The sequence below is a fragment of the Drosophila willistoni genome, chromosome 3R, assembly GCF_018902025.1.
Source record: "Drosophila willistoni isolate 14030-0811.24 chromosome 3R, UCI_dwil_1.1, whole genome shotgun sequence".
Classification (NCBI taxonomy): Eukaryota; Metazoa; Arthropoda; class Insecta; order Diptera; family Drosophilidae; genus Drosophila; species Drosophila willistoni.
The window spans coordinates 8,337,307-8,588,268 of NC_061086.1; the positions used below are offsets into that span (position 1 = coordinate 8,337,307).

Consider the following 250,962-nt stretch of genomic DNA (forward strand, 5'->3'; position numbering starts at 1 on the left):
TTTCGATTTGTTGTCTCTCACGCATGTTTTAGAGGCCGGTTTTTTTTCTTCTTGTGCGATTTTCCTCTCTTTCTTTTTGTCTCTCTCTTTTTCGCAGTTTCTCTTGCTGTGTGATGTGTCTCTTCACAGTCAAGGACAAGTAAACGAACGATTTACTTTTGTTTTTTAGACTTTTCCTCAGCTGTGTGATATTTGTGGTACGATATGGTCTGTTAGGGGGGGGGACGAAAGTGGTTATGCCTTATTCGTTGTTCGTTATTAAATCGTATATTCTTTCATTCCATTAATAATTACAATATTCACTTATGATTGTCGATCTCAGATACATTGAAGTAAAAGCAAAGATAAGAAAAATTGGATTAGCACTTACAGAAAATAATTGTCAAGCTTTACTATTATTAGAAATTTAAAACAAAAATTAAATTTTAAATATTATTTTATCAAAAGATTAGTGTAGCTAAATGATGTCGATGACTTTTTCCATAGCGATTTTTCTTTTTGAATGGAGCATCTGAAAATGCAAAGAAGGCGAAAATATTTTTGCTTGGCGCCGCAAAAACAAAACAAAAACAAAAGACTATAATCACAGAAAGAGACTTTTAAGACTTTTTTGAGTGTGTGTATACTGTATTTATTAATTGCAATTCAATTTAATCACTGAATTTTATGTGACCCACATTAAGTATACGCCTGGTAAACAATTTTTTGTTTGTTTAAAAAATGAAAACTGAAAAAAAAGAAACTGGAAAAAAATGTTGCATCAGGTATATTATAATTGTTGTTGTTTTGGTCAGTCATTGCTAAATTTGTATGTTTTGCCTGGAGGCAATTGTCACTCCTCTTTTTCACACTTTTCTGTGAATTTTCCGCACATTTGTTTCGTTTTTATTTTTTTATTGCGAATTGTAGTTGGCCTACTTTGAAGGGTTAATGTACCATTTTTCATTCGCAGAAATTTCCTAGTTCTATACGATTTTAATTTAATTTCTTTGCTTCATGTTTCGTCCTCAACATTTGAGATATTTTCACTGTATTTTCACTTCATACTCTTTAACCTTTCATGAATCTTCTGTCCAACGAATATTTCACTTTGACGTAATAACATTGAGTCGAAATTAAGTTAACCACCTTAAGGCAAAACACATAAAAATACAATTTGTCGCCATCGACTCAGACCCACAACCAAAAGTCACTTCAGCCAACTACCTACCTGGCTACCAATCTTACCAATTGGCTGAGTTATATATGCACTTGTATGAGAGTATGTGAGTGTACTATATATGTAAATGTTAATGCTTCAGTTCTTGGCTTTTTTTTTTATGTCAAGTCAGAAGTTTGTCGGTTGTTGTCATTGGTGTTGGGGCTGGAAGAGAACTGAACCGGCTTACACACGTTTTTATTAATGCAAAAAGGCTGCGAAAATTGCCATGGGCTGTCGGCATTCCCACTGATAAGTATTTAAATATTTAACATGTTGGGCCATGCCTCCTCCCCAACTTACTCCCTTGGCCCGCGGAGAAGAGTCAAGTATGCGGTTGGTTGACGCATTATGACAAGAGAGAAAATAACAGAATTGCCATGGGAAAAAGAAGCAGAGACAAACAGAGAGAGAGAGATAGAAGAACGAAGTAAAATAAAGTTAATTAACCATATTTTTACAACGTTTGAATTGACATTTTTTTCATTACACGATTTTGGGTTATTTGGCCATTTGGGAGTACATCCTTCACATGAATGTTGCTGCAACGTTTACCCACTTGTCAGCCAGTCGCTTCACATTCACGCACACTCACAATTTGTGTGCAGTTTGTCAACTGAATGGCTTATACGTTAGCACATTATTTCACTTGTTGTTGGCTCTGGTTGGCTATGATGACGACGACGACGACGACACATTAACTTTGACGTTGATAGTTGATGGCCAACACACGGAATTATTAGCCTGGGAATGTTGGCTGCTTTGTTTTCAAATGTGTGCTTAAACTTGTCTAATGGTTCATTTTTTGTTTATTTTTTTTTTGTCGTTTTGATTCTGTTAAATCGCTGAGAACTTTTCCCAGGGAATCCTCCAAATAGAGTTATGTAAAAATAAAACCACGATAATTTGCATCAGTTGAATGAGAAAACTTTTGCAAGGCATTAAAAGGACGTTTTGGCTTAAAATTGTTCAAAAATTCACGGTGAACTATGCAATTTAGTTGAGTTACAGATTTTGAATATTAGTTTTTGAAAACTTTATGGTTGCAGTTGTCTGTTAAGCACAAGGTAGAGTAAACATATTATATACCTTTAGCTGATAGCTAGATCATTCTTGAATTATAATAGGCATTAACTTTATAATAATATCTTTCCTTTAAAGATGCAAGCCTCCTGATTTGAACGAACTCCTCAAAAGAGTTTTTTTTTTTAGTAGATATTTATATTCGTATAACTAATAGAACAAAACTATTGCTATCAATATAAAATTTATGATATTTCTGTTCTTAAGTAAACAAAACTAACTTATGGTCAATAAAAGTCTTTAAAACCAAACCTGTTAATATATATATACATATACAAACCAATTGAAATGATATTTTACTCATTTGACTGTTTTTTTCTCGTATTTTTTAGATTACCACATCCACTGCCAAAAAATTGTGGGAAAAGTCAGATGGTAAAGGCGGAACATCTAGCACATCGGGTGGCGGTCCATTGAATCCATTGCAAATTCCTGGAGTTGGTGATCATTCATCGGTATGGAAAGATCATACATGGTCCACACAGGGTGAAAATATATTGGCACCGCCAAGATCCCGAGGCTATCCACATGGCGGTGGTGCCTCGGATACATCTAATAGCGGCAATGCTGGCATATTGAGGTAAGTTTTGAAAGGAATACAATAATCAATAGATGTCTCATAATGTCTATTGTGTCTATTGCAGTCCCCGCGATTCAACATGTGTGAAAATGGTTGAATATGTTCTGGCCGGTTCACCCACCAACAAGGAGAGTCCTCTATCGGGCCTAGAGCCGCGTATGCGTAATTTAAAGTTTGATGATAACGATAAGGTAAGTGTAATTATATTTTCGTTTTAATGGATATATACTAATATCTAATTTATGGTTTGTTTTTGCAGTCACACGATGATAAAGAAAAGGGAAATTCACCATTTGATACAAATGGCTTAAAGAAAGATGATCAGGTCACAAATACTAATGGCGTTGTTGTTAACGGCATTGACGATGACAAAGGATTCAAGTGAGTGAAATAAAATAGTGACAAATTGATTAAGAAACGATATATATTCGTATACAAGAATATAGTAATTGGATTTCCGAAAGGTTTCTTGTCAATTTTCAAATGAAATGTCTTGCAATGGCATTGACATTAGAGTGGTTTATCAGAAGGAAAACTGGTTTTTCTATAAGATCTGGCTCTCTTTCTCTTCTATTTTCTTCACTCTCCAGCCTCTCTTTCTTTCTTTCATTTGGATGTTATCAATGAAAGGCATTGAGAGGGGGTAGAGAGTGGAGGGGGTGATCGTTTGAAGTGTGACCATTTGCTAGAAATTTGTCTAAACTGACATGTTTGAATGTGGCTGGCGATGGCTTTGCCTTTGCTGTTTCTCTTCTTTAACCAGTAGTTCAAGGTTAAAACAACTTTCTTCTTATGTTATCTCAGCGGGAAGTGCCGCAATAGTTCCAGTTGTTGTGACTTTCATGTAATTTCACTTTTCATGAAAAGCATGACTTGGCTTTATTTATTTTCTAGCTTTCGTTGAAGGTTTTGTTATCGTTTTTTTTTTTTTGTGGCTGTCATCAGAAAGTAATATGAATTTCATCTTGAGAAATATGTCTACATTTATTGACTGCCTAAACAGTTGATTTATAGAGATTTATAGAGAGAGGGGAAAGTATTTTGTTTTTGTATTTATTGAATTGAAATTATGATTGTGGGACGTGAGTTGTAATAAAGAAAAAATACAAGTAGCCAGTCACTCACTCACTCATTTATGGAGTGCTTTTGTACGAAGAAGGCCATCTGGCCATGGTACTTAATATTCGTTAATGTCTGAGGGCGAAAATGTCTGCTCCCCCCGCACCGACATCAGATATTTCATCAAACTATTCAATCAATAAACGTTGTCTATTAGTTTTTCTCTATAAATGTTATATTTTTGATTCACTATTGGTTTGAAAAATTAAAATTCCCAATTCATTTTATAGTCTACGTAACATAAATTGTTAATTACTTCATGTGAGAAGGTTGGATATTCTTTTTTGTTTGTTGAGTTTTCCAAAAAGCACTTTCTTATAGTATAGTATAAAGTACCTATATTCGTACTATACTTACTATATCTTGAAACACAGTATCAAGCGAGTATCTGAACGATACAAAAACTAGTTTGAGTCGTTAAGAATTTGGCAATAATATTAATAGACAACTTTGTTTAATAATATTTCAGTTTGAATTTTTGGAACAAATGTATTTAAATGTTTACTTCGCTTGATTTTATATTAATCAACTCCATATACAAATTTTCAAAGGGAATCAAGAATTTGGCTAAATGAAATTATTCGATCAACTTCCTCTTACAAAACGATGAGCAAACGAATCTGTAGGCAGAGAGTTTTGTACCTGCTACTGCAACAACAAAAAACCAGTCTGTCATTTTTCTCTCTAGGCCTCTTGGGGTTTCTCTCATTGTTTGTCTCTGCTGCTTGTCTCTCTCCCTCTCTCTCTCTCTCTCTCTCTCTCTACCGGTTTCTGTTTGTTGTTGTTGTTGTTGTTGTTGCAATTTCATTGCCGGTCGGCCCAAACATGTTTCAATGCCAAACGTAATAACTGTTATGATGTAAGTAAGAGCAACAACAGTGAGCAGTGAGATAGCAATAGTAGCAAAAAACAACAACAACTACAACATGTTTCCTATACAATCTTCGATTAGTTTCGTTTATGTTGCGTTGGACACACTCTGCTTGGAGGTTTCTTTTTTTTTGTTTCTCTTTATGTCATACTCTTATGCCACAAGGGGCATGCTAGATAATACGATCGGTTTGATATCGGCACGATCATCTTTTGTGAAGATATCGATAAATTATTGTCGAGCCATTAGCTATAATCTTTTCGAAAATTTATAAATTTTCGGAATACTTCTCTTATATTCCCAAAAAAAAATACAGAAAGTTATTTTAAACCCCATGATTTATAATAAATTCGATTAATTGATCGATTAGTTAAAATTCACACAAATAACAATTTTTGTAAACAGAAATACAGAATTGTAGACATTCCATTTCAATATTCCTTAATTAAAGAGGTCTTACTTTCCCCAGTTCAAGTGAGAATAGGATATTAATGTGTTGGTCACTTTGAAAAGTAACTCTGCACGTTGTATTTTTTGTGTAATAAAATTTAGTTGCGAAAATTTTAAAAGCTGCTAAAATAATTGGTGGCAAAAAAAAAGAAACCAAAAACTTAACACAGACAACTGCTGACTTTTCCGTCTCTTTTCCACCTGCTTGACGACGCCATAGTGACCCAGACTATTCACTGCCGTTTACCTCAACTTACCTCACCTCGATTTCGTGAGTCCCATCCCCAGCACTTTTGTCTGACCTTTTTGGCTGCGTTTTTTGTTTTTTTTTGTGGTTACTTTCTTCAGTCTTTCATTTTTTTTTATGGTTAGCGGCTTTGAAAGTGAAATTTGGGTTAGGTCTTACAGGGCAAGACCTCAAAAGAAGTACAAATTATATAATAGATGAATCTGATATTTCTTTATTCTCTGACTAATGGAAGATTGCCAAAGCCAAAATCAAAATCAAAGAAAACAAAAAATGGTTTGATACCCTTTCCTGGGGTTTTAGCTCGTAGAATAAGGAATAAATTAAATTTGGTTTAAAACATAGAGAAATAAATATATAATAGAGGTTTGCAGTTTTCATTATAAATGTGTTTATAAGGATTCGCCCTATAAAGTATTAATAATACAGAAAGAGATATTTATTAAATACATTTACCATTTAAAGTTAACTTTTAAAGAATACAAATGTATAATCAAAAATTTCCATTAGAAAATGAGAGTTTCATTTGATTTTATAATATTTATTTACAAGAATTAAAAGAAAGGTAATTTTTCTAAAAGAAAACTATTTATCTGAGTTTTTTTTAGAGTGTATTTTCCGAGTTGACCTCTGACCGAGTTGTAAATGTAAAGAAAACTGAAGAAGAGAGAGAGAGAGAGAGCTAAGGAGGAGACGACGTGGGGTATCGGTTGTTTCGGCATAATATTAAGTCATTAAATATAAATGTGAATGACCTCTAACAACAGCAAGGAACCCCCTTCACCCTTTCTGCACCCACACTTTGAATAATTATAACAGTTAAACAATAATTACACATGCAACTTATAGAAAGAGAGAGATAGAGAGTGAATGGCGCGAATAACAGTTGCCAAGTCATTGACACCAAGTGCAATGGGTTAAAAAACCACTAGGCAAATGACAAAGAGAGACAGAGAGAGAGGGAGTGAGAGTGACAGAGCGAACCAGTGAGGGAGTGATTTTAGAAATAGAGAGGGCTAAGCAAATTGAATGAATGGAAATGATTAACAAAACTGTTTAGAAATGTGTGTGTGTGTGTGTCTGTGTGTGTGTGATTTAATGCATTCATTTAAACAAAAATAAAAACAGCTGCTGGATTTATTGAAATATTTGAATCAAATTTACATTTTGTCGTAGCGCCGCTCGTTAAAATTTGTTGTTTTATTTTGTATTTCTTTGTCATAGTTATTTATGGCCATTTGCTGCTGACTGACGTCATAAGTCCAGCTAATCAAGTTTGCTGCTAAAGTCTTTTGTCGCTATTGTTGTTGGTGTTGTTGTTGCTCTTTGATTGACAGTGACTGACAAACTGTTCAGCAGCTGCAAACTCTCTACAGTCTGCTGTGCTAGATGGTGGTGGAGATATTGCTTTACATTTGATAAATGACTGTTGAAATAAATTCAGTTTTAATTTTGATTAATTAGCTTGTCGTTTTTTTTTTGTTTTGCTTTATGTCTAAAAACAGAAAAATTGTCTACACTTTGAAAGCCATTGATCTAAATTACATGCTCAATTTTTAGACCTTGATGGTTTAAAACCAAGCTAAGCCAGTGTCTCGGCTACTGTAAGTGTAGTGCTTGTTAAACTGTAAATCTAAAATGTTAAATATTCAGGACTTGAAGCTCTAAAACTTTAACAGTATTTTGTACAATTAGCCGCGGGACTAAATTAGTGCCTTCCTAACTGTAGACATCGAATCCAATGACTCTAAAACTCGAACACTTATACTTAAAACTGTCAAACTGGATTATAATTAACATGTATATCCTTTTCCTTGTTGCAGTCGTACTCCAGGCTCACGTCAACCCTCGCCGGCTGAAGAAACCCTGCCACGCCCACCAAACCTATTGGATCCCAATCAGCATGGCGGCGGCTTTCCACCCATGCCGCACTTTAATCACATGCTCATGGATCATGGCCAAGGCATGGGTCTGGGTGGTGGCGGTGTCAATTCTGGCAATGGATATGCAGCAGTCGCGGCAGCCCATCAACAAATGGCGGCCCAAATGAGCCAATTGCAGCCGCCAATGATGAATGGCGTGGGTGGTGGAATGCCAATGGCAGCTCAGGTAATTAGCAGAACGAAATCCTAAATATCACAAGGAAGCGAATAAATAATTATTTCTCTCTCTCTATCTCTCTCCGATTTTCTTAGTCTCCGATGTTGAATCATCAAGCAGCTGGACCCAATCATATGGAATCTCCTGGCAATCTCTTGCAGCAGCAGCAGCAACAAAATTTTGATGTACAGGTAAGAAAGATTGTAGAAGCATCTATCTCTTTAACTATCCTCTTTTGGTTTCCTGTTGCTGTCGATTACCCAAGGGTCACATTGTCATTGTAAATGCATTTTAAAGTAGGTGCCCCAAAAATTGAGGTCATGTGTGTGTGGGTGGGGCAGAGAGCACAGCAAGAGGAACGAGCAACAGAGAAGGATGAAGCTTTAGGATGAGAAGGAGTTAAGCTAATTTTGCCCACATCCTGCCGGATGCTGCTGCGCTTTTGCTACTATTGCTCTTGCTGCTGCTGCTGTTGTCCCTTTGGCACAAGCCATTTCCGCCGACCACGCCAAAAAGTTCGCTTCGCCCAATAGTTTGGTGTCCTTGTTGCTCCCCTTGATGTTGTTGTTGTTTCTGTTTCGGTTTCTGTTGCTGTAGCTGTGTGGGGTTTTCGCTTTTTCGCAATTTATTTCGAAACAAAACGGAAATCGGATTTATTAGCCGCAAAATTGCTTTTAAGCCTTTTCAAAACGAGACAGAACCACAGATACATATAAAAAGACATCGAGAGCAAGCGAAAGAGAGATAGAGAGAGAGAGAGAGAGAGAGAGAGTGAATGGGGACATGAATGTAAATGCAATGGCTTTCAAACTATCAGAAAATTTAAAAACTTTATACAGTGGTCATTCATTAAATAAAACTCTAAAGTGAAAAGGAATATTTTTGATTTCTGCACAAAGTCTTTTCTAAATTTGTGAACTTTTCGTTGATTAAAAACTGTTTTTGGTTTGCTGCTATTGGTTTTCACTGTACTTTTAAAAGGCCATTTGGCCAGTTGAGTTGCCTTTTTATCTTCGAAGCAAGGAAAGCAACAACAACAACTGCATAAAGGGCAGAAAATTGTTACTTACTCTATGCCAAATTGAAAATCAATATGCGTTGTTGCAGTGGCTGGTTGTTACCGCTTTCCGCTACCTCCTCCTCCCCTCCCTTGCAGGCCACCCGTTTGTGCTGACTTGTTTCTTTTTTGAGTCGCCAAAGCAACAAATTGACATTTTCACACTTTAGCCGAAACGTCCTTGTTGCTTCGAGGAAGGCTGGTGGTGGAGCCAATCTGCACTTCAACTTTTATCGCAGCAACACAACATACACATGCTGCAGGCATTTTTGTTCTTTTTTTGTTGTTGTTTTGTTTTTGCTGGTGCTATTGTCTTTTCATCCCCCCATATTGCGGAACCTACTACCAAACAACTTCACTGTGGTCTAAAAAGTCTATTTTTTGTTTTGGATAAATTACAATTTTTAGATTATTATTGCTACGAAAAAGCAAAGAATATATTTGATATAAATTTAATTTTACTTTTACTTACAATGACATTTTTTGACTTAATAATTTCGGTTTTTAGCCCACAGTGCAGGCAGAAACAACTTTATCGTTGTACTCTTGTCTTTGCCTGAAAGTATGCTACACATACACACACAATATTGCAGCAAACAATAACAAGGATAACAGCAAAAGAGAAAGGGAGGGTAAGGCAGGGTGGCAGAGCTTGACTGCCAGGATCAGCAGCAGCTGAGATGTCATTAAGCTTAAACTTTTGCCATAGATAAAAACAAAAGGAAAATTGTTATGAAAAAAGTGTGAAAAAACCGGGTCAATTTTCATGATTCTGGCCATTAGAGAGAAAGAGAGTTTGGTGTATATTTTGCTTTTTCATTTTCTATTAGGATGATCATTTTCCTTTGATTAGCTTTAAATGCTTTTCCATTTTCCCCATTTGGTAACCAAGTATTTTATGAGTCTGGCAAGCATTTTTCTTCATTTAAAAGTCATATATTATTGGTTCACACACACACACACACACAGAAAAGGAGAGAAACTTACCCGCACTTGCATTGCAAAAATTTATATTGATAGCTTTTTGGCTGCTTCTTGGCTTGTCTTTGGGGTAACAGTTTGCATTAATTTGAACGATTTGCTGCAGCTGCCTTGCGGTTGCTCACTCCCATTGCATTGCTTTCCCAGTCGTAAATAATCATTTTCCTTTTGGCCATTTTGAATGACATTTTCTCTATCTATGCTTTGCATCCACATAAAAGTCCTTAGTACTTGGTTTACTCTTCTGGTCAAAGTAAGCAATGAAATATTGTTTGCAATTGAATCATATTTTAAGTTGTGGTTGAAATTACAAAATAAAGAACCTCTAATCTAAACCAAATTTCACACTACAGATCAATATAAATTCTTTGTGAATGAAAATTTGATAATAAAATTAAGCAGTGAATGAAAAGCTGTAAAGCATTTTCCTGTTTTGTAATTCTAAATGGAAATATTTATATTTCCCATTTCTAATGCGAATTTGTTGGGCTAGAAATAAGTCTTTTGGAAATTCTCATATTTTCGAGAGAATCAATGTTGTCCATCTATTTATGAATTGAAATCTTTTAGTAGAATGTCGAATTACGAAATCTCCATTATTAATGTTTCTCGGTAGAAGAAGTATAACATTCAGTCAATGCTTGGTTCAGTCAATGAAAATATCAATTTCAGTTCCTTAAAAAGCTGTTTTTTTCAAGTTCCCAAATTTTTGTTCATACCACATTAAAAAATTTATTGATTTAACCCCTCCATCACATTTTCTGGTAGCTTATTTTCTATTTATTTACGTATTATAGCGTCTCATAACCATATATGTGAATATAACAAAAGACGTGTCGAATATTCGTCATGATTTTCATCAATTCATGGAAATCGCCTGCATTGTATGGCTGCCATACAATGCTTTTACTTTACACTCCATTGCCATCGGTTGCTTTACTTGGCTGGCTTTTTGCCTACTTTGCATGCAATTCGTCAACTGCCATTTCATATATACATATATGAATTTTTGGGGCTTCTTTTTCATTTTTCTACATATACATGAATTTCTTCTTTTGGGTGTTAATATCAACGCCATTTAATAAGAAATATGCACAAAAATGCAAAGCTAAGAAACAACTATTGAGGCATTTTGCCATTGCTTTTGCTGCTGCTGCAATTATCCATTATCGACAACATATTGCCAGGCGGCGTTGTCGTCGTCGTGTCGTCGTTATTGTGTCGACATCTTTTATCTATGTATATATAACCAATTTTGCCTTCGTTTCGATGCGAGGGGATGCCTGCCCCTCCCTTTCTTTTTTATATGTATTATTTATGGCTCAACTGCATTTTATGGGCTTTTGAATAGTGTGTAATAATAATATCATATGTGAGGAGGTAAAATTAATGAGTTTCTTTGAGAAGTGGCAAAAGAAAATGATAATCACAATGTGAGTTTCCTTTATGGTGAGTTGCATTTTGCATCGATAACACCTATCCGATTATACCATCAATTTCTTTAGCAGATGTCGATAAATCTTACAAAATAAACAAGTGTGAATTGTTTACGTTACACTTTATTGCAACCACTTAACAAATTCTATTTTATTTTTCACACTTTGCATAAAAAACTTTGCTGATTTCCCTTGTCGTCAAAGTCTCGCAACCTGTAAAGAAAAAGAGAAAGAAAAAAGTGTTGCAACGTTTTACTGACAGCCGTTATCGTCTCTTGCTTGCTTAAAGTTGTTAATAAAGTAATTATAAAGGTGTAGACCAAAGAGAGGGGGGGATGGGATTATAGAGAAAGGTAAAAGCCTTGAGGCATAGTTAAAGATTGTTTATATACTATTTTTTTTCTTTTGCGGTATTTTCCAACTACTTATGGTTAGGTTTGTTATTGGAATTTTCCTTTACCTTATTGATGTTGTTGTTTGCTGTTGTTTGCTGTTGCTTGACGGCTTAATTTTCTTTTTTTTTTTTTGTGTGTTAATCAGTCAATGGTGATTTTTGCTGCTTATTGTATTTGATTTTGCTTTGATCTGAAAATTGTCTGTGTTAATTGTTTTGCCTTCTGTCTTATTCTGCCTTGTCAGAGATTTTGTGAGTGAGTGTTTGGGATTAGCAGTGGAAGTGAAGGAGGGGGAGGAGTTGATCTGTCTTATCTTTTACTCTTTAGTTGTTGCTGTTGAAAGCAAAGTTTTGTAATCATTTGGCAGGGCTGAATAATGTTTGCAGGCAACAATTTTAATTCAATTTTATAATTTATGCACTTTTTTTGGTTGTGAATTTTTTTTTATTGCTAATGCAAATTTGTTGTTCACATATTTTAGATCCACTTAAATTCACTGTTATTTTTTTTTTACATTTTAATTCATTGTAATTTAATTGTGACGCAGTTTTAATGCCCTTTCCTGATAAGTGCATTTTGCATCCCTTGATTGTTATCAAAAAAATAAAGAAAAATTATTGAAATTAAAGAGATCTAATTAACAAATACAGTGAAACCTCGATATAACGAATCTGAGGGGGATCGCAAAATTATTCGTTATATCTATTGATTCGCTATAGGTACTGAAATGTAAAACCTTAGTATAACGAAATTTAAAGAAATCTGAAAAAAAATTCGTTATAAACATTGTTTCCACCAAAATAATGCTAAATTGCACTGAAAGGGGGTAAATATACAAAAAATAAACATTTTTTTTTTATTAGACTTTATTAAAGTAATTGGTTATTTTAGTTTGTTTGCGCAAGTTTTGAATACAGCCATCTATAGTTTGTGCAACAGATGCTAAGCCATCAAAAGTAGTCTGGGGTGTAGCTTCTTGTGCCTCAAGAAAAGTTTGTAGTTTTTCAACCATTTGCTTAGCTTCTTTTGCGGTGATAACCGTTTCTAGCTCTTCTTCCTCCTCGACAACATCGACTGTCTTCGCAAAACTACCAACAATGTCATCATCAGTTAAAGGCCCCGAAGCACTAACGTTGTCATCGAAGGTAACAAAATCGTCAAAATGTTCATCCAAATTAAAATGGTTTTTAATGACAAGCCATTCTTCACTGTCTTGAATACAATCGTTTGTAGCCGTAATATTTGGACTGTCGACAAAGCCACATGTCGCAAAACAGTTGACAATCGTTGATTGTTTTACGCTTTCCCATGCTTTATGGGCCATTCTGATACCTTGCAAAACGTTAATATTGCTCTTGCGCCCCTCTTCCATGTCATTGATAAAAATTTTGACCACCTCTTTGCGATAGAAATGCTTAAAATTTTTAATTATTCCCAGATCTAGAGGTTGTAGTTTCGATGTTGCGTTTGGCGGCAGAAATTGTAATTTAATGGATTTAAGCGAAGTAGGATTTTTATGCGCCATGCAGTTATCAACGAGCAATAAAATTTTACGGTTGGCTTTAGTCATCTCTTTATCAAATTTTTCCAAGTAATCCAACCATATGTCTGTAGTCATCCAAGCTTTCTTGTTTGCGGTGTAGTCCACTGGTAAACTTTTAATATTTTTAAAGCATCTTGGATTAGTCGATTTTCCGATTACCAACAATTTTCTTTTCTCAGTGCCATTTTCGCTACATAGAGGCTTTTAGGCTCAGAAATTCGTTATACCTATAGTGTTTTTTTGTATGAAAAACTTCGTAAAAACGAGGTTTTTTCAAGGGACTTAACAAAAAATTCGTTATATTGGGTTTTTCGTTATAACGAAGTTCGTTATATCGAGGTTTCACTGTACTTTAGTTCTTGGTTGACATATAACTTATATGGAATATACTCCTTAAAGATAGAGTACAAGTATTTCTTCCATTTCTTTTGCCTACTTTAGAGAGCACTCTATAATTTATTTATTTATGCGTGGTGCTGCACACTACAAAAAATTTGCATAAAAATTCATTTAAATCAATGAATTGCAATGCAATGAAACATCTGGTTTTGCTCTTTGTCATATTAATTTTGCAATTAATTAAGCGTTAATTAGCACAAAACGAGCGAAACGCCGAAAGAGAAGCGCAAGAGGTGCGAGTGTGTGAACGTAATAAATTATGCATAAATATGGGTTTCCATAATGGCACTTAATGATACTGAATTTTTCAATTATCTGTAGAAATATGTTGCAAAAATTCAGTCGTATAAGATTGTCAAGCACTTTATTAACAACATTGTTTTTCTTTCGCTTTTTTTTTTTTGTTGTTTTTTAAACTTTTTAAATTGCTTTATACAAAGAATTACTCAAAAAGTGCCAACAACTCTGGAATGTTCTTTATACAGGTTAATCCTGTTGGGATTGCAACCTTCTACTTGTCTCCTTTCAATTTTTAATAAATTAAATCGTAACTAAACAGGGAGACGATTGTAGTGGTACCTGCTACTATTTAGTTTTAGTTCTTTGTTCTCTTTAATAAAATGTTGTAAATTATGTTTTTAAACTCAAATATAAAATTAAAATAATATTTGACTAATGGAAGCAAAACTTGCCAACTTGACTTAGTGTCTTTTATTACCCTTTTTGCTAACATATGTAAAAAAATCGATTCTTATTCAAGTTCAAAGCTTTAAAGAATCATTTGAAATCATTTTTCTTAGAAAATGTCAATTTGCTTTGGTACTTTTTGAAATAAATTAGTAAATGAAAGTAAATGAAACTACTTGTTGGCTAATAGTACTCTTATATGAATATATGTATAATTATAATTTTAGTTTCAGTGACATTCTAAAGAGTTTTCTCTGGAATTTCTTGTCATTGAAGTTGAGCATGCTTCGCTGGCCATGCAAATTTCACAACGCCTACCTTTTCTAATTCCAGGGCGAGTGTCGAATTTCGTCTGCTTATTCTCGTCTTCTCGTTCTGCGTTTTATCAGAATACCATAATCAAGTGGTTGGCGTATATGCGGCAGCAAGCATTTAAACGTATCTTACCGCACTGTGCGCACCTCTAACTTGACATTTTGCCGCCAATAAAGTCCAATTAGCGGTATGCACGCCCCCTTCTTCATTCTCGTCTCCATGGTCCTTTTTGGGGGGTATCCTTCAAGTTTGTATAGACACGCAAATGCTAATTAGTAAGTGGTAAATACATAGTTCTCTAAAAGGAAGGAGGATGCGCTGACATTAATTAGTCGACGCCTTGATGCATGGTTAAGTCAAGTTTAAAGCTTTAAAGATAGAGCCCGCTTCAGAACGGGTCAGTGTCTTTAGCTAGAGTAGATTATACTAGTTGGTTGGCCTACTTATGAGCTAATCAAACACAGCAGTACTCTACCAAAATAAATAACATAGTGTGGCCCAGTCCAATACAATCCCAATCCCCGGATTCCGTACGTCCAGTGGGTGCCAACTTAATTTGATTAATTGCGTCATGCCGAGGCAAACGTCGTCAAATGATTTCACTCACCAGGGCGGCATCCATTCGCCGTCCTGGTGTGTAATAGATGGAATGGGATCTATAGATGGATGTATGCTCGTCCCTCCCTTCAGGAGAGTGTGATAAGTGTAAGCTTTTCTCTTAGAGGAGGGGGCGCCACAATTGGGGGGTGAGTGTTGTATTACACAATGCTGGGGCATTGAATTTACGATGTAGTTTTGTCTAATTTTTTTTTGTCTATTTAATTAGCACACCAAGAAGCCAAAAGGTGTGAAGAGACCAAGAGATGTGGGAATACTGTCTGCCAATATCCAAGGGGATTTTATTTTGGGAATGAAATGGCGGGTGGCGTCAAGACAAATGATTCGACCAGCTGACAAACTGTTGCCATTTGTTGTATTTGATGTGTTACGGTTCCTTTACGCTTCCTTTTAATGATGTCAGCATGTTAATTAAAGGCAAATCATTTACTTAAATTCCCCCAAGTATTTCACAAAAACAACAAAAACAACAAAACACCAAAAATAAGGGTAGCAACAAACTAAACAAAAGATGCTAGCAAAAGGTTAACACCTTTTGAGGTCAAATATTAAAGTTGCTCAATTTAGTGTTATAATCTTTGTAACCAGAAACGATTAAAAGTTAGTTAACCTTTAAATCATATTCTATAATAAATTTTCCTTTTAAGTGTTGCGATAGAAACTTTTCGAGCCAAAAAAAGGTTATCAATGAACTTGCATCACATAATTATTTGGCACTTTTTATTCATTTTATAACATTTTAGCCTTTTTCTTTGTGCCATTATGTGAAGGATGTTAAGTGTTTCTCAATAATACTATTTAGTCGTGTGACTATCCTATATCCTAAGCTGGCATCAATATTCATTCATGTTTGCTTTCAAAACATATTTGTTTTGTGAAAGTTATTTACTTATTCAACTATTTAGCATAAGTTATAACTAAAGCTTCTTTCGTGTTCCAAGAAAAGTCCATTAAATCAAAAAATCAGATTCAAGATTGGCCAACTTAGAGAAGGAAGGAGAGGGGGCCGAGTGTCTAGGCTAATTTGCTTTACTAATTTCTAGGAAATTTTTCTCACACTATTCACTCTACTCATGGTCTGCTCTTTCTGTCTAACCATAATTTGACTTATTAGCTGGACCACCGACCCTCGTTTGCTTCTTACCGCAATGTGCTACAGTTTTTGTTTGGATCGTGGTTGGTTGTCGTTGCGATAGCGGCGGGAGGTAAGATGTACACTTTTCTGTTCGTTCTGTAGAGTTCGTAGAGTTTTGTGTCAACTTTTACTCTCCCCTGTGATGACTTTTACTGTTGCTGTTAGTTTTCTTGCTGGCTTTTGGTTGGGTTTTACAACAACTTTTTCATTAATAGTTAACAAGCTTCATAATTAAGCAACCGACGGACGTAGGTATGAAGAAAAAGCGAGACGAAGAGAGGGAGAGTAGCGCTTCTTTTTCCTTGTCCACTCTTCCCCCAAGCATATTTTCTTCTTGCCAAGTTTCTGTTGGTGTGGAGTAGTTCTTTGGATTTGGTATTCTTGTTTTGCCTTTTCCGTCAATGACTTTGTTTGTTTGTTCTTCATTTGTTTGTTGGAGATGGGGCTTCGTTGGCGGGCGGGAGGTGGTGGAAAATAGCTGTCAGAAGATTTCTTAAGCAGTTGAAAGCATGTCTTCTCTCACCTTTCACTTGCAGACATTGCAAATTCAGTTTTCTTGTACTTGCTGCTGCTCATTTTCCAGGCCACTTGTTTGACATTTTCACTTTGACACACACACAGAGAAGAAAATGATTTGATAAATAATAAAGAAAGAATTTCATCTTGCGAATCTTTAAGAGAGAGTTGCTTGAAATAAATTGGAGGGAAGGGCAACGAAAGGCGCAAAGCAAGTGAAAAGCCATAAATTTAAATTGGCTCATTAGCAAAAGGTTAACCACGAGAACCCCCCAAGGCAAGAGACCAGACAGCGCAGCAACAGCAGCACTCAACTTAACAAATTTTCCGGCTAGATTTTCTTACGATGGCTCCCTACACCTTCCCCCCCCCCTCCCCAATGCCCGTTCAATGCTTTGCTGCCCCTATGTTGTCTAGCTCATTTGAGATTTTCTTTACCAAGCCAAGTGTGGCTTAGGTTGAGGCAGAGGGGGCTATGGTCAGAAAAGCTTAACTTAACTAAAAGCATGTAAAGGCCAAGTACAAAAAGAAGTTGCTAAAAACCACATGCAGACACTTTACAGCTACACACATTCTGTATTGAGGTTAAGGGACAGAAGGACGACTCTTCAGGGTGTGAGCAAAAGTTTTTTCATTGAATTTTATAGGGCGAAAAAGCATTGAAACTACACACACACACTGGCATACACATTAAAGAGAGAGAGAAAAAGTGAGGAAAACCAAGCGAGGCAGCGAGTGAGAGACAGTTGATAAAATGTTGACAGTTTTGGGTTAGCTAGAACGGAGAATGAATTGATAGTTTTGGGGTATGTGATTTTCAAGTTCTTTAAAAACTTCAACCAATTTGATGGAATATAAAAAAAGAAGAAAAAAAAGCAAATTTATTTTGAGCAAAGTTTGTTTAACATAAAACGAAAGCTACGCTTATGTAGATACAATCTTATCTAGAGAAACAGTGTTACATCGATTGAGAATTGGAATTGAAAAGAAGTAGTAGGTCAGTATTGTTTAAATTACCTTTTTGTATTTTGCTTTTATAGCCTTGTATCTTAATTAAAGAACCCTTGAAAGGCTTTAAAACTGAAATATATAATTCTTAGGGATTGTTGTACCATGCAACTTGTATTATTTTGTTTGTTCTCCAACAAAAATTCATTAGTTTTACTTCTTTTCATTGGCATTCAATTGAAGAATTTCAAATCCCTAATTAATAGTTGAAAATTGGTCTAATTATTATTAATCTGTGTGTGTATATTTTTGGTACAATGATTTGCGACAAGTGACATATAAAACGAAAGGAGAAATAAGAAAAAACCATCATGTAATTACCAAAGCAATTTTCATTGAAATACAGTTATTAGCCTAGTTGTTTGAAATGAATCACACAATTCTCTAATCAACATGTAGAGATTTTCCATTCCTCCTTGTATCTCTCACTCGTGTCGCCAACTAATTGCATACTTTTGTGCAGTGGGCCAACCCGACCAGTGTTGCTGCCCTATGGCAACATGCTAAATAATTAATGCAGGCGCCAAGCAATCAACGTCAGTTAGGAGTTGTCAAGCGACTTTATTCATGTGTTCAATGTGCCATATCGGGTAAAGCTATAAACAAAAGCGAATGAAAAGAGACAAATAAACATAAAGAACGAACCTAAGAGAGATAGAGAAAGAATGAAATAAAGAGGGTGAAAGAGAGATAGGACAAAGTCATAGATTTCAATGCGACTGCCAGCGTTCAATCAATGGCGGCACAATGCGAAATCAACTACCACTTTATCCCTTACCCTTTCAAGCAAAACTCCTTAACTTTCTACCCACATGTCGTGTGTCTGAGTATATTTAGTATAAATTCCATTTCAGTGCACTTTAATGGCAACTCTATACCCTCATCGTAATCAAACCCCCCTGCCCTGCTCTACCTACACCACTTACTTGATCCAAACACCCAAATCCTTTTCAACGCTTTTGTACTTTGGTGTCGCCGTGCAATTTAAATATACTTTTGCTTGATATATATCCACTACCAATATTTCTTCCCTTGCATGTCACACGCAAACTATGTATTCACCTAGCGACCTACACCCCCGTCAACCCCTCTCTTCTCCTCAGTCTCTTATAGATAGTATGCTCTATATTTACGCTACATTTAGCCAAAGAGAAGAAAATTCAGTTGCTGCGGCTGCCGTTTCTTTTTTTGTCAAATAAATTTTCCGCATATTAAAGAATACATACCTACATACATACATAAATATTCAACCATAATTCTATCATTTCCACACAAAAATGATATTTAATGGTTTCTTTATTGGTTTTCACGGCATATCGTGTGATATTGAATATACACTATATTTGTTTTTATTTAGCTCCAAGACTATTAACGGCTGCAATCTAAGGAACATGCTCACGCTTAAATGTGTTTTTCCGCTTAAAAAACACGCAACTTCTTTCTGATTTTAGTTAAAAATGTGCGGGGTGATAGATGGCTTTATTCGAATAACAACACATCTATATTAAAAAGTTATTGATTATCTGTCTATTAGGCACTCCTTTTCAATGCGATATTCTTTTTAATAGATTTTCAATTTTATTAATTCACAAAATAGGAAATCTGTGCTCGTTACTTAAGAGAATTCATCCAATTGAAAATCCTTTAATATTATAAGATATTGTGAGTTGACTTTCTTTATGCCATTTATGATCCTTAGAAATGTATTCGTTCAACGATTCTTAGTGTTTACTTCTGCCCGACTTTTTCTAACATTCTAACAGAATGTAATAAATTGATTGCTTGAGGACAAATCAAAATTAAAAATTTAATTTAATTCAATCAGAAAGCTCCATTTGCGAATTCACAAATTCACTTTGTTGAGATGTGGTATATCTTTGTGGATGATAGATACAGATACATTTGATTGATTAATCAATCTATCACTTCAAGCGACTTCTGAATGGGTTGTCATCAGCAGATAAAATGGAAATACCTTTCAAAAATGTTTTAAAACCAGTTGACAAACTAGTTTGTTTTGAAATTTATTGAATTTACATGAAACGATCAAGTTGGGTTAAGTAATTGTTAATTAAAAGACTTTACTTGCATTACCTTAAAAAAAAAAAAAAAAAACTGAGTTCCTGCATTTTGCAATTGAACATTGCCATTGAGTTTTCATTTACTTTTTCAGTTTTCTTGCATTGTGCACTTTTTTGTGCTTTTCCTTTTGTTTGCTACTGTTGCTGTTGTTGTTGTTACTATTGAATTTACAATTTGTTTAAACGCGATACGCTCCATTGAGGCGTGAAATGTTGGTGCAACAATATACATATATTATATATGTATATATGTATTTATATACTGTATATACTAGTGGTATTTACCCAATATTGGCTGATTGCAGTTACATCGTTTTTGCTGTCTTACATAATAAATTACCTTACCTTCTCAATGAGCTTTAGAGTTATATAAAATTGTTGTTATATAAAATTGTTGCATAGTTGTTTTGAGTTTTTCGACTATTTCAAGGTGGATTTAAAAGGCCAATTAGCTAAGGAGCTGGAATGGGTGGAGCTGTGAGAGGGTGGAGGCCTTTTGTATTGCAGCTCATTTCTATGACTCTTTGCATTAAGGTCGCAGCGGCTTTTCAATAGGCTAATTTACATGCATTCATCTTAATGTGTGAAGCGTTGAATATACCGCAAGTGAGGTTATGTAACGTGGGTTCGGTGTATATATGTGTGTGTGTGTGTGCATCTCATTAAGGATCTTGTGAAGGACTTCAGCATACAAAGGTCTCATTAAACGAATATGATACTCCGTTGCACACACACACACATACATGTTTCAATTGACATTTGTGTTAATGCCGTCCACCAAAATGAAAGAATAATAAAGAAAAGAAATGAAAGAAAAGTGGCGAAAATGTCACTCTTTCAATTTGATTCTATGGTTTGCCATTTCTTTTGTATACATAAATGTATGTGCATGTGTATGTGTGTATACCCTTTCTTTCTTCTAATGAATGCGGTTCTTGAGTGGATTGGCTGAAGTGACAGGAAAAAGAGGAGACGGCGCGGTCGCAAAAGAATCTTTCAGCTGTCATTTCAACTGTCATTGTTCTCTCTCTCTCTCTCTCTATCTCTTTCTCACTCTTCATATAGAAATGTCACCGCTTTGGTTCCACTTCTTTATCATTATGATCATTATCATCATTGTCGTCATACACTCGCCTTTTGCTTTCATACTCTGTGATAGACGTTTGTCAATCAAAAAACTAAATATGTCCTAGCATTTGCAGCAATTTTTCTATTGTTTGTTTGTTCCGTTTGTCACTTTAGCTTGGCTTTCTAATGTTTCACATCATTGTTAATTGGAAGGACTACTCTGTATGAAAGAATGTCGCCAGAGGGTATTCAATTGAGTTGAATCAAACACACAAAAATAATAATAATGGGCTCAAGGCTCTCATTGCACTTACTTACGTAATGAGTCCAAATAATAGAAGAGCTTTCACAATAGAATATGCTCTTTTAAAAAAATGGAGTTGTTGTAATAAAATATTGGGATGATGTAATTGAAAATGGTATTAGAATAGAGAAGACAAAGCTACGTAAAATATTTACCCTGAATTTACCTTGATATTCTTCAATGTACTTGTATTTTTTTGTCTGTAATTTTCGTTGTATCCATGACAATGCAACTGTAAATTGTCATTTTATAAACTGTTTGCAAGGACAAGTTTATTAAAACTAAAGTTTAATTTACTTACCTATCCTGCGGGGCAGAGTTACACTTCCTTTTCACACATACAAACTGGGTTCTGTGCGCCCATAAAAGTATGCTATGCTTTACTGCATTTACGACATAATTACATTTTAATTCCAAAAGACAACAACCAGGCAAATATTCCAAACATCAACCCACAACTACCAAAAAAAAAAGGGAAAACCACTTCTTTTCCCTCAACCCGCACACACACACACACTCATACAAATAACAAAAAAGAGAAAACAGCAATAATAATACGAACTTTACCAAAAAGTTTGCACTCGTGAGTACTCTTCTGGTTGGTTGAGGAAAATCTGCATGAATTCTAATTATGTTTTTCATTAAAATTCACCTTGATTTTGTATTCTTACCTGTGCGCGACTTGTGCCTGGCTGCCTGCCTGCTGGTGTGCGATTTTCAACTTTTGAGATTTGTGCAAAAGTTTCAACACCTTCAACACTCTTGCAACATCCCTCCTGTCCTTCCTTCTCCTCTTTATCCTTTTAGTTCCAGCATCATCATTATTATTGTGTCGCCATCTAGCGAGCGGATTTCGTTGCGTTTTTAATGAGCTTTCAATTCGACAAATTTGTTGTTGTGTTTTTTAAGAGGGAAAGCATCAGATTTTCATGGCATTAATTGAATTTTGAGTTAGACCAGTAATTTGAAGCTTTTAATTAAGGCAGCGAAAAGTGGTTAAAAACCGCATATATCCCTTCCCCCTTTACACTAATCTCAAACCCATCTCTCGATTCCCTTTTCTCTAGACATTGCCCTATTCGTTCGTTTGGATGTTCGGTCAGGTAGTACAAATAAAGTTTGCCATACAGAAAACTACAATTTAATTTAACTTTGGATATTCTTTGTTCTCTCCTTTTTTTTTTTTTTTTTTTTGTTGAGACTTCATTGAGAGAGTTGTTTGTGTGAAGGGTCGTGAGAGCGAGGAGAAATGGCAGAGCTACACTACGATAGCATTGGCAATGTCAGACAGACAGTGGAGAGACAGGGGAATAAAAATGAATGAGTAGTTGTTGTTGTTTTTGTTTTCTCCCTACAAGTTTATCTTAAGAAGTTTGTATAAAGTTCTGTTTTGGTTGTTTGGATATACAATATTTTTATTTTTTTTTGTGAAATGATAGACTAGACGACTGTTTTAGATATATATACATATATAAATATATATATTTGTCTTTTGTGTGCAGGATTCTTGACATGATTTTAATTATATGACAAATGCAATTGAATATTATTTCTGACACAAACTATTTCAGAAAGAGAGAGAGAAAGAAAACAGTAGAATACAAATCCTTTTTAGTTCTTTCTTGGATTAAATTTATTATTATAAATGAAAAGGTAAACGGATGCAGCATAAGAAAGGAAGAAAGAATTGCACAAGTTATTTGATAGCTGATGAATAAAACAACAAAACACAGACAAGAATGACAGGTGTACCAAGGGACCAATCAGAAAACAAGAAAAGACGAATGGAAACTTAAAAAAAATTAAAAAAACAACAGACAAATCTTATACGAAACAGCGAAATATTATAAATAATTACTCATAGCCAAATAACCGAAATTAAGAAATTTAGAAAAAAGAAATGGTAGAGAAAGGTCTCATCATTAATATATAAAGAAATAGATAGTTGAATATTTTTTTGTTTGGCTTCTATTTATTTTGTGAACCAAAAAGAAAAAACTTAAATATATGTGAAACGAAAAAGTAAACAAAACCTTTCAGAATCAGTTTTGAGCCACAAAAGTTGTGCTTTTAACCACATGCAGCTCATTTAGCCAAAGCCGCCCCTAGTTAAAATGCTTTTGGCATTCTCAACCCATATGCATAACATTCTCTTCTCTCTATTTGTTGGCCAACACCTAACTCCCATTAAACGAGTGCTTCATCCATTTGAAATTTGGGAGAAACCGTTTCCTGTTGCTGACTTGGGCGGGCTAGCTGGCTGTTTGGCAGAAAAGTAAAAAAGTTTGGCCTGGCAAACTAATTGCCTTTGCGGCAAAACAGGAAAAAACAGAACCCCGAAACAACAAAACTAAAATAATTTGCAATTAAATTAAGTTTGATAAACAATAAATAAATGAATAATATATTTAGCTTCTTTGGTGTTGGGAGGCCAAGGGAGAAGATAGTGGAAGCCACCGAAACATTTCATGAATTTCAATGGGAAACAACAACATATTTTCCTGTGACGAAGTTTATTATACTGTCTGCAGCTGTTTTTGCCTTACCCCCTCGTGCCTTCTGTCTTCTGCCTGTTGCCTAGTTACTACTGCTGCGTAGATGCTGCCTGATGCTTTTGGCTTCTTGTTTACTTACATGTCTTAATATTATGCACATGTTTCATTTATGAAATGCAAAAGTTGCAACTTTATGCAGCACCCGCATCAGCAGGAGTAGCAGTCATAGTAGGAGATGAGGACCAGCAAAAAAAAAAACCAAGATGGCGTTGACGTTAGCAGGAGCACAGGTTGTCGAGCAGAGTTGTCGCCTTGCATAAAGTTGTTAGAAATGAAAAGAAAATACATTCCGAAATACTCTTTCGGAAACTACACACCGGGATATTATATTTCAAACAAAAATAATATATGAAAAAACTGTACAACTGCATCCAGAGAAAGAGTATATCCTTGAGTTCTTTTTACATTAAATTTATTTATTTATTTAATTTTTTGTAAAATTTAAAGGCAAAAAGTTTGTCGCAAGTTGCACACTTCGTAGTTTTATTATTTCCTTTGGTTGGGTAAGAAGCAATTGCAATTATGCAAGTGTAGAGCCCGAGCAGCATCTGTTTTATTTAAATTGCAAGGATGTAGGTGTTATAAAGTGGGCATTATTATGGATTATCTTTTAAGGTCATGCCACACTAGGACGAACAAGATTCAGGAGGAACATTTATGGGGGGGAATGGGAGGTCCAGCAGCTCATTATTCAGTTACATTTAGTCTCTGGCTAATTGTGTGGAGATTGTTTGATGAGGCGCATTTTGAATGCATTTCCCAACCGCCTCTCTCCCTAAACTCTGTTCTCACTGATGCTGAAAATGACCAAAGCCAGTTAAATGGCTCCTTTGCTCCCTGTCTGCTTGTTCCTCTCCTTCCGCTGTGCTTCATGAAGCTGCAATAATTTGGCGTCCGTTTAATAATTTTCACTCATTCGGAAAATAACAGTACAATGCTGTGTGGGTGGGTATCAGTTACCGTGCCTTCCCTCATCCTCCCAACACTTCTTTCGCATTCTTCGGGCCTAGGTCTATCCTTGTTGTTGTTGTTGTTGCTGCTGCCTTTTTCTCCGCCCATTCCATGTCGAACATGAAAATTTGTGTTGCATGTCCTGTGGACTGTTCATTTCGTTTTTAACAGTTCTTCACTATTCTATTTTATTTCTCGTTTTCCTTTTGGGGCTTTTATTTTAAACATTTTTTTATTTGCTTTCCAGCTCGTTGCTTCTTTTCTTTATACCACTCGTTTTTGTTTCGTACTGTTTTTGGTTTTTTTTTCCAACCGGATTTCGCAAATTTACAATGTGTTTTCACTCGAGGCTCATCGTTTAACTTTGTCTTTTTCTATTTTATGTTGTTGTTTTTTTATTTCCAAATGTATTTTAATAAATTTTTTTCTCTTCCTCTTTACAGGTGAGTTAACGACTAGAGTGATGTGAGAAAAATATGTAATTGGATCGTTAATTGATCGGGTATGTTTTTAAAATTTATTTTAATTGAAGAAAATTATTTGAACTTAAGATTCAACTAGACTTCAATTCCGTTATATATGTACATGTGGAGTGCTCTGCGTAAACAATTAAAAGAAAGCCTTTAAACTAATATAGAGTTGGTGCCCATATAAGTAGGCAATAGTTTATGTTTTTGTGTTCTGCATAAATTTGTCTACCCTTCAAGCCAAAGCTATTAAGTAGCTACGATCAATAACTAACTTATAAAGTTTTAATCCCCATTGACACCATAAAATTCCCAAATTGTAAGCCAAATCCTTTAAAAGCATAAATGTATGGAAAAATTTCAGAAATTGCCTTCATAGGCATAAAGTTAACTCTTCTCTCCGTTTAACAAGTCTTTTAGGCAGCTAATTAACTTAAATAACAATCAGACAGACAAACCGGACAGACGGGAGGTTGTTCGAAAAGATAGACAGTCAGACAGAGAGAAAGGCAGGAAGATGAAGGTGGCAAGGCATTTGACTTGGAGCTTGGAGATAGGCCTTACCATGCCGTGTCAGTGGTGGGGTAGGCACTCAGTACGTCAGTCAGTTAGTCCTTTGGACCTCTTCCGCTCACACAGGCTGGCTGGCATATGTATGCATTTTCATGCTTGCTTTGGGACCTTCGAGGCGTATGCGTAATATGATTTACAGCACATCAAATGTGATTATCAAGGCGTGTGCTGCTGCTGCTTCTTCTCACATAGTCATTTCATAGTTACACTTATGTGTGTCTGTGTGTGTTGGTGTGTTTGTGCGTCTATGTGTTTTAATTCAATTTCCAATGCACAATGTTGTAGATGAGAAGAAGCAGTAGATGAAGATGTAGCTAATTAATTGAATTAAATTTTCAATTTGCCCATTGCCCAACCAAGCACTTGACACTTGGCCCCCTAAATTGACTTGTCCAACCCATTGCATAACCTTTTTGTCTCCCCTACCCAATCAATTAATTCGATTTATAGTTGTTGTTTGATAGAAATTATATACATACTTATATAAATGTTTACAAATATATCTAAATTTTCTTCCTGATTTCATAATTATGCGTTTGCATTTTTTTGTCTGTGCATTTATCTGACAACTTGTTGCAAATGCCGCCACAAGAAGTTATGCTAAAAGCAATTTAATGGAGACTTTTGAACATAAATAAAGGCGCATGCGTCAAAGAGAAAAAGTGTCAGTCAGAGAAAGAGAGAGAGAGAGAGGATAAAAAAGAGAGAATTGCGCTTTATAAGAGTATTTCATGCTCAGCCTTTAAGCCGGGTGTTGCCTAAAGAAATGACGTAACCTTTCTTTTTTGAAAATTTATGTTATATATCATTCTAAGGAAATTCAAGTCTATTCATTATAACTCATTCTTAAAATATAATTTTTAGTTGGACTTGTTTTTTCATGTTATGGCAGAAATTAAAGATAAAAAACTACTTTTTTCAAAATTGTTTTTCTTTGCATGATTCAACAGTTAATCTCTCCACTTTAGAGTCCTTTGTAGACTTTGCTTCATACGAGTATTACTTTCGCGTGCTCTTTGCTTTTCTAGCTTCTATATATTTTATCTAGCTTTCATTTTCAGCCATTGTCACCAGGCGACAGACCAAAAGTGTGAAAAAAAAAACAAAATGAAGTAAAAAATGTGGCAGTAAAAAATTCTATGACATTATCCTTGCCTGTCATTCACTCGGTTCTCGTTCAAAACAAAAACCGTTTCTAACTTTCAATAAATGTGTCAGACAGAGTAAGAGAAAGAGTCATAGAAAGGGAGAGGAATATGAAAATGACAAGAAAAAAGACAGACCCCCCACGACATGACACATATATTACTGACCTTAAAGTTAAGGGGCACTGTTTTTTTTCACGTATAAAATACCCTGCAAACGACCATGGCATAAAAAGTACTATATATGTATACATACACTATCTTGATCAACAAGTTGAAATATAGATGCAGTATAATCAATATGTCCAGACTTATAATGTTACAAGACTTATTAGCTTGTATAGACCTCTTTAAGAGGTGAAACTCTAAGCCGACGATTTGATAGAAATGATAGATTTGCTAGATCTTGCTACTTTTTAATGGGTATTGTAAAGTCGTCTTTTTAATAAGAAAACATTGGTATTTTTTTAACCAAAAATATAAACAGAAAAATATTGAACAAAAAAATTAAACAAACACATGCAATAAAATTGAGCAGGCAATCGAAACAATTCATGTTAAATCAACAAAGCATAGAAAACGAAAGCTGAGCGAGAGAAAGAAGAAGAAAAAGGGAGTGATAGACAAATATAAACAAAGACCAAATCAAAACCACAAGACGGATAAATGATTAAAAAACGAAAAAACCATAAAAAAAACGTCGGAAAAGAGAAACAAAAGCAAGTTGAAAAAAAAGGATAAAGAGGAGAAGGAACAGCAGCAGTTGGAGGACAGTAAACAGGAAGAGTGAAATTTTTCGGCCAATACCAGTTCAGGCCAGTTTTGCCATTGGCAACAATTTGGCCAACAATAATGAAGCAGAAAAAAAAAAATAAAAGTGAAGAAAAATACGAAAGAGAAGAATACGAAAGCGAATAAGATTTTTAGGAGATATGCTCAAGTCTAGAAGGAGCAGCAGAACCAGCGACAGGAGCCAGGCTCTGCTCAATTTGTGGACAAGCGAACAATTTGTAAATGCAAACAATGAGGCGAGGCGAATCGGGTCGAAACGACTGGAGCAGAGTGAAGTGAAGGAAGAGATACAGTCAAGTGGTAGAAACAACAAGAAAGGAGAGCGGAAACAAACAAACGACTGTTCGGTTACCGATAAGGAAACAGTTCACAAGATGCTCGGAAATAATACAAAAGAATCTGTTGGAATGAAATGCTTCGCGACAGCGAAAATAAAACTTAATCGTAGAAACGATTAAAAATTCAATTGAGTGTGGCATAAGACACACACACACACACACACATAATATATATATATACACACACACACACACATATATATATATATATATATATATATATATATATACACACAAGCCAAGTGAATGGAAAAAGGCAAAGAGCAGGAAATGTTAAGGATAGCTCTAAGAGCAGTAGCCGTAGAAAATTGTAATCAAACCATTGTCCTTGGTCCTTTGCCATTCAGGCCCCTTCTCGTTCTTTCGAACTGTTTGACGTTTGGAGTTGTCCTTGTTCCGCCTTTTTCTTTGTTTTATTCTTTCGCACCCTTCTCATCGTTTTTCTACCCCTCGCCCATGACATTCACATCCATCTATTTATTATATGATTTTCATTACGATTGCCTTTGGGCGGTAACTGAAGTGAATTGAGTGCGCGACGGGTCGAACGGATCGAAGGGGCGTATTCCTTCATATGCCCTTCAATAAAGTGTGCTTGATGATGGTTATGGTCGTCGTCAATAGGTCGATCTATCGGTCGTTTGTCCTCTAAACATATTGATTTCATATTTGATTTTTATTTAATAGCGAGAAATTGAGTTCTTGCATCAACGAACAGAATGTTAAATCAAGAATAAAAGTTAGCCAAATTGAAATTAATCAATAAAAATGGATGATAAAATCAGTCCCATAAAGAGGAGAAAAAAGAAAACTCTAGTAAAGGTTATACAAATTTATAGAAAATGTAAATAAAATATAGAAAAGATTGAAAACAAAACAAGATGATAAAACAATAAATAAAAAGAAATAATGAAAAGGAAAATAGAAGAAAAGCATTTAAAGTAAGAATAAAAGAAACAAAGAAACAATAACCAACTAATGAAAGAGCGGGGGGGCGAGTTGAGGTAGAAAATGCGAGTAGAAACGACAAGAAGTTTTCACAATTGACCAGAATCGCTTTACAATTTAAAATTTATTTACTTTAAGTGCAACTCAAAGTTTTACTGTCTGTGTGGCACTTCTACCGCTCCGTCTCCGCTGCAATTCTATCCGCCGCTTTTTGCCGGCATGTCCTGATGCTGCTGCTGCTGCTTAAACAATCAATCAAATTGTCTATATAGAAAAGATGCACTGTTGGACGGACTTATTGCCCGAGCGGGATGGATGTGAGGAAACTACCAACTACTCCTCAATACCAGTTTGGTTGTCTATGCCTTTTATTTTCTCTTGCCTTTCTTCTTATTTCTATCCTTTTTTTTCTACTTCGAACTTCGTCTCGGTGGAGCAATGCAACATTAAAACATTTTCTATCATTTCCGCCTTTTATGTGGCATCGTTTGTCGTCTTCGCCGACACCAACACTCTGGATCCCATATACCCGACTTCAACATTTTCTGCAATTTTAATTCTATTTCAATACTTTATTTTTTACCTTCTGTTCCTTTTATATCCAACGGGAGAGATGAGAGTCGGGGAAGTGTTGGAGCTGTTTTAAAAGGAAGTGGCGCTTTGCTGTTGGCGTGTGTAGGAAACAGGAAATGCATTGACTGAATGAATGGAATGGAATGAAATGGAAATTCTAGAAGTCGAAAAGGAAACGGCTACAGACCACGTCTCGGTTTGCTTAATTGAGTTGCCATTATGTTTTGTAGATGGTTTTGGGGTGTGGAACGGCGAAAATTCACAGGTGCCAATGGAAATGATTGTGCCTCGAGAGAGAGAGAGAGAGAGAGAGAGGGCGGGCGGGCGTTATGTGTAGTGTTGCTTTTATATCAGTTTTGCTCTAACTTTATTTTAAATGCCACTTCCGTTTTTGTGTGCTCACGTTAAAGTGTGTGTTTTTTAAGTGGCACTCACAATTGAAGGATTACTTGATAAACGTTTGCTTAACTACTCTCATTCACTTCATCTCAGTGAGGCTCTTAAGCCATTAGCCTGAAACTTATTTGCTATGATGATACTCATCAGAGAGAGAGAGAAAAAGTGTTTGGGTGTTGAGTGGATGGGATGAATGGATGGATGGGGGTTTCCTTTTTTGTGGTGCGTAAGTAATTACTTTGAACTAGGTAAGTAGTTTCATGGCAACTATGTTGGCTTAACATTTTTTAGGATTTTAATGCAATTATCTCGTAATTGAAACTACAAAAACATTATAAAACTTGTTATTAATTGCCCAATTGTAAAAACCAAAAATCTTGCAACAGTGAGATAAGATACCTGAGATTAGAATGTTGACTAGTCTAATCGAAAATCATTGAAATCATTGTGCTAGCACTAAAGTAATTTTCAAAATACACAAAATACTTTAATCAGCATTTATTAGTAAATCTTATGAAGCAATAAAATGGCAAGTTGACTTTCATCGCTATCGGTTGGTAAATGTTTCATAGCCAACATCTGCTGACAGAAAGACAATTGTCTATCGTAATATGGAGTTTATATAATCATTTTTCAACACAGAAAATGAAAATAAATAAATATGAAAAAAAGTGCTGCCTGCACATGGCTTTTGTTGTTGTTGCTGATAGCCAGGCACCTTCTAAGTAGCTTAACTCACATAAAGATACACACACAACCGCACAGAGGAGGGACAGAGAGATAGAAATACAAAGAACTTAACATATTTATGGCACCTGCAGCTGGTGCTTGTTGCCAGCCCCTGCCACCTTTTTCCCATAGCCATCAAGCAACTACCAACCACCTACGCCTTTTTCTTTCCTTGTTAGTTGTGCTCCTCTTTTGACACGACACAGCAAAAGTAAAAGCAAAAGCTCAAAGTAAAACAACACACACACACAAACACACACATATTCCTTATGGGGCATGCAGAAAGTGAATGAGGAAGAGAAAGAGAGAGGGGCAGATGGGGGAAACAGAAATTGTATCCTGTGTGTGCATTATGAAGCAGTAATATAAATGTTTATATTCTTGTATTGCGGTTATTATTAAAAACTTTTACTACCCAACCAACGCGAGGAAAATGTGCGACGCATACTGAAAGCGAGATAGAACATATATAGATAGGGAGAGTGTGTAAAAGAGAGATGGATATAACTTTTCCAGCAATATCTTTCATTTTTTTCTGCCTCTTGTGTCTTTTGCCCCGCCTTCTTCTGCTATTTGTTTGGCTGTTGTCCGCCTCCTGGGTGGTTCGGTTCTTGCTTAAGTTTGTTTGCTCTACACTTAAGTGGCAGAAGAACAAGAGGCAACCAAGACCTAAGACCAAGACCAAGACGAAGACGAAGATGTGAAACCAGCCAATTCTCCCTTCAGTCTTCTACCGCAAGGAAACTTTTTTATGGTAGCTAAGCAAAGCCAAACCGAGCCTTGTTGCACTATTAAAAACTTTTACCTCAAACAACATGAGATGAAAGAGAAATAAGGAAACAAACAAACAACAAGAACAAGAACAAGAGAAAAATAAAAAAGAAACATGTTAGAGACAAAGATTAGATGAAGCGAGAGGGTGCGGAGAGAGAGAGAGAGAGAGAGAGTGATAGAGGAAGGGAAATATGTTATATTTGACTCAATTGCAAAATTGGATTTGTAGTTTTAAATTTTCTTACCTTGCCACAGGTGAAACACATGAGCTTTCAAATCCGAAAACAACGAAAGTAACGAACTTTTCATTAAATATATATAACAAAACAAATTTTTGCATTTATGAATAAAGTTTGTGCAACAAAACAAAACAAAACAATTTCCCTTACCAACTTCCACCTATAGACTCCTCTCCTCCCCCTCCTTGCACTTGAACTTAAACTTTGACATTTGTGTTAGAGGTTCAGCTTGGGGTTGCCACTCATCAACCTCATCATTACCATCATCATCATCATCATATTCGAGTCTTTGTTGGAAAATAAGCTATAAGCTTTTGCCAAACCATTTAAGTCTTTTGTTGTGGTTTCCACTTCATGACGGATTTCGTGTGCAGATTTTCCTATTTTCTATGAGTTTCCCCACTCTGTATGCGTGTGTGTGTTTCTGTGTGTCTGTGTGTGTAGCGCCTTTTCATTGTTTAATGAAGTTGTTTGGCAAATAGTTCAACCCTTTTGCTTTTCTTCCGTTTACTTCTCTCGTTTATAGCTTAATGGACCAATATAACTTCTTGTTGAATTCATTGATTTATATATAACTAATAGATTTGACGTATTCTTTTTATTATTTTATTTAGTTTTATCAAACAATTTAAGCTTGAAGACTTAATAAACAGACAGACAATAAGTGGGAGCCAGCCACAGAGAGTTTAAAACTTTGGCTAAACAATTAATGAGTAAACTTTTTCAATATACCAACAAAACATGTGTTTTTTTTACTTCAATATTGCCGGCAAATTCAATTGTGATATGAGATGATTCAGTTATGAGATGGAAAGTTATCAAATTAAATAATTCAATTATCCTGGCAAAAGTTGTAATATAAGTGAGTTGATGAGACTAGAGAATGGTCTAGAAATGTTCTATATTAGAGTTCTTTATAAAGAAATATTGATGGCTAAACTTTACAGTCACTTTTTAATGTCACTTCACACTTTTCCCTCTCTGAATTAATAAGAAATGGCTTAATAATGATTAACAAACCATTCACTTTCCACTTTTTGAAAATGTAAATAAAATTATTGACATAGTTGCTCCAGTGTGTCCATTCGTTCTCATAACTCACAAAGAAGTAATATAATTCTTGAAAAAAAAAAAAATGTTTGCTCATTTTTTTAATAACAATATTTCAATGTTAATTAATTCGAAATCCCAAATGAGTGGAATTTTTTTTTTATACTCATACCTATAGGAATATGAAAGCCGCAACCAATTTAATAAATTATTAATTATATTACATTTTGTTGGTGTTGTTGTTGTTGTCATTGTTTCATTCTTCTTGTTTGGATTCACTTTTTGTTTCTTTCATACTTTTTTAATAAACCGGCTGCAGTTTATTAAAAAGAAATATATACAAAAAAAAAATTATACAAACGACCTGTGTGAATTACCTGCCAATGAAATTTTAATCGACAACCGAAAACCATTTCGATATTAATCAAGGTAATTAAGGTGGCGTTAAATTGCGAACAAAAGTAGCCGAAAAAAAAGCAGCACCAAAAGTTCTCAGGGCAAAAAGAAGTTCAATCCCAAGCAAATAAAAACTTTACCCTAACAACAATAATAGCCGAGAAAATTGTGTCTTACCTTTTCTCCTTAAAATGACGAGAAGAAGAAGAGAAGAAAATGCGGAAGGGTACAGAGGCGGAAAGACAGAGAGACAGCCAGATAGGCGGGCCAAGAGAGAGACAGCCAGACAATCGTAACAATAATGAGTTGTAAGCACAAGTTCATACAAAAGGATTAACAACAATAGTCACTCTCCTCTCTTATAGTAGGCAATACTCGTATTCCTTCCTTTACAAAAGGACCACTGCGTTTAAATGGTTGTGTGGGCGTCTGGGCGGGGCGTGTGTGGTTGAGGTAGAGATTTTAGGCTTATGACCATATACAAAAGATTAAGATATTATCGCCACAAAACGTGAAGAAACTTATTGCTTAAGTTGTTTGGCATACTTGTTAAGAATATTCCTTTATATTGATAATGAAGGAACTAGAGATGTGCCTTATTTTGACTGGAAAATTTCTTTATACAAGAGTCAGTTCCGTTTACATTTCAAATCGAGTTATCATCCTCTTTATCTGACCCATTCCAAAGGCAATAATCTAATAAATATTATTTTTGATTTGATTTTTTGATCCAAATTTTTTAAATTATAATCTCATCATATTTAATTTTTTTTTGGCTAAAATACCATTTTGTGCTTAAATTGGAAACAAAAAGATCAATTTATAAATAAATTTAAATCTGTCCAAAAATATGAAAGTATTTATGCAAATATTTTGCCCATTGAAGCTGGCAAAGTGATTATTAATATTATTTGTAATTTATTTAATGCGATTTTTCAACTTGGCAAATAAAAATATATATCAAATTACGTCAGACTTTATGACACTCAGAATTGTATGATTTAATATAGTTTTTGTACTTTTTGATATCATTGAAATCCCAATTCGATTGAAGGCTTAACTCAAATTAAATTTCATCTTAAATGATTAGCATTTAAATGTCTATGCCTTTGTCTATTCATCTTTCTCCACTTCTTGTTTCTCTTTCACTCCTATATACATATATATATACAGATATATCCCCTTCCAAAACAGTTCACAACTCAATCCTCCCCGGTCCGCAACGTGCGTCTTGGTTGACATTTTATGATTGATTGATTTCTGTTTGCTATCAATTATGCATCACATTTTGCACGCTTGACAGGCATTTGTGTTGAGTTTTGGCTTCCAGTTTGTCCGTCCCCTTCCCTTGGTTCATCTGTCTATCGACTGAAATATTATTATTATTATTTGTTAAAATTATTTTAATGAAATTTTCCGGGCTTCTGTGTGTGTGTGTGTCTGTGGGTGGGTGTGGCAGCGGCAACTGACATTTTAAACTGTTTTCATTAAAGGTGAAATTGATATAGTGAATTATTCATACATAGATACGACAATTCATTTATTTTAATTGTTGAGTAACTGAGGCGTATAATATACCATGGAAATGAAAATTTCGTATTTTCCTATTTCCTACAATCGTTTGTCAGTGAGGAGAGGGATATTACATGACAAATTTATTGACATTATTTATATGTGAAAATTTTCCAATACATTGAACCAGCAGATTTGCCACAAATTTTTGAACAATAATTTAACTAAGTTCAATTTAGCAAGGATTAACCTAGTTGGCACTTCTTCCTGCTCACAATCAACTAATTTAAGTATGTTAAATAAAATTGGTAGCCTAAAGCCTCACAAAATCGATTCAATATCAATTTGGTTGAGGTTTCCATCTTATTCTCTTGAGTTGGCAAGGTAATTTATATTGAATTGAATTATTAAACCAAGTTGGCAGCTCACTAAATGTGAATTGTCAGTTGCCATCTCCAACAACTTTAATTTTGAAAATTCTTCCACATATTGCCGAAATTAGCTAAATAGAAACGCATTCAAAGAAATCTATTTATAATTTCAATGCAGACGGTCACAACGACATCTTGTCTGTCCCAAAATCGTTAAATAGATCAGAAGTAGGTGCTATATACTCAATATTTGCGTCTCCTAGGATGACCTTCAAATGTCAAAATTTATTAGCTCTTAGATGAAATGGGCAAAAAAGAAAAAGAAAATATTCAACGCGCCCTCTAAAGATGAATTTCTATTTCAATTTTCTTGTTAAATTTCCACATGGCCAAAAACAAAAGGCAAATCATTTCAACAACAAAAATGGCAGCATTTTCCACTAATTAGACACACGCACACAAAGCCAGACGTGCCCATAATGTCATTTGAGGAAAATGTTCGTATAAAAATGCTCAAGAGCTGCAAAAGAGAATGAAAAAACTAAAAAGCTTTCAATGTCGCAAAAAAGAAAAAGAAGACAAGTGAAAATTAAATGGAATTCAAATATAAAGAAGAAAATCATTTTAATTAGATTTTTGTTGTTTGCCCCAATACATTGGAAAGAGGTGAGAAGAACAGGTGCATAACAAGGTGAATATGTGTGATTTGTTGCTATAAATAAAAGACGCACAAAAATTTTAACCCAAAATGCTCTTAAAAATCTCTTACCAAATTGAAATTGAAAATAATAAAGGCATAAACTTTCTATCAACTAAAATTGGTAAATTTAAAATTTAAAAGCGAAATTAAGTTTAATTTTAGTGGTCAGAAAAACTAGCATGAAACCATCTTTTACTTTACCTGAATACTTCAATTAAAAATTGGATGAATTTGCTTTAAGCCAATTGATTGCGAATTATTTTGATTGGACAATTCCCATTAGTTTTCTCTGCTAGTTTTTCCCCCCAAAAACTGAGAGTTGTCTCTGAGATTGTCTCTTTTAAGCCAATTTACTAAAGAAATTTACATGTTAGCAAAAGTCCAAAATGGAATTGCTTTATTGCCAATTTGTTATTTCTAGGTAAATTGCTAAAGTTGAAATCATTTTGAATGCTCATCCTATTCGCATATCAATAACATAACTTGGCAAAGTCAGCTGCATGGCTGGAAATGAAACAGAAAAGGCGGAGGTTAGGAGTATTAGCAGTAAGCAGAGGGAAACGAAATCCAAAATGCAGTTAATAAAACGTAGTTAAAGGAATAAACTTGTAGTGGGTTGGCAAGCACATACATACATACATACATATATCGACCCAGACAATAAAGGAGGAAGCAACAACCCGAAATTGGACATCAGCTGCACATTTCCCTCTGTCTCTCTGATTTTTCTCTTGGATAAATGTAATTTTTATGCAATCTAACGAGCACTTTGGGGGTCTATGGATTCATCTGGTTGGCTTTTTATACCCTTGCAAAAAGGGTATATTAATTTTGGTCAGAAGTGTGGAACGCATAGAAGGAAGCATCTCCGACCATATAAAGTATATATATTCTTGATCAGCACGACGAGACGAGTTCAAATAGCCATGTCCGTCCGTCCGTCCGTCCGTCCGTCTGGATCAACGCAAACTCCTCCTAGACCGTTAAAGCTACAGAGCTGAAATTTTGCATGTAGGCTTGTATATACTGCAGGCGTTGTATATCTCGGATTCAGCCGGATCGGATCACTATATCCTATAGCTCCCATACAAATGGCAAAGTCACGAACAGTGACTTTTCTTAATCACTTCGTTATTTTCTGAGCTATTGTCATGAAATTTAATATTGGTGAGTTAATTACACATATAAACGACTGTGCCAAATTTGATCAAGATCGGGTGACTATATCATATAGCTCCCATAGGAACGATCTTTCGAAAACAGTGACTTTTGTCAATAACTTCGTCACTTTTGACGCGATTGCTTCCAAATTAAACATTTGTTAGTTTAATATATCTGTTAATGACTGTGCCGAATTTGATAAAGATCGGGTTACTATATCATATAGCTCCCATAGAAACAATCGGTGGAAAACAGTGACTTTGATCAATATCTTCGTTATTTCCTATGTAGGCCGTTCTTTCGGAAACATTAGCCTTTTTAGCTTGAACGTTTTTTCACTTTGATGGCTATAGGTAAGGAAAGAGTTACCATAAAAGTTGCAAGGGTATTCAAACTTTGACGCGGTCGAAGTTAGCCCCGGCCCTCTGGTTTGTTTTGTTTGTCGATTTTTATTTTCTTTTTAAGTCCTTTAGAAATCAATAAAAATGTCACTATCAAACATTTAGTATGACTGTCTCTGAATCATAAATTGAATACACAGCACAAAGCAGTGGCAGCGAGTATAAATCGGGGGTGGGATATATATTTTTTGCATTTTTGCGTCCACCAAAAGCCAATTGGCCAGGAAAGGAAAAGCGTTTGGGTGACACGAACATTGCCAATGACAATGATAAAAACGCGTTGGGATGAGATGCTCGAATGGAATTTTGTTGGACTGATGAAAGAGGAATAGTAGTGGAAAGCTAGAGCCTGTCAGCCAGTGAGCGAGCCAGCCAACCAGCCAGCCATCTAGCCGCTTGGCTGTCAAGACCAGAGAATTTGTGCGGCTTCAATGCCGCAATAGCCTGCCCTGTAGTGTAGTGCTGCCTGTCACATGTCCTGGGCCGCCTGGCTCCTGTCAACGCAGCACCACAATTCATGCACAATGGGATCAATTATTTTGTGTGTATGTGTGTGTTGTTGTGCAATCATGCCTACGTATGTGCAGAAAGCCAAAGGAGAGAAGGGGCTACTGATAAAGTGTTTGGGGAGGAAAATGCCTAACCAACCCACAAAGGCCCAATGGCCTAAACCCTCGCCTTATGAGACGCCTGCCCAAAGCCACTGCCTTTTGGTCAATCAAATGTTGTTTTGAAGGTTTTGCGGTGCTGCAGTTTCTCTCAGCGTTTGATATAATTTAGCTTTCACTTCCTGATATTGCAAGAGAAAAGCCCACTATATTCATTGAGCTCCTTTTTATCAGATTTGTAACTATTGGAAGTTAAAAAAATGACTTGATTCTCTGACTAAATTTTTAATGTCAAAACAAACATACAAACTCAACTGCCGAGTCCTTAAATGTTCAATCCACACATTGATAAGTTTAAAATTATATTAAAGCAACTTAAGAGCATTTCGTCGACTGAGCTGTAAATGCAATACATAAAGCCCAAAGGGGAAAAATCTAAACTAAATATTTCATACCGAAACAAAAAGGCTTTTTAAAAAGTATTAAAAATGCATAAATGTCAACGCTTAAAATATATATACGAATGTGGGCGAAAAAAAAAACATGCCAGGATAACATCAATAACAATACCAAACAGCAATGTGAAAAAATCTTTCAATAAAACAATTTACTCAATTGGCTCAATGACTCGGCGCGACGACTTGGTCGGGTCGGTCGCTTGTCTTCCTTTTGGTGTGTTGTTTGCAGTTTTTATGAGGCAGCCACTCAACACAGACACACAAAACACGTACACACACAACCACACACTGCTACACCACGCCCACAACCACACACACACACACACACACAATCAACGCCAGACAATAGGATACAAGATTGGGGAAGTGGTGGGAAGCATGAGGAAAGATGGCAAAAAAAATTCTATTTAGTTTTGTGGCTTGTTCGGTATAAAAGCAACAGCAGGAGCGACAAAGGCCCATTGGGTGCGATGGCGCCGACGCCACATCACCACAACAGTGATGCCAGAATCTAGTTCATTTTTGGCGACAATTCGAGTCGTTCATTCTTGAAAACGAAATTGTAGTTCCTTTAACCGATGACTTTTCAAAAAGATAAACTAAACAGGATAATTAAATCAATAACAACTAAAAGATACATTTACTCAAAATAGCCAACGAATAAAGAAAGAAATATTTGCTAGGAACTAAAAAATACGAAAGGATATACAACAAAAATAGATACAGAAGCACTATCTAAAATAAAGTTGTACTTTCTTATTATAAAAAACTTTACAATAAGTATTATACATATAAAAAACAAAAAATTTGAACGATTTATAATTGATTATGGTGCAAGTTCATTTTGTTAGACCAATGCATCAACACTAAGCCAACAACATTTTCATCTTTTCGTTTTTTCTCGATTTGCTTTGTCGAGTTTTCTGGCTTGGGTTTTTTTTTCTTACTTTTTTTTTGTCGTTTGTTTGTTTTTTTCAATTTTGCCAATATTTCTTTAGTTTTTATTTACCTGATGTCCTGCTGGCGTCGCATTGCATGTGTCGTGCCTGTCGTTTGGCGCCAAAATGGAGAAAGGTGGAGGCGATTGTCCTTGTCTCTTCTCGCCTTGCCTCGTCCTCATTCTCTGTGTGTACTGTTTCAATTTAGCGCATGCCGTCATAGCAGCCATTGATGCATAAATAATGGAGAGAATGGAAGAGGAATATATACACTATAGGATAGGACAGGATAGGATACGTATGTATATATAGGAAGGGATATCTACTTTATCCATATAAAGGGTCTCGTGATGGGGGACTTTGGCTTTCTGTTTGGACTAGCTTTAACTGTCACTCGTCAGCATCGCGCCTCTCTTTCTCTCTCTCTCTCTCTCTCTCTCTCTTTCTTTGTATCTCTTTCTCTATATGATCCCTTTACTGTTGCTATTCCCAAATTCCCTTAACTCCTCTCGCTTCCTTTTATTTCAATGCTCCATCTTTCTGGACTTTATCTAACTGAATTCGTAGGTATATACATACATAGAGAGATAGTAAAAATAAAGAGAAAGGAAAGTTGTTATCAATTTTTTTTTCCTTTGTTGTCAACAATTCTCGTTTTTATTTGCACATTCAAAACTATTTTCATCGATAAAATCGAACAATAAATGTATCCTTTCTCCCTTGCTTTATTCTTGTGTGTGTGTGTGTGTGTGTGTTCAAGTTTAAAGCGAAAGTTTTTTAATACAAAATGTCGCAAAATCGGTTGATTAAGTGTTGAATTTAGTAACCGATTTGTTAATTATCGCATGAAATCCTTAATAGTTAGGTAATTGTTCCTGTAATCAAGTTGATCGTTAACTAAATTTACTCGCAACTAAGATGAAATGGTATCTCTGCTGCTCGGTTGTCAAAATTTAAGAGACAAAGGAGACAAAAAAGATTTTAGTTTTTTTGTCAAAAGCAATTGCGCTGCGTTTGCGTGAGATATGAAGCGAAGCGTTACTAAAACTGAGCCGCTTTTCCACCTGACGTTTTGTCGGCTAAAGGGGTTTTCCATTTGATAATGAAAGCCCAGAATTGGTCTCTCCTCTTGGTTTTTGTCGATAGGCGGCATGCAACCAGGCAGCAGCAGCAGCAGGAGCAGCTCAAAAACTCAATTAAAATGCCTTAGCTGTTGAACTAAACTCCACTTCGTTCACAATGTGGGTGTGGCATGTGGGTATTCGTGTGTGTGTGTGTGTGTGTGTTCAGCTGGCACAACCTGGGACATCAGCAGTTTAAACCTATGAATGAAAACTTGCCACCAGTTAACTTCTTTTGGTATATAGCCAGCCAATTAAATTTTGCAATCAAATTTACGCTTCGATGTACAAAAATGAGTATATGTACACAAAAACCTATTAGTAAAAGTACAATTGGATTGCAGATGCAAGTTCAATGAGAAAGAAAGAGAGAGAGAGACTGATGCTCAAATAGCTCTACATTTGACCATACATAAGTCCATGCATTGCTTACCTACATAATGCCTTGGGGGACAACAATAAAAAGCAAAAGAGGTTTTTTTTTAAATTTTTAAATACAAAAGGTAAACCAGAACCACAGACTTCAGCAACAGTGCACACTAAATAACAATTGTGGGCCGCTTTAGGCGTTTGCAATTACAACAAATACTCGAAAGAGAGATTTTTGTCTAAAATAAACTAGAATAAAGCAAAATGTATGTAAGAATCCTGTTTCTCTCTATCTGTGTGGGTGTGTGGCAAAGATTTTGTTATTATTTGATACGGTTCGACAGTTCGAGACTGGTCATGGAGTCGAATTCACTGTGGATTCTGTGGCTTGGTGCTAGCCTCAGTAGATGATGGATGTAATGTTTTGATGTGTGAAATCTCTCTATGTCGAAGAAATCAATAAATGTTATCAAGCTATTTGCAAACAGCTTTGCTGTCATATGAAATAATTACCTTATGGCTATTATATCAAATAAAATTTCAAGTTTTTTTTTGTAATTTCTAAAAGAGACTCGAAAATTTATTGGAATATGTTATGATTGTTTGGTATTTATAGAAAAAAAAGTAAATTATTTTTGTATTTAATATTTGACTTTGACTTTTTAGATGTTACGACTTAAAAATGTTTTAACACCTTCACCAAATTGATTTCCTTGCCAATTTATTTGGTATATTAACTATAAATATCAAATGATATTGGCAGTGTAATTGAATTCTCTAATGAATCATGTCTACATGAGACGTTCTCTCTTAAGGAGCATTAAGAAGCATACACTTTTGCAGCATATTTCTATTCCTTGCCATATAATAAACTTCAAAATGTATATGGAAATGTGTGTGGCTCTGCGCGTGTATGTGGGTGTTGTTGTACACTCATGTGCTCATGCTCTTAAGCCAATACATATTCACAAATTTATGTTTATATATGTATAGCCGCTGGGCACTTAATAAACGCATAAAATGTAATATAACAATAAAGTAAAATCTGCTCGACCGCACAGAACTCTAAAGTCTTTTCTAAGTGCATAACTGCATATATTCCGTTTGTGTGCACTAAAACAAATGTGTAGATTTATGAAGCAGATAGAAATACAGACATACACAATGAAGGAGAGAAAAAGAGAGGAAGAGATAAAGGAATGGAGAAAGTTATAGAAAGGTATAGAAATATGGCCAATTAATTTAATATGAAACTTCGTTTTGGTTCTATTTCATTTTCATTCTCAAGTGGTATTTTAGAAAATCATTTAAAAAAGAAAAGTGCCAAAGTGCAAGTAAATAAATGTATATAAATATATGTTGTGTGTGTGTGTGTGTTTGGTTTGTTTACTTATTGTGTTCCTTTATTGTTACACAACTTAGATCAAAAGACTAACTTAAACTTAACCATGAGAAAGTTTTCATACTCTAACATGTTTTTTTCCATTAAAATTTATAATGAAATTTTGTATGGGTATGGATATTATCAATACACAAGTTAAAGGTACAAAAATTGATGCAACGATTTTTGAGCTTACTTATTTTAAATAATAATTTAATTGTTCAAGTAAGAAAGATAGGAGATACATAGAAATATTGAAGTAGTTTTCGATTGATTATGAGAAAAACTAAAGACATATATTAAAATTAACAAAAAACTTAAAAAAATTATCATAAAAAGCAATCCAATGTATTCAGAGTATATAGACCAAAATATTTATGAAAGTTAAAAGAATTCCTACAAAAAAAAGGGATATAATATTCACATTAAAAATTCTATATTATCCTTGAAGGCGTCACCAAGGTGTATAACTCTTTTTTGTTTTGGAAGAGTATAGAATTTAAAAGGTCTCTGCTAAGGGTGCAGAAGCAGAAAGTGTTATATTTACTTTGCTGCTTAAACAACACTTGAGACTGTCTCGTTTACTCTTAGGTAGGAGATGCTTTGAAAAGCTTTTCAGAAAGAAAGGGCAAAAGGCCTAGGGACACAGATGTGTGTGTGTGTGTCATACAGACGGACGACTTATGTGTATGTGCATAAACGTATGTAGGTATATAAAGTGAGATTACTTTGTTAATAAACAAAAATAAATTTACAGTAAATAATTGTTTGGGATTTTCTCTATAGAATTATTTATTATGCGTATTTTCAAAGAAGAGTTTGTGTTGTTGGCTTCAACCATAAAATCCGATTTTATTGCTTAACTTTTGATTAGCAGCAACTACTTAATTTAATACCAAATTTGAACAAACACTTGCCCATCAATTTTTGTTGAATGTGCATAAATTTTTGGTGGACAAACTATTAGCAATAGCAAAACCAGACAACAATTAAATGTCAAACTGCTTACTACTAACTTCCTTTGCTTTCATTTATTTCATCCTTTGCTTCCTTTTACCCTGATAAATGACAAATTCTTCAACAATTCGGTTTTTTGTGGCTTGCTCTCCTCCTTCTTTCAAATATTTGTTGTCTACTAGTCTAGAGGGCTTTTTTGCTGCTGTTGCCGTCTGTGTGTGTAAGAGGGAAAACTCTTAATTAAATTGAATTGTTGTTTGCCATGTGTTTGCGCCAGAGCCCAGAGATATATCCAGACAATCCACTCAACTAGACAACAGCAACAACAACAACGAGAAAGAGAAAAGAAGTCTCAAGTCTCTCCTCACCCAAACCATTTGATAATTCCGCAAAAACGCTTTGTGGTTTAGTCAAAAATTTTGTTTGATTCAAATGAATAGTTTGAGAATCGACAAGTCAAAGAATGTTGAGGCAAAGTGAAATAAACGTTATGTATATTAGGAATTTAGTTAAATACTTAACTTCTTTCAAACTATAAAGTTATCTAAAACTATCTCTTTAAATAATATTTAAGTGTAGTTAGTGTTTAGATTTGGTTGAGGCAAGCAATTAGTTCCATAAATCTGTCATGATTTAAGTTTTTGAAGACTACAAAACACAGTGATGAATAAGTGTTAATTCAGAACTTAAATGAATGATTTTAATAGCCTAAGGGTGAACGATTTCCGCATTAAATGGCTATATTCTTAAGCACATGAGCAGCTCTCCTTCTCTTCCCTTTCCTAAAACATGTTTTAATCAAAACATCTCTTGTATTTTGGTCAACTGCTCTGCGGTATGACAACTGCACCCAGGGTAAGCCACAAATATGCGGAGGGATCATATTAAATTTGCCACTTGACTTTGACAAACAAGTTTTCTGCTCCTGCTGACTGCTTGTGAGCCTTGGGTTTAGGTTTGTTGGCCTGTTTGCCTGCCTGCATGCCCAAGAAACATTTCGTACAACACAATTGTCGCGAAAATTTGCTTTGGGGAAATGCAAAAACCGCAGAGAACTTTTGTTCATCTCTGTCTGTCTCTGCTGTTTTTGGTGCCTTTGAAAAGTTTACATTTTTGGATACTTTTTTCAACTAGAGAGGAAGAGAGAGAGAGAGACAACTACTACTCCTTCTCCATCTCATGGTTATGGCGCCACGTCCTTCCATACTGCTGAATTCGCTTTGTGTTGTGTCACCGTGCGGCCGCATAAATTAGCGCAACTTTAATCTGATTTTAATTGTGGGTGGTTGGGGATGTTGAAGGCTTTTTAGATACACTTGTAGGATAGAGCGACGAGGTTTGCTGTGAAATATTAATGACAAGCCGGAATAGCTTCACAAAAAGCAACAGAATAAAAAAGAGGAAAAAAACAAAGTAGACAGAAAAAGGCAGGCAACTAGGTGAGTTTAGGAACAAACGACCATTATGTTGTGGCTTATCTACTTCAGTTTTAACTAGAAGCGACATCCAACGGAAGACCCTGAATGTGCCTCTGACTTCTTTTGGTATTTATTTATTTATTTTTGTACCAGTTTCTGAATAGCGTAATTTGCTCTTTTAATTTCATTTCACGTTCTATTTATTCTTCGTGTGTGTGTGTGTTAAAGAGGATTTCTATTTGCTCTCTGCAACCATTATGATGTATGAGTATATGAAACTTTTGCAACCTAAACAGGGAAACAGCACAGAAAAGTTATGAAAATTGTTTAGGCTGGAATTATATTGAAATTAAATTTATCGTACTTTCTTAGCTTTTAAGGATAAACTTCAATTAAATCTCTAGTTTAAAGGAATAACTGATTGGCTTAAAACACTTAAAACCATGAAACCTAATTAGTAAATGTGAAATGAAGGATTAGCTGTATGATTAATACTATAAATGTGTATGTGGTTTAAAAAGTAATGCTATTCAAGCGTTTATCGTCTAGTAATCGATATATTGGCATTGAGTAGTATCTTTTGGATCACAAAAACTCCGTATTTGGTCAAAGATATTTCCGGTATGCTTAATGAAAAAGAACATGACAATGAATTAACACCCAACAGATGGTCCTGGAATGGAAACTATCATCAGCAAAAGAGTACGGCCTGCTGGACTCTGTCTCCTATTACCGGTTGTACCCGCTCCCAATCACCACTTCCCGTATCTACTTTCTCTCTGGCACTCAGGACTATGGGTATGCAAGCGCAAGGACTATCTGCGTGTTTAAGGGCGAATTTTTGTCGAAATAAAACCATAAAATGCTTGAAATGCCAAGCGAAAAATAGTTTTGACTGCTGTTGCTGCTGCTTCATCTTCTCCTCTGCCTGCCCCACCTCAAAGTCCTTCCCGCTGGTCATGATGTGTGGCCGTCCATCAGCTAAAGAGAGAGATAGATACTATTTGTGTGTGTGTGAGCGTGTAAGAGAGAGAGAGATGGGAGAGTTGCCTGTCGTCTGCATCGTCAGCAAAGCGCCTTTTCCTACCACTTTTCGGCTATAGTCAAACAGAAAGCCATGGCATGCGCAATTTTGCTAGCACAGTAATGACAACGCATTTGCCTCTACGTGTGTGTGTGTATGTGCGAGAGTGTGGCGTATGTGTGTGTTATCAAAGCGCAAACAATGTCCTGCAAAGTAGCAGGATGTGCATATGTGTGACGCTCTTTCTCTCTGTGTCTCTGCGTGTGTGTGCGTCTGTGTGGCACTTGTTCAGCGTAAATTTTCCAGCTTTTGTATGCGCACCGTCGTGCGGAAGTGTTGATAAACCTCTACTGCAAAAAAAAAAACCCCAAAAAAATCGAAATTTTGGAACTTCATTCGCCAATGCGCATACTTATGAAGGAATGGAATAGTTTTCGACTGTCCAACGATGAGTTGTGTATATGTGTGCGTGGTTTTGTTCTCCAACTAGTATTTAGCAGATTCGCCAAGAATTTTAAAGAATATTTCAACTGATGACTAATACTCAGGACCTTAAAAAAGGGCTCACTAAATGAAGAACTACTCAGAAGTGTAATTGAAATCTAATTACATGAAATTATCAGAAATTTACGTGGAAAATCTATTCTAACTTCAAATGCATTTAAATTGAGCTTCTAATTAACAAAATACTTTGAATTAAGAATGAAAACGGACTATATTTATTGGTGCCTAATATGACCACAAGAGGCTGCGAAACATTCCAAAGAACATTGCCAAGTGCTTAAACAAATGTTAGTTGATTAAAAATCTCATAAAGCAACCAAACACAGGGTTAAAATTTTGAATTTGCGCTTTATATATACAACTGTTTAAATATATGGCATTGCAAAGTTATTTTATTCTATTCTATTTACCAACTGCTCTTTAAATATTTTACCAACGAACATGGGGCTAACTCGTTTCTTCTACTATAGTTGCACTTGACACAGTTCCTGTCTAGTTCTTGTCGAAACTGTTGTAGCGGGATCCTCCATAAACTTAACCACCAACAAAATGGCACAAAAACCTATACACACACGCATACAAACACACCTACTACATATGTATATACATACATGCACACTCGACCGACCGACAATCATTGAAAAGTTTTCCACACTGCATGCATATTTTCAATTTTCTTCTCTATGACAAAAGTTTTTTGTACTGCGCTGCGTTCCGTTGCTCTGCTCTGCTCTGTTCAATTTTGTTCTGTGCCTGCACCCAAGGACAAAGTCTGAAGAGTTGAAATATTTTTGTGCTGTTGTAGAATGGATATGATATATGACCAAGAGAGCCAGGCCACTCAAATGGTAGTTTGGTGGGCCAGTGGTTGGTCGGTCGTTTGCTCAGTGGTTTGGCGGTCGTTGTTCTCCTCTCGGTCTCACTTTCTCTTCACCGCATTCCCAATATCCATACGTGTGTGCATATACATTGTTTGGGCGTTTTCCACCTTTGTCGAAGTAAAATGTAGTTTTCTTTACTCATACCGCAGCAACACATATTTTGTTGCCAGTTGATTTTACACTATTTTTCTTGTGTAAAAGTTTCGTTTCTTCTTTTTCCTTTACCTCGTCCTTTTGATCGTATTTTGCGTAAACAATACTTCAAGGTTCTTTGTTAGGTAGATGAAAATGCCAAAAGGTCAAGTTTTATACATTTGTGTGAAATGTGTAAAAAATGCATTGACAATGCTTTTCTCACTGTGGAGATAAATATATTTGACAACGGTTAAGGGTCTATTTTCAGGTTTATTGAATTCCTTGGCAAGTGAAATTGAATTTATTCTCGCTTATGTTTAATAAAAGATAATAATAAATCAAATATTTACTTTAACTTATCATTATCGAAAAGTAGGCTGCCCACCTTAACATTTTGGAGACTTCCCTTTGTTCAAATCGGTGTGAGTTTAGTCAAGCAAGTGAATAGAACAAAATATTCTGTGAAAATAATTATTTGTGAAGAAAAATAATGTTGTAAGTTGGGGAAAACAAAAATCTATAAAATACAAATTAAAACAATTGGTTTTTATTTCAGTTTTAGTATATTTCAGGCCATCTTACTGGCTATCATTGTGATGCTCTTCTTGTCAGTCGTTATCCACAGGTCTAAATATATGGCTGATTATATAGTTCACCTGATACGTTTCGAACATTTCGTTCATTATCGTGAAGGCACTCTGTCACCAGTTAGCGAAGCCCGTCTCCGGATAGTCAAACGTAAGATTTTGGTTTTGGATATGGATGAGACGCTGATCTATGCGAAACGATATCGGCCCTCGAGATGTGGTGATATGTCGGGATTTCCATATGTCCCATGGGATTTTAGCTTTACCATCGAAAGTCATACTGGAACTTTTTACGTTTACAAGCGTCCGCACTTAGATTATTTTCTTCAAAAGGTTTCCGAGTGGTTTTATATATGCGTATATACAGCTTCGACGGAAATTTATGCCAACGCTATATTAGACTACTTGGAAAGCGAACAGAGATATTTTTGTACACGTCTCTATCGTGGTAATTGCATTGATGTCTTGGGAGTTAGAGGAAAGTTCGTTGGTGTTGTAAGTATGGATCTACAAAATGTTATTCTAGTCGATAATTCCGCAATGGAATGCGGTCTCAATCCAAACAACTCGATTCGAATCAAAGATTTTGTTGGTGATCCCTATGATTTTGAATTGCAAAATTTACTGCCATTTCTTGACTGTCTGCGTTTCACTCATGACGTTCGTACCATATTGAAAATGAATACCAATTTTCCGAATGTGTTGAATGTCCTTCTTCAACTATCAAACCCATTCCGTAATGTTCAACGAAATTGAGAGCTGTTTTAAGTGATGTTAAATGAATTTTTTATTGTTTCTTTCATATAACCGTTTGTTTTAAAATTGTTGCAATTATTAAATTAATTTTAACTTTAAAATGTGTACAAACTGAGTAAATTTTAAAAATGTTTATACTGCTTTTACAATGCATGTGTGTTATAAAGTAAAATGTATTTATGTTGTTGTTGTCTCTAATGCGCCTCAATGCATTTCAATTTTAGATATTGCAACTGTTGTGTTTGTGCTGGTGTCACATTTAAAGTGCTTTGCCCTTATAGCCCCCATATTACACACAAACACACACACATTATTTTCCATCATAACTGTCAAAAACCGACAAAAACAGCCACACACATAGACCAAGTGGGTGAAAGAGAGAGGAAAAGCAAGTAAAGAGTGAACTATAAACAGAAAAGTTGTAATCACAGCTGTCCCATAACGAAACAAGAAACAATGCCCCAGAAATGACGTATTAAGGGAGGAGAGGTACTACTACTACTACTACTGTTGTCCATACGTATGAGCTAAACGGGTGGTTGGTCCATACACATACACACAATCATAATCACAAAACTGCCATAAACAAACAAGGAAACGCACTGCATCATCATCGTCATCAGCATCACCATCAGCATCATAGTCATCAAGCGTCATCCACATGTCATGTGGCATACGCATTGCATTTTATTTATTTTATGCTTTCCGGCCAAGCAGTCAAGCAGCAGCCGCCCAGCCCTAACAAAACCACAGACAGTACGACCGAAGTCCAACAAAATCTCATCAGTTGTCGTCAGTTGGACTCATTCGTATTGTAACTAGAATTGTTTAAAAATAAATTAAAATGCTCTACTAAAGTCGTCGGCTACTACTTGAAACACTGGACAGCAAAATATATGTTTAGTTTTGTTCAAAAGTATAGAAAATAGTTTCTACGTTTTCTTTTCTTTTCTTTTGGAAACTAGACAATTATTTCTAACATTTCTAAAGTAGAAAATAATTTTAAGTTGTTAGGAAACAAAAGTTTTAAAGAATATGAGATTGAAAAGCAATTTAAAAGGTTCCAGAGTATTTTTCAACAAGGCTTTTAATGAAGTAGGAAATAAATTATCTACAAAAAAATTTAATTAAAGCCTCGGTAACACGAAAAGCTAAACTTCGACAGGCATAAAGTATTTTTCTAATTTTAATTATCTATTTATATTATTTTTCTATTCTGTACTTTTGCTAACCAGTAAATGTAAGTTCCATTTAATTGTTGCGTCAAATAAACGCAGGAATTTGTAATTTTATACTATGCACTAGGGGAATGCAGAATCGTTGTACAGTCGAGGCAAGTTCTTCACTCACTCTCCCCTTCGACTAACTCTTGTGGGTGTGATTAGTTCGAGTTTAGAAGGCTTGCCCCAATTTCTCGTACATATGGAAAAGGTCATTTAATTAACATTTTGAATAACACATTTGCAATTCCCTCGGGTATTTTTGTAATGACAAAGTTGGTCTCTTTTTTTTCATTTTATAGAAAAATTTAATTAAATTGCTTGTGTCCAGTTTTGTATCCAGTGTGGGTTGCTATGATGATGACATACAAATGCAAGCAAATGGGGAACGAGTTGATATGGGTAAAGGGGTTGGCAGACGACTGAGCTATAGATATGTTGTCGCCTCATAATGATGGGCGTTAAGGATTACATTTGTGGGTGTGTTATGCAATATAAAATGACACAAAACAGGTGACACAAAATTAATATAATTACTTGGCTTAATGGGTCAGTGGTAATGGCTAGACAATTGTAGATGGCTAATAAGGTGTGTAAAATACTAAAGGCAACATCTGGAAATGCAATTGATAAACACAATAAAAAAACTAGCGCAAAAATAAGACTGGTTTTCAAAATGGAAGAATAAACAAGTTATATATGGCAAACAGACACCTTAAACGTCATCGAAATTCCAAATTTTTAAATATTTTTTAGCCCTTAACTTTAATAAGCGTGAGCAAGGAAGCTGTCTGTATCAAACATTTGAGAGCTTACATTCTTTAGATTGACTTCACATGCTTCAAGTAAGAGTCGTGCTCGAAAAACCGCATTAGTTCTTCGTGTTATTGGATTAGAAGAACATTGAGGGGGATAAATGTAGCATACATTTACGGGCATGTGAGATGAATGTGCGTAAAAATACTTTAGAAAATATTTCCAAGTGTGATGGGGATCAAAATTCAATTTAATTGAATGCGAATTGTTTCCAATGGTTTTTTTTTTTTTGGTCTCACTTTTGCAACTTTAGCTGACTCATTTTCATTTTATATATATTTATATATATGTACTTTAGTTTAGAGCATGACACGCTATTCCTTTGTGTAGTTAGGTAAGTAGGTAGATGGATTGTTTGATTGGGTGTGTCTTGTATGCGTTCACAACACGTGTTAAGTGGCCACTTTTTGAACAATGGCAACTGCATTTATCGTCGCGTCTCAAATGGTAATGGCCACACCCATTTACATAGCATTGCTACCCACCCTTCTCTCTTTCTCTCTCTCTCTCCCCATCTCTCTGGCTCCCTTTGGGGATTGATGATGATGATGACCAAGTTAACGTGAAAAATACAAATACTCCGACATATATATTATATATATATTTGTATATGTGTATAACAGATGACTGTCCCGTTGAGTTCATGATGACTATGCGGTTTCCCACCCATCTATGTCACCCCTCAGTGTGCAACAATACTTAATTGCTACAAATTAATTAAATTAATGAATTGTTTGTTTGTTGAATCGCATTGCATTTTTATTTTTATGCTGCTGCCGTCTGCCTGGCCGCTGGGCAATTTCATTTCTCTCATTTCATATCTGAAAATTAGCAAAAATGTATAGAAATGAACGAAAATAACTTTTTGTGGCAAAGCATCAACTAACGGTATCATCACCATCATCATCATCAGCAGCAGCAGCAGCATGACAAATGAGAAAAATTTCATTCCCATCTCTGCACTAAATTGGAAAATTAATTTTTGAAATGATATTTTGTGCGTATTATGCAACTGACAGATTTTTATTAGATATATAAAAATAAAAATGACATGAGAGAAAAGATTTTTATGCTCGAAAAGGAAATTATGGCATTGTCTGGTTTTTGTACGTGTGTGTGTGTGCGTGAGACGGATATGAGAGAAATATTTGGTAGTTTGATGTGTATGAGGCCATTAATTTAGGCCAAATCAATTACGCAAAGTATTATAAAAAAATCAAATAAAATTCACAAAAAGCATTTCAATCTCAGCCTTATTCTTATTCTACATAATAAAATTTGTTTAATTTTTTGAATGAAATATGAGAATTATGATCAATTCTTTTATGTTTCGCCCATATATGATTAATTTCTTGGTAAATTCAATTTCAAAATTCTAAAGAGTGAATTTAATATATTCTCTATACCCCTGACCTTTTGTCAACTGGAAAGTTATTTATGGTTTTATGGCCTGGTCATTGATCAAGTGAGCTAGACATTTGGCTAATCGTAAATACATTTATATTATGAGATGCCAGAATTGGCGAATGGTTCACTTCGTCTTGTTGGCCACTTCCTCGTGGTCTTATAATCCATTCAATGGAATGAGTAATGTCAAGGCCCTATTTACAACACACAATGCAATACAACACACTCCCACCACCCACTCCCTCCACCTACTCCCACCCAACAAAAGCAATCTCCACTTGTTGCCCACAACAACTAAAGCAATATTCATCTTCCTAACCTCTTACTGCTTCACTCATCTCTCTTCTATCTTCACCCCAATCCATACATTCATCTAGATGGTGGTGGGCATAATAAACGTTTTGGCTTCGTTCTCATTCCGCAGCCTCGACATGGTCTAAACAATAAATGTCATATGGCTGACACATCAACACTTTATGTGTCCGTTTGGCCGTCCGTTTGGCCGTCCGCCTGTTTGCCCCAAATTCCCCAGCTCAGAGAAGGAGACCAGGAAAGTGAGTTGAAGATGAAAATGAAAATCTTGCACGCTTTTAATTTCATTCCGAAAAGTATGCAACAAAATGTTCATCTCCTCCTCTTCTTCTTCTGGCTGGTTCTGTCAGCTCTGTCAGTCAGTCACACTCTCATTCTCCGCCTGTTTTCTGTTCTCCTTTTTATTACCATATAAAATAAAATAAAAATATTGCCAAAAGAAATTAAGGATGAGCAGAGAATACAATAAACAAGGCGAGAGATTCTTCCCTCTCGTCATTCATTTGGCATTTTTGCGTAATTTATATATACGATTTTTGTCAAGGATTCTGTTTCGGCTTGGCTGGCTGGCTGGCTGTCTGACTTTCTGCTTTGTAGTTTATGGCTTCAATTTGCCCAAATGAGTCGTTAATTTTGACTTTGAATGTCCAGGCCAACCAACGCTATCGCCACCACCACCAACGGCAACACCATCATCCCCTCCATTTCACTTTACTGCTCCACTCCCCTCTTCCTTACAGTCCCAATTTGAACATTGCTAGGGCATCTTACGACATTCGAGTTAGTTTCCTTTGCCACTTTTATTGTAATTTTGTGGCCTTTAATTGAATTTTATTAGCATTTGTACTTATTATTTGCTTTTCTTCTTCCCCCTCTATCTCTCTCTCCGTCTCTCTCTTCTGTATACATTTAATTGTATAGTTTATTTGCCTTATACATAGAGGTCAAATTGGTCTAGTGCAATGACCGTATGAAATGGTAGGGATGGCGTCCAGATTGTGGGTCAATTTTTGTTAGTGGGACTTTAGTTTGTTTACCGGGGGTGAGATACAACAACAAGAAGCCATATCTCTATCTCTATCTATTTATTTATGTTATTTATGTATGTGTATGCTTACCTAATTGAAGAAAAATAACTTAGTTTTTTGGTCTTTGTTGTCCAAAAAATTCCACATAATGGACAGATTATTATATAATAATTTTTATTTTAACTATTTCTAAGGATAATATTTCTATTCCTATGTTTTGATATCGATTTCTGATGACAAAGAATTTGTTTTCTAAAAACTATAAAAATTGAAATTGTAAATACTTGACCCAGATAATTTATATTTTTAATTTCTTTTCTTTTAGGTAAGCTCCATAAATCTAATGAAATTGCAAAAGAAAATGTGTCTCTGGGTAAGAATATTCTATATTTCTAAGGTGGTTATTGATTTAAATTGAATTTCGAATTTGACAAAAAAAACTATTAAGGGAAAATCGCTTTAACAAGTCTATGAAAATATAAAAAGGAAAAGAAAATAGGAAAAACAACACATGGACTATTTTGAAATACATTCATACCCATTTACTAGATAACAAAAAACCAATACTAGTTTATTAAATTTCACTAAATTTAATTGGCAATTTATTTAACTTAGATACGATATCTTTTAAAGCGATTCTTACGTTTCTTTCGAGTTGTGGTCGTTGTGCTTACTGGGATCTTAACGTATCTTACTTTCGATTTAGGCCGATAACGTGATCTGCTTGGTGGCGATGTCCTGTAGGGTCTAGTACTACTATTGCCCCAAGAAGTAGGAGAATGCTGGGACCACATTATATTTGAGGATGATGAAGTTGGGGATGTGGGGCCAGTTAACTCGGTTGAGGCATATGAATCATAAAGATCACCATAGAAGGGCTTGTTGCCACCAGAAGTGGAGGATTCATCAAGAAACTCATCTACTGTGGGCATAGATGAGAGCATATTATCCTGACCACTAAATGCTACAGCACTATCATAGGCATTGCCATCTTCCAAATCCGTGTCCGGTTCCGTTTCACGATAATAATTCCAATCGTCATTTGAATACGTTTTTTGTGACTGCGGTATCATTTCTTCATATTGTTCTTCGGGATAATCTTCGAAATTTTCACTCAAATCATCATCACCGCTTATATCCTGATTCTGGATATTGTAGTATTGACTTGGTCTAGGCTGATGATAATAGCTTTTGGTATGACTTTTCTTGCGTTTGCGCCGACCACCAAATTTCGATAGATACTCGCGTTGCAGTGCATCTAGGAAATTCTGATTTAATAGGGAATTCTTTTCCAATGACTCTCTGGTTTCCTCTGGATCATCGTTTATATTCATCTCCTGGACAGCAGCAGCTGCTTTGATGGCGGCCATAAGATTTGGTGTGAAGATTTGTTCCAGCAATTTTTGCTTTGCAGACGAAGTGCCCGGCGATGAAAGAGATGAGACAGACGATGGGGCAGTGTAGCCTAATGCTGCGGTTGGTGTACGCATTGTAGTTGAAGTTGTTGCTGATTCCTTAAAGTCCTGATTGAAATTATCAAACAATGCTGGTCCATAGTTGGGCATCAGTGTGGGCGTTATTGTGGGCGTGTTGGCCATCAAATGCATTATACTTGGCGATAGCATACCCATACCGCTGACACTTCCAGGGGAACCAGACGGTGATGACGACGTCGGAGACGCCGCTGCTGTTGTATAACCCAGCAGGGATACGTGAGGTTTTCCTATGATAGGATGAGTTGGCGCCGGCGGTGGCGGAGGTGGCAATTTCTTTGCATACTTATACACCTTATGGAAAGGTGTATGCTGACGCACAACTTCCGGCATATGGAGTCGGATGTGAACCCTGCTGGACGCAAACAACATTTAAGTTATTTATCACAAGAGGGAGGAGAGGGAGGAGGATGTGAAAGATATTCTCTCGACTGCCACTTACCTTTCGCCACTGTGTCCTCCAGGTTTCGCTTGGCAGACATTTAAAAATGCCAAAATGATTATTAAATATTTCATAGAGCTATATATTATTATCCTGTATGCCTTTTCCATTATTATCCAGTTCAGTTCACATTATCCTTGTCTGTGTTGTTTCATTCCATGATGGCTTAATGATGCTTTCTCTTTAAATGTCCAACTTCATATGACGAATCTGTGCAAATGGTCTCGCATTTTTATTGGCTTTGTTGGCGGTCTGATCAAATTTCCGATTTCGACTCCTCCACCTTCACCTCACGTTTTCAATTGCAGAAAAAAACAAAAACAAAAAAGATTTCCATTTTCCTACTGCGCTTCCTTTCTTTCGTATCTCTTGCCATTTTCTTTATGATATTCAATATGTTTGAAAGTCAAGCGACAAAGCTGATGAAGTTGATGATGATGATGAACGATGATGAAGGCAAAAAACGCATGCGTAACGTTTTCAATTTCATTTGCCATTCAGTTCATGCACTTCTTTCTTACTCTTACTTATTCCCCCAAGCTATTGGAGCAAATGGAAGCCATAAAAGTATTGTGAAGACCTTGAAAACCTTATAAATTTATAAGAAATTATAAATTTTTCACCAGATTTGATTGATTGATTAGATTTTCACCTTATTTATATTAAACTTTAAAATTTTTTATGGCTATGTGTTTTTTCGCCTTGGCAAGAGCGTCAAAATAAAATGCGTCATAAGCTAAAAAAAATAACAAAATCCAGTCAAGGATATTTATTTTTCCTTCTTGAACTTTTGTCCTTCATGATAAAAATAGAATAAAATTCTGTTTTTGGCAGCTGCAGCAAGTGGCCAAAAAGTAATGCAATGAAAGTACTTTTATACGTTTTCCTACTTTTTCTTTTTAAAGGCGGATTCACTTGTTTTATACATATATTATCAATGGGAGGGGAGGCTTAGCTGGGTTAAACGCTCTATTTTTGTTTACAGAAGTTTTCACTTGGTTTGTGTCTGTTTGTCTAGTTAAAGTCTAGAGATACTCTTAAAATTTTATGGGCAAAACGAACAAAGACGAAAAGAAAAACGAAACAGACGACGGAGATGGCTTTTTGCACTTACATCATCCATAATAAACATCAGTTCTATCACCATTATAACCATTACGATGATGATGATGCGTGAAGAAAAAAAAACCCAACCATTCTAGCAATATCCACCGTTAAATCCAGCTTAAAACGAAAGAAAGAAGCGAAAAGTAGAAGAACCTCAAATGCTACGCGAAAGAAGACAGCGTGAAGATTAACAAGTCATGATTATTAGTTGTGAAGAAGAGACTCCAACCTTAAAACTAGTCGTAGTCGGAAAGAGACAGAGGGGGAAGCAAAAGGGCAATTTTGATAGTTCGTTTTTTTTTTCCTGCGACCATAAAACGAAACATGTGCTGAAAGTACAAAAATCGCTAAAATATAACTGGTGAGAGTATGAAACTTGTAATACCTTATAAAAAGCAAACAAAATTCAACGCATACGTAACTCAATTCTTGGATTATTGGGAGGTTCATATCGGTTTAAATTTGTTAAAGTTTTGAGAATTATATAATTGACAAAATTGTTTAAATATAAATAATAAATGCACTTTTATAAGAAGAGCCTTTTGATGGCTATTATCCATTTAGTTGGCTTTTTATTTATTAGTAATTAGAATTTTTCGATCTAATATTTCTATTTGTAAGGTTGTAGGGTATAGAAAATAGATATCAAGTTACCAGTCGGGAATGTTTAAAATCTTCGATGGGTTGGTAGATTATTTTTCACACTGTAAGCTAAGTTTCCGGATTACATATTGCTTGCACTTAACTTTACTCTCGACCACCTTATCGACATTAACACGTATGTTTGTTTGCCACATCACGATGCGGCAACAACTTTTGACCTTTAACATTAATGAGAAAAAAAAGAGGCAACGCAAACAAGAAAAATCCAGAGAAATACAAGAAACAAGCAACAACAAAATCTTTGGGGTTCTCATTGAAATTATCTTCTTATAGGCCACCACATTTACTTCCTACCTTCTTTTTTCTTTTCATTCGTTTCAGTTTTGGCAAATGCAAATCAAACTACAAACAAAAGTTTAGCAACAAATGTTGCCAAGCAACAAGTTGCCATCATGTTGGTTGATGTCTCGACTAAGTCGCTATTGTTGCGGAGGTCATTTGCCTCTTGCGTATGTGAACTTTATTTCTTTTGTTTCTCTTTCTTCTCGTTACGCATTTGCGTTTAGCTTTAATTGTTGTCTATTTGAGCATTTGCCTTAACATTATTTTAACAACTACTACCTACTACCACTACTCTGATGATGATCATTAGCTTTTGTTGTTGCTTTTGGTCATTTAGTCTCAGTTTCTCCTGGTAGGTCAATGGCTCTGCTTCTCTCTAGTGATCATGATCAACGCTTTTTGTCTACCTTTTTTTTCTCCCCTTTTTTTTTTGTAGTTCTTTCTATCGTGCTTTTTTTCCTCACATTTAATTGCAATACGTGAAAGCCCAAGACCCAGACAATTCTCTAGAAGCCTCATGGTTTATGTCTGATGTGAATGATGTCACGTTTCGATGGGTGCTGCTTCTTTTGGTCTTTATTGTGTGTGTGTATGTGTGTGTGTGTGTGTGTGCATATGGCTTCGGTTTCCTATTTATTGTTTGCAACTCTCCATATATCATATCCGGCCCTGGGTTTAATTTCCTCAGAGATTGTTTTCGTTCTTGTTGGCCAATTAACCCAATATTGAGCAACATATCTTGAAAAAACCTTTTTTTTTACATTTACATACTTCTAATAGCATTTTCTGATGGGTTTGTCTTTGGCACAATTTGCATAGTCAACAGGAAAAACTGGGTGATACTCTGCAAGTAAGAAAAGTGGGTGGTGAAATGACAAAACGACAAAAGAGAAAACATATAGCTAGAACAAAAAGTTTTACATTGCCACTTGGTGAATAATTACAATCAATAACAAGCTTAAAATGCAAAGAAAAAACTAAAATGAAATGAAAACCAAGTTTCAAATGTAAGCTAGAATTGTTGAATCTTGTGTTACTAAATTGGAATGCAGATAGGTTTTGAAACAGATGTTTCTATGGAAAATGAAAGGAAATGGACGTACAAAGAATCATTAAAAAAAGAATAGTCAAGTTTACTTACTAAACATCGCGTCTACTGCTTCAAGATTAGGTAATCATTTGAAAAGTTTATGTGAAATGTTCTTCAGTTAACGATAGCTACAAGCAACCACAAGAAAACTATAAAGAAAAATTATTGCATTATAAAAGTTGCGGAAATAGTAAAACAAAAAACAAACCGACAAACGGGAGAAAGTCTTCAGAAAAAGGAGGAGCAAACTAATCTTACTTTAGAAAAATCCCCTTAAGAAATCGTATTAGAACAGTAGACAAAAGGCACGAAGGAGATCTTCTATGGCAACAAATTGCAACATAGAGTAGGCAGCTTTCATCTGAGAAGAAAATTGAAAAATACCCATTTTCCATTTTCCTCTGTCTCTCAATAGTTTCTCATGCAAAGCAAGCAACCAGCCAGCCAGAAGTGACCAACTAGAACAACTGCAACAAGTCATTGGCTGATGTAGACCACAGAAATTGTGCCCATACAATGCGCTTACAGGCAAATCTCTTCACTGCTCTCTTTCTATTCCTGACTCCGTTCTACTGGCAAACACTTCCTGGTTCTGGGTTTTGGCCACAAGAAGCAAGAAGAAGAATGAATACAACATGCAAAGACATTATCATCAATGTCTGTCCGAAGCAATTTTTCTCGTTGTGGGCTAGAGGAGCTGCAGCTGTAGCTATCCTCGCTCTCCACTCGATGAATGTCGGTAACAAGATTTGCCTTACGGCCATGTAAACTTAGTCACCTCCCCATGCCATCCCAGTGTCCCCTTTATAGCCCCAGATCTGGTTTTCCCATGTGTGGCAATTTGGATTTGGTTTTTTTTTTTTAGGTCAATGGCCAATGTGTTGCCAACTTTCCAAGTAAAGTCGTCGTCGCTGATTCTTTAGAATGCAACAAGTTTTCCATAACGTTTGTAGCGATGATATCATTCTGCCAGTTAGTTGTTTGGTCGTCCATTTGGCTCATTTAAGTCATCGTTATAATTTTCTTTGTTGATTGTTAATTGCCTTTAGCCATATTTCGCCTCTTCCTTTCTTTCCCCTCGTTCTTCGTTTTGCTTTTTGTTTGATTTGATTCCATTCGATTCGATTCGATCCGGGTAGTCGTCGTCGCTGTAGTCGTCATTTTTGGTGTCATGCCGGCACTTAATGTGAATTTGATTAATTAAGTTAATCATATGCTTACAAGAAAATTTATGAAAATCAATAAAAATAAATCTTGGCTAATAACTTTTGATGTGGTTGTGTACCACGGGTGTGATTGCCATAGGGCAACCCCTATAAATATATTGCCAATATCTTGTGGCCAAAAGATTATTTCTTTTTTTGTGTCGGTTTTTTTGTCTTCTTTCTTTTGTGTAAATTGTTTACATTCATTAGGAAAGTAATTATTAACCCATACAAGCAAACACTTTTATGGTCTATTCCTAGTCTTGATTAATAATTAAATGAAAAAATAATTTATTTTAGTAATCTACTCTTACTAGTTTATTTTAGACGTTATATAAACTTCTCTGCTTATTTTTAATCTCCTCTTTGTCCTATTCTTTTCTTAATAAATAAAATTAAAACATATTTGGTGAACTATTTCCATGGCCTTTAAGATCAGAACCCACAACATGAGCTAAATGTAACTGTTACTGTTCTCAGCATTAATTGAAAATGTTGGTGGTTCAAATGAGAAGCAGAAAGAAAACTACTAGCTCAATGACAGAACCAACTAAGGTCAACACCAAAAAGCTCAACTGTGACAACTGGCAAAACTTGTCCTACTCCTTTCTCCTCATCATCATCATCATCATCATCATCATCATCATCATCATCATCATCATCATCATTATCATTGTCTACCTCAGTCTGCTCTCATTTTAGTCTTTATTCTGTTTCTTCTTTTTGTGTTATTTTGTGTCGTCATCATCATAGCACGTCGTTGACGTTGTCGTAGTCGTCACACACATGGATAACAATTTGTAAAAACAACACTCGAGAGTTGTGGAACTTTAAGTAAACAAGAAGTGAAAAACTATATAAATGAGTTTGCTAAAAACTCTACGAAAAAGTTGCGAATGAAAAAAAATAATGTGTATAAGGGAGAGAGGGGATAGCAGAGTAAAAACTAAAAAAATAAGACTAGTCTCGGTGTGAATGACACAGCAGTTGAAACAGCAGCAGCATCAGCAGGAAAGAGCACCAACCACATGACCACGACAGACACAACGATGATAATGACGCTGATGATGATCATGATGGGGTTCCCACACTCAAGAGGTGGACACACTGGACTGCTGATGTTGTCTCTGTGTGTGCCTGTGACACTTGTCGAGACGAGATGTGGATATCAAAAAAACTTTGCCGACTAAAAGAACTATTCCTCTGCTTATGATGATGATAGGGTGTGAAACTGGAACAGATTTACCTCAATTTCAATGTAGATGTTCGTTCATTTTCACGCCTCTAAAATTATAATTATAAATATAAATGTATGTATATTTTTTCAAGTGTCAATTCTTATCGCCTAGATCGTTGTCGTTTGTCTGCTGTCATCTGTCTCTTGTCGTTCTCTTTTGCCTATCATTAGTGGAACATCATTAAAGTTAACATTGTCGTGACGTGAACAAAGTCGATCTAATGTGACGTTTTTTGCAAGTTGTCGCACTGGTTTTCATGTTCAAACTTAGCCAAGTGGAAAATATGTGCAATGACAAGAACGGGGCGACAATTTGACTAAAATGGGGTACCACATTTCATTTTTAACCATTTTGCATAGAAAGAAAAATCAAAGTAAAGTAGCAGATTTTTGCACGTGTCCCCATGACTCAAGAAAGACACCGCCATTGTCGCCCTAATGGAGTCAATCGAACGTACATAAATGTATATATGTATATGTGTGTGTCTATGGAATGTGTTGACTGACAGCAATCAATGGGAAAAGGTTTCTAGAAAATCAAAGCGTATGTCAGTGTGCATGTAAGAGAATCAAGAAAAAGAAATAAAATAATGGTAATTTCCAAGTAATTTAGACAAACTAGAAGCAAGGAACTCTAGAAGCATCAGCGCTTTAACTAAAATGTTTCTATTTGATGATCCACCTTCCCCATTATCTAATTGATTCTATAAAGCTCTAAAGAAGGCTTTGATAGTCTTTAAAGATAAGTAATGAAATCCAGCAAAATCTATGTGAGAGGCTTCTAACTAACAGAAACATACTTCCCACCTGCCGCCCATTTAATTTAACGATCAATAAACCTCAAGCTCTTGATAAATAGCTGCAAATACAATCCTGATTTATTTGTGCTGTTAATTAAAGCATTAACACAACCTATGAGAGAGAAGCTAACGAGGAACTCTACAAATGTTTTGATTTTACATTTTTAATTAAATTTTAATGCTGATTTTTAGGTTGTTAGTTTTAGCCTTTTGTTTTTCCTTGTGCTAAATCATATGAAATTCAATTATAAAGCTATTAGAAGCTTATACCCCACAGAGTTCCCCAGTTTAGTTATACGCATCAGGCGGTCGGCCTTTGGGTCGATAGTTAGGACCAAACCCGCCTTCTTCTTCATTCCTTCTGCAGATGCCTTTGGTCGTCCCATTAAGCTTGTCATCAAACGTTACAAATTAATTACATTCGCGCCGCGGCAGCAGCAGTAACAGAGCAGCTTCTAGTCGTAAGCGGCGGAAAAAAAACCTCACAATGCTGTTCCGTTCCGGGGTTTTCTTGCTGTACGGTCCATTAAAACTAAAAAATGCAATTACATACAACGCCTGGGGGTATGCAATAAGAAAAAAATAACAGAATGGAAAAGAAGGACATGAAGATGAAACAACGTCAGCCGTGCGAGCTTAATTCGCAGCCTGCTATTGGCATTGGAACGCTATTATAAAGGACACAGTGGAGCCCAGGGATATAGTTAAATATATTTAGATACACATAAACATATATATAAAGAGCGAGGTAAAGAAATCTAGAACTAGGTAGCGAAAGTGACAAGTTATTCTTATTTTTGTAAGAATTTCGCAAAGCTTATAACAATTTTTAGGACAATGTATGAAATCTAAGAGAATTATTAAAATCATATATAATATGATGTGAATTTTAAATAAACTACAGAGAACAAGTAATCATAATTTTGAAGAACAAACTGTAAAAAGAAAATGCAAAAAAGATTTGTAGATTTTCTAAATAACTAAATTATCTAACTAATTGCACTGAGAATGCGTTTCACTTAACTTAAAACGAGTTTATATAGAAGAAGCCTTTCGTTAATGTGCTGCTTGTCACTTCATAGCAACAACAAGGAAAAACAAGTGACAATTTGACAAAAAAAAAAAAAGAAAAATATATATACATATACTGAGACTTGGAGAAGAAAAGCTTGGGTAAAAAGCCATGTTTAATGGCGCACAAAATACAAGCACATAAAACAGGAAAAATAAAAGCCAAAGATGAATGAGAACACACTCCTAGAATACAAGGGCAAGAAAAAGTGAATGCAAAGTTATTTGATTAAGTCACTTACAAGCCCAAGTAGAGAGCAGTACAGCAAAAGCTGCAGCAAGTCACTGAAGAAGGTGGATGGTGGGGATTGAAGTGAAGTGAAGGTTGCTGTAATATTGACATATTGAACAAACGTGCGGCAGCCCCAAAAGTCAAATTGGCGTAAAAAGGAAAACGCAAGTGCAACAAACGAAGTAGCAAAACTGCTTTTTCTCTTCTTAAGACTGGCAAGGAGAAGCAGCAGCAGAAGGAGTTACAGTGGCAGCCGAAGTAGCAACAGCAGCAGGCAGTCAGGACTTAAAGGACTAAATTCATATTAAAAAGTACGCGCCAGACATGACAGCAGCTACAAGCAGAGCAAACCGCATCCTCTGCTAGTGCAAAAATTCTAAAATATATTGCCAAGTACCAAGAGAGAGAAAGCAAGAGGAGGTCCATGCCACACCATCGTTTCACACCATCCGACTCTCACCCTTCTGTAGCATAGACGCACGTAGTGCCTTGCCAATGCCTTTCTCCAGCGTCTCCCAGCTACTGACTGTCTGTCTGACTGTGTGTGTGTGTGTGTGTGTGTGTGTGGCAACGGGGCAACCAACCGGCATCGAGACACATTTTCTAATAATGTTTCAGCGTCACGTATTAATGCGTTTGTTTGTATCTTCATTTTACCCGCTGGCATTTTAATGTATTTATTTTTTCTTTTACCCTCGCTCTTCATTTCGCTCTCTTTTTTTGAGAAGTTTTTGGGGCTTCCCATTTTCTCTTTTTCTCAATTCTTTTTTTTCCTCTCTCTCTCCCTTTTTGGCCATGTTTGTGCATGCGACACACTCGCCTGGATAATAATGAAGTACGTTTACGTGTAAACTCTATCTAATATGTATGCTAAAAGCCAAGGGAGAAAGGAAAACACGAAGAGTGAGATATATGGATGGAAAGACTGGGCCGAAGCGAAGAGAAAAATAGAGCACAGCAACTTCTCGCGGTCGTCAAGGGTTTTTTTTTCTGTTTTCCTATTATTTAGTAATCTAACCGTATCCTTTCATCTATCTACCATCCCGTGGGGCTGAATTGGTTCCATTTCGTTGCCAGAGTTGAAATTAATTAGTGCTTACAGCACACAGCGGCAGCAGCAGAAACGAAACATAGCTTGAACATGAATTGACTGTTAGATGGTTATTTAGCTAGCTCAGTTTTGCACTTAGGATTAAAATTGTGGAGTATTCATGTTCTTGGTTGGAATAACCCAAATGATTAGTTAATTGGACATTTGATATTGGAAATATTTATATAAATAATTAGAGTATTAACAGCTTGAAGACGAACAATAAGAACTTAAGAAACCTGATAGTTTCAATAATTTGAGGGGCGAAACTTCTGTGCAACTTTAAACCTCTTTTCGAACTTTAAACCCAGCCCCAAATACAAGTCAAATCCAAAGTTTATACTTCAAGTAAGAAGGAGGGTTTAAATTTAAAGATTTTAGTACTTAAACTGTGGTTTAGTTGAAGAAACGCAAGAAAAGAAAACTAATATAAAATCTTAAAGTTAATTTTTGTCGCCTCATCAATCCAGAGTCTAAATGGTATACTTAACCGACTCGTTACTTGGGTTATAAAAATATCTGGTTACTTTTTGATCATTTTGTTTAATATGTCTGTAGATCTAATAATTCATTTGCTACATTGAGAGACTTTCTTAATAATATTTTTACCCCATCAAGCAACATTTGCGATGTCATAAAAGTAAAATTGAAAGAAAATAACTGACACTATCAAAGTTGCAGCAACAGCATCAGCATCAACAGCAGCAGGTTGAGCAACTTCAAGCAGCCACAGATAAGACATGGCAAGAAAAGACAAGACCCTGACATCCTTTCGGAGGTGGCGACAAAATGACGACAATACACAATATTGCCAGCCCCTTTCCCTGCGTCTGACTGCCTGTTGCATGGTCGTTCGTTCATTTCACAACGCCCTCCCCGCCATATCCTCGCCACTTTTGGGTTTGGTTGTGTATTTTAGGAGTTTATTATCATTACTCTGCCATATGGCGAAAATATCCCTAGCCAAATTGGTATTGGAGGAGGAGCTGACGTCAGCTAGTGTCGCCGCTACGCCATCATCATCATCATCATCATCCTCGTCGCCGTTGTCGCCCTTGTCGCCATGATTGTTGCTCTGTTTACACTGAATGTCCTACCAGCTTTAGCTATCTCTTTCACTCCAATACACAGACAGATATTATGGTGTGGTCTGGATCTGGAATCCTGGCTCTCGTCATCATCATCATCATCATCATCAGTGTTATCTGCATAACTCTTTGGAATAAGGGGAATGGGATGGGGATGAGGGCAAGGGGCGGCTACTGGGGGTTAACTGCCAGTTCGCGTTTTGCATGTTTTTAATAGTTTTAAGTGTGTGTGAAACAGAGATAGCTATGGCAAAAAAGGCTTGAGTGGGTTGGATGGTACGGTCACAGGGTCGTCATGTTGCGCGCATTTTCTAAAACGTTTTTGTGTAAATGTAGCGCAAATTTCCCTTGGTCTCACGCCTTCACCCTCTCTCTCTCTCTCTCTCACTCTATCTCTCTCTTTTGCTCTGCCAGCGCGTGTGTTTTCATAATGCGCCATAAAGTATGCAATGTTATTTTGCGCTTGATGAATTTTTCCACGTTGCGCAGTTTGGTACACATACAAACATACATGCATACATACCTCAACCACTTTGACTCCTCCATTCCACACCCACTGCCTCTTCGCTTCTCTTCCTAGCCCCTCCCATATTTTGTTGTGGGTAATAGTGTAAAGTGCCTTTCATGCAAAAGTGAATTAATGTGTGTGTAGCGTATAACGCCCCAGCTAGAAAAGGCTTTAAATAAAATCTACATTACTAACTTTATCAACAGGGCAGCTCTTTCTCTCTGAGGCTCCTAGGCTCATGCCCAACTTAACTGAGAGTGTTTAAAAGTTGGCTCTTCACGAGTGTTAATTGTATAACCAATTGTGTGAGTGGAGTGTGTGTGTGTGCAAACAGAGTGTTTGGAACTAAAGAGAAATTCTTATTTGCTTAAAGAAGAAAATTGAATTGATAACGTGTAAAAGCAAATGAAAGTTTTGCAGTAAAAGTCGAACAACTTAAAACTAAGGTACGTTTCATAATTATAACGCCACCCATATATTTCAAATATTGGTCTAACGGTACAATTTTCGATGTTACAATGTTCTACCGAAATACTTGTTGGGGCACAACAACAACATACAACAACTTTGGGATCAATAGGAATAACGGTACTTTTCTATTTACGCAAATTTGGTTTTGAGCTTGTTTCATAATTATAACGCCACTTTCAATTAATGCGTTTTTTTACTACAAATGTCAACAGTTAACCATTTTTTTTTTATGAACAATTAAAATTTGCTTTCCATTTTTAGAAATGACATTAAATATCCTTGTAGGCATCCTTAAAACTAAATTTTTAATTACATCTGGCTCAAACATCCATCCAAGCCCCGTCTATCGCATCTTTCAGTTCTTGTACTGTGTTAAACTGCCGATTTTCCCTGGAAACCTTACGTACTAAGATGCTCCAGAGATTCTCAATCGGAATGAGGTCTGGGGATCCTGCTGTCCAGTTCATAACTGGGATTTCCTTGGAACAAAACCATGACTTCGTCTCCGTGCTCCCTGGAAAGTCCAGTCTCTACCATCATTTTCATTGAAAAATGGGATGAGACAGTTTTCCAACACCTGGATGTAATCTGCACTCTTCATTCGGGGAGATTAAAACTGCAGTTTCTAACATCCAGCCTAGGAAAAAGCTCCTCAAACCAAAAAAAATGCTTGGAAAAAATGTATGGCTCTTTCCTCAGATCATGCCAATATCGTTGAAAACCAGTAGAACCATCCAAGTTCCATTTGTTTTTCATCCGAAAAAATTACCTCTAATTTATATCTTTATTGTAAACACGAATTTGCTGCTTATGCTTACTGATGACCATTGTCTGTTTATATGTTCAACAATTTTGAAATGGTTTGAGGAGCTTTTTCCTAGGCTGGTTGTTAGAAACTGCAGTTCTAATCTTCCCGAATGAAGAGTGCAGATTACATCCAGGTGTTGGAAAACTGTCTCATCCCATTTTTCAATGAAAATGATGGTAGAGACTGGACTTTCCAGGGAGCACGGAGACGAAGTCATGGTTTTGTTCCAAGGAAATCCCAGTTATGAACTGGACAGCAGGATCCCCAGACCTCAATCCGATTGAGAATCTCTGGAGCATCTTAGTACGTAAGGTTTCCAGGGAAAATCGGCAGTTTAACACAGTACAAGAACTGAAAGATGCGATAGACGGGGCTTGGATGGATGTTTGAGCCAGATGTAATTAAAAATTTAGTTTTAAGGATGCCTACAAGGATATTTAATGTCATTTCTAAAAATGGAAAGCAAATTTTAATTGTTCATAAAAAAAAAATGGTTAACTGTTGACATTTGTAGTAAAAGAACGCATTAATTGAAAGTGGCGTTATAATTATGAAACAAGCTCAAAACCAAATTTGCGTAAATAGAAAAGTACCGTTATTCCTATTGATCCCAAAGTTGTTGTATGTTGTTGTTGTGCCCCAACAAGTATTTCGGTAGAACATTGTAACATCGAAAATTGTACCGTTAGACCAATATTTGAAATATATGGGTGGCGTTATAATTATGAAACGTACCTTAATAAAAAAATTGCTTCTATGGACTACTTTTTAGACCCAGAAAGCCACCGAAATCTTTTTTGGATCAATAAGGATGTTTGATAAATACATATATAAAATACTTTTTACTTTCCATATTCCACTGTTTAATATAGTTGCTTAGCCCATTTTGGATCGATTTTTCTGTGGCTGTGATAATAGAATCTTCTAATTTTCCGTCTTTCTTGTCTATCACTTTATGCCTCATTTTCCTTTTTAGAAACCCATCAACTTGTGTGTATGTGTCTGACCTATGGCTTGACCCAGTATCTCATCTAGCATTATCCTCAAATGAAGTGAAGCATATTTGCCAAATTTCACTGCCTAGTCTTTGGGGCATCTAATCACGCACACTGTCCAGGCGGGTGGATAACAGGGGGTGAGGAGGAAACCCAGCTCAGCTTACCAATTCTATTAAAATTCTTTGGAAAAGTCACACACACACACAAGAGACAAAGACAGAGACAGAGAGACAACTACATATTAGAAAAGTATTAAATTACAGTGCCATGGCACACACACCACGCCTATGTTTGCACAATGTCCTTGCCCATGCTAGGCGGGCTATCCTTTTTCTTTCTGGTTTCGTTCTTCTTTTTTTTTTAGTTGCTCAGCAGCGGCAGCGACAGCATGAGGAAAATTATATATCCTCCAGCCTGCACCCCTTACGGGCAGTTTGTACTACTGTCCGGCAAAGTGTGAAGTCATCGCTTTATAATCAAGTTTTCCTTTCAAGTTTTCTCTTCGTTTTCTTGTTGGTTCTTGGTCCATATGTTCGTTCAAATTGTCGCCTGGTTACCGAACTACAAGCAAAAAGGATGCCATGTACATATGTGTGTGTGTGCGTATGTCTCTTTGTGTGTGAGTTTATATTTTAGTCCTTTGGCGTTTACTTACTGCTAGCTGAGCATGGGTATGCTCCTGTCTCCTGAATGCCATGAAAATTAAATTGACCATAGCTGCTTAAAGTTATTAAAGTCGACAACGGCAAAAGGATAAAGAAAAAAATGGAAACAGAAAGTAAAGAAGACGACAGAAATGTCTCCTTACTTACCCATCCGTTCTCATGTGTCAATATTTACACTGGAATGGTAAAGGATATTTTGTTGCTGATTCTTGGCTGAATATGCAAGATACCCTTTAAACAAAAACTGAACCAAAACGGAAATTTGCATTTCTAAAGAGACTTTTCCATATAATAGTTAATTTAGTCAATAGTTTACAGATTAATTGGGTAGGAAAAATATAAATTTTGTATACCTTGCTTTTAGAAAATAATATTAACAGTAATTCTTAATGAGTTTTTACTAGTTTTATTAATTTTAACTGTAAATCTTGGCCGAATTTATTAATTTGTCAAATATTATTTCAAGAACATTTACTTTTTGTGTTACCAACTTGATGTAGAATTTATTGGACTGAAATCAAAAAGAAGATATGTATAAGGGTATAAGAAACTAAATGCATCAGCAGAAACTATCTATCAGGCGTATCTCAATATATGTGTGTGTGTGAGAGTGTGAGTGTATAAAAAAGGAAGCTGCCAGCAGCAAAAACTGTTGAAGTGTTCGTTACCCCAACCAGAACCTACCTCACACCATCTCTACATTTGCTGGCTATCCTTTAGTTAGATAGCTTTGCTTCAGTCAGCTACACACATTCAGCACTTTTTCTCTTCCTCTCTCTCTCTCTCCTTGTTATTGTTGTTGTCGATGTCATTGTCGCCTGACCAAGCCTACTCTATGTGGCTTAAATGTTGGGTCACTCTGTTTGTTTGCGGTCTATTTGATGTTACTCGAATGACATCAGCAGACTTTTTTATGCTCACCCCAATACCCCATCCATCCATTTGCTAATCACAGAGTAAAAGAGTGAGATAAGAGTAATGGGAAGGGGAAAATCATTGGGAATGGGGTATGCATATGCCTGGCATTGCATATTTGCATAGTTTTAGGCGCGGTTACTTTGTCTCTTGAAAAATTCCTTAAACGTTTACTTCACTATCGGATGGATAGACACATTCACTCCATTACTGACTGTGTGTCCTTTGTTTTCAATATTTGTTTTTGAGCTCATTTTCTCTTTTCAATTTTCCTCTCTTGTTGCTGTTGATGTTTTCCTTTTTATCATTAATCCTCCATTGGCGTGTCACTTTCACTTTTTGCCTTTGTTTACCTGTTTGCTTTTCAACTTGTTGGCTCTTTTTGCGTCGTCGTTGTTCGCTCTTCATAATTTTCCCTAGCATATTTATTTGCGGTTGCTGATTAAATCAGCACACACACACACACACACACACAGACACAAACACAAACACCTACAGAGAATTCAACTTATACTTGAGCATTTTCTTTTTAATTTTCCTCCTTTTTCATTGTGCACTTGGTTGGTAATTTCAGTTCCTACCGCTGTCTCATGTTTACTTTTAATTTGGTTAAATGAGGCATAAGTGCACAATTTTTTTGTAAGTGCGTTGTAATTTTTAATGAAGTTGAAAGTGTAAAGCACAAGAAACCGAAGCAAAGCCAAAACCAAACAACACAACAAAACCAGAACCAAGAAAATACTGAAAATTCTTTACTTATTAAAAAGTTGATTATTAATTTTCCCATTTTCTTTTTTCATTCCAGGTATGTTTGCTTCCATCGAGTATAAAAAGTAAAAATTTGGGTTTTTGAAAGTAAGTAGATAAGTACAATAGGCCTTGGATGATGATTAGAGATAATGCGATATAATGAATAAAATATAATCTAAGAATCAACAATTTAATGAAAAGACCTTCAAAAGGTTAAAGAACATTTAGAATTCGAAGTTGAAATTAGAGCTTATAAAAAAATTAAATACAGGGTTTGAAATAGGAATTACGATTCTATATCTGGGCTAAAAGGAATCCATTTGTTTAAATTAAATATTTGTGTGCGCACAATTCATATCCAATTTGTTTAAACTTTTTTCGCATTGTTAGCTGACAACATTTTATTGAGCGGCAAAAAAAAAGGTTTTGTTTGTTGTTATTATTTTCTTTTTTTCGTTTTGACATTGCGTTTCAATTCATTTCATTACATTTCATTTCATTTGGCATGGCCTGGCTGGCTATCTTCCAGTTGGCAATGTCATGATGATAATGGCTACGTGTTTTGGCATCAAAATTGCATTTGCCATTGACATACAGACGACAGACTGGCTGACTGACTGACTGTCGGTCTGTCCCTCGCTGTCTCTCTCTCTGGCCCGACAGAAGGACGAAGTTTTATTAAATTTATTTTAATTCATTTAAACTAATTTCATTTTTATTTTCAAGCTATATTTCACTTTTGTTTTTTGTGAATGGTTTTTTTCCTCTGGATTTCACCGCCAATTGAATTCAATTTAATTATAAATAAATAAATCGGAAGAGTGCGGTATGGTAAATGGCAGAGAGCAGAAGAGGAAGAGGAAGTGAAGGAGAAGGGCAGGTAGCTTTTGTTCAGAATTGAAATTGAAAATATGTACACAATTTATTCTTCTTGCAAATAATTCAATTAAAACTGCTTTTTACCTTACTCGCCGCCGCCTCCAAGCCCATAAGAAAATGACAACAACATTCGTTTTGTGCATAATTGAAAAATCATAAAAACGACCAACAAAAAATGCACTATTCGATTCGAGAAAAAATGTCAAACATTGAACAAATGTCAATTAACATTCAACCCAAAGCGCAGGCAGTCAGGCAGGCAGGCAAAGAGACGGACAGAGAAACACAGACCTATCGAACGATCCGCAAATAATAGTAAGTTGGGTTCAAAAGGGGTCCATCCCATTGGAGCAGCGCTCCAGTCAACAATGAAAATCAAATTGGTTTTTAATTAATTTTCGCCACATTTTTTCTCTCTCTTTCTCTCGTTCTCTTTATCACTACAATATTTCCACTGTGATGTCTCCCTGTGATGTGAAAAGTGAGTGAAGTAAATGAATGAATGAATGAGAATTTGCTCTGAATTGGTTGACCGAACATTTGAAGTATCTGATTCTGATTCTGCTGCTGGTGTATGCCGGTGTCGGTGGGTGAAATTGGGTTGAAGTGGTTTGAATTGGTTGCTAGCTGTCAACTATTATAAATTCAATTTGGTTATGTGATGGATGAATGGCTAGAAAGATGAACGAATGTCGATGATAATGTAAAAAGTACATGTTAATTGTGGTTGTTTTTTTTTGTTTTCTTACTCAATCTGTGCAAATTTGTAAGTGCTTAATATATATTTAAATGTATGTAGTTAATAAGAACTGAATAAGAGTTTAAAATTTTATATAAGAGCATTTTTTGTTAAAGCCATAAGATACGTATATATGTCCGCATAATCGTCCACACTAAATAATTCTATTATAATGTTTATATTTATGACTTTCTACGATTTATTCTTCCGAGACAAGTGATAGTTTAGGTTTCCCTTAGATTCTCATAACAAAGACAACTTGTGTAATGAAATTGTGTTATCAGATTCGTAATGATCATAGGTGTATACTATGTATACGGTTAATTAAAGTCAATTTCTAGACTATTAATTGCTGCTAGCTAAAAAGAAGAAGTCCTTGTCAGGCCTAACTGGCCCGTACTGCTTGCCTGATGCCAACGTTTCTTTAATCTTTTGCCAAGATTAACATCTCGACATATTGCAGTTAGGCAGGTCGTGGCTTTTCGGAAAACTTGAAATATTTTTAGGCCAAGGCGGCGTCGATGATGGCTACGACGGCTCCACATTTGGATCAGCATTGCAAACGAGAGAACTTGACGTAGGAATTGTTGTTGTTGTTTTTTGTTTCTACTGGGCCGTTGCGGTTAACGAACTTAAAGCGGTTTGACGGGAATACTAAACCAACAAATATAAAAGCCGAGCAAGACCTAACGACAGAGACAGCAAGTCGAAATACAAATTATATATACAGAGAGAGAGAGAAAGAGAGGCGGAGAGAAAGAGATGGTGTAGTTTAAGCTTGACTTGCAGCTTTTTTGAATGTCATTGCCAGTAGAGAGCAACACCCAGAGTCAAGAGCCCAAGTATGTAAGAGAGCAAGCGTGGTAGACACAGAGAGACAGAGAGAGAGAGAGAGCCTAGAGAGATCGTTAGCTAGTTTTTTAGTTTGCATAAACTTCATAAGCGTCTGCTTCCTCTTTCTTAGCAACTTATGTTGCTGCTGCTGCTTCTTCTTCTTGTTCTACCTACTTCGCTATGTGTGTGTGTGTGTGTATGAGTGTTGTTTGCTTGTGCTAATTTCTCATGTGGGCATTGAACTTGTGTGAGCTAAAAATCCAACAACAAAGTCACGTGAGCTTAAGGCCTTGTTGTTGTTATTGTTATTGTCGTTGTAGTCATCGGCAAACTACCGCTTAATTACTAGATGCAATGTTGCAGCAACATGTTTACAACAACTGCGACAACAAAACAGTTTGTGACTTGTTGCAATTTCTCGTGAATACCGTTAGAAGTTAGTGAACTTCATTTCTCTCTGTGGACTAGGAAACAACAAAGCCAATGCAATGCATTTGGTCAGTTACCAGCCATTTATGTCGGCGGCCCCTGTAGAAGATGAGTTGAGATGAAGATGCGAACAATTTTCTCCAAACATTTTTCCACTCCAAATAGAGTGGAATGGGGTGAGGGGATTGTGCGGTACAAATCGAAGCGATGGAAGGCTATGGCGATTTAGTTTCTAGTTGTTGCCGTGGTCCGTGCATGAAATCAGCTTAGCCAGATTATTTTCTTTCTCTCTTTTCTTTTTTTTTTTTTGCTTGTGGCCGACTGCCTTCTGTCTTCCCTGTTGCACAGTTTACTGTGTTTTAGCTGCCTGTTTTTTTCACACTACTCCCAGAGCTTTATGCCCCTCTGCTTTTTGACTTGGTTATTTGATGGAGTACGAGAACCTTACTTAATTTGTAATTTAGTGTGCTACAAGTTGTTTTTGTTGTTGTTGTTATTGCTTGCGCTGTTTGTGTTGGACCTTATAAGGTTTTTGGTTTTGGCTTTGGTCTCGGTTTCGTGTTATGTTCTGTTGTTCCCTATCTTTACTTTTTTTTTTTTTTTTTTTTTTTTTTGTTAGCCAGCCTTGTCTTCTCGGCTTAATTTGTTTAGTCACACTTTGTTGAAGAAGTCAACAAACTCGGCATGGGCCTTCCTAATAATACCGACCTTTCTTGATATATGTTTCTATGTGTGTTTGGTTTTTATGATCATTAAAATGCTTACAAGGCGTCTTAAAACTTGTCATCCAGTTGTTTTATAATTAATGACACTCAATTTTGTTTAAAACGGGGGGCATAAATCTGCAAAAAATTAAGTCAAGTTTTAACCTTTTTTAAAATTTGCCTAGCTGTAAACGTTTTTGTTTTAGAAAATAAAATGTTTGCCAATAATGTGACCTTTTTGTCTATAGCAAAATGTATATTATAAAAGTTCCGTTCCTTATAAATACCACCAAGTCAATTCAATCCACATTTGCCCTCAAAGAAGATGCCCTCCACATCTGCCCTGCACTAACATTCAACAATGAAACAATTCCGACTGCCAGCAATGCCACATATTTGGGCGTCACGATAGACAGAAGATTAAATTGGAAAAAATATGTCCAAAAAACAATAAGCAAATGTACCAGAAAACTCAAAATGCTGGACTGGATGCTCAGAGTCAGTTAGTCCGGCACATTGTCCCTCGCAAATAAAGTAAAAATTTACACGGCGATAGTGGTACCAACATTCATATATGTATGCCCTTCCTATTTGGAGCTCTGCAGCTACATCTACTGTAAAAAAGATCCAAACCATGCAGAACAAAACGCTTCCTCCAGGCGTAGGCTAAAGCGTCTGCATCCTTTGGACAGACGACAAACACCGATTGCTCGATAACATTGACTCAATTTATAAAGCTCAAATTCATTGTAAAATCTATATATATAAAAGAAAGTCGTGTTAGTTCAACCACTTATAACTCGAGATCTGCTGAACCAATCTTCGTGGTTATTGATCCCTTCGGATTTGTTTCCCCCCGAATAGCAGAATACATCTTTAAAACAATAAATAATTGTCGGAAAACCCCTACAAATTATACAAGAAGAGCGCCGCTTTACTATTCAACGAGGAAGGGCATATTCATGCTTCTCAAGAGCACAGAGGATAGTCTAAAAAACGGCTAAGTTAGAAACGAGAAATCGTCGAGCCTATCGTACAGATGAACATAGGAATAATCTTCAAAGTGCAAGAAGAAATGGTTCAAGAATTGATTTGAATCGAGCAGCCTTTCTATATGATTTGCACCATCGACTACAGCTTGCATCGATTAGTTTGTGGCATTGTGTTTCATTGAAGTTTGCTGGTAAAACGACTGGTTTGTGCCGCCTTAGTGGTAAAGTAAAATTGTTATTATTGGTCCCGCCAACAGAGCCATTGTATTTCCTGCTTTATGGCGAAACACTAGAAATATGACATTTTCTAGCGAACACTTAAAAATACAATGTCTGCTTCCAAGTGACTTCATTTGGGGTTGAAATTATCGAAGAACATTTAAGGTAATTTATCTTAAAAAAAAGGGTTTGTAAGATCCAAGATCTGCAGTTGTCATCAGAGCAGATAAAAGACCTGCTAGAACACATGAATCGAATCATTTCCTATCAAACATTAGGAAATATAATTCCTGAAACTGCGAAAACTGTGGCTGCCCAATTCATGCCCACTTTCAAAGTCAAAGGGCAAATCTGTCAAAAAGCTGTCGCCCTGCTCCCCTTCCCAGATAGTGAACATAAATTTCTTCAAATGTACTTTATCGGTTATGATAGAGACGAAGCCAATGCACGATCTACAATATATACCTCCGTAAGCAGGTCCATCATTTCGCAGCTACACGAGCTTCTCCACAATCGAAACAATTTAATGCGTTTGGTTAAAATAGTGGAGGTGGGGGCAAACTGGGAAAAGATTCCTAATAAGGCGGGGGCACAGCGAAGCATGGCATGGTTTCTAGTATATATATATATATATGTACATATTAAAAAAGGACTTTTACCAAGGACTATAGGTAATTTCCAAATTGCATAGTTTCAAATAACAGCAAACATAATAGAGTAACATAGCATAATAGAGTATAGGACATCTAAAATATAAAATTTTATGTTCATCAGGGAATGTTTGAATGGTTGCAATGGTTTTAGTTTGTTGCATTTCCTTAGCAAATGTTCTAATTCTTATAGTCAGTTTATTCCATCAAGTAACGACAAGTATTTTCCGCTTTCGTCCACAGCAACCTGTTAAGTATTTCTTTTTTGTTGTTGGCTTCAATCGAACTTTTCCTCTTGTGTTCTCCATTCGTTCGTCTTCCTCTTCTTTTGTCATGCAAGCGGAAGCAACAAACTTAAACACAATGCACAATATTATCTAGGCGAGTGGTGGCCCCCTCCCACTCCATTAACATGGGCCTTCAAGCGATTTTCTACAAAAGATAACTGCGCTTTTCTTTTTCCACTACCACTAACTGTGTGCGAGTCTGGCAATGCTATAGCTACTCATTGGTTGTCTAGTATAAGAGAGGAAAAGTCTCCACCATAACAAGAGCAACAGTTCGTTGATATGCTCTCTTCTTTTTACACTCTCCCGCTGTCTCAATGTTTTGCTCTCTCTCAGTCATGGTGGTGGGTCATAAGGGGGGAGCTACTATGAACAACAAGTGTTTTGCGTTCATCAGAGAAAGTCTCCAAGCATTTTAAGCTCTCTTCTATTCTGAGTTTTCGTTCGTTTCACTTCGTATCGTGTATAAAAAATATCTTCGGGTTTTTGGTTGGACTTTATGGTTCGATGTTTGACTCTTTTGTGCGACTTCAAAATCAGTTCGCGATGGAACTTTGAATGTAGCGGTTCTCGTTTCCGTTTCCGTTGTGTCGTGTCGTGAGCTGATGCATAAATCTACGTTGACCAAGCGTAATTCCTAAGATGTTTTGAATGTGCAATAATACCCAGAAACAACATATATATTTATATATTCTAGTGCCTAAACAAGAAAATAAATAAATAAATATAATATTGAGTGCAATAATTTGTGGTTATTTAGAGAAAAATATACAAGAAAAAAATAAACAAATTGTGGAATAAGAGTAAAAATTATATCTCAAAGATAGTACTTAACAATCAATATCTTGCTTCTTGCTTGTGTCGTGATTGGTCGTCGGTGCGTGTCATTTAATTGATTTTAAGGATTGCAAACCGTAAAGTAAATTGAAACTGTCATCGTTGTCTGAGGATTAAAAATCGTCGTCGTCGTCGTTCCCAGATTATATAGAGCAGAGCACAGCAGCAACGCGTCCAGTTATACTCTCAGACGCTTGCTTCTATCGCTCTTGTGGCCAGCGAGTCACGTCTGATGAATGCGGCTTAAATTTAATTGAAATCAACAAAATACCATCAACAAGAAATTAAGCAAAAGATAACCGTAAAAATACGCATAAGAGCAAATAGAAAATTTAATTTTCACAAACAAAACAACAAACACATTTCTCTCTTCTCTTATCGTCGGTTTTTGCGGACCGGCATAATAAACCGGAAAGAAGTGCAAAAATAGCAGCAACAATTATCGATATCGATAATAATAACAGAAACAACAGTAGCAAAATGGTGGTTTTAGAAACTGCCAACGCTCTATTGGGCGGCCCATATGCCCAAGGTGCACCCGCCTTAAAAATGGTACAAAAACGTTATATTGGATTACATCAATGGTTGGGACCAATACGAACCACCAAAGAGCTAAAGGAGCATATTGTAAGTTTGATAAGCATATATACGATATTAACTACATATTTATATATAAGTATACATTCATATGGGTATGGGTCTGATAAAGAACCCTCATAAAAGTGACTAAATGTGATTCAAAAAGAAAAAACAAAAAACACCGATAAGGGCAAACCCACAAACGGTTTATCACAAAATTATTATTGTATATATAATGTATAGCATATACAAAAAAATATATAAAATCGCAGAAATTATACCATACACATAAGAAGTTAAGAATTTATATATATTTGTGGTTTCATTTTGACTCATTCCAATATATTGTAAGTTGATCCTTTTGTTAATTGTTTAATTAGGCTTGCAAAACAAATTAATGATTGCACAATATTTCAAAATCAATTTTAAACTGATTAATTTGGATAAGTTTGAAACAGTTTCGTATAGAAACTGTTAAAACAATATATATTCGATTGTCTTATCCGAAACAAATTGAACAAAGTTTTGCCTCTTTGAATAACGAAAGTTGCTCAAGTATAACAAAAAAAATTAGTATTTTAAAGCTTTATTGAACGATTTGCTATTATTTGCAATTTGTCTTGGTTTTCTCTATCAACTTGAATTCAATTCCAATTTGATTTTCAATTTCGATTTCGATCCCTTGTTTTTTCCTTTATTTTTATTGTCTTGTAATTGTTTTCGTTTCACACACATACACACACCGACAGAGACATAGAGAAAGAGACACACATTGAAACCATTTTGTTTTTTGCAAACATTTTTACATTGATTGATTGACAATTTGATTGATTATATGTATATGGATTCTATTCCACTATATGTATTTACTATACAATCTTAAAAACCAAACCTGCTTCTAAATGTTATTTTTACTTAAGGAATCTTCCTTTCGGTTTGAGTTATTTTATATTTTCACTCTAGGATTCTTAAGTTTTTATATAGATCAAGAAAAAGGCGGCGGTCTATTATTCGACTAATGAGTTAACATTAGTCAATTTGTGTTTTTTTCTCGTGCTTTTGTTTGACTCGTTGGCCAGTTTTGGGGCGTAACGCGATTAAGGTGCGCGAATCGTTCTATCTTTGGGTCTAATTAATGTTTGTCTGTTTTTGTGTATGTGTGTGTGTGTGAGTGAGGGAATGCAGTAAATTTATGACTAGGGCTTAAACAGCATATGAATTATGCTTTGGGCCAGATATGTACATAGGGACAGAGATGGATAGAGACAGAGAGATGGCGGCGAAACTAGTCGTTTGCCTGAGTGCATTTTCCAATTGAGTGATTTATGCGCTTGAAAAATGCAATGTATGTCCAAAGGGGGGAGAGAAAAAGAGAGAGATATATGTAGATAGAAGGGAAAATAGAGAGATACAGAAGGTAAACTCTTGAACACTATTAGAATTATATACCAAACAAGTTGTCTAAGTAATAAATGTTTATAATTTGTAAAAGCTGCCCACAAGTTGTGCGTCATGTCTGTGTGTGTCTCTGTGTGTGTGTTTGTGTGAGGCAAGTCTCCGATTTCCCAAAAAACTGCATAACCAAGTGATTTGTGGTGTGACTTTGGTTACTGTACTTGGATTATATTGCTACCCACTTATGTGAGTTGACATCGAGATGCCAATGCCGATGCCAATGCCTCTCCCATAGCCGATGTTATTGTCAAACCCTTTTGTGCTACTTTAAGGCAACTGAAACTTGAAGCGTGCTGCTGGGAACAAAAACGAGGGGTGCCAAATTACACATAACGATGAATTTTGAGGGTGGTAAATTCAAATTTTGGTGCAAATTTGGTAAGATTAACTCAAAACTTGCTCTCTCTCTCTAACTGAACCATCTGCTGGGATGGTTAAAGTTGACCTGCTTTAACAAACCGACATGGAGGCCAGAGGCAACATCTGTCGTTGCGATTCCAAACCGAAATGTATCTTTGGCTTTCCATCTACTCTGCGAATAGTTCAACCTACAAGTGGCCAATTCTCCCTCTGCTTCCTCTCTCTCTCTCTATCTTTCTCTGTTCTCTAACTTATGCCTTCTTGTGTCCAAACTTGAAAAACTTCACACAAGTTAAACACGGAATAGTGCTCGAGGAGACAAGATAGACCGACCGACACAGTGAGTGAGGCACACAGTGGTTAGGGAAGTATTGAAGGGACTTTTGAAGCAGCTTTACTAACCAACAAAAAAAAAAACTGAAACTGAAACTCAAGTTACTTGATGTCATTACAGCAAGAAAAAAAAAAAAATTGTTGTCTATGTTATTTTCTCCAGAGCTGTGCGTGTGTGTGTGTGTGCTTGTGCTTGTTGGTGGGCTCTAACTTAGTTTTCATTGCTCTTTTCAGGGGGCTAACTTCATTGAAGTAGGACCTTTGTCTCTGGACTTGCCACACAGAGAGTCACTTGTAAAGAAAAATGTTTTACAATGATTTCCTCAGTCATTTTGTTAGATGAACAGTTTGTAACAAGCAGAATTTGTGAAAAGATTTTGCTTAACAGAGTTTTCGTCTTGCTTAGCGTTTTCAATTATTTATAACATTCACATTTTTGTTTCTAAGAATGTAGAAATTATAAAAAGGAATTGTTTCTGTGTATAAGATTATTAAAAAATATATATTTTTGTGTTCTAATTTTTACTGGACCCTCAAAGAAACAAAACTGATTTTAAGTTTTATTTCACATGGTTATGACTTAATACTTTTTGGTGATCTTTTCCTCTTGTTGTTTCTCATGAGAGTCTAGTTAACTTTTGAAAACTGGGCCTACTTTTGCCCTAAACTTTTTAGATTTCATTATTTTATTCTTACAGTCTTTTAAGTCATTAAATATTTATATTAAATTGTTCTTCGGTCAACTGATGGTTTAAAAGAAAGCTAATAAATTATCTTTGATATATTTATTTTCTCTTTTTCTTTTGGAAGAGTATTTTAAATTGTTCATTCTAATTGAGCATTTTTTTCTTCGCTTGCAAATGCAAAAATTGCAATTTCCAAACATAATTTCATGTGTGTGTGTGTGCTTGCATATTGCAAGTGTATACATATATGTATATGGTGTGTGTGTGAGCGAACAACACATGTGTCTATTATAATCCACCTCTCTTCATTCTTCATGTGGTTGCACATATTCTTCTTCTTTTTGGTTCCGCTTATATAGCAATTTTTATTTTCTTTTTGATTTTTTTTCTGCAGTTATTTCGTTTGCTTTTCCCCCCATTCCTCCTCATATTGCTTCTGCACTTTTTTCATAAATTAAAAGTTAATAAAAATCCACACAGGTAGCTCTAATTTATTTTTAATATTTATTTTTATATGGTTCACTCACTCACATACATTTCTCCTTCTCTTTTGCTCTTGCAATGCGTGGAAAATTGCAGAATTTTTGCTGTGGCTGCGGCGTCTGCAGATTTTATGCATTTTTAATATCAAAGGGAAAAAGGTGATGAAGGGGAAGCTGATGAGGAAAGAAAGGAGGGAAAAAAAAAGAATTCATTGGCTGGTTGGTTAGTTGGTTGAGGGGAGAAATCAGAGAATATATATGCCCAGGTTACCACGATGCGGTGAAAATTGCAGCAAATTAGGTGGCCATGGATTTCTGATATATACGCGTACACACACGCATACATGTGTGTGTGGGAAATGCAGGTTTAATGAGTTTATGTTCACCTGATTGAAGCGGTAAAAAAATGTACAACTTATCCATGTAGGGAAGTTAGTTAGCTCAGCTCAGAGAAAAATAGTAAAAACGAAAAGAGGGGAGATTGTGGATAAACTTGGTTTTGATTCAATTTTTGCTGGTTTTTCCACTGGCTTTTCTTTTCTCGTTTGCTTATTTTTGGTCTGGTGAAAACTGGAGCAAGTTGTTTTTGTTGTTGGTTAGTTGCTTCGTGTAGTTCATGAAAAACTTGAAGTGCGAGTTTTTTTTTGTGTCTTTTTTTTGTTCGAGTAAAATGAGGTTATGCCTTTGCAATATATTTTTCAGCATATGACCCAACTTTGATGATCATTTAGATTATTCTGGCATCAGTTTGATCAGTCTTCACTGAACAATCTTTGCAATTAGGTCACTGTTTGCTGTACTAAGTCATGGTTAATGATTAGGGCTATCAAGACTTCCAGGTTTTCTTTTGAGGTCAGCTGCCATAGACATTGGTCAGTTAAAAAAGAGAAAAATAAAGCAATGAAAACCGATAAAATCGGTTTCGGTGCAATTTTGATCATTGATCTGTGCAAAACGATGAACAAAGTTACAGATTTCAAAAAAAAGTTTTTATTCGGCAATCTTTTTAAATTGATTTGAAGTTTCTTACTTTTTTGCCACCCAACAATCGTTTTCACTCAATTTTCATTCAATTCAATTCTTGAAGCAACATTGTGATTACTAAATTAAATCCAATCAAATTGAACCCATCAAATGCATTTTGCAGATGACGACAATCCAATTCACGTTTCCGGCTAGTGCACACCTGCGACCAACCTTCTACTTCCTCTGTCATTTCCCTTACCTCCCACCGCCCCCACTTTGCTTAACCACCTGGCATCCTTCCTCCAATTGTAATGAACTTAACTCAATCGTTGAAATCTATTGGAATTGCAGCTAACAGTAGCAGCAGTCGGTTGATTGCAACGAACTGAACTCATTGCGAATTTTTTAATTAATTTTCTGTCAACGTTAGCAAAAACTTGTCTTTAATTATGACCAAGGTCCACTTGCTTGCTTGCCTTCTCTGTCTTTCTTTTGGCTTTGGCTTGGGGGTTGTTCTTTCTCTTTCTCTGTCACGTGTTTCAATTTCAAAAAGTTAGAAAAAGAAGAGCTCAACCAACCAACAAATAGAGTTATTAACAACATGTGTTGTTGTGCCAAAAGCAACAGCTGAAAATTATGGCTTAAAGCTGCCAAAGAAATGACAAGTGAGACATGACCAATTCTGTCTGGTCTGTGCTCTTTTATTTACCCTTTATATAGCAAATAAATGAGGTATATAAACGAGGGAAATATCTATTTTGAATGCAATTTATGTCAAAACTAAAAGTCACAGCAAAAATATTTAAATTGATTTCCTTTGACGTTTTTCCAAAGTTTCTTTCACTTCCTCTCAATATCGATAGCTGTTTGTATCATTCGGTGAAGTTTCTGGCAAGTCAGCAAGAGATGACACATGAATAATTTGAATGGACAACCAAAAAAAAATACAAAAAGAACAGCATCTCATACACTTATAGGTATTAACAGAGGGTGAGGTGTGTGCGGGAGTCACAGCCAAGAAGCAATCTTGCGAGTCAAAGTTTTTTTTTTTTGTTTTGTCTTGTTTAAGCTCATGCTGCAAATTAGGTTAATTAAAAACCGCTCGAGGTCATAAGTAAGTCACAAAAAAAGAAGAAAAAATGCGGAAAAATGAGCTACAAATTTTTGGGGGAAAAAAAAACACCAAAGAAAGACGACAAACAGGGCAAAGCATGTAGTAGAGAAAAGTGCGTGGCAAACTTTTTCAATTAAACTTAATTTTTTCTCTTTTTTCGTATTCTTTTCGCACTCTCGCTTTCTCTCTTTCTCTTAGTCATTTGGTTCTTTGGCTTTAAACGTTGACAAAAAAGCGGCACAAATTGAATTTTGATCGATATATAATGTGAGTGGAGGTAAGAAGGTGTTCCGCACGGAGGCGTTTAACGGGGATGAAACTTGACAAGAATGAACTGCTGCCGCCTCTTTTAAGCATTATAATGGGTGTGGGAGAATGGTGTGGAAAGCAAAATGACAGCAAATTAGCAGAGACCAAAAAGTGAAAAAAAAAAACCAAAAAGGTCTCGCACCCAAAAAAAAAAAAGTGCCAATTGATAATGGACAAATGCGGAAGAGTGGCATTTTTTTTTTCGTTCTTTAGTTGATGTTTTTCTTTCATTCAACATAAAAAGTTTGTCAAATTTAATGCTCAGGAAATGAAGGACCAATTCAAACTTTGTTGGAATTATAACGATTGAAAATGAAATATTTTTGCTATAACAAGAAGCATTCAAAGGCCTGTCTTCAAGTTCTTTTGTAAATAACACAATAAAGTTACAAATAAATAATTATTAAAATTTCCAATTTGTAAATTTTTTATGATAACTGAGAAACTACATTTTGAAATAAGTTGAACTAGGAAATTCTATTATTATACGAGGTCCTCTTGAGATGAGAAAAGATTTTTAAATAATATCAAATGTTACAGTATCAGAATAGGTTTCAAATATATTATTAAAAGTTGCAGTTCTTATATCAGAAAGATGACTAATTATTTAGCAAACTTTTTCAATTTTCATTTGATTTTTGTTGCATTCAGTTTTAGCTTCCATTTACATTTGGCGAGACTCAAGTATCAGATAGTGAGTGTCACTCCTCTTTAACACACTCGCCATTCCCTTTTTGCTGCCCCTCTCATCACCATCCACTCAAAATTCCAATGGGAACCGAAACAGCCTGTCTATGTATATTCCCTTCGCTCCCTTTATTCTCTTTTACTCTCTATCTCTCTGTCTCTCCTCAGTCTTTGTTTGATTCGCTTTGGTGTTTTGTTGTTCTCTGCGTTTTTCCCGGCACTTCACTTTACAAAATGTTTGACACATAAAACGCCAGCATACGCCCTGTATGCCCCTCCTTTAAAGCGTTTGTCCCACATCTCCCATCTTTGCCCTTACCCTGTCTTTTTACCATTTATATTTTTTATTATTTGGGCGCCGTATTTTGTTGTTGTTGCTGTTGCAAAACATGTCGAACAACATTAAAAGGGGGGGCACAGAAGAAAAAACAAAAAATAGAAGAAATAACAAATACAAAACGGCGGTAAAAACATCTAAAGTAAAATAGAAATTCACGCGTCAGTTTATTGAACCACACATACGCAGAGATATACATGTGTAGAAGGGTGGCGAAAGGCGGAGAGGGTGAAGTAGGAAGATGGACACCAGCAAACTAGGCGGCAGATTCCATTCCCTAACCCGCCACTCTGCACCCTCTGGCAATAGTTGCAAATCGAAAAAATATTTGAATGAAAAGTAAGCAAAGTAGCTGTTGCCTCACCTACCCCAACGAAGCCGCCGCCGCTCTACACACTTGACATGGGTTTTCCTCTCCACTTTCCACGCCACTTGCTGTCCTATCTCTTTCCCTCGGTCTCGCCCTCATCATCATCATCATAGTCGTCGTCGTGAAAAAGAATATGCTGGGCATCATTTTGTATGAGTTCTTTTTGGGTCTATTTGCTGTTGCATTTTATGTGCCGCCTGCCTGCCTGACTCCACCTCCCCCCTTCCCTCACCACAATCACATCCCATTCTAGCCTAGCCCGGCCGGCTGCATATCAAATCGATCGATAATTTTCTGCTCAAATGTGCGGAAAATGTTCGTTGATGGTGGTTTTCCCCATCCCCGTCTACCCCACCAACAAATGCATTCTCCTCTTGTTTTTGTAGTGAATTTTGTTGAATGATATTTAAGGTGGAATGATGAAATAAAAAAAAGCGAATCATTCTCTGTCTCTTTCTCTATCTGTGTAAATTTTGAAATGGAAAATTATCAAGCAATAATATGCCTACATATGTTTTATTGGTGATTGCAGTCAGCCATCAAAAATATTGGCATTCATATCAAAGCTACGAGAAATTCTCAGAAAAAAGTACAAAAATTCAATATGCTTTTAAAGTAGTCAACAATTAACGAACATGGAAAATATTCTGACCTTTTTGGTAGACTACTCATATTAAAGAGATTTTAAGACTTGTAACCAAATTGTCAGAGTTCATAAAGTCTTATAATTTAGTAAAATTCAACCAGACAAAAGACCCAAAAAAAGACCCCAGAAAGGTTTTGTAAAAAAGTATATAAGTGTTTTGTAGCCAAAAATTAAACAAAAGTTGAATAACAATAAAAAGACTTATAACTACTTAAAGGCGCACACTTACATACCAATTAACAATGTTTAATAGGTATCCAAACGTCGAAGTGCTTATTGAGATTTCCCTTTTTGGTTTGATTTCAATGTCAATGACCCAAAGCTTGAAATAGTTTTTTTTTTATCCAAAGAATTGAAAGAAATGTATAAAAAAACGTGGTCAAGTCAGCTGCTAGATTAAAGTTCTTTGGCACAAACTATTTGAATGAGCCCTGTCGTCTTTTACCTCCCTTCTTTTGGTCTTCCTCTGTGTCTTTCTCTCTTATTTTATCTCTCTGTCTTTTCATGTTATGGCTCGTGTGTGGCCAGTGGCAAGAAAATCATGTAGAAAATATTATGACTTGATTTCTGCAGATTTGTTTCTTTCTTCTTTTCTTGAGACCTTTTTTTTCTTTCTTTTTATGGCCAAGAGCTAGAAGTCAGTAAGTCAATTGTCAACACTTGAGATACATTTCTCGTAGCTACTTTACCTTTTCGGAGTTTCAATTGTGCTTCTTTCGATTCGACGACAATAATTTTGAAATTTTTATAACCGGTTTGAGAATGTTCTTTGGTGTTTTTTTTTGTGTGTTTCTTACAAAGTTGAGTAAACTTTAAATTGTTTTACATTTTTTCTCCCCCTTTGATGTCAATGACTAAAATCTTTCTTTTATTTCTGTTTTGTCAAATTAAAATTTTAAAATTGTTTATAATTAATGACTAAAGTGTATAAAAAGCTATGAACAAAGAAATAAATTGAAGTAATGGCAAAATATATAATGGTCATTAAATTTTAACTGAGGATATAAAATTGTAAACAAACAATGTAATCGATAAAGAATGCAGGTAATATTGAAACCAATTTTACAATAATTATTTTAATTCGAAATAATGTGGATAATGTTTAAAATGTTCCCTCTGATTTAGTTTATTCTCATGTTACCTTAATTATTCAAGAGTTTTTTGTTTCTTTCTCAAACACTCGACCCAATTATACAGATAATTATGAGATGGATTGATGATGGCTGACATGAGCACTTCTCCGATTTATTTTTTTTCTGAAACATATATTTACCCAAGTAAACCAGTTGCCCAGTTAAGAGTAGAGATATTTTTTATATGAAATGCTCTTCAGGCGGCAATAACGATGAGCTCAACTTGTTGTCAACGTTTGTTAAATATAATGACAAATATTTGTATATTTTTCCATTATTTTAATTAGTGAAAAAATATGGGGTAATGCACTCAGTTCCCTTACTCATTCACTCATTTAGATGGGCCAGATGAAAATAGGGAATAGGAACGCGAATGGAGGGCCAAAAATGTCGAGAGAGAGAGAGAGAGAGAGAGGGAGAGAAAAAGAGTCAGAAAAGTGAAATAAAATAAAATGGAAGTGGCAACATTTCCGGCTTCCGCAAAACTGTTTCCTGGCCAACGATAAAATACATTTTTAATGCCAAAGCTAATATGTGACGGGTGGGAGGGAGAGCGAGATAGTAACAGAAAGAGAGAGAGAGAGAGAGAGGGAAAATGGATACTGGAAAACCTCTCGAAACCGAGCCGTTAATTTGTGTTTTTGCCTTGTGTAAAAATGGCGCAGTTTATTTTGGACTTGGTTTAATTTTGGTAAATTTTTTTTTTTAAATTGTCTGCACTTAAATTGAAATTAACGAGGCGTAAATTTTCGGTATATCATCAGAGAGAAAGAACGAAAGGATACAGCATAAAATTGTAATGAAACTTTTTCTTTTTATTTCGGTTTTCCTTTTTCGATTTACTTCTTTTTCCTTTTTGGTTTAATTGGGCGCTAAGTGTGGAAATTTAAAGCTAGAAAGCAAAGCATGGCGTGGGGGGAGTACAAGAAAAGAGACAGCGACAGAGTTGGAGGGAGAGAGAGAGAGAGAAAAAAACAAGACTACCAAGCTGTCAGTAAGAATTATTATGCCATGTAATGCAATGCGCATTTCTGTGGTTTAGCACAAGAACGAAGGCGGTGGCTGTAGCGCAGGGGCGTGGCATGCTACACACACACACACGATGAGAAGAGACGCTGCCTTAGTGGAAATAAAAAGCCGCAGGATTTATCACTTTTGGCATCTTTTTTTTCTTCTCCCTCCTTTCTTTTGATATCTTTCACGAGGGGAGTTTAACAAAGTTCTCAAACAGCAAGCTTACAATACTTTGCATTAAATACTTGACTAAATGTTAACTTGTCTTAAAATAAGTTTAGATTTATATTTCATTTTGATTGGGATTATTGGCGTTTGTCTATGTAATGAAACTTCCCTCGCTTTGGCAGGCTTTCCTTGGTGTGGTTTTTACTCTAACAGAACCCCAGACACATTTCATGCTAACAAGCTGGCCTGGTCTCCCGCCACATTTCCCCCCTCTCTCTCTCTCTCTCTCTCGCTCTCTCTCCAAGAACCTGAGGTTCATTCCTATGTGGTTGCATGTGCAAGTTACTTACCTTTTGGCTTGAAGGGTGAAGAGGGGGAGAGCTTAACATTCGCTCCTTGTGATGCTGGTCTTGCTCTTGCTCCTTTTGCCTATACTCTTCTGCTTCAAACCCGCCTTGCTACGGCCCTCCCCGTTCTAGCCATCTGTCGTAGCATATGTAAAAGGTATTATGGCTAAAAGCAAAAATATTGCATTCGACAGTGCAATTTGTTAGCTCTCTTCTTCAAGTCTTTGAATGATGTCGAAGGTTGAGAGAGTCACAGAGTCCTTAGGTAGAGAGGGTAATCCGAAGCTGGAAAATGTAGATTAGGGGGGATGGCAAATTTGTGATATCGAGTAAAGTGCGTTGTGGCTTTGATTTTGGCTTAGCTGCCTTGGATTGTACTTTGCGGGTGTGTGTCTGTGTGAAAAGTATATTGTAGATACATTAAGCCTGTGAGTATGACTCGAAGTTAACCTGAAGATAATTTTGAATTATTATGTCTGTGGTGTTGGGTGCAAACGCAATTATATGAGCATTTTGGTACTCCTTTCCAAACTCAAAAGCTACTAATATGTGTAAAATAGAGAAATTCAACTGTTAAGTAGATATTGAGATAAGATACGACTCTAAAATTAGTTTCAAGTGTCAATTAAGTAAAAGTTTTTGACAAATACTTCAGCAAACTCGAGTTTCTAAGCTATTGAGAATTCACTTTACCAAAGCTCGCAGTTGAAACTCGCTTGTTTTTGATATTATAGATATATCTAATGATATTTACGGCAAGATAACTTTATATGAAACGTGGAAGCACTTTTTGACCGCCTTTTAAGCTTAGCATGAAAATTTATAACCCGTAGATACAAATGGCAAAAAAGATTTCCACAAATCATTTAAGTGCCAGAGAAGAAATGGTGAGGTGAGGCTGACTGTGGCTACGTGTCGCGTCTCGAAATGGGCAGCTAACGGTGAAAGCCTCGCTGCTTTTCTTTACTTTTCTGTCACGTATCATCTGAACAATTAAGGTAACTCTCATAGAGACACGAGATATATATAGAGAAACTGTGTCACACGTCAGGCAGTGAAGTGAACAAAAAGTTACCCACCAATGAGCATTTAGAATGAAAATTGCATTTAATTAACAATGCAACAAAAGAAAAACGCATGAAAAGCAAAAATACAAAAACAAACTTTCACTGAGCTTCCTTCTCTCGCATTTTTGCCCTCTCTTTTTAGCTTTATCTATGCAATTACTTATTGTAGCAATTGTTATTCTTTGCCCCCGCCTCCGTTTGTTCCCATCTGTTTTTTTTTTATTCAACTCAAATTAAACATTTAACCTAAATTCTAATCGCGGGTTTTCATTTCCTCATTCTGGCTTTTTGTCATTGCAAATAAACAATTAGCAATTTTCCATGCACATATTTCCATGGGAAATTGTTTTTCTCGACAATAAACAGAAAAAACAAGAGAAAGAAAACCAAATAGCGAATGCTAACCTAAATTTTCCCCCATCTCGTTTACTCTTCATTTCCATCCCCCTCCCTGTTTCTCGGCAAGCTCCAAAAAGCAATTCATAACTTTGCACTTACAAATTATTTAAGCAAATTATGAGCCTTGCTACTTCATCAGCCGCTTAGTAGCTAACGAAGTGAGACAGGGAAAGACCAAAAGAAATAGAGAGAGAGAGAGAGAAAAAGATGCAGATGGAGTTGGCCAAGAAGGACTACTCCCTTTTAATAGCCTGGCAACTGCTGCTGGCTGCTGGCTAAAAATTTCCATTCACATTCATAATCGCTTCGAGGCAAAAAGCAAGCATAAAATGAGCATAAACTTTTGGCGTATTTAGTTTAGAGCACGCAAAACGGTCGGTGAATTGCCGGAGTATGAGGGGGACAGAGACGGAGAATGGAAATTTGTGAAAATATGTTTTGGCACAAATTGTATAATCCAAGTTTTTTAGTGGATGGGATAAACTTTTGCAAATTTGAAGATGATATAAAATGATTGATATTGCAATGAATTTATAATCAACTTTATTTCATTTCAACTCTCTCGACATTTTGCCAGACAAAATGCTTTTGGAATGCTGGGCTGGGTCCATCTCCTCTTTTGGATTCGCTGACAAGCGTGTAATCTCAACTTAAGTGTGTGTGCTGGAAGGAGGCGCAATACATATAAGGAAGAAAGAGAAGTTAGTCAGTCAGCCAGCCGCAAGCAAAGTAAAAAAAAAAGTATGTACGCATAAAGAGTTCTTTTTGGTTGTCCTCCTGCCTTCAACCCTTTCACAGACGCACACACACGTGGACTAGACACGTGTCAGATGAAATGGAGAAGAATGAGTCGTGGGCTGGATATGTTATCAGACCGGTTGCAGGCCTCTTTATTTTTTTCCCCCCTTTACCTTGGTTGTCTTGCGTTTAGTTTTCCTTCTTTAGGTTACCCCTTCTCTCTCTCTTTAACTGTCATCATATATGACAGAGTTTGGTATGCCATAAAAATTCACTTACTTAAAGCAGATTGCCATCAAAATGTTCGTGTCGTTGTTTTTGTTGTTATGGTAGTTGTAGTCAGCCACACCCCATGACATACTGATAATATTTGTTTATACTCGAAGCCTACAAACTTTAAAAGTGTTCTAGAGAAAGTTGACTGAATTGTTGATAATATTTAATCATTTTAAGTATTCTGAACTGGTAGTATTGTCATTTGCATAACTTTATGTACAAATTTCTATGTCCCAATTTAAGATAAATTTGAAAACATTAAATTAATTTAAAATTAATATTTATTAAATGGTTCCAAGGAGACTTAAGACTTTGTTATTAAAATTTATAAAAACTAACTCTATAAAAATGAACTAAATTATAGTAAATTGAAACGAAAACTTTAAAGACTTATTAAGACTTTAAATTGGAGCTCCAATAAAATGCAAAAAGTGCATTTTCATTAGTTTTACTTTAAAGTTTCTTCAATGTTATGTATATGATACTTGATATTTGAGATCCTGTTGGTTGATCATATTAGAAAACTTTAAAGTTAAACTTAATATGAGAATATTCTTTATATTTTTATTCCCATTCCCTTTAGTATCGATGCATTTGTCACGTGCCTCGCTGATTTTGGTTTGTTTTTCTTTCATTCTTTCCACTGCTACTACTCATTCCTACTTGTTTTTTGACAAATAGCTGAATGTGGATACTTTTACTCATCCTCTACATTTTCCATTTCCTTCGTCTTCGACAGCTCCCCCACCAAACCATTCCGTTATTGCTGCTTCTTCGCACAGCTGTGAAACATTTTGTGGTCATGTTGACACACACACATAGACGAACACACTCGCAGATGTTTAGAAGGAGATACACACACATATAGAGAGATAGATAGATAGATAGATAGACAGACACAAACACACACGCTTTGGGGAAAACATGTGTGTGAAATCACTTCAAACTTACAAGCCACCCTTCCTTCCTGGCCATCTAGCAGCACTTGGCCCATTCCACAATAACATCGATCCCTTTGCGCTTTCCCTTCCCTTCGTCCTATTCCTTTTGCATTTTTCTTTCTTCTTTTTTTTTGCTGATAGATACAGATAGAAAACATATGATGCTCGCTTGGCCACCGCACAATTTATATAATGATGTCGCACTTTTGCTCATCTCTCTCTCACGCTCTCTCTCTCTCTCTCACACACATTTGGTATACTTGTGGGAATATCAATTTTGTTTGCCATGTTCTTGTTGCTGTTGTTGCATTCTTTGGCAATAACTATTTATTAGATACATAGAGGATACATTGTATCTGCGTTCCTGTTTCTGTTGGTTTGACTCTACTCTAAAATGCAATTTTATAGCTGTCAGGGGAATTTAACGCCAAAGCGCGAAAATGCCAAAACAAAAAGAAGAAAATCAAAGAGACAGAGTGTGGAGGGACGAAGCAGCAGACTCGTGTCACGTTGTGCCTGCCACCACGCCCCCTTTTGTATTTTTTTTGTGCTTCCTTCTTGTCTTTTGTTTACGCTGCGCTAGTTTTTGGCTAACGATAAAGTGTCAAGAATTTTCCGTTTTTCCCTTCCCACATTGTAGTTTAAGGGGGGCGGAGGAGGGCACAAAGAAGAGGAGGAGAGGGGGTATGAAAAAAGCATTTTTTGTTATGCATTGCGTGCAAAGCCCTGTCTGACCCTTCGTGTCCTATACCTCTCCTCTCTCTCCCTACCTCTGCTAGTCCCCTTGTTGAACTTCTCACTCTCTCTCTCGCTAACTCTGACTACCCACTGCGTGTGCAGATAATAAAACTAAGTAAATTGATGGTCTTTGTGCAGAAACTGACAAGTTGCACTAGAGGCAACAACAACAACAATTTTTCGATGGTCATATAGATATACATATACACATATATATATGTATATACATATATTGTATAAAAAATCCAATTTCTAACAAAAACACAACAAAAGCAGCAGATAGCACAGTTAGATACATAGTTAGTTGAGGATAGATAGATAGATAGATATATAGATGAATGAATAAATGGATGGATGGTGGGCTGTCTGTCGGCCTGTCTGACTGGCTAGCTAGTCGGACGGATGCTTTGGTCATAGAGAACTTTACTTGGTCATTTATCATACCACAAAGAAGAAAAAAATATAAAACAAAGAACAAAAAAAAGGAGACAAAGAATTATTCAACGCAGAATGCAGAAAGCTGAGAGCGTGTGAATACATGTACTAAAGTAGTAGTATACGAAATAAAGCAAAAGAAAAATGTGTGAGAAAATTCATTTGTGGTTAAACTAAGGGGGGGAGATACAAATGCTGCTTCTGGTTGATTGTTACTGTCCCTCTGACAATCAAATGATATGAGAATTAGTCTGGCGACAACTTTTGAAAGCAACAGAAAGAATTGTGAAACTGAAACTACATAGATTCAATTTTTGATAACTTTTTGTTGTTTCATCAAGTTTGTAATCAGATATTTATTATCTGTTATGGAATGTGAATAGCATGAATCGTGCTTTAATTCAATTTTTAATTTGTTTATAGAATGTATGAACAAAACATTCTTTTAAATGATAAACAAACCATGACCATCATATGCCTAGTGTTTTTGTAAACAAAACTATGTGTTTGCAATTTCCAAAAAATTATTTACTAGTAAACATCTACATATATAAAAACCGAGGAAACAAACCAAACTCTGCCATATTGATATTTCTATACTCTTCAAAATTGTATTACATCATTAAGAGTCATGATATTTAAGCCTCGAAGAATAGAGGTGCCAATTAAAAATTCAATGTTGATCTAAGCCAGTTGGCTTATTATAGATTTATATAAATTTAATGATTCTTTCATTTAAGAGTTCGTGTTATCACATGGGGGTCACCAAATTATACAATGTATAAGCTCAACAAAGAGATATTGAATCTTTGATCAACTGAAATGGGAGACAAAAGCCGGTCACTGCAGTGGTCGCTTTGTCACTTGATACCAAACTTGTTTTTCAGTGTCTTAGCCTCGAATAGGGTTACCAACAACTGCTACTACTACCACCAATACTACTACTAGACTATGTACGCGTCAAAGACAATCTCCATAAATCAAAAATGCCTTTTACAAAATACACAACGCGACAAAAAAGAAAACAAGTAAAGACAAAAGACTAAAACAAAGAACATGACAAAGCGGGTCAAAAGGCGATTCCGGCGTTATCCCCCACATCCCCTTCCCCGCCATGCATCCATCGTATCTGCTTCTTTCCACTTGGCGTTGTCATCTCAATGAGGGGTCGATGGGACGGGACAGGACAGGACGGGACGGGACCTACTCTCATAAATATTGACGCGCGTTTTATATGCCGAAAATTTGTCGCGTGCGTTCGTTCGCAACGCAACACTAGGATGCGGCTCCTCCTTGCTGAATGCTGGTCCACCCAATTGATGCTACTACTGCCGATGCTGCGGCTGCTGCTGCTGCTGTTGCTGTTGCTGCTCAGCGGGTTATTAAAAAATTCATGGCTTGTAAAATGCAGAAAATCCCTGGGAGAGTGGAAATTTAAATTTTTTGGACTATAAAAGACAAGAGAAGTGAAGTAAAGTAAGAGCACTGGAGAGCACAGAGAGAGAGAGCGACGAATGAAATGAAATGGGATGGAGCATCGGATAGGATAGGGCGCTATGTGGTGCGGGTGAGGAGGTGGGATGAGATGAAGAATGAATTGGCCGGCAAAGCGGCTTAAAAACACAAGCGACCAAGCGGTTAACGCTTGCCCTGTGGCCTTTTGACCGCAAAACTGGTTTCGTTCTCGTGGCTGTGCCACAGGAACAGGATGATGAAAATGAGTACAGGCAGGGGGTGGGGGGAGGGGCAAGAGCGTCCTAGTGTCATGGTGGGTCGCTGTTGCAGGGAAGGAGTCAGCAGGGGGAAACCAAAAACTCTGCGTTTGACGCGATTCACTTGAAAATATCATTTACATATTCGAGGCGCATATCCTTTTGGACTCCTTGCAAAATACATGAAAACCTTTTAAATTTTTTATAACCAAAAACCCAAAAACAGAATCCAACCTAAATCCCAAACAACAATACATACAACAGGCGCATTGAGGCGGCTTTGTGTGTGAGCGTGCTTGTGACACCGATTAATACCCTTTATAACCTTTATGTGTTGTACATTTTTCATGAATTTTGTTATCCATTAAATGTACTCGTTTTTGAGCTGTTAAGCCAGTTCTTTAGGGTATTTGAAAATCGTTCTCTCTTTTTTTATAATTGTATTGTTGTCTGAGTATTTATTTGTTTATAATATTTAACTGACCAATGCCTTTTCCCCCTGTCGTTTTCGTCTACTCCCCTTGCGTTTTTATTGTGGGGAAACTCTCTTTTTTCGAGTTTTCCCCAGCCCCTTGACATCCTTTGATTTCTGACATCGAGTTGACCATGTTTTTATTTGAGGCTTAAATTTCTGCCCTGCCATTGGTGAAAAGTTAAATTTCCCTTTTAGCTTCTCCCCAAACATACAACGTATCAAATTTTATTAATATTTTTTTTCCTTTTTTTGTTTTTTTCTGCATTTTGTAAACAACTTCAAAAGGTTTTTTCCCCGTTTTCATAATATGAAAAGTGCAGCAGCAGAGAGAATTGTTTGTTTGTTCTCATTTCTCTACCTCCTCCTTCTGTCTTTTTGGGCTAAAAGCTATTTGGTTATGGGTTAATATATAGCATGAACCACAATGATATCGTTTCTCGACACATCTGTGCAGTTTTTGCTATTTCAAGAGAAAAATATTCTCTCTCTCTCTCTCTGTGTTCAGTTTGTTTATGCTTTTAATTACGTTTATGCGGCTGATTTATGTTTATGAAAATTGGCGTGGGCTTTGCCCCAACCACTTTGCCCAAAGGGGATGGGGGCCCCCAATATAGGGTGGCCTTGAATATATTCCAAATGGGTTAAGGTGGCAATGTGTTGTGTTGTTGGGAATTCATTTGGAAACTTGAAAAAAAACACATAAAATTAGGTAGCTATTTTGATACACTTACGGAGGAGGTATAATACATCTAACTGTCTCTTTTACCTGTGATTTAGATTTTTCAGTTGAAAGTTTTTTTTATATATTTATTATTGCATTCCTGCATTGTGTTTAGTTAACAATTTTCATTAATGAAAATGTATCCCATGAAAGATATAAAAATGCTATCCAAATGTAAAATCTAAAATTGTTGCCCTATTTCTACTTCGTGGCTTATAAATCTTAGATCTTCTTGCCACTGTTTATTTTTGTTAACATATCTGGAATTGCTTTTTTTAATCATTTCGTTTTTCTCTGTTCTTTCTATTTTCAGGTAGGTGACAATGTACGTATGAAACAAATTGGGGGTGAGAACCTTACCTATGATGATCATAATGATGTTGATGATAATGAAGAACAATTTTCACACATGGCCTCACACACATGCACACCCATTTGGAAATGTTTGAAATTGGTTTATTTATTAACAACTGGCCATTGTTTTGTTATTATATAATGTGATTCCAATTGAGTGAGGAAAGAGTTTAAGGGGGAGTAGAAACAAATTTTCGTGTGCGTCATTCGGGAAATGGTAACAAGTGTAATTAAGTTTTTATTTACTTTTATTTTTGTGTGGAATTGTTGGCAGCTCATTATATAGACCCACTTATCGTTTCTCTGTGCTATTCCGCCTCCAATCCTTTCGCCCGTATCTCCCCTTGCAACTACTTGTATGTTCATTCTTTCAGGTAAAACTAAATGGTTTATAAATTTGTAGTGAAATTTATTTGCAGCCATGCCAAAAAAATAATTTTTCAAATCAGCAAAATATTTCGAATATATATATAGAGAGATATATGCAAATAGATATACATTCTAGATATTTATTACCAGTGGGCAAAGCTTAGTCATCATTGGAATCATCATCAACCTCATCATCATTTCGAAATGTATTTTGGCTATTTTAGTTTGGTTTATTTTTAAGTTGAATACATATATAGAATATAAAAAGGTAAATTTATTAGTTTTGAATTTATATCCATACAGTTTTGGTTTTATTAAGAGACAAATATTTGCAATAACACATAAGAAATCTGCAAGGGACGAAAAGAGCTATGATGAAACGCACTTGATACTAGGCCTCAACAAAATCCACAGAGATTTAAATAACAAATGTCGCAATGTTGTTGTTTGTTGTATAAGTCAAACAAAAGATTTATTCAAGTTTCGGCCTATTGAAGGATTGTCCAAACAAACCGAAGCCAAAAAAAGCAACCAGAATAACTGGATTACTAATAGGGTTTATACTATAGTTTCAATACCCTTTACCATATAAATAATCAAAATTTCCAACTTAAACAGAATTTGAGAAATGCCATAATTTCATCTACTGTGATGTCTTAATATATAGTCAAGTGAATATGACTACTTTTCGATTTAAAGAGTATTTTTTTGTTAATCAAACAAGTTGCTAATTTATTTTGTCGATTTTTTGATTTCTGTTGAAACAAGTCTGACAGCTTTTGTCAGTGCAAGAATCTTCATTTGATGCAATGACAAATGTAAAAACAATTTGAACGGTTATCAAATTGTAGCTAAAGTATATGCATATAGGTATATAGATGATTATTCATATGCAGATATTTCTTCCAATTGTGTTTAACCCGTTTGTTTTTGTTTTAAAAAGTCATAAAATAGACACACGATTGAATCTAATTAATTAACTATACCAGTCCAGACGAGGCAACTCAGTCTCCCACAAATCAAGTCCACATGAAGACTAAAAAAAAAACAAACTAAGCAATAAATGAAATCTATATAGCAAGTTCTACCAGATAAGGAAAATGTCAAGATCATAAACAAAAGAAACTATAAAAGATGAAAAAAATAAACGTGTCTTCCCCAATATATAACAAAACAAATGGTCGGAAAGAGAAGACCTGCGTTTGGTTCTGCCAAGTCATTTTATACAGATCATCTTGAAAAATTAAGAAAAAATATTTGATTAGCATGCTGTTTTAATGAATCCATCTGGATCTCGTGTCCTTTATATAATCCTGGAGACTAAAATGCATTTTGAAAAGGTTAACTAATAACAAAGTTTAAAACTATATTAAAACAGTTCTAGAACCAAGAAACAAACTGTCCAACCCAAACCAGATCTCCCAATTCAACATTAGTTTAAAATAATTATCGTTGAATTACTAATTGTGTAGAGGATCTTCTATTACTTACGTTGCAAAATGTTTGCCTAATTTGTTTCAAAATTTTTGTGAAATTTATTTTTTCGGTTTTTTTTTTGTTTTTGGGGTTTTTAATTAGAATAGATTTTAATCTATGTGTAGATTTCAGACTTTTGTTGTTAATTTGTTGTGAATTCGTGGTCAAAAAAATAACGAAAAACAAAACCAAAAACGCAACAAAAACCAAAAAAAAAACCAAGTGATTTCATTAAATTTGTTACCGCACAATAGCAACTACAACAACAAGAAACAGAATAAAACTAAGTTTGTGCATAAAATTCCATTTTGTTGGTCGGTCAACCGACAAAATAACAGCAACAACAACAACAAGAGAACGTGATGAGGGGGAATGGAGAGCATCAGCCAATGAGGAATAATAACAACAAACGGTAATCAAACGGAAGCGGCCAAGTCTGATCTGTTTGTTTGTTGTTGTTCAGTCGCTTGTGGGTTAGTCAATTTCCGGTTGACCGTTTATTAAAATACGCTTTTAGAATTCATAAATTGCAATTTCAATCAAATTAACAAATATTATACACAATTAAAAACAAAAAGAACTGTCAGCCAAATCTGAATAATCACAAACATAATGATTTTTGTTAACCTAATTAAGTCATTTTCAGAGATTTAGAAAGCGTTAATTTCCAATATAATTCAAATTGAATTAGTTGAATATTATAATTGAATCTTTATTATGATTAAATATGTTTTACATTTCCACTTTGTTGAATTAAATGCCAATTGAAGTAAGATGAATTTGAATGTAAAACCAAATATATTCATATACTCATAGGAACTCCGTACGTTGGAAACAAAGACTTTGAATTATATATCCCGAATTATTCGATGTTAGCTGTCAATTACAATTAGTGATTGACCCAACTTTCTGTGTTTTGCCCCTTTCATTTCGTTGTTAGTGAAAATTTGTGATCAGTTTTGGACAATCAATCGAATTCATTGATAGCAATCTATTCAGCTCGCTTCAATCGGTTTTATTGATGATCCGTTTGCGCATATCTGTGATGTTCCACTTGCATAAAATTAGCATTTCTTTTTTTGGTGTTTTTGACACATGCTCGTCATCATCATTAGTTAGCTGTGAATTTTGTTGATCTTTATCTTCAGAAATGTAGGAAGAACATTTCTTTTTTAGAAAGCGCTAACTGAGAATTGGCAAAGAATCGACAAATCGAACAGTCTAATGCCAAAACCGGTTGTGATTCAAAACTTCTCCTCGCAGCGGCAATGTCAATGTTGAATGAAGAAGAGTTACTTACAAGAGATACATACAACATACATACATAGAGATATTTTGTTTGTAAGGAGAAAAATGGAACCGGTTCTTGGGGACGACTTCACAGTTATTGTTGATGGTTGTGGTGGTGGGGCGTCGGCAAATGCCAGCCGACAGTACCGTTAAGCAAAGCGGTCAACATAACGGTATTAGCGCCAAGTAAAAGAAGCAGTTGACTTTGTCGGTTCTTCTTGTTGTTTCGTTCTTGTTTGCCATTTTTAATATGCATTGAGGGTCTGCGTTTGCCCGATTTTTCTCTCTCTTTCTTCGTTTTTCTTTCCGTATGTTTGTTTATTCTCAACTTTCTTTTCATGTTTAAGCCAACTGCATGAAGCATTTTCTGCGCGTTTTTTTTTTGTTGGCCAATTATTTTCGCTTGGCCTTTACAGCATTGCACATTTTGGAGTGTGTGTGCTTGTGTGTGTGCCTGACCTGATTCTTGGTCAGGTCTCTTCTCAGTTTTACCACTTTAAAACCTTTCTCCCAACAGACCTCTTCACTCTTTGCCCCCACTGTACCCTTGCTCTCTGGGGTTCTGGGTTCTGCGCTATTTGTTGCTGTCGGTTTTGGTTTTTCATGCCTTTGTGCTTTTTGCGGTTTTGTTGCAGCAAATCTGTTGGACTTTTGTTCTTATTTTTTTTTTCGGTCCTGTTGTTGTTGTTACCTGTGTGACTCCTCATCTCTTCCTCTTTCTGTTGCTGTTTTGGTTTAACGCTTTTGACCTTAATACCCAAGGAAAGGCGTCACTTGGTTCGTTGGTTGGTTGCTCGGCTTGGCTCTTCACTTCTTTTTCATCATTTGGTTCATTTCTTTCTATTTTGTTGTTGTTGTTATTGTTGAAAGTTAGTGTAAATTGAAACTGTCAGTCAAAAGCAAAGAAAGCTAAACTCTAACCCCTGACCTAAGACGATGGCCCATGCCAAGCGAAGACTAAGCCAAAGTCATCTCATCTATGCAGACAGTGTCATTTGTGAATTTGACCCATGAATGGAATGCAGAATGGAAAACTTTACAAATAACATTGCCACGAATATACTGTACTCTTTTAAAAACTTCTAAATTAAAACATATTGCCAACCATTTGAAGACTTCGAAGATCTTACAAACGCCTAATAAAAGTGTATATACCCTCTCAAAATTGTGCGTTGTGGTATAAAGAGGACTTGAACTTTAGTTTGAAAGCAAAGAAAATTCAATTAGAATAAATGGCAAGCAACAATACTTGGCGAAAATCCATTTTAGCCAGTAAAACGAAAAGAAATGAAAAATCATTTAAAATTATTTGACAAATGCCAAAGTCTCTTTTAGGCTGCCAGCTCATCAAATGCAAATACAAACACAAAATATACAAAACCGGCAAATTTATCATCGAACTGTCAACAGCCAAGTGTGAAAACAGCAAAAGAAAATGAGTAGAAAAATCAAGAAAAACTAGAAAAGCACACACACACACACACACTATGGAATTTTCACCAGGTAGAGATATAGTAAAATATATATGTAGATATATGTATAACCGCCGCCACACACAGAGAGAAAGAGAGACATGAAAAGTTGGCCAGTTTACATTGTGGGCGTAGCAGCAGACACTAGCAACAACAACAATAACAATAACATCGCCATCAACAACAAAAACAACACAAACAACTTGTATGCTAAAAGAAAATTAAACCCGGCCAAGACAAGAGCAGCAACAGCTAAGCAGTGGAACAGCTGTCAGTCAATCAAGTTGAATCAACACTTTTGATTTGACACTCTTTCTTGTGTGTGTTCATCATCGCATGAAGAAAGCAAAAAAAGAAAGATAATAAAAAAACATAAAAAACGACCGTGTAAAACAAATATTATTCATAGTTAAAGCTTAAGCCATAGAGACAGGTAAAAGTGGGTTAATTTTCTTGTTTTCTGCACTCTTTGCAGCCATAGCCATTGTTCATTGTGCATGAATAGTAAAGGTTTTTGTTCAATTTTTCGCTCATATAATGACATTGAATATTAAAGCTACTAATGAACCGTTTTCCATCAAAGTAGTGAAGGTGGAGTTAAAAAATTAACGAACAAGTTAACAAGTTCTCCATTCTTTAGTAAGCAACAATTATATAAAAGCCCGTAATACGGTTTTGTAATCCAATATGGCTAATGGTTTTCAAAAATTAAATTGATAATCAAAGCTCTAGGTCAAAGAGGCGCTTCAACCATTAGGCTTATACAGCAAAAGACACGATATCTTACAGGCTGATATATAATTGCTATAGTTGCTTTTGAAAGAAACGAAACTGGTTTTGAGAATATTTCTTTCCACGACTTCCATGGACTCTTGCAATTGAATTTTATGATAATTTTTCAATTCAAATCTTTGGGTCTTTTTTGTCAATTATGCAAATATCGATTTAGTTTCGTTTGTTCAAAATTTCGTTCAAAGTTTCTTGTCTATTGCTTTGTTTGTTCATCTGTGTTTTAAGCCTTGACCCCTAAAATCTGTTGTTGCTTTGCTTATCTTCTCGTGGCAATTAAAAAATAGTTTTTTAATTCTATTTTGATATTTATTTCGAAATTGCATTTTTAAGGTGTTAATGCTGAGGAATTCCTCTTATACTTCCGAGTCGTTTATTATTTGCGTCTTCTTCTCTTTATGCATAATTGATTAGAATAGATAACAGATTGTTTTTTTTTGCTTAATTTAGTTAGAGTTTATGGTTCAGTGTGAAGAGAGAGATGCAAGAGGTTTGAAAAAAATTCTGAGACTAATGAAAAGTTGATTGACATTGACATGGATTGAGTGGAGTTGCCCTTTTGTGTTGTTGGCCCCTTTTCTTTTTCTTCACCCCCACGCGGATGTCTTGTTTTTTTTTTTTTGTTTCATAAATGTTTGTTTTTATACCATACACCCATAGGGTGAAATGGTATATTAAAGTCGCCAAAATGTATGTAACAGGCAGAAGGAAGCATCTCCGACCCCACAAAGTATATATATTCTTGATCAGGATCAACAACCGAGTCGATCTAGCCATGTCCGTCTGTCCGTCCGTCTGTCCGTCTGTCCGTCCGTCCGTCTGTCCGTCTGTCCGTATGAACACCTAGATCTCGGAGACTATAAGTGCTAGAGCCACCAAATTTTGTATGTAGACTCGTGTAGTATGTAGAGTGATCAAGTTTATTTCAAATTTTTGCCACGCCCCTTTCCGCCCCCGCAATTTAAAAAAAGCGTTTATCTCAAAAACTATTCCAGCTAGTGACACCATATTTGGTATGTATATTCGCTTAGTAAATGCACACATTTTGTATGTGTAAAAATTTTGCACCGCCCTTTTCCGCCCCCGTAATTTGAAAAACTTGATTATCTCCCGTATTTTTTTACCTTATGCAATCAAATTCGGCACACTTAAATTTAATACTAATATCTAGCAAAATACCAAATTTGATCAAAATCGGACAAAAAACAGTCGAGTTATGCATATAGACGTTTTTCCATAAGGCCGGAGTTGGCCGTTGGCTGGTGGGGGCGCTAGGGTGCTCGTATGATTGAGTGAGCGAGATACTAAGATATGCTTGTAAAAAGCATGTGAAAATGCATTTGTTTTATAAAGTTGAAATGTTTGCTTTACTGGTGTATGGTATACCTAAGTCGGCGAGACGACTTACTTACTTCATTTCTTCTTTGTTAGCTGTCAAAATGCGGTTAAACCAGACACAACATACACGCAATCGATATTGCAATATATATACCTAGATATTTCATATATATGTATGTATAGCTTGGGTTATATTAAACTGAACAACTAACAAAACTAGCAGCAATATGTTGAAGTTACGCTCTCTCGGTCTTCTCTTAAAAGTTTAATAAACTTTTTGTCTACAACAAAAAATGCAGTAACGGTAAATTTTCGTAAGCGAAACAATGGTGCAATGGCAGGTAAAACTCTATACGGAAATTGAGAAACGACTAGAACATACCCTGTGCAGATCACTTGAAGGTATTTGTCAAAGATTTTAGAATGAATCTTTTAAGATAGATTACAAATTTTCTCTTACATCAATTTTAACTTGGATCGCATAATAAATCATGTCTCTCATTAAGACACATTCTGATCAGCTTATTAAAACCTTTAAACCTATTTAAGTACGGGGTATAAAGACACTGAACCACGACCAAAAGCCCTTGCAGTTTGGGTTCTAGACAGGCAAGTAGTTCGGGGTTGAGATGGTTGAGTGAGGTTATAGGTGAGTTAAGGTAATAGTAGTTGTAGTAGTAGCTCTTTTTCATGGCATGATACTCAAAGTATTTTGTATGTCAATTGCTTTTCAAGCACTCACGAACAAGACGAAGACGATGAAGAAGTAGAAGAAGCGGCAGAGTGACAAAGTTTTTTAAGACAAGACTTTTTCCATAGGTGCGTGCTAGAGGGGGAGGGGAGGGCAGAAGCAAAGTTTTACATGGTAAGTTAAGTGCTAGAAAAAGGCAGGAGGAGAGGAGGGGACTACGTTGCCTGTTTCTTAATTAAATTCACTTCGAGTCACAAACTTGATAAATTTAAATGAGCTCTCAATATGGTGAGGGCGAAACAAAAGACACTACAACAACAGAATGAAGAAAAAGTTAAAGAAAAAGAAGAATATAAGGTGTCATGATGTAATCTACATAAAATTCATACAAACCACAGACATAGATACATACATACACATGTATATGTATGTACATTCATCGCTGCTGCATAAGCGTGTGGCAGAAATGAAGAATATCTTATTCTCAGTTTGGGTCATGGCTCGTTGGTCAATGAATGTGGCGTGTGTGATGAGTGAGGCTTATGCGATTATCCGGTAGTGAAATGAAGTTCTTTCTCTCTGCTTTCCATATGATATCATTATCATCATTATTATTGTTATTATTATTGTTCTTCATCTTCTTGCCTTTTCTGTTGCTTTTTTCTTCTTTTCGTCGAGAGCCTTTCTTTTGGGCGTTGACTCTTGGCATAAAGTTCATTGAACCAGTCGCTTGAGTGAGTGACGCACAGATGGGTTTTAAATATGTTTTATGCTTGACTTTCAGTTGGCTTTGTTTTTATTTTTGTGCTAACTTTTAGTTTAAATAACAACAATATGGGTCAGTTATTATAATTATTAATTTTTGTTAAATTTTTGTGCTTTCTTTCAATTGTAAGGCCTTTCAAAAAGTGATTGGCTCACAGCCGAATGCTCAAGCTTAATCTAATTACTTTCTAGACCAAATGCTATTAGAAAAAGTTACTCAGTTACTTGGTAACATTTCCATGACCTATTTGCATATGTAAGAAAGAAGTTGCTCAGATTTCTTTCACTTTATGGGACCTTTATATACCTCTTACATTTCTTTGCTTCATTAAATTTTCTTCCTGGCTACAAAAGCTCATAGTTAAGGCACTTGAAATCTTTTTATGTTCAATTTTAAAGCTACCTTTTAAATCAATCAAACTACAAAAGACCAAAAAAAAAAAAAGAAAACTGACTGTCTGGGCGGGTGTCTGCTTCTGCTGGTGCTTTATTTTAGGGGCTCCCAACAAGAAAGAAAAAAAGCTCCTCCTCTTTGCTGCTGGTGCTGCTGATGATAATGGACAGTAGCACCGGAGACACAAGAGTAGAAAAAGACGATAATGATGACGGCAATGGCGGCAACGACAATAACAACGACGAGGAACAGTGTGCCATAACCGACGCGTCGGGGCAAGCATTTTTGATGGATGACATTGATTGATGATGATTAATAATGTTGCATTTTTATTGCTTTTTCATCAAGTAATCACCACCCCCTCCCAACTAACATCTACCCTTAACTCTATTTCATTATCGCTTGTCCCTCCTATTCTGTTCTCCTGATTTCTTGCACCATTAGCATTTTGGTCAAGTTGAGCACTTAAAGTGCCAGTGGATCACCTGCATCTGTTCTATGAAAAGAGTGCTTATCACCCACTCATTCATTATAGCCAGCAGCGTTTAGAGTTGGAAATTTCTCTTGCTCCTTTCAATTCCTATAAGCTGCTGCTGCTGGCTGGCATGGCCAAGTCGGTGTTTACTTTGTTACGTTCATTATTACGCTTGAATGCGGCGCAAACTCATCAAGCAGCCACAGTCACAGAGAGGCAAGACCCAAAACCCAATCCCCTAACCAGGTTTTACTTCCATCATCGTCATCGTCGTCGCCGTCGTCAGCAACACAGCATCCCTTTAGTCCTTATTGTTGCTTTGGTTGGCTGTTGTTGCTGTCGTCGTTGTTGAGGCTGTGGTGCCACATGGTTTCCACGCATATTCGCTCAATTAAAAAGCATAAAATTACATTCTCGCTTAAATAAACTTTGCCCTTCGCTGTACACTCAGTCGTTCGCTCTTTCGGTCGTTTGTTGCTTATTCCTCAAACCCATCCACCCACTCATGCCCAACCACCTGTCTGACCTGCCTAGGACCCCACATAGACTCTTCTTACACACGTTAGTATGTCTGTTGGTTCTCTGTGAGTCGTTGCAACAGTAGTCCTTTGCTTTTAACTACATTTCTCTGACTGTTGTTGTCCCAACATCTTTCACTCTTTTTTTGCCTGCTCGCCTTCTCGCGTATACGTTATGAGCATTAAATATTATGATGATTTTCAGTTCTTGGTCATTAAATTTGTGAAACGATGAAGTGTAAAGTATAAAACGCACAAAGTATCATTGATCAGGTGAAAGACAAGAGTGTCTTACGACAAAGATACAGTTCGTTAAAAATCAATCTCGAAAAAATTTTCCTTTCATTAAGTCTGGTTTACTTTCCAACACTACAGATAAGTGTCGCTACCAATTAGAGTGGCATTAGGACAACGATCCCTGTCTCGTTCAAATAGCCCCTAATCAATGTGACCTTTTTTTAGTCCCATATCAAAGCACTTCTATTATTAAAATGGTTTACCATAGTATTTCTTTTAACCATTTAAGCTTAAACTTTCTATTTCCCTCTATACGTCTCTGTCTGTTAGACTACCCCCTCTTTATGTCTATCTTTTTCTGACAACCACATATTTTGATATGTCTAATGAAATGTTTGTGGTTACATTTAGCTTGACAGTTTTTGGTTATGCGGCACACACACACACAAATTTGCTCCACCCTCGTTGAGTAACCGCAGAAGCATTTCATCAACGAATCTACCTCAATCTACCTCTGACTTCCCCTCTGTGTCCATCGGACATAACACAACTGACCTGTCATTTATGCTAATTTAAAATTTATAAAAATGAAACAAGCAGATGGGGCCAAAAAGAGAACGAAAAATTGAGTTAAACTTGTCGTTTGCCTAATTGCATTTTATGTTTACAAGTGATTATTTTTACATATGCCGATATGTGACAAGACTTTTGGCCTTGCAATGAATATATGAACCGAGCAACCCGCTGCTATATGTTCCCCCGTCTACGCCCATGCTGGGTGAAAGTGTCTCAGCTGCTCGTTCTAATAACCTTAACAAATCCTCTCTCAGCAATTAGGGCTAAAGTTTGATGATAAAGTATGCTAATAAATGGTTGAGGCAAAATTGTTGCCATAGTCACATGTGAATTTTTAAGTGCAAACATAATAAGCAGCTTAATGAACACCAGCACGCCCACCGCCCTTTTCCCATATAAGGGGGTAAATATATAGTACTATATGTGAATATATATGCACGTGCCATTCGCACTTTGAACCCTTTTTTCCTTCTGATGCTTATGGCATATGCGTCGCTGTCGTCGCATGAAAATTTAACACGTGTGCAGGCTGCGTAAGTAAGTCGAGTAGATGGTAGATCCCATCCATCCAGCTATGCAGCCATCCATCCATGTGATATACTATACTATACTCTTTTTATACACTTATATGTATGTGTATGTATATATAATATTACGTACGTACGTGTATCTTGCATCGTTAACACTTTAAGGGCTCAACAACTGGTAGTAGGGTTTAACTGTCTCTGCTGCCTTCCCCACTCAGCTGTGTAAAATACCACAAAGAACTGTCAAAGTCGTCGTCAGCATCATCATCTTCATCCTTGCCAGGATGATTGTCATTATCATCATATCATTTCATCTCGTGGACTGCTACTGCGCCGCTTCTGTTTGTCTGTCCCTTTGTTGCTTTGCTTTATCCTTCTGTTCCTTCCTGTTGGTTTTGTTTGTTGCTGTTGTTGTTTTTGTTGTTGTCCTGTCCTCTCTACTTCTGTTTGTTGTTTGTTATTTTATGCTCGCACAATTTGCATTTTAATTATTTAAGAGAATTTTGATTAAAAAATATATACACAATACGAGTGTTTGTGTGTATGTATATGTGCTGACTGAAAATTTACACATACTTTTTCTGTATTTTTTTTTTTGGAATACCCTATAGCTAAATAGGAAGTGTAGGGGTACATACATTTTGATTAGAAGAAAGCAAAATGTTCTTAAAAATATCACTTGGCATATTTTTCTCAATTAAATAATTAAAAGATTTTTACAAAGTTAGTTAGTAAATTTAGTTGTTACTGCGATCTTCATAGTCTATAGGATATAAAATCTTCGATTTTCATATAGAAAAAACTTCTTGGGATTTAAAAAAAAAAACATATTATATATCTTTCGGCCCACCAAATTGTTATTTGTTTTAATATCCCTTTGCTACCAACTCCTGCTCATACTGGTTGATTTTTTTCTGGGCCCGTCATCAAGGAGAAAGCTTCAACTGTCGGCCAAGGGAAGGAAAGTAGGTAAGGGAGTGAAGGCGAGGAACCAGTGAGTGGGTGGAGGTTCCAACTCATCAACGTTTGAAGGTTTTAAGCTGCCTTTTTATTCTGTTTTATTTATTTTTTCTTGACGTGTTAATTTTGTTTTTTTTTTCATACTTTTTCATTTTCTGTGTTTTTTTCTTGTGGCATTCATGTTTTATGCATGTGACGTGGCCGCGTTAATTTTGACACTTTCATCAAATGTTCTTTCATCAAGAAAGTGTTGAAAATTGCCACTGCCGCCTAACGCCCTACCATTGCCGTTGCAGCTAATTAGAAATGAAAGAAAAAGTACCAAAAAAAAAAGAAGAGGAAAACCGAAATTCTCTCCTACTTCATCTCGTCCACGTCTCATTGGGACACATTTCACACGCAATCCAATTTATGAGGCCCCCAAACATTATTCAAACTGACAGCACACTCCGCCGACAGAAACGACGACATCGCCAACGAAGGCTCTTGGGAAGAGAAGAAGCACTAGATAGATACATGTATGAGGTTGTGAAGATTGTTGGCTAGCTCTCTGGCTACTACCTGTCAAGTGATGGTGGTGTTGGTGGTGCAACCACTACAACAAAACTTAGATGATTCTAGCTTCCCCCCTTGCCTTTCGCAGCAATATTTGGCTTCGCCCCAACCCCCATTACAACCCACCTTTCCACTTATTCTCCATGCAATAAAAACACGAGCAATAAACATTTTTACAGCCATAAATTCTTTTAGCAGGAGACGAGCTGCTGTTTTGTTGTAGTTTTGTGTGTTGTATCTGCTCTTGTTCGTCTTCTGGTTTTTGTTGTTGTTGTTGTTGCTCTTACTAAATTCTTCATAAATTTTGTATTTTTATTGCATTTCTGAATTTTACCGAAAACATTTTTCGAAATGCTTTGCACCGCTGCTGCTGCTACACTGTAGCAGCTACATTTCTCTTGTTCTTCTTGCTTTTTTTTTAATATCTAATTTTATTTTTATATTTTTTTTCTCTCCCCTCTCGTTGCAGGTAAGTTTCCATTCAACAACACAGATGTGTGTAAAAATATAACGAGGTTTTTCCGTTCATTGAATTGGGGTAGAATGAGAGTACATACATATACGGATAATGGTCATTCCCACTGATTTTGGGCTAAGTATATTGAATTTGTAATGTTAATCCTTACATAAATTGCAAGAATATTGCAAAATTGCTAAGAACCAGAGGGCCGGGGCTAACTTCGACCGCGTCAAAGTTTGTATACCCTTGCAACTTTTTTGGTAACTCTTTCCTTACCTATAGCCATCAAAATGGAAAAACGTTTTTTCTAAAAAGGCTAAAGTTTGCGAAAGAACGGCCTACAATCTTAGCATAGGAAAGATATTGATCAAAGTCACTGTTTTCCACCGATCGTTCCTATGGGAGCTATATGATATAGTAACCCGATCTTTATCAAATTCGGCACAGTCATTAACAGATATATTAAACTAACAAATGTTTAATTTGGAAGCAATCGCGTCAAAAGTGACGAAGTTATTGACAAAAGTCACTGTTTTCGAAAGATCGTTCCTATGGGAGCTATATGATATAGTCACCCGATCTTGATCAAATTTGGCATAGTAGTTAATATGTGTAATTAACTTAACAATATTAAATTTCACGACAATAGCTCAGAAAATATTGAAGTTATTGAGAAAAGTCACTGTTCGTGACTTTGCCGTTTGTATGGGAGCTATATGATATACTGGTCCGATCCGGCTGAATCCGAGATATACAACGCCTGCAGTATATACAAGCCTACATGCAAAATTTCAGCTCTGTAGCTCTTACGGTCTAGGAGGAGTTTGCGTTGATCCAGACGGACGGACGGACGGACGGACGGACGGACGGACGGACGGACGGACGGACATGGCTATTTGAACTCGTCTCGTCATGCTGATCAAGAATATATATACTTTATATGGTCGGAGATGCTTCCTTCTATGCGTTGCACACTTCTGACCAAAATTAATATACCCTTTTTGCAAGGGTATAAAAATAGGATGATAGGATAGGATAGGATTAAACAGTTTTTGAAATTGTTTCCATATAGCCAAATCGGTTCTAAATAGCAAGATATCTTAAAAAAACATGAATTTGGCAATTTTTTCTAACTCTTTAAATTTCATACAAATGTTACAATGCAGTTTCAGTAAAATTTAAAACATTTTAGACAATAATATTTGTTTATTTTTAACTTTACAAATAAGTTTATTTAAAAAAGCATTAAAACATTGTAAATTGATTGAATTTGTCAGTTCTTTTCTAAATTCTTTAAAGATAAATGGTCTGCATTTGTATATTTGACTGATTGGAAAATCTCTATGGCTATGGCATAGACGTGTGGTTCTAGCTGGCACATTGCTGCTTAGCAGGGTCAAACAAATTCTAAATCACCTTCCGTCTATGATGTTTTTATGGGTGAAGTTTAGTTTACAAAGTCTTATCATTCATTAACACCCACTATCATGTAGTGAAGTGTCTTATGAAGTGCAAAGACTTCAAGTGCCCATATGAAGTTTTATTTCCCTCATTTCAATTAGCCGAAATGCAATCCACTTGCATGCATGCTTCGTTTACTTACTCATTTATTATATTTTGTTTACTGTAAAATTATAAAGTGAGGTAAAAAACCACCTTGAGCTAAATTTAGTTCAGATATTGTATACAAAATGCATGCAGCAATATGCTACTTACTAAATATATACATATACATATATATATTTTTTATAATTATTGTTATTACTACTGTTTCAGTTGCGCCATATGCCGCTCTGAATGTTTCATATTTATATCTTATTGTTGTATATGTATACATATATATTCAGTGTATGTGTGTGTGTTTTGTATATCTCTTCAGTTCATGCCGTATAATTAATGTCTACTTAAGTGAAATGGCACACTGTTTCGTTATGTTCTATGGTAGTATTGCCTGACGGCCTGCTGGCTGGTTGGCTGCCTTCTGCCCGTGTTGGCCTGCCTTTCTTTTGGCTAGCTTGTTAATTACTCACTAAACAGTGAAGTGAGCGAGAGAAAAAGAGAGTGAAGGAGAAAGAAAAGTGGAAGAAGAAAGAAACATATGCTGGTCTAGGGTGCACACGACTCTGCTTTGCTCTTCTCTGACCACCCATCCGACCGCTTGCCTCTCTAGCTATAAATATCGTATCGCACACCTGCAAGTCAGCTGAATATTCGATGTGCTTTGGCTGAGGTAAAAACTTATTTATAATTTGGAAATCTCTTCGTTAATATTTTTCATTTTTCATATACAAATAATATATGGAATATATTATATATATATATATGAAAATTTCTATTTGTTGTTGTTTTCTTCGTGCATGGAAAGCAATTTACACATTCTTCAAAACGCGATGACTAGACACACAGACTGAATGATGCAGCATTTACGTAACCGAAACCAATTAACCTTTATAAATAGATTTAAATATTTTGAACACAAATATCAATATAAATCACATGGATATGCTATATTATATCTTCTGTAACACTTTTTATTACACATATACTTAAAGGTCTTTGCATAATCATTAAAGTCTTCAAATTATTAAGAAATTGTAAACGATAATGAGTTTCCAATGAAAATTCAAATAATAGAAATGAAAATTAACTCTGTAACTGCAATTTATTCTTGATAAGATATTAACAAGATTAAAAAATGATGATAATTTCTAATGTAATCACAGGGATCTTTAATCGCGTGCTGCTTAACCTATTCGTTTAAATCCTTGCTAACGATTCCACTTGAAGCTGCATGGGTATTCGAGCATCGAATGAGTGTATCGTGTGGAGGGATTAATTAAATCAGGCAAACAGAAGATAAAATGGAACATATGCATTGAATGTTTTGAATGGAAATTGCTTACCATTGTCAAGGATTTGCCTTGGTGTGAGTTAAAGCTTCAACCCCTTTTTCCTTTTCCATGCCAACAGGTCATTAAAATTCATTGTTCTAGTAGGTAGAGCTTCGAAGAGATGATTGTTAATTTTAATTGAATGCTTGCACTACAAGTTAATCAGCCATTTGTCTGTCAACAAGACAGCAACTAACCAACCAATCGACCATCCATCAATCCATCCATCCATCTGTCCATCCATCCAACAAACCGATGAGGCAGGTACAGTTGTGCTCAATGGTATTTCAATTAAAAATCTTGTTGTGTCTTTCATATTTTTGCACCCACATGCATATGTCTGTATATATGAGCAGCACAAGCTCCCTACTATACATATGTAGGATACTTATATGACACCATTTCCGTTTCCCATCCGACGGCCGAGAACTACACCCCCTGCAATGTGTGTGTGTGAGTCTAAAAGAAAATTCAATTAGTTTAGTTGGGTTGGGGGATTGATGGGGCTCGGCACAGAATGCACCCACAAGTGGCCTCCATCATTGTCGGTTTCTGTTGTTGTTGTTGTCGTCGTCGTCGTCGTCTCTTTGCTCTTAAATGGATTTTGATTGAGTTTAATTAAATTTTATTAGGTTTTGTCACCCTCTATACACAATGTTGTTGATGTTGATGATGAACGTCCGGCCCACCGACCCTTGGCTAACTTGGGGTCTCTACTTTCCCCCTTTCACTCTTTATCAATCTCCCCCCTTCCTTTAATGTGTGTATGTGTGTGTGTGTGTATATGTGTGAAATCAAAGCATTTTACTTTGGCTTATTATTGTCAGTCAGTGGTTGAGTAAGTGAGTGAATGAGTCGGCGTGATGCAGTTTTTATGTTTGTTCATATGCTAAATGGGATTTCTGCACAGATATCAGACGGCGGGAGAATGATCAAATGATTGTAAGTGGGGGGCTTTTCTAGGTGTGTGTGTGTGTGTGTGTGTGTGTGTGTAAAGCTATACAATTTCACTCATTCAATTCACATTCGTTGTCATTGTCGCCACCTCTTCACTCACATCCCATTTACATTTTGTTTGGGGCTTTGAATTTCTCTTCTGCTCTGTTTTGCTCGCTTAACACCCAATGAAGTTATCTTCTCTTTTATTGAGAAGCCAAGCTTTTTATTTTTTACTTCACTTTTTTTCACCCAACTGTGGTCTGGTCTAGCTTTTTATAGCTGCTAAAAGGTTAGTTTGTTGGATAAAGTCTGAAACTGGAGTTCTATTGTCTGGTTAAAATCGAGTTTTTTGTCTGTGGCTGTGAAAGAAAAACCAACTACATAAAAAAAAGAGGTGACTAAACCTATTAAAGCTTGTTAGGGTAAGATTCGGTCGCCAAATGGCTCAAAGGTAAAAGTTCACCTTTTGTCAATTATACATATAGGAAAAGTAAGCATCGATGAAAGTGAAATGCAAAGTGTGAAAGGAAAACTTTGTTTTGTATTTTTATATAGGGTTATTTAGCTTATTAAATTAAACCAAATGCTTAGAGTTGAGTTGCCTGTGGATTGGTTGAATAGCGTTATTAAATAGAGAGTCAATTACTGTAAGAGTTCTAGAAAAGTGAATTAACCTATTTCTAGTCTATTTGTGGTTGTCATTGCCCACTTCTAAACATACATTTATTCAAATTATTTCCAAATGATTTTGTAGTTCTAAAGCTTATGGTGGTATGAAGAACCCTTTAGTTAAAGGGGGTCGGAGATGCCTATTATTGTTGGCTAATGGACCCCAAAACAGATTTAAGCGTCATAAGTGTCACTTAAAGTAAAAACAAACCATGATGATAAATGAGAGGGTAAATGTTTTTTCCCAACTGATTAAAGGTGAACATATTTTAATGACGTCACGATATATTCTGTTCAAAGAAAATAATAATAAAAACGTCTATGTCCTCACCTTTCTGCGTAATATGCCAAACTTAGTTTACCCGACACTAAAACACAAATTCGAAATATCCGCATCTCTTAAAATTTTAAAATAAATTGTCGCACAACTTTCTAACTACTGGATCATCATAAATTTTATCACCAATACTTGTTCGAATTCAGTTTTTCAAGCCACTAAGCCACTAAAAGAAAAATCACTAAATCATGTAAACACCTTGTGATATTATGTATATGGATAGCTGCTGCACACACACACACAGGTGGCACACCTTTTTGTATTTTGGGGTATCTGTAGGGGTTTTTACGAGCGGGCAATTTTATACAAATTTAAGCTCTTAAAGATGACATTTTGATCTGTTTTGATTTCCCCAGAGAGGGCGTGTCGTGTCGCCTCTCCTTCTCTCTGTGAGTTTGTGGCTGTCCTGGCTCTCGTCCTGGCAGTGGATGTAACGTGATTTTTTCCTCTTTTTCATTTTTTTTACCCTGAATGAGAAGAGAGAAAGAGCGAGAGAGTAACGTGTTTTTTATATTTTTATACCATACACCCATAGGGTGAAATGGTATATTAAAGTCGCCAAAATGTATGTAACAGGCAGAAGGAAGCATCTCCGACCCCACAAAGTATATATATTCTTCATCAGGATCAACAACCGAGTCGATCTAGCCATGTCCGTCTGTCCGTCTGTCCGTCCGTCTGTCCGTCTGTCCGTCCGTCCGTCTGTCCGTCTGTCCGTATGAACACCTAGATCTCGGAGACTATAAGAGCTAGAGCCACCAAATTTTGTATGTAGAATCGTGTAGTATGTAGAGTGATCAAGTTTATTTCAAATTTTTGCCACGCCCCTTTCCGCCCCCGCAATTTAATAAAAGCGTTTATCTCAAAAACTATTCCAGCTAGAGACACCATATTTGGTATGTATATTCGCTTAGTAAATGCACACATTTTGTATGTGTAAAAATTTTGCCACGCCCTTTTCCGCCCCCGTAATTTGAAAAACTTGATTATCTCCCGTATTTTTTTACCTTATGCAATCAAATTTGGCACACTTAAATTTAATACTAATATCTAGCAAAATACCAAGTTTGATCGAAATCGGACAAAAAACAGTCGAGTTATGCATATAAACGTTTTTCCATAAGGCCGGAGTTGGCCGTTGGCTGGTGGGGGCGCTAGGGTGCTCGTATGATTGAGTGAGCGAGATACTAAGATATGCTTGTAAGAAGCATGTGAAAATGCATTTGTTTAATAAAGTTGAAATATTTGCTTTACTGGTGTATGGTATACCTAAGTCGGCGAGACGACTTACTTACTTCATTATATGTATGAGAGGGTGGTGGTGGGAGGTCGAGGCTTTATTGCTTGTATTTGCGTGTGTGTGTGATATGAGTTTTGTGTGTGGGTTTCCCATATCCTTAATACATAAAATATGTTTGATGGTTTCTTTCTTTCCATCCTTTTCACTCGCCCTCTCTCGCTTTCTCGTATGTCAAAGGTTAGCGCACGTGCTCATGGTCTCAGAGATTCGGGTTTCCGAAAATCGAAATTTAATATATTTCTCTTTTTCTATATGTGTCTGTGTGTGTGTGTGTTTGTATGTGTGTAGTGAAGCGCAACTGTGTGTGAACTTTTAGCATTGTTTGAGGGTATTTTTGTGGTTTGTTTTCTTTGAATTTTTTTCTGTGAAATTGTATTATTTATGATTGTAGAGCCGCCATCGTCTTTTCGATGATATCTAACGGGGTCTACAACTTTCAATTAGCTTCCCCACCCACACTAACAACCCTCTTGAAGACAAACATCATGACAATTGATTGCACATTCAGTTGGTCGCAACCCCCAGCCATGCAGCCATCCATCCATAGATCGTTCGATCAGTCGACATTGTTAAAGGTACAAATCAATTATAGACCTCAGCCTTCTGTTGTCTCTTTTTCACTTTTTATCACCCACAATTGTCACATACAATAGCTAATTGAAGAGCTCTTTTCGATATCAATAGAAAGTTAAATAGGAAATCTTGAGTGAAAATCATTGAACAGCAAAAGTTAATTTTCGTTCATTGTATAAAATAGAAAGATAGTTGGAGAATACAACAAGTTTCTTTCACTCCCCTCCCTTTAGAGTTGTTTATGACAAATATTGTTATCTTTGTTTAACATTTTTTGTTGTTTTCCTTTCTATTTCGTGGTGTAGTGATGTGAGGTACGTCATTTTTTGGTTTACTTTATCTTTTGCCGCAATGTCACAACCAATTGTTGAGCAAATATTTAAAATTAAACAATCAACAGTTTATGATTAAGAGCAAATAGAATATTGAAGGTATTTGAAAACTTTTGAATCGATTAATAGAGCTGAAAAAGATTTTATAGTAATCATTTTAAGCCTCAAACTTTAGTTCTAGTGCGACGGGCTGCCTTAACCAAAGTCTATCTTTCTGCTTTTATATAGGCCTCAACAAACATATGCTTCAGACGCACTAGATTTAAATATAAAGTTGCCTTAATTTCACGGTCAATGGCTTAATAACTATTTCGTTATCCAACAATTGTTTGCAAGTATTTTCTAGATAAAACTGTATGAATGAAACTAAAGATTTGCGACCTCTCGCAAGTTTGCCATGTCTGGAAGATTACAGTCTTTGCAGATAGAACTTAAATTGCTAATCAAATAATGCGACTGTTTGTGTTTTTATTTCTATTTTTTTGTTTGGCTTTGTTTAACAAAAGATATAAATCTGAACAGAAGCTGCCAGATATGCATGTGTGGGTAGTGGTAATAAAAGATACAGTTCAAGACGCATATATATCATATAACTTGAGCAACATTAGAGAAGTTTGCACAGATTTCTGGTATTGCCAAGCGTAACCCAACACACAGCATGTACACTGATTTGTTTGGAGTTGTTGATGTAATTTTCCAGCAACCGACACCACCCAACCAAACCCTGAAACCCTCGTCACATTAATGTCTCTATAGCTGTCAGCTTAAGAGGGGGGAGGAGAGCAAGGCAGGGGAGAACGTTTGACTGTGCTTATCAGCAACAAAAACCAAGAGAGAGTAAAAAAAAAAAAAACATTTTACCGCCGCAATTTTAACGGGTTGCCAGGTTGGCTTTTAGGGTGCAGAAGATTGCTGCCTTGTATCTCTCCCTATCTGAGTGTGTGTGTGTGCAAATGTGCGTAACTTGCCACTTGCCACACACTTTTGCTTTACTTTCAACACCTTTTGTAGCAAAACTTTCAAACCGCTGCCTCTTGTGTGTTTGCCTTCATCTGGCCACACGGGGCGAATGTGTGATATTTTTTTTTTGTTTTGCCTTTGCTATTTTCTTGTGCACAAAAGTATTTTTTTTTTGTTTTTTGGCATTAAATTGCTGTCGGTTTTTCATCTGGTTGCACTTTCCCTCACAAAACAATTAATCATCAAGGCGCATGGGCCTGGGTCCTCTCCTCGCCTGGCCCCCACTGACAGCAGAAACAGCAACAACAACAGCAACACATAAACATATGTTATCGTCATTGTCGGCAGTTTCATCTCCCCTGACGCCTGACTAATCGTTAAACAATTGTTTAACATTAAAATGGCCACATAATCACATTAATTAGCATTTTCGTTGCGCCTCGGTTAGCCCTTATTGCTATCTCTTTCCCGTTTTATGTGACAATTGCCAAACTAAAAGTTTTCTCATAGTTTAATTTGTAGCACATATGTTTAATTAAAATTGTTGCAATGCATATAAATAAATTCTTAAGTGATGAACTGGTTTAATGACCGAAACCAAATAAGTTGGATTTTCTCTATTTCTCTAGTTTTTATTTAAGGCCTAAAAACTGAATTTAATAATTATTTTTAAGAGGAACTGATTAGCACAAAATATAGACCACAATACATAGTAGAAATTACTCATTTGTTACAAATCTTTGGCCATGCATCAAACAAATATTTTTGTGGTCTAAAGAGGGAGAGAGAGAGAGAATGAAAATGATAGAGAAAGGATGAGATTCTAAAAGGCAGCTGCAATTGAGAATTGGGTAAGGAATGTATAGAGAATGTTTCTTAATTTGATAAAGAGCTGAATATATAAACATACAGTGCACCGCTCTGAGGGGCGAATATTTACCACTTGGCTCTTATAATTTATGACAATTATGATTGCATATACATGTGTTGCATATATTGCATATGTGTACATATATATAGGTATCGAGATTTATATGGTCAGGTAGGAGAAACAGACGGTGAGAGTTTGTTTCGTTTGGTCGTCCGTTCCCAACATGGCTGCTTATTATAATTAGATATAAAATTGCACATGACTGCAATAAATGTTTCAATTATTTATAAATGTTAGAAACCACATATCTGTCTGTATGTTTGTGCATATTGCGCGTTAATTATGGTCAATTTCCATCTCGAAAGTTGTTGTTGTTGATGTGTTTGAACTAAGCTAAGTAAATAAATCATGTTAATTAAGCCAAAGAGATAAATAGAGACAGCGAGAAAGAGAGAGCAAGAGAGAGATCTCACTAGATAAATGGTAGAGCCCACATCTCTTCATCTTCATTATCATTTGTTGGGTAAGAAAAACAATTAAACTGCCTAAAAAAGTGCTTAAAGTGCTTTTGGCCAATTTATTAAGTGTGTCTGTGTGAGTTGGCTGGAACTGGGATCATCCTATAGTCTAATGATTTGCCGCCGTCTCGCCCTTATTGAACCATTTGCCGATGCTGCTATCCAACATAAATAAATTCTATACAATTTATCTATTTATAACAATAGCAGCCGCTACAACAATAACACTGACTATTTTTGGGGCCTAAAACATTATAGCCAAAGCTAATGAGGTGTATGTGATGTTGATTTGTTTGTCCCACCCAATTCAAATTGCCCCTCCCTCCATCTATTACTGGAAAAAACACAATCTATTTGTTTGTAGATGAGCAATTTACGCAAAAATTAAACTGCAATTAAGTTGAAATTATATATTGTTATACAGACAACAACCGATATGGACACATACATATATAAATGCGTTTGTATGTACGTATCTGTAAGAGTAATTATGCATATGAAAGCAGCAAACAAATAAGCAACATTAATTGCGTATTGGTAAATACCAATAACAATATATAAATATGAGTTGCGGAACTGGTTCAATGAACTGAATCATACGAATATCTTTTAAATATATATTCTTTATAAATTATAACTGTTTGCAATTATGCAATTTTGTTAATGTGCATGATCTATTGATAGATGTGCTCTTTTATTTATGGCCGATATATCAAACCGATTAAAACAAATAAATGCAAAAGCCTAACAATCTATTTTGTGTACAAATAGGTCAAAATTCATAAGGCTTATAGTCAGAGATCCCGAAATATTTTACATAGTCGTGCTGTCATGTTGTTTATTTATGTTTTTTTTTTCATTTCTTTTTTTATTTCTCATTTTTTTCGCCCAGTTGTCTCAATTAATATTCTCTAAACGTCTGACTTATAAAATTTCATAATTCATTATGTGCTTCAACAGTTAATTAAACTCTAAGCTTAGCCAAACACTTGACCAGCTTAAAGAAACTTTATTAAGGCAAACATTTTGCTGAAAAAAAAACTTCAAAAAGTGGAAAAACAGATGGGCAAAAAACCATTTCACTTCAAAGGAAAAAAGGACTATGTTAACTGCAGTTTGTGCTGAATCAAATAGAAAGATATAGATATAGAGTGGTGGAAAGGCTGCGGAATAGAGCGAGTCAAAAGGCCAGAATGCAAGCATAGAGATAAAATGGTGGCTAGCGCCAAAGTTTTTGGCTACCTGAAATGTTTTTGCCAAACAGTTGAAAAAGCGCACCAAAAATATATATAAATATTTATAGGCAGTATCTACATAGGTGTGTATGTATGTACATATGTATATATTCCTAAAAGGCATCTGCCAACGTCTGTCGATTGCTTTGCAATTTGCCTTTGCCTGTTAGTTGTTGGCATGAAATCGTTGAGGCTGCTGCTGCTCGACTTTTGCTTCATGTTCGACTGCAATTAATGTAGACACTTAATTAATCATAAAAATTGGCGAAAAGTGTTTACGTCTCATTTAAATTGACAAATGTTGTGTGGGCTGGGCTCTTGTGCCCATGGCAAACCATCAGATCAACCATCCAACCAGTTGCCTGTATTCGGTTCAGCTTTTGATATTACATAAGAAGAATCATCATTTTTCTTATGCTTGAATGTTGTTGTTGTTGAACGAGACATGACCTCGATTACCATAAAATATTATTCATAAGCCCAATGCCGCCTAATAATTTTGTGATTATGGAGATGATAACAAACTCATTTCATAACTTTACAGCAATAGCAGAGGGAGAACAACAAAAGAGATAGGCAGAACTTTTTGCCATCTGGCATCTTGTCTTTTGCATACTAATTTGCTTTCATTTCCATTTGACTGGCTGAAGGATGTTTGCTTATGCCTTTGCCTTTCTCTCACTTGGTTTGGTTTCCTTAATATGATGCCTATCATTGGATTAGTTGTATTTTGGCATTATTAAAGACAATGAGCCGAATAGTCATTAATGCTAAAATACAAAGAGATTAATATCAAGCTCTTTTGAGGCAAGTTTTTAAATAATATATGTACTAGTAGATACCAAGTGCCAATTGGTAATATTCAGAGGCATATATGTATAACTCATTCAGTTGACATTCAGAGATCTTAAGATATTTGCACATAATCATCCTCTTTCACTTTTATGTTTCATCTGCCTAACATCTGACAATTTTAATGCTTATATGACATCAAAGCCTAATTAGTTGAAGATTAATCAGCCAATGGCACACACTTTAACTCTCTCTATCTTTCTCTGGCTTTAGCTCTTTGCTGCCAATCGATTTCCATTCATCTCTGATCTAATTTTGTAAGCCTCTTTGGCGAGCTTAAATTATGATGAGTTGGAAAAAGAGAGACCGAGTTCAACTCGATTGTTTGTCTTTTGTGTGTTGTTGTTTTGTTGTTCTTGCTGTTGTTATGTAACTCTCTAATTATGGGATATATATCAAAAAATAAACAAATTTCATTCAACTGCCTGCTAATGCCGCTCACGTACACTACAGCAAACCACCCACCCGCAAAAACCTTCATATCTCTTCTTTTTAGCTGTGACGCTGTCCCACGTCTGTCAGGCAGCAGTCAGTCGCACTAATTTTATGGCTTAATATACTCTTACACACCAGAGGGTAGATCGATGGGGGAGCGCAGAAGGCAGACCTCACTCCACGGTCAGGCAGCCAGGCAGGCAGGCATGGCCAAGCCAACCAACTATGAGAATGAATCTCCAACGCGAAATTGGCACTCAACGTCGTCTTTGCTGTCATCTCTCAGTCGCCAGTCATCTCCATCTCTGCTTCTGCTGCTGCTCTCTTTCCTACATCCTCACGACCTGCTGCTGTCAGTAATGCCTCACTCATTCACTCAGCAGAAGCAAAAAAATTTGTCACGGCAGCTTGGAATTCTTAATTTTATTACACTTTTGGCGTGCGTAACGCAGCTAGAGACACACAGACAGACAGAAAGAAAGACAGAGGCCACAGTTGAGAGAAAGAGGCACATTCGTTGCGGAGGACAGTCAAGTCTCTATACAAAGGGTATGCCCCTTTTTTTGCCCAATATGCCAAATATTGTTTATCCCCATGATAGTCCAATTTCATTTGAACCAGAAATTGGACAGCTTTAATGGGAAACACCTTTCTATAAATTGGAATCCCAAAGTCGAAACGTGTCAACTAATTAAATCAAGCTTAATTTATTAAAAGAGTATAAAGCCTATGACCTATATGAAAACGTATCCCTCCTTGGTTTTTTGATATTCATTTTTCTTGGTTTTTTCTTGTTCTTTCATTTTTTTTATTTTGCCACCAACAAACATTCTACTACATGCAAATTTTCATCTTGTCGGAAATGACATTTTCATGCGTAAATTGAAATGTGAGCGACGTGTTTGGGGATTTGTTCTGCTTATGTGTGTGTACATACATACATGTGTATGTGTATTGCCATAAAGAAGCTACCGACGCCAACGTTGTTGAAAGTAAAACCAAGTTGTCATTGCTTTTAATTATTTTTCATCTAACCCAAAAAAAAAAGAAAGTGAAATGCAATTACCCAGCTTAGCCATGCCTCCGTCCTCCCTCAATTGGATAAATTTCCATTTGCAGAACATTTTGTTTACTTTTTGTACTTTAACTTTTAAGTTACTTAACTTTCGTTATTATATAAATTGTTACTAATATGATTAACAGCCTTTTTTCGTTATTATCTATTGCATAAAATGGTTAAATTTAGGAAATTCCATTTAAAGCGTAATACCAAAAAAAAATTCGAAAACGTACAAAATATGTTTTTAGGGATCTGATCAGTTCTACTTATACCATATATTTATATATGTATTTTTTATCGACTAGAATTTTAACTAAAAATTGTTTTTCTTGTTCTCTTTTCTTTTTAGGTAAGTTTATTTCAAAATAAAATATTTTACAACGATGACGATGTCTCACAGGAAGAGTCTTTTGCCCATTGACTCACTGTACAAGCTAAGTTCCAAGTTAATTTCACTTTGGTCGACATTGTACTGTACAATTTCTTCTCCGTCTATATTTTTTTAATTATACAAAACAGAAAACTCGTCAAAAGGCTTGAAAATTGTGTCAAGCATTGACTATATCAGCTGTTTTTGTTGTTTGCTTGATAAGTGCAAATTTTTTCTATAACATTTCCGGTGTGTGTTATGTGTTTTGTTTTGTTCTGATAAAAATGGGGGGGGAAAAACACAGAAACTTGTCGAGATAAGCAAAACAAAAAACTAGAAATGCGAACATATTGCAGCTTGAAAACTCTGAGCTAGCCTATTAGACTTTAAACTAAAACAGAGGGAATGAGAAAGAGGTGGGGCGAAAGAAAAATAGATTTTTTACTCTCTCACATACGCATATAAAATATGCAAGGCATTGAAACGAAGAGAAACGAAAGAACTTTTTTAGACTTTAGTTTGCTGGAAAATTGAATTTCCTGGTGCTGCTGCTGCTGCTATTGACTTTTCCAACCCCAAACCCCAACTCAAATTCAAACCCAACTTTTCATGTTAGCGCATAGAAAAATGTCAAAGCCTGTGGCGGGTTTGGGTACAACAAAAAAAAATAGAAAAAGAAAAGAAGAAGAAATGAAATGGGCAAAACAAATCGAGAATATGCGGGAACGAGCGGAAGGAAGAGGTTAGGGCAGATGAATGTACATATGTATGTATGTATATATGAGGGGCTTGTATGTATGTATGTATGTAGGTTTGTCTGACGCGCCACCAACATTCAATAAAAATTCAATTTGCAATTGAATTTGTTTTCCCTCGATCTTCCGCTGCCACTCCCACACCCATACATTTAGTCCCACCGGTTGGGCCCAGCCTCTGACTGACTCGCAATGTGAATTTTGTAAACATTGCAAAATTGCCAATAATATTATATACATAGACATTTCTCTATACATTCGTTTGTATAAAATACATGTACATATACCTATTTATATATGTATATTTCTATCCTGCATATGTATGTGTAAAGTTTCCATTGGGTAAATAAAGTTAGTGATATAAATTGCATTCAAAGCTAGCGATCCTACGATATGAATAGACAGACATAGTAAATTCATTCCTACTCAGTTAAGTCAAGCCTTTGGCTTCACTTGACATAAATTTAGTTAGAATATTCACTCAAACTATTTATAGTGTTGGCTTTAAGTGGCTTTAGTTTCCGTGCGTGAACGATGTTAGCTTTTAGCTCTTTACATCTGAGAATTCTAAGTATTAAATGCCCAGATGCCTAAGCCAAATGTTTGTCTGGAATGAAGAGCCAATCAGTAATTCGAAATATGTATATATCTAAGCCATTGTGCTCTTCTCCAAACTTAAGCAATACTCAAATGAAAAAGTATAGCATACATTTTGGGGCTCAGTAAAACATTCACATCTATAGAAAACTCAGTGTCAGCTTATCGGTTCAAAATGACAACGGACATTGTCACTTTATATTGAAAAGGAGCAAATGAAACAAAATGAAATATGTCTGTCTAGTTGTGGTTATGAAACCTTTTCTGGAGAACCATTAAGTGAATTAGCCCAACCAAAACAAGAAAAAAAAGCGGTCTATAAAATGGAAACAAACAAACACCAACAAACAATAAAGGCAAAAATATATAATAAAGCAACAGTCAACATGGCAAGGGAATAACCAAAACCCTTCTTGTAACCAAAAAAAAAATTGTATGCAAATAAGTCGTTGGTGAAAATGTAAAGTGAGGCAAAAGTGAGCAATGGAAGTGTAAATTAAAGGCGAAAATGATGATAATAGGAACCGAAAAAGAAAAAATTGCCAGAGTTGTTGTCCAACAACTTCCAACCGAGAGAAAGAGTCACGTTAAACGGAAATGGCAATGTCTAGACTCTAGACTCTAGGCAAAGTAGTTGTCCACGTCGTATCCGATCTACCCCAGTAAAATAAACCGCAAACATTTGCCCTGACGGCACAAAAGGTTTCGTCGTTGCCTTTCGTTTCGTTGTTAACTTTTGAACGAAAGAAGGAAAACAGGAGCAGAACTTGAAAAAAAAAAAACAGAAACAAAAAAATGAAAAACCACAAACAAATTTTTTGGAAAAAACTCCACACCAAAAGCTGGGTCTAGGTTTCACTCTGTTCCCAAAAAAAAAAAAACAAAAAGGCAATTCATTTCCAGAACCTAAACGTGCCTGGCTTTTCCTGAACTCTGCGAGTTTTCGTGGGCTGCATTTCATGTGGCTTAGTTTTATTCCTGCCTCATTCTTTTCCCTCTCAAAAAGAATTATGACTGCGAGAGATTTGCAGAATTAAAGAAAAGGCTTTTTCCTCGATGTATTTAAAAGCATTCACTTTAAATTTTTGTTAGTTCCCCCACGAATAACATTTCTATTCTCTGTTACTGATAAACGCAACATTTTGCATTTTGATTTCATTTCCGTTTTTTGTTCGTTTTCTGTATACAAGCACAAAGAGAAGAAAGAACGAACAAAAAAAAATGGCAATTTCCGGTTCCATCATAACTGTGAAGACAGACACAAACTGATATGGCGACCAACATTTCTCAAGGCCTTTTCTCGCACGTTTTCGCAGAGACTTCATAGACATAGGAATAGGCGCCTACCTTCTCTGTCATTCTTCTTCAAGCTCCCTCCGTCCTTTCCCTTCTCTCCGCTTTCCTTCTTATGCGTTTCTCATATGTTTCACTCATTTTTATATAAGCTGCACACATTTCTCTTCATTCTGCTGCGCCAAGCATACACCGATGTCTCGACCCTTTTTCGTTCTATTCACTGGATGCCGTTGCTAGTGCTGCTCTTGCTGCTAACATTTGTTACTGTTTTCCGTATGTCTGCTTGGCATATTTTCTCATTTCTTGCACGTTTACCTTCTGGCAATTGCAACAACAGCAGCAACAAGAATTTCAAGTAAATGCCATGCAACCAACCAACTTCGCTCGGAGTCGTCGGCGTCATCGCCAACGTTCTTTTCTTCTCCCATTGTCATCGTCATAGTCATCATAGTTGTCTACTCCAACGGCTCATAACTTCTATTGTATGTGTGTGTGTGTATGTATGTAGTGCCTGCTCTTACATTTTCTCTCTGCATCTCTCTCTGTTTCTCTTCTCGTTATGCATGACAAACATTTGCCTAAACACATCCAGCGAGTTGTTGGTTGGCAGCCAACGTGGGTAAGAGATATGACAAACAACAGTCAAGCGATCCAATTGCAATTGCAATTCCCTTCTTTTTTTGTCTTTGTTTTATACTATTTGCTTGTTCCACGGCTAAGCAAACAATAAGAGCTCGAGGCAACGCTCTTGGTCAAAACTCTGGGGTAAATGAAAACAATGAAGAAGAATGAAAATTATATGAAATCTGTCATCGACTAGAAAATATCCTGAAAACTAATAGAAACAATATCGATATTGTATTTATAACAAAGCCAAGTTAAAGAATTCTCCTATTCTTATCATTAATCTTTCAATCTTAAGTAATTATAAAATAATTACATCCCTGATTTTGTAAGAATAACTTTTATGGTAAGAAGTACTTTTACGAAATTTTTGCAATTGAAAAGAGTATTAACCTAGTCTATTCGTGGCATTGTGTCCCTGAAATTATTCACCTAAAGCAAATCTCAGTCGTTTGCCTTTTTTTCTTGGTTTTGTTGCGTTAACAGACAGAGAGAAGGGATTTTGGTTACCTGGTCTCGTGGTTGGGACTGGGGTTCTGCTGCTAGCGTTTCGTTTTTTCTGCTGTTGCTGCCATATCTTGTGTGCCACTGTTTTTTGCCTTTGGGTCCCTCTCGTTGGCTCTGTTTGTGTGTGTGTTTGTCTAGCTTCCATGATACACACACGCACAAGTTTCATATAGAGAACACACATCACAAATGTGCTTCGTCTTCTGCTTCTTCTAATCTTTCTTCCTTTTCCTGTTCCTTCATCGCTGTTGCTTTTTTTTTTGCCCGTTGTTATGACTTACTCGCGCATCGTTAAAGTGACTTCCGGCAAAAATTTTTCTTCTTTTTTCGTTTTTCTCTCATATGTGTCTGCTGCTATTGCTGCTTGCTCCTGTTTTAGCCGTTATGGTAATGGCGCCCTTTACTCGGTTTCCTTTTTTTGTTTTGCTCGAAACGCCCTGTGCTTGTGTCTGCTATGCTAAATTATGCACAGCTTTTTCTCTTTTAGCTTGGCCCAAAATGTGACGAAATATTACAACTTAACCTTTTTTACAGAAAAATTTCCATGAACAAAAGCCACGAATTGTTTAAAGACCATAGGTACAAATTTATATACAGTCTGTGTGTGAGAAGAGGAGACATTTTGATAACAAACAAAAAGCGCAAGAGCGTGTCACAGAGAGATAAAAATGTAAGCAAATAAAAATGGGAAAATAAATTGACAAATATGTGAAACCGACGAACGGCAGCCATGAAGCTTATTGATTGTGTTGACTTTTGGCAATGATGATGAACGACAGCGAGTTTACTGTAACAAGGGAATCTGAACAATTAAAAAACACTATGTCATAGTAGGTAATGGGTAGAGGTACCATGCTAGGCTGGTAGTTCACATCATCTAACAACTGCAAGTGACGGAATAGAAGCATCAGAGAGAGATAGAGGGGAGATTCGTGTGACAAATAAGCAAAAGTTGGTGCACAAGGCATCCAGCGGACACTTTGCCACTGCAATTTGCACTTCATTGCCACCAGCCTTGGGTCTACTCTCATACTCTGTCCTTCTGTGCTGCCGCTCCTTTGCCAAAGCACTTTGTAAATTTTTTAAGTGCCATAGAAAAAAGTTTTCTCCTCTTTTTTTTTTTGTCGCTACACCAACGCTTCTTTTCACAGAGCAGAAAGAGTGGCCGAGTGAGGTGAGGAAGCGGAGAAAGAAGCATGTCCTCTGGAGTCCCCTTTAGTCGTCTACGGAAATTGCTTTGTTGTAAACTGTGCGCCAAGGACCATAAAATGCAATAGAAATGGTGCGACATAAACGCGAATGTTAAATAAGAGGATGAAAATGGGATGCAAGTTGTCAAAGTGAAGCTAAAAAGATGATGGTTAAAAAAGAAAAAACACTAAACCAAAGGAATGAGAAGAGTGGTAGAAGGTAATGTGTCGATTTTAATTAGGTAAAGCCAATCGAGAGAAATGCTACTTAGAATCAAATGGTTATAACAAATAAAGATTGGAAAATATGTATGATAAAATGCCGAACTAGCAACACAGATTAATTCATAAATACATTTTGAGTTTCACATTCTATTTAAAATTCGATTTATATGATGCACCTATTGTATTAATTTTTCCATACTTGTTTTTAGTACGCATAATTTTCATTAATTTCACATTTATATTTAACCATTACACGTCCCTTTATATGTATGTATATGGTGTGTTTGTGCAATAAAACCGCATAATTTAATTTTACAAACAACAGAACCGCAACATGTCCATTTACAAAAGCAAGAAGAACAACAAAATGCCAAACCATTGATAAGACATTGCAAAAAAGCAAATGTACAATTTTTGCCCACTCTGGAAAACCGCAGTAAAACATGTCAACCAAAAGCTGCTGCAAAAACCAAAATTATTTAAAAAGCTTTGCTGCTAAAACCAAAACGTGAAAAAAAGCAAGCAAGAAGCAAAATATGTCATGAATTTATTGTGTTATGTTGGTCGGTTGGTTTTTGGTTAGAACTGGCGCTTTTATGACCAAAATCGCATCTACCAAATTGATATTCTAAACGCGTAAAAATTTATATAAATGTATATGACGAGTATTTTCCATGTCGCAATGTGAAGAAATGCTTTGCCGAGCATTAAAAATAAATGCTTTCCTCTGTATCGCTTTTTCTCTTCCCCCAATCTCTCTCTATCTCACCACCACGACATCAAAAATGTTTGGTTTTTAAGCGATTTGCCCACATTTCAGGCTAACCTGCCTGCCGTTGCCTGCATCCCTTTCATTCAAACCATTTCGTCCTTTTCAAGTGGTTTTTATGAGGGCCTAAATGGCCTTTTGCCACGGCTCGTATTTCTGATTGCAATTGGCTGGCGGATATTACCTACATCGTATGTATATATATTTGTGTACATGTACGGCAGGATAAAAGATAAGATAACGCGCCAAACTCATTTGTGATTCAAAATTGTGTGATATCATCCATCGTATGCAGATATAGAATAAATAAAAATGGGCGTGGCTTTGCTTGCCATAACAAAAACGAACAAGAACGAAATCGGCAATCTGAAAAATATGTTATAAAAATATTGATTTATTTTTAATGTACTTATTAATATACTGGATGGACAAATAAAATCGATTGATAGAGAGAAGGAATGGAAAATGGATAAACTGCAAAGTATGTTCAACTGATTGGAAAATATAACTGTTTTTTTTGTAATCTCTACTCATTAGTTTAATCAGGTTTTTTCCCCAATTTTGATATATGCCTTTAATTATGGTAAAACAGAAAGCTCTTGAACAATTTTATTGAAATTATAAACTGTGTATTTCTGCTCAATTTCGTATAGTTTCAATTAAATAATCAGAAATGTTTTAATTGGCCATGTTTAGGCTGAAGGCCTTGCTGCATTTTAATTGGCCCCAAAAGAACAAGAGAGACTAGAGTGAGAGAGAGAGAGAAGAAAATAAGCAAACTATGCCAGAAGATTGCAGCCCCCCAGACAGATCCCAGACCAACTGACCAAAAGATTTCAATAAATTTCATATAAAGTATTACGAAAATAGCTAAACGACAAATGAAACCAAACAAACTGCAACATACTCTGTATGTAGTGCCAAAATGAAATAGCTAGAATAAGCAACGGCAGCAGCTGCAGTGACAAAAATTATAACATTGTTTGCCAATTGCAGCAATTTAGTTTATTTATGCCATAATATTTATGCTCTAGTTAAAAATTCCTAAAAATGCGTTGACAGATTTTCAATTATCCCAGAAGGGAGTCCATGACATGGTCGTGTTGTTGTAGTGTCGCCTCCATCTTCTGCTCCTCTCATCTCTCTCGCTGTCGTCGTCGTCGTCGTCACACTCAATTAAATTCAATTTCTCAAGGCGTTAGGCCATAAAAGCAAAAGAAAATAGAAACAGAGGAAAAAAACTGAGTGACGCTACGAAAAGAAAAAAAACAGCTCAAAATACTTTTAATTCCACAACAATAAGCACTTAAAATCGCATTAGTGAGAAAAGTTTTTGGCCATGTCAGGCATAAACTTATGAGACGACGAAAGCTGGCCTAAAAGTAGACTACAATACACGACAAAGATGAAATACTTGGACGTAAAGGCGAGAAGACGCTATGGATGAGACTGTGTGTAAAGGACATGGGGGAAATGGTAACATCAATCAATTTTGGCTTTCCAGTCGCGTACGCGGCAATTTGTTTGTATAGAAAATGTTGCGAAAATGTTCCTTCCTAGTGCAGAGCGGCAAGGCTGTTGCTTCCTTTTTGCAGCTAACTTTTAATGTATTTTGGGCACGTCTAACCACACAGGGTGAGATGAGAACGACGCTCATAAGGAGTCCAAAGGATATTGGCTGGGGGGTAAGCATTGATATGCCTATAGATATGGCCCAGGCACAGGCATCGACATCCTCATCATCATCATCACCATCATCATCATCATCACCCTGAATATTTTGCCTTTCAGGCATCGATTTCAACACCCTTTTTATTTTGGCCAAAATGTTATTTGTTGTGGATGTTTGTTGTGATGCTGCTGCTCTAGATGTGCCTAATACTTGTAATAATATTTTAACAATTTTTGTTGCCATGTCACATATGCCAATGTCATGGCTGTCTTCTTCTCATCCTCCCTGCCCAGCCCTATCCTACCCTGGCCTTCAGTTTTCTCCTTCGTCTTGCTTTTTTGTCTTGATTCCTACGTTGTTTCTTTAAAGTTGATGGAAATTTGCATTTTTATGCCAACCACGCCTCCTTTCCATACTAGGAAGGAGTATTGTATGCCATCTAGCCGGAAAAGACTAAGGGAAGGCTAAAAGCAGCTACGACAGCTGTCGAAACGAAATTGATTTGATGCAAATTAATGACAGCTTCTTGTCATTTACTCTATTACCATTGAAATGAACACCGAATGTGCACATACTCTGCAATATCAGGAATGTGAAACTGCTCTCAAAGAGTTTTAAAAAATAAAGTTACAAAGACTTCAAAATGGTTATTGCGAAAAAATATTCTATTCTCAACTTTTAACCTAAATTTTAAGCGTTCGTCATAGAAACACAAACTAAATTAAATTTATTTTTAATGATCCCATCTGATCCCACTGATTTATCATCCTAGATAGAGCATTTCATATTCTAGAACAGGCAATTAACCGTACATTTTATCCTCAAATCATGTCCCATTTTTAGATCTATGCAAATTTTAATGGATTTTTAAGTAGACCTTTAAATTGGGCCTTACAAAAAAAGCAATTCATTTAAATGATTCTGACAGGAGACACGACCATTTCACATTCGCTTCATGTTGTCTGTGGAGTTTTGCAAAAACATGTTGTTTTTTTTCTTCTCTTCTTGTTTTTTTCCCCACTTTCGTTTCAAATTAGACCAAATATAATTTGAATTTCTCTGTCTCACTCTCTGGATCTTGTAGCTGTCTCTTTTTATGCGTTAAAAGTAAACGTTTGGTTAGTTAGCCTCTTAAGTGAAGGTTACACCAATGACTGCTCCACTTTCATCAAGTGTTGGCATTCAAAATAAATTGGGTTCTGGCCATAATTATTTTTCAATTCAATCAAAAGCTTTAAGCTTCCAGCCACAAAATGCGCTTACTTAGACGAAAGAGATCCTGAGAGCTTGAGCTAAGGATTAGGCGAGACCATTCTAAATGACTAACAGCAGTCTGTCTGTCTCTACGTTTCTCCCACTCAATTTTCCCCTCTCTTTCTCTCGGTCTCTTAGAGAGCCATAAATTAATCAACACTAGAGCGGAGAGAAAAAAGAAAACGTAACAGCTAAAACACACAAAATTTAAAAGGAACCTCATCAGAAGCTAGAGGCTTTTGGGGTAAAACATTTTTTAAGCCACCTAAATGGCATTTAATTCACTTTCAACGCGAACCCCTCCATCTCCGACACCGCCAGCAAGAACAGCAGCACCTGACCAACCATCCGACCACCACCCGGCAGAGAGCTCCGGCCGAGTTGCCTGTCCTCAGCGTAATTCTTATTATTTACTTTATTAATTTAAGTGTTTTGGCCCAAGGCCGGGGCATGAGTCCTTGTCCTGCTTTCCTGCTCCTTTGCCTGCTTCTTCGCTTCCTTGTTACGTGGGCCGTAAATAATTTTTTTTGGACACAACAGCGGCATCTCATCCCTACTCCCCGCCTTCCCCACTAACACTCCCGTCATCATTTTATTCTATTAAAGCCAAATATTTGCACAGGAAAAATCTTCTCTTGTCGGCAGTAGGCATTCAGGCAGGCAAATGGCCAACAAACCAAGAAAAAACAAAATGTAGTTGGAACAGTTCTCCCTGTTCTCAATGTTTGTGCGTGGCTTGTGTGTGTTTACCACACACACACACACCAAGGACATTTGGCCAAAGACCCTCCATGAGGAGCAGGCTTTATTAAAACTAATGACATGCAGCTTGTTAGCCAAAGGTGGAGCGTGCCTCAATCCAATCCAATTGAATCCAGGCTAAGTTACTATGGCAGGAATGTGGACAACCAACTGACCGACCATTCAACTGCTAGGCAAAGTAGTAAATGAATGTTAACTGCCGTTGCCGCCGCCACCACCGCCCACCTGAAGCACACAATTCCAAAATGAACAAATGGGTAGCAATTTATGACTGGCCGAGGATATCAAGCTTAAAATGCTAATGAAGTTAAAGTATAGAAAGGTCCTTCAATTGTCGAATTAGTCGTATGTTTTGAAAGTTAAGGTTGAGAGAAAGTTCTCATTCTTATGAGTTTATCTCTAAAAGAATATTAAGAAAAAGAAGCAGAAATATTTGAACTGCTTTACAATTGTTCGATTTTTCTCACCAATTAAGTAATTTAACAGAATGTTACAACGCATTTAAAGTTAAAGCAGTGCAAAACATGGTCCCTTTAATTCTCTTCTCGCTCCTTTTAATTTGTACTTTTTCATGAAAAGTGTTTACAGAAGTACCAAGTCTTTTGTTTTTTAACAGTTTAATATTTTATTTACATAAATTCATCAAGTTTTTAAAAACAAAAAAAAAAAATCCCCATACAATTTTCTTTTTATTCCCGTTGAAGTTCATTTAATTATTTGGCCTTTTTGAAGCTTCTGGCAAAGGTAAACTTTATGTGCTGCTGCTGCTACGGGTCCTTGTTGTGAAGCTCTTTCTTCCCTGGATCTGTCTGTATGTCTGTCTGCCTGTCCATATTAAATGCTTTGACAATGCTTTTCGTCAAGCACACACACACATACTCACACACAGAACAGAGCTACATTTTGTTTGTCAAATGTTTGTCATTTGTAAATGTCAAACGGCGGTCGAGCATATTTTGCATACAAGGGACTCCACAGGGTCGAAATGAGCTGAGAAGAAGACCAACCAGAAGGTAAGGATGGAGCTAAAGGTGACTGACGGCGGAGCTATGTGAAGTGAACCCCAAAGTCAGTTAACAAAAATGTGTGGTGCCCTTTCAAGTTGTATGTTGCCCGCATAACTTTACCAGTTTCCAGAATGAATTTCCTGGCATCAAGAAATTATGAGACATATTTCGTATTTAGTCTGCGGGTAACGTTCCTCGTCCAAGCTATCTAGCACGCTTGCTGCTTTCCCTTCGCTTCGGTTATGTCTTTGGGGTTTGCCATATAGAAAATCTGACATATTTACTTATGTCAACTTGTGACATTTTACTCATTATGCCACGAGACGTTGCGTTGCCCCCTCAGGATGCTCTGGTCCATTTTCTATCCACTTTTGTCATGCTTTAATTTGCCACCCGTCTCCATTTGCCCCGTCTCTCTTCTGTCCTTTGTGTGTGAGTGTGCTGGCTCCATCATCTTCAGCTACATTTCATATTCATAAGCTTGGCACAATTTTGACAGTTTTTAGTGCCCCGCCTCCCGGGTCTACTGCTTGCCCATTCTCCATTTTAATGTTTAGATTTATTTCCTTCTTTCCTTCTTTTATTCTTTTTACTGTTCATGTTGGAAAGATGTTTTTGATAGGAGGAAGAGGGCGCCAACAGAGAAGTAGAGAGACAAAGAAAGAGGGAGAGAGAGAGGGGTGAGTTTTCATCATTTATCAACACGCTTCCGGTTGGAATCCATTGTTCTTCATCTGCTCCATATCCACCTACCCATCCGCGTCTCACTTTTACCATCTTCATGGCCATTTGCTCCTTTGGTTAAATTGTTCTTTTTGGCCCTTAGGGCAGGTATAAATACTGTTGTAAATGTATTTTTAAATGTAATGAGATTATTAGGCAATTAGTTAAAAACTTTTTTTTTCTGGTTTTCAAATTGACATGGAAAGAGTTTTAACTGCCCTTAGATTTAATAGATGTCGCTTTTGTTTCTTTTGGATAAAGCGAAAGAAAAAGATACTCAAACAGCTTTAATGTCGGGGATGGTCGATTTAAATTTAATATTTATTCAATTCTTTATATTATATGGTCTTAGCTAGATTTGCAGGATTCTTTATTAAAGTAGGACACTTTTCATTTTGACATTTGCCTTAAAAGGTTCGTTTTTCTGTTATTAAATATCTAATGCAAACTTTATGGCCAACATTTTGTACCTTAATTAATTAAAAATATAAAGGAGACAAGACCAACCATAAGCGAGCAACCCCTATCAAAGTTTGTTTTACCTGCAGACAAAAATATCTGCAAGTTTTATCGTGTAGGAGAGAGAAAGAGAGAGGGGAGAAAAATGAATTTTTCGGGCATAATAACATGAGTTATTATTCGAGTATGTGAACATGGTTAGAACATTTCATTAATGGCCGAGCACGAACTTTAGTTTTGCTCCCGCACACACATACACACTCATATATTTCATATTTCTACATGCCATGTCCATATATAACTACAAGACGTGTGCAAAAAGGGAAGAGAAAAGATCTATATGTAGAAAAAGCGCTTAAGGGCTCAACAAACACAAAAAGTCAAGACATTTACACTGCACTTGAGCGAGAGGCAGGCAACCAGGCAGAGGACCAGTAGGACTATGACGATGGCAAGAGGCAAATGAACCTTAAAAAACAAATCATTATTAAAGGCTCCATTCTCTGCCATGTGTGTGCACCGAAAGGCAGCAGCAGCCAACCAGCCACTCCTTTCTATTCGTTCTCCTTTCAAATTTCTTCTCTCAACTGAAACTGTTTTATATTTCTAATTATGTAAAAAACTTTGCCGTGCTTCTCATGCACTCAGAGGGGAGAAAAAAACCAGCTTGCTTGCCTTGCTTTAGCTCCGGCTATGACTCAAGCCTAAAGGCAAATTGTAGTTAAACATTATGTGTGTTCTTCTTGTGTTGCCCTTGTTGCTGGTGTTGCCTTTTTGCTGCCATAGATTGAATATGCAGGCATCGGAATCGGGTGAAGGCGGGGCCCGACGACGCCGCCTCTGTGGCTGTGTTGATTTACCAAAGGCAATTTTGTGCATTTTCAAACAAAAGTTACACCATATGTGTGTGTCTGTATGTGTGTTTGTGTGTGTCTAACTTGTTGCAGTCTAACTGGCGCCTTGAAGTCGAAACTGTGAAAAGTAGGAAGGAAGGAAAACAGCTACCCCCCACTTCATTCTTTCCCTGCTGTAGTCTGTTACGCCTCACCTACCTTCCTGCAGGCAAACAATTTTGTATATGGAAAGTTTTTCCTGGCCAAAGCTTAGGCATTCAACATTATTTTCCCCTCTAAGCAGCTTTGAAAATTGTTTTTGATTGAAATTTAAACGTACGCAAATAGAGAGAGAGTGAAAGAAGGAGAGAGAAAGGGATAGAGAGTAACATGAAATATCGTAGAAATTTTACTAGATATATATATGTATGTAGCATATTCTTCTACCGTAACTTGTACGCTGCGGGTTATAAAAGACGCATCGAAACGCACCTTTTCAGTGTCATGTTTTCCCTTAGCGCCCCAGCTAAGATATACGAGAACGAGGCAGAGGAATAGAAATAGGTAGGAGGAGGGTAGAATGGTTTTGGTGAACATAAAAGCGAAATTCCTTTGCTCCTCTTGTTCAAATGAAATTGTTTATCAAAGTTGTACCATTTTTTTTTCTGTTTTCGAAATTATGTAAAATATGTTGCGGTGTGTTTTTGTTCTTTCTCTTTTCCTGTTTTCTCTTGTCTTGGAAAATGTGAAAAATTAATTTTCTGCTTGAGCTATTAAACATTTATGTGAAAGGTTCAGATTTAGTTTTGTTCAGTTTCGTTCTCTGGATCCCATCCCACAAATGTAAATCCCTAGCAACAACTGTCTTTTCGATGGCCAAGTCTATCTGTACTCACTGGGCTAGTTTATATAGTTGGCGAGTAGCCACTTCCGTTCTATCCTTGCGCTTAACAAAAGCTTATTATATGTGGTGAGAGATAGAGATAGAAGCGGCTAGGATACAGAGAGGAAGAGAGATTGCCACTAAAGCGCTTAAAACTGAAAAGCTTATCATCATCATCATCATCATTGTGGTTTGGTGAATATAGACAGTGAGTCTTTATCCCACTCTCTTTATAGTGACCTCATCTATGGGTTGCAGCAGACAAAATGCGAAAAAAAGTGTATGAAAAAGAGTATAAGCCATAAATATTTTCATTGCCATTTCGTTTGTATTTTGTCCACTGTTCAATTGTTATAAATGTTAAATACTTTCGCTTGCCAAATGAACAAGTTTGCCATTGAAATCAAATGAGTCATGAGCAAGCGAACGCCCACGTAGCGCCAAGGCACAACAATAAATAAATGGCTGTCTCTTTCTCTTCCTCTCTCGCCCATAAAGGACTCCGATTTCTGGTCAACTGAGCAGCAGCAGCAGCAGCATCAGGATTGTTGTCCCACCGCAAAACGATGAAGGTCGTCGTCATCATGAGAAATGTCATTGTTGTTGTTGTTGCTGTTGCTGTTGGTCGCCGGATGTTGGCAGTCGTTCGCATTGTTTTTGGTCATACGCCATTGTTACTCCTGCTGTGCTTCTTTCCAATCTTTTGCCCTCCCTTCTTTTATGTTGCCAGCACTCTGTATCCCCGAGTTTCTGTGCTGTATTTGTTCAGCCATTGAGTTGATGATTTCCGTATGCACACATAGCTCATTTTATGCACAACTTCCGGATATTTCATTGTGGTTTTTTTTTGTGTCCAGAGATTCTTTTTTTTTTTGGAAAATGGGAATATCTTCTACACTGTTGCTATAAGTGAGCTTATTTTCTACTAAATATACGTATATACAAATTTTAGTGGATAACGCAGAAAGGTATGCTATAGTTTTGTTCCCACTCTTGTATGCGGAGATTATGTAGCCGCATTTCCGGTTACTGCTGTCTGTGTAACTCCTACCTAGTACTATTGCAGCTGACACTGACGTTTATGTTCAGTCAGGCGATGGTCAACGGACAACAGGCAACTGCCCCCGTCCTTCACTTGTGCTATCTCTCCCTCTCTCTTCATCTTCATCCCACCCTCTTAATGCATTCGCCTTGCATACGCATTTGCAATTGCTTTGTGGTCGAGTCGGTTTACAGTAAATGTGCTTTTGCGGTTAAGCCAATCGATTGATGAACAATTTACAGCGAAATAGCAACAGGAGCGGCAATAGTAGCTGTGGCAACAAGAAAAGCAAATATCAGATGGAGAGCAGAGAATTATGATGAAATTTTGCGCCTAACCAAAGGAGAAGAGGATAAAAATTTTGGTAACTCCCTTAAGTCTCTACCGGTTAAAGTTTAAGCCTTGGCTTCTTTTCTATAGGCTTTCCCCTGAGTTTCCTTTTGAATAGAGATTTTTGGGTAACAAAAGCTCTTTCGTATCTTCTTTGGTCACCTTTTCATATTGTAAGACTTTATCCCCCGTTAAATATCAAGTAAGAATAGATATTTATATGTATAAAGAGAGAGAGACTCAGATGGGGAGAAGACAAAATATTTTGCCTCTACTGCCATTGTTGTTATTATTATCGTCAAACTGTCATGTTAAATGACATTTGCCATATTTCATATGCATTATAAAAAGTTCTCCTGCTGTTGCTATATATATCCTGACACGGCTTCCTTTGACCATAGAAAATGAGCCATGTGAACTGTTGCGGCTGCTGCCTGGCCTGCCTGTCCCGTACTCCTCTAACCAGCCGGCTTGCTTGCCAGCCAGCCAGCCAGCCTGATGTCAACAAAAGAAACTCTTCCTCTTTAGTTGTTCTTGTTGTGTCGCCATTGTGTTTTCCCGTTGTATCCTGTTGTCTCCCGTTTGTGGCATGTGTCAGCATTCATACTTTTCCTTCCCCACACTAAATTTCTGTTACGCTTTGCCTTTCTCTTGCCTTTATTTATATTCATTTACATACATTTCATCATTTGTCGTCGTCATCATCTCTCCTTCTTTTACTTTGGGGTCGTTGTCTGTTTAAAAGTTTAATTGTCCTACGATTTAGCCTAAGAGGAGCCACTATATGTGTGTGTGTTTCTGTGTTTGAGTGTGGGAGAGAGATAGACAGTTAGAGATTATCTCATGTACTACCTCGCCTGTATATTTTTCCTTATCACATTTTTATTCAACTGTCACCGGCAGAAGTTCCTCCTACTTGAAGGAACTAGAGAAACTATTAAAATTTCTCTCATATGCAAAAAAGGGAATATTTCTTTCATCTTTTGTTCTAGCCCTTTCCAATTGCAAAAAGCAATTAACTATGCTCATATGAAACTCCTTCCCTGCCTCTTACACACTCTCTTACTCCGTCTCTCTGCCATTTGCTTTTGTCTATTTCAATCAATTTTTGCATATTAAATTTCTAAGCCGGATATTACAAAAGAAACCAATTCAAGAAGCTCGAGCTCATGGCTCAGGCCCAGGCCAAAATAGGCACATCAAAAAGTTAAAGATGATTGTGAATACATTTTTGAAGGCAATCCGCCAACAACATTTTATTCAGTTGCCGCAACATAAATTAGTTCAAGAAATTGCCTCTAGGCGGATCTAAATCCTCATCTCTGGTTCCACCACTCCTTACTTCTGGTCTTGTTTCAGTTAAAGACGGTAGCAACTCTGGCAATTTTTTTCCTTTTCTTTTTGTTTTTTTGGGTGTTTCTTCCACTTGAAATTGACAGTTTTACTTGACTTATTTTTTGCTTGGGTTTTCTTTGGTTTAGCTGCCAAAGCAACAGCGACCGCCCGCCAAATGTAATTATCAAAAAGTTTCCACTATTTTCGCCAGACCAAAAAAAAAAAAAGTATAAAAAATACAAAAAGAGGAAGAGCCGGAGAAAAAGCAAGAAGTAAACGCTTTGGCGATAAAGAAAGAGATGGCTAGATGGAAAAAGGCAAGGCAAAAGCAAGCCAAATGTCAGCCGCAGGCGGCTTGCGGCGGCTTGTTTCTGTTTGTTTGCCAGACGCCAACGCCAACGCCAACGCCGATGCCAAAAGTAAAGAGCGAAAGAGACAAGAGAACAAAAAAAAGTAGAAAATTAAATTCATTTCAACTGCAGACGATGACGATGCCTCCGCTGCCGCTGCCTCCATGGCAATCTTCTTGCCCGGAAGCTGTAGGAGACTTTACTTGCCACCCCGCCACTCTTTTTATGCTTTGTTGTTGGAGTTCTGCCATGACAAGCCTGAAAAAGAGATAGACATATTACTGCAAGAGATTGAAGAGAGGGAAAAGGACAAGAAGGCGCGGGGCATGTCAGGCTATTTATTACAGTTTAATGTTTATTAATCTCATGTAAATTGTTGCGACGTGTTTCCTTTGTGGAATTCTCTCTCATTTTATTGCCTGTTTGTATCCTTGTGTCTTTTTGTGTGAGTTTATATATATGTATATGTGGGTGTGTGTGTGGTAAAACTTTGTGACACATTTGATGGAACATTTTGTCAACGCCAAAAGAATATGACATCAAAACTGTTAAGGAAACATTGTAAAATTAGGCAATACTTTTTTAATTTCTTTAACAAAAGAGAAAGAGAGAGAGAGAGAGAGAGAGAGAGAAAGTGTGAGAGAGAGTGACATCAGAAGACAGGAAAAATGAAACATAAATATAAATATATTTTAAATGGTGCTATAACTGTCAGGAAACGTGACAGTAAAATATTTTTCAATTTTCAGTTAACCCAAAAAAGTAGGCCATACATTTTAATGGTTTTCATTTGTATTTTTGCAAAAGTTATGCCGAGTTAGTCTTTAGTTTTAATTTTTTGTTCTCGTAAAATTGAAATGAAATTTTCTGCAAGTAAGCAAAACCAAAAAGATGGCGATACAATTGAATACCGAAAGAACTCTGAGAAGTAGGCAATATTTTTTATGTTAGTTTTATTCATTTTCAGAAAAGCAAATAAATGAATGCATTACATGGATACAAATATTTTCGTACATAAAAAATGCAATTGAAATTGATATAAATATTCCTTAATTTTTTGTTGTTTCATTTTTGTTTTTATGTTAAATATTCATAAAATTTCACTTCGCTTCGCCCGACATATCCCATACTCTCCAGTCTCATGTCTGCTCCACGAAACATTTTTACATTTTATGCCTCAATTCTCTAGAGAGAGCCCCCCAAAAAAAGCAGTGGATGGAGGAACATATGTACATATACAAGCTTCTACACATACATACATATGTGCATATTTAAGAGGACATCTTGTAAAGTACAAGACGAACAAGAGTGCAAAACTGTTGAAATTTCAAGAAAAGCATGGAGATGATTTTTAAATATTTTATAACATATTTTCTGAACGCAAAGCACAAAGCCCAACGTAAAGAAAAGAGAACGATGTGAAATGAAATGATGGCGCGTGTTGTGAAATAAATAGATATACAAAGCCTTTACGACATTTATATGAAGAAGCTGAAGAAAGTTTGTTCCAATAATACCCGGTGTGAAGTTTAAGCCTTGCCACTTACCTTACCTTACCTTACTTTTCCTAACCTATTGGAAATTTGCATGTTGTGGCGTTGCTGTTGCTGCCTTCATTTTCCTCAGCTATGCATCGACACTTGCCCTTTCACCATGGTTACGCAGCAGCAAAATCTTGTTAGCAACCGCTGTGAACACAAAGTTCGAGGCAACTTGCCATGATGTTGCCCTTCGTCTCCTTTCGCCCGTCTTGCTTCTGGCTTGTTGTTGTTTGTTATCGCTTATGTTGTCTCTTACGGTCTGTTGCATTTTGTACAAATTTGTGCCGCAGGTCCACAAATTTGTGCACCGAAGCAGCAGCATCATCAGCAACAACAGCAGCAGCCGCATCATCATTATTATCCTCATCATTTCTGAGAGTTGAGGTCAGAAATGGAAAAAAAAACAAACAGGACGAAAAACGAAACGAAAAAGTTTTCTAATATTTTCTTTGGCTTGCTTTTTCGGTATTTTCTAATTTTTGTTTTGTGTGTACACCATCACTTTCGCTTAATGGTTTTCTTTGCTCGGGGTTGTTCTGATGCTCGATTCTCGGTTTCGGTTGATTTGGGTTCAAGTTCAAGTTGCCAAATAAATGTCCTTAATTTTGGCACAAAAAAAAAAAAGAAAAGTTTCCACGCTTTTGGGTTGTTTTCTCTAGATAATCCATATGCTCAAAAGGAAATCAAGGAAAATCCTCAATAAAAATTACCAATATTTACTTTACAAAATGACAGTCTCGACTCCCTTCAACCCATCGAAAAGGCTTTGTCCTCCTTCACCCCAAACTCCTAGCAAATCCCTTGTCAACTTTGCTACTTAATAAAATATGAGTGCCAAAGTGATGGAAGAAGAACAGGACAAATACAGGACGACTACAGAAGCCCAAGGACGTGCCACTAATGGCGGGCCAAGCTCAAGTGCTGCTGTCTGGCTGTCAGCTTCACCTCCCTTCCCATTTTGTATGGCAAAGGGAAAAAAAAGGGATAAAGAAATAAATAGAAAATGCAAATAGAAGGCAATACATTTTGCCAGACTCCTTGAAGGTCTATGGAACCAAACTGGAGATGGGGCTAGAGAGCAAACGACATTTCCAAAGTTGTGTCCTACCACTCAAGGACATGGACATAAACTGTTGATTTTTATTGAAGTTCGTGACGCCATACAGGCTACTGGGGATCATCTAAGAGAGTCGCAGGTGTGTGACTGTCCTGCACCTTACTTCTTCTCTCTCTCTCTCTCTCTCTGTCCCTCTTTCTATTTCTAGGCTAGGAGAGTCACTTTATCATGGTTTCTTTTGGACACATGTCAAACTATGTCCAGCTGTAATTTTGTTTTCTGCCCCCGCGACCCCCCAAAAACCTGCACACATCAAAAGGTCACAAGGAACACACACTCACACGCACACAACGCGTGTCGTTTCCTTTCTTTCTTTTTTTTTTTTTTGGTTCTTTACGTACATGTGGCTTAGCATTAGTGTCGAAATTATGACTCTTATATGGTCTCCAGTTCCAATAGTTTTATGTGTTTGTGTTTGTCGTTCTGCTTTTGTGTGCGTGCATTTTACGACTAAATACAATTTAAGCGCCTGCTGCTATGCTACAATTTTCCGATTTTGCCCTGTGGCCACATTTCATTTTAACTTTGTTTCTGTTTTCCGTTGGCGGCTAATGTCGAATTTGTAGAGCCAAATTATAGTGGAGTCATCTGGTGGTATCCAGAATAGCTGTTAACTTGGCAATTATAACAGAGAGAGTGAGAGAGATATAGAGAACGAACGTTCATGAAATATTTAAAGTACAGTTTCCCCTTAAAAGGTTAGTTTATGGAATTAAGTCACAAAACGGCAACAAAGAAAATTTCCTAGAGTCCGGGACAACAAAGCAAACTAATTATTTTATACAACTCTTGCAACAAATTGAATTTCCTTGTAATTGCCCTTAAGTGTCTGTCGATTTTCTCATACTCCAACTCCTTCAACCAGTTCAATATTAATTTCATATAATTATATATAATTGCAATATTCTAACCAATTCTCTCTATCTCTCTTTCCAGGTAAGTGATGACGTCTTTGCGCTTGCTTTGAATCAAAATCAAGTAAGGATATTTTTTGTTTGCTTTTTGGTTAACTTTATTTCCACTTTTAAACACACAACACAAGTCAGAACAATCAGATCACCATCATACGATGGAAAAGTCATAAATCAATCAGACCCAGAGACAGAATCATACTAAAGGGCCAGGCAGCCAGAGGCGACTGACGACTATATGGTATGGGTGTCGGCACGATTGAACCGTATCGAGGTTGCAACATTTCCGGTGCATGGCGCAAAGCAGTTAATTTGTCAAATGTCTGCACTTTATCACCATATCTGTCGAGCCTCCAATTCATACCACAAATCCAAAGCAATCCCTTTACTCTTCTCCAATTCGTATCCCCCTGGGTGAGGCCATGAAAACGCATTACGCACTCAGACCTTCCCTCTCGCTCACGTGTCTCTCTCATCCTCCGACTCTCTGTGAAATTTTTGAGGCAAAGTGCAATCAGTGCACGAGCGCATTTCCCGTAGGAGTTGATGACGATGACTAGGACTAAGAGTAGGACTAGGACAGGCAAGCCAGCCAAGGAGAAGCAAGCACAATGACGACTACGGCTGGATGTATCCCCCAAACAGCAGCTGGCAATCCTTTGCATTGTCAGTTGGCCTCCAGGGGTAAAAACTGTTAGAAAAACTCTCTGGCAAAGCAATTTAAAGTTGCATCCATAACATCCAGTAGGAACAGTGGCAGCAGTAGCAGTAGCAGAACCAACAGTAGCCAACAAGGACATTGGCCTAGGGAAATTTCACTGGCTAATGTTATGTGTGTCTGTGTGTGTGTGTGTGTGTGTGTGTGTAAACGTGTGTGTTGTTGCATTGCAGTCAACAGGCCGTCAGAGTCAGAATTCGTAGTCCGAATCCGTAATTAGAAAAGTGCTTTCATGATAACTCCGTTTGCCTCCATCCCCCCACAAAAAAAAAATGAAAAGCGAAAGCCAAAAACGAAGAAGGGTTGACATTCCCTTCTACCACCAACACCTCCTTAACTGAGCCATCCTAGCATCTAAATTTCTCCCCTTTTGAGGGTCGAAAATCAAATGAAATTAGCTCTTAAAAATATCTATTAGTCCAAGTCCCACTAATTGCTCTGCTAAGTGAACACCATTTCAAGCATACAGATGGGTAGCGTTAGCCAACGGGGAGATCGCCAGTGGGATACACAAGGATTTGCATAAAGAATAATACACAACCAAAAAAAAACAGCATAAAATAAAATTGTCATCAAAATGTCATTACGTGGCTGGCATATACATATAACTTTTTTTTTTGTTATTCGTTTTTTGTTAGCTTCCTTTTGGGGATTTGCCTGTGCTCTGAAAGTGGATTTAAATATTTATGCAAATATATGCTAGAATTTATTTGTTTGGCATAAGGCAATGGTAATTTGTAGTCACTAGAAAACATATTTATACACATGTAGACAAACAGAAAGAGTGCAAAAAAAGTAGGGAAAGGGAGAGCACAATAAAGAAGCAGACAAACGATCAAGTTGTATAATTTGTAATCAAGAGAAAATTTCCCTAAAAAACCCTTCAATTTTTCAATAGCTAATTTTGGGACTTTAAATAAAAATTGATATAAATTTAAAAGGTCTTGCAAATATTTTTACCAAACATTTCCTCTCCCCTGGCTAATATGCAAATGACAATGGCCATGACTAGGAGTGACTGGGATATTTGGTTGGATGGATGTCGGCGGCTTGCTTGATTGGGTTGCTTGATTGGTGGGTTTCGGATTTTGTTGGCTGTGCCGTTGCAATTTCCCATTAACCTGGCTACATCTCTATGGGGCGCAACTCTGACGCATAGAATTAAAACGTTTGCCATTTTATGCTACAGCCAGAACTACACCCGAAAGGGCGCCTAGTCGGTCGGTCTCCTCAGTATATAATTTGACAGAAATTGCAAAAACTGAAATTAAAGTCGGCACGTTGTGCTGCCTAAATGGAAATGGAAAAGGGGTAGTTAGTTTTCAAAGCGTAAACCATACCCACTTTCCAAAACCCACAACAAGCCCAGGCAGAACAGCGGGCTGTTTCCTTTGTATCCATGTTGTATGCATTTTTGGTCAATGTGCGGTGCGGTGCAATGCGGTGGTCGTGGCCATTTTGTCGTCAACGACAGCGACACCCATGCAAAACAACAGGAAGAACAGGAACCAGCGGTTGGTCAGGCAAAAAGGATTGTCCCATGGCAAAGGGGCAGGCACTGACTGACACTGCGGCACCACAACAACGTCATCAACACGACTCTAATGACAACCACACGTCATCAGCATCAGTAACATTGGGTTGGCCGACGCCGACGACGACGTCATCACCATCATCATCATCAACGGCAACAACATCGTTACCCTTGCTGGTGGTCCCAGTCCCAGTTCCATTTCTGACACGCCCACGTTGCAACCAGGCCCATGATGTATACATACATACATATATCATTGTGTCTCTAGGAATCCTTCATAGCTTCCATGTATCATTGGTATGCAAATTTTTGTTATTGTTCCTTTTTTTTTTTCTTCTTTCCTTTGCATGAGGGAACTCAACTTGTTCATTCTCTACGACTAGGGGGCGGCAGGATGATTCATTTGCATTATCGCATCTAATCATTGTCATCATCAGCATCATCAACGGCAACGTGGACAATGTTGCTCGTTAGTTTTGTTGCAAAATATCCCGCAGAGAGGACACAATTTTATTGTATTTCAACATTTAACCTGGGCAGCCCCATGGACTCATGACCCATGGCTGGCTGGCTAACTCGCCCTAAACTAAAATGGCTTTTGTGTTATATTGCCCATTAAATGCGATTTCGTTTTTAGTTTGGCATTTTTAATTTGTACTTTTCGCACAAATTGCCATGCAACAACAACTAGAACGACTGGAACAACAACGACGTTGCGAAATTCCAATTAAAATGCATTTGCAATTTGTTGCCATTTGCTGCTGCCAAAGTGACTCTGGCCATATATCTATCTATCTATCCATATGTTTGACTCCTCCTGCTGACCACGTTCCCTTTTTGCAAAATAGCAGTATTTTTACTTCTAATTTGTGCAATTTGTCACTGCATTTAATTTTACCCCCCGTATTAATGGATGGGCAAACCAAATTCCAACTTGGCTTTGACTGGGGCTAATCGATTAGGGATCGATAACAACATACGCAGCAATGGCATCAACATCAGCATATCCATTTCTAATTATTAGCCTGCTTCTGTGACAATTAGCACAGCTTTTCCGATTAGAATCGACGATAGTAGTGTATAGAAGCGAACAAAAAAGCCATCAAAATAAATGTTAAATTCTAAAATTTATGTTACAATGAAAACTAAAATAAAGCTGACAGAATGATTATTCGACTAAAGTATAAAACAGATTTAATTCAGATTAAACTAATTTGTGGCAACAATTTATTTGAGTGTAATTTTGTTAGCAATCTATAATAATAAATCAGACATTTTTTGAATGCCTTAAGTTAACATAGGTATGTGTATGTGTATCTGTATCTGTTTTGATTCGATTAATGTATTTCAATAGATGGATATCTTTTTTGAAAATAACAATTTCGTATTGAATTTGCCATTATTAACACAACAATTATGCAAGAGCTGATACACACACACACACACACATGACAGTTACGAAAAGCAACGATTTCGTTCTTCTTTTTTTTTGTTGGTCACAATTTCCACTTGTGTACAACACACTGACTCCGGGGCTACCTAATTTGCATGCACAAGCGATGGCAATGGGGAAAATATTTATGCACAATTAAATCAAGTAAGAGGAAAGAATAAATTCTGCGGCAGAGGGAAGAGCACACAAGCGAAAGGAATGGGAGAAATGAAAGGAAAGCAGCTGCCCATTTTGCTGTGCTATAAAAAAAATGCAAATGACATTAAAGCAGAAAGCGACCAACTGCATGCATAAGTGTATGTGTGTGTGCCTGTGTGTGTGTGTGAAATGAACAATGGCCAACACAGTTGACCCACATTTAGCATCTCCCTCGCACTCACTCACATCTATCTCTCTCCTCTTCTGTCTCTGTGGCCGATTTAATTTTTCTAGACTTTATTTTTTTTTTTTGGTAGCTTTTGATTTGCGGCAAAATTTGTGTACGCCCGATTTCTCTCCGGAGCTTAATGTGCATTAAGCATGTGCTAGGCATGCCACACCTCCCCTTGCCGCCTATCGCCGTCTCCGCTTTCCTTACTGTCTTTTACCCAGTGTCTCTTGCTCTTTTTCTCTTTCGTTCATTCGCTGTGTGTGTGTTCACTAATTAAGTGGCATTATATGTGCTCTGCTTCAGCTTGTTCTTGTTTGTTTTTTGCATTTATTTTCATGCTTGGTCACAGGTTCTTTCTTTCTTGGTTTTCCGTTTAATAAAGTTTCCCTTGGCAAACAATTTTTTACATATATTTCGGCATATGCCTCTGTTCCTAGGCGCTTGATAACTTGAATATTGGTCTTTCTACATTGGCAATAAATTTTGGTATTTAATAAAACTGAGCTTTGAGATTTGGTTATTAAATGACGCCAAAATGAATCTATAAAAAATAAAACTTACTAACCGATTGCCTAATGGCATAATCAATTAAACTAAACTATGTGAAAACAAAAATATATAAACAAACAATTCAATTTACAATTTTTAGCAAAAGTTATAAAAATGTAAAGAGACTTTAAAAGGTTTATGAAAAAGACACCCCTCTAAGTCGGGCTTTAAAGCATATCATGATACATATGTATGTACCTATATAAGAATTTCTCTCTTTAATATCTAAAATTGTATACATCCATATTTGAGAATCAAACAATGGCCAGCCCGCCAATGGGACCTCAATAATAATCAGCCGCCATTTTGCATTTTATAAAATGCAATTTATTATGGCAAACATTCAAATTGATGTGAGTGTATATCTCTATCTGTCTCCTCTATATGGGAGCATGGGTTGTTGATGATAATGTCACCCACAAATTGCAAAAATTTGTTGCCTTGATTTTCGTGAATTTTGCACCGTTGAAGGCTGCCGCTGCCGATGCTGCTGCTGAATAACTTGAATTTCATAGTGCAAAAGGTTTATTAACAATAAACTAAAACCAAAAAAAAAAAAAAATAAAAATTTGTAAGCTAATGCAATCAATTTTAGTTCAAACTAATTAAGCGCTTAATATCAATTGAATTTATGAAAATTTCATATATGAATATTCTCGATCTAACCTAATGTAAATATAATGTGATTGCCAGCAGCAGTCTGTTATTTATTAAATGGGCCGTGCTAATAGTAATAAAAAAAATAAAACCCCCTTCGTTGCCCATTAAATGTTCGATAAACAAAATGACAACGGCCATTTTGCATGCAAATCCATTGATAAGTGTTGAATGCAAAATGTTGAATAAACAGCAAATTATTGATAGAGACAAGATGGATAATAGACAATAGATACGACTTTAAGGATACCCTATAAAAGACCTATAGATAAGGCAAAAAAACTATGTTTATAATAAACTTTCAAACTATTCTCCATTTAAAACCCATTTCAATAACACAAAGTATTTACACAATTTGCATTTACTCATAAATCAAATAATATTTAAAGCAAGGCCAATTGACTTAACAATTCCGAATCCCGTAGAATCAAGTAAACAGCTCCTCCTTCCAATTACTCCCACCATTTAATATTATGCCTAAGAATATAAGGCGCTTTATTTTGCTACAGATACAAAGTTTCAAGTTTAATTAAAATTTTCGAGAATTTCCTAGAATTTGAATATGAAGCAGCAGCAGCAAAGCTAACATCGCCCTTAAACCGAAGAACTACATATTGTGTATATACATACATATACACAACAGCTGCAAAAACTTGCCAAGGACAAAATGCAAACTTCAATTAGTTGGGCCAGACAGACAGACAAACAGGCCAGTCCACAGATAGACAGACAGACAAACAGCCAGACTGAGAGAAAGGACAGCCGAAAAGTCCTTGCCACAAACATATGCACATATAGCAAAGAGCATATATTTCAGTCTGCAAAATGTTTGGCATATTGACAGGCGCATAATTAACACTATTATCAGTAGAGCGACAGAATGAGAGAGAATAAGAGTGTGAGAAAGAGAGAGTTGGCCAACATATTTTGTTGGCCATTAAACTTTCGGTCATCAGAGCGAGAGCAGGCAGACAAGGGAGTGAGAGAGAAGAATAGAGCTTTACCACAGACATAAGTTTTGATTACGATGCGGCCAGAGTCCTGTGTAAGCCCTGGGCTTAATGCTTGCTCTCTCACTTGCCTGCCCCTCTCTACGCACCTCTCCCTCTTTTTCTATGTGTGTTTGTGCGTTGATTGCATTTGGTCAGCCTAAATCCCTGGCTACAAATTATAATTGTCAGCAATAATGGCTCGAAAAAATGATACACAATATAATTGCCATAAAAATTAAATTTACTTTAAACAATTTCCTTCTCCCGAAATGAAAGTAACTTTTTTCATTTGTTTTTGTGTGTTTTTATACCCTATCTACAAAAAGTATACATAAAATTATAGAAAAGAAGCAATTATTATTAGTATAAAGACAAATCTGTTTATCACAGTAACTGCTCAAGAACATTATTCTCTTTCAAGAGGTGGTCTTAATTTTTTAGAATTGACTCTATGGAGTATTAATTCAGTGCAGCATTTTTGCAGGGTATAAAAATTGCAGATTAGTTTCGAGTTTTTGTTTTTTTGCTACACTTGAGTAAATAAAATTGTTGCTGTCATGGTGTATTTGCGGTTCGATGATTAGTGAAAAATAACAGAAACAGAAAAAGCACTAAACAAACAAAAATCCACTTTAAAGTTAATTAAAGTTACTAAACAACACGACGAGGCGTATGAGCAATATTTCATGGTATTATAACCATGAAAATTGTGTGCGGTCTAAGTGTGTACGTTGAATTGTGCGTGTATATGTGTGTGTTTGTTTGTGTGTAGATAATTGCGGAAACAAGAAGTGCAACAATTTTCACTTGCTTACATTACATTCGCTTCTGTTGTTGTTGCTGTCACTCCAAAGATGTTACATTTTCTTGCGTTTCACCAACAAAAAAAGAAACTGAAATAATTTTGTAATTAGCTAGCCAATCATTTGCAATCGTTTTGAATACTTTTGAAGTCGCGTAACTCATTTTCCGCTTGCGTGCAATAGTTTTTCAGGGGAAACTTTTGAAGTGAAAACTATTTCGAGAACCGTACAGATTTCTTTGCTTAAATTCAATGTTTATCATTTTATTTTGCAAGTCAAGTTGTGACCCAAAAACTAATCCTCTGTACATTTTTTTCTCTCTCTCTCTCATTCTAGGTAAGTGAAACCAAAATTATACCACAAAATGTTGTAAGTACTGTTGCAGCATGCACACACACACATCTAAATGGTTTAAGAATATATCTTGTCTGGGATTTACAGTTTCAGTGTGCTATAAAAATGTCCATAAAATCGTTTTGCTGGCTAAAGGGCTTGTCCCCTTGTTAGGCCTTAACCCCAGAGCCAGTCCCAGCCACAGTACAGACCCCAATTTCCCCCTCTCCTTCTTCACCCACTCTAACTCTTGTTCTATTCGAAATTTCAAAAACCAAAAAAAAAAAAAAAGGAAAAAAAATTAACAAATAAAACATGGAAATGCTATCATATGCCACATCAAAACCAAAAATGCTATTTTAAAATATACACAACACATTTTTTACTTACTCTTTTTGTTTTTCGGTTTACTTTTTCAACATGCAACACACTGTATGTATTTTTTGTTCTTTCTTGTAAACGTTTTTCAAGCTTCCAACGAGACGAAAACTATAAAAATATTTCATTCCCATTTCTATACACTGAAAATCACAAGGGTGGGATTATTATGGACAGTTGTATGTTACACATTGAAGGATATTTTCATTTTCAAAAACTCAATCTCAATGGAGAATTTTTGCTCATGATTCGAAATTTCTCTCAGCTTTTTAATTCTACACATAGAATCACTACTACGTCTTTTCCTGTGGCAGTTAATTTCGCCTAAACGATCTAGAATATAAATATGCTGAGTGGTAAGGGTATATAGGATGCGGTGCGTACCATTAGCTCTTCTTTCTGCTGGTGCTGCTGCTGTTGCATGTGTTGGCATTTATAAATTAAATAGTAGTCAGAATTCTCGAATTTCATGAGAGCCAACGTCCTGTGCGTGTTGCGGTCCTATAAAAATGGCTACCCTTTACAGTTGTTGTGGCAGCCATTTTGAATTAGTCTTTTCTTTCCTTTCTTTGTTTTTTATTATTATTATTATTTTTAAAGAATAAAATAAAGCAACTCAAAGTAGTAAATGGCATTCACTGGGCATTTAGATAAACTTAAAAGGCATTTTTCTTTTCTGAATGATATTGATCAAAGAAATCAATCAAATGAAACGCTTAATAAATTTCTTCGAACTAATTTCGAAGAAAAATAATTCTTAAATACCAGACACTTGCTTCATAAACAAGCACACCTCTGTGGCACACCTCCCACACTATTTTTTTGCTGCTGTTTGAATAACAAACACCATCGAAACAATCAAATCAAACAAATTGTTGACTAAATTCCAGCTAAATAAATAAATAAAACAAAAAAAAAACGAAAAAATACTTGGCTCATTAAATCAAACGCACGCACATGGACCCAAGCCACAGTCACCTCCCACGCTAGTTCCTTTTTCCACGACCCTTAGTGCTCGCCCAATAATAATTCCTCAAACTCCAATTACAATAACTAAATGCAGGTGCCATTCATAAAACAAAAAACAAACATACACAACACAAAAAAATAAGTAATGCTAAAAATAAATATATAACAAGTCATGGGCATGGCCAGAAACTTCATTTGGGGATCAAGCTTTGTTATCAACCATATTCATAAATAGATGATTCTATACAGAGGTGTACACCTGGTTGAAACCCTCTTGACTACACCCCTGTTGGTTGTTTTTTCGTTATTTTGCTGAAGAGTCGATGCCCCAGTGCTAAATAAATAAATTGTTAAAATATGCACAGGCCAGAGCAGCAACAACAAGAACCACAAAAGCGAACTCCCACTAGAAGTAAGTGTGAAGAAAATTTCCATAAATCAGCACAGAAAACCAAAAAAAAAAAACGGAAAAGTTTTCGCGTGACAAAAATCAACTAATGTGGTTAATAAAAGCAACAACAAAGAAAGAGCAAAAAAAAAAGTAAACGAAATAAATATATATGTGTATAATAAAAAGTAGCTAAAAATCTAAAGATGACGGGGGCGTGGCAGCAGAAGTTTATACAAAGTTAAACTGAAGTTAAGCAACAAACTTGCGGGGCCTGCAGGACTAAGGGTTAGCCAGGGGTGTTGGAGCAGCAGGAGAACTTTTCCGCGCTCTCATGTAAATCACTTTCAGCAGCAACTTTTGCCACCAAAACGTTACCTTAAATTTATGCAAATGTTTTGTTGCTCCGTGTGGCACCCGCCATAGCCACCTGGCAGCGGCAGGTGGCAATTGTCGTTGACATTTTCACCTGGTTGGCCTGGCGGTTGGTGAGAGAATCACCAAATAAAAAAAAAAAACAAAACAAAATAAAACCGAGAAAAGAAAACTTTTCTTTTTAGCCAGCGAGGGCTAAAATGGTTAAATTGTTTTTTAAATATTTTTCTTTTCACCTCTTTTATGTCACCCACCTCTCTCCACCTTTCGCTATGTTGTTGCTTTCTTGTTTCGGTTGGTCGCCTGGCCATTCGGATTTGATTGACACTTAGTATCCTGTTTAGTTTACGCCAAGTTTCCCGTGTTGATTTATTTCTGACATTAATAGGACACTTCCACCGCACCACCACCACCACCAACACCATGAAGGGTAGGGAAGGGGTATGCCATCGGACAGGGTAGATTATTTAGTTGGTATAGCAGAGTGAGTGGCTGAGTGAGTGTCATTACAGTTGGTTAGTAAAGCTTTGAAATGTTTGCCCAGATAACGTGACAGCAAATCAATGCATATTGAAACGCATTCAGAATAATAGAGACGGCAAGAGCGAGAACGAGATTGGAACAGGGGTGAAACTGTATGGTAGTAACAAAATAAAAGTAATAATTTATAGTGTGCCCTTTTTTGTTATGAACAAACACCTGGGGATTTCAAGTAAATGACATAATGAATAGTTGATGGCAAGTATATAAAAGTTGGTCAATTGGTTCAATAAAGTAAGGATTTATAACCGATATACCAGAAACTATTGAGTAATCGATAAGATAATTAAAAATTTATCACTAAGAATTCAATATAAACGCCAGATCATGATAATATAAATGCAAAAACTTGAAATTATTAAAATTTAAACCACTTTGCTTTGTCAAATTCTTATTATTAATAGATTTCTGTAAGAAACGGACCAGAATATATGACACATAAATATTTTCTTTTGAAAAGCTTAAATCCATTCAATTTTTATTAGATAAATCAGTAAAGTTTCACAATAGTTTTTCTCATATGCTTGAATCCCAAGAGTGTTTCGCACATGTGGTAAAAAGTTCATGACTAAACTTTTATGAAGATTTTTTCCTTAACCATCATTTAGTTTTATTTTTTTCTAGCTTAACGAGCCTTAAAACCGCAACACCCACCCACACAGAGGCAGATTTAAACACAGAGCCCCACACATATCTAACCATAGCGTACATGCAGCTTAATTTCATTTAGCATTTTTATTCTTCTGGCATTTTACACTCATGCATTTACCATGGGTCGTCTTCTTCTCTGCCATTAAAATGGCATACAAGGGGCATGGCAATGGTACTTATTATGTCCTAGACACATACACACACACACATACTCTTACATTAAATATGTATGATGGTGGCCCGGTGAGAAAGAGATGTGGTGGTGAATGCATGTTGGCAAGCAAAAAGCCACAGCAAAAAAAAATTGTTGCCTACATTTGTGGGCGGAAACGTGTGCTGTGCCTTGCCTTTTGTTTGCCATTTCGCTTGAAAATCAGGCTATCGATTTTTTTTTCTTTTTTCTTTGCCTTTCATTACTTACTACCAGCTTTTTCCTAACTAACATGTCCTTGCCATGTGAACTATTAAAGGAGATTTTTCCCAATCAGATTGACATTTTATGTCATGCCAATGAAAAAGCAAAAGGTTAGAAATTGACTTGAGGCAATTCATAATCATTTGCCAGCAATTTGACAAACTAATTAGGCATACTAATTGATGAATGTTGCCAACTCATTTTGGGCATAAGGCACGTAGCAATCATAACAAAATATCAAAAAGGCAGCAGCCTGTCAATAATTAACTCCCTCGAAGAAGATAATTATTAACCAATAATGTGTGTATGTGTGCGTAGTCACGTCCTGGCTATATCTGAAATCTGTAAATGTCAAGAAGATGGAGTGTTTTTTGGTTTTAATATGCAACAGATGTTTAGCTAACAATTAATTGATTTTAACTTGAACTAAAGAATCCTCTGATGCTTTTTAACTTACCAACTAGGGGTTCTATTTGTCTATTGGCTTTTCATACCAGCAGTAGATGGATGACACTTCTCTTTTGTTGTAATCATTTTTGTTTTTCCGTGTAGCATTTGCCATTAGTATCTTAAAGTGGCTGGCCATTACTCACTCTACTTGGCATCTACCTACATACCGTCCCTGTCAGATAGTTCTGCCCACCCATGGTTCTTCTTCTGTCTGCAGTGACGACCACTTAGACCATCCCTTGGAAAACTACTTCAACTGCGCTTTAATTAAATATCAATTACTCTGTTCAGCTCGGTTCAGTTCAGTCCTTGGCCCTTCACTGTTCAGCTATGATGCCATCTCGCTCTTCTGTAAGCTGAAAAGCCATCAATTAAGTGTACTTTGCCATGGAACCAAGAGTAAAAGCCTTAATTTAACCCAACCTTAACTCATCAGCATATCAAGAAATAATAAAATGGAAAAAGCGAAAGTGCAAGTCAAATATTTGTGACAATATCAAAAAAAAAAGTTGTTTATGAGTCCGAGAATTTTCCCCAAAACGAATATAGAAACACAGAAGGGTGGGGGAAAAAAATGCACAAACAACTTGTAAACCAAATTAATGCCACAAACAAACATTAACGCACTTTTGCCTGCTGTGTTTGTTTTGTGGCGCGGCTCATTAGGCAATAGTCTATGTAGGTCTAATACTCCTGCTGCTCGATTCTCATCAGTTGTCATTCTATAAGCCAACAAGTAGGTTTGCGTTGATGTCGAGGCTAGAAAGTTGGAGAGTTGCTAAGTTTGGATGGTTGTGGGTATTGGTGGGTGTGAGTGGTAGGCTTCGACCATTAAACCGAATTACTTAATGACCGCACACGCGTGTGCTTTTGATGCCTACTTTCAGGCGCACCCCCACACAAATCCACACTCTCGTGTAGCCACTTTCTTTTAATTTGAGTTTGGACTTTGTTTCGTTTCGTTTCATTTGGTTTCGTTTCCTTTTTTCTGTGCGTGATTGCTGTTTGTATATTGCTTTTTAATTTTGCTCGTTACTCGCAATTTCCCAAGCTTCAAAACGTGATTTTTGTAAGGAAGGCATAAAGTAAACTTAAACAGAATGGACATCGCCTTCCACTCTAGCCCTGCACAGACATATGTATGTGTATAAATCTTGGTGTGTGTGTGTGCGTATAGTTTCTTTCGTTTACGCCCCAATTTTCGCCTTATATTTCATAATTTTTCTTCTCTATTTTCTATTTTACTTTACAACCTTGCCGACACAGCTTTTGGCATTTGTTCATTTTCCTTCGTCTTCGCCTTACCATAAATTTAATACACTCAAGGAATTTGTAGATTGTCTGCAGACATATGTGTGCTTAGGTTGATAGGAAGAAGGGAAGGAAAGAAAAGTTTCTAAAATAGGTCAACACCACCTATTCATGAGTACACTGAGTTAACCAAGTTTATGAATTTACAACAAAGTTTACTTTGTCGAAATTCTATACGAATAGTAAAACCTAGTTTATAACTAAAGTTGGCAATAGTAGAAAATGATAATCAAATATCTTATAAAATCGATTTAAGTACTAAGTTCCAGTTGAATTCCATTTGAATGAAATGATTTTCGCTTAAAGACCTGACCTTAAATCTATATTATGCAACTACATTTATACATTCTTTTGTGTCTACGTTTTTATCATCTCTTTAGTCAGCAGCAGATGAGAACAACCATTAAGGAATACATTATTTTTGACCAGAGTTGCCGCCATTCCACTATTTGCCAGTTGCCACAGAGTTGGCATTCTCATTGTTATTTTATTAATGAAATTACACAATTTCCTTTTATATTTGGTTTGCCTTTAATTTAATGATATCGAATACCTCCGTCACTCGTCCACAATGCCCTCTTCTTCTGTGAGAATTGAGCGTTAAGTAAATGTGACCTTAATTTGTACGTATAGTTGATATATGTACTATGGGTAAAGAGTTTCCTTCGCCGTTCATTGCGGTAAGTAGCAGGCAGCAGCCAGGCAGGCAGAAGGCAGGCAGCAGCAGTAAAACCGCAACATTTACATGAAGAGGACATTTAAAGTAAAATATGGCAAAAAGCCGCAGGACAACGGCAGCTCGATAACAACACTCAGGGCTGACTGACTGGGCGGGCGGACTGGGCTGGCTACAGCTTGGGTTCAAAGGACTCACTGCAAATTACCCCGAAAATGAACAAATTGCGGGGGAAGTGAGTAAAGCCGCATCGCAGCAGTGCCATAAAAATGCTTCAAAATGAAGCCATAAATGCGCAATCACAAAATTACAAAAGTAAGCGCGGGCGTGCCAAAGTGTTTATTTATGCAGTTTGTCCCCCCTCTCCTCTCTCCCAACGCCCAACTTCCACTCAACTCGCTTTACCATTTCACTTCTTTTACACTACTTGGCAAACATTAAGCATACGCAACGTTGTGTTGTCCTGTGTGTGTGTGTTTGTATGCTAAAGCGAAATTCTTGTAAACGGCGTCGGCACCGTCAAGTTTAATTGCCTTGCAAATTGCCAGCTACAAACGATGAACAAGATGAAGAAGAATGTTAAAAAACCAAACCAAAGAGCGTAGTAGAGATCCTTTTGAATTTCATAACAAATGCCTGTAAATTTTCATGTGAATGGCGAACCTCTCTTGTGGTGAGGATGGATTCTGGTGATGTGTGGTTTTTGTCTCAAAATGAAGTAAAGTAAAAACTTTAACTCTATGCCGGTAGAAAAACCACCGCCCATTAAAACTATTTGCCGTTACAAAATAACTTGAAAAAGATGGAGTGAAAAAAAAAACACACACACACACACACAGTTCTGTGTTTTGCGAAGAAAAAACTTTTTAGGCAAAGATTTTTTGTAGGTGATTCTTTTTCCCTTTTTTTTCTAACTATGTGACTGTCTGTCTGAAGCGAACTTCTTTCTCTCGCACGAACTTTGATTGTCTGACAAACTTTGCTGCATACTTTATGGGGCGAACTAAACTATTTGCTCAACTATTAGAAAGTCAATTAGTTTTGTGTTTCTCTTTCTTATTTATTTATTTTTTCTTTTTACCATCTCCATTTCATACGGTATTTCTAGTTTCGATGGTGTCTGTGCTTAAACAATTTGAATTGCTTTCGAAATCGTTTTGGTTCAGTCTACAGGCCACAGGATAAATTAGTAAAAAAAAAAATGAGTTGATTAAATTAACTTACAGTGTTGCAAGTAATTTCAATTAACGAAGAACTCTTGAACACCTGCTGTGTAAATATATTTGTTAACTTGTGTGCTAACTTAATTGAAATGGCAGGTTATGTGGAAGTAATATTGATTTCCACTAATTGAATTAATTGTCATCGTTTTTGAATTTTAAGTGAATGTTAAAGTTAACTTAAAGCATAGCCTCCCCTAGGAGAATCAATTTAAAAGCAACAAAAAGTAGTTAAAGCATAAAGTAAAATGCAGCAAATCAACCTGAAGACTAACTAACAGAACTCAGACACACACACACACACTCAAAACTACTGGCACTTGAAACTTTGTCGACATCGTCCTGCGAATTCATGTTGCTTGCATTACTCCCTTGCTCTCCCTTTTAGTTATTTTGTGTGTGTTTTTACTTTTATCCAGCTATAATTATAAATCAACTAGCTAGCTTTTTGGGCCCCACCTGCTCGCCTACTTACATCGACTTACTCCAACTCCTGTGAACAGCAACAGCAACAGTAACAACAACAACTAACTAACTAATCCACTCAGGCAAAAGCACAAAAGCAACATTAAAAAAACGAACTTTTGTTGCTGTTGCTAGCGACCGACCCACTTGCAACAAGTCAAGTAAAGGTAAAGCGAGAAGAGGAAGAACAACATCATGATGGAGAGAACATTTTTGTAGTTTAGGTTGACTCACTTTCACTTTGGGGGCAAAACCAACCGGTTGGAATAGTAGGACAAGGGCCAAGAGAGTCAAAAACAGAAACACAGAAGTATCAGCAGCACCAGCACCAGCAGGAGGAGGAGCAAGAGCAAAAGCAACAGAAGCGCAGGAGCGGTAACGGGGATCCGAGGAGTTCCCCAGTGTATGACATCAGCTATAATTTCCATTACGAGTCGAGCGCTGAAAATTGTACTCAAGGGAGCTTATTAAGCATGAAAACCAGCAGAGAGACAGAGCGAGAGAGTGAGCGTGAAGAGAGCGGGGGCAAACGGAATGTGCAAATGAAATGAAATAAAAATGTCAGAGTGACTAGGTAGCATATAGTGGTTGAGGGACTCGGGTAAACTGGAGGGCGGATGGAAAAGCCAAAATGGCACAAATAATAATTATGAAAAGCAAGCAGACGAAGTTTTTCACTTGTTGCACATGTTGTTCTACTAAATGACACAGCAAAGCAGTTGAGTGTGACCGAGTACGGGACTACTACTAACAAACTGGGAAATATAAACTGGTCACACCGCAAAATGAGTGACCATAAACAAACATGATCTTGAAACTAGAAACTCAATTACAAAATAAGGAAAAAGTGGAGCAGTAAGGAAAAGTAAAGTGACACTTACGTCACTTGGCAACTAAATCAAAGCATTGCATACTTATGGGCGTGAAATTACATAATTTCTCATATTCCCTTTTCACTTTTGCCTTCTATCGTCTGCGCCGCTGCCTCTCGACGTTCGCCGCTCGCTATTGTTTTCAATTTCGTTTTAATAATGCCAACGAGTGGTGGTGCTGGAAATGGTGGGACGATGGAGTGGGCAAGGGGCGAGGTCATGGCAACCAGGGAGCTGGCTCAGATTTCAACGCTTATTTGGTTTCTGATTATTATTTCATACATATACATTTGTATGCGTGTATGTGCTTGTGTGTGTAAGTGTAGGGCTGCCTGGAGTGCTCACGCGTCACGCGCCTAAAAGTATGCACAGAGCCCCATGATATTTGCCTTTTTATCGCCCTTCTTCTTTTTCTGGGCAATTTTTTTTTTTTTTTGCTTTTACATTGTTGCTGTTGTTTTTGCTTTCGCATTTTCACTGTGCTGGAAGTTTTTAGCCTCGGTTACTTTGCGTGTGGTTGTTATTATTATTTTATTTTACTTCTCTGCAATCTTTTGCCACGTTTCGTGTTTATTTCCATTCTTCGTTTGCCCCAGCTCCGGGCTCCTTCTCCTGTGGCCGTTGATGTAGCTGTTGCTGTTACTGCTCTGCACCATTCATCAATAATTCACATTGATTTCTTTTTCTTTCCCTTTTGCCTGGCATCTGTTCCCGTCCACCATTACCATGTTGTCCAAGTTGTTCGCGTTGTTATCGTTGTTCTTGTTGTTGTTGTTGTTGTTGTCGTTGTTAGCCTTTTGCCAGGCTTCTTTTCGGTTTGTTTTCACTTCAATTTGCCATGTTAACAATTGACACAGAAGCTCCAAAAGGGGCGACAGAGAGTCATTTCACTTCTTCTCCACCGCTGCTTTGGTTTTTTTTTCATTTGTTTGTGTGTTTTGTTTTAAGGTTATTTTCGGAAACATTAGGGCAATTGAAACTGATACTTTACCCTACATATATTCACGTAGATATGTATGCAATGGGAATGTGAATTTATGAAAGAGAAGGGACACAGTTAAGTGCAATCTGTAACGCCATTAAGCTCAATATTTAATAATTTACCAAGTTAGAGTGAAAACCAACGAATTAGAAGCAAAAAAATATTGCAAAAGTACAGACTGCCTGAAGGGAAATCAAATGAGAAAAGCAAATCAGTGTCTGTCTCTCTGTCTGGCTCTACCTTCATGTTCAATAATAACTTGGTTGCTTTTGTTTTTTTTTTCTTTTTTGTGGAAATGGTTTAAACTCTCTTTACCTGTGCCTATTCACCCACCCGCCACTTACACACTCATACGAATTACGGATTTTTTCCACCTTTTACACAGTTTTCTTTTTTTCCTGTCTGCTCCACGTTTTCTTTTCCCTGAGTGGCTGTAGCTCCTGGCAATGATATGGCAACACTGCAAGAGACAAGGGCAAGGGGCAAAGAAGAAGGGGAACGCTACGAAATACAACACTCAGTCATGCGTTCCACTGTTGGCATTCTGCTTATTCCCTTTTGTTCCTTTAGTTATTCCTTTTCGTACTCTTATTTTCTTTTTCCTCTTTTTTGCATACGTGAAGAGTATCGCATGTTGATTTGATTGGATTTGATTTAATTTTCCAATTGAAAACACTTTATCATGTTTCATATGTGTGCGTTTGTGTGTGTGTGCGCTAGAAACAACATGATAGCAAGAGAATGGCAAAAAGGGAAATGTGTAACTGAAACTGAAAAGTTATTACTTATCCTTAAGGCATATATGCGCTCTTGATATGATATATAGACACGGCTGTTGCGCCTTATTACGCGACAGATTCTCCTCATGTATGCAAAGCAAGACAAATTGGCAAAGGCGCCATGAAAAATTGTTCTCCACCAGCAACATTTGCAAATGACTTACATGCATCACAGAGCACAGAAGCAGTAGCCAACAGCAAGCTGAGATTAAACCCCCAGAAGTGATGGGGATGCCACAAACAACATACAGACATACACATATAAAGTATCCATTCAAATCAAGTGAAACTGTACAAAAATTGTTATTAGATAACTAGAAGAAATCTGCTTTAAGAACACTTTAAAGAATGCAACATTTTTGCACCCTATATTACCCACAAATGCAAACTTAATCAATTCCCATTTGGGGAAAAGGATGTATTATCGCATCCATTAGCATCTGCTGATGTTGCTCCTGCCTTCGCATCCTAACACAATCTGCCATGCAGACACAGTACTTACAACAACCACCACTCATAGAGGCAAACATTTAGTAACCATTATCTTTTCTCTCTCTTTCTCTTTTTTAGCAACTTTTTCGCTCACAGAATCCGGGCTTAGCAGCAGCGGCAACAAATGCTGCTGCAGCAGCTGCTGCCGCAGCGGCGGCAACATCAGCAGCTAGTGCAGCAGCAGCAGCAGCTGGTGCACCGCCGGTGCCTAATGGCGGCAGCATGCAACAGCAGCAATCTCAGCAACAGCAGCAGCAACAACAACAGCAGCAACAGCAAATGCAAATGGCTGCCGCTTCGCAACAGTTTTTGGCTGCCCAACAGAATGCGGCGTATGCCGCCCAACAGACCGCACCATATGTCATCAATCCCGGCCAGGAGGCGGCTCCATATCTTGGCATGATTGCAGCAGCTCAAATGCCGCAATACTACGGCGTGGCACCATGGGGCATGTACCCAAACAATCTGATACCACAGCAGAGTACACAACCTCGTCGCCCGTTGACGCCCTCACAGCAGGGAGCCGAAAATCAACCGTATCAGGTGAGTTTGTTTCGCCAATCAAAAGAAAAACAAAATAAGAAAAGAAAATCGCGGGGGAAATTTGAAGCTCCTGAGGAGGGTGATGGGAGCCGTGTAAATGTATGTGTACATATGTGTGTACATCAGTTTTTCCTGTAAATTTTCTGTACAAGCAACTAAAAAAAAAAGACTAAGAAAAGAGAGAAAAGTGTAAAGCAAAGCCTAAAAAAGAAAAGAAAAATGAATCCCTAACCAACACCATTTGTATTTTCTCTCTTATTCTTTTTCTCCTTTCTTTTCTTTCCACTGCTTCTCATAACCTACTACAAAAACAACAACCAAATCTAATCCTGTACAAAAATCTATGTAAATATCATATCTCAGGTCATACCGGCATTTTTCGATCAGAGCGGCTCACTTGTAATGGGACGCACTGGCACACCCATGCGTTTGGTTAGCCCAGCTCCCGTATTGGCTGTGCCACCGGGTGCCGCCCGTGCTGGACCGCCACCACCGCAGGGTCCGCAATTGTATCCGCCGCAACCGCAAACGGCTCAACAGAATCTCTACTCACAGCAGAATGGTTCCAGTGTTGGAGGTAAGTTTCTAATCCAACCCCAAGCAACCCAGCCCCCCGCCTTAAATCCAAACCCTGTACAACTCTCAAACCATCCAAAATAAAACCCATTAACCAATTCTTCCTACCCAAAATTTGTAATTAGTGTAAAGTCCTCTGTGTATTTATATTCTCTTTATGTACATATTGTGTAAAATTATCATAGACAGCAAAAAGTCTGCAATAATCATCATATAACGCATGTACATACATATCTGTATGTATATATCTTTACATATATATATAGTATATAATTGAAGTACAACTTATAATAAGCTTTTATTATGCAATACTCAGAACTGACTTTCACTTGACGCATGCGTTATTTAGTAGAAAGTCTGAATATCTAGGTGGCAATCAGGCAAAAGGCAAAGGGATCAGTTTCATGGTGAGGGGTTTGTTGTGCAGCATATCATTGCCAACGTGACAGCGAGCAACAACATCAACAACAATAATAATACATATAATGCAATTTATAATTTCAAATTCCATTTCTATTATTTTTGCGTGTTCGTGTTTTCCCTACACTAGACAAATTAAGGCATATCAGTTCTCTCTATTAAATAGAGACTTTTAACATTTTGAGGGCGGATATAAAAGGAAAATCATTTAAAATCAAGCTTTTTAGATTAAACTAAACGAAAAACATCATAATCATAATCATCATCATCATCATTACCGCCGCATCGTCATCAAGTGTTTTTGTCAGCAGTGAATTTTCCTTGTTTTTCATAAATATCTAATGCACTGCACACACACACACACACACACACACACATAGAGAGAGACGAAAAGGAAAAACTAACAACAATTGCATGCAAGCACGCAAAATGTTATTATTGCCAAATACAACAACAACAAGCAAATACTTGCAACAAAACTATCCAAGAGAGTCATCGGCTACAGCTGCTGATATTTCTGACTCATGCCATTTAGTATATATGTACATGTACATATATACTTGGAGGAGCCTTTAGAAAAAGACAAGGCACGCCAACACAATGCATTTGCGCTTTATATGTATGTATATACACACACACACACAATAGTTGATTGTGGAAAACTTAAAAGCGATATGTTTTCACATTTTAAGTAAGCACATCATGGAATATTGAAATCAGTTATATACATAAAGAATTGTATGAATAGAATCAAGCTAGCATATATTGGCGCGACTTTCAATCAGAAAGAGGAAATGACAAATACTCTTAACTAAAAGTAAGGACTTTCTCAGGAAAGAGAATCTGAAGTAAGATGAATAAATCTTGTTTGGTATACTCTTTAAAATTTGATTAGGATATGTGAGATGAACACATATAAGGATAAAAACAAAACACAATTATTAAAAATCTATCCGTTTATTAAAATTATTATAAAGTATTTTTCACGAATCAATAAATCATTTAGACTTAAATCATTTTCACTGAACTATGTTTAAAATTTATTTACTAGCTATTTGGGCCAATTGCAGCAAATTTATTGCCAAAATACTATCTTAATGTTATAAAATGAAATTTTAGCAATAAATTTCTATCGATTTAGTTAAATTGTTGGAATTTTTGCAACTTAAACGAATAGCTTCTGATGGTAGTGATGTGATGTTGCTGCTGATGCTGATGCTGCTGCTGATGGACAACAACTCCATTAACAATCAGGCAAAATCAATTATTATGCATTTCACAATATTTTTTGCTTTCTCTCTGTCCCAACCTTCCGTTTTTGGCATTGGCTCAACCGCAACCATGTTAATGGATGGTAAGTCTACATGCAACATCCAGTAGCATGTAGACCGTGCAGCAGCAGCAGCAGCAACATTTTACTTTATTTCCCATTAATTAATTTTGTTTCACATATGTATATGTATGTACGCTTCAGGACTTTGGCATTTTAATGAAGTTTTATACCATCCTTCTGTTTCTTTGCTGCTGCGGCCTTCCTGCCCTATCGAATCTCCCCTGACGTATGAATGATTACGTAATTTTCATTTTACCGACAACAACAGTTTTCAATTCAGTTTCTGAAAAGGTTTTTTAGTGGAAGCTTTAAGAAAGCTTCTCTGTATGAGAAGAGATAGAATCAATCAGTTCTATTCAAAATGCAAGCTTTGACATCGTTTTCCTCTTCTTTTTTTCTAGAAATTCAGTGTGATTTAGCTGTGTGGGTATACCTGTGTGTGTGTGTGTGTGTGTGTGTGTGTGTAGCAGGTGATTAGGCTAAGGGCCTCTTGAGGCTAAAGGCGGCCAACTGAACTACTAGCATATGACATCTACATTCCACATCTCAATTACGGTTAGTTAGCACCCTATATCCTTTTTCTCTTCTGCTACACACACACACAAACACACTCATTATGTTGTGCAATCGATCCGGCTGTGTTGTACCATTCCGAGGCCATGTCGAAAGGCTTTTAAATGGAGATTATATTGTTCTAAGTGGCTGCTTGAAAATACGGAGGTGAGGTGGGGGACCAAAGGGAGACCAGGCAAGGCAGTCAGACAGTTAGTCAGATCAGATCCTTCTTGGCTTTCTGTGCCAGACACAAGCTGCAATTACAAACGTTAATGCGCCTGAGATTGAAGCGGTTGTTGGGAGGAGGAGGCGGTGGCTAAGGGAAATGTAGGTGGAACCGCACACAGTGGCACATCCCTGCACTCAGGCAGCTTGACTTTGCAACCGCCACAACCCATTTGGCCAATCCTTTGAAACAATGTGGGTAGCACACACGTGAAGGCAGGAGCCGCAGTTCCTTCCATGCTTTTTGCCTACCCCAAATTATTATGTACACCTTTCGCATGTTGGCAACATGTGATTGCATTCTAAAGGAAGGGGGAAAGTGAAAACCAGACCATAATACATATGACAATCCAGGAGCGGTCTAGCCTTAAAAACAATTACCAAAGAATCGCTTAAAACTATAAAGGTTTGATTGATTGGCAGGCTCCATAATGTTTATTAAACTAAAATAATTATAACATAATTATTAATGGGAAAGGTCCTCCTCATTTTCATAGTTAACAAGACAAATCGAAATCAAACCAAACTCTTAACAATCCGGTCCTTGTCACAAAAGCCCTAAAACCCAAACCCCCTCGTACAGGGGGCACATTGTTGTGTTCCTCCTTTCCTGCTGCGTATATGTCTGTGAGTAGGCAACGGAATGGATTTGGATTCAGGTCTGGGTCTCTGTCTATGTCTGGGTCTCTCTCCTCCAGCTGCCTCTTTTGTGCAAATGAATTCGTTTATTTTGTAAAATGTCAATTGCTGTTAAGGAGAACAACCAGCAGCAGCAGCTGTAGCTGAAGGCAAAAGGAGGCTCGAGCAGGTGGAGCCAACAGCAGCCTGATTTTGTGGCACATGTGCTGCCTAGCAGCTGTAACAGCAGCACATTTGACACTTGCGGGATAGGGTTTGGGTAGACAAAGAGAAGAGGTTGGGATCCCCGTCCCTCCCCACCTGTATGGGTGTGCCAAACGATGCACTTTACGCTTAATGAAATTCTCGGTGACAGGTACAACATGACGTATGCGTTATATAAGCATCAATTAGAGCGCATTTTGTGTATAAGCTGCAAAAATTAGTGTAAAACTTTTCATTTAAATTGCACAAAATTTCAATTGACAAAAAAGTTAAAATTACATTTTTAATCGAAAACGACAAACTTTCGCACAGATTTTCCCCGCATCCATCTAAATGGATGGTTGGTAACTGGTGTTGCCATGTAAATATGAAAATGCAAATGATACAAACAAAAATGCTACGAAAAGTTTTTAATTTTTTGTGTTATTCTACTGCTTTTTGTGTGTGTGGGTGTGTGTGTATGTGTGGGTGTGAGTGTTCTTTTTTTTCTAATTTTATTTTGCATTTAAATTGCAACTAATTTAGCGCCTTTTCAGAGACGACAGCTCTTTCTCTCTAGATCTACTCTCTGTATCTCAGTCGCGACGCGACTAAATTTCATTTCAAATGCAGGCAACAACATCTAGACGAAAACGGGGCGAAGGCAAAACCATGTTTTCCCTTTTTTTATTTTCTTTTTTTTTTTGGTACTACAAACAATTTGCGTCAATGAAAGTGTCGAGTGTTGTTGGTGGTGGTTGATGATGGTGCAAGAGAAGAGGATGGGCCGTGATGGGGATGCTCGGTGTCTGTTTATTTTATTTGCTGGGCTCGTCTCCCATTTCTGGTTTTGCTAGTTGCACAATTTAAAAGAGAATTATTCATGCAATTTGTGAAGGGAGATTGAGAGAGCGGAATACAGATGTTCGGCGGTTGGGCGAGCGGGGGGCGGCAAGGTAAATAGATGGCAAGGAAAAACATCAGATGAGAGTTGCTTAGGGCCATGTCTGGCAGTCAGTCTAGCTGAATTGAGAACGGGTCGGTGAGAGTGAGAGGAGTGCTCTCATTGGGGAGACACTTTGCCAAATGAAACTGCATCCAGTCACACATATGTGTGAAGGATCTATCAAAACGTGAGTGCGTGTGTGTGTGTGTGGGTGTGTGCGTGCATGTGTGTGTATAGGCGGGGCAGAGGCGGCAAGTGGCATTAAGAAGATGCCACGTTTATTGCAGGCGACATTTTGTGGTTTATGCACACGTTCTACAAACACACACACACACACATAAACGAATCGACCCAACACGGCACGACGGCGACAGCGACAGCTACAGTTTTCCGTCTCAGCTTAATGTAATGATTTTATGAATTATAAATGCACACACCCCCCCACACACACGCACACACACATAGATGAGAGAAAGAAAAGTGAAAAGGCATTAAAAATGTTCAACGCATTTATATGCCAACTTTGAACGGAGCAGAGGAAACTACTACTTCTACTACAATGTCAGCCCCATTAAGTAGGCTATGAAAATGTGCTCAAAAATTAGTAGCGAAAGAGAAATTAAAGCAAAGCAATTCTCGTTTTTAGTTATGCACTTAAAGTGCGAAAGTGCGGAGGAGTAAAATCATTCGAGTATCTTTAATTTCGAATAGTTTACAATCTGCACTAAACTAAATTGAGACCCATTTTGTACTGCTATGTGCTATAAAAATCAAGTAAACTGTACCCAATGGCCGCCATTTTGCAATTAATCGAGCATGCAGAGAACTGAGCCGAGTGAGAAATGCAGAGAGAGAGAGAGGGAGATGAAGCAAAATGTGCTCGTAAACTTAATTGCCAGGATTTAAAGGCACAGCTGCTGCTCCTATGGAGTTTTAGTTCAATTGCAAAAGCTGGACTTTTATCCTTCCGCTGTCTCACTCGGTCTCTTCCTCTCTCCCTCTCTCATTCTATCTTTCTCTGTGGTGTGTAATAATGTCAGCATTAATGAAGCGCACATGTGGCAGCAAATCTCAAAGGATATGTTAAAGGATCTATGGCAAAAGCAAAAACAATATAGCAATACAAGCTAAGTCAGACATTGAGTTAGATTTCTCTCCCCTCCAACTCTCTCTTCCCCACGGTGACAACTTGATTGATGTTGTAATATGTCACTGGCATTTGATTTGCCAGCTAGACATACCGAAAAACGAACAAAAGAAAATCCACATATGAGATGTGACGAGATGGAGAAATGGAGATAGATTTATAACAAGTGAAAGTTTTGCCCCACAAAATGAGTTTCATTCATTTGCCTACTACGGTCACTGAAATTCTGTTTGCTGCTGTTGCTTTTGCTGCTGCTCATGCAAAGAACTGCAAGGATATGGAAAATTAATTGCACAAATTTCCCTTGCCACACACGTACACACTAGAAAACACACACATCATCAACACGTCGCATGTGTGGCTAAGTCGCGAGGGCGTTAAATAGTCCCGCCCTGTTCTGGCCATGTTGTGCCACGTGTTGTGTTTGGTTGATAAATTAAGTTATTCAACAGCAGCAGCAGGCGGAAAAAGGTTATAAAAGTTTATAAGCTGCTTGAACTTTTTTTTTTGTGTTAGGTCATTAGAGGGCAATTTGTTTGTCGAAGACTTTGACGAAAGGAGGAAGTGGCATGGATTTTACTTATAATTAACAACTAAATCATTGGGTCGGCGAGAGCTTTTTTTATGCAATGTGATATTAAATTAAGTTATAAGAAGATCAACACCATTTATTAGTTTGCTTCCGAGATCCCTTAGTAAAATGTATAATGAAATTTAAGGCTTTACTTCAATTTTGAATGCCCTTTGAAATCTTTATCTAGTTCGAAACTAACGTATTTTCCCCCATTGTTTTGCAGGCTTGGCCTTGAACACCAACTCGTTGACGGGGCGTCGTGATTCATTTGATCGCACTACATCCGCCTTCAGCCCCTCGGCCATGGATTATACAACCAGCAGCGTAGCTGCCGCCAATGCCGTCAACAGCACAGTAGCTGCAGCTGCAGCCGCTGCTGCTGCCGCAGCGGCACGTGGCAAATGGCCAGGTGCCATGTCAAGTGCCGCCGGGGCCTATGGAACTTTGGGTGCTGCTGCAGCTGCTGCGGCTGCGGCCAATGCCTCGGCCAGTCCTATTGGAGCACCATTGACACCGCCGCCTTCCGCGGCCCAGTCCTGTCTAATGGCTGGCAATCGGGCGCCAGGAGCCGAATCGCGTCAGAGGCAACAATTGGCTGCCGTTGGCTTGCCCACCACAGCGGCAGCTGCTCAGGCTGCTGTGGCAGCCGCTGCAAATAACATGTTCGGCTCGAATAGTTCCCTTTTCTCCAATCATCTGGCCATACCGGGAACCGCTGTGGCAGCAGCTGCTGCTGCCGCTAATTCACGTCAGGTGGCTGCGGCAGCTGCTGTAGCCGCCGCTGCTGCTGGAGCAGCGGGTGCTGCCGCTGGTGGAGCACCGCCACCGGGCCGATCACGTCTGTTGGAAGATTTCCGCAATCAACGCTATCCAAATTTGCAACTACGAGATCTGACCAATCACATTGTAGAGTTCTCACAGGATCAGCATGGATCACGATTCATTCAACAGAAACTAGAGCGAGCCACCGCGGCCGAGAAGCAAATGGTTTTCAGTGAGATACTTGGAGCCGCCTACAGCCTAATGACCGATGTCTTTGGCAATTATGTTATACAGAAATTCTTTGAATTTGGAACTCCCGAGCAGAAGAACACCCTCGGCATGCAGGTGAAAGGTCATGTGCTACAGTTGGCGCTGCAAATGTATGGCTGCCGTGTGATCCAAAAGGCCTTGGAGAGCATTTCACCGGAACAGCAACAGGAAATTGTCCATGAATTGGATGGACATGTGCTAAAGTGTGTCAAGGATCAGAATGGCAACCATGTGGTGCAGAAATGTATCGAATGTGTGGATCCTGTTGCCTTGCAGTTCATCATTAATGCCTTTAAGGGTCAGGTGTACTCGCTGAGCACACATCCATATGGCTGCCGGGTCATTCAACGTATCCTGGAGCATTGCACAGCCGAGCAGACGACTCCGATTCTTGATGAATTGCATGAGCACACCGAACAGTTGATCCAAGACCAATATGGCAACTATGTCATTCAGCATGTATTGGGTAAGTTCATGGAACTTGGATAAAACCAAAAGGTATAAAATAAAAACACAATTGTTTTTAAACTTTATAGAGCATGGCAAACAGGAAGATAAATCCATACTGATCACTAGTGTGCGCGGCAAGGTCTTGGTGCTATCCCAACACAAATTTGCCTCCAATGTGGTCGAGAAGTGTGTGACCCATGCCACGCGTGGCGAACGCACTGGCCTCATTGACGAGGTGTGCACCTTCAATGACAAGTAAGTACTGCCCCTGAAATATTGCTCACGAAACATTTTGAAACTCACAATTCTGAATTTCTCCATTAAATAGCGCCCTGCATGTCATGATGAAAGATCAGTATGCCAACTATGTGGTCCAAAAGATGATCGATGTGTCAGAGCCCACGCAGCTTAAGAAACTGATGACCAAAATTCGCCCTCACATGGCAGCACTGCGGAAATATACCTACGGCAAGCATATCAATGCCAAGCTAGAGAAGTACTACATGAAGATAACCAATCCAATGGCTGCGACAGCTACCTCAGCAGTTGGCGGAGGAGTTAGCTGCAGCGGTGCCACCATAACAACAGCATCGCCCACATCAATTGCAGTCAGTAGCAGTGCAACAGCTGTCGCTGTGCCTGCAGCATCATCCTCCACTTCAGCATCATCCTCCAGCTCAGCCAGCAGCAATTGCTCTATAACCACCACCACAAGCACCACTACCACCACCAACAGCAGCATGTCATCGCCCACAATTTGCACCATACAGGAGAATGGCAATAGCATGATGGCCGAGCCCACATCCCCAGCCCTTTCCGAATCATCCTCATCTGTGGTGACGGCCATCAATGCTGGCCTAGGTCCAATTGGACCACCCACAACAGCCAATGGAGTGCTGTAAATACAACAAAAAAAGGAAAAATAAAAAATTTTAAATCAAACAAACACAACAGAAAGAAAAGAAACCACAACCAACCAACTCATAGGATGTAGAAGAAGAATTTGAAGAAGTGAGAGCATCAGTCGGTTTACATTCTTCTCGAATTTTAGATAAAAAACCAACAAAACTGCATACTAAAATCAGAAAATACTATATATATATATAAACACACGCATACATATAAATGTAATCTAATTTATTGATTCCTCATACCCCTCTCAAAACAAAAAAAAAAAATCGAAAAAAACTCTCAACTAAAAAGTGCGGGCCATCGATATAATAATTTGTCAAATTTTGTAAAAAAAACAAAAAGTTCTGCTGTTCACAGAACAGGCAAAAGGAGATCTGAGAAAATTTCACAAAAATGCATTGTATTTTTAATTAACAAAACAAAAAGAGATGAACGATGAAATAGTTGTGCTAAATGCCAACTAAATTCAAGTAATTTGTATGGCAAACAAAAATGACGCATTCGAAGCGTTTTTTTCAGCCGCATATTCTATATACATAAATATATATATATACAATTTGTATAAAAACAAAAACAAAACGGATCGAAGTGTAAATGTAAATGTCGAATTGATAACAAAAAAAAAAAAAAAAAAAAAAGAAATTGTCATTGTCAACATTTTTGTTGTAATTTTTTATGTAAATTTATGGAAACACTGAAAGAGAGCAACTAAATGCATTCTCCAAACCAAACAAATGTAAATGATTTATAATTTTTCGACTGTAAATTGATTCTAGACGAAGAAAAAGAAGAAGAGACACTAGATAAACAAGAAGAAGAGAAAGCTGAGAACGCAGGAATATTTCTAACAGAAAAAATAAAAACAAAAAAAGAAGAAAAACTTAAAGAAAATGAAGAAAATTAAGAGCGAAACACAGCAGAAGAAAATGATAAAAAAAAAACTATAAAATTTCAAATATATTTAACAAAAACCAACACAAAAACACACGTACACACATACACATTTAATTGTAGCATGTAGAATAAATTAAACTAAACTTAAATGAATTATAATTATACAACATACACGCAAAAAACACACACAAACACACTTAAAACAAACACATACAGACACACACACACACACACACAGAGACATTAAAACTGGCAAAACTCTTCTTCATTGCTTTATTGCACTATGTAAAATTTTGTACAAAAACAACAACAAAAAGCCACACCCCCAAAAAAAAAGAAAAAAAAAACAAAAACAACAATGTAATTTTCAATTTGTTAAATGTAAAATTCAAAATATTATGTAAAATTCTCATTATTTTTAATTGAATATACTTTTCTTTGTAAATTATGTAACAAACAAACAAACAAAAAAAACTAAACCGGTTAAAAACACACACACACACACATGCATACTGTATACATCCAGAGACATCTACACACACACACTCATGCACGCATTGAACTATATATATCTACATGTATCTATATATATATATATACATATTTGTATTTTGTACATTTTGTTTGCTTTTAAGTCCCAGGATAAACAACTCAATCTTCTTTTATTATTATTATTTTTTTTTATATATGCATATATATTCCGATAAATGCTAATAACTTCAACTGCAATTGCAACTGGTCGAATATCATTTAAAGCAGTTTCGAAGAAATTACAGATCATTTATTGATTGATTGCTTAGATGATAAGCTGAAACTGATTAACCCATGTCTATATAAATATATATGTATACATATTAATGTTTATTTCATGATTTTACATCTATACCTACATTTATGTCTATGTTATAACAAATTTTGATCGAAATAAACACACAAGATATGAAAAAATCAACATACACAAAACCATCTGTAAATGCAAAATTCAATGTTCAATAATTATAATTTTTTTTAATAAACAATAAATATTAAAGTATATAGTATATATCGATGTATGTTTTACAGTCATTGTGAACCCACCTTTATTTTGATTTCGTTATATATGTATATGTATCTATGTATATGTGTATATATAAGTCTGATGTGTAGTCGTCTCGGCTGCTGTCTGTGTTGCATGCCGTACCAGCAGCCATGTTGATGCCACATCACATCGTCCTGTTTTGTTCATTTTTTTTTTTTGCGTAGTCCCTTTAATTTGGTTAAATTTGGATTCGATTTGCTTGAAATGCTGGAAACAACCTTAATCAAAACTAAGCTAAATGAAAGGTGTATAAAACATATATTTTAACTAAACACACACTTGTAAATTAACAACAATCAACAAATTCAATGTGAAAAACATAAATGATTGATAAATCAATGGACAATTGTATTGTATATGTATACACACACAAACACACACACACACACACGCATAATTGTAAAAAGTAACAAAACCAAAAAACAAAAACACAAAAATTGAAAGGATCAAAACGTTTTTTGTAAATTTTTTAAGACTTTTTCGCGACGCCTTATTCCAAAAAAAAAAAAAGAAACAAACCAAACCAACTAAAACAAGAACAAAATTTATAACGAATTTAAGATTTTATGATCGGTTTCGCCGAGTAACTTACACACACACACACACAGAGTGAAAATTGGAAAACATTTTTTTAATTATATCCGATATGCATATATATATGATATATCTATATATTTTCTACACGAAACATTTCGTTGTTGTGTCGTTGTTGTTATAGTCGTCGTCGTCGTCGTCGTGCTTTTTGTATATGTATATGTATATATAGTAATACAAAATCGGAACATCATTAGACATTTGTAATAATTGTGTAAATTCCCCATCCCTCCACCCACTCCCTCCCCCTACCCAGCTCATCCCTTCACACATTCGCCTCTTGCTGTATACAAATAATGAAAGCATTTCAAGCAGGTTTCGTCTTTTGTTCATAATTTTTGTATTTACATTTAGTTGTATTAAATTGAATTATATTCAACTGCCTGTCTCTAGAGCGCAATGCACTGATAATTTTAATTTTTACAAAAACATTTGTATTTACATCTTCTCCTTATGTTCTATATAAACTGAACAAATGGATATATGCAAGCAGTAAAGATGCTTATTCTAGATTTTTATGAGAAATGTGTAAAATACACACCACACAAACCCACACACACACACACAACCACACACACACACCCACACAAACACATATACATATAATTAGAGAGTTAAGCAAACTCATGCATATATGCATATATATATATACAGATCTATTAAGATGCAAAATAAAAAGAAATATAATAATGTATGACATCTAATTTTGAACTTGGTCAACAAGAATTTGAAATCATAATTGTATATGTAGAAAAGTAAAATGGCTTCAATACAAAAAAAAAAAAGAAAAACAAGAAAAACTAAAAACTAATAACAAAAACAAAAAAAAATGAGATGCACACATACACTGAAAACAATTTTTTGCACTTGTTTTAACAAAAATGCTTACAATTTGTTCTCGTGTGTCTCAAATGTGGTGGAAAAATGTGGGCAAAAACCAAATTGAAAACTTGGTGCAAATTGTATTCGAAATTGTAATTAAATGAAAATGGCATTACATCTATATATATATATATATACATAACCAATATATTACTATATAAAGACGCATTGTAAACTAAGCTAAGGGAAAAAGCTAAAAAAAAACATAAAGCGGAAAATAAAAGAAAAACCATTTGTAATTTGTTGTAAAGATGAAAAATGCTAGCTAAAATGCTGCAGAAAGCGAGCTCGATGTCAAGTAAATGAAAACTATAAATTATATACATATAAATATATATATATACAGACAGACAAACACACACACACCCACAAACAAATATATATATAAATATACATTATATTTACGTGAATATTTTGTAGTAACAAAACGGCAAACACTCGAAGGCAAAAGGAATTACACTGAAAGAAATCTACATAGATTCACACACATACATAAACACACTCACACTAATGGAGAGATACACTGCGAATCGTTTAGTTTTGTAAAGCATCGAGTAATCGGCACAATATATAATGATTTTACCGATCAATTAATCGAGCATTTGATTAAAAACCCAAAAGCACCCTATGCATTAGACTCTTATGTTTATTATTATTATTATTATTATTATTATTATACAGATCTACTTATCTTTAATGCTAATTTCTTTGTGAAAAAATAAAAACAAACAAAACAAGTTTATTATGTAGCAAAAAAAAAAAAACAAATTCAAAAACGTTTATGCTTTTATTTTTTGTGACGAGACAAAAATTGGTTTTACCTTAACTATTTCAGTTCAATCCACATGACTTCACTCCAAATTGGCTTCAATGGTAAAGGCTGCGATGACAACAAAATTCGAACAAGAATCAAAATTTCATATTCATAATATGGCATATAACATATACATATACATACTTACATACATATATTTATAAATATATATATTTATGAACATACAACTATAACCCTAACCCCCCCTTCCAACATAATAAACAAGAATCACATCAGAATATCGACAGCTCATACGCATTTGAGGCATCATTTTATACTGCGGGCATTTTTTTATAAATATATCTCTAAACTGTATAGATAGCAGGATATATAGCTGTCTATATACATAATAAAAATACCATATACAACAACATGATCCTTAAAAACTTAAAGAATACAAAAACAAAACAAAAAAAAGAAAAAAACTTTTATAATGAGCAGAGCCAGTAAGTAAACGAACAAAAAAAAAATATTTTTTTATAAGCCTTGGCAAAGTGAAAATTTTAACCAAAATTATACATACATACCAAAAAAACAAAAAAAAAAGAAAGAAAATCCAAAAAAAAGGGAATTACGATAATGAAAAGTCAACCATTTACCCATTATACCCAAAAAGAAAAAAAACAACAACAAATATTTCAACTAGTAGAATTTTTTCCAGCAAAAACCACAAAACAAAAACCAAACAATGTAGAAAGTGTAACAATATAAATATTTAGATTTTTACTTCAGCTGTACTTAAGTTCAGTTGGGCGTAGATTATATACATAGAAGAAGAAGAAGAAAGAAAAAAAGCACACAACAAGAGGAAAAATAAAAAAATTTATAAAAAGTTGTATATAACACAGGAAATACAATACCAATAAAAGAACGCAATGGCAAACGGCTAAAGGAATTAGATACAAGGCGAGTGGATTACTTAATACATAATTAACACAAAGGTTGGCAAAAATATGAACTGGAACAAGGCTGAAAAGTAAATGCTAAGTGAAAATGATTAACTCTAAATCATCATTTAGTCGTCTCACTTACGAGTCTTACGAATTTCAATCTGTCAGCGGTTTCTATAGAAATCAAATGCTTCCAAAACAAAATTCAATCTACCACTCGCCTTTAGTAAATTAGCCGATAGAACTAAAAATGGAGAAAATGGAGTGCGCCCTCTCTCGACCAATACTATGAAAACTTTATTGTATTTTGCAAGCCTCCCTCCCCCCAACTCATTCCCAAATTATGCCAGATACACATACACAAAGGAAAAAAAAAAAACAAAAGAAAAAAACCAAAACAAAACTTGAATTCAATTAACTAAATGGAAATAAATTATATAAAAGGAAAAACCTTATTAGCCACATGAAAATGAAAAAAAAAAACAAAAACAAAATAAAAACTTGTAACTAAATACACTTCTACATATTTAATAAAAACAAAAGATATTTAAAATGAAACAAAACAAAATGTCCTTTTGAATTTTGATCAGTATTTAATACTTGGTAGATAGCATTAACTAGTTGGTACAAACATAAATATTTAAATTTAGGAACTAATTCACATAAAACTGCTCAATAGGAACATTCTTCAGCAGCTGATTGGCAAGTTTGCCAAATTCACTGGCCAATTTCTTTTGAAGCTGAGCCTGCATGGCCTCCAAAACCACCTGAGAGTTTTCGCTCAAAAACAGATTTGTGGCCTCCACTAAAACAAAAGAAAATAAATCAAATTAATTTAACAAGTTTAGATGGGAAATTCTCCATATAACTTACACAAAATGCGGTTGTTGTTAAAGGCTCGGGATATGCTCATTTTCACATCCTTGACATCCAGAACTAGGCCCAGGGAATCAATGTGCAAGTACTTGGCCCCTTTAACATCACGAATGGATGTCTTGCCAGTCAAATCCGCACTGACACCCTCGAAGGTGGCGTGGAAATCTCCACCACCCGAGGCTGGAATGATCAGCAGGACACCTGAGCTCGTGTATTTGGCCTCAATTTTCAGTTTCGGCATGATTATGCGAGCCTTGAAGGGTTCATTGTTCTCACTCAGTTTCAAGGATTTCACTTGGAAATTGCTGGCGCCAAAGGCCTCCATATTTTTCAGGGTGATCTTATAGCCTTGAGGTCCTTCGGTCAGCTGGAGAGCCAATGAATCCATTTTAAAAGGCTCCACCGAAGGCAACTGCAAAATAAGACAAGAAAATTGTATTTTAGAAAATGATCTAAGTAAGAGTCAAAATAGAAAAAGGAGCAGGCAAAACTGAAATTTAGTAACAAATGAGAGAACTTTTTAATTTGGGGTCTATAAGAATATTGAAGTTTTTTTTTTTTTTTGTAATTTCGTTTTACAGAACGTTTTCAAAGGGAAACGTTAGGAAATTTTAAATTTAACTTTTGAAACTAATTCAAACTTTTTATTCTATACATATAAAAAGGAAAGATATTTCGATTCTTTAAACTCAATTGAACAAAAAGATAAAACAAATTTTAAAAAAATTGATTAAATTGAGCATAAATAGCTTTTTTTATATCTTTTCTTAAACATTAAACTGTTTAATAAACGATGTTTTGACCATTTCAGTTGGGATGTGTAATATCCTAAAATATCTTTGAAATTTGCATAGATTTTGACCCAGTGTATTGCCAATAAATTTCCGCTATTACCAACAAAAGTTATGTAAGACACACGACCCATTCGTTTAGCCCACTGACTTCCATTTGGCATTTTCCAATTTTCCACTTGCCATTCCTCATTCACTTTTTCTTTCTGCAACTTTCTCTAGCAGATGGTTCATGGATGGGGTCACCTACCTGAATTTCCGGTATACCACTAGCCAAATATGGTTTCAAGTGTTCCACAGCACCGATAAAACAATCCACCAATTTGGGATCATCTCGACGACATTGCTTAATATAAGCAGCTAAAAAAAAAAAGACGAATGTCAATAAATCTTTAGCCAAAATATCAAAACACTTAAGATATGTAAACAAATAAGTAGGCATTGCTGTAAAGTTCAACGACTTTCTGAAAGAGTACGATTCCAAGACAAATGAATGACCTCCAATGGCACTGTAATCTCTTGATCTGACTTGGAGGACAAGGTCACCCGTTTGTCTGTGACTGTGTCTGCTTCTTTTGTAGATGCAACTTTAAGAACCTGTCTTCACCATACATACAACAACATTCTGACCGCATGACCGACATAAATTATGATCATTATCATTATGTCATTCATTAGCCACATCAAAAGATCGTTTAAGTCATGTTCATAAAAGTTAAAAAAAAAAAATTCAAGTTGAAGGTTATTCAACAGCTTCATTAGCTATGGATTTGGTTCATAGTCTGCATTTTGACTAGTTTTCGACTGCTTTGGAATACATACAATCGGAGATGCGGAAGAGAATAACGTTTATTTGGTCTTTGTTTCCATATTTAAAAGTAAAAACTGTGTCAGCAAGTGCAATTAACACTTCTCTTTTTTTTTTGTTTAAAAAATATTATGAATACAAATTAGCAGTCAACTTGAAATTAGATAAGAAACCGTCGTACAGATGTTTGATTGATTTTAGATGGGAAAGTGATACAGGTGACAAGACGAATAAAATATACTCTTTACAAAAATTAAACAATTTTCTTACGCGCTTCAGAGTGAACTGGCCAAAATAGTTGCACTATAACCACAAGACACAAATATCTCAACATTTTGAATTATATAGATGTATTTTATTATTTCACTGTATAAGCAATTAATGGATTTATTTGCTTCCGTTTTTTGTTTTTTTTTTTTTTTTGATTTTTTGGTTTATTGCTCTGTCTTATTCGGCGCGTCCGTCAATGTGAAGCTGAGAAATAAAACTGCGAGCCAGACGCAGGCTTCACTTCGATTTTAAAGCCACCGAACCGATCCAAGCCGACTTTGAGATGAAAACTCTGATGACTGATGACTGATGGTGATGTTGGTATCAAGAAAGAGAGAGAGAGAGAGAGAGAGAGAGAGGGAGGGATGAGGTCTGATTTAGCTGAATTTTAGTTACTGTCTAAAGGTCTGTCTCTGTCTCTGCTTAACTGCTTCTGCATTTTGTTTACCCATTTGCCGAGTACCATAAAAAGTAATTAAGCAATTTGAAAATATTTTCGCAATAGACTGTAAATTTTTCAAGCTGTTAAAATTTCAGAATATCAGCCAAGTTGTTAGTGTTGTTGTTGATGCTGTTAAGGTTCTCCATTTATTTTTTTTTTTTTTTGTTTATTTGTCTAACAATTTCTGGCCATGATGTGCAAAATTCACACCATATCAATTGGATTTTCCATTCCCTTTTTTTCTCAGATCAAAATTTCAGCAAGACATCATTAATTCGGGCTTTGAACATAAAATGGTCTAAGAACATAAATCAATAACTTTGATAATTACATTTTAAGTAGCACCATTCTATGGACTTTTGTTAGTATAGGGTTTGTTTATCTGACCTTGTCTTAATTTAGGAAAAAAACAATGCTAGACTAACTAAATTCTTGGATTGAGAACGAGGCAAGTGAGTTAAATTCAACTGAAACTCTATGCTAGCTGGCAAAAAAATCACACAACCCCAAACGAAATACAAAGGCGACCACACAAATTGACATTCAATTTAAATGCATTTCATTACAAATCTAATTACCACCTTAGGAGTTTAATTAGATCAGATATAGATAGATAGGAATATGCGGCTCTAATGAGTGTCCACAAATAATACCCTGTAAAGGCAATACATAGGGAATATTGTCTGAACGGAGAAATATGCCATTTAAACTAGTTTCTAACGCCTTGAAATTATAACAATCGATCTTCACATAATAACTTGTAACTTTGAAATAATAATAATAACTTTTTATTGCATATCCTATTAACCTATTGAAATTGCTCATAAAATACGTATACGTCGTCCGTAAATCTCTAAATGTGACATTAAGTATCTGTATATGGCACTCTACTTAGCCCAACTGTTAAGATAAACTGGTTAACTGGGTAGTTCCAGACATTTAAATGTTTGCTAGACAAATGATTATATAAGATTTGCAAATACATATTAATTCTAAAGCTAATTATGACTAAGCGCTACTTGGCGCGTGTCTTCAATGATTGAACATTTAATTTTCTATTCATTTATTAGATAAAACAGATAATTAAAAAAAAAAGTAATAGGTATTTCGGAGACTTTAATTCTGAGTACCAGAAAAAGCAGAACGTTGCCTCAACTTTGCCCCAAAGTTGGAGTCTAGTGACCATTGAACTTATTACAATGGCCCTGAGTTAGTCAGACGCGTATGGGGAAGTGCGGTTAAAAATAGGGGAGGGGCTTAAAGTACTGTAGTTATTTGCCATACAAAACCACCTCATTGGATTCTAAAAGATTGTGTTGACATGTCTGGCACGTAAATGTATTTATAACAAAAAGCAAAAAAAAAAACCTATTTCAATAAAGAGCCAAATGACAATTGTTGAAGAACTGCGAAGTAAATAGTTAAGCTCTTCTTAGATCTCATTGTTTTAAATATTATTTGTTATTCAAATAAATTATTAAGCATTTCAAATCAGCTATTCCAGAAGTCATCAATAGAATATGCGTTTTATAATAACTAAATGATTTTAATTAGCGAGATGAGCTCACAAGATACTCTAAGTACAAAGTTTAACAGGCATAATCGTGAGATACTTTTGGGAATTCACAATAGTAAAAGTAATTATTATTTTTAATGGCCTTCTTAATGGTCAAAAAAAAATATGACAAGAAACAAGTTCTAAGAAAATTTGCATTATCTATCAACTGGGATAGAGCAGTAGAGTTCTAGGCAAAGTCGAAAGATTCACTTTCCAGAGAATCGGAACGAGTTTTTTAAGTTTAAGTTTAAGATGCAGTCAGGTTTTGTTTCCGCATGACCGATCGAATTTTATACGTATTTTTAAGGTCTCCACTTAAACCAATTAATCAAGGTTGAATTTAGGCTACATGCAAAAGGGATTCGCCGTTAAATGTTGTTGACCAGGCACCATTCGACCTTGGCCCTGAACTGAGTCACTGGCACAGGGCCAATAAAATAAAAATATTTACGACAAAGGAGGTATCAAGAGGATAAACAGTTCAATTGAAATGACAGCAAATAAAAAAGTGTATTAAAGGACATTGATTGGTTTAAACTGTATTTGTTTAAACTTTTGAATAGTCAACGGATAGGTCTTTGATTAAGAAAGTTAATATAACAAAGAAAATACAATTATTTGACGCTGTTTTTATCTACAAGTATGTATAAGACTACCTTATAAGAGTTCCTTTTGTTTTATTTTTCAGCCAAAAAGTATGTGTAAAGATTAGCTTGAACTTAAATTAACCAAGCCTAAAAGTGTGCATGCAATTTTCATAGAACTCGCAAAACTGTTAAAGCCAGCTTGAGGTCTTAAAATTGCAAAGCCCTTAAAAAATAAAACAACAAACAAACAAAAGAAAACCATTTATTAGAGTGTGTAAATAGACTTTAAGCTCCCTAGTTTTCACACTATTGTTAATGGAAAAAAACATATTTTTGCCCCAAGGTGCAGAGTTTCTTACACACCTCCGAAAAAAGAAAAAAATTAAAATGCACAACATGCAAGTGAAGAACAAAAACAAATTATTCTTAAAAAAACAACAAACAAATTTCTTTCGATTGCAGCTCTTCTTTTCATTTGCCAATGAGAAAGGGGAGTGAATGCGGCGCGGCGTGGGCCCAATAAAAAATGCCATAAATATAAATGATTTATTAAGGTTAAGTGTAAAACGCAGAAAGTTCATTGGAATGGAAATGGTGGCCACATATATGCAAAACGTTTTGCTACTAACAAATCGACACGAACTACACACACTAAGCCCCTTTTGACCTTTTGCCTTAAGCCCTCTTTCAGCCGATGCAAGAGGCAGAAAAAAAAGAAGCCCACTTGCCATATACAGAACCAGAATGCTCAAATTAAACAAGGCCCAAGCGCACGGACGGACGGACAGACAGACGAAGAAACTGCCATGGACGCGGGAGAGTAGGATAAGCAAAAGAAGACAAAAAAACAACTGAGGAAATGCCGGCTAAAGAATGGCTAATGAACCACTTGGCAAATGATAAATACCAGGCCTCATTATAGAGTAGATTTTTTGTTTTGTTTTCATCGCCATTGCAGTGAGAGATCTTCCCATTGCCTGGCATGAACTTAACCTTCAGATTCAAGACAACCCAACCCAAGCCAACCCCAAGCCAGAGAATACGCCGACGACCTGTCTACGACATTTGTATGGGGTGTGGCAAAAGGCCTTTTGTGTTTTGCGTATTGCCTCTCCGCCCAGCCATCTCTTTCTTTCTTTCTGTCTTCCTCTTTCTTTCTTCTTGTTGGCTTTTATGGTTGGCAAATGCATTTTGCCTACGTTTTCGTTCCCAACTTCTTGGTTAAAATGGCTTGGTCCAACGCATTGCGGGCTCATTCCTCGACCAAGTCGCGTGAAAGTTGGACGCAAAAAGTGTAAGCGGAAAGAAAGCAGTTTAAAAAGCCAACAAAATAAAGGAAAAGAGTCAACATTCTTACCTACGCGAAGAACGAACGAAAATAAAAACTCGAAAAATCCAAACAAACAAGCAACATTCATTTTTTTTTTCTTCTTTTTTGATTTTGGACTGGTTATTGGGCATCATCATCGTCATTGTTGTTGCTGTCATTTTGACCCACTTAAATAACTAACCCAAACGAATTTCCGTTTTTAATTTGAAACTCAAAGTGAAATTCAATGGAATTCATTTCGTATATATTCCCGTGCTTAACGAAATATTCTTCACCTCTTCCCAACTCATTTCGCTTTCGCTCATAAACAGACATCGCACACAAACGTCATTTAACTGAAATTAGCATAAAACTAACCAAAGTAAAAAAGTCAAAGGAAAAAAAAAACGTGCTAATAAATTATGAAATTCGACAAAAGAAAAAAGTGAAACACCAAATCAAAAAAAAAAAACTAACATATATATTTCAACTTTTGCAACTTGTACTTTCATTTAGACCACTATACAATTCAGTGACCAAGACGCATATAGACCAGAAGACCAAATATGTCACAAAAATTGGCATTCAATTTGCTATTACTAGCCACCACGTTGGGCGCCATTTTGGCCCAGCAACAGCGTAAGTAACAATGTCTAAGCTAGCTTTCTATATTGATTGATGTAATCACAGCAATCACGTTCAGTTGGCAACCTATCTTTGGCTTAAATAATTTCTCAATTTACCAGTAATTATACCAAAAAAACGTGCCCTGACAACAACGAAAGTTGCCCAAAGTCCGAAAAGAGCACATAAATGCTTCATTACTTCACAGAATCTAAAGAAAACTATAAAAAAAAAAACAAAATCCCCCCTTGAACTAGTTCTATAAAAGTTCAAATCTATAACGAACATCAACTTTTTGTACGTTTTCTTCGTGATGATCAGCGTTTGGAAAAAAGTAGTTAGCACATTTTTTCATAAAGTTTTATTATTTTTTTTACAAACAAATCAAAAGAACATAAGATACAAAGACGGCAACCTTTCATATTCAACAAAGCCTTGAACTATAAAGAAATTTATGTATGCGATTCTAAAATTTCATTAAAAGAAACGTGTCAATAGCCAACGAAATCAAATGAAATCATATTTCAATTGACAAACATAGATTCAATGAACTTAAAACTCTAAGTTTAAAGCTAAAGATAAAAATAATTATCACATATTCACATAAAAATTTTACCAGTCAAAAAAAAAAGTAGGTACATATTGAGATTTAATATATTTTCGTCTGCCTTTGCCCAATTAAGTTTTTTGCCTCCTAAGTAACAAAGTCTGGCATATAATTTTAGTTGCTATTTTGTAATAAGCTTCTATCTTTGGAAAGGGGAAAATTGAAATAAATTATTTTGTAAGGTTTTCGATTATTATGAGTTTGACGCTCCTATGAACCCGGCAATAAACCTCATTACTAACTATTTTCCCATACGACAAAGCAACTTAACATGTTCAGGCCTTTAAGATCATGAGATAATTGTGAACTTGAACTTAACAGAAGCTCAGGCTGAGGTAAAATGCAATTAATGTAAAACAACAATGCAAACAAAACCAACAGCAACTACATAGGAATACAATTTCCATTGTAGTTAAAAAAAAAACAATGTGTCAACAATTAGAAAGCATTGCTGGCGAAAATGAGAAAATGCAAATTCCATTTTCACATTCCTCTCTCCCCTTTTAGCCTACTATCTACAGCAATGCCCCAGAGATGAATCATTGATCAATGATTGTCTGCGTGATAGTGGCAACAAATTGGTTCACTATCTACAGAAAGGTGTACCCGAACTGGATATATTTGAGGTAGGTTAATACTGCAAACGTAATGTTTTAATTGCTATTTGCAAAACTCTCTCGACAGATTGAACCCGTGGTAATTGATGAGATTGGCATTGTGCTGGGTGGTGGTCCGGATGGTTATCGTGCCCTCTTCCGTAATATACAGGCTTATGGTGTCAGCAATATCACGGTGACCAATGTGCGGTAAGTCAGTAAGATCAAGTGCAATAGAACTCATCATCAGATTAGAACTTTGTTCACACAGAGTCGTGACCAAAAGTCTTTGAACTTGTTGGCCTAAACCCAAGCGGAAATTATGTTAATGCGTTCCAAAACGCTGACTAATAAGAAGACTACTTGACAAGAATATGACTATTAAATTGCTTTCGTTTGGTCAACTCCAATTTTTTTATAAGTCATTCGAGTTATGATTCAAATTTAATGCCAGTTTTATCTTGTAGTAGTTGTTTTCATTCAAGAGTAAACAATGTTCGTCTTAAGTATGGACATTGTTTTTATTGTTTGCCAAACGTTGACAACAATTACTATTCATTCATTTTATCAGTCTGTCAATTGAACTTCTCGAATTGAAACTGCAAACCTGGGCACGCGATCGTCATCATTATGATGATCATAATCAACATTGTCGCAGTAGTTGTCGTCGACTTTAATGAATGCAATTTCAATGCACCTTGCCCACTCATTTTGTTGTTTTTTCCGTCTAAATGTTAGTGCGGTTATTACGAGTACATATCATTAGTTAAGAGTCTCATAATCTTAAGCATTTAGCACATCGGTCGATAGATAATCCACAATTGAACTACAGCAATTGATTAGCATATTTCCAATCGATTGGCAAACGATCGCTTTCAACGGGTTTTTCTCTGTAACCCATCGTTAAATCGAGTGTAATTGCCCGCCCACTAATTGGGTATACTAGTAGTTGGATTATTTTCATATTGGGATGATGATGATAAAAATAAATATTGTAAAATGTTTGCTGGAACTTAAATGTGGGTTATTACAAATTCTAAACAAGTATTTTTTTATCTACAAAGATTTCAAATGAATTGGGAATTCATGTGAAAAGGGAAAAAATTAAACTGGCCACGAACTGATCTCATTTCATCTACATAATCCTTACTAATTGGGACAAAATAAGAGACTTACTCGTAGCCTTGATTTTGCCTTCCGTTTAATCTGATCAAGTATTGACAGTTTCCTCTCATCAAATTTTATTCCACCTTGAGTTAAGCTCAAATATATTTCTATTATGCAAGTGCAACTTACCGGAAAGTTAAGTCTAAGATGGAAATAATGTTGCTGGCCATCTTAAAATACATCAAGTGTCAATTGGCAACAAAAACGCGAATACATGTTTAGAACCATTTACATAGACTTCTCAAAAAAAAAAAAAAAAACATACTCGAGACAATCCGATGTGACCAAGAAACTACTGGGCAAAATGTATGTCAACGTGATTGTCTATGTCAAGCAAATAGTAAATAGATTTCAGTTTGGGTGTCCATTACAGCCGGTTCTATCTATCTGTTGGTTTTCCTCAGTTTCAGTTTGAACTGAAATTTTCGTTTGTTTTTTTTTGGCCAACTGCCGTCTGGCATCAAGGTCTACTAGTTGCTTGGTGTAATATTGCGGATTTTACACAGATTTTTGCACCAAATTCTATGTAAAGCCGAAATGAAGGCTGCCAATACCCCATGATGACATTGAAAAATGTTAAAGATAAAAAATGCAACAAAAAAGAACAAGAAAAAATATATTTTCAATTATTGCAAAGATTATTGAATTGTCATTGTCAATGCCATTAATATTATCAATCGTATCCACTTACCAGCTCCGACTTGGATTCACTGCAGTTCCAACTTACATGCGAGATACCCCGCATACGCGTCAAGGCCCAATATCGTTCCACAGGTGTTTTGATATTGGTGAAGGCCTCCGGTGCCGGGGACTACTGGGGCGAATATGGTGAGTGCTGACAGTTAGAGAGTGAGTGAGTGAGTGGGGTTGGGATCTAAACTATTTGTGTTTTTCTAGAGGGTGTTAAGGCCAAGATCTACTTCAAGGCCCTGGCTAATGAGGGAGCCGATGGACGCACCTATTTGACCACAGATTCGGTTAAAATGGACTTCAATGTCAAGGACATACAAATGGGAGTAGACAATATAGCCAATGGCAATTCTGTGATACGTAAGTAACAACATAAATCAAACGATTTGCATTTAATTTTTACTTACTCCCTTACAGAGGCGGCTTTGAATCTGTTTATCAATTCAAACTCCCAAGAGCTATTGAAGGAAATGAAACCGGCTTTGAGGACCAAACTCACACTGGTTATACGTAATTTCATGGATCGCATATTTGCCAAAATTCCTCTAGATGAATGGATCAATTTAAATTAGATCTATTTAGTTATAAATAAAAATCCCCCCTCTTATGTCTTAGAATCTAATTTATTGCACACACACACAGACACAAACATTTCAAGTTAATAATAAATTAATTATATGAAATTCAATTTCAATGTTGAGATAAATATATCAGTCCGTACTATATAATAGATATGTGCCGCCATATGGGGGTGTTAACTTTGCCTTGCTGATGATTTGTTGTTATGGTTTGCGACTTATTTAATTATCAACTGCGTAACCTGTTCGGGTTCATATATTATAAGAATTATTGTGGCCATTAAAAAAAGGTACTAGACAACAGGGTTTAGTCCCGTGGGTTATCATTAGTCGCATGTTATAACTGCGTTTTTGTCATGCAAGTGCAAAAGGTCTTCCCTTTCTCCGTCTCCACACTGGATGAATGAATGTAACCTGATCGAAAATACATCGATTGATTTTACATCTTAAGAATCCTAAATAAACATTATATGAATGAGAGACTGCTTTCATGTCAGGAATATGAGTTGGCAAAATTCATTATTTCTTTTATGATAGGGTCTAATATTAACTATTAATATTTCTAACTAGTTAGTCAACTGCACAAGCCGATCAAGATCATAGAATGAATGAGCAAACAATCAGCAATCAGCAAAATGCAAACACTCTTATATCAACTGTCCATTAGTATGCCTAATAAAATCAATAATTTATGATGTCATCTTGTTAACTCCAATTGAAGACTCCTACTAGTTCTCAGTGTAGTTTCTCTGGATTGCGTGTTCAATTTTCCGTTTCCTTTACGAAATTATCAATGGCATTGAACCATGACATAGGCGAGTACAACCCCCAAGTATCCCGAAAAGGGTTGCATACCCCATCATCCAAACCCCCTTCCCCGCATCATTCTCTGGCGATGGAGTGATGATGTAAGTAGTCAACAGTCTCCAGTCATTGTGAATTTGAAACGTAAACTCTCTCGAAACTCAACAGATTGTCAACGTAGAACAACGACAAAATGACTTATCCAATAATTGCAATAAACACGAAAGTCTTCCCACCAAAAAAACAAAAAAAAAAGAAACAATTCATTATACCAAGTCAAGTCAACTAAAAAAAACAAAGACTTGGGTAAACATTTTATAGAATAGAATGGTTAAAATTGGAACTTACCTGGGTAAAACTTCCTTATTTGCATTTTGTCCAAGTGCCAATTCCCCCACATTAAGCTAACGTCTCTACGAGTAGTCTTATGTGGGTAAATCATTAGAATTATACAAATTATTGATACTAATAATCATCTGGGTAGCTTATTCTAACCCCATCACGGTCTCTTTCTCTCTCTCTCTCTGTCTCTCTCTTTCACACACACACACTCTCTCTCTCTATCGTCTCGATCGTCTGGCAAGTCGTTTGGGGTTCTACCCCAAGCATTGGGCCGGCCTGCCTGATGTAAATCGTTTGCTATAAAATGGCAACAACACGACAGTTTTGCATTCAGTACGATTCGTCGACGGTTAGCTAAAACAACAATCTCAAACCAATCTTGACCACTAGCGACTACAAGCTCGAGAATATTGTGAGTTCAGCCTTCAAAAGTTTGAAGTTACAAAAGGCATAGAGAACATTAACCAAAAGTTTAGCAAAAACATTACTTTGCAAATAAATATTAAAATGTGAAATTAAACAACAAACAACAAAACTGATTACAAATAGAACAAAAACTACTTAAATGTCAAAAGGCACACCATTAAATTCCTTGAAAATGAGAATATTATAAATATCAAATAAGTGATTAAACTCAGGACAGGAATAACAAATGGATCTAAATTCATTTTACGGAATCTAATAATATTAGTATTTGCATTTAACTTTGTTAAAGCAATTACGATAAATACTTAAAAGTCGAATAAACTTTAGGTTAATAAATTCTACGGAGGAATAGGCTATAAATATTAAGTATCCCTAAGCCCCTAATTAGAGGCAATTACATTTTTTTTTTGTATACATATTGATTCAGAGACAACACACCTTCCATTTAGTGGGCTGACAATTTCTACTCCCTCTTCTAATGCCTATAATCAAGTGACTGCAAATGACGCTACAATTTAAAGGCGAAACAAAAAAATTTAATGATCTTTGACAACAAAAATTGACTATTATTTATGTGACGTCAATAGTGAAATGAATTGCTGCTTCATTTGGTTATACTAACTGAATTTATGCCTTTTTTTGCAGCACAATGAATTCGCAATTTTTTGTATTAACTGTTTTGATGTGCTTCTTGGGTGGCTCTTTGGCCATAATGCGTAAGTATATATATAAGTAATAGTATCATACCATCTGATTGTTAATCATTTCCTTTATATACTTTTAGCTGACTATATTCAGGTGTGCCATCGTCATGAGCCCGAATTGTCCAAGTGCCTGAAGAACAGCGTTCACTCTTTACGCCCGTATTTGGCCAAGGGTATCAAGGAATTGAATATCCCTCCATTGGAACCACTTTATATTGGCGATCTGAATATTCTGGATGGCTCTGCTGGGCTTACAGTTCTGGTTAAGAAACTGAGCATTAAAGGTGCCTCTAATTTTGAGATCACCAAATTGCGTGCTTCTATTCCGAATAAGCGTTTCGATTTCGAGTTAATTTTGCCGCATTTGCAAGGCGAAGGTCTCTATGAGCTCAATGGCAATGTTTTGGCACTACCCATCAAGGGCAAAGGACCATTTACCGGCAATTTCACCAACTTTGTTGCCTATGTTAAAGTGACATATGATGTTAAGAATGTCAACGATCTGGAATATTTGCAAGTCAAGGACTTTGTTCTGAAGATTCGCACTGGCAAGGGAAATCTGAAACTGGAAAATCTTTTCAATGGCGACAAAGTTTTGGGTGACGTGATCAACGATACGATTAATCAGAATTTCGAATCATTCACTAATGAGATAATTGCGCCAATTGCCCGTGCCCTGCAGGAAAAGTTCCTAGTCATTACCACTAAAATTCTGGAGAATTTCACCTACAACGAACTGTTCCCTGTTTAAGTTGTAACCTTGGATTGCGCTCAAAAACAATTAGTAATAAGTTTGTGATACACTTGATTTCTATAAAAATAATTAGTATTTAAAATTATTGCATATTAAAAAACAAATACATCTAAATTGAAAATGTAACGGTCTGCAACAATTTGAACTTGCCGCCTAACAGTGTCACCACACCGATAGTAGAAAAATACAAATATCCGGTGTTTTAATGTGACCCTTCTACTTAGCAGAACTGTCGATGCAGTACACAAAATCGATATAACTTATCGATACCGATATCAATGCAGTTCCCACCACTGCAGACAAAAACGCGTGAGTAAAACGCGCGCTTTTGAAAAGTTACGGCGAGAGGTTCAATTTTATATGGCTCGGGCGAATTTTGCACTGAAAGAAAACATATGTTTATATATTATTATTTATATATTTACGATCGAATATTTTTTATTTTAAAAAAGTCTTGATTATAATCCAACTCGCATAATTTATAAATTCTCGAATTTTCTTTGCCCACTTTTATATGTTCTGTTCGACACCGAAAAAGAGGATTAGTTCACATTGTGTCAAAAATCAAGAGACTCAGAACTCAAGAGAAGTTGAAAAGTTGGGAGCAAATATAGTTTTCAACTATAAATTGAAAAAAAAAAACAAAATAGAAAAAAATTAGCACATACATATGTGGAATTTTTAAAAACTTTTAAATTCTGTCCATTCGACACGGTATGTGCGCATTTCTACCGTTCTAAGTACTATGTTCGGTACATTTGGTAGGGTGAACTGCATCGTAAAAAAAAAATATATATATACATATGTATATATACGGAATACCACACAAACGATATGCAAAAACGGTTAAGCAATGTGGCATGAATTAGGCTTGTTTTGTCATATAAACGACTTGGTCCAATTCATAGGATTCATGAGAATATGAATCGGAATACATATCTATATGGACATCAAAAGAAGGTTTAGCTCTCCTATATCATATGGAATATGTCCATAAAATGAACATATCAGCGGTCCAACGACCCAAAACATAGGAACATCAGTCGCCGGATTGGTAACCCATTAAAAATATATGAGGAAGCATTTAGAGAAGCGTCACGAAGAACCAACCATTCAATAACCTTTAACCTTGCGAAGTTATCCAAGAAACATGGCGAGTTGCCATTAGCAACACATCCCAGTTCAGCATTGATGGATTCGGTGCGGCCCAGGTGAAAACCCGCTTTTGCCAATTGTGGAGGAACGGATGCTGAATTCCTAATTGCTTAATTTATATTTGAATGTAAACGATCTTTTGTATTTCATTATTCTTTTTTGGCTGATGCAATATGAAGCGTCTGGTAAAATAAGAATGAATGTTGAGTTTAGTTGATTGCTTATTGGCCAACAGAAAACATTACATGGAGTAAAATAAACCTAATTTTAATTAAAAAGAACCAGCAAAGTTATTTTATGTATCATCACCAATAATTGTAAGCTGTAAGTTTTAATGAAATAAAAGTTGTATGTGTACATATGTCTAAAAAATTTTAATAAATTTTCTTTATTTCAAATCCATCATAATCTTAAATCTAAACATATATGTACATCTAAATTAAATGTTATCTTATTAAATCTAAATATAAACATTAAATCTAAATATATACATACATTAAATACAATATAATCTTACATCTAAATATATACATCTAAATTAAATGCTATATACATTCATTGAATCTTAAATCTATTATCTATATGTACATTGAATCTTAAATCTATTATCTATACATATATTTTGTGGCCTCATAAACCAGGAAATCCGCAATTCCAGACACAGACCTCGACTCCTCGAGCGACATCCCAGGGACATGCCGGGTGGGCACCATCTCATACTGCTCCACGACAAGCTTATTAGGCTGGACAGATTCAACTGGATGCCCTCCATGGCGAATACTTTCTCTAATACGTCCTCCACGGCGCTCACGAAGTCCCAAATGAGCGCCAAGTTTGCATAACTTCGCGACCGTCAACTATCGTGAATCATTTGCAGCTGGTGTCGGAATGTGTCTTTGTTGTATAGAGTCGAAAACAATTCCTGCAGCACCTGTGTCGCGAAAGGATCCGGGCACTCCTTTTTGTTAAATGTCCGCATCAGGTGTGTGCCATCATAAATGACCGTCGGCGTCCTGATGATGCGTCGCAACGACTTGAGCGCCTGTATGTTAGCAGCAGCTCGATCGTTCACAATTGCTACAATGTTTTGTATTTTTGGATAAATACAAAAATAACTAATTTCATACATATTTGCGCTTTTTGGGCATACCACATCGACTGGCAGCATAGAGAAGCGACAACTTGCCAGAGTGAACGCTTATGAGGAGGACGACGAAAATTTGCAAAATATATGTATATGAAATGTATTACATATATTACATAGTACATATGTGAATTTTGATATGTATACGACATATGTATATAGCTTTAAGCTGGACTTACCTTACCTTAGTTAGGCTGTAAGCTTGCGACGCCTCAATCAGCGCCAACGCTCCGGGGTCAAAGTAGTCATCGTCCAAAATTCTATCCATTAGCAGGTTCATCTTACACGTCACCTGCATCAGCTCTTCTGGGCCAAGGTCCGTAAGTCCTGGAAGTTCATTTCAATTAAACTTAAACATTTTAAATTATTTTAGTACCCGTTACTTCTCTGTGACTTGTCGCTTTTGCCTGCAAAGTGTTTTTCATTTTTACCCGTTACTTATCTTGGATTTTGTGATTCGCTTGAAGCAGAAACAAAATTGTCGCTTTCTTGGAACGGCAAGAAAACTGTCGCTTTGTTGGAACGGAAACAGCATTGTGCAAATGCCAACATTATCTTTTGCTTTATTACAAATAAGCAGCATGGATTCTGCAAACTTTTCTTTTAAGTACAAAAACTAAAGGAAATCTAATCGTGACAGACATATAACAAGTGTGCACCTAAATTCTTTGGTGTCAATTGGCGCCTGATTGGCGCCAATTATGTGTCATTGGTTAATTGATAATAATTAAGGAATTTGATTTCAGCGAGTAGTAAAATAAATTAAGGAGCAGCAATAATCTAGTATTATTTTATTTTTGATTTCTGTTGACTATTTCTCTTTTCAATTTAAGTTCCGTCTCTAACTTGTCGGTCGCTTCGTTTGTTTTTTTTCCGTTTTCTTCTGATTTGTCGGTCGGCCAGTCTTCTTTGTTCTCTTCTTTGCCAAAAAATTCATCCCAATTGAGTTGGGAATAATTTATTCCGAATAAATAGAACTCATCCCAATTGATATGGGAGAAAATAGAATTCATCCCAATTGAGATGGGAGAAAATTCGAAATTGAAAGAAAAGGGTGGTAAAAGGGAGGGGGTACTGCAACTCGTTCAAGGAGAATGCCGAGGAACGAATTTTAGAAAATTTCAATTCCCTTGAAGATTTTGCAAAGCTGCATTTCTTTGTCAGCATCGATGGACTGTTTTTGCCCCCAATGGTAAGTTTAAGGCAATAAAAAATTTTACAAAAATACATAAAAATTATTCAAAAATAACAGAGTCGAATAAATTCCAGAAAGATACCGAGGAAGCCGGCACCTCAAAAATAAAACTATTTTTTTTACAGGGACCTAAAGATATTGTTAAGGCATATCCCCATATACATATGCCTCTTTAAGTAAGTTAGCCATTTCCATTTCTCACATTCATACATTTGTACTTATAAATGTCTGTATATCTTTCAGACTCTACAATTCTGTCAATGCTCAAGGTGACTATGACAGAAATGTAGATTGGGACGTGGTTGATATGCTGCAGCCTTTTAGGTTTCCCGCCCGAGGAGATGAAGAATTTGTACTCCTCGCTGTTCCTGCCATTTGAGAGTGTTGAGGCTCCCAAAACTTGGGAGCTGAAGTTGCTCGGCATTCCCGTCTGCTGGGACTATGGATCGAACCAGATCGATTTATTAAACTAATAAAAAATTTCAAATAATAATATAATATATATATAATAATATAATATGTGATAATAAAATATATAATAATATAATATATAATAAAATCGTATAATATGTTCATTGGGTTCAACGTCGATACATCGCTATCGACACATCTGGATTCAACGTCGATACATCGCTATCGACGCATATATTTTGTATTAAACAGACTATGACTATGTTCGCTGGGTTAACGTCGATACATCTACAATCAAGAAAAAACTATTAAAAATTTCAAAGTAAAATCGTCTGTTTATTCGTAGAAACAATCGCAAAAAAGCGCATTGCTAAAACATCCTGATTACATTGCACACATAGTGATAATAAGCGTTATTGAAACATGTCAACTCCCGCTCGCAGACGTCTGATGAGAGATTTTAAAAGGTAAGAGCTAAGAAAAAAAAAGCAAAGTACACACACTTTGAGACTTCGTGCCCATTTGTCCCCAACCCCCAATCCGCAGTCTCGTGGCTTGTGTTGGTAGTAGTATGAAATGGAGAAACCTGTGACTACCTATAGGAAAGGGGGGTGCTGCTGCCCAATACATATGAAGAAACATATGTATCACCTTATATATATGTGTGTGTGTGTGTGTGTGTGTGTGTGTGTGTGTGTGTGTCTATGGTGTGGAAGTTTGCGCAGCCAAAATAATCCAATGTATATATGCATGTGTAAGTGTGTGTGTGTGTGTGTATATATATCTAGGTACATATGTATATACATATGTGAGTGATTTTTCTTTTATTTTCTTGTTTGCCGTTTTAACAATTATGCTTTTATTTTGTCTTTGACACTTGACTTTGATGTGGAAAACCAAGAATAGGGCAAAAGCGGAAAAACAACAATAGAAAATTTGCTGCTTTTCGAATTTGCAAATTGCGTCGCAGACAAGAAAAAAAACACCAACAAAATGAAAAGAGAGCAAGAAATAAAATTAGTTGTTGTTTTTCTGTTTCGTTTTTGTTAATGTTTGTTGAATCAGCAGCAGCGGCAGAGACGTTGGCAGAAAAGCAGCTGCGAAAAGCAAAAGCATAAAGCAAACGAAAAAAAAACTGTTTCATTCGCATCCTGGTTACGCTCTCTCGCTCTCGCGTTAGCTACCTTTCATTTTGGCTCTCTCTCTCACTTAACCATCTCTTTTTCACTTATTGCCACATCCACGTACAACAACTTTCCTATTGAAATTTCGTCAAATGTTTCAATTGATTTTGGTCAAAATTAAATTTTGTTTGATTGCATAAACGTTGTCGTTTTCCACCCGCTCTCAAGCCGCCTAGTCCTCACCTCATAATCAAATGCACTTGAATAAATGTCAAGGCTATCTAGCTGAGTGGGGTGGGATAATTAACCCTCTTTCTTCCCACCACCGACCGACCACCCTCCCTCCCATCACACACAATTGTTTTCTTTTGTACCTTTTTATCAATGTAAATTTATCTTTTTGGCTTTTCGCATTCTGGGCTTTAGTTTGTTGTTTAATCGATGATTTCATTTCAATTTCTTTGGTTTGAAGGGCGCGGCTTGGGGCTGGCTTGTTGCACGCGCTCCCCTGACCTCAATTCGCCTCCCCCTACTCCCACACATCCAACAACAATTTCGTGCCAATTGACAGTCTTAATAATTCAATGAAAATTTTTCGGAAAATGTAAACAACATCTACACATACATACATACATACATCTGTATATGTATATATCTGCTATTTTTATGTTTCTTAAGCTCGTTGAACTGTAAACGATGAAACAAAGATGATGATGATGACGATGATAAAGATGATGATGCAGAATTGAAAACAGAAAAAAACAAGACACATGCATGCTTAAATATCTATATATGCATATAAGTCTATATTACTCATCATCTGGAATGATTTATAAATGAGATTTCAATACATAATGAAACAAAACAAATGACTAGAAATGCGCAAATACACTTAACTCAAATATGGTCAAGACATTTAGTCTTTTTGTTTGGATTCATAGAATTTGTTTCTGGTATCCTTAAAAAGGATATTTCCTGTTTTCTATGATTGCTGTTTGAACATGACTATCTATTTGCGATCGATCCTATTTCTGAAGTTTCTATTAAACTACTACAGACAACCGATAAGCAGAAAAGCAATGATGTGATAAATTTTGCAATATGTACAAATCTAAAGTTTAACATGCAAGAGATAATGTGTGATCTAGCACTTTCCTTACCAGTCTCAGTTTATAATTAAATTCTAGAATATTTGTTATCGCCTTCCATTAAATGAGTTTTAATTGCCCACTAAATAGATTCCAATTTAATCTCATTAATATTATTATTTTTTGCAGACTACAGGAAGATCCACCAACGGGTGTTTCGGGTGCGCCAACAGATAATAATATTATGATATGGAATGCTGTGATTTTTGGTCCACACGATACCCCATTCGAAGATGGTACCTTTAAGTTAACCATAGAATTTACTGAAGAATATCCAAATAAACCGCCAACAGTTCGATTTGTATCGAAAGTATTTCATCCGAACGTGTATGCAGATGGTGGCATATGCCTGGATATATTGCAAAATCGCTGGAGTCCCACATACGATGTGTCAGCAATTTTAACATCTATACAGGTGAGTCATCATAATAAACAAAACAACACTATTTACTAATCAAGTTTATTTTTAAAATAGGTGCGTAACTTTGGGAATACCTTTTAGTCACACTATTGTTGAAATTATGGTTTATTTATATATTTTATATAAATTGCTAATACGCGTGTGTTCTCAGCGATTATAGTCATTTAAGTTTCTCCTAAAGTTAACTTCACAACATCATAAAGTTCTTAATGAAGCGAGCAATAACTTTTGTCGTTAAATTGTTTTAGATTATAGTTTATAAAAATACTTAGTTTAATTATATATTATGATTGATTGGTTTTAAAATCAGATATAATTGTTTTGTTATATGGTATTGTTAGACAATTTTTGATTGGTTTTGTTAGTTGGTTTTTTCGTCTAACAAATCAAGTATCAGGTTCTAATATTTAAGTGAACTCAAAAAAACTCAAAAACCTTGACCTGTATCTTTAATAAATAAATTAATTTCTAATTTATTTTTGTATTGCAGTCACTGCTGAGCGATCCCAATCCAAATTCACCGGCAAACTCTACCGCCGCCCAGCTGTATAAGGAGAATCGTCGCGAGTATGAGAAGCGTGTGAAAGCTTGCGTTGAGCAGAGTTTCATCGATTAGCCATGCGCCCACATGAGGAACAGCACTAACAACAACAACAACAACAACAGCAACCATAGGGGCAGCCGAATAATAAAAACGGCAGCAGCACCAGGAAGAACAGTTAAATGCAATAATATAAACAGCAAGTTTAAATTAAATAATACAAGAAATATTTATAACAATTATAATGCTACCAAGTTGTAACATCGCCAATGGCCCCTGCATACATACAACACTATCACACAACAACACGCACATACATTTACACACAGTCACTCATGTACGTACAGGGCATTTTATTTAATTTTCTACTTTGGCCTTAATTTTTCCCGATTTCCATTTGGAAATTCGCATCTTAAACACACATCTTACACTCATGCGTGACAACAATAGTTATATCTCGTTTAAGCCTCTTCATAATCTAACACGAAAAATGTTATAATTAAAATAGCAGCAAACAAAAAAAAAAGTAAAGGAAAAGCTAAAGAAGAGAAAATAACAAGAAACAATTATTACTACATAAGAATAATAAAAACAATACACAAAAAAAAAATTAAAACAACACAAAAAACGTAATTTAACAAAAAGAAATAGTTTCATTTTAAATGTGCAAATTTTGAAATTATCGTAGACTTACAGTTTGACAAAATTATAAATAATAAATTGCAAAAAAAAAAACCCAAAAAAAAAGAGAAAAAACAACACAGCAATAGAATTTCCTGAAGCTGCGCCTAAATGAAACAAAAACCGAAGTAAAAAAGTTAACTCTTGATGCAGTTTAGAATGAACAAAATATATAAGTGTAAACCAAAAACAAAGAAATCTAAACAAACCTAAAATACATACACATGCTACCTAGATTGATAATTAAGTTAATTGGCCTAAACGAAATTGTGAAATTTTACTAGAAACTGTATGGAAAACTTAAATATTAGTTGTGGCTTAGTATAAATGATCATCTGATAAACTGCATATAAAGAGAAACAGAGAGAAGGCGAAATCAAATGATTATTTTGATAACTTTGCAAGCGAATCTATATCCCCTAACGACCTACCTCCCGCACCACCACTACCACCATCCCTGCCCTATACACAATCTCCACTAGTCTTTTCATAATTTTTTCTGTATGTTTATTATTTTATAAACTATACACACACACATACATACATGTATACATTGTGTAGTTGTTTATTGGAAAAGTTAAACCCCTGCATCATATACAAATGTGTAACTGCCATTATTTGCCACGCCCTTCGGTTCCATTCACTGTGTCTCTGGCTGAGGCATTTCATTTAGTTAGATATTAAGCGTTTACAATCGAGTTAAATTTGTTCATTTTCACCGTTTTTAATTGCTGTTCCTTTTTGCTATGAGAACCCTCCACTTTGGCACTTTGTGTTGAACTCAATGAATGATTGATGATAAAAAATAATGAATGAATATGACGAATGATGATGATGGTGATGCTCTGAGCATCATGTTAATATATATTTGAACTAATCGACCTACCTTATATATATATACATATATAGAAAACATATTGTTTTTATTTCGAATTCGAATGATAACAGAACAGATGACAAAGAACACCCTCAATCACAACAGCAAAATGATAATTGCAGTATAACAATTAAAATTATGCGAAAATTTCAAATTACCTTATTGTAACTATTAAACAAATTATTATTATTAATATTAATAAAACTATAAGATTTCAAAATATCAATAAATGAGAAATACGACAAAAATTCATGGCGATATATTCTAAATTCTGTAGTTTTTAAATTTTTGCAAATTATACACAATTACATTGCATATAGTTTAGTTCTTTATTTCTTTTGGTCAATTAATCTTAAATGAAATAACAACCATGTCAACAAGTAAATTTATCTTCTAGTTTGTTTTTTATAAGCCTAAAAGTATGCCATGAAATTCGGGTGAACAAATTTTTGGTAACTTAAGAAACATTTTCCCCTGTTCATAGATAATCAAAACATTTTTGTTTTTTGTTAAAAGTGTTCTTTATTTTTTTTTATTAATTTGTTAAAGTCTATTAAAGTTAATGACTTAAAAACATGTTTATTTTTAATAATATGACAAATTTGATTACGTAGACAATTTTTTTCACATTTTTGACACATTAAACCACAAGAATTACAAAAGAAATACAAGAGTAGAGACAAGACAAACAGTTATTTACATGGAAACTTAGAGGATAACATTTGCATAAACTTTTAGCATACAAATACAACATACATAAAAGTGTATAAAAAGCGTGTGTATAAAGTTAAGTATGTATATAAAGAAAGGATAGGTATATAAAAATGGGAATATTATATAGAATACTATATAGAAGAGGCACATCAATGCAGCTCCATGGAATTGCACAAGGGTTGTTTGTTTTGTGTGGGAGTGATGGATGGAGGTGCCGTAGGCCGTAGTACTAATTGCAAATAGCATTGCTGTGTATATTCTTAAAATCCTGTGTTTGCGTAGTGCTGCGCAGGACCTCTAGCCATCTGAAAAGTATACAACAAAATTGTAATTAATGTTTAAATTATTATTTTATCTAAGCGTTAACTAACCTATTGTAAGTATGAGCACTCTCTGCTCGAAAGAAGTACACATGGTTCTTGAATGACAGTTTAAAGACAAACTCTTTCTGCACGGCATCCTGGTGACCCGGTGGCCCCACTGTATAGCCCAACAAGGGCAGACTGGCTAAGGCGAACTCATCCTGATAGCTCTTATAGAAATACAAACAGAAAGAGGTGAACACCACCCAGAGTTTTTGCCATCCTGAGCTATTCTTGAATTTACGCAATAGATAGCCGGATAGCTGGTGTTCGGCTGCGATTAGATGATCGCCCAGTCCGACGGTGGCGCCACGATGCCAACAGACGTGTAGTGCGGTATTGCTTCTTGTAGGTTGGGTTTTGTTTTGCTGTAGCTGCAACTGCAATTGCTGGGGCGTCAATGGGCCGCCCCCGTTGATGCTGCTGTTCAGGCTGCTGCTGTTGTTGCCGTTGGCATTGCTGCTGCTGGTGCTCAATCCGAGCAAATCGAGTCCTTCTTCGGAAGAGCCTATGTGGAAAAGACATAAATTCAATAAATAATCGACAGATACCTTTTTCGGAGAGGTTTGTAGTCTTACGAAGCTTTGTAGCTTGCTTTTCTTGCCAGCCAAAAAAAAACAGAAAATATATATTAAATTTTATTCAGGGCTAAAATTTTGTATGCTACTTAAATGCCCTTTTATTATTAATAATACTCACTGCAATTCTTGAGGGTTGTCAATTGTAGTTGCATATTTGGTGGCTTGTTTTTAATGTCTGCTGCTGCCTTCGATAGCTCTGCCAGCCACAAAGTTTTCTCGGCTGTGGTGCCAGCACTTACTGTTATAGCACACTGGCCGCCAAATATGGAGAAGGTGTTATGCTCCGCATTCTCAGTTAGCAATGAACGAACCGGAACATGTCCCAAAATACGGAAGCTCTGATCCAATGGATTTTTCGACCCATACAGTAGAATGTCCGAAAATAGGAAGAACATGCGCTGTTGGAGGCCACGCTTGGAATGCTTAAGCAGACAACCCTGGCGTATGAGGCGACGATGCGGTTGAACCAATTGATCGAAACTAATGTCTCGCTGCAGTTCGCACAGCTCAACAAAATTAGCCGAATCGGCGAGTTGGGTACGTATTTGCTTTGTGCTGCGTATTAAAAGATGATAGACAGCCTGACAATCAGCATAATCGGTATGCTCGTCGGCATAATAGTCGCATAAACGCTCCAAAAGCAACTGATAGTGTAGCAGACGATTCATGGGCTTAAGCAGTAGTTCGCCAATTGGCAAATAGCAAATTTTTTGCTGTTCGAAATCCTTATATAGCTGCTGGAAGCGTGCATCCGTCTCGTACATATCATTCAGACAATGCAATACATCCAAATGGGTTTGCACGTATTCCTCGTAGATGGGCAAAGCGGCCATGTGCTTCATCATAACATCGCCAATGCGATGGGTCTCGTGGGTACCACGACCCTCCCAACAGACCATGCGATGCTCAATATCGCGCAGGAATAGATTGTGATGTTGGGCCAGGGAATCCAGCTGATCGAACAATGGCTGTAATTGCTCGATATCGTCCAGGCTCAAGACTTGACGGAATGAACAGTTGAGTATATCCAAATCCTTTTTATATGTACGCTCGGTCATTAGCAACTCTTTGGCCAAGAAATAACTCGGCTCAGTTGGCCATTTACGTTTCTTCACCTCCGATTCAATGTCGGGTCCGGGCCCATTGCCATTATGGCCGTTCTGTCCATTCAGCTGATGATGCTGACCCACGCCGGGTGGATGTGGATGAAAAGATGTGGGTGAGGTAGCCACACCCGTGGCCAATTCTTGACGTTTAGCATGTTGAATCTCTGCCTGAATGATATCATACGTGCCCGCCTCTGAACGAGAAAGCGATGATGACTTATCGGATCCCAAAGTAAGATCATAGCGTGTAGGGGGTGTACCTATCTCCCCACGCCTATCCAACGACATGTTGCCATTGATGCCATGATAGACATCTGTTTGTAGAGAAAACGAAAAAGAAACAAAACAACAACCAAATTAAGAACGAAAAATCATAGAAATAATGCAATAAATTAACTTAAAATATCAAAGAAGCTAACTTCGGCAATGCCGAAGTTTTATACCCTTGCAGTCTTTGGCAATAATTGCGATCCGAGGTTTTATATCCAATACTATCATATTGGTAAATTTGATGGGGATACTCCAATTTCTGCAAAAATGTTTCTTATAGAACAATTACCCGGGTAATCAAAAGCCCCAAAAAAGCCTCCCATAGTTCTTAAGATGGCTGAGTAAAGCGCATACGCACCGACGGACGGACGGACATGGCTATATCGACTCAGCTTCTCATGCTGATCAAGAATATATAACTTTATGGGGTCGGAAACGACTCCTTCTGTGCGTCACAAACATCTGACCAATTTTATTACCCTCTGCAAGGGTATAAATGATAATGAAGTTTATTATAATAATTGTTAAGGATCTTATAAGATGTAAATCGACTTTAATTTGGCCAACATTCGATAAGAATGCCTGAGTTATTTTTAAAATTCTTTTTTCATTTTTGGAATTAAAAATATATTAAAATAAAGAATTGTAATTAATCACAAAAATTGCTTCTCGGTTTTGATTTGTTGGATTAATGAAGTTTTTATTTAGTCAAATTTCACATTCTATATATGTAATTATATAATTTGATGCTCTGTTAAATCGATTGCTCGTGTACATTTCATTTAATTATTATTAAACATTCTGTTGTGGTTGTTTTATTTGGCTTTTAGTAGGTGAATTCTCAAACTATATAGTTTCAATTGCTATCTGTGTCTGTCTGTGTGTGGGTGTGTGTGTGTGTGTGTATAGCTAATGGAGGATTCTGCTATATAGTGTTATTCATTTTTTTTTTACTTTTTCATGTTTCTTATTCACTAAAATTCAGCTACGATTTTTGGTTTCTCAATAATAATCATAATAATAGTATGGGTATATTCATTTCAATATTCTTAAATAAACACACTCAATTTGCACTTGAAGGAATTGTCAATTACTTTAAAGTTTAAACATAAAAGCTGCATTTTGTAAATCTATTAAAAACGTTTCACCTAACTAAAAGTGTAATAAAACATTCGCTTTAAAAATCATCTCAAAAATGTACGCCGAACTTTATTTCACAACAACCAATTAAAATTTTAATATATATTCATATATGGATACGTATATATATCCATACTAATTTTCGTAAATGTAATTCTTTGCACTAAAACTAAATGGAATACTTTTGATTTGAATACTTTTGATCTGCTAATTTAGTGAGAAATTATTGTACGTTGGGATTACGATTTTCATTTTCTTTTTGGTTTAATATAATGGGCCTAAAAACCTATACGAAAACATTGCGCCTTTTTAGGTTTATATAATACTTTCAATTGTTATTAATTCTGATGATAACCGATACTGATAACCTAACAACACCTTAATTACGTGAGTTTCAATATGATTTAAAACTTAACAGGGTTAATCGATCGATCTTTTCAGCTAGTCGTTTTATATTGTATATATATATATGGAATTTGTTTTATATAATTTCTTTAATAATACTATATGTATGTATATAGTTTTTCTTATTGATTTCTCGAGATTTTGGCACATGTTTATGTACTAAGTAATACAACTTGGTTTTTATATATATATTTCTTTTTTGTTTTTGTAAAGAAGGTCCTCATTGATTCTAAAAAATTATTTTGGCATTGAAAAATTAAAAACTTATATAGCACAATTAACTATATAAAATATATATTAATAGAATTTAAATGCTTTAATTACAGACATTCGACGACACGTTTTACATATGTATATAGAGTAATAAAGGGGCTTTGGCAAAAAATATATATAGAGATCGGTTTTTTTTTTGTTAACGGAGATCATCTGTTTCTGTATAACTATAATGGGGTTGAAGTTCAATAATTATTTAGTTGTAAAGTTTTTATGGAAGCAATAGAAACTCAGTTGACTAATGTAAGACTTATTATATTAAAACAATGCTAAATGTAAATACTTTTAGGTTTGATTCGATTTGACACATTTTGCTGTTGATGGATCAAGTAAGTGGTAAACTTTTTTTGTAATCATAAGTCGTACATAAATCTGATGTAATAATACATATAACATTATTGTTAAAACTTTCACAATGACGATTCATTTGAATATTAGTTAAATAACAATTAAATATTTGTTCCATTATCGGTTTTTGTTTTGTTTTTATCTGAATTATTCGATGATTAAACAGTGCATTAAAATTTCATTTATATTTGTTCAACTGGTTTTAACATTATTACTCTGTTGTTGTTGTTGTTGTTAAGTTATTGCATTTATGCAACTCAATCTAATAAGTCAACCGACAAGGCGCGCGACCATTAACTAAAGATGTCGATATATATCTAAGATCTATATATGTATATATATATATGTTTTTGTTTATATATCGATCATCCCAAATCTTAACTGACATCTCGATTCGTACGATCTTTGTTTGATTTTGCTAGGTTTAATGTTTGATTAAAATGTAATTGTAATTTGATTTTCGAACGCTTCAGGATAATTTCAGTATTTTAACTTTAATAAGAGTTTTGTTGTTTTTTGTTTTGTTGTTTTGTTAGGATCTGCAGCAAGAGAGTTGTTTTCCTTTTTGGCTTTCCTTTTGTTTTGTCTTTGGCTTTGTCGTAAATCAGTCTCAATTACAAATAAGTTGGTTATAAGTGTACTTGGATCATGTAAAAGTCATAGAGTTCTAAAAAAACGTCTCATTGGGCAAGGCAACGGAATGAAAATGAAAATGCTGCATTCTGGATATATAAGCACATTTCTTTTTGTTTCTTACTGATCGCTCAGATCATCGGAATCGTGGAATTTGGGAGGCGGATCAACGCGTATATCCAGACCGCAGGCATAACGTTCATATTCAATCGGTTCGGTCTCATAGTCGGATAAAAAGTCAGGATAGGGCAGTTGGTCACGGGTGGCAGCAGATTCCACAACTGTTGCAGATCGATTGGTTCCACGTCTAATGGTGGCCGTGGCTCCAGGTCCACCAAATCCACTGCCACTGTCCTCGCTGGAGTTGGCCAACTCATCAGAGAGTCCCCCGCCACGTGTCTCATACTCACTCTCCTCAGGATTGCAGTACCTGCGACCATGGTAAGGTTGCGACGATGATGATGACGCCGCCGATGCAGCTGCTCCACTCGATGTGCTTGGATGCACCGCTGTGGAATCTTCACGTTTCAACTGGCGTTTCTTAGTGCGTGCTGGTTTAACGGGTTGTCCACTAGATGGCGGCATCGGGTGATTATTTGTCTGATACATGGGCTTGGTAATGTGTCCCAAGCGATCATAGCGTGGAAAACCCATCTCATCCACATTGTCACTCATATCGAGACTCTCAAATTTTCCCACAACTGATCCGCTATATTGCGGATAATCGTCATATTCATCGGTTTGATCCTGCTCCAGTTCCTCATCGAATTCCAAATACTGATCGTCACGTTGATACGAATATTCAGAGCTTCCCGAATCCATTTCGGGTACATAACCCTCAGAGCATTCTGAACTTTCTGCTTGCTCTAGCAATGCGGCAGCAGCCATATTGGCACGAATCCGTTTGGCAGGCAATTGTCGTTTCTTGCGATAGCCTCGATTACGCAGCTTAGGATCCTGACCGCCGCCGCGTACATCCAAGGAGCTATCCGTATCGTTGCCACTGGGCGGACTCTTTATGGAGGCGGCAATACCAATATTGGCAGCCAACTGACTTGTTCCGGGTGACTTTCTAGGTGGTTTCTGCACCAGTTGATTGGGCGGCGATTCGGAACTGAGACTACTCGAATAATAGGGCGAGCAGCGTATCAGTTTATCAGCTCGTTGTGGCATTTGTGGAGAATTGGGTTCTGTACTTTCACTATTTAAAGTATTTGTGGTGGTTGTTGTATAAGTAGCGGACGATGTGGAGTGAGCATCGCGTTCCTCATCAATCCGCATGGTTAGCTCTTGTGAGGATTGCTGTGATTTACTCAACATGTGTTCGTGGAACGAACTGGATTGTCGAAATTGCTTGCTCGACGTTTTAAAGTCACGGATTTGTGTCTTGGACAACGTCTTGTCATCATAACTATGATGCTTTGCCAACGGTTTTGCCGGCGGTGCTCCCACATCTCCAGGTAAATCACTCGGTGTAATAATCGGCGGAATAGTGGGCACGGGTGGAGGAGCTGGTTTCACCACAACCGGAATTTTCTTTGCTTCTTCGGCAGCTTCAGCTGCTTCGGCTGCAGCAGCAGCTTGTTCGGCTAGTCCTGGTTGTTTCATCTTATTAAGCAAAGCCTGCATAATGGGACGAGTGACTGCTGGCTTGGGTTTTGTCGGCGGTTGTGGGGCACGAGGTTTATCGCGACGTATCGCTTGCTGGGATTGCTGAGTTTGAATTTGGGTGCTCTGTGTCTGAGCAACAGTTCCATGCAATGGGACAAACTCCTGGCTCTGATAGCGTTCAGTAAGCTTCTCACTGTGGGCATACAGGCGTTCCACAAACGGCGACTCGGACTCAGAGCAAATTTCCTGACTCTGATACAATTTGGACATCATTTCTAGGGAGCGTCGTTTGCGTGCTGCTGCACTAGTTTCTGGAGCATTTGACTCCGGTTGATCTGGTTGGCTGATACGAGCCTGATTGCCATTGCTACCGCTACGTCGATGGATTTGCGGCAATGATGAACGTTTCTCATCGCTGGGCGAACTCAAACTGGTCTTAGCCGTGACCCGTGGTTGCTTCAACGGTAGATACTCTCCTGGAGCCACTCCCACCAATGTACGGCTACTCGAGGTTGACCACTCACTAATCGTGTGAGCCATTTCGGTTAGAGTCAATGTTGTATCATCACTTCGAGTTGCTGATGTTGTTTCGCTCATCTTATCTGTCTCTGAATTTGATAACATATCATAACGTAAGCCATCAGATGATCCATTCTCACCGCTAAACTTGTGGGAATAGCTACCACTCTGTTCGTTTAGACTTTCCGCCGACTTGTTAATGCTGCTAATGCTTGATTTGGTTTGATTTGATTTCTCGCTTTTCGCACAGGATTGTGTTGACACAGCCGAAAGACTATCTGAGCCAGAGAGATTTGCGTATTGTCGTACGGTGTTTGTTCCGGTAGACCATTCTGAAATGCTGAGACCTATTGAAGTGTCCTCCGAATGAGAGCTATGGGTGCATTTCTTTTGTTGCAGCCCCATGCGCACAGTTCCATCGAGATCGGTGCCAATGGAGCTGGTCTCCTCCTCAGAATGACTGGAATGGCTGCATTTCTTGCAGCTGCCGCCTCCGCTACTGAGGCGCGCTTCATAGTTTCGACGCACTGTTGTCTGATCATCCAAATAAGTGCTTCCGGACAAGATGTCATCGATAGAGGTATCCGAGTTGTTCGATCCACGCGATAGCTTTCGCAACTGTGCGTCCGGCGAGAGTTGTACCTTAATGGTGCCAGGCATAAAAACATCGTCATTGGTAGAAAACATTTCATCCTCTGACAATGGACTTCTGGGTGCTGGAGAACGTGTTGGCTGAGCCACAATCACTTCTGGACTGGATCCTTTACGTGGGCTAACTCGAGCAGTGGGTTGTGTGGAGGAGGTACTGCAGCTTACGTTAAGCGATGATGATAAGCATGAAGCTGCACTCAATGTAGAACTAAGACAGCTAACTGTATCTGGTTGAATTTGCTCGCTGCCAAAGTCCTTGTCCTCGAAAGCCGATGACATTAAGTAAGCTGTTTCTTCGTAGGGCAAAACCTTTGCCACATCTGGTGGACCAATCGATGATTGTTGAGCCTCTTCGTCGAGAACCACCTTATCCGCATTTTGAACTTCACTTGTATAGTAAGTCTCAATGCTTTCCACAATAATGGGTGCTGCCACACCCACTGTACTCGACGGTGGTGACGGCCAATCGATCGAATCCTGCGATTGTTGAAACGACATGCTAGCCTTCCAACAGAACGATTTGGGTACGGGCTTATCCAAATCTGGCATACCATACAAGTTATCTGGTGGTTTCACCGGTACATGATCGAACGGTATTTCAGGCAATGGCCAATCTTCAGAGTCCTGGCTTCCCGCATTGGACAAACACATGAGTGTGTGTCGTTCTAGATCATCTGCGGTATGCTGTTCATCCACATGGGTGACGGAGAAACGTCCTGTGATCAGAGTGGGAGACTTCGGTTCATTGACACTGCCGAAACTGGAAAGACGATCACCAGTGGCCGAGTCACAGGGAATCTCGGGCATTTCGGCAGAAGTTCGACGATCGGCATCTGATATATATGCCAAATTGGTGTTGCTACGAGAATCCGAACTTAAGCTTGGCTGATGATCTGTCGAACCAACCGATTCGTCACGCATACTGACTGAATGTGTTGACGCTTTACTCACATCATCCTCCATGCTTGACTTCTCTGAAGCAGTGCTTCTTTCGGATATGCGGGAAAGTGTTCGTCCCAAGGTGAAACCAGTGCTATAGCCGATAATGTCAGTGGGATTTACCCCGATGCCGCCCAATGTACTAGTCATGGCCGGATAGCCAAAGGTTGTGGGAAAATCATTTAAATCATCCTGATAGCTGGTGTCGCTCTCAGCTTTCTGTTCATCTGGCGATACTTCTTTCACATCACTGTCTGAGGAATCTCGCAAAGGATTCTGTGCATCATAGCGTTCATATCCGCCATCGGTTTCCACATGATGCCAGGGATCATCGGTGCTCGAACTGTTTGAGCTTTCAATGGGAAACGCTTTCCATGTACCCTGTTGTTCTTTCTGTGCCAACTCACCGCGCCTTTGTGCTGCACCCATAGAGCCAGAGCTGCTTTCAGTTTCAAAGGAGCCACGGGATTCCACACTTAACGATCCTTTTGAATCGAAACTAGACTTTGACTCCTGTGAGCTTCGATCGCTTCCAGATTTTCCGGTCTCGGCTTTGCTCACAGACAATTTCTTACCCGCATTGGCTCTAGCTGGTTTCTCTATCCTTGGCGGCTTTCGAGATCCACCAGAGCTTCCAGACTCACTGTCCTCGGGACGTTGTAAGATTTTTGCAATCCTTTCCTCTATAGGATCCAGATAAAATTCCGTGCTATTGCCCAAATCAATTGGACTTTGCTTTTCTAGGGTTGGCGTTGTAGGTTTCTTTATTATAATTTTTGGTTCATTGGTGGGTGTCTGGTCATTGGAGTCAGTGGGTGTGATTTGCACATCTCCTGCCTCTTTGGCCGAACTTACATCTAATTGGAGCATGCGCTGTTTAAGTTCCTGACATTTTTTAGCTTCTTCGTTGCCAAAATCCTGGGAAATACCCAAAGGGCGAGCTATAGAACAGCTAACACTAGATTCTTCTTCCATAGAGCTCTTTTCCTTGCCCACAGATAGACTCCAATCCTGCTGACGTTGTGGGCTACTATCTTTTTCACCACTTGTCCAAGAATCAGAGCTCTTTGATTTATCGCTTTGTTTCTCCAAGCTATACTTCTTTTTGCTATCTGATGTGTACTTCTCAAAGGTTTCCAGTACAGATTTCTCAATCATGGGGCTGGCGTTCGGTGGTGTCACCAATATATTTAAGTCTGATGTGGGAGTGGCACAGTTAGAATATTCCAACGGATTGGCATCTTCCAGAGTGGCCTGCGTTTCAAGTACATTACGATCAGGTTCTAGAGTACGTGGCTCATTCTCTGAAGTGTCGGATCCAATAAACTCATCGCATTCAACAGTTATCCAAGAACCTGTCTCATCGCTACGACTGCGATCTAAGCTTAAGCGATTTGTGTCCTGACGACCAACCTTCAGATGACGTCTCTCGGATGAATTATCATCTTCTTCTATTGACGGTTCTTCACACTCAATAGTGGGTACACGATGTGGATAACCTTCGCCGGGTCCTGGCACAGGTGATTTGCTTGCCGGTGAATGACTGTCATCTGCAGAAACGAATGAGTCTAGACTCTCAGCTGTTGATGCTTTACGGCTGTAAGTACACTCACTATCGCGTGTATCCTCCGAAGGTAGGGAACGCTTTAGTATCTCCAATGACCGACGTTCTGATATCACTGCCTGCATATCAATATCCTCTGGCACATTGTATTGATGGGCAAACATGCGACGATCCCCAATGGCGCTGCGAGTTATCGGCACTGGAGGTTTCTCTTCGGCTTTCTTTTTGTCGTCCAGACTGCGGGCCTTAATGTCTGTTCCCAAATAATGATGCTCAACTGGTTTCTCCAAGCTGCTCGATTTGCCGTCAATCTTCTTATGCACTACCACACTGCCCTCGATCTTCTGTTTGATCTCTTGAGCTTTGGCTATTTTCTTTGGTGACTTTATTAGCATGTCTTCGGGTACATCAGATTTCTCCGAGTCTTCAAATGATTTATTGCGATCTTCAAAGCTGCGGTTTGCTTTATCTAGTTTGTCCGGACTACGCCCCTCGTCAAAGCTGCGGCTGAATTTGACTAATGAATTGTCTAATTTACGCGGCGCCTTTGCAATTAAAACATGATCTTCAGCCTTCGATTTGAATTCAGTTTCTATGATAATTTTATCCCCATCAGTTTTCACTAGAATTTTATCTTCTGGAGCCGGGAAAGCTGGCAAGGTGTCCTTTACAGGGCTAAGCATAGTGATTGTCTGTTTCATGGCGGATTCGTAGAGTTTTTGCTGTCGCTCTTTGCGTTTGGCAATATCGGCCTCGGTTTCCTCTTGTGATTTGCTTTTATCCTTACTTAAACGTCGCATATCAATAGAACGAGGTCGCTCCTTTGGACTTGATTTTTTACTTCCTCGGCCATCTTTACCGGCTTTTATATCATCGGCACTTGTGCGCCGTGACTCTGGGCGACTACGTGAGACAGGTTTTCCCTTGTAGGGCTCCGAAGTCTTAAGTTTGCCCTTACCCGTACTCTCTATGCTGCTGGCCCTTGAGACTCCAGGTGAGGTCTTGCGGGAACTGTTTGCCGAGCTGTAGGGAGACCAATCTGTAAATCGATATTTGGGTATATTTAAAATTAGATGATCCCCACTCTTCAGCTTCATCTTGGACTTCTTTTTGTCCTTGATCTTAACACCTTGCAGAGCAATTTTTTCAATATATTTCAATTGATTAAGCAATTGAACTTCCTCCGTATCAATTGTGACTGCACTTAGGAGGGAGTCACGTTTATTTGCATTGTAACTGCTCTGTGTAGGAATGGAGCCGGCGCACGAGTGTACACTGTCCGCAGTGTCATCGTCCTGTTGATTTGTTTGCCCGTTGGCCAATGATTTCTCTTCGAGTATTTCTGCTTCCTCCTCAAAACCGACAGTGTCGTCCTTGGAGGAGAATGCATTCATCGGTGGCAAACGATGTAGAGATATAACCGGTGTATCCAAACTCTTGGTACGTCGTTCAGCCGTCGGTGATTGCTGCTGCGTGGCCTTTTGCCGTTGCAGTGACACGGAACCCTCAGAAAGATTAAGACGAGCATGAGCGAAGAGTATCGGTGCATGTCCCTTCGAACGCATCACTATGGATGAATCAATAATCTCCTCAATTAACTTTACCTTCGATTTCGTTTGACCTGAGCTGGCTGTTTGCTTTTTCAAAGTATAATCAATGTCAGAGCCGCTGATCTTTTCCTCATGGCACGTTTCATAAAGATCATCGTTGCTGCGAAAGAATTCAGCGTGCTCCAGTATGGGCGATGGGATATTCTCATTCCGTTGATAATCGTTTGTGCACTCATCCATACGACCACCACGCATCGGTACATGTGGCTCATCCTCCGATGATGGTATCGATATGGAACGCTCCGAAATACGTCGCAGTTCAGTGGCATTGGCATATTGTGGGTCGAGTTTTTGAGTATGATAGCGATTCTCTAAATCAGCCAGGCGACGGCATTGTGGGGGCGAACCTTCGATTTCAGTGGAGCTCATGGTTTGGCCACGACCCCAAGCTGCCGAAATGAGACGACTCTGCTCTATGCGCAAAATAGACTCAATCTCTTTGCGAGACTGCGGTGGCGAAAATTCCAGACGATCCGGTATAGCCTCTGCAGAACCAAACACATCATCAGAATCAAGACTCTCGTCGTCTGAGGAAAACGATGTTATGCGTGTCTTGCCTTTTTTTGATTTACCAGCCGACTTTGTTTTGGGTATGATTCTTGGCTTATTGGCCTTTCGGGCATTCGCTTGCAGTTCTTTGCGTAGACTCTGGATGAGCTCCATTTGTTTTTGCTCTAGCTTTTGCTGTTGCATGCTCTCGGTCCTTGAACTGGTAGCCGAATCACTTTCAATTTGGCTTAATTTCTTGTTTAATTTCTCTAGAGTTGAGGCGTCCATTTGCTTTGTAATATCTCGTTTGGGTGATGAAAGCTGTATTGTGGGTATTGTCTTTTCGATTTCCAGAGTAATGGGATCTACCTTTGATAAATCAATGTTCTGCGTGAATAGAAACTCTTTCGTCTCGGCCGGAAGTAAACTGTCCAAAATATCGGGTAAAAAGTCAACCGTTCCTGGTACAACGACTGGTAAGTTGGCGTTTGCTTTTGGCGACTTTGGTGACTTAGGGGATTTGGGTGATTTGGGAGATTTTGGTGACTTCGGTGACTTGGGCTTTATGTGTTTCTTTTCGCCTGAGACTGGTGCTGTTCCATTCAGAATGTGCCGCTTGTGCAGCACATAGGGTATATCCTCCTTCAGAACTTTGGTAAATCGTCGTTCGTAGTCACGGAAGAAACTCTTGGGCAATTCGAATCCAGTCTTGGGTAGATCTACTTGAGGGGTTGCAGTTCCTGCCGCTCCATCGTAACATTTGGGTATTTCGAAATTGCCATGAGCCTTACAAAGAGGCGGAGCACTGGGTATTTGCTTATAGATGTAGTCTTCATCGCTCGAGTTCGAATCGGCTGGAGTAAGATCTATAGACTTTTGATGCATTAGAACATGCCGCCTAGAATTGCTACCCAAGCGATTACGATTGGCCAGGGAGTTGGGATCACTTTTGGTTCGTTCGACTGTGGCATGGGCATAGTTCATGGGAACTAATATCGGGTTGTATTCCTCGAAATGAGTCTTGGCCATAAGCTCCTCTTTGCGTGTAATTTTCTGATGGGCCATTACGCGGGCTTGTTGCTTCTCAAATTCTGAAATGAGCTCCGGGGTAAGCGGATACTCAGGACTTTGTTTTGATTTCTCATCCTTGGGCTGTCCTTCCCACTGTTTTGTATACTTCTGGATGCATTCAATTCGATCCTGATCGAAACTAAATATATTTTCACTATCAGAACGACGACGGAAAGCAGAAATCTTGCAAGATTGCGAATTACTTTTCTTAATTGGCGCTGTTTTGTCCATCGAATCACCGGTTTGTATATCCTTTTCTTTACAACGCATTCCAGAGGCCGGAGTCGATACTGATTCTGGTGATTTGTTGCCAAACGATTTGGCATTGCGTTCAATTTCCACATTCTGTAAGCTAATCGAATGGACCTTTGAGGTCTTGTGAGTTTTATTGCTGGGAAACGTTGAATATGTATCACGACTGTCATAAAACGAACTATTCGCCGTCGATGAATGCGTGTCGGAGAGCAAGCAATCATGACTCTTGACCTTGGGACGAGAGTAAAGACCTTCGGCTTCAACAGCTCCACCGGCCTCCACAGCATCGTAATAGTCGCTCTTAGACTCCTGACTCGATTGTGCAAATTTCTCGTAAAGTTCCTTTTTGTTGAATTGTTTAACTTTCTTACAAGTTGTTGTTGGCATTTCATAATTTCGTCCAAAACAATCGCCAGCCAGGGATTCTTTCGAATCCTGACTGGACGCCACTGAAGTCTTGCTCTTGGTTGTTTCTCTGGATTTTTTACTATCGGTGTGATAAAGACTATCGCGTGATTTCTTACTGGAATCCGAACTGCGTGAAATTTTTGTCTCAAACATTTCACTTTGACTCTCCTGGCTGGATGTTCGAGTTAACAGAGCTTCTTGAATTTTCTTATAAAAGTTGCCATCCGATTTAACGGAGAGTTTCTCACGCGGCAAATAACGTGGATCCTCGGCATCCCAGATTTCGTTCATTATATCGGCAGCGGACTTTGATTTTACATCAATTGCCGAACGATATTTATGCCGCTCAGAGACGGATTCATCATCGCTTGGTATGTAATTGCCAGAGTCCAAAGAACATGACCGTATGTGATCCTCGGATCGGCGGCGTCCGCTAAAGAAATCGATATCATATTTTTCCAACAGCTCGTAACTGTCCTGAGAGATGTCGTCCTGAGACCCAGAATAATCCAATTGCTGGCCATAATGACGTTTATGGTCGTGGTTGTTAAAAGTGGTGCCCGGGTAGCTGGACGAATAGACTTTGCTCTGTGTCAATGGAAAGAAGTCCTGTTGCGCATCAATGGAATGATTCTTAGTGAAATATAACGAATGCCTTGAATCATCATAGCGTGTAACAGGGGAATCAATACGATTAGACGAGAGAAATTCCTTATCAAATGCCGTCATGGGTTTGGACTGCTCGCGATCATAGTAAGCTGTAGAGCTATATCGCTCAAATAGGTCCTTGCAGGAACTACTCTTTAGCCACGATTCGCGGGCAACCTGATCGTAAATGTTTTCACCCTCCTCATCATCATCCTCGTCATCCTCATCGTTCATATAGTGGGCAGCAGCTTCTTCAGGTTTCACAAATTGAGCTGTGGAGTACAGATTACCCGAAGACATTTGATATTCCAATTTCTCTGAGGATGTACGCCGAGCTGGCGGTAGATTTCCAACAGAATGATGGGTAATATAGTGACTGTCATAGGAGTCTACAGAATCGACGCCCGACAATTCAGAGTTTCTTGGCAACGAATGCGTTTGCCTAGAGCTTTGCGAGTCCAATGAGGGAGTTAGATGATTTTCCGAATGAGCCAGTTTAACTCTCTCTTTGGCAGTATAACGCTTAGTATTAAACCCAGTCCCGAAATATGATGAAGATGACGATTCGGAAGGATGATTTAGATCGTTGTGGTATTGATAGGTATTGTAGCTACGCTCTTGGGCGGCAGCAAAGGCAGAAGTACTTGGCTGCTGCAGCATAGGCACTGTCGGGGGCTGAATACCCAACTGTTTGGCTCGAGTATATTGCAGAATAGTTTGATCTATAAATTCATCACTGAAATGTTTCTCGCGAGTCTTTGATTTGGCTTTGCGATTCACAGTGGCATAAATGTCATTACGTTCGTTCAAATTGAGATGTTCGCTATTAGAGAGCTTATGCTCGGGATATTTATAGTGGCCAGCGCCGACGCCGCCACCCATATCGTTGATGTCAGTATAGATAATGTTGTCGGTTTCCGTTTCGGTTGAGTTTGCATTAGCATTGTTGAGCATGCACTGTTTAGACATCGAATAATTCGTACTGCTATAATGGACTGGGGTGACAGTTTGCGATTGGGACTCCTGTGAGCGAAGCGGCGGACGATGGGCATTGGCCAAGGCCGCCAGTGAGGCTGCCGCCATACTCTCCCGATTGATGGTAGATGCTGTCAAGTCCGAATCCGCTTCCTCCTCGACTAATTCCTCCTCCTCCCCCATATGGTCCTCCTCCTCCTCCTCCTCCATGTCCGCAGGTTCCAACATTTCCTCCTCCTGTTCCTCCAATTCCATAGAGCTGCTGAGATCCACCATAGTGTTGTTGTGCGTGTTGCTGTTGTGCGAGTTGTTGGTGTTGATGCTGATGCTGATGAGCTGCGGCGACGCAGGGACAAACACTTGGGATCCCACTGAGACTCGACGAGGGGTGCTGCTGCTGTACAAGTGGGACAAGTGGCTCAGACCTGCATTTCAATAATCGCGAGTACGGAATGAGAGAGTGTCAAAAAAGAGTTAGCACACACGTACACACTACTCTCTTCAAAAGAGACCAAAAAGAGACTAATAAAACCAAAACAAACCGAAATCATACCGAAATCAAGTGAATCACAAAAGTCGGTTTTAAAACACTTTTAAAACAAAAGGAAACACTGCAACAAAAGAAGCACAAATAAAGTATAAATTCACAAACATTAAAAATGGCCTCACTGAATGCCACGATTAATAAATTGGTAAAAATTATATTGGGACTAAGTTAATTACCATTTAAATAAGAATTAATAATAACTGGAAAATGATCTCACTTCCCACAAATGTTCGAAATGTTTTCCATTTTTAAAATTTAATCATAAAATTAACAAATTAACTTAATGAAATTAAATTTGAGTGGATCGAATTGACAGACTCACCTAAATTGTGATCGCCTGGATGCACACGACCCGGATCGGGACCTCGCTGTTGTTGTAGCTGCTGCTGTTGGCTGCTGCTGCTGCTGTTGTTGTTGTGATGAATGGGCGAAGTCCACGACTGCGGACCCTGTGGCGAAAGCGAGCGGTTCGAATTCATTTGGTCCATAGCCGCTGCCGAGTGGTGTTGACGTTCCGCCCCCGAGCATGCCGCTTCCTCCGGCGAGGTTGGCGATTCCGCTGCATAATTCTTCGTCTGATAAATCTCCACCTGGGCTGCTGTGACCTAAATTAAATTCGAAGATTTGAAATAGATAATTTTTAAAGCGATGTCCTTTCAACTCACTTGAGAACGCATGTGGTCTATAGGATTGTCGCGTCGGCGATCCAAGGTATCCGCTGCCTTCTTCGTCAGAGAAGGGGTCATCGAGTCGTTGCATTGATTGCGATAATCCCATGCCGCTAAATTGTTTATATATCAAGAGATAAATTAATCAAAAATTGGCCGGAATCAATTATGAAATCAATTAAATCTTCGACTGACTCGACTCTACTCTACAGACATGCCCAGAACTTAAAATGGAATTAAATGAAATGAAATTAAACACCAGAAAGATGAAATAAATACTCAAATGATAAAACAAAATACAATTAAACATTTGGAAAATAAAAATAAATACAAACCAGTGTCAATTGGGAGTAGGGGATTGGCTGAAATGCTGGAATTCACATACGTATGCGATTGACTTCGGCTACTAGCATTCAGTGGCCCTTGCCGGAACGACTGAGACCTGCAGCAAAAGAAAAGACAAGAGGAATACCACGGTTTTATTTTAACATGCTCAGTTTTTTTGTTGTTTTTTTTTTTTTAGTTTTTCTTAATTTTTGTTTTTAGGCTTTTATTAATTGTGTTTCTTTTTTAAATTTTATTTGGTTTAGTTTAATATGTTTAGCACGTTTTAGGTGAAAGTTTTTAGAGCTTGCTTTATCAAAGCATGGGAGAGAAGCGAAATATTGCTTTGCTTTTTTAGCGAAAAGACACGCACAGAATTTTATGCTGACGGTAGATATCTCTTTCAAATTAAAATTAAAATTAAAAAGAAAAAGGTATTAAAATTTAAGTGCTAGTAAAAAGAATAATATAAATTTACACAATATATATATACATAGCGCACCAAATAATTTATCTAGTAGTATAAATTGTTACGTAAACTAAAATTAAACAATTTTTCTAAACTATGATACAATCATCTTAAAAACTGTTCGTTTGTAAACTATTTCAATTAAAAGGTTTCACCTGAAGAGCAAGAAGTTCAGGTGATTTAAAAAATATTGAGCATATGGTTATATTTTTAAAGAATTAAACGAATTCTTTTGAAATTTGACTTGGCTACGACGCCTAGTAAAATGTAATTATTTAAGACTTAAAATTGTCTAGAAATAGAAAAGTTTAATGAAATTTGTATTTTATTTGCCGCCGTCAAAAGTCAGTTAGTAGGGGAGAGGGCCCAGTTATGACCCGGGTTTTGAAAAACCTCGAAATTTTTTCTTCAGTTCGGGAAAATGAAAAATTAAGAAGTTTAACATTTAAATATTAACCAAACGCAACTTTTTTCCAAAGAATGTATGTTTATTTGAGTTACTCAAAAAATTTTGGAACAGATTTAATTTGGATAACTTTTTTTAACCCAAAAAAAAAGTGGCCCAGTTATGACTCAACTTAAGAAATTCACTGAAAATAAGAAAATATGAAAGGAGTGTCACACGAATTGTTGTGATTTAATGGTTTACTTATTTTGAAGGGCTTCAAAGCCAAAAACAATGAAAAACCCAAAAGAAAATGGCCATAAATGAGAACGATTTTAAGCCCTCGTCGTCCATGTCACTTTCGCAGTTTTTGCAAGCGAAATAACTTGCTTGCATATTAGCGCACTTCGAATGAACATTCCCGATCGAGATCTTCCAGAATATTCTTGGACAAACTGGTCTCAATATGTAAATTCCCTTTCCTTGTTGTTAAACAACAACAAAAATGTTGGAATTTGATAATTTTACATAATCCGAGTGCAAAAAAAATGGGACATAACTGGGCACCCCAGCTGAGTCATAACCGGGCCTTTTTATAGTTTAAAGTTTATATCTATATTTTTTATAGACACTACATAATCACATAAATTTTTATAGAATCACAAAATATACGGCAAATACAATACTTTGATGCATTGCACTCACCTTTTCACTGTTGATTTCACAAAATTTTGGTACTTTGAAATAAATGGAAAAAAACTTTTTCGCACGATTTTCAACACGATGTTTGGTACGCGTATATACAATACGAATATTAACGTTGGGGTCTGTCCAAAAACTGCAGAACGTCTAACAAACATGATTTACAGGGCTCAAACTGTCATTCAATACCGCATTTCAAAAATATTTGAGAATGTCACAACTGGGCCTGAGTCACAACTGGGCCCTCTCCCCTAATTGTAAACAACAGCCTTCAATTGAAACATTAAGATTAACACGAAAGAATGCTCGGATTATGTATTATATGTAACAAGAAAATGCATCTAACATTGATATGACCTTTAAGATGTCAACAAAACGTGCGCTCACAATTAGATTAGAAATTGTTGTGGAGAATAGAGTTACTTATTAACCATAAAACTAATTGGGAACAATTATAACAAAGCAATATGTAATGCTGATTTCGGTATTGAGTATTACAGCACTCTAATAGAAACAAGAAAACATCATCATCATCATCAATCATGATTATGGTTCTGAATACTTGACTAACTAGACTACAAACAACACACAAAAACAACACAACTATGATCGGGGATGATGAATGATAGATTACAATATAACTATATATAATATATATGAACGAGAGGATAGAGTTTGCGAGAGAGAAATTACAGGAAGGGTGGCATCTGAGTGGTTTGATTAGTTGTGGTTAATGATAGATGACAGGGAAAGGGACAAATTAGAATGCTTTTGGAGGGTATTACACATAAACAGTTTGCCAATTGTTAATCTGGTTTTACACAAATTAGAAACTAATATTAAAAAATACATACAAGAAAATTTTTAAAATAATTATATAACTGTCTAAATTATTTTTAGAGCATCGTATCCATTAATATGGAAATTCAAATTCTCTTTAAACGCAAGAACAGAAATTAAAAAAAAAGAACTGGTAAAATGACTTTTTAAATCGTAAGGTTTTATTTTTTTCTGGGCTCTGTTAACGTTTTTTGCTTGAAAGTTTTTGTTGTGCTTTTAGACCAATTGGTTTATGTTTAATTAAATTTAAGTCTGTATTTTGTTGTATTTGTTTGTTTTCAGGTAAATCCTCTTCTCTTTTCTAAGGCGCGTGACCAACTTACAAAAGTTTTAGTGGGTGGTTTCTATTGTTCTTTGTGGTTTTTTTTTAAGCGGGGTGGAACAGTTTATAAATAAATGAAACTAAAGAACAACAGAAGAATTTTGTATAATACAAAATGTTTATAAAGTGTATTCAAAATAATCAAAGAAATAATTGAGAGTCGAGTTTTTCTTTTTTTGTATGATGATTTTCAATGTGTCTGAATGAAGATTGTTTTTCTTATAACTATATATGTAGATATATATTTGTATATATGCAAATAGTTAATTTTTGATAAGAATATTTGATAAAAAGAAATATAGAAACTAAAACAAAAATCGTTTTATCGATTTTCACAAAACCAAAGATTATAGCCGAAAAATTTCAAAATAAGTAAAATGAAAACGCAAAAAGTTTTTCTACATCCAAATGGAATACATAAATGTAAAATTTAAAGCGAATTTAAATAGCTTTTTGTGCTTAAAGCCTTTGGGTTTGCCCCTTGGCATATTTTTCCACTTTTTAGTTACAACATTTCACTTACCTTTGAAAGTTCTGTCGTTTTACATAATTCTCGCGTACAAATTCAATAATCTGTTTTTGAGTTTTGCCGCTATAACTGAAATGGATAGAAAGAGACATAAAAAGTTTTAAAAATGTACATAATATTCATTTTCCCCACACTCTCTCTCGTTTTTTCCTCCTACCGAAATGAACTGCCGCGAGAGAGCACTCGAGTTTTACGCCTGGGCGTGTTTTGTACGGCCGTACAACGGAAGAATCCATGATTTTCGACACATTTCTTCCAAAAGTTTTTACATTCATTACGTCCTTCAAAGAAAAACTCCACAGTATCCTTGTAATAGCCCTGAAAAATGTGTCAATATAATGTTGAAAACAAGTTCCATTAGGAAATAAATTTTGAATATTTACATAACCCTCGGGATGCAGTTTGACCAGAAAACGTTTACGTTTAAACGATATTTTACGTATTTTTGCCCAAGAGAAGGTATTGATCCGTGTTATATTCTGGAAGACGGCTATGCCCATATGAGCAACAGCTAGATTAAGCGGTACGCCCTCCACATCCTTGGCCGGATGCATTTTCATGCCATACAGCTCACAGCGACGTGCCGTCTCCAGTAAATTGAGGTCCGCCTCGGCTGGCGTTTGACCACTGAAATTGTAAAAGTTTTATTTAATAAAATCCATTATGGATAATTCCTCTTTATTACATACACGTGTTTCTTATGGTTCTCCATAATTTTACGCTGCATTGTGGCATCCTGATGTGGCACAAAACGGTACGATGATAAATAAGTGTGATCTGGATAATCTTCTGGAACAAAATCACCGCACGATGCCTGAACAATATAGCTGGCCATAAGAGCGGCTGTATTATCATTGCACTGTAGTGTGCCAACTGCCAAATCCCTTTTGATTTGCAAGCAAAATAGATATCTAGAATGTAAATAGAACAATGATTAGCATGAATACTAACTTATGGGATTAGAGAAATTCAAAACTTACCTAGTGTACTCCTCCTCTAGCTGAGCTGGATCTGGTGTATAGAATTTAATGCAGAAACGTAATACTGGATCAATCAGGGATAAGCCAACTTGACGATTCATTGGCTTCTCCAGATCTAACCAGTATTTGGTATGTGTTGATATCTCACTGTATTCCAGACCAAAGTAGTCCGCTTCGAGCAGATTCAATTGGCGACAAACTTGCTCAAAAAGGACACGACCCAGAGCTTTGGCCTAAAACGATAAAAAAGAGGGGTTAGAATCGTGATAATTAGAAATGCCATCTGGCAAACACTAAATAATATACGACTAAAGCCTACACTCAATTTGGCAGACATGACCTTCTTTTCATTATACATATACAACGTAATTGCAGTCTAAGAGCAAGTGAGTGAAAGAGAGATACCAATAGGGTAGAAGATGCCTATGTGGCCTAGTTTTAGTCTGTTCAGGCGACAACTCAATTGAAATTTTTTATTTAAATGCAATCAAACGCATCTCACCCGCCAGACGTTTAAGGTTGGCTGGGGGCATGTGGCATCATCATTTTCATCGTCGCCATCGTAAGACCAGAATTGCATGCTAGATTAGATTTTAACGAGCTTAACGAGCTCGAAGCCATCGCTCGACCTCTCCTCTTGAGTGTGAGTCCGATGACTGTGGCAATTGTGCATGAAATTTATTCAACAACTATCTGAAATCTATTGAAGTGCTTTGCTGTGCGCAAGGTGATAAGACCAATTCAAATGTTACACATTATCTACCGAATTAGTTTTAATTGCAATGCCACCCAAAGCGAAGAGAACTCCCTCCAAAAAGTCTAAATTTAAAGCGTCTATAAGTGAGGCAATGTTTTAACGAATTTTAAAATTTATGTTTCTATTTGCTGCCATAAATATTGAACTTCTTTTTTAGTTCCTTAAAAAATTCAACAATTTTTAAAATTTCGTCAAGAAACCTACTTTTTAAACGATTTTCAAATGTCAAATCTTTATTTTCTTTTGGAAATGAAATGTTTTAAGTGGCATTTCCACTTTGCAAACAAATTTTTGCCCTACATGACGTATATTTTACCAAAATTTTTTACAAATTTTGTTGAAATTATTTTTGGAAAATACATATTGCAATGTTTTAATGGCAATGTGAAAGTACAATCAAATTAAGATAAAACTTATCGAAATCGAAACTCGGGTAGGTTCTTCTTAAATTATTTCGAGTCCACTTGTATCCAATCTACGATATATGTATATATAACCCACAAACTTTAATGGGTAACTAATTTACAACATTTTCACTTTGCATAACGCTCCCACTTCTATTAATAATAAACTTATTTTTATGGTAGCTCTAAATAGGCCATTAAAAATTTAATTTTCCGCATACCTTTTAGCTTTTGTGTAAAATCAATTAACAAGATTAGCAATTTGCGGTAGTCCTTGAAATATAAACACCATGCAAACGGCGTTTGCCTATTTCAATTTGCTAATTTGACTAAAATAATAAAGCATACTAATCTCCTCATATACGAATAGGCCGGCCATGTGACGCACAGGGCAACACACATAAATATGTTAATTTTAGATCAAGAAGGGCCAGCCGCATACAGGACAAGGTTATTTCGATGCCTTTACAGGCTGTTACACACATTTGGCTAGAATTGAAGAAGGAATCAACCGACATAGCATACGGCTAACCAATCAAGGAAAGTGCTTTGTCAGGTTTTGGCAAGAAAATGATGCGCTCAATTTTGCCCCAAAAAGCATGCAACACATTTCGAGTGTGAAATGTTTTAGCAGCTGCCTCTTACCCTATCCCCCATCACGTTTTCTCCCTCATCCACTTCTACACATAGAAAGTCGTGCCAAAATGTCATTAAAATCTTCCCAACGCCTCTTGTTGATTTTCGTTTTTGCATAGTTTATGAGACGTATACACACAAACGATATACGAACAGACAAACACATTATATGCCTTGCAGTTGTTGGGCGTGGTCAAGGCTATATAAAATACTTTTTTAATTGAAATATAAGCCCCAACCAACTTTGACTGAGTGAGTGAGTGAATGAGTAACTCAAACAATGAATAATTTATATCAAGAAATAGCTACTGCATTTTTCATCGGGCTGGAGTTTCACATTCTTGTGTATATTTATACTTCGGTATAATCGGTAGGGATAAAAGACTTTTTCCGTTGAGTCTAGTATTACTTCTAATAATACACATAAGCTAATTATAACAAATTCAGCAAAATATACACTAAACGAAAATCATTGTATAAAAAGGTTCATATTGCATTCCGATTAAACCGGGGGAGAAACCAAGTGTACCTTACACCACTTGGTGTAATACCCTTAAACAAACTTTAAAAACGATTAAATAATAAACTTACACATAATTCAAGTAATTGACACTAAGGGCGGTGACAGGTTTCTAATTTACCATTAACTAATTCATTATAGGAGAAAAACTAATAATTGTCTACAATTAAGAGAATATTATTTTATATCAAACAATTTATTACACCTCCATTTTATCTAACCAAGTGTACGCCTTAATATAATGATATTTATACAACTTTTCCCATCTGAAGAGGCTTTAATTTGGTTTTGGTAAACAGAAAAGAAGGCAAAAAGCAAAATTCTGAAGAAATTCTCATGAGAATGCAACGGCGCCACCGGCATTGTTTGCCAGACCAACTGGGAGGCTCGTGAAAGGACCACGCCCAAAGTTACACATACACATACACACACACACTGACTGAGAGGGACATATACACTGATACATATTCGGGTCATTCAATTGTCTACTTTTAGGCCAATTTGGATTTTCTCTACAGAGCAAAGCAATTAACTTTGGACGACTTCTGCAGAACGGATGACAACGGCGGAAAACGGAAATGGCAAAATGACAGGAAGCAGCTTTTCTATTGAAAACAAAACCCGCACACACAGAGAGAGCTCTAAAAGTTGGCATACAATTCCATCCATTTGCTTATTCAATTTGTCGCCGAGAAAGAAGAAAGGATGCAGACAAGGATGTTTGCCCCTTGCAGGTGTCGTACACAGGATGCGGGCGCAACAAATTCATGCTAAAAATTTGTAAAATATGTGGGTAAGACTACTAAGGTGGAAACAAAAAAAAAAAGTTAGTTTTCAAACTTGTGTGGTTTATCAAACAATTTTTAGTTACATCACAAACTCGGTGAAAGCCAAAAGTTGAACAGGATATCAAAATAAAACAACTTATTGGCCAATAAATTATTCTGCAACTTTCTGTCTCCATGAGGTGTCAAATAAATGTCAGTAATTTGCGTCATAATTCGATAAAACAGAAAGGCAAAAAGAAACAGAAATAAATCTATTTTTGCCTTATCAGCTTAACAAAAAATATGGTGTTCATTCCCCACAACTGATGTTTATACAATTTTATCTCCTTGTTCAATTGTGAGATAAATAAATGAATTTATCTAGCCAAAAAAAAAGTCCGGCATGAAATTCTTGCCGAATAACCACTTTAAAAGTAAAGTGGAGCAGTGCAGATGTTTTGTCCACCCATATAACCCCACTACTGTGTTTTGGACTCAACCACAACATGTCATGGTCAGATAGCCACACAAAACCCATTAGAAACCTTTATTAATAATGCATTTGACCAGCAATGTTTAGTTAAGGCTACACACAGAGACCATAAAATGGTTGGAAAAGCCTTCGCCCGTTTTCCTCTTACACAGACCACAGAAAAGCTGACATTATACAACCTAGTCTGCGGTTCATATAATAGCTAAGGGGTTCTCCCATTCAACATCGTCTCTATCCAGCTATAGCTTTGGGGTATAACTATTTTTGTACTCTGCTGTAACCATGTCAATATGTCCACACATATGTACATACATGTGCATATGTATAAAACATTTACGCAGCGCAAGAGAAACAGGGACAAATTGTTAGTGACATGAAGCAGTAAAACAAAATATGTAAGTACGAATAAGTTACGTGATTGAATTTTTGATATTGGTGTAAGGAAGTCCACTTTAAACGACTATAAAATACGCTGAATTCAACTATCTAGTATCAAAATTGACTTTCAATTTTCAATGAATAAGAAAAATGTGTACTTCCTACTGTAAAGGCAAATTTTTAATCTCCTTTCCTACTTCTACTTCTAGCCCGATCAACTGTTGAGAAAATGCTATACCAACTTAGTTGCAATGTTTATTTTCCCACTTGTTATTTGTTAAATTAAGTTTAGTTAAGTTAAGTTAAGTTTAACCCTCTATGTCCCAGACACTTTTGAGCACTTGTTATATAATTTAACAAATAACAAGTGGGAAAATAAACAAACAAATTAACAAACTTGTTAAAGTATAAATTCGCAATTCTGCTACTTTTGCATATTTCAACTTTAAGCCAAAATACTTGTAAAACTTGAAAGGATTTTCAGCAATGTCAATCCGCAGAAAGCACTACGAAGGCAAAGGAGGCGGCACTGGCAGCTTGGCAGCTGTTTTTTTGCCATATAAATTGTTGAGTGGCCCCAAGCCGCTGGCTATTCAAAGAACGGGGGGATATGGGAGGAAAAAAATACCATAAAATAGTTTTGTGTTGGTTAGCAGGAAAAGCAGCCACTTAACAATAGCGGCGACAGCAGCTCAGCTCAAGTGCAACTGGTTAGAGAAAAGGTTAGAGCCACAGTCATAGCAATCTAAATGCCATCCATTCACCCATCCATCTGTAGGACGAGAGGTTGGAGTAGGAACCTCAACACAAACAATGGCAACCATTTTGTAAAATGTTGTAGAACATTTTTTCCTGTTGAAACCTTTCAAATGTGTCTGCTGTGTGTCCCCGGCCTACCCGTGCCCTGGTTTGTGAAGCTTTTGGGCGTGGCCACTTTAAACAGAAACAAAACACCAGCTAATGGAGCCACAGGGAGAGACGTCGACGAGGAGAAGGAGGAGGAGGAGAAAGTGGGCAACCCCATGACAAAATCCATTAACACAAAAACACAAAAGTGGCCTAAAAAGGAGAGACCAGGCAAAAGCACTGGATAAAGGAAAACACAAGCAAGGAGCGCGTCATGAGTTGGGCATTAATGCGATTTGTGGTCAACAAACGAAAGAATAGACGGGCAGACTGCGAGCCGGATGACCGAACGGAGTGAGCGCCGTGTGTTTGTATTTTGCCGGAATGGAGTGCAGTAGCAGCAGCAGCTGCAGCAGTAGTTCGTAGACCTCAAATGAACTCGCTTCTCCCTTCCTCTCTTTAATTGTGTGTGGAAAGCAATATCTATGCCAAGTTGCTCAGTTCAGTTCAGTTTAGTTTGGTTGGGTTTTCATTTTGTATTTGGGCACTTCTCGTTACCAATCTCTCGCCTCATTCCGTCCTTTTGCATACTTCAGCAACTTCATCCAGCTGCTGTTCTGTTGCTGCTGCTGTTTCTGCTGGTCTCTGCTTCTGTTCTCTTGTTAGTTCTCTTGCAACAGATTTTGGATTCCTGCCAAAAACACAAAAGTGGGAAACATGCACATAGGGAAGACCGACTGCCGCGCCTCTTTTTCTTCCCCTATAGCCCTCCAACCCCTTGAATCCTTACAGCAAGCAACTGCAACGGTTTGTCGCATAAATCTCCATTCCACTTGATTTTCACATTTCTATAAATTAAATCTTTCTCTTCACATTTTGGCATTTGCACGTGAAAATGGTTTGTATCTCCCTCCCATGTACAAACATATATATGTTCGTATATACACAAAATATATATAGATATGTATGGATAAAAATGTTTCTGTATACACAAACGAGAAGGCCATTTTTCATTTTACGCCTGACTTCCGTTTTTGGCCCAAGTTTCCTGTCCAAAAAAAAGACGAAGCCAAAGAAGTATTTTCGCTATGCTTTTCACTTAGATTATTAAAAAACTGACATTTCAATTTAAATTGAATTGGTTTTGGAGTCGGCAAGTTGTTTTTACACAAATCTGCACAAGAATATTTGATAAGAGTATGGAAAAGGGACAAGAACTGGTTTAAAACTATAAAGTTATTCACTTACCTGTACTTGAAACATGGTGACCGAATCGTCCAGCATTTGTATGCGGACAGTTAACTTCTTGCCACCACGATGACGGGGCGTTGAGGGTGTCCCATCGACTCCTGATGGAGTGCTTAGTGAATGGATCATCCGACCGCCAGTAGGTAATCCACCGGCACCACTAGCGCTGCTTAAATCATAGTGACGACCACCACCACCTCCTCCACCACCGCCAGTGGATCGCGTGATAGTGCCCATATCGGCCAAAGACATTTTATAGACAAAAATTTTGGGATTTGCTGCGTCTTGCTAAAATCCTTTCATATATCGTATGTTTTTTTCCTTCAGTGTATTATTTCTCGTTTGTCTAAGTTTCTATTAAATGCTAAATTTTGGAATGGTACTGGGTTCGGTCCGTATTTTTCTTCTTTTTTCTTCTTTATTACATTAATTATGTTTTGTTTTTTTTTACTTAAAGCTGTGTATGAGTGTGTGTTCAATTCGTATGCTTTTCGTTTGGTTTCGATTTGATTCGCTTACAGCAAAAATTGGAACAACAAATGATAATTTGGTGGGGGGGAAAGAAGAAGCCTTATAATAATAACTTGCATGTGGTTCACATTTGCCCCTTTAGTTCATCTTTCCACTTCTTCTCTTCTTCCTCTGCTTTGTTGTTGCTCAATTTATGATTTTTGTTTTCTGTTTTTTATTTCAAACTTTTTGAAGCGCATTAATAATATTTATCATATGCTGCCAAGTGATTGCGCCGCCAATTTCCACATCATCGTCGATATTCTTGTTGGCTCTCAATTGAAGTTGGTCGCATTTTGCTATAAAGACAACGAAAAAAAAAAGGAAATATAGAGGGCAGCTGTTAGTTATAATTTTCTTAGAAAATAAAGTTGAGTAAGTTTATGGCACATGGCTTCAAATCAAATTTCAGGATCTTAAGGGGGGTTAATCTTTAAGTATATCAACTAAGTTCACTTAATTGTTTGCATATGTCGATTCGAAAAATTTCACTTTAATTCAATTCGAAAAAAAATCCGTTTAAAAACGATTATAAACTGAAATCGTTTCCTAAAAGTGGGCGGTGAGACCACCGCAAATCAGTTGAAATAATAAATAAGCCAAAAAGTGGGCGATTTGATAAATTAAAAACCCATAAAAGATCGAAAATATCGAAAAAACAATGACCCAAAAACAAGATCTGTTTAACTGTCAAAGGGATATTATTTAAAACATTAAAAGCGCATAAACAAAACATACAGAAAGAAATAAATGGGGAGAAAGAAGAAATGATCAAGAAATTAGTAAAACACCTGTGAAAATAAATAAGCCCATTATACCCAAAACGACCCACAAGATGACGACGACGACTTTGAACAGGCAAAGAGAAGGTGAAAAAGTGACCAGAGAGAACGGGTGAAAGAGAAAAAGAAAAATCTGAGAAATGAAAAAAATGAATAGGCGGCAAGTCAAACCAAAAAAAAAAAGAAGAAAAAAAGAGCATTATGAACTGCTCCCTAATCAAATTTGACGGGCTACCCACGTGCTGCTGCCTAGTTTCTGGCCCACGCCAAAAAAAAAGAAAAAAAATTGAAGTTGAAATTGGAGTCAAACACGACGACATCGTCATCATTCAACCTACATACACTTCCCTTGGAATAAAAAAACGAAGTTTGGCGCCCAATTATGTTTTATTGGCTAACATCCATACGCAGATGTATATGAAATATTATTATAAAGTAGAAAGAAGCCATAAACTTTGAAAAAGGAACGTGTGGCCGTCCATTTGGACTGTGCAAAAAATGAGGGAACAAGAGAGAACGTATTACAGGATGCCCGTCATCTTCGTCGTCGTCGTCATCGTGATATTGAATGAGGCGTGAAATATGTGAATTTACGAGGCAACATCTGCATATTGAATGTGCCGTAGAGAACGACCTTTTCTTCTATATATAGTCAGCTAGTCACTCAGTCAGTTCTCTGGCCCAGCGATAAGAGCGACGACTGACTATCCAGTCAAAAGAAGAGTTGACAACGTTCAATGACCCATAGCCAGCCAGTTTGGTTGGCGATAAGAAAAAAAGATACAATAAAAAGAAGAAAAAATATATATATGTATATATGTACATACATGATTTTCCACATGCTCTCGCAAAAAAATAAAAAGAAAGATACATTCAATACTTTGTTAAACCGACAAGCGATTGAATGAATTGACTGAAGTGTTACTTGACGTCACTTTCCAAGAGAGGCTCAATAAGTCACGTTTTCACATAAATTATAAATGATTAGCATGTTTGTGTGCATTGTGCGATAATAAAGCATAAGTCGAAGGTACTGAATATTTATTTTATATTTGAAAACTTCTTCCCCGTTTATTGTGGGTAATTAATGTGGCTAAAGCAAGTGCACGAACGAACAAAAAATCATAAATCAACTTCTAAATTGGGTGGTCAAAAAAAACAAGTAAAGAAACATAAAAGTTATGTCCAGTGAAAGCAGAAAGTAAACCCAAAGCAATACCGTTGCAACTTAAATATTTTTAGCAATATTGAGTTTGGTTTTCCATGTCTTAAACATATACATTGAATACTTTATAGATTCTAAACTTTTTGGTTTTGGTTAACTTTTTAGACTCTCTGGTTTTTGGTTACTTTTGATCAACTTAAATTTTTGCTTTGCAATAATTGCAACTTTTGACTGACACACAAATTGTGGTAAGATTTTTAACTTAATTAAGAAACCATAAATTTGATGTCACATACATATAGAACGTCAATGTAAAAGTAATAAAACTTTGTTGAGGATTATGACGAGTGGCGGAAAGAGGAGGAGAGCAAAACCAAGTTGTTCCTTCACAGCAAAAAAGAAGATGTGCTAGATGGAAAACTTTGTTTTTGAGAGACTCAACTTGTGACAAGTCTTGATAGCAACCGGAGCACATCATTACCTATTTGAGTGAGTTGAGCTTGAGAGCTGAGGAATGCCTGCCTGCCTGCCTGTGACTCTTTATGTGTCTTCAATGGTAACTCCTTTTAACTAAGAAGTATTTCCAACTAAGGCCAAACGTTGTCGACTCTGCGAACACTGGCATAAATTGTTGGCTTTTGGCCATAGTTGGCGCAGCAGTGGTTATTCGTTTGGTTGGTTGGTTGGTTAGTTTTTGGTGTCTAGCGGTACTCCAACCCATTTTCTATGACCAGTTTCTGGATACACGTTAGGCGACACCAAGTCGAACATCATTAATATTTTTAAACTGCAAATAACATTAAGGATATTGACCAACTGACCAACTGATAAACTGTAAATTAAATTATTTGCAGAATGTCTAAGAGGGTTGTAGGAATGTCCCCCTACCTCCCCTTCGCTAGATCCGTCAATGTCTAGAGGAATTGGTAGAAATATAAGTCTTTAAAAACTAAAGCCACCCTCCTTCTTTTATTCCTAAAGTTTCTCGTTTGCTGTCTGGTTAAGTTATCTTACACAGCAAATGTAATTGAATTAAAATATTGCTGGCATCTCTTCTTCCATAGAATATCCATGCCAGTTTGCCTGTGCTCTCTTGTTCATTATGATGAATCACTTTGGGTTTTTTCTTAGGAAATTAAATACAGACAGAAATAAAAAATGCAGTGCAAGCAGCAGCAGCACACCAAACAGTACCAAATTGTTGATGGATGTTTGTATAGTCGACAGGCGGCTAAAGAAAATTAAATCTTCAACAAGAAATCATCTTCTTTTACATCCCACACATATGTTTTGGGTGCTGCTGCTGCCGCTTCTGCTGGGGCACTTCTTTTCTTTTCCCATTCTCATTCCCATTTCCATTCGCATTGTCTTTTCTTTTCTTTCTTCTTTTACAGTGGGTTTAAAAATAAATTGCATAGCAAGTACACACAAACAGAAAATTATTTATGTAGATGTATAAAAGGATGCATCGTCGTTACATCAAGACTGCCGCTGTCTTGTCTTTTCTCTCTGTCTATCTGTCTGTCAGTTTCTGCTACTGCACTGCATCGCAGGCATTTCAAAGTCGAAACTCTCCTTCACACACACAGTCTCAGCCGTGTATACTCTCTGCCGTCTCTGGCCGTGGCTTTTAGTGTGCAGTTCATTAAAATATGTATTTAAGGTTCTCCACCCCTCCTCCACCTCCAGCAGCACCCAACTTCCATACAAATTGCTCTTTTTTTTAACTATATGACTTGACTCTTTGTTTATATACAAACTCTATACACTTTACGACTTCTTTTGGATGGTTGAAAACAAATAACATATGGGCGGCAGGAGAGAAAGGAGAGAGAACGTGTGCGTGTGGCTTTTCTTCTTTTTCTGTTCTTCTTGTCAGCACTTTTTGCTTTTTTTTTTTTTTACTACAAAAAAGAAAAACCTTACATTATGCTCATCTAATTTCAATGTAAAAAACCAAACATCTTTTGAAAATCATATTTTTGAATTTTTAACTCTTTTAATTATAACAAACTTATAAATATAGTTGCTTCAAATGTTTGTTTTTAACTGTATATTAAAATTTGCAAACTAAACTTTAGTAGCTACATATATTTGACAGAAGACTTGAAAGTAATCTATATTTTTCTCAAATTTTCGTAAGTTTATAAAATAATTAATAAACTAATAAGTAAACCATATCATAACCCAAATATTTAACGGATTTGTGCAATCAATCTGATATGTACATATGAATGTATCTATGATTAATGCCATTGGAAGCTTTTGGATCTCCTCAGACATCAACCGCAATTGAAACTGCATATATGTATGTATATATATAACTATACATGTGTGTATAGGTCTGTTAATCAATTAGTATTGTCGAAGGCAGTTAACAACAAACCAGATACACACACAAACAACTAGAGAGAAAGAGTTGCTGGGAGCGAGGGAGATAGAGGTGCTGACAAGCAAAGCAATTGACAACTGAGCAACATATTGACTATTGATTGGAACAGACAGTGAAACCTACAGCACAACACACACACACACCCCGCCCCCGTCTCACCATCCATCAAATCTAGCAATCACTTGGATATAAAATACAACAAATTATAGCAATTTGTAGCGCAAAACTAAAACCAACAGAAAACTTGTAAGAGATAAAAAACTGCGAATAAAAAATTATTTGAGATACACAATTTTCCAGAGAGAAGAGTTACGTACATATGTACATTACAGAATTAAAATCAAGCAAACACGAGATTATTAGATTATTAGTTTTAGAGCATGGCGATTGAGAAGTACGTAAGTCTATAAATTCACTAAGAAATCTTAATTAAGTAAAAATTTCCCACACCCAATATTTGCTGTTGGCTTTTTGTTAACTCTCTTATTTTAAATCTACGATTGTTGTTTTATTTTAGATTTTTGTTTTTAAACAGTCTTTACTGTAATAGCCGGTGCTGCTCCCAAATTGGTATTCAAGCCGTGAGGTAGGCCAAGGGCTATTTTTTATGCATTTATTGAAACGGAAATGGAAATGAGTTTTGTAGGAAAGAAAATGTCAACACCTAAACCAAGAGGTAACTTTAATTAATATCATGTTAAGTAAGTCGAGATGTAAAAACTAAAAAAAGACTTTGTGACTGGACTTATTTTGCAGTAAAGCGGGACACACAAAGTGCCAACACGCATTTACTATATACTATATATATATATATATGTAGATTTATGAAAGAGACCAACGGATACAGTAGGGAGCAGAGGACAAGAACAATAAGAGAGATTTAATTTGCTTTTTCCTCTCTAAGGATACACATGTGTCTCCTTTTGTAACTTGTGCCACATACTAGACATATGGGTCTGTATGTTTATCTATTGCTTGTATAATCCTTTGTTGACCCATTTCATCAAAACGATTAAATCATTTTCTTGTTTCTCCAACAAAAGGCATGATAAATTCTACATAAGCTGTTGGCAACGTTTAGATACATTTCTCAATAAAAGTTCCATAAATATGCAAAAATAAATATGAATTGCATTTTATTTTGACCACACACTTGAGTGAGTGTAATAAATAATAAAGCTATTTAAAATCCGATATGGAAGTTGCAAAAAAAAAAGGAACCAAATGAAATTGTGAAATGGCAAACGGCGTTTTGTTTATTTCGCAAAAAACAATAAACAACTTTTATTAAATACCAAGAGGAGGTATCCATTTAAGTTATTAAACTTTTGTCTCAGAGGAAAATATGTAGGTATTATCCTCAAATATTTGGAACACATGAAAAGATGAATAAACCAACAAACTAACTAACAAGAGATGAACCTTTAATTAATGAAACAAAATTCAGCATTTTATTGCCCCTATCGGTTTGTCGTTTGCAAGTACAATTAATTGATGAGTCAGAAATGGTGTGGAACCGCCCATAAAGACGATAACTTTTGGTGTTTATTATCAACTAACTAACTGGTAGCAAAATTAAGCTACTACTTCTAATTGAAGCTACTAACAAAGTAGATAAAAGTCTAAAACGTATAATTTACATACGTCTTGGTCAATCTTTTCTAATAATATACAACTCGATCTTGGAATAAGTTAATTCTCAGTGATATTTTCATAATTGAATTATGATGATGATGATGATGTCAGACAGACCGAGCAGCAGCAGAGCCGGAGAATTGCCGAAATGAGGAAAGAAAACAATCGAAACAACGTTAAATAAATAGGCAAAAAGTAAAAACAACAACAAATTGAGTATTTTTAACAGCCTAAAGCCAAAGCAGCCGACCAGCCAAACAGTCACCCAGCCGGCCCCGAGTAAATGTGTGCTTGTCAGCAGGCGCTGCTTATCTAACACACGCACACACACAAACACACATTGATACAGCTACACCTACACATACTTGTGGAGTTTACCACTGCTTGTGATAAGGGCAGAGTGTGTAAATAGACAACAAAAATACAAAAGAAGAGGCTAGGGCAGACTAGAGATTGCTCTAACTTCGAATGCTCTGATAGTCTTTTGAATTTGAATCCAGCATTTTTACTTGAATGAATATTCAAGAGTATATACATCTGTTTTTCTATAGTGTAAGGGTTTATCTATGTAATAATTTTACCCCATTTCTACCTCTCTTTTTATCTAGCTTTTTTTTATCGGTCTTTGCATAACATTTGCTCATCGTTTTATCTATTTTATTGTGAACCGTAATGGGCAAAATGCAACTGTATTGTGTGTGTGTTAGTACAACGTAGATATCTGTGTTATCATCAATCTTTATCGATAAAATGTTATTGCTGGTTGTTCGGTTTCCTCTTGTTATTGTGGTTTTCTTTTTTTTTTTGCGTGCTGACAAGTTTTGTCATTATGCAAATATCAATGAAACGAAATATTTTAAACTAACCAAAACCATTTCCCCTTAACCAAAATCAGCATTCACGCGCTTAAAAGAGAGCACAAGCCAAATACACAGAGAGAGAGAAAGAGAGAGCGAGAGAGAGTATACGAAAACGATGGAAGCAGAAAAAGAGAGACAGAATGAATGGACATAATGTGGGTGGCTAGGTAGTTCGGAGATGGAGGCAGGGCGGATGGGGCAACCTCAAACAAATGCAATGACCTGAATTTAAAGGAAACCAAAAGAAAATGGCGATAACGAGAACAAAAGTGAAAAAAAAAACAAGAAAAGGTCTTCCTTCCCACCATTTTCCGTTTCACCAAAATAAAATGAGCATCAAAATGAACAATACATTTTTAAGCCATTTTCATACAATGGTTTAAAAGTTTTACAACAATTAAAAACAAGTGACAAAATGTTTAACTATCGAAAATTAAGTGAATTTTGAGAGTCCTAACTTCAAAATCAGAATGAACGTAAAATTTATAAAATAATCTTAAAAAACTTTCTGTTAGGAACTTAAAAAATAATGCTTTTTGAAAAACTTTTTGGGAAACCCTCGTACACCCTTTTAATCAGTTAATTTGTTTGACAGAAGTATTCAATTTACAGCTATGTAAAAGGATTAACATGTGTTACCCAAAAAGATAAACAGCAGAAAATATTAAAAAAAAGAATACATAGAACACTCAAAATCAAGGTGCGGCGATGTCTCTGTCTCTTTCCAACACAGCAGCTGTGATGGGGCGACAAGTGTTTACAAAATATTCCAGCCAAAAAAAAGTGTAACTGTAATTGTTGTTCTCTCTTTCCCTCCGTTTCACATTGAGCTGAAATTGCTGTCTATGTGTGGGTGTGTATACGATTCCCTGTGTAAGGCTGTGTGTGTGTATACGACGTCCTTGCCCAACAAAAGAGAAACAGCTAAAGTAATGCAGCATCAATGAGTACGAGGGGAGTGTTGTTGGCTGACAAAAAGGGGAGAAAGTGCGGGTGTAACAAGGCAGGGCCACCCGTTTTATTGTTGTCAAAGTCTTCTTCTTGGTCCTTTCTTACGTTCTGCCCGCTCACAGTTATTGGTGTGTGCGTGCGCGCGGGTTAAATTCTAAGGGCGGGTACTACGGGGCGAATGAATCTCTGTTGTGTGTGTGTATGTGTGAGCCTCGTTCTATGTGATGGAATTCGACGTGCTTATTGAATTTTCGAGGCTTCAATGGGTTGCGCAAAATTAGTTTTTTTTTTGCATTTGCTTTTAATTTAGTTAAAAACATCGTTTGTTCTCAAATTAATTGTACTTTGATGCTGCGCCCTTTACACACACAGATACACACACTCACACATACACTCGCCTTGTGCGAAAAAATTTACAAGTCACAAAACATACCAGTAGGGCGCGGGGGTGATGGCAAAGGCGACACTTTCATGTAATTCTCAAATAAACACATTCATTCACCACGCACACAAAATTTTTTGTTGTCACTTGGCGTGTGTAACCATCGCGCACTTTTTAATTATATTTTTAACAATTTTTCTAGTTGTAAAATGCAATTTAATTGCATTTTTTTTTTTTTCACTCGCGACGACCGACGAGCAGCACGACCCTCCTTGTGGAAATTTGAAACAACACTACCAGTGTTAGACAACTCAGAAAGTTGTGGGCGAATGCGAGCAGCCAGTGCTGTGAATGCAAGCATGCCAGTGTTGGAGAACTAGGAAACCAGAGCAGTGATGCCAACATCGAGCAAAGGAGTCGCACGTTTTACTTGACGCTCTTGTTTCAGTTAAGCTTCTCTTTGAATATTCGCGGTAAAGAGAGTGTTGGACAATTCGGAAAGTGTTGTGGGAACAGACTTAGACATCGAGCAGTGATGCCAACTCTTGTATGCCTATAAAAGCTATATTAACATTTAAGAAAAGTTAGTAAAAGCTGAAAACATACCAAAAATTCCAGATTATTGTTATTCGAATAATAAAATACAATCGTCAAGTCCGACACGATTTATTCGTAACAATTATATTGACGAATTAAGAAAGTACTTCAAGGTTATAACAACATTTATTTGCCCTTTACAGCCCATATCTGTAATAAGCAATAAAAATTTTTAAAATATTTGAATATTTAAAAGTAACGAAAGTTATCTTATGTGCAAGATTGAATTTAATATGTCAATATTGAATTTGTTCTCCAGAACTGGCAGAAAAAAGCTAAATTGGCAACACTGGTATCGAGTAGCATCGATATTGGGTTTGTGCCCCAGACTTGCCAGAAAAAGCCAATCTGGCAACTCTGATTATTTTGCGCAGCCCTAGGGCTGGAACGTAATTTAATTTTATTTTGGATAAACACATTTAAATCGGTAGCGAGTATTGGAATTTGTTGAAAACATAATGCAGCGGGTGCGTAGTTTTAACAATAAAGGCAAGCGGCATAGATAAGAGAAATTGATTTTTTCGCAGGGCATTAATACATACTTTAAACCGGTGAATGGCAGCAGCAGCGCCAAAAAGAAGGAAGACAGAGAAGATGAGACGCCAAAAAAGGCGCCAAAAAAACGAAAGGCATTGGTTATATCCAGCGACGAAGATGAAATTGCCGCCAGTCCACAGCAGCCCAAGAAGTCCAGGCACGCAAATGGCCATGGAAACCAGAAGCCCACGCTATCGAAGCTGAAGGCGGAGGTAAAACCGTCGCCCAAGCAAAAAGTGGATCCCACACTACTCTTTGGTGGCGAGACCAAACGTATCGAGGCTCCAAAAGCTAAAAGCAAAGGAATGCTAGAATTTGAAGATGAAGATATCGATAGAAGCCTCATGGAGGTTGATCTCGATGAAAGTGTAACCGCTGACAAACCGACAGAGCGAAAGGAAGAGCCTGTAAAATGCAGTCCTGAGCCGCCTGCACCAGCGAAAACAAAGAAATCTGCCACGCCGCGAGTTAAGAAGGAGCCAAAGCATGCGGATCTAGAAACCAGTGTGCTGTCGGATGAGGATCGACATGAGCGTAAACGCCAGGCAGCAGTGCTCTATCAACATTACAAGAATCGCAGCAGTTGCCTTAATCACGGCAGCAAGGAAATACCCAAAGGTGCTCCCGATTGCTTGAAGGGATTAACTTTTGTGGTCACCGGCGTACTCGAATCAATGGAACGAGAGGAAGCCGAATCGGTCATCAAGGAATATGGTGGACGAGTCATGACTGTGGTGGGCAAGAAACTCAAATATTTAGTAGTTGGCGAAGACGCTGGTCCCAAAAAGTTGGCTGTGGCTGAGGAGCTCAACATTCCCATATTGAGCGAAGACGGTCTTTTTGATTTAATTAGGGAATTATCGGGACAGAGTAAGGGGCCTCAGGAAAATGATTCAAAAGTAAAGAAAGAAACGCCAGAGAACATAAAGAAGGAAAAAGCACACACCGAAACAGCTGTGAAAATAAAAAAAGAGAAAGAAATCAGTCCAAAGTCGAAAATAGAAAAAGAGAAGAAAAATGCCTCTCCACCTAAGGTGAAAAAAGAACGTGAAGAAAGTAATAACAACTTAAAGAAGCATGAAGAAAAGTTGGATTCTTCATCCAAGAAATCAGAAGAGAAAAAGTCAGAAAAAGATGCATCCGGTTTCAGAGTGAAACAGAAGCTCGCCCAGAATTTGAGAAAGAGTCGCTTAGTGAACTCAATGTTGCATGGGTAGATAAATACAAGCCCACTTCCATTAAGGACATCGTTGGTCAAGCAGGTGCAGCGTCTAATGTAACAAAGTGAGTTCACACATTAATCTCTTATTAATACAAACAAGAGATTTCTAAAATTTTCTTAACAACAGGTTACTAAATTGGCTAACCAAATGGTACACCAATCATGATGGCAAAAAGAAACTTCAACGTCCGAATCCCTGGGCGAAAAATGATGACGGTAGTTTCTACAAGGCGGCACTTCTCTCGGGTCCCCCGGGTATAGGCAAAACAACGACAGCTACCTTGGTGGTCAAAGAATTGGGTTTCGATGCTGTCGAATTTAATGCCTCCGATACGAGAAGTAAACGCCTTCTTAAAGAGGAAGTGTCCAGTTTACTCGGAAATAAGACGCTCTATGGCTATTGCAATGGCCAATCGCAAGCCGTGTCCAAGAAGCATGTTCTGATAATGGACGAAGTGGATGGCATGGCTGGCAATGAGGATCGTGGTGGCATGCAGGAGTTAATTGCCCTTATTAAAGACAGTTCTGTGCCCATAATTTGCATGTGCAATGATCGAAATCATCCCAAGATACGTTCTCTGGTCAATTATTGTTACGATTTGCGTTTCCAGAGACCGCGTATAGAGCAGATTAAGGGTCGAATTATGAGCATTTGTTTCAAAGAAAAGATGAAAATTCCACCAGCAAAAGTTGAGGAGATTATAGCAGCTACCAATAATGATATAAGACAGTCCATTAATCATATTGCCCTATTGAGTGCTTCTGGCGAGGGAGCGAGCCCAACACAAAAGGCTGGAGTAGATAAAGTGGCTAGCAAGGATCTTAAGCTTGGTCCATGGGAAGTAGTGCGAAAAGTCTTTACACAGGAGGAACACAAGCATATGAACTTGAACGATAAATGTGATTTATTTTTCCACGACTATAGCATGGGCCCGCTCTTTGTTCAGCACAATTATCTTCAGGTTACGCCACAAGGACACAGGTGAGAAAATATTTGATGTAATTGATCTTTATGCATACTTATGATAATTTCCATTTATAGAGACACTTATATGGCCAAGGTGGCGGCCACTGCTGATGCTCTCAGTCTTGGAGATTTGGTAGAAAAGCGAATTCGAGCCAATTCTGCTTGGTCCTTGCTCCCCACTCAAGCCATATTCAGTTCAGTGTTGCCTGGTGAGCAGATGTGTGGCCATTTTAGTGGACAAATCAATTTTCCCGGCTGGCTCGGTAAAAATTCCAGGTAAGATTATTACCTTTTTACCGCGACTTCTATATTAATTCGTTGAATTTTAGGTCGAATAAGCGAGCTCGTCTGGCTCAAGAATTGCACGATCATACCAGAATCTGTACATCCGGTTCACGGTTGTCCATTCGCTTAGACTATGCGCCCTATTTGTTGAACAACATTGTCCGTCCATTGACTGAAGAAGGGCAAGAGGGCGTTCCCGCTTCTTTGCATGTAATGAAGGATTATCATTTACTGCGAGAAGATTTGGATTCACTTATAGAGCTCACCGCCTGGCCAGGCAAGAAATCACCAATGGACTCTGTCGATGGGCGAGTAAAGGCTGCTCTAACACGGGCTTATAACAAGGAAGTTATGCCCTATTCCTATTCCGCCCAGGCCAACATTAAAAAGAAGCGAGCCGAAGCGGCTGGTGGCGATGGAGAAGATGGATTTCTCGCTGGCGAAGAAGATGGCGGTGAAGAGGGTGGCACACAAAATGTGGATTCTGAAAATGAAGAAGAAAATGATGATCTTGAGCTGGATGGCCTAATCAAGGCTAAAAAGAAGCCATCCGCAACTGCTAGTTCCTCCAAGCCATCAACTTCCAAGAAGGCAGCTGCTGGGGCAGCCAAACCTAAGGCAAAAGCCAAAAAATGAATGCTCAGCACGTAATAGTTATACTCGTACTTTATACAAATATTTATATATATTGATATTTTTTTTTGCAAAATCAATTTGTTAATGCTTGGAAATCGTATACGATGAGTTTGTGAACCATATAAAAATAATTATAATCGACTTGATTTAAAAATATCGAAGCTTGCTTTCAAGTTATGGTTTTCAAATACTTTTCATTTGCTTTCACCATATCAATCAGATTCTGACCCAAGGCGTTTCAATTTTGTTGAATTAACTGCTAATATCGTTAAAGTTGACAAAAGTCGACGTAAATTACCTCAACAAATTGTTAATAGCTTAAGTTTTAAACATTTTTACATATTTATTTGGCATGTTATTTGACATATGCTTCATCAATCTTGCTTCTAAATGCAATCTAATCAAATCAAATCACATTTCAAATCATTAATGCCTCTTTTTCCTTTCCACCCTTACCCCACTTGTGCCAGTGTCTCGCCTATTATGCCTAAGCGTCACACAAGCTGTTTTTAGTTGCATTTACAAGGCATTACCACCACTCCCACTCCACCCCTAGAGAAGGACACCCCCTTTCCTGATTACGCGCGCAATTAAGGGTTGCGGACAGGAGCAGCAAACGTCTTGTGGCTTCTGTGGCCTGTTGCACGTGTGGAAATGTTCTGAGCACACAAAATGTTACCCTTGGGGCCGATGTGAATGATCGTTACTTAACATTGATTTTGATTAAATGTTTAATGTCAACAAAACAACTAAGGGGAATGGGAAAAGGCGGTGGGAATGAAAGAAATTACTAGTACGAATAGGAACTAGTTGTGCCTCCATTTTACCGGAAAGTGCAATTTTTCTTTGGTCAGATTTAAGTAAAATGCAAATTTATATATTTTCTCCATTTTTTACCCACACCTACTTATTGTTTTTGTTGGTTTTTGATTTAATCAGGGAAAGGCAAACTACATGAACTCAACAAAGATTAATCAGTTGGAAAAAATAAACATAATAAAAGGCTAAGCGGGGCTAAGTATGCGACATTTTGATGAATACCAAATCAAAATAATGCGTTAAATTAATTAATCACGATTAAAGCTGCAGCCATATATGTATGTATAAGGGAATAGGGAGAGAATAGTAAATGAGGGGATTAAGCCGAGGGATGGGGCTAAAGCGAATTTACTACTGATGATCGATAAATGCCTACAGGGGGTAGGCGAAAGGAGAAAGTTATAGAGTGGGATAACAAGTGTTGCCTATCACACGCCATTCTCAAATTAGTGGCAAGCGCAAATACCCACTCCCCCCTTGCCTTATCTACGCCATCCCCATTCACTATAATATATGAAATCTATCACAAAGTCATGGTCTATTATTTTATTTAACACTTTGCCATTTGCAATGTCACGTAATCTAATGCAAATGTAATAAATCCGTATAAATTGTGATTTGAGGGCGGGTTACAACTACAACAACTATTACCCCCCCATCACACACAACCCCCTTTTCCACTATGTGCTACCCCCTTTTTGGGTTGCTATTTTATTTGCTTTACGACTTTTGTTTTTCTTCTTTTTTTTTTTACTTCGTGCATAATTTAAAGCCTGATTTGACTTGGAATTAAATTTATATTCATTCGACCTCTGTGTGGGAACATTGTCATGTGGTTTTTGGTCGACATAAAGAGAGATAGAGAGATAGATTTAGATAGAGAGAGAGAGAGAGAGTGGGAGTTAGATATAGAGTCAGAGGTAAAAAGTATAGCAGTTCACCCTTCGGTGTGAACCCATTTTGTTAGCCACAAAGCAAAACCATTGACTTTTTTATGCTTGAACGCTTACCCTTTTGCGGTTTATCAATTGAATCAGATATCAACTTGTTGAATACGCTACGGAATGGCTAAAAACCAATTCAGACCTATTGATTTCATTTAGTATTGGTCTCGGAGCAAATAAAATAGGAGGAAATAAAAATAGGAATTGTATCACTACACTTAATGATTGAAATGAAATAAGTAGAAACGAATAAATAAATTAAAAGGCTTGCATAAATATTCTTTCATATACAAATACTTAAAAGTTGAGAGGACCTGTGGAGATGTATACTTAACAATGAACAAGTAAAACCATTTTCAATTATGTGAACTGCTTTTGCTTGAGATTTTCCCTATGTTTTGCTATACAAAATAAATTACCTCCCGGTTTTAGGTTTATTGTAAGTTGTAACAACTGCAGTAGATCGTGTTCAAATTAATAACTACAATACGAAAATAGAAAAAAAAAAGAAAAAATACAGAGGGCATAATTAAATTTAACTGAGGCAGACATTAAAATACACTTCAAATTATGAAAAATATGTACTATTAGTTCGTGGAAATTAGCTGATTTTATATAGATATTTGGAGGCTACAAATGTTTGAGGTTCTTTCAGATATGTTTTTCCATGAGTTTTTGTAAAAATATATGTCGAGATTGTTGGAACTCCAGATCCTTTCCTTTGGGACTGTTCTGACTGTCTGATTGTCGTTAAATAGAATAGATTTCTAGTAAAATGTATATACCTTTTTAGTAGGGTAAATATGTACATGTGTATGAAGAGATGAAGCCAAGATGCCACAGCCACACACATTGGCAGAAAGTGCACCAACTAGTTTGAAGTTTCCCATAAGCACAATTAATAACATAAGCAATTTACAATTTAAAACCGACTTACATTTCAGAGACGGAGAAGTGGGAGAGAACGGGACGTGGCGCAATTGGCAGAGGAAAACATGTTCAACAGTTAATAAAACAAATAATTGCATCGTGTATGCAATAAAAAGAAGGTTAAACGGTGGGCAGGACAAACAAAACAAACGGCTGGACCTTGCAACCAAGATGGTTGGACGCCACCGGCACCGGCACCGGCACGGGGCACGGCTGATGAGCCATGGGGCGAGGCCATTGAGAAAGTTTGAGGCCATGAGACTAGACAGACAATGAAGCACATAGTGAGTAAGAGGGAGATAGAGAGAGCAAAGACTACCACTAATCATCAGCGAAGTGCTGGAAGTGTTTTGAGTTGGAAGCAGGAGCTCGAGCTGGGAACTGGGGAGTTGGGGCAGCGCCAGACGAAGAACCGTCGCGCCAATTGGAATTGCAAATCTGCCTGAAACAAGAGCGAGTGAGAAAGAGAGTAGGAGCCACCCCGATCAACACAGGAGCGGATTCCAAGTCTTTTAGTCAGTCATTTCGAAAGATTTTTCTCCTGGGTTCTATCTTGATTCGCAATAATCTCAAGTCCTTGTATTAACTCAATTCATCCCTGGAAGCACTACAAAACTAACATATGTACAAATACATAGACCCATCGTTGTTTTCGTTGTCGTCATCATCAGCGTCGTCGTCTTCGTCTTAGACAAAATGGTGGAGCTGCTGCGGATGGGGACAACACACAGGTTCATTCTCCCATAAATACGCTCAGCGGGTGTTAAATATTTTGTACGACTTCTGCAAGTCCTCGCCAACCTTAACTCCAACTTCAACTTCAACTCGACTCGAACTACCACTACTGCAGACTGAGACTGAGTTGGGAGACTCCCAATGTCCAGACATGCCTCATGTGTATGTACATACATATCTCGCTTTGGAACAAACGCAAAACTTTTGCCCCAAACGCCTTTGTTCATCAATTAAGCTGTCCGTCCAGGCTTCCCTTCCCACACACACACACATAGCCATAAGATAGAGATAAAGAGAGAGGGAGAGACTCGATGGAAAAAAAGATGGTGGGAGGAGGGGTGGAGACATTGGAGACACATGCTATGGCTTGTAAATTGTGTGCGACGGTCAGAAATTGAAATATGGCGTCGCCAAAACGAAAGCCAAATTGAAGTCAATGAAAATGCCCAAGATTTTCGTGTTATCAGTAGAAGAAGAAGATGGAGAGAGAGAAGGAGACTTCTTGAGGGACTCGATACAAGATGACTGCCTTCTGCTTCAAAAAAATTAAAGATCAGTTATTTATTTATAAAACATTATCTATTGGAGTACCATACAATAATTGTTTTGAGGAATACCCAATTATTATAATTACAGAGATTAAAACACCAGAATATTAGTTTTCTAAAACCGACTACTTGGCAACCAATCAAAGAATTTATATTGATTTTTATTCAAGTGGGAAATGCATTAAAGTAAACTTGAATACGGAAATTTTAAAACTTAATCAATCGAGTTGTTCTTTTGAATGAACAGACTCATCGATTGCTCTTTCAATTTTTAGAAAAATACTAAGTATACAAAATTTTATATTTCTCATCTGTCTGCAACTTCTGGAATAGTTTTCCTTTTTGAAAAACCTTCTTCAATATTTAATTATTTATTTTGGACGACTTATCTTCAGTTTTTATGAGACTATCGACATTTTGATAATTATATGACTAAATTTTTATTAACGCTACTAATAATAATATTAATATTTTTAAATTAAAACTAATCCTGTGAAGTTAATTTCAAGCCAAGCCAAAGTAGTTAACCATAATGTCCTCTTCACGTTTTTTAATATATCCATTAAAATTTAAGCTTTTGATGCCACCGAAAGCTTCTCATTTTTCTCAGGCCGCTTTTCTTTTATTTTAATTGAAACTTAAACTAATGCTAGGCTAAGCCAAAACAAAAACAAAAAACAGAAAATGGCCAAGAAGTAACATCATCAACTTCTTCGGGGACCCCCCTAGATCTGGCTAAGATATTGATGATAAAAGCGCATGTACAACAAGACGCAAAACATGCCATCATTACCACCAAAAAGATATAACGCACATACAGAGTAAAGAGTGAAGACTGAAAATCTTGTGAAGACTTGGAGATCGTTCTCTCTCACACTCACCCCCACCAATTTAAGTTGGAGCCTCTCCGAGTCAGCGCCATGTTTGATGATTAAATCTTGAAAATGTTAATGATGCCGACGCAAGCCGTAAAACCAAGATGAGTCGAGGAACAAGGGAAGGAGGCAGGAGGAGCATCAGCAGGCGACAGATGGACTAAACTCAGACATGGAAATTAGCTGACGATTGGGACTCGGATTGGGATTGGTAGTAGTTGCACACGGCTTATCAAACTATCGATGGATCTCGATCGAATCTGATCGTTAAATGAGCGCCAAAGAAATCATCCAGGGATCGGTTTTCATTTGACGCGCTTCTTTGATATTTCAAAAAAAAAAAACAAACTGAAAAAAAATGAAAAGAACGAACGAACGATCAAAATACCTATTAGCAATTAAAAAACAAATGGGGTGTCGGGGGAAAGAGAAACAACAACAGAAAACTTATGACAAGTTGACCAAGGAACATCATCAAGGTATAGTGGGCAATGGCCATTGGATACCGTTGCCATCCAAGATCGAGAAATTATGGGACATTAATGGACTGTGTAGGTTACGGGAAAAACAGACAACAGAAAAGAGAAAAAACACAACACCGAAACAAGAAATATAAATATCAAAATTATGAAAAATATTATTGCATTGTCTCGAACGAGAGGCGTAAACGAGGTTCATCTTTTGTATTCTTCGGGTTCTCGTCTGTTTTTTATGTAACTGGTTTTATGTAACTCCTCCGGTTGATATTTTTCGGCCTTTCTGTTTTCCTTTCCATCGATTCTATATACTGGAGGGAGTTGAGGCTGAATTAAATTACCTCCAGCCAATAGAGGACTTCTATGTAAAAAAAAAGTATCTGTACTATATTCTTCTCTTACTTTCAAGTCTTTTAATATGTGAAATATACTAACTAAAACTCTAATGATTTAATGCATTCTTATCCTACTCATCCAAACAAAACCCTCCTCTTTCTTTGCGCGTTTATTTTTGTCCATTTTGATGATGGTCACTAACCATATTCCATATTCAATATGAATTGTGTGCTAGTGTGTGTTGCTAGTATGTGTCTGTGTGTGTATGTGTGTGTGTGTGTGTGTTGGTGTTGTCAAGTTTCTTAAGATTAATTGAACAATCAATTTAAAATTTTATAGGTTTTCAACTTTTCATTTCGGATACACGAGTTTTCAGTGTGTCTTCTCTCTCGTTTTCTTATTGTTATTGTTGCTGTTGTTGGCATATAAATTTATTTTCTTTGTATCGATCGAATACAAATGGGAATGGCTTTTAACCAGGCCTTAACACTCTTCTGTTTCCTCTCGGTGTCTCCTTTTTTTTTCTTTCGTTTTGGTCAATTCAAAATTATGAAATAGTAGCATTAATGAAAGATAAAACTTTCTGTGTATTTTGGCGCATTCTTTTTGGTGAGTTTAATATAGCCTGTTGAAGGTTAACAAATGGGTTAGGATGACAAAGAAAATGAATGAACCACTAGACGATACGATCCGATTAGTACAGGGCTGTCAAATGATATCTAATTGGCTTAGTACAAAAAAAAAACAATTTAATGGAAACTCTTCGAAACTATTACAAGGTTGAGCAATTTTCCTTAAGCAGTGTAACGATTTCCGTAGAGCGGAAACTAGAAGATCCATTACATCAGTTACTTAACAAATCAAAAGAGAATGGAATCAACTAACGGATAGGATCGTGTAACTGCATAAATTGGCCGTAAATAATGATTGTTTATTACATCAACAAAGTGCAAATTGTCGAACATGCATTTATATAAACATTAATTGCAAATTTTCAAATCATTTATATAAACACTGAAAAGTAGTTGTAAGTAATTGTCTATTTTAATATCCAACATAAATCAAGTTGTTACGAATAATATTCTCCTTAGCAATTTTCTATATTCAAGGGTTATCTTGACAATAATATTCTATGAAATAAACTTTGGAAAAAATCAATCAATTTAACGAAATTTTTCTAAGTTCTATCCTAACGAATCGATAATAAAAAGAGTTTAAGAAATTTACAGATATTATCACATAAAATTCCGCCTTTGATGATAGTCATCTTCTGATATTCATATCATTCATTTTATAAGATTTGACGCTCCCTCGTCCCTGTGACCACGATCTATAATATCTTATTGGAAAACCCATAAAAACAGAACAAAATGGTTTTCATGGACCGAAAAGATCGAATCCCATCATCAAGGCGCATGCGCCCTGTGGACAAAAAAAAAACCAAGAGTCAAAAAAAAAACCAATCATTTCGAATGCACATAAATTTAAATTTTTGAAAAAAGACCCCTTTTAAAATTGTTGTTAAGAAAATTCAGCACTTAAGAAAACCATAGGTGTTGGTCACAAAATAATATTCAAATAGCTCGGGACATGAACCTGAGCTATTGAATGCTAGAATTCGTTAATTTATAATTTCATCAAAGTCTTAATACAAGTACATTAAATTTTGGCGCCATTAACTTAATTAATATAATAAAAACGTTTATCGCTTTATAATGTTAATAGCTACAGCAAATTTTTACATGTATTTGATTTTAATGGCCAATTCGGGCGAAGTTCAGACAATTAGATGGGCTAATAAAATTGCAAAAATGCGCACACTTTTGTTTATTAACGACAAATAATAAATATTTAATGTTGCTTCCAACATATTTTCTCCATTGTAAAACACCTTACAAGTGCTGCCCCACCCCAGACAATTGCAATGGTTCGATAAGCCAGTTAGATGGCAAGTATATCAAGAAAAACTCCCACGTTCCATTAAATACCAACTTAAACCCAAAAACCTAAAACCAAAATCAACAATTACCCGGCGAATTAACTTTTCCAGCAAAACAAAAGTTCATTTACAGAAGTTTTTTCTCAACTCAAACTCTCTCATTAGGCATTCAGGTCGCATTAGACCGAAACCCGACCCATTGATAAAAGCCTTTATTGTATCCATCTCCTCCGCTCCCCGCCCCCCATATACCTTTCTTCTTGAGCTAGAGAGACAGTTTCTAAGCACAACAAAAACAATTTACGTATAAATTAATTTACTTTCATTAATTAGTTGGCGGTATTAGGCGGCAGCCCATGGGGTGACAGTGTGGAAAATTGGATTCGGTAAAATGGTAAAATGGTAAAAGTTGAAAAGCCAAAGAGAAATTTGCATAGCAAATTCAAATAAACACGAAAACGAAAGAGAAAACTTACAGAATTTTGCCTTTTTGACCAAATTAAAAATGAAATGTATTAAAAATTAAAAGTTAATGAGTCAGATGCTTCAAATTATTAAAAAATTAATGATTGCTTGATGACTGTCAGATTGATATATAATTTTTTTTTATAAAAATAGCCAACATTGTCATCAAGTTGCATAATATTTTCATATTTCATTTAAAAAACCTGAGAATTCTGGAAAAAAATGGTCTATGACTAACAAAGGATATAAGTGATTAATATTTTTATAAAGGTTTGTGGTATAATTCAGTCTATTTGCTCATTTAAGTTGTAAGTCATACCTCTCCCACATATACATAGAAGAGTATTTAATTCTGTTTCAGACAAGTATGATTCGTCAAATATTCTGTCCAATGTTTTATACAAATTAGTGCCCACTTTAAGGTTAAACTGATAGGGACTGATTGTGCTTTTAAAATTAACAATGTGCCCAAAGAAATTATTCGTTTTTTTATCAACAATATTAATTAAACATTTTCTTAAATATATAAAAAAGAAGTCTTCTTAAACTGTCACTGGCAGGCCCATTAAAAATTACAATAGATACCCACTCTATAGCTTTCCATATAGTGTATTCTGACATCAACTCCATCCCCCAAAACCAATTTTGTGCATATTTTCTTTTCCTTTTTTCTTTTTCTTTGTTATTGTCGCTTTCTTGTCTTCTTGTCAATATTGGACAATTCATGCGCATTGCGTAAAACATCCGTTAAAACTTTATTTTATGTCCGCCATTTTATGAACGTTTGGTGTAAATACATTTCCGCCCAAGCAGGGACCAACAATCAGAAAAAAAGTCAAAAAATATGGTAAAAGAAACGATACGAAACGGCAATGGACACTCGAGTCCGGGCTGTGGGTCCAGAAGAGAATCTGTGGCAGAAGCTCAGGTTCAGGAAGCGCAAAAAAATGGCGACGACACCGACGACAACAGCAGCCAACGATAGCGAGGGCAGGAAGGGGGGTCAAGAGTATGGATAAGATGCAAAGAATGGGGGAAAAAGAGGCATAAATTATGCACTGCAAAATAAACGGCGAGGCACATAATAAAAATCGGCAAAAAAAATGTTGTATACGCAATCAAAAGCATGAAATGGCAACGGAAAATAAACACCGAATGAATGGAATTAAAAGAAAACCAGAGGGCCGGGGCTAACTTCGACCGCGTCAAAGTTTGTATACCCTTGCAACATTTTTGGTAACTCTTTCCTTACCTATAGCCATCAAAAGTGGAAAAACGTTTAAGCTAAAAAGGCTAATGTTTGCGAAAGAACGGCCTACATAGGAAATAACGGAGTTATTGATGAAAGTCACTGTTTTCCACCGATCGTTCCTATGGGAGCTATATGATATAGTTACCCGATCCTTATCAAATTTGGCACAATCATTAACAGATATATTAAACTAACAAATGTTTAATTTGAAAGCAATCGCGTCAAAAGTAACGAAGTTATTCACCAAAGTCACTGTTTTCGAAAAATCGTTCCTATGGGAGCTATATGATATAGTCACCCGATCTTGATCAAATTTGGCATAGTCGTTTAAATGTGTAATTAACTCACCAATATTAAAATTCACGACAATCGCTCAGAAAATAACGAAGTTATTAAGAAAAGTCACTGTTCGTGACTTTGCCTTTTGTATGGGAGCTATATGATATAGTGATCCGATCCGGCTGAATCCGAGATATACAACGCCTGCAGTATATACAAGCCTACATGCAAAATTTCAGCTCTGTAGCTCTTACGGTCTAGGAGGAGTTTGCGTTGATCCAGACGGACGGACGGACGGACGGACATGGCTATTTGAACTCGTCTCGTCGTGCTGATCAAGAATATATGTATATACTTTATATGGTCGGAGATGCTTCCTTCTATGCGTTGCACACTTTTGACCAAAATTAATATACCCTTTTTGCAAGGGTATAAAAACTCAAAACGAAGTTGTAATGCCCTCATTATGTAGTAATAGGATATCTTGTCTTTTTGCTGACTTTACAATATCGAAAGTATGCAATTTAGTCGATAGTCCCATAGCACTAGAGATGATCTTCTTTAAAGAATTGAATAGATTTTTATGCTCCGCTTTTGATATCCTCTAAGGGCATAAATGAATCAGCAAAGAATGAAATAAATGAACTAAAGTGTTTTGTTTGCTAGAAGTCGAGACCTTCTTAAGTTTATCGATCGATAAAATAGCTTAATTTTTATTTTGATCAACTGAGATTATTAAGTGATACATAAAACGACATTAACTTTTGATGCATGCTTAAAGAAAAAGTGATCAGAGTTTGGTTCATTATGGGCAATAGCGGAAATAGCTAACAGATACTCAATAAAGTAATTAAATTTTCTGTGGAATGACGGTATCTATATACACTTGTTACTTTGTTTTGAAAATGTATGAAAGGATGTTATAGTGAATGACTTTGTACCAGTTATTCATCTCCGTTTATGCCTTTGGGGCAGAAGAAAGCAATTTAAGACAAAAATTAGAAGATGGGGGAATGTGAAAGAATACAAAAGACAATCTGACAATTCTAATGGGAAATATTTTTAAGATTTTCATTCATTTCATTTTTTTCTGCCTGGAAAAAAAAACAATTGGAAGAAAATGAAGCATTTTTTTGACAAGCATGTGACCCAATTATGTGCAATCATGAGGGACAACTTATAAGAATGATAATACAAACAACAATTTTACATCTTGAGGATATACATCTCCATCTCACTCACTCCCGCTATCTCTGTCTCACTCCCAGGCTTTAGCTTGAGCATACAAAAGGCAAATGTCACTTACATAAACAACACGAGCCAAGTCTACGGCAACAATTTCAATTTCAATGCGCCTGACAGCGCCAGTCCATCAGCAGCGAAGACTTGGCTCCTGTTCTGGCCCCCCCTCTTCACCACCATTTCTCTCTTTCTCATAGCCGACATGATACCGTTTCCTTGGCTATATGAAAGATACAAATCAGCGACGACTACATCTACAACTACAACGACGACGACGACGAGGAGGAACAGGGAGATGATGATGTTGGCGATGACGATGACGACTATGACTATGAGATGATAATGATGATGACGACGACAATCAGCGGCATACAAACAAGTTAATGTTGAAGACCAAAAAATTTGCTAGGCATTGTCCCGAAAGCAGCAGCAGCAGCTCTAACATCTTTTGTCCTAACAAGTGGCCACAATTGAATAAATTGAATGAATGCACACAAAGCGACCAAAAGTGGGTGATAACCAACCGTACGAACGAACGAACGAACGAACAAATCCAAACGAGCTGGAGATGGAGCTTCAGTGGTCAGGTGAATGCGCTCATTATATTCATCCTCGAAACTCAGACAGCCAGGACTTTTGGACGTCGCCAATTGCATTTGTGTGCGTTTGTGTTTGCAATTTGTGCTCTTTTGTTCGTCCTTCGAAACACGAGGATATGCAAATAATTGCTTTATGCTCTTGTTCTGACCGCCATTATATGACTTAATGAGCTTTTCCAAGAGCCTTGTCCTTGTCCAAATTGTCTATGTATGTATGTTTGTTCGGTGGTTAGAACATAATTGAACATAAATTGAGCTTGAAATTGATGTCCATTTGTTTGGCCTATGACCACAGCTTTAAATTAAAATTACTAGCAAAACTTAAGCAAATATTAGTAAAACTTTATGTAACTTTTAAGTACTTGAGATTAAGCATTTAACAGGAGCAATTAACAGATGAAATATCTTAATCATTACTATTATTATTATTAGAAAATTATACAAATTATGACTTCTGAACTTTTAAGAACTATATAAATAACTCAAAACAAAACCTTTAAGATATTAAGGGACACCAGAATAGATCGATACTCAGTCCAACCTTTTTATTGTAAATCAATTGTAGTTGTGGTTGTTGTTGTTGGGTAATTTGAGACAAAGT

At 36.7% G+C, this 250,962-nt stretch overlaps 10 protein-coding genes across 12 annotated transcripts in view; 7 read left to right on the top strand and 3 right to left on the bottom strand.

Moving 5' to 3' along the window:
- Positions 1-7,932, top strand: part of LOC6651713 (maternal protein pumilio) — a 23,623-nt gene extending 15,691 nt beyond the window's left edge. Inside the window, exons 3-7 of the mRNA XM_002073239.4 lie at positions 2,614-2,861; positions 2,926-3,052; positions 3,121-3,242; positions 7,372-7,657; positions 7,744-7,932. Of these exons, the coding sequence (XP_002073275.4) occupies positions 2,614-2,861; positions 2,926-3,052; positions 3,121-3,242; positions 7,372-7,657; positions 7,744-7,932 (972 nt within the window). The remainder of the gene's footprint in view (positions 1-2,613; positions 2,862-2,925; positions 3,053-3,120; positions 3,243-7,371; positions 7,658-7,743) is intronic.
- A 39,518-nt stretch (positions 7,933-47,450) lies between these two features.
- On the top strand, positions 47,451-48,438 carry LOC124460262 (CTD nuclear envelope phosphatase 1-like). The gene is made up of 2 exons (XM_047010777.1): positions 47,451-47,551; positions 47,613-48,438. The coding sequence occupies exons 1-2, from the start codon at positions 47,547-47,549 to the stop codon at positions 48,397-48,399; spliced, it is 792 nt and encodes a 263-aa protein (XP_046866733.1). The 5' UTR covers positions 47,451-47,546; the 3' UTR covers positions 48,400-48,438.
- Positions 48,439-53,793: 5,355 nt separating this feature from the next.
- On the bottom strand, positions 53,794-55,407 carry LOC6651714. Its single transcript, XM_047009385.1, has 2 exons — positions 55,118-55,407; positions 53,794-55,027 (listed from the first exon to the last, which is right to left on the bottom strand). Exons 1-2 carry the CDS (start codon positions 55,225-55,227, stop codon positions 53,794-53,796), a joined length of 1,344 nt encoding a protein of 447 aa, XP_046865341.1. The 5' UTR covers positions 55,228-55,407.
- Positions 55,408-77,031: 21,624 nt separating this feature from the next.
- LOC6651611 (maternal protein pumilio) lies at positions 77,032-170,333 on the top strand. 2 transcript variants are annotated; one of them, XM_002073242.4, is made up of 7 exons: positions 77,032-77,294; positions 95,469-95,480; positions 160,376-160,840; positions 161,204-161,417; positions 167,662-168,936; positions 169,007-169,175; positions 169,249-170,333. In XM_002073242.4, exons 1-7 carry the CDS (start codon positions 77,148-77,150, stop codon positions 169,820-169,822), a joined length of 2,856 nt encoding a protein of 951 aa, XP_002073278.2. In that variant the 5' UTR covers positions 77,032-77,147; the 3' UTR covers positions 169,823-170,333. The 2 variants fall into 2 exon arrangements, with proteins under 2 accessions (XP_002073278.2, XP_023036601.1); XM_023180833.2 differs by lacking the exon at positions 95,469-95,480.
- A 5,221-nt stretch (positions 170,334-175,554) lies between these two features.
- LOC6651612 lies at positions 175,555-177,931 on the bottom strand. Its single transcript, XM_002073243.4, has 4 exons — positions 177,730-177,931; positions 176,902-177,011; positions 175,858-176,272; positions 175,555-175,789 (listed from the first exon to the last, which is right to left on the bottom strand). The coding sequence occupies exons 1-4, from the start codon at positions 177,791-177,793 to the stop codon at positions 175,638-175,640; spliced, it is 741 nt and encodes a 246-aa protein (XP_002073279.1). The 5' UTR covers positions 177,794-177,931; the 3' UTR covers positions 175,555-175,637.
- A 4,210-nt stretch (positions 177,932-182,141) lies between these two features.
- Positions 182,142-185,976, top strand: LOC6651613 (protein takeout). The gene is made up of 6 exons (XM_023180337.2): positions 182,142-182,264; positions 183,364-183,482; positions 183,541-183,662; positions 185,314-185,447; positions 185,517-185,669; positions 185,727-185,976. Exons 1-6 carry the CDS (start codon positions 182,192-182,194, stop codon positions 185,879-185,881), a joined length of 756 nt encoding a protein of 251 aa, XP_023036105.1. The 5' UTR covers positions 182,142-182,191; the 3' UTR covers positions 185,882-185,976.
- Positions 185,977-187,394: 1,418 nt separating this feature from the next.
- On the top strand, positions 187,395-189,010 carry LOC6651614 (protein takeout). The gene is made up of 3 exons (XM_002073245.4): positions 187,395-187,445; positions 188,105-188,175; positions 188,244-189,010. The coding sequence occupies exons 2-3, from the start codon at positions 188,109-188,111 to the stop codon at positions 188,912-188,914; spliced, it is 738 nt and encodes a 245-aa protein (XP_002073281.3). The 5' UTR covers positions 187,395-187,445; positions 188,105-188,108; the 3' UTR covers positions 188,915-189,010.
- Positions 189,011-193,069: 4,059 nt separating this feature from the next.
- LOC6651616 (ubiquitin-conjugating enzyme E2-17 kDa) lies at positions 193,070-196,295 on the top strand. Its single transcript, XM_002073247.4, has 3 exons — positions 193,070-193,289; positions 195,224-195,509; positions 196,006-196,295. Exons 1-3 carry the CDS (start codon positions 193,246-193,248, stop codon positions 196,129-196,131), a joined length of 456 nt encoding a protein of 151 aa, XP_002073283.1. The 5' UTR covers positions 193,070-193,245; the 3' UTR covers positions 196,132-196,295.
- A 1,878-nt stretch (positions 196,296-198,173) lies between these two features.
- On the bottom strand, positions 198,174-234,960 carry LOC6651617 (FERM, ARHGEF and pleckstrin domain-containing protein 1). Of its 2 annotated transcripts, XM_002073248.4 has the most exons (13): positions 234,730-234,960; positions 226,002-226,810; positions 219,953-220,185; positions 219,662-219,883; positions 219,356-219,599; positions 219,130-219,290; positions 218,967-219,041; positions 215,737-215,843; positions 215,399-215,514; positions 215,056-215,338; positions 199,390-200,691; positions 198,700-199,198; positions 198,174-198,633 (listed from the first exon to the last, which is right to left on the bottom strand). In XM_002073248.4, exons 2-13 carry the CDS (start codon positions 226,251-226,253, stop codon positions 198,558-198,560), a joined length of 3,570 nt encoding a protein of 1,189 aa, XP_002073284.2. In that variant the 5' UTR covers positions 226,254-226,810; positions 234,730-234,960; the 3' UTR covers positions 198,174-198,557. The 2 variants fall into 2 exon arrangements, with proteins under 2 accessions (XP_002073284.2, XP_015032098.1); XM_015176612.3 differs by lacking the exons at positions 198,174-198,633; positions 198,700-199,198; positions 199,390-200,691 and adding an exon at positions 202,931-214,611.
- A 682-nt stretch (positions 234,961-235,642) lies between these two features.
- LOC6651601 (replication factor C subunit 1) lies at positions 235,643-239,083 on the top strand. The gene is made up of 6 exons (XM_047010790.1): positions 235,643-235,742; positions 235,803-236,963; positions 236,999-237,096; positions 237,162-238,016; positions 238,077-238,277; positions 238,331-239,083. The coding sequence occupies exons 1-6, from the start codon at positions 235,734-235,736 to the stop codon at positions 238,920-238,922; spliced, it is 2,916 nt and encodes a 971-aa protein (XP_046866746.1). The 5' UTR covers positions 235,643-235,733; the 3' UTR covers positions 238,923-239,083.
- Positions 239,084-250,962: the final 11,879 nt, after the last annotated feature.

Coding starts and splice junctions, on each gene's coding strand:
- LOC6651612 (XM_002073243.4), bottom strand. CDS start 177,793: ATGTTGAGATATTTGTGTCTTGTGGTTATAGTGCAACTATTTTGGCCA. Junction 177,012..177,729: donor GCCAGTTCACTCTGAAGCGC/GTAAGAAAATTG, acceptor TTTTTTTTTTAG/CTGCTTATATTAAGCAATGT. Junction 176,273..176,901: donor GTGGTATACCGGAAATTCAG/GTAGGTGACCCC, acceptor CTTATTTTGCAG/TTGCCTTCGGTGGAGCCTTT.
- LOC6651601 (XM_047010790.1), top strand. Junction 236,964..236,998: donor AAGATGCATCCGGTTTCAGA/GTGAAACAGAAG, acceptor TTTGAGAAAGAG/TCGCTTAGTGAACTCAATGT. Junction 238,017..238,076: donor GTTACGCCACAAGGACACAG/GTGAGAAAATAT, acceptor TTCCATTTATAG/AGACACTTATATGGCCAAGG.
- LOC6651616 (XM_002073247.4), top strand. CDS start 193,246: ATGTCAACTCCCGCTCGCAGACGTCTGATGAGAGATTTTAAAAG. Junction 193,290..195,223: donor CTGATGAGAGATTTTAAAAG/GTAAGAGCTAAG, acceptor TATTTTTTGCAG/ACTACAGGAAGATCCACCAA. Junction 195,510..196,005: donor CAATTTTAACATCTATACAG/GTGAGTCATCAT, acceptor TTTGTATTGCAG/TCACTGCTGAGCGATCCCAA.
- LOC6651614 (XM_002073245.4), top strand. CDS start 188,109: ATGAATTCGCAATTTTTTGTATTAACTGTTTTGATGTGCTTCTTGGGT. Junction 188,176..188,243: donor TGGCTCTTTGGCCATAATGC/GTAAGTATATAT, acceptor ATATACTTTTAG/CTGACTATATTCAGGTGTGC.
- LOC6651613 (XM_023180337.2), top strand. CDS start 182,192: ATGTCACAAAAATTGGCATTCAATTTGCTATTACTAGCCACCACGTTG. Junction 183,483..183,540: donor CCGAACTGGATATATTTGAG/GTAGGTTAATAC, acceptor CTCTCTCGACAG/ATTGAACCCGTGGTAATTGA. Junction 185,448..185,516: donor GGACTACTGGGGCGAATATG/GTGAGTGCTGAC, acceptor GTGTTTTTCTAG/AGGGTGTTAAGGCCAAGATC.
- LOC6651611 (XM_002073242.4), top strand. CDS start 77,148: ATGGTGGTTTTAGAAACTGCCAACGCTCTATTGGGCGGCCCATATGCC. Junction 161,418..167,661: donor GAATGGTTCCAGTGTTGGAG/GTAAGTTTCTAA, acceptor ATTGTTTTGCAG/GCTTGGCCTTGAACACCAAC. Junction 169,176..169,248: donor GTGTGCACCTTCAATGACAA/GTAAGTACTGCC, acceptor TCCATTAAATAG/CGCCCTGCATGTCATGATGA.
- LOC6651617 (XM_015176612.3), bottom strand. CDS start 226,253: ATGTCTTTGGCCGATATGGGCACTATCACGCGATCCACTGGCGGTGGT. Junction 219,291..219,355: donor AACTGCATCCCGAGGGTTAT/GTAAATATTCAA, acceptor CACATTTTTCAG/GGCTATTACAAGGATACTGT. Junction 219,042..219,129: donor TCTCGCGGCAGTTCATTTCG/GTAGGAGGAAAA, acceptor TATCCATTTCAG/TTATAGCGGCAAAACTCAAA.
- LOC6651714 (XM_047009385.1), bottom strand. CDS start 55,227: ATGGAAAAGGCATACAGGATAATAATATATAGCTCTATGAAATATTTA. Junction 55,028..55,117: donor GGAGGACACAGTGGCGAAAG/GTAAGTGGCAGT, acceptor TGCGTCCAGCAG/GGTTCACATCCGACTCCATA.